The sequence below is a fragment of the Sorex araneus genome, chromosome 1 (assembly GCF_027595985.1).
Source record: "Sorex araneus isolate mSorAra2 chromosome 1, mSorAra2.pri, whole genome shotgun sequence".
Taxonomy (NCBI): Eukaryota; Metazoa; Chordata; class Mammalia; order Eulipotyphla; family Soricidae; genus Sorex; species Sorex araneus.
The window spans coordinates 373,154,708-373,443,065 of NC_073302.1; the positions used below are offsets into that span (position 1 = coordinate 373,154,708).

The 288,358-nt window shown below is 37.6% G+C and overlaps 2 protein-coding genes, 1 non-coding gene and 1 pseudogene across 4 annotated transcripts; 3 read left to right on the forward strand and 1 right to left on the reverse strand.

Annotated features, from left to right (window-relative positions):
* Positions 1 to 17,501: 17,501 nt before the first annotated feature.
* On the forward strand, positions 17,502 to 18,458 carry PRPS1L1 (phosphoribosyl pyrophosphate synthetase 1 like 1). Its single transcript, XM_012935784.2, has one exon. It carries the CDS (start codon positions 17,502 to 17,504, stop codon positions 18,456 to 18,458), a length of 957 nt encoding a protein of 318 aa, XP_012791238.1.
* Positions 18,459 to 88,032: 69,574 nt separating this feature from the next.
* On the forward strand, positions 88,033 to 219,603 carry SNX13 (sorting nexin 13). 2 transcript variants are annotated; one of them, XM_055131664.1, is made up of 26 exons: positions 88,033 to 89,544; positions 129,551 to 129,663; positions 133,568 to 133,670; positions 136,067 to 136,156; positions 137,302 to 137,423; positions 154,796 to 154,917; positions 155,007 to 155,108; positions 156,108 to 156,196; positions 162,930 to 163,013; positions 164,320 to 164,458; positions 164,864 to 164,952; positions 169,414 to 169,513; positions 170,659 to 170,852; positions 172,228 to 172,332; positions 173,422 to 173,554; positions 177,189 to 177,226; positions 182,805 to 182,874; positions 188,981 to 189,153; positions 193,584 to 193,691; positions 196,809 to 196,919; positions 200,042 to 200,203; positions 202,380 to 202,451; positions 208,653 to 208,798; positions 209,039 to 209,107; positions 211,115 to 211,227; positions 212,943 to 219,603. In XM_055131664.1, the coding sequence occupies exons 1-26, from the start codon at positions 88,969 to 88,971 to the stop codon at positions 213,185 to 213,187; spliced, it is 3,468 nt and encodes a 1,155-aa protein (XP_054987639.1). In that variant the 5' UTR covers positions 88,033 to 88,968; the 3' UTR covers positions 213,188 to 219,603. The 2 variants fall into 2 exon arrangements, with proteins under 2 accessions (XP_054987639.1, XP_054987647.1); XM_055131672.1 differs by having other exon boundaries at positions 88,036 to 89,544; positions 189,014 to 189,153.
* Positions 178,826 to 178,983, forward strand: LOC129400983 (U11 spliceosomal RNA; annotated as a pseudogene).
* Positions 219,604 to 247,513: 27,910 nt separating the features above from the next.
* LOC129401299 (U6 spliceosomal RNA) lies at positions 247,514 to 247,618 on the reverse strand. The gene has a single exon (XR_008628230.1). It is a non-coding gene; the product is annotated as a U6 spliceosomal RNA (small nuclear RNA).
* Positions 247,619 to 288,358: the final 40,740 nt, after the last annotated feature.

The window sequence follows — 288,358 nt, forward strand, 5'->3', positions numbered from 1 at the left end:
TAGTCTTTAAGCAGAGGAATATGAGGTGACACATCCAGTAAAATACTACACTGGACAGAGCTATGTGAGCACAATTTGTTGGATTCCAAGATTTAAAGATAGGTGTTCAATGAAGTAAAAATTATGCCCTGCCGCAGAGGCAGGGTGGGGTAGTGGGGGTGGGGGTGGGAGTGGTGGGAGGGATACTGGGAACATTGGTGGAGGAGAATGGGCACTGGTGGAGGGATGTAAGCGATCACTGTATGACAGCAATGCAAACATGAAAGTTCATAAGTTTGAAACTGTACCTCATGGTGATTGACTAATAAAATTTTTTTAATAATTTAAAAAATTTAAAAATCTTCACTAAAAATGATCAAAGTCCTTAAAAATGGAAACTATAATAAAGGTTTTGGCAAAATAAGATTATTTGGCAAAGGAATTTTTTAATAATGGTTTTTCAAGCATATGAAGAAGGTGGTGCCAGTTGCCATTCATCTTTATTAAGAAATGAATAAGAAAGAATAAGATTAATCTTCAAGAGAATAGACTTAAGGGAGATAGAAGAGAATTTCCCAAATGAGTTGTAGTTTTGAAAGAGCAAATCATCAAAAGAGCCTGTGGAATTTCCTTCCCCAGAGATATTTATAAATAAGACATGTATTTCCTTGTTCAAAATGTGTCAGTTATGTCTTGCTGGAAGGAACAGTTTCTCAGAGGACCTTAAGAATAGAAGATCATGTTTCCCAGTAACCATTTGATATGAAATATACTTTTAAGTGGAGGCTTAATATTAGTTAGAGAATATGTAATTAATATATAAAGAATAAAACATCTAAGAAATTCTAATAATTGTATAACCTATGGTAGAAAATATAATTTCTATAAAACAAACAGAAAAATGAGGACCAATCTTTTAGTTAACCAATAATTTTCCACATGGCCTGAAGTCTAAACATTTTTGAAGAACATATTCATCCTCATAGTGTAGAGAGGCCCTGCTGTCATTTACTTTAATTCTCGGAATGTACTAAGGAGCCAGAGATATAGTCCAATGCATTGGAACTCATGTTTATCATGCACCAGGCCCTGAGTTCAGTCCCTGGCACCACATGGTCCCTAGAGCAACACTGGCCTGACCACGGCAGTCTCTAGCACCACTAAAACTAGGCAACATTGAATTGTGAGGCCCTCAGAGAGGGCTGAGTGTGGCTGACAGCATCCCCTGATCCTTGATCACTTTTTTGGAATGCCACCCTTTCCCCTAAAAAAGGGACAAAAAGAATGCATTAAGATGTTAAAATAAAAAATATATATAACTCCAGAGAGGTAGCACAGGTTTTAAAGAAATGCCCTACCTGCTTGCTTTGCACACATTCTGGTTTAATCCCCTAACATAGGTCCCCTGAGCAGAGCCAGGAGTGAATGGGAGCAAACTAAATATATATGCTCACTTCCTGGAGGAGGTAAATAAACATCGGCTCCCCTGTAGTCCAGATTCCTCAGCCAACTGGAAACTTCATCAATACCTTTCATGGTCTTTGTGTTGTCAGTCCTCAGGACACATTTTATGCTACTTTGAATTCTGCAAATTACTCACCTTACTCAAGTATTTTTAACCTCAACTTGGTGTTTCAGATTGGTATCGAGCCTTCTTACCACTTAGTTCCCATAGGAGTTCTTGAATAATAGTTTATTCTAGTTCAACAAGTCAGTAGAAACAAGCATTCTTTGGAATAGATAACCTTTTCATCACAGCTTGTCCCAAACACAATGGAGAAAAAAATGGACACAGAAATTATCTGCCAGTCTTCCAATACTGTTACTACCTCTTTCAAAGGAAGACAAATAGCAACTTTAAAAGAAACTAGAACAGATCTCTACATAGACCAGTTTCTGCTATCAACCGTCAATTTTTTCTGTACCCTCTCCATAGCTAGGTTTATAAAGTCAATGTGAGATATAACATATCAAAGCTACTATTAAGTTCTCAAGAAGTTTTTAAAATTATTGTCATCCGTTTTACTATTCGTTTATAATTGCTTAGCTTATTAAATTCTTGAAGGGATCATAGAATTGTTATTTTCCACTTTACAGATGAGAAAAACTTGACAACATAGTAACTTATTACTGAAGTAATAGATATCCCAGATAATAAACCATAGAGCCAGATTTTTAAACCCAAATAGTCTTCTTTAAACTGTATCTGGAAATATTCCTAATTGCAGCTCATTCATTAGACAAGACTTACAGGGAAAAAAGAAATCAACTATTTTATTTTATTACTCATACCCTTAATTATGATTAATTAATCGTTAATCTCCATTTTTCTAAGACTGAAAGCAGAAAAGTCCTTCAAAATTAGTGAAAATAAAACACGGATTTAAAACTATGTATATAATTTTCAAGAAATAAATAAGAAGCTTATTGTCATGAATTCATTTATCCACTGGCAAAAGCTCTTTTCTTATGTCTACAAAAGGAAGAAAACAGATTGACACTAATAAGCTGTTTCTTGTTTTTCATTGTAGTTTATTTGAAATGAAGACTCATGAATTGAATTGATAAGAAGTAAATTAACATATAAGAATATGAAGCAGAATGTATTTACACAAAAAGTGACTGTTGGTGAAGTAAACTGCTAAAGTCAACAACAACCGCAAGTAATATTTTTAAAGACAAATTACTAGAAGGAAGTATATGGAAAGCACGTTAGTTATATACCTTTAGTCTCTCTTCTCTTTGTCTGGAATACATCAAAATTATGAGTTAAAACCTTGATTTCAACGATCTCAGCAGGTATGGGAAAATCAGGTTGGACACAAATACGAGTACAATGGCAAGAGCTGACAGTAGCTAATTTCAAAAATTAACTCCCTCTTAAAATAATGTCTCAGAGTGTTAGACTGGGGGTGAGCATGGGGGCATAATGGAACCGTACCCAGTGGTGCTGGAATGTGTGTGCTGTATGTGTGTGCTTCTTCTAGCTCTGTGTACCATATGGTGCAAGGCATTGAAGCATAGTCAGTTGAATGCAAGGCAAGCTCATTTACCCCTCTATCCAGCCCCAGAATCAGTTCTTTTCGTAACATTTTCTCATATATCTGGTTTTGTTACAAGGTTTGCAATTTTACCCACTCTTCATCAGCCACTTCCACACAGCTTTTCCCCACGAGGAACAGATGTTCTCTGTTCTCTGGCAACTGCTGCTTGTTGCATCTACCATTCTGCTCTCAGTTGGGAAGATAAGAGCAAGCACAACCTAATCCTATTCCTTTTTATTTCTTTTGTGACAAGAATTTCACCCCATGAATTACTCATTTTAACATCAGACAGGCATGCTCATGGGAGAGCCTGGCAAGCTCCCCATGGCGCATTCATATGCCAAAACCAGTAACAATGATGGGTCTTATTCTCCTGATCCTGAAAGAGCCTCAAAATCTCAGGTCTAGGATGAATGGAGACGTTACAGAGATGCTGGAGAAAATCGAAGATCAATGGGATGATGATGATGATGATGATGATGATGATGATGATGATGATGATGATGATGATGTGACAAGGATTAAATCCAGAACTTCAGTTATGCATGGCATGTGCCTTACGCTGAACCACAAACTCCACTCCTTTATCCTAAACTCTTGACACAAAAGCTCAGGGAAGCTCTAATTATCTTCAATTTCAGTTGTATTGACCCCATGGGTCAAAGGCAATGATAGTTAAGACCCAAGGACTCCTGAAGGTAAGGACGCTCACAGGAAACGGTATTCATTAAAGTTGGACCCTAAAAGTTCTCTAGCTTCAAAATAATTGTGAAGCACAAGTAGTCTGCCTCGATAGGTCATAGCATAGAGGGATGGCTTGGTGAAAACAGCAGGCAACAAAGGAAAATAATGTGAGAACGGAGTGTTAAAGGGTAGAGACAATATTTGAAGAGAAAATAATGACAACTTTCACCACAATTGATGAAAAGTATAAATCCACATATTTAAGAAACTAAATGAGCATCAAGCATGTACTTATTTTGAAAATACTTAGATGTATGACAAATAATTTACATCAGAAAAAAAGAGGGGAAGACGGTATGGAAGGAAGGAAGGGAAAGAATGAAAAAGAAGGGAAAAGATCTTAAAAAGCAAATGGAGAAATGTGTATCATTTCTAAGGTTGTAACTTTTAAAAAAGGTTGATTTTTAAACAATTACAAAATGCAGAGAAAAAAACATGATGTCTTCAACAGGCTGACACAACATAACTAGCAAACTGAAATTGTATACTTAATAAAAATATCTTTGAATAAAAATTCATATACACAAATATCTTTCAAGAATGACAGGGAAACGAAGAAATTACCAAATCAAAGTAAAAAGTACTTTTTAACAAACAGCATATTACAAATTAACAAAGATAGACTTCATGCAGAAAAAAATCAAGGTTTAAGATGTAAGAATAAAAGAGCAAAGAGAATAATACATATGTATTTAAATAACCATTGTAGTTTATTTGAAATTAATATTAAAGAACAGTAATACTGTGATTGTGGAAAGTTGGAGGGAGGAAGAAACGAAGGAAAATGGTAACACTCTTCTTTGTCAGGAGGGCATAAATGAGGTAAAATAGCATGAAGACCTTTGCATTTTCTAAGAGGATTAAAGATACTCATTAACTTCTAACTTTGATAAGGTCAGACTGAATAAAATCAAACTATACCTTATTTATATGCAACACATCTAACACATAAACATACAGCAAACTTGAAATTTAAAAATAGAAAAATAAACCAAATAAGTATGAGAATTTGGTGACTCAGAGGCAGAGTTCATGCTTCGCATATGTGAGGTAGATTTAGTTCCTGGTGCTTTGCATGCACAGTGCACACACACACACACACACACACACACACACACACACACACACACGTTGGCAAAATAATCATATTATTACCAGACAAAGTAGAATTTATGGCGAAAACTAATACTAGAATGAAGTTGTTACTGAAAATGATATAAGTTCACCAAAAAGTTATAGCAACTTAAGTGCATAGATGACAATAAGTCTCAATGAGAGTGAAAATTAGCAAAGACATATTTATATGTTTGATATGGAGAGTTATAACAATAGTCATTGCAGAAATTTTAAAATATTTCTGTATTTAATAAAATAGATCAAAATTCACTAAAGACATAGAGATATAAAAACATAAAGATGAATTAGATAGAATATATGTATCAATTAATTATTCCATAGTGCTTGTTTTGCAGTACAGAATATTTATAAAAGGTAATCACTTGGAACCACAAAAATAATGTTTTAGTAAATTTAGAAAGACAAATTATCCAGAACACGTTTTCTGACTACAATGTGACTGCACTAGAAATCAAAACACTAAGAACAACAAGAGATCTAGAAACTTTCTAAATTAATTTAATTAAGAAATGATCTAAAAGCTTGAAACACACACAAAAAAAATGCATCAAAATTGGGATAGTGTGGGATAGGTTCAAAGATATAGCTTAGTAATAGAGCACTTGCCTTACAACTGTTAGGCCCTGTGTTCAGTCACTGTACAATAAGAATAATAATCATAAAAAATGGGGCCCAGATAAATCCAGAGCCGCTGAGCGCGAATCGGACCCTCTGCGCCTAAAGACTTTGATTCCAGAGATGTAACACATTCGGGCATCCAGCGCAGCATCCGATAGCGATGCACTGGGACTGCGAACTGGGCTACAACTCTGTGCTGCCGGGGGTGGATTTTTTTCCTCCCCACCCTGCCTTCCTGCACGGAAAGCGGTGGCCTGGCGGCACCCACGCGGCAGGCGCCATCTTCTGTGACTCCAAACCCACAGGCATTCGGTTTTTACTTTTGGGGCTCCCAGGAACTCATGGGAAGGGGGCGTAACCCTTAATAGAGCACTTGCCTTACAACTGTTAGGCCCTGTGTTCAGTCACTGTACAATAAGAATAATAATCATAAAAAATGGGGCCCAGATAAATCCGGAGCCACTGAGCGCGAATCAGACACTCTGCGCCTAAAGACTTTGAATTCAGAGACTTCTTACAGCAATGCACTGGGACTCTGAGCTGGGCTATGTAATTTCTGGCAGAATTTTCCCTGGACTTTATACAGAAATCCAAAACTGCGCGGACGCGGCAGCATCCGCGCGACTTAACATTTATAATTGTCAGCAATGTGAAACGGTTCCTTTTGAACAGGTCTGACTTTGGGGGGAAACTCCAAATAATAACAGTAAGTTTTTGTTGAAATATTGAAGGTTTTTAATGTAGCAGCCACCTCTCTGGACTGTGAACTAAGCAAAAGCCCCATGCTGGCCGACGCGGCGTGGCGTACACCATACTATGAGGCGCTGGAAGGAGGAGGAGGGGGAAAAAGAAAAAAAAAAAAGGGAAAAGGAAAAAAAAAAAGAGAGAGAGAGAGAGTTATGTACTTGTAGCAGTGGGGCTACATATCTCTTTATTTCCAGCAATGAAAAACTAATTATCAAATGTAGTAGGTCTGTCTCTCTTGGTTGGAAACTCTAACAACTATAGTGAGTTTTGTGTTGAATTATGGAATGTAATCATGGTAAAGAAAAAATGAAGTGAAATTCATTAGTTATACAGTAGGGGGTAGGGGGTGGGGGCGGGGGGTATACTGGAGTTTCTGGTGGTGGAATATGGGCACTGGTAAATGGATGGGTGTTTGAATATTGTATAACTGACATATAAACCTGAGAACTTTGTAACTTTCCACATGGTGATTTAATAAAAAGTTAAAAAAAATGTATGAAACAAAAATAAATGCAATTTGAAAAAATTTAACTGAATTATAACAGAAATACTATAAACAATACTGTCACTGTCACTGCCACTGTCATCTCGTTGCTCATCCATTTGCTTGAGCGGGCACCAGTAACTTCTCCATCATGAGACTTGTTACTGTTTTTGGCATATTGAATACACCACAGGTAGCTTGCCAGGGTTTGCCGTCCTACATAAATACCACAAATATATTCTACATATATATTCTACAAATATATTCTACTATATTTCTAGAGAAATACATAATAAACTACTCCCTACAATTATATTTTACATAAATCTTTGGTCAAGACAGTACTCAGAAGGAAAAACATTAACTTAAATATTACACTTGCTGTTAACCAAAAGGCTGAGAAGCAACTATTAACTTAAATATTAACAAAGGATGAGAATATATTTTAAGAAGCTTTAAGAAGCTGAGAGTCTAGTACAAAGGAACAGAGTACATGCCTTGCATGCACAGTTAAAATTTAGTCCTGATTTCTACTGACCCCTGAACATCACTGAGTTGACCCTATTTTCCTGGAGCATGACAGCATCTAAGAAGCCCAGGGTTGTTGGTTCTGGTGCTTGCCCAAGCTCTAAACCACCATGCGTGCACTCAGCATCCAGACTGACCTGCAAACACCCCTCAAGCACCTCTGAGAGAGAAGGACAACCACTCCCTACCCCACCATAAAAGAAGTTTTTTATAAGTGAAAAAAAGGTTGAAAGGAAGTAATGAAATTAAGCTTAAAGTCAATAAAGTTACAAATGACAAAGAAAATCATAGTTAGGATGCCACAGTTACTAAAAATATAATCAAAAGATCTTACAGAATACATCAGTCCTATAAATTTGAAATTTGGATAATCATAGTCACTTTTTTCCCTCAGATAATAGAAAGGATTATATTGTCTTTTTAATTAAAAATAAATGCTAATAATAGACATAATGCTTATATAAAATACTAAATACATTATTATATAACACAAAGCTGCTTTTTTATATGTTTTATGTTCAGAATTTTTTATTTACCTTAAATCATATAAAAATGAGGGGGCTGGAATGATAGCACAGCGGGTAGAACATTTGCCTTGCATGTGCCTGACCCAGGTTCGATTCCCAGCATCCCACATGGTCCCCCAAGCACCACTAGGAGTAATTCCTGAGATTCCTGAGTGAATGAGCCAAAAATAACCCCTGTGCATTGCCGGGTGTAACCTAAAAAGCAAAACAAAAAAAAAATATATAAAATTGAGTTACCTGAAAATATCTATTATTAGAGATAATGTCTAAGATAGTATTTTCCTGATTATTATAATCACTTGTCACTTTTTTTTTTTTGCTTTTTGGGTCACACCTGGCTATGCTCAGGGGTTACTCCTGGCTCTGCACTCAGGAATCACTCCTGGCGGTGCTCAGGGGACCATATGGGATGCTGGGAATCTAACCCGGGTCGGCCACGTGTGAGGCAAACGCCCTACCCGCTGTGCTATCTCTCCAGCGCCAATCACTTGTCATTTTAAAGAGTAAGCAGAGAGAAATAGCTTGAACTTGGAATGGAAAATTCACTATTACAATGTCAATTTTTCCTGCTTCCTTATTTGTTCAATTACAATAAAAATATGAATAAAATTTTTGTGAACTTAAAAGTTTATTCTAAAACATATATAGAAGTACAAAAAAATGAATAGCCAAGATACCTTTGAAGATGTGTGAAGACCTTTTAATCTTAAACTTAACATAACTACATGTTAGATATAAAAGTTATGGGAAGACCTTTTAATCTAAAACTTATCTAAATAGAGAAATTCTCATTTTACTTGGTTTTGTTTTTATTACAAACTGATATCCAATACTTTTCTCTCAAAAGGCAATACAAAATCAAACTTCAAATATTTATCCCCATACAATGCTTAGCATGTTAATGATGATTTTAAGAAAATGAAAGAAGGGGGACTGGAGTGATAGCATAGTGGGTAGGGCATTTGCCTTGCACGCGGCTGACCCTGGTTCAAATCTCAGCATCCCATATGGTCCCCTGAGCACGGCCAGGGAAAATTACTGAGTGCATGAGCCAGGAGTGACCCCTGTGCATTGCCAGGTGTGACCCAAAAAGCAAAAAAAAAAAAAAAAAGAAAAAGAAAAAAAAGAAAGAAAATGGAAGGTCTTTATCAGTGAGAAACACTTAAAGAAAACAATTATGAACAAATTGTATAATAAATAAAACAGGAGAGCTGCTTGGTTTTTATTCAAATATTAGTTAATAGCAGGTGGATATTGGTTAATAAATGATTATCAAATATCTAAGTATTATTTAAAATATTAAAGGTTTTGGGGCTGGAGAAATAGCACAGTGGGTAGGGTGACTGCGTTGCACATGGCCAACCTGGGTTTGATTCCCACCATCCCATATGGTCCCCTGAGTACCGCTAGGGATAATTCCTGAGTACAGAGCCAAAAGTAACCCCTGTACATTGATGGGTGTGACCCAAAAGCAAAAAATTTTTAAAAATAAATAAAAATAAAATAATAAAGGTTTTATATCTACCATGTAGTTATCAATTTCTGTAACATAATACAGACATTCTGAAGTTAGAGTGTATTTGTGTATAGTTTTCAGACAATTTTGTGGCATTTTAAAGTAACACATAAGAATGAAAAATATGATGAGAAAGAATATAGAAGGAAAACAAAATATGTTACAAGGGACAGTAAAATGCATAGAAGCAAATAAATGAATTGTAGCTTTTATTTTCCTAAGTGACACAAGTAATGTAGTTGATATAATCCAGAAGTTTCCAGAAGTGTGATCACCACAATGGCAACACAGGGTAGCTGGTGTCTTGTGATAAACATTATCTAAGGCTTCATGCCACACCTACTGATGGGTAACTCAGGAAATGTAGCGCAATAATCTATATTTCAATACAGCCTTCTGGGATCCTGATGCTTTTTAACTCTGAGAACTGCTGAACCATTCCAAACCACATTGCACTCAATTATTACTTATGGGAATGGACAACTGATCGTAATGTTGATTATAGGGATTAAATTCATAGAAGCAATTAGGGAAGAAAAAAAGACATTTATTTAAAATAGTACTTTTGACTAGCATAAAAGAAAAGCTCGGTTTTTGCCAAAATAGACTTAATATGAGTATCCGCTTACTAATTTCATGAAAACTTCTATTCTCCATGAAAGGGAAAAATACTCTTTTAAATACCGTAAGATATCTCATATAACTTTAAGGAATCATTCTTTTTTCTTTTTGGGTCACACCTGGCGATGCACAAGGGTTACTCTGGCTTTGCACTCAGGAATTACGCCTGGTGGTGCTCAGGGTACCATATGGGATGCTGGGGATCGAACCCAGGTCAGCCGCATGCAAGGCAAACTGTGCTATCCCTCCAGCCACAAGGGATCTTTTCTTACTTGTAATTCACAAATTTAAAAACTTTATTTGTTGAGCCAGAGCAACAAGAGAGGTGTGAGGCCCTACCCGTGCATGCAATGCAACCCTGGTTCAATGTAAACCTGGTTCAATGCAACCCCAGTTCAGTCCCTGCATCATGTATAGTTCACCAACCACTGACAGGAATATGCTCTGAGCACCACTGGGTGTGGCCCCCCAAATTTTATATATGTTCTACTGTCATTGAAAAGAAATTCTATCTAGCACATGAAACCATATTGTTGTTTCTAGCTATTTTCTAATAAAAGTTTTAAGGTCAGCAGAAGTTTTTTAAGTGTGTTTCAAAAATATTCTCACATATTGGGAGCTGGAGCGATAGCACAGTGGGTAGGGCGGTTACCTTGCACACAGCTGACCTGGGTTCGATTCCCAGCATTCCATATGATCTGCGGAGCACCACCAGGAGAAATTCCTGGGTTCATGAGCCAGGAGTGACCCCTGTATGTTGCTGGGTATGACCCAAAAAGCAACAAAAAAAGAAAAAAGAAAATCCTCACATATCTAACTCTAATATTTAGAACTAAAGCCCACTTCTGAATCACAAAATTTCGGTTTCTCTTATTTGTTTCACTCAGCCTTATTTACCTAATCACCATGTTCACATCTATCATATAAAATGACAGATTTCCAACTAAAAGCTCAGTAAACACACACAGTAGTCAACTTTAATTGTAAACAATCACACAAAAAAATGTTAAAGCATTTTTACCAATATGAAGCGCTGTGGGAAATTTTCTCCTAGCATTGTGGATGATTATTATGAACAAAATAAATGAGGTAAGGTAATATTACAATAATGATCTGGAACTGTGAGTCAAATGAGTAAGATTAAAGGCACAAAGAAACTCTTCTTAATAAACAAGCAGATAACTGCTGGAAAGAAAAATATGTTCCTTGCTTGAAATTAACTGCCAAACATTCTCAACCTACACAAAGCTGTCATAAAGGACATCTAAATCTGTCCTTGTTTGTAACATGTGTTGTGACAAGATTTGACAGTTTATCAAAGAACTATAATTGCCATCTAAACATCTAGCATTTTGTCAACTGCAAGTGTGTTTAGTGAAAGCATTTATTTTACTTAAAATACAACAACCACTTTTCTCTACTTTCTGAAAGAATTGACAGTATTTCTTTTCTTCTTAGCTGATCAAACTGCAATAGGACTCTAAATGATTTATGCTGGAATTGTGACGGGCAAAAAAACAATCAGTAAAGTAAGAAATTGATACCAAGTTATACATAAATATTCGGGATATTGACTCAAAAGACCTTGAAAGCACAATTCTCACAGATCTGTAGAGATGACATTTAAATATTCTTGCCTCAGGAAGGAGAAAGATAAAGCATTTTTCTGTACTATGCTTTTTGTTTCCAGAGTAATTTATTAAGAAGTTCTATCTTAAGCAGAAAGAATGTGCTGTTCAGTAGACATCTTTCTTACATGTAACTCATATCATAAAGTCAGTGATAAGATAGATGCTATTCTTAATCTACAGAGACCAAGTAAAACATGAGCTAAATCCCCTTTCAAGATTCATGAAACTGAAATGTCAGAGTAATGAAGATATTTGTATGATACTACTAATGAGTCATATGTTTCTGGAAAAAAAAATTGTCTTATTTATTTCTTAGTGGAGTAAACAGTGCTCATGATGTCCGAAAAAGGGATACAAGTGATTCTGGGCAAAACAGGCCAGTGGTTTAATGCAAAGGCCTGTGGATGCTTCCTGCTCAGGTCCTGGAGTGCTGGGCTTACCTGGGCCATAGGGGCCTGCTACTGGGGCCTCCTAGATTATACCCATGATGCTTAGGGAATCACAAGGTGCTGAGATGCACACATGGGATGGGCATGTGTGAGACATGCACCCTAATCATGATACTGTCTCTCAGATACTGTGAAAAACATTTTTTTTTGTTTTGCTTTTTGGGTCACACCTGGCAATGCACAGGGGTTACTCCTGGCTCTGCACTCAGGAATCACACCTCAGAGGACCATATGGGATGCTGGGAATCAAACTCGGGTCGGCCGCGTGCAAGGCAAACGCCCTACCAGCTGTACTATTGCTCTAGCCCCTGTGAAAACCATTTTTAAAGAAAATTTTTCCTGGTCTTGGGTTTGCAATTTTGTTGTTATCATTTTGATAAGAGAGAACAGTTACATGGGGAAAATTGTGTACATTTTTATATTTTTCCTTCATAATTCCCAGTAAACTTCAATAAAAAGAACTAGAAGTGAAACTGTGAGAGAGGCCCTATTTGAAAATTCAGGAATTACATGTTCTACTTTGCAATTTACCTCTAATTAGCTATTAGATCCCAGTCAAGTTGCTCATTCCTCTGGGCTTCACTTAGCTCTCCAATTGTGATGTTAGACTGGGTGGTCTCTAGGACCATTTTCATCTTTAACATTTTATGATTCTAGGCAAACTCGCTGGGACTTTGTTTGAGGTGCTGTAAGATTCAGAGCAAAAATAGCAGCAAGAGAAAAAAAATTCTCCTACTTAACACCTCACAGAAAATGCAACTAACTATGAGTTTTTAATGTTTATATTAACATTCAGTCCTATTTAGGTAATATTAAGTCTATTTAAAAATCTGTTTTGTTTTTCTTTAAAAACTGAAGAATGTGTGACACATTGAGAACACTAAGAGAAAAATCATCTTAATTGAAGCTGCAAGTACTTTTTAGTACTTCTAAATTAAGCTGAAGAATTTTCTTTAGACATCAGTGTATCTAGTCTTGTTGAGGATGAAAATTACTGGGGATAGGTGGTCTGTAGATTGTGTGACTGGAAAGAAGTTGATTGGGGGATTGTGGACAAGTGTGGGGGCATGCACTGTCAACCCTTATGGGTCTGAATAGAGGAGACACGTGCATTGATGTCAGGGAGAGATATGATTAGACCAGCACAAGGGAAGTGTGATGTCACTTTTGCTTATAGCATATTCATTAATATAAATACACTTTATTATATGAAATAAAGCATAGTCATTATACAAAAACACTTTTTATAGCAAAGCAACGTGTCTCATAGATGATGTCAAGTCTTACTCGTTTTGATTTCATTCCTAACTCCATTCTTCACCTTCTAACCATGAATGTAATCCATCAGGCTAGTTTAAACTGGGCTGCAAGCATTATCTGTAATTTCAATATTTGAAAACTGAATTTTTTTGGCTAAATCAAATCATCACAGAATGGAATGATCTATTTTTGGTACCTCTATTATTTTTATAGCACAGTTCATTGCTAAAATGCTATCCCATTCTACTCTTTGTCTCTTTACTTTAGCACATTGGGAGATTATATTCTAATGCACTTTGAGAGATATATTCTTAAAAATCTTCACTATTCATCATGAATAGCTTATTGTCAAATACATTGATTTTGTTGCAAAAATGATGAAAATCCCAATAATATGTTATTAGATGGCAATAAAATCTGACTGTCCTCTATTGTCCTGACGCAAACAACCTCCCTCCCTTCCAAAGATCAGCTTATGCATTCTTTTGTGACTGGGTTTCTTGCATTTAAAAATATCTCAAAGACATTTCCATATGATTCAACATAAGTCAGTCTCTCTGGTGACTTTTCTATAATGTGCAGTATATTTTTTGGTACTGTTAAGTATTTCTTAGGTTCAGATTTTGCTTTTATAACAATTTCAGAGCAGTTACTATGTGTAGCTCATCATTTTATACTCTGTAACTAGTACAACACCTGGAACACAATGGTTTTGGAAATCCTGACTGAACGAATACAGTAAGAAATAACTTTATTAGTATGTTTGGGGTTACTGTGAATATTTCTTTTGAGTAAACTTCAAGAAGTGGGCACATTCAGTCAAAGATCATAAGCAAAGTTTTGTTTGCTGCATATACCTTCCAATAAAATAGAGCTGCCATTTACTTAAGGCCCACCTGATGTGTGAAAATTATTAGCATTTTGACAATAAGCATTTTGCATAGGCTTATTAAGTGTTTTTCTTGTAGGATTGCCTACATATACCACTTTTAAACTTTAAAATTCAATTCAATTCCCTTTTTCACACTCGATTGAAAACTGTGTCTAAATTATGTTCCAGACACCTCCAACTTAGGAACTACCTTTCATCATCTTATTCTTCTTTTATTCCAGATTGCAGGGCCAGGTGTCATATTCAAGATCTCAAGATCTCATGTATGCAGGGCAATTGCTCCACCACTAGGTTACCCCCACTCCCAGAGCTAACACTATTTTTTTTTTAATTTTTTTTTATTTTTTTATTTTTATTATTTTTTTTTAATTTTATTGAATCACCATGTGGAGGGTTACATAGTTCTCAGGATTATGTTGGTTATACAGTTCTCAAACACCCTTCACTTCACCAGTGCCCATCTTCCATCACCAACCCCCCCAGTATACCTGCCGCCCCCTCCCACCTCCCCAGTCCCAACCCTTGCACATGATATGTTTCACTTCGTTTACGCCTTATTTCGATTACATTCCATGTTTCAACACACAACTCACTACCGTTGTTGGGGTTTCCCCCAAAAAAGAAAAGCAGTCCTATTGCCAAGGAGGCATTTGATAGTTCTCCATTGCTAAGAATATAGAGATATTAAGTCCCGCTGTTTGTTACATAGTTTTTCTTTTTCCCCCTTGCCCCGCGCCACCGAGTTCACGCCTGTTTTAGTAATCGCCACGCTGCCTGACAAGGGAAAAAAAAACCGAAAAGGATGGTTATTTCCCGTCATCAGCAGGCGTGGGGCTCTGGCTTAGTTGATAGACTTGTAGAGTATCTGCAAGCAGTCTCTGGAACCGACGGTCTTGCGCTGGTGTCGGCTCCGGCTCGAGATTCCACCAGCGTCCCGCTGTTCCTTGTACATAATTTTTCCCCTTATATCCCATTCCCACGCCACCAGGTCTGTTTGCTTAATGGACATCACACTGTAGTTGATGACACACCGCGTTTCTTCCCGAGAAAGAAGAAAATTTCTTCTCAGCCGGCGTGGGGATATAGCTTAGTTCAGTCTAGTGAGATGGCTACCACTTTGATTGCCTTCAATATTTCAGCAACAGACTTACTATTAGGATCTCCCACAAAAGTCCGCCCCATTAGAAAGGAACCATTACATATTGCTCATACTAAGATGACATTAAGTCGCGTGGCCGCGGCAGCGGCCGCGCGGTTTTGGGTTTCTGTATAAAGTCCAGGGAAAGTACAACCAGAAATAACATCACTATAAACTTTTACCCTTTTATGGTGCTCATAAGATGGAGAAACCTAGAGAGAGGCTCGGCGTCTCCGTTTTGCGCTCAGGAAAACCGCGGCCCCTGCGCTGTGCTCAGGAGGGAGGAGTTGAGAGAGAGACAGGTTAAAAGAATTGGGGGATGCCCGGGTCCCACAGCTTCAGCACGCCGTGGGGTCTCTGGTCCCATGCCGGAATTAGTTCAGTGGGCTGCTTGGGGTCCGAGGGCGCTCCCTCGGGCCCCTCCATCATGCTCCTTCCACAGCCGGGTCCAAAAGGAAGCACACGTGGGGGAGGTGGGTTTAAGTATCTAACTGCGGTGGGCGGGGGTCGCCGCCCCCGCCCCCTGGGGACTCCCGCAAGCGTGCTCACGTCCTGTTTTGGCTGAATCGGCGTCTCCGTTTTGCGCTCAGGAAAACCGCGGCCCCTGCGCTGTGCTCAGGAGGGAGGAGTTGAGAGAGAGACAGGTTTAAAGAATTGGGGGATGCCCGGGTCCCACAGCTTCAGCACGCCGTGGGGTCTCTGGTCCCATGCCGGAATTAGTTCAGTGGGCTGCTTGGGGTCCGAGGGCGCTCCCTCGGGCCCCTCCATCATGCTCCTTCCACAGCCGGGTCCCGCTAACACTATTTTTTCAACATGCAAAAGAAAGAAAAAAATGTTTATGCCATGATGATTATTTTATAATTTCCTTAAACACTCTGTCATTCTTGGGCCAGGAAAAGCTTTTCTTCTCCAGGGTCTAATATTTAAAAAATTTTTCTAATCTATCTTTTGTTTCAGACTGACAACTCTGAAATTCAATAAGCTATTGACTAGGCCCCATTTAATACTAAATTAGCATTAAGATTTCATTCCCTTATAAAGGCAGGTGTGTCCACTGTCAGCAGGAAAAGCTTAGTCCTAAAGTAGCCCAGAGGCATGCAGACAGCTTCTCTTTGAGATGCAAAACATTAACTCTTTGGAGAAAGACAGACAGGCACCATCCAGATGCAGAAATTGGAGAGGTATTTGGACGTCATAGAAGAGGAGAAGCTACAGAAGAATGCAAAGGTCCTGATAAGGTTATGTAAAGACCATCAATAGTACAAGGCATTGTGACAACACCTGGATTAACTTTTATGTATACAGAGAAATCCAGGCCAAAACCTTTCGGAAGAATTGCATGTAAACTCCTCCCAAAAACCACTGTAGGTTTGCTCTTCCAAGCTTGTGTTCTCTATTTAACACATATTCATTTCTCTCTGAGACAGTTTCCACTTTCAAGAAGCCCGTGTTCTTACATCTTTCTAAGTAAAGTTCTTTTAGTAAAAATTCAATCATGAATAGGCTTGTAATTTCATAATTCAAGGTGATTCAATTTAAAAAAAGAATTTTTTTTTAATGTCTTGCTTGGCTAAATAAATAAAAGTGTCCCTAGAGCAGGGGATGCAGCCCCAAAGACCACAGGGCAGGCCTGTCACACAGTAATGCTCACAAAAAGCACGTTTTTAGGGGTTTTATAGTTTTTTAGTTTTATGCATCCGAATTTGCTCAAGCAACCCCAAGCAACTAGTGTAGGCAGTAGTTTTTTGTTTTTTAATTTAGGCAGTAGCATTTTGTTTTTTAATTAATGAAGGATTTTAATCACACTTTACTTAAAAGTGGGAAGTGGATTACAAGCAATTTTTTTTTTTTTGGTTTGTTGTTTTGGAGCCATTCCTGTAACAGAGCTCAGGGGACAATATGAGGTGCCAGGGATCGAAGTGGGGTTGACAAGCGCCTTAACGCCTGGTGTGTGGTTCCAGCCAGAAAAAGGAATCTGAAGGGTATGGAGCCGGGGTGGGCGTGTGGGGGACAGCAGCGCGTGCTGGAAGGAACGCCAACGACCTGGTGGAGTAATAAACGACCTGGTGGAGTAATAAACGGAAGCCCCAAACGTTCTTCAATCCGCTCCCTCTCTGACTTCTGGTCCTGTCTCCGCAGGAGCGGCGGCAAATCTGGAGGGAAAGTGCCTGGGACCGTGGGCCAAGATGCCAAACATCAAGCTCTTCACTGGCAGCTCCCACCAGGACTTGGGTCAGAAGATTGCTGACCACCTGGGCCTCGAGCTCGGCAAGGTGGTGACGAAGAAATTCAGCAACCAGGAGACGAGCGTGGAAATAGGCGAGAGCGTGCGCGGCGAAGACGTGTACATCGTGCAGAGCGGCTGCGGCGAGATCAACGACAACCTCATGGAGCTCCTGATCATGATCAACGCCTGCAAGACGGCGTCGGCGCACCGGCTCACGGCCGTCATGCCCTGCTTCCCGTACGCGCGGCAGGACAAGAAGGACAAGAGCCGGGCCCCCATCTCGGCCAAGCTGGTGGCCAACATGCTGTCCATCGCGGGCGCCGACCACATCATCACCATGGACCTGCACGCCTCTCAGATCCAGGGCTTCTTCGACATCCCCGTGGACAACCTGTACGCGGAGCCCGCCGTCCTGAAGTGGATCCGGGAGAACATTTCCCAGTGGAGGAACTGCACGGTCGTGTCCCCAGATGCGGGGGGCGCTAAGAGGGTCACCTCCATTGCGGACCGCTTGAACGTAGACTTCGCCTTGATCCACAAAGAACGGAAGAAGGCCAACGAGGTGGATCGCATGGTGCTGGTGGGAGACGTGAAGGACCGGGTGGCCATCCTGGTGGACGACATGGCTGACACCTGCGGCACCATCTGCCACGCCGCCGACAAGCTCGTCTCGGCGGGAGCCACCAAAGTTTATGCCATCCTGACTCACGGCATCTTCTCGGGCCCGGCCATCACTTGCATCAACAACGCCTGCTTCGAAGCGGTCGTGGTCACCAATACCATCCCTCAGGAGGATAAGATGAAGCATTGCCCCAAAATACAGGTCATCGACATCTCCATGATCCTGGCCGAAGCCATCAGGAGAACTCACAATGGCGAGTCTGTTTCTTACCTGTTCAGCCACGTCCCTTTATAAGGGAACTGCTCTGGGATTACTCTGCTTTAAAATAAAATAAAAATTCACAGTTGCCCTCTGAATTATTTTCCCTTGATACTTGAAAAGTTTAGGATCCAGCTTGCACCATTCTGGCTTTCTACGTTGCATACCAGGTATAGAAAAGTTTTATTTCCAAGTTGGAAGGTTGGGGGGAGAAACAGATTGAAAACAATACCTATAGGTTTTTCTTATGGGGTTGGTTGTCTCATGCTGACTTCTTCCATTATGTTGTGAGCCTTGCAGGTTTAGCTAAGGTTCAGCTCCTGAATCCAGACTTTAGAGGGTGCTATGTAAAAGTTACTGGGGAAGTTTAGAATACTTCTCCTGTGAATGCTTTGGGGTTAAATTTGTATGGAACAACAATCTTTGGCAGCTATGCCTAGTCCGCCACCGTCTTGCCACCCTTGATCCTCACTCACATTTGTCATAAGTTCTCTAAGGTCTCTGCTAAATTGCCTCAAGTTCTGAGCAACTCCACACTTTCTTTGGGCTGAAGCCTTAGAAAAACAGCACCAGCAGCTTTCAATTTGAATAACTGTGGGAGATATTCTAGGGTGTGTATACAAGTGCAGTAAATGCATCTTTCAAGAGGACAAAGCTATCACCATTTGGACTCTGTATCCTAATTCTGTTTTGTACCTGTTTGTTTTGATTTAATTTTATTTTTATATTTTGTAGATGAATATCTTTGGATCATTGATCAATATTCCTGTCTTCTAGAAAGCAAACTTAGTTTTCATATGCTCTCTTACATTTATGTTACATATTTTTTATTGTGGCTTAATCTTAGCTTATTACCACAATGGTAATACATTTTATTCTTTTTTCAAAAGAATGGAAGGGCTTCACAAGTGGTTTCTCAGAGGGCTCTGGGAGTCCCAGAGTCAAGTTGTCTGGCAGTTCAATGCCAGTGCCCAAGAACATGGGGTTATTCAGGCCTGTTGGTACTGGAGACCACCTTAGCCACACAGCAGTAGCTTGGTTTTACCAGGGCCACACTCAGTGATGTTTTGGGGTCTTGAGTCCATATCTGATGGTGCCTTTCAGGACTACACTGGGGTATGCTGAGAAAGGGTGAGAAAAACCTAACCCCTGTACTATTTCCCTGCAGCACTGTTATACTCTTGTCCCTTTGCTCATCGATTTGCTCGAGCAGGCACCAGTAATGTTTCCATTGTGAGACTTCTTGTTACTGTTTTTGGCAACTCAAATACGCCACAGGTAGCTTGCCATCTCTGCCATGAGGATGAGATACTCTCAGTAGCTTGCCAAGCTCTCCGAGAGGGACGAAGGAATCGAACCGGGGTGTGCAAGGCAGACACCCTTCCCACAATGCTATCGCTATAGTCCAAACATACTATTTCCCTAGACAGCATATTTTAAGAGTGGTGTAGAGCTTTTCTAGACAAGAGTAAAATTTATTTTCACCAAGAAAATGCAGAAAATTCTAAAGATGACTAAAATGTGAAAAATTAAAATGTACACATCTTTAAAGGAATAATAATCATATTGTTATCCAATGTCTCATTTGCTCCCTCAGGTAATAAGCAACATGAAGCAAAGCTATTTGCAGTTCTAAAAGGATATTCTTTCAGTGTGTGCATTTTGACCAGTCCAAAAAGTGCTCAGGGGCTATTCCTGACTCTGTGATCAGGAGCAACTCCTCCTGGAGGGGCTCTGGAGAATCACAGGCAGAGTCGGGAGTTGAACCTGAGGTGGGCAGGATGCAAGGTAAAGGATTATTTTTACTCGAATTTATGTATCCAGGCAAGGTTAGAATTAAGATTTTTATCTACTGAAGGACCAAGAAACTTTACTGTCATGAATTCTTGCTGGAAGTATCATTTGAGTATTCTAAAAGTATATGCACAACCAAGGGAACTACTTGGCATGAAAGAGAATATCATGGTAAAAAAAATAAACTGTTAGAAAATTTAAAAATAATTTACAATAAAGATCATTTTAGAGGTCATCACATTTAAGAGAAAATTTTCACCAAAACACAAACCAAATTATTTTGAAATCTGTGAATAAAATTCCAGACCAAGTCTACAAAGCATGGGAGATTAGGAGGAGTAAGTCTAAATCCATTAAGGATTGGGGCCAGAGCAATAGAACAATTGATAGGGTGTTTGCTTTGCACATGGCTGGCCCAGGTTTGATCCCCAGCATTCCATATGGTCCCTCTAGCACCAGCAGAAATAATTCCTGAGTGCAAGCCAGGCTCCCCAAACCAAAAATAAATAAATCTATTAAGGAAATTGCCTAGTTTTTTTTTATGTTATTGATTCACCATGAAATACAGTTACAAAGCTTTCATGTTTGAGTTTCAGTCATACAATGACCAACCACCCATCCCTCCACCAGTGCATGTTTTCTACCACCAACATCTGCAGTATTACCTCCTCTTTCCCCCCTGTTTCCAACCCTCCCCCTGCCTCTATGGCAGACAATTTTCCCCATACTCTCTCTACTTTGGGGCATTATGATTTGCAATATAGATACTGAGAGGCTATCACGTTTGGCCCTTTATCTACTTTCAGCACACACCCCCCATCCAAACAATTCAACCATCATTGAATTAGTGATCCCCTCTCTATTCCAGCTGCCCTCTCCCCCAGCTCATCAGACAGGCTTCCAACTATTGGGCAATATTCCCAGCCCTGTGTCTACTGTTCTTGGCTGTCAGTCTCATATTATGTTAGGAAATTATCTAGTTTGGGAGAGAAGTTACACTAATGATTGACATTACAGAAAAACCTGAGTTATATGTTTTATCTAAAGCTCAAGGAGGAAAAGAAAGAGAAAACAGAGATACACAAACAACTCCCAAAGTCTTATATATTATAACAAACAGAAAGGCACAGACAGAACTAAACAAATCTATCTGAAGATAGGGTGAAAAATGAGGACAAAAACATGGCAAAGAAAATTATCACATGTATATTATCATGACAAAGAATGTGTATTATCTGAAAAGAATGTCTTTAAGGTGGTAAAAGGACTGGAGTGATAGCACAGTGGGTAGGGTGTTTGCCTTGCACACCTGGATTCGATTTCTCCATCCCTCTCAGAGAGCTCAGTAAGCTACCAAGAGTATCCTGTCTGCAGGGCAGAGTCTGGAAAGCTTCCCGTGGTGTATTCAATATGCCAAAAACAGTAACAAGTCTCTCAATGGAGACGTTACTGGTGTCCGCTCAGGCAAATCAATGAACAACGGGATGACAGTGCTACAGTGCTATATTATCATGACAAAGTCAACATGTTAATTTATGCAATATAAAATAGCTAATGAAATACTATTTACAGGAAATATACGTAAGCATGAAATTTGGGTATAAAGTCATAGTAAAAATGTAAATGATGACAAAGAAACTAAGAGTTATACTTTCAGTCAAAACAAAAGCATAAGGTACTTTCTGATTAAATGCAATTCTCATGAATCTATTGCTTAGACATTTAATATTATAATATTCACTCTCACTGTATCACTGTCATCCCGTTGTTCAGTGGGCACCAGTAACGTCCCCATTCATCCCTGTCAGATGCTAGTGTAGCCAGATGGCATATTGGGGGCTCTTTCAGGATCAGAGGAATGAGGACTATCATTGTTACTGTTTTTGGCACATCGAGTATGCCACGGGTAGCTTCCCAGGCTCTGCTGTGTGAGCAGGATACTCTCAGAGCTTGCCAGGCTCTCAGAGAGGGATGGGGGCTTTGGGGGTGGCCTCTAATCATCTTTACAGGTGTTCCCAGTCTACTGATTGTAAGCTTTTGGTCGACTGGCATGTTGTAACAATCTGCACACTGACAGACACACACCTGGCTGGGTCTCTGGGCAGCACCTGAGACATCTGCGCCCTCAGGTTGATCTCCTTGAGGTTGATAGAGTGAGCCCAGAGGTTGTTGAGCAGCTGGCAGAGAAGGACCCTATGGCAGAGGGTCAAACACCTGTGCCGAGTCCCAGGGCACCTGGTGGTTGGCTGACAGCACCCCACAGTGGATGAGCCACTGCGCATACTGCTGCCAGAGCTCTATGTCCATTGGCACTGCGACTCAGTCCCCATTATAATATTAATATTAAAAATAAAAACACATTTAAAAATCATTACAATAACATTACAATTCAATTCAAAAACTGTATTTTAGAATTTAAATAGCTCATTTTCACAATATTTTCACAATAAAGTAACCATATTTGGAAATGTATATTTTAGCATGAAAAAAAGCAACTAAAATATAACTCACAAAAGCCTTGACAAATCCTTTAAATTGTTTAGGGGCCAACAACCAGTGGTGCTCAGGGTTGATTCTTGGCTGTGTGCTCAGGGATCACCCCTGACAATTTGGGAGAGCAAGTGGGGTGCCAGGGATTGAATATAGGTGAGCCACATGCAAGGCAAGCTTCCTATATGCTGTACTACTCTTGATACACTCTTGATAAATTTTTCAATGGAATTATTTTAATAATTATTTATTATTTTACAAAATAATAATTATTTATTATTTTACAAAAATAATATCTCCCAGAAAACTACCTCTCTGTGAAATATAAACAGAGTTAAGCTTACTTGACCTGATAAAATCCATTAAATATCCATTCTTAAGAAGGTATTTGTTCTTAAGTATTCTTAAGTATGAAAACAATTCCATTAAAATTAGGCAAGTTTCTAAGCCAGTGAAACAAGGCAAGAAAAACGAGAGGTGGACAAATCGAAATGTAAGAGGCAAACATCATTAGCATATGTCATTACTGTCAACAAGAAATAGTTGGACTATCAAAAAAAAAATTTCCAGAAGATGTCAATAAAATGGTGGCATGTAAGATAAAACTCTCCTCTCCTAAATTCCATATATATATGGAATTTTGAAAATTTACTACTACCTAATGCAATACAAATATTTATAGCACCCCAAACTGAAGTACAACATAAAGATAATTACAAAAATTATACAACATACCTGAATATTTTGTAAATTATGAGTAGAAACAATATTTCAAGTATGATACCTTCCTCAAAATCATCTATATGAATAAAACATTATAGTCAGTATAAGTCCAGCAACAATACTAACAGGATATTTCTTTGGTGGGAGGAATGGGTGGGGTGCAGAATTAATTAATTCAGAATTAACTCCTGCATTCAGAGATCATTCCTGGCATTGCTCAGGAAACTAGATGTAATTCTGGGGATTGAACCCAGGTCCCCAAGGCTTTCATGTGAGGCAAGAGCCTTAACCACTATCTCTTTTCCCCTAAAAGGATTATTTTTTTGAAGAAAGTTTTGTTTTCCTTAAATGCCATCTGCAAAAATTAATGACAAAAAAAATTCAAGATTATTTTGAAAAAAATTTTTATAGTGTAGTAAACACTATAAAACTTTAGTAATTCAAATGCTGTATCAATGCAAGAATGGCCAGAATAAGTACTGTTGCTGAATTTAGATTCCTGAAAAAGACCCATGAGCGCTTATGGGAATTTAGTACACACATACCTGATTTAATGGAGTGACTGTGTTACTGGAAAAAAAGGAGCATAACCAAATCAACTTTATGGGAAAATCATTATTACAAATTCCCTGTGGACCTGCTTTCCTGATATCCTGCCTTGGCAACAACTCTTGCAATCCACTCAGGTTCTCTGAAGTGGGGATGAGCCTTTTGCGATGGTTTTTTTCTTTATACAATTGTTCAATTCATATCATAGCACTGCTGCTGATGGAGTACTTAATGCCAGTTGTCACTTATCAGCATCTAGTTTCTTGATGATTTCAACTTTCCTTGATTACATCCTGGAAAGTGCCTCCAGCCTCTTAAAACCTCCACTTTAAGACCCATTATAACACTGTTGTTGATATGAAATGTGTCTAATATCATTATTTCACTAGTTGACTCAATCATTTTTAGACAAACTCTTCTCCAGAAAACCAAATAAACAAAAGAGAAACCATCGAATAATAGAGGAAACATGCTGCAGAACATACTCCTTCAGTCAGAATTACAAGTACCCTAGCTGCAAGTCATAGTGTACTCAGGCACTCTATCTAAGAACAGTTTTACGCAAATCAATTCCTATTGGCTTAGTTCCTAACAGTACTTAAAAACTGAAGGGAGAGAAATAAATATATACACAGATATGTTTCTTCATTCTTGCAAAGTGATAAAGAAATATGCATATACAATAAAGCCAGTATACATGTCATCAGACAAAGAATGCGCTGCATCAATCAATGGTGCTAAGTAACTATTGACTGGGAAACTAGTTATTTTTTCTGCATCCATAGCAGATACCAAAAATAAATAAATTCCAGAAGGAACGGTTACTCCTAAAAAGAACTACAAAGCACTAGTAGAAAATGTGAAATAAAGTCCCTACTTTCAGTGGGCAAGATCTTACTAAGAAACATGTTAGGTATGGAACTCATAATAATAAGTTTGAGATGTGCCTTCTGGGGTTCTACGGGCAGGAAATGAGCAGATAGAACTCTCTAGCTGCAGATATGTCTTATGCTTCCAGAGAAAGAAATAATAGCCACAAGGTCAGGGTTGCAAAGAATGGTTCAGAGACCAGAGAACCACTGAGTGTCACCCAAAACCTGGCTGAGCTACTTCCTGCACCCACAGGCGAAGATGCAGGCCCGGGTGCCTAGAGAGTCAGGCACGAAATCACTGAGCATTATTTTCAGGCGTTCAAACATAAGGAAATTTGCCCCTTTGGATTTCAAAATCCTTTGGCAACTCTTTTATTCCTTTTAATTCCTTCCTTTTGGAATGGGAATGTATACCCCATGCCTGTATCACCACTGCATGTTGGAAGCAGATCATTTGTTTTCTGTGTTCACAGGTTCACAGATGGAGATGAGTTTTATTCCAGGATGGTTCTTGCTGAGTTTCACTCATATCTGATTTAGATGATGAAATTTGGGGCATTTGAACTGATCATATTTAGATGAAATTTTGGACTTGAGTTGAGGGTGTAGTGGATTGAAACTTTTGGGGAAGTTGCCATGGAGTAAACCTCTTGGACGTGGGATGAGGGGCTACAGGGCAGATGGAAGTGCACTGAATGAAAACACCCCTAAGAAACAAAAGCGCTAGCTTATGGGCTCAAAGAAAGACAAAAGAGCCTTTGATTTCCAACCCAGGCAGCCCTGACCACCAACTTCCTGTTAAAGAGAGGACTTTAGAAAACCAAAGCCAGTCAGTTGCTCAAAGAATAGAACCTGGACCTTATTCACTTTTCTCCTCATCAAGCCTAAAATGCTCATTAACTTCCATGCTCCCTCTCTGCATAAGTTGAGGGTAATAGTGCATGTGATGCAAGAGCAAGCATGTCATTCCTAAACATATGAGCAACCTTAGTGCCCTGCCAGTCACACATGCTTTTCCCTTTGTACATGTTTCTCCCCTTAACTCCTCAAAAACTCTTGCCCCAAACACATTGTTAACACTGCCTTGGCAGTGCCCACACCTGTGTCCGATGTGTAGCATGTCTTTAATAAATTTCTCTACTATTATCCACGCTGCCTTGCCCTTGAACTCTTTCTTCACCAAAGACAAAGAACCAAAGTAACAGAGCAGTCCTGTCCCCGCTCTGACTTCTCTTTATCAGGAAATATCTTTTAGTGAGTCAGACTGCAACAATGTGATTATGTGAAAATAAGAACCTTGGTCCTTGGGATGGTGTTCACTTTCTCACCCCAGTCTTCAGTTCCAAGGCTTCCTTGAGATTTAGGGTGGAAGAAACCCAAACACAAGTTGAGGAGATCAGGTGGACACAGCTATGATGCAAAGGTAACTATGTGGGACTAGGAAGTCAATTTTCCAAACTGAAAAGAAACCCCCCCACCCCAGGTCCTCTTTTCATTTCTTTGAGCTTCAGGAGAACAGTACTCACCCTGATTCTCTCCTTTCTCTGTGACTTACCCAAGTTTGCTCTCCAGTCACAGGTACTACCTCTACAAAGAAAATAAATATGCTACTCAGGGCTGCTAGAACCTGTGAACGTCATCTTACTTAGACAAAAGATCATTGCTATTATGTTTAGTATTTCTAGATGAGGCCATTCTGGATTTTGGGTGGGCCCTCACATACAATGTTGGTGTCATTACAAGTGGGAAAAAAGCAGGGGAGGATTTGAAAGGACGAGACATAGAGAAGGTGGAATGAAGTTGGAGGCAGACATAGGAGTGATAGTGATAGCCAGAGAGTGCCAAGAGCTGTTGCCAGCTGCAAGAAGCTAGGAGAAGAATGTGGAACAGATTTTCACTCAGAGCTTCCAGAAGAAACCAATTCTGCCGACACCTTGACTTTGGATTATTTATTTATTTATTTTTTGCTCCAGAACTGTGAAAAATATATTCTTATTGTTTGACATCACTAATTTTATGGTTATTTGTCTCTGGGGTCTTAGGAAACGAATACAGATATTAGTACCTGGAGGTAGGGTGGTGGTATAATAAATGCCAAAAAGTGGCATTGGAAATGATCTTGAAAGGGACTCAGTAGAGGCTGAAAGACTTTTAAGGGACATGAAAGCAGAAGCTCAGGTTACTTTGAAGCCCTTTGGTTAAAATATAACTATTACAAGAGATCATAGTGAACAGTAAAAAGAAAATGAAGAGAATGATACATAATTATTCTCATATCTTAGAAAATACATTTACTGTCATTAAAATTTAGTTTGATTCCTGACCAAGCCTCCGACTGCATTTTTATTGACCTGTATAGTGGTCTAGTCTAGAGAATGCTTGAAAATCTCTTCTATCATTCCTTTGCACATATTCACTTAACTACCAATAGCTTCTCTGTTATTCCCTACTTGACTAAATCTTACTGTTTTTTCAAAGACCATTTTTTTTACTAACATCAATCCACCCCCCCACCCACTCCCCAACACACACTCATGCCGTTGTATATCTTTCTTTCTCTGGTAAACTACTATTGATACATCATGTTTTTAACGTTTTTCAGAACTTCATCCCCTGACAACCTTCTTCCTTTTCTATGGCCCTCTCTATCCTAATAGTTGGCCCTTAGTATTGTACTATGGCCCCTTATTCATGTAATTTTTAAACTCTGGTCCACTTGTAATATTCTGGGGCACACAGAGAGCCAGATGGTCTCTGGCTGAAAAATGTATATCACTGCTTATATTATTGCCTTCTCTTGTGAGATCCTGGAGAATTTGGAATCTTATATATTCCTTGTACGAAGTGAACAGGGCACAAAAGCCTCAGCAAATTGAGAGATCAAGTATCCGATGTGTTCCATTGTGCTAAATGAGAGACCAAATAAATTTTTTTAGAAAATGGAGATTTCATATCCCTAATCCCCATTGCACACAAGGGATATTTACTGGAATTCAGCCTGAGTCTTAGTTTCTGAATGTAATGCTGACAGTATCTCTTATCAGATGACATGATTAATGATGTTTTCTTCTGAGTAGCTTCAGTTAGTGTTTATTAAGATGCTTCCCAAATTCTAATGCTATTTCAAAGACACAAATGATTATACTTATGAGCACCCTGTAAGATAAGGCAATGATTGAATGGTTTTAAATAATATGTTTTACCCAGATTTAATTATTATGCAACTAGTGACTTTCTTCTTCTCTGTGTTTATGCTCGTCATCTTGTTTCTTTCTTTTCTAGGAAAGCCATTATTTTCTTTACCCTGATTTCATTACAGATGGCTGGCAATGACTGGCATAACTCATTACGTAGAGCTAGGGAAGTGAACCACCCTTTGACAACATTAAAGAATATCAGGGGCCTAGGAACTGGCTCAAATGCTGAAACTCCTGCTTTGCACTTTGATGGAAGAGATGATGGAGACCTGATTCAGTTCCTGGTACTCACTGCACAGTCCATGTAGTCCAGCCCCGATTACATATGAGTATCCCCTACAGCATCATCACCACGTATGACCCCCAAACAAAGCAAACAAACAAGAAAGAGTATTCAGTTGTCCAATAGTCTGTTTCGTGGACATGAAACTGTACTAAATTATTTTCCTCCTTGCTTTACACTTCTATTTTTTCTCACCTAGTTGCCCTACCGCTTGAAAGGGGATTCAAAACAATTACCCTGTTAGGTCTCCAGGAATAACACATTGTGCAGGTGAAGAGAAAAGCCAATGGCACTGGGATGGGACCAAGTTAGAGAAACAAAAGGGAAATAAGGTAGAATGAACAAGAGGAACAGCAGGATGAGACTGAGAATCAGCAAATGGGCAGAATAAGATAGGCAGGCAAGTCCTCACAACTTTGAACTTCTCTGATGAAAAATCAGTCATCATCAGATTGATTTGTTGTTTGCCTCTGACCTAAAAATGCTCAAACTTCTACAAAAATATGTCTCAAATGATTACTGCTTAATAAATTAATGTTGTTGCTTGTCGTGACGTGGCGCGCAAGAGATCACGGGATGGGGGTGTTACTGGCACGCCCTAGGCCCAGATGAGATCCAGAGCAGCCGCACACGACATGGCCCCTCTGCTCCTTAAAGACTATGATCTGGTCCTGCTCTTTCTTGGTATTTTAAGTATATATACTTCCATTTCTTTTTTTTCCCAAACAACTATAAGTAAAATGTCTACCCTGTATCATTTGATACAAATATGTGAATATGTTCCAACATTTATTTTCCAAAATCTTGGAAACTGTCAAGCTAAAAGGAAAAATGAATAAAGATCATTTTTTTCTCTGGATTAAAAAAAAAAAAACAAGACTTGATCTGGGAGGTCTACTAACCCATCCTGGCACCCAGAGACTTATAGAAATGTATCTAGACTGTAAACTGAGCTAAAACAACAGAAATCCAAAACCGAGCTCCTATAATCTTCATTCTCAGCATTGGAAAACAAACTATATCAAATGTACCTTTTCAGCAGGTTTGATTGTTGGGGGAAAATTCCAAATAATAATAGTCAGTTCTCTGTTGAAATATTGAATGTATCCAAAGTATAGAGAGAATAAAGTGAAGATCATTGGCCACTCAGGTGCGGGGGGCGGGGGGGTAGGAGGGGGGATATTGGGGTTCTTGGTGGGGGAACAGGTGGACTGGTGAAGGGATGGGGGTTTGATCATTACATGACTGAGACTTAAACCTGAAAGCTTTGTAACTTTTGTCACGGTTATTCAATAAAACAAAATTTAAAAATAAATAAATAGATAAATAAATAAATTATTGTTGTTTAGAAAAAGATTTCTAAATTCAATGACAATTAAAATATTCCCAAACTATTCAAGTCATACAATCTTGGTTTATAACTTTTTAACTCCCAAACTGCCAGATCACAGGACTGCAAAAAATATGTTAAGAAATAAATTTAAATAATCCTGATGACCAGGCATGGTTAGAAAACACTAAGCCCCAAGTTTATAAAGGTTGATCAAGTTTGACTGTGGAAGGTGTTTTGGGCAAAACCATGATAAAATATGTTACTAATAGATGAAGAAATTCTGGCCAATACATGCACATGAGCAGTCATCTTCCTTTTGTATCATTGTGTCCTTCACCTCTCAGAGACCCTTTGCAGAGACTCTTTCTCTATACAGGAATCTAGGAACCCAATACCAATAGATCTACCAGTAGACATGACCTAACAAAGTTGGTGGAAATTATCCCAGTTGTAGAATCATCTCTAGACCTGAGTCTTCTCCATTGATTTTTACTTTGATCTATATTGAATAATCATAGAAAACTGTATTTGTGTCTGGGGCTAATATGTAGATTAACTTTATATTGCTGCTCACAATATATATTTAATTTTATTTATTTTGTTGGGTTTTGGGTTACACCCAGCGATGCTCAGGGCTTACCCCTGACTCTGCACTCAGGAATTACTCCTGGCGGTGCTCGGGGGACCAAATGGGATGCTGGGAATAGAACCAGGGTCGGCCTCGTGCAAGGCAAACGCCCTACCCGCTGTGCTATCGCTCCAGCCCCTGCAATACATATTTAAAAAAATAGGTCCTAATAAGGTTTTTTTGTGAGTTTGTAGATACAAACACATTTATATTGATATGAGGCAATAGAAACCAAAAGGAAGTTTTGAATTAATTAGTCCTTAATTTTAATTCTGGCTCTGCTCCTTACCAGCTATATTCCTAACCAGTCAATCTGTCTGATTCCTCATCTCCACAATGAAACAGAATACCTCACACAATTGCTGTGATTCACTACAAAATTGTGTGAAGCAGCTAGAACAGCTTTGGTCTCATGGAGTGCACATGAAATAAAGCCTAGATTCGCGCCCCCCCCCCCCCCATCGCACCCACTTCGTTGCTTTGCTTGAAACAGAAATCGCTCTCTATTTGGTAACAAAATTTGACTAGGAAGTGTGGAAATTTTTAAACACATTCTAAAATGCTATTTATTCAAAATTTGATAACTAATATATAGTCAAACAAACAGAACTCTAAAGCTTTTCTGTGTGCTTGGTTACATGCTGGATCCCAGGAAGGAAACTATGGCATCACAGTCTCTCGGTGTTAAATGTGACACTCAAGTCATGAGCACAAAACATAGAATTTTTTTCAGGAAAAAGATGGAATATAATTACCTTGGTCCTTACCACAAAAACAAATTATTATCTGGAGTTAATGAACAATTTTCTGAAAGATCTTCAGGAAATAGTAATGGCTATGAGCTGCATAAAATCTTCAATTATTAAAGTAATATTAATTTATATGCAATTACTAACTACGCTAAGGCAGAATGTTAAACTAACCTTTAAGAAACGAACATGAATGCTCTCCTTCCAAAGCTTCCACATAATTCACATCATTAGAAATCCAGATGAATGTATGGTCCCCCGGCCCACCAGGAGTGCTCCCTGAGCACAGAGCCAAGAGTAAGCCCTGAGCACTAACAGTTGTGGCCCTAGAACAAAAACAACCAAAAGTGCAGAGTACAAATCTATATAAGTCATAACAATCAGTCCTTGAACTTGATTGCCAACATTTTGGTGAAATTTAATATCAACATCTTTCAGGTTTCCTGGTGTGTAGGATAACATTGGTTTGTCCCTCGTTCCTTGCCACAAGGAGTTTAGGTTTAAGTGCTCTGGAGACACTCCCATTTTTTTGTTTATTTGTAAACTCTTTTCTGCATCCTCCTTCCCAACCAGTTAATCACCTTTTCCTAATCAGATTTTGTTATCTTGTAAGATTTGATCCTTCTAAGGACTCTGAACTTGTATTGTAAGCTAGTGTCTTTTGCATAGTTTACCTTAAAGCAATGTCTTTTCTGTATGGACACAGGAAGACAGTCAATATTGTGTTTATAACTTGGGAGTTTATTGAGTCCAATAATATTTACTCCTGAGCATGTGCTTTCTCAACTCAGTTGCCCTTAGTTCCTAGCACCCCAAGAGCAGGGTCCCGACAAGGGACGAAATAGACCCAGGGCAAGCTGTGAGCTACCCTGGCATCGAAATGGGCCAGGTCAAAGTGCCACAATGCTCAACTATAAGTTCAGGGCATGATCATGGACAATGCTGTCATGATCCAAAGGTAACAACGAGACTAGGACCCTGCTAGGATTAGGAAGATTAACCTGGCCTGAGGACTGTGGTCTGGAATGTATGGTGAGATGTCCTCAGGAAAAACCAAACTTTATATCTCTTACTGTGCTCATACAGAATGACATTGCTAGAAATATTAGAAGTAGATTTACTATAACTATTTAAGCAGATTACTAGCTCACACCCTGACACACCCTTGTTTGGAATCACATCCTTGAGCGGATCACTTTAGATGAGATTTCCTTAGATGAGATTCTGTTAATCTCCTCAAGAAATGGTCTTACCCTTCTTTGTTGATTTGTTGATATTAAAACCACTTTTGTGCTACTGCCCTATGTAATTTGCTATATAAACTAAGACTGGGGCAGAGAGGGAGACAGAAGAAGACAGGGGAGAGAGAAGAAGGAGATAGAAGAAGATCCAGAGAGAGATTCAGAACTGGGAGAGAAGCAGAGAGAGAGAACAAAATAAACTGATCAAGCATCTAGTTTGGCCTTCTCCCCTTCCTTCTGTTGCCTTCTCTTGACCAACAGCCACACACAGTGTTTCCAGAGCACCGAACGCAGGCAGTGAGAAAGAGCCTCCTGGAGAGCCCGAGAGTGCATATGCCCGTCGGCGTACCTTAGTTTTTTACACTGGTGTCTCTATTTTCTCTGCCCTGAGAATTTATACTTCTTCAAAATATTTATCACTAAAACTAAATAGCAAAAATCAAGTTAGAGGCTGTGGCTGTAGCTGGGTGAAAAAGCATGTGTGAGGTCCTGCATTCAATCCCCAATGTCACACATACACACACACAAAGTCAAATTGCAGGCTTTTAATATCTATATTACATTATTTCCAAGAGTTAACCTTTTCTTCATGTGACCCATCCTTTTTTTCTCAATTACTCTTATAGGAATTTACTAGTTTCCAACTTATTCTTATTAAATCAAGATGAAGTTCTTTGAATTTGCTATCTGGGGGAAGGTTTAGTTATGTTCCTACTGGTTCCCTGAGTCATCTTTGCAACAAATGACCAAGTTTAAGTTCTTGGATATTCCTTGGACCTACATACTCTAGTAGGTATCCCTTATGCATTAATCACAAGACCAGAAGTTTCTTTTGAATATGTCTCTTTTTCGCATTCTATCGGTTTATTTTTCTGGTCACATTGAATTGGACCCTTTTACTGAGCCCCAAGTTATGTTAAAACCCTAAAAGCTGTTCTGAAGAAAATCTTGAAGTAGTTTATACCATATGTGCTTCATATTTTTTACATCAGTTCAGATCTCTTGCACCATTACTTTGTTATGACAGTCTTAATGATTTAGTACTTAATGCTTTTTCTGTATGTTTCATGCATTTTATGAATTTTCCATTTCTAAAATGTTTATATAGATTTAGTGAGAAAAGAGCATTTTCTCTGTACTTTTATCTCTTCGTTGCTTAGGGTAGTAATAGGAGATACAAAACAGACTGATAACAAAAGCTCTTTTGATTTAAGATGTAACCTGTAGTAATGCAAGTTAGTACAACCACATTTTGTGTGTTTGTTTTTGTGTCACATCAGGTAGTGCTAGGGTATTCCAAGCTCCATGTTCAGGGGGTGTTCATGGGGATGTTCTGGGGATCTTGTGCTGGGAACTATCGAATTGAGGAAAACGAGGGGCTGAGGAGAGAGTAATAAGATGAGAAAGGGGAGGAAGTTGGGTAGGATTTAAAAAAAAAGTGGCCTGTAAGTAAATTTTGTATTTCCATTGAAAATACATTTAGCTGAGCAGTGATTCAGTTGTGTATAATATAGTGATTTGATTAAGAGATGCTTTCCAAGCCCAAATGTAAGTGTTGAGGAATACATAGCCCGTTCTGGCTCTATCAAAAGGCCATGGGTGTTATAATCATGGAAATTATCCAGTGGGCTACCTGACTCAGCTGAGTTAAGAGGCATGGAACTAACTTTTTTTAAAATTGCTATACTTAAAGAAAGTTTACAGGACATTTATTTCAAATGAGATTACTGAGGGAAAAGTAGACAATGAAGAACTATGTTTGCAGGAGAAGATAGAAAGAGAGAGGTAAAGGGAGTAGCATTAAAATTAATATCAATGTGAACTTTCTTTGAGACAAACTAGAGGCACCAAACAGAAAGGCACCAAAGAGAGTCATGCCTTGCAACACTTAATTGGCAACTACATGGCAGGGTGCTGGTCAATGGTTAACAACCAGCTCTCTGGAAAGGTCCTAATTTGTACTGTTAGTACAGTAACACTGTTGTCCCATTGTTCATCAATTTTTTGAGCGGGCACCAGTAACGTCTCCATTGTGAGACTGTTACTGTTTTTGGCATAATCGAATATGCCACGGGTAGCTTGCCAGGCTCTGCCGTGTGGGCGGGATACTCTCCCTAGTTTGCCAGGCTCTCTGTGAAGGACTGTTAGTATATTTCTGTGAAATAAACATACCCACTGTCAAACTCAAGCTAGAGTGCACACTTGCAGAATAGAGAATTGGGAGGGCTGTGTGCAGCTTGGTCTTATGGGCCAGTAGGCACTAGTTCTATCACTGAAGTTCAGGGTATTCACTGCAAGACCTTTCTGAAATGGAGGGTTTGTAAAATTCAATTATACTGTTCAGTACCCTGAGGCAGCTGGCTGTGAACTCTTTATTTTAAGAGGCCTGATTGTCTTTATTGGAAGACCAATGAAATCATATTCAGAAAGAATAGAGTCTTATTCTTCAGCCTCTGAAGGCAAGCTGACGAATATTTCAGAATAAACCAAATTTCCCACCAATTTTTCAGCTCCTGAAATATGTATGTGTGCACACATATATATGTGTATGCATGCATACTTAGATACATATTATACATATTACCTAATCCCTATTTGGAATTATCTATTCTGGGTGCATACATAAATAGAATCGGTGACTTGTTTCTTGCTTTCAGTATTGCCTTTTAATAAAGGGATAAAGGTCTTAGGAAATTCTTATGGGAAAAATTTAGTTTCTCACAATAATAGTTGTCATAGTCAATAATGTGTTCTTGTTATAACAAGATACCATAGACTGGACAATTTAAACAGCACTCATTTTTTTCCAAAGGCAAAGGGGAGGGGCAGAGAGAGAGAGAAACAGAGACAGAGACAGAGAGACAGAGACAGAGAGAGATCCATCCTCATAACCTAAGTCAAATTACCTTCCAAAAATCCCACTTCCATGTGTCATTACACATTACAAGGCTCTAATATACAAATTAGGGGTGTGTGACACAAATAATCCATAACATAATCATTTCCATATAAGCAACATAAATGTAAAATGGGGACATTGAGGCTGGTTATGATCAGGATTGGAGGGCAAGAAGTTGTTCAGGAAGTATAAGCTAAAACTGTGAACCTGATGGAATAATTAGCTTAACAAACACAACACCAAAAATATTCTCCTTTGGTCAACAGAGACCATAATCTAGCTATTATAATTCTAGAAAACTTAAAGTAAGAAGCTATTTAAAAATTAGTTGACCTGAGGGGGGTGGCAGGGTAAAAAAAAAAATTTAGTTGACCTGGGGCCAGGGAGCTATTTTAATGGTCTGGAGCACATGATTTGTATGCAGGAGGTCCTTGTTCAATCCAATCCTCAGCATCCATATGGTCCCCTGGGCACCATCAGGAGCACACCCAGAGCATGAATACAGAGCTGGAGGTAACCCCTGAGTACCCCCAAGTGCACCCCATCCTTCCCCAAAGAATTAGCTAATCCTTCTGTAGGCAAACCAATCTAGCTAAAAAGGTTGCAAAAATAAGTTGATAATAGAGTGATCTATACAAAATAAGTTTGGACAACTTTGATTTATTTAAATGAATAAAAACAAAATGTTAATTTATGGACATAATTCAGGAGGCTAATTAGTCATGCAGTACAGCATTGCCCTTCGACAGTTTATTTCCATCAGCAGAATTAATCACAGCAGAGCAGATGTAGTAGGGACAATCCAAGGTTAAAACAAATGATACAAAAGAATGAACTAGAGTACAAGATGATAACCTGGAGAAAGTAATGATTTATTATTCTGCCAGAGCCTTCTGTGCATTGTGCAACCACTTTATGCAAGCCTGTCTCCCTTTTAACCAGATTTCTCTGATTGTAGTGATCTTTTACTTTGCATTAATTTTATCTGCCTTCGAAGTTAATGTAACTGTGATAAGAGCCAATTAGTTTTGCACCATCGAGAAGCACAATGAAATGTGACTTAAGAAAACAAAGATAAAATTAACTGCCTAAATGAGACTACAAGGTAATCTCATCTTTGCTATTTTCTTATAGGACTAGAGTACCATACGTTCAGCATCATAAACTGAAGGACAACTATAAGGATATTTGACTAGAAGGATAAAGACGTGCTGTAATGAACACAATTCTTCCAGAGAGACATTAACCAGTAATTTAATGCTAACTTTCCACAAGACTTAAGATCTATATCTACAGATACATTACAGACAAATACAAATGTCAGGGTAGCACTATGGGGAACCAAATCCCTTTTATACTTTATGCAAGGGACTTTCATTAAGAAATGAAATGAGCAAGAGGGTCTTCACATGGTCTCACATGATTATGCCATCACTACTGTTACCTTGTTGCTTCAGTATATAAGTTGTATCATTTTAGCTGCAGAAGTTTTCAAGAAGAAGAAATTTTGGAGAAGCTAAACTTTTGCATTTTTGTGTATATCAGTTTATGCTGCCAGTAAGAAACTTATGCAAATAATGGCTATATAACGCAAACACATTCTTGGCATCATTTATTTCTAATAAAATATTTTAATACTACTAGAGGTTATTTTGAAGACTAGAAAATTTAATAATAAAAGAATTTTTGAAGTAAAAAACTGATATTAAAATTGAAAGATAAAAAAATTTAAATAATCTTACTTTAAAATCTATATGGTAGGAACCTGAGAGATAGTATAGTGGGTAAGGTACTGTCTGCATGTGGCATACCTGGGTTGGATTCTAGGCACCCCTATGGGTCCCCAAGTCCACCAGGAATAACTCCCACTTGCACAGCCAGGAATAAGGCCTGAGCATTGCAGGATGTGGCCCCAAAACAAAACAAACAAAAAGCCTTTGTGGTCTCGGGGAGCAATAGTAGAGTGGTAGGGCACTTCCCTTTTATGTGGCCAGCCACAGATCAATCCCAGTGTCCCTTGACTTGGCAGAGTGATCCCTGAGCACTTCTGGGTGTAGTCCCCAAACAATCGAAAAAACTATAGGTGGCAAAGTAGCAATAAAAGTTAAACATCAATCTTGGTCACGGACACAACATATAGGGCAAAGAATCAATAGCTTTCATATCTAAGCTTAAATAAATAAGAGAATATATGATCATCTCAGAAAAAATTTAAACAACAAAAAAAATCTAGGTATCTTGCAACTCAAAGATATTTTCTCCAGTTCTGTGTAGATTTTTTTTTGTTTTGTTTGGTGGCGGGGTGGGACACACTTGGCAATGCTCAGGAGTTACTCCTGGCTCTGTACTCAGGAATTACTCATGGCAGTACTTGGGACCATATGGGATGCCAGGAATAGAACCCGGGGCTACCACTGCAAGACAAGCACCCTACCTGTAGTACTATCAGCTCCCAGTTCCCTATTGGCTATTTTAAAAATTGTTAAGAGGATGTTGTTAAAAATAGTGAAAATTAAAAAGAAACTTAAAACATATGCATTGAGAAAATATTAAATAAGTTTATTTACTCAATAAATGAATACAATTCATCCTGCAAGGATACTACAAGCATTAAGGCCTTGGCTCCCTACTCAATCAGCCATTTAGAATCATCTGAGATCCTTATTTATTCATTTTTTGTTTGGAGGTCACATCTGACAATGCTCAGGGATTACTCCGGGCTCTGCATTCAGGAATTATTCCTGTTGGTGCTCAGAGGATCATATAGGTTGCCAGGGGTCATACCTGGGTCAGCTGTGTGCAAGGCAACTACCCTACTCGCTGTACTATCTCTTCAGTCTCTAGAATTATCTGAGATATTTAAAAATTTATAAGAACCAGCACGCAGCCAACCCGACTTTGATTCCTCTACTCCTTTCGGAGAGCCTTGCAAGCTACCGAGAGTATCTCGCCCGCATGGCAGAACCTGGCAAGCTCCCCGTGACATATTTGATATGCCAAAAACAATAACAACATGTCTCACAATGGAGATGTTACTGGTGCCTGCTCAAGCAAATCTATGAGCAACGGGATGACAGTGATACAGTGACAGTGATAAGAACCAGGTTGCATTAAGTGATAGTTTTTGAAGATGAGAAACAGGCATTAATTTTTTATTTCTTTTTGTTTGGGGGCTATACCTGGCTATGCTAAGGGATTATTCCTGTCTCTATGCTCATGGATCACTCTTGGCAGTGCTTGGGGACCACATACAGTTTGGGAAATTGAATCTGGGTTGGTCACACGCATGAGGACAACTTTTTTAAGCTCCTAAGAGGCAATGTACTGTATTATATGTACTGCATTATATGGAATCTCCAATTGTTTAGAAAATGTTATTTTGAATGGCTATTCATAACTATTTTTATACTAAAAAAACAAGAAGCAAAATAGTATTATTCACAATATAGGGTGGTTCGGTAGAGCATTAGTTTTTTTTTTTTTTCTATTTATAAAGTAGATCATCTTACTAAACCTCAAGTTTCTGGTGACATGCTTCACCTTTACTAAATCTGAGTGTACCAAGAGTTAGTTCTGGTCTATATATAATCAATCTGTGCACTAGACAGAAGCTCAGGGTAGCTTGGCAATGATGAATACACACACCAAAAAATGTTGTGCAGTAACCCGGTGTTAATTTAGGTGGATGCCTTGAACATTCGAGGCCTTAGGCACCAAGCTAGCACCAGGAAACAAAAATTAACAGAAACTACCAAAATCCCCCACACTAACCCCTACTCGTCCCTCTCCCATCCCAGGTAAAATTAACATAATGATAGGAGGTAAGAAGAAAGGAAAACCCAGAGCGGCTTCTTGCAGAAATGCATCTAGACTATGAACTGAGCTACAACCTCGTGCCACCTGGGGAGGGACTTTCCTTCTCTGCCCTGTATTTCTGAGTGGAAAATGGTGGTGGCGGCAGCATCCACGTGGTGAGAGCCACCCTCTAAGACCCCCAACCCAGAGGTAGGACTTTTTAGTGACCGTAGCCTGTAGGTGGTCCTACGAAGGGGGGCGTTACCGGCATGCCTTCGGCCCAGATAAGATCCAGACCTGCAGCGTGAGAAATGGACCCTTTGCTCCTAAAGACTATGATCGAGAGGTCTTCTAACCCATTTTGGCACCCAGAGCGGCTTCTTGCAGAAATGTATCTAGACTGTGAAACTGAGCTAAAATATCAGAAACCCAAAACCACGCAGCCACTTCACTCTCAGCAATGAAAAGAAATTATTAAATGATGCCTTTTCAGCAGGCCTGATTGTTGGGGGGAAATTCCAAACAATAATAGTGAATTCTCTATTGAAATATTGAATGTATTCAAAGTATAGAGAGAATAACGTGAGGATCATTAGCTACTTAGGTGGGGGGTGGGTGGGAGGGGGGTATATTGGGGTTTTTGGTGGTGGAACATGTGCACTGGTGAAGGGATGGGGGTTTAATCATTATATACTGAGACTTAAACCTGAAAGCTTTATAATTTTTTTCACGGTGATTCAATAAAATAAAAACAAAAAAAATTTTTTTAAATTAAGTTAGTTGCATATCAGCTGATAACTTCTAAAAACAAAATCATTTCCTATATAAACATGATTCTATGCAAGGTGATTCAATAATATCACGTCTATCGGTTAATAAATTATGTGGAACAAAAAAAAAAGAAAGGAAAAAAGAGAGGGGTGGAGAGGGGACAGGGCTGGACAGGGTGGGTCAGGAGGGGCCACTGGATGTGGTCTAGTTAGTAGTCCATCATGCCTCTGACCTGCATCTCATGGATGAACATCACTAAGACTGGGTTGAGGTGGCAGCCCATATCCCACAAGCAACCTAAGCCCTACTCAAAAAACAAAGAAACTGGGGGCTGGGGCGATAGCACGGTTGGTAGGGCATTTGCCTTGCATGAGGCCCACCAGGTTCGATTCCCAGCATCCCATATGGTCCCCTGAGCACCGGCGGGGGTAATTCCTAGTGCAGAGCCAGGAGTAACCCCTGAGCATCACCGGGTATGACCCAAAAAGCAAAAACAAACAAACAAAAGAAACAGAATAGAATAAAGAGAAGTAAAAATGGTCCCACCCTGTGGCTGAGTAACAACCAGTCAGTAAATTGTTGAGGGTCAAATACAGGGCAACAGATATATTCAACAATTAAGAAGAAAATCAAACAGTGTGAAAGTGGGTTACCCCCACTCACATCCAGTGTATGATGGACAGATTCTGTCCATGTGTCTGTAACAAGAGAGAGAGAGAGAGAGAGAGAGAGAGAGAGAGAGAGATGGGGGATGGGGGATGGGGGATGGGAGGAAGATGGGGAGAGGAAGGGAGAGGGATGGAGGGAGGGAGAAATTAAAGTTGAACCTGGCCTGCAGTTTGCAACACATGTGTTCAGCCTCCTTTTATACCACCCTCTCCCAACTCAGCCATCCCCTTTTCTATTTTGATTTGCTGCCTGTTCTGTGGGTGAGATTTAAGACTGACTAAATTCTCCCAGCAGCCTCTCTTCCACTCACGCTGTATCAAAACTGTCAATTTGATCAGGAACAGTAAAGGTGGGTCTCTGTGTTCATCCAGTTTCCAGTTCTTTAATATTTTCAAGGATGAAAATATTGAGTAATAAACAGTGTTTAGACTGAGAGTTAGAAAATAAGAAAGCTCGTTGGAAAGTCGAAGAGAAAGAAACTCCCCTGCAGGTACTTGGTATAGGGGGAACTTGGTACAGAACAAAGCATGGCTCAGTTTCCCAGGGTTGGTATAGGAAAACTGATTCTTTGTGGTACTTAGAAAAGTATCAGAGGATTCCCATTTGTTTCCCAGAACTGTCTAGTTAATTTAGGGCCCATTTAAGTTGCTAAAATAAGATCATGATAAGATAAAGCAGAAACAGAAGCTTCCACTGTCAAAACCCTGAGGCATCCCAGACTGCAGAATCCTACCAATCAACTCTAGACTAACTTTCCACCAATCGTCTACACTGGCTGGGTCCTGAACCTTTTTGTTTATATATGGCTCCTCTGTTAGCATATGTAAGCTTCTTGAAGGTGTATAAGGCCCAAATAAATGTTTCTGGTTTTGATCTCTGTGTCCTTCAGCTTCTCTGTCAGCCATATCACAGTGTCATACCAAGAAAAAAGGAAAAAACGGGGTTTATCAGATTCCTGCTGGAAAGAACTGCTATGAGTTTTGAAGGAATCAGACAACTGCACTGCACCTGCGCAAACAAAGGTATGCGCAAACAAAGGTCTTGAAGCAGTTTAGGGGGAGAGGAAACAAAATAAATAGAGTCTCACAAAGCATTACCACACAAAAGCTGTGAAGTGATTAGGCATTAATGGCTGATTGATCATGACAATGGGGAAAATGCAAGATATGAAAGACCAATGAGTACCTTAGAGGTGGCATTAGTGGAACCACAGAAAAATACCTGTAAGAGATTCTCAGCCTTACCTGGGATTCAAAAGATCCACCAAGATCTAGTCTCAGAGGCTGGGTAAAATCCGAGTGAGAACTGTTAAGGTATCAAGTCTTGGCCAGAAGTGCTTAAATCTCCTTTGATCAAGACACTGGGGGTCTCTGTTACTTTTTTTATCATGAGTTCAACAAAATGATAGTGAAATACATTTTTACTTCCTGTGTGTCTCTCAAGTTTGAGTGAAAAGAACAGAGGTGGTGATGAGTTGGGGCTTGTTCTTTTTTATGTACACTCGGACTCCCGAGAAATATTTTCATTAATACTTACTAAATGATTGTCGATTCTGTACATTCACATTGGCCTTTTACTTTTATAGGGTTCCCATTCACCATCACTACCAGGCAACAGTTCTGCTTACTTTTGTATTCCTGCATTTGACAAAATCAGAGGATGAGTTCTACATTCTTCTTCAAATAATACTCTTACAAACAATTATGAAAAAACCTTCATGGAAGTCCTACACTTAGTAGCCACTTTTCAATTTCCATTAAATCTTTCTTATTTTGGTAATATGGCATAATGAATCATGATATATTCTTTACTGGAAAATGGAACTACATCTATCTGATGTATTTCTGATAAAATCCTACTTTACCATTTAGTAATAATTTATTTTAAATACAATAACAGATTTAAGTGTCTTTGTTCAGTTATTTTTATTAAATGAAATAATAGCTCAATTCAAAGGAAAATTTTTTAACACTTCAATTTTATAGGAACAGATAGTAAGTGAATACTCAAATGTGGTTTTATGCACATACTTTGTTTCAGAGAGATTATTAATCATTCCTTTCAATCATTAATAGTTCAAATATAAAAGTAGATTATATTGGGTTAAAAAGTTAGTGGGGTGAATGTAATAGAACTGACATTTACTTATATTTCACTGAATATGCAGAGGAAAGGGAACACTATTCCTAGCAAAACAAGAACTAAGTTTTTAAAAAGCTAACTTTTTAAAGTTTACTGGTATGGATATCAAATTCCTATTCCACATTTCATTAGTTATATTTGAGAATAGTGGCAAGTTCCCTGTGAAGTATTCGATATGCCAAAAACAATAACAAGTCTCACAATGGAGACGTTCCTGGTGCCCACTGGAGCAAATTGATGAACAATGGGACAACAGTGCTACAGTGTATTTCAAACCTTAGCATTTTAATATTATGGAAATGATACATTTGGTTACTTAAATCAACTATGTATTTAAATCTTAAAATGAGGAATGGGGCATCTCAATTTTCTTTTAATTTTCATAATAAGACAAAAAGTTGAAGTTCATAAATGCAATACCCTATATTATTTAATATTATTCTAATATTAGTAGTATTTAATATTCCCCTGGCATACTTATTGTAACCTTCAAAATATATAGTTTACTACTTTACAGTGATACTGCACTATTGCAGTGTATTTTTTAATTTAGATGATCTAAGATTTGAATACTACCATAAATTTTAATATAGAGTATTATTTGAAATACTGTCTTCACTACAATATTGATACCAAATACTAAAATAGTAAAATATTGTTCCCTGACTGGTGGAATGCTAAGTGATTTTTATTCTCAGTTCTAGCTTTTTCTTATTTCTATATTTTTTTAAACAAAGCACATAAAATTTACAATGTGACAAAAATTACTTAAAACATATAATCATATGGTATCTGGTGATCAACAGCCTTTATAAACAACTGCCATGACAATCCCTGCAGAGTTAGATTCTTTGATTATAATTCTGAAGCTTTAGCCACGACAAATGCTAAAATAAAACATTGCTTCCTGAACCTAAATTCAGCTGTCTTTTTGCACGAGTCTCAGGACATTTATTTTATACAAAGAGTGCAGAAACAGGCCCCCTAATAGCAATGGTACTATATCACTAAAATTATGTTGCATTAGTCTTTGTAAAAAGGCCAATCAGCAGAAAACATATTCTATAAAAGCACCTTCTGCATGGTCCAGGATCATGACTTACCTTGACTGAAAAATAGGGAAACTAAAGAACACAGAAATAGTAGTCAACTTACATTCTACATTAAGTTTGAATTATTTTTCTTCAAGGAGTTCTGAGGCTGTTCAGTGTGTATTAAATCTTGAACAAGTTACAGGTTTTTGGAACCAAACAGTAATTGGTTTGTAAAACCAGCTTAAGCATTTCCATCTGCACACATAAAATTTTCATTAATTTTCTTTCTAGCTATGTTTGGAGGCATAGCAATGTATTTTGACATTGGGCTCTTATCCACATTTAGAGGACTGAAAGGTCATTATACCTTCATTCTCTGTGAAGACATTTCTTGATAATAATAGACTATACAAAAATAGTACCAGGTGATACTTGGATAACAGTCAAGTGGAACTCTGCTTAGTCTATAACTATAATTTTCAAAGGCCTCAATTCTACAAATATTTGAATGAACACTTTGGTTGTGTTAGTTTTATCTTGTATATTTTGGTAATATTCTGACTACGGATATACTGATTACCCTATATCAATATACATCTCTTTCCTCTTCTTACCCATTAACTAAAAAATAACCCCCTTAATATAAAGTATGGAAGGCAATGTCTTGAGGGAATGCATATAAGAATATTCTAGTGAATAAATATGGAATTTTAGTTAATCTAGTTCAATAGATTAATGAAATAGAATTTTGAAGGTTAAATAGGATTGGCATGATCATCATGTTCTGAATCTATACTTATTTCAAAATGTATAGTTTATGGAATTTTATAAGCTACATTTAAATTCTCATGGGAAGAGAACATTTGAGTTTCTTTTTTTATATATATATATTTTATTTTATAAAATAGTTCACTGTGTTTCATTACATTTAATATTCAAATACCAATCCCACCAGCATTACACCTTCCCATCACCATATTTCAGATGTTTCCATCCTGAACCCCAATCCCTGCCCCAAAGCAGAACCAAAATAATATATTTTGTATTGTTTATTATGAAAAACTGCTGAAAATGCTACAAAAAGTATCCTTAGAGCAAAGAGTGTGGAGATTGTTGTATTTTACCCAGGGGTCATTAAGCCCTTCTATAGAGTTCACATACATGTTGTTAAAGGTTGAGCTTTGTGTGCTTTGTATGTATGTATGTATGTGTGTGTGTGTGTGTGTGTGTATACACACACATATATATGGACTCCACGCCAGGCTGTTTTCACTCTGGGCGCCCCAGAAGGGGGCTGGTGAGAAACCTCCCCGCCCCAAGAGACCCAGCCCCAGCAGCCGACCTCCACTACCCAACCACCGCAACACTCCAGGCTGCTTTCCGGACTGCGCAGCCGTGCGACACATTATAAGATACTTTCTACTCATTTTCCATAATTACCACACCATATTTGATGAAGTTCAGACAGTAGGCAATAAAGCATAGAGAATAATATGTATATTTTATATATTATATATATATTTTTGCAGATATATATATATCTGTAAAAAATGAATATTTCCCTCTAAGATTGTTTGCCTCCTGCTTTGAACCCTATCAAATGTGATGCGGCAATCTTGGATTATGGGTAGTATGTGTGGTTTGAAGTAGCATTCGAGGCCACACGGTCCAGGAATAGATTCACTCGTGGGTAATGCTCTGCTCAAGCACGTGGAGAGTGGGCATGGTGGAGGCTGGGTTCTGAAGGTTTTCAGCTGCCAGGGCTGGGTCCCTTGGGGCAGGGAGGGGTCTCACCCTCCCCCCTCTGGGGAGCCCCATATTAAACAGCCTGGCACAGGGTCTGGTAGAAGAGAACATTTGACTTTCTTGTGGAGGTAAGTTCTCCCTCAAAAGTGGAGTTTGGCTAAAATAAAACCAGCTTGAAACATTTTAATGTACCCTTATTTAGAGTAAAGTTTCATGGAGAGGAAAACTGTACTAAAATTAAAATTGCCCAAACCGATTCTCACCTATTTAAAATCTGATTTTCATCTTAATATATAATTTATTTTGTAAATTTTGTAAGATATTGTTTTATATTGCTTTTTTTTTTTTTTTGCTCGATGGGTCACATCCAGCAATGCACAGGAATTACTCTGACTTTGCACTCAGGAATTACTTCTGGCGGTGCTCAGGGGACCATATGGGATGCTGGGAATCGAACCCGGCTCAGTCACGTGCAATGCAAACGCCCTACATGCACGCTGTGCTATCTCTCCAGTCCCTTGTATTGCTTTCTAATACATAATATTATTCATAAAAACTTTTCTTCTAAATTTTATTTAGCAGAAACAAAATTTGCTATTGTGCTATTTTATGATGCCCTCACCCTATCATTATTATAGAGATAGATTATTTAGGCTGTCAGTGACTACTATAATTTCATAATTACATCAGCAATGGTGATAGGTACAATGCATTCAACACTAGAAATTGAACTTGAGTTCTAATACTGACTGGATATTTGATATTTGACTAGTTACTTAAAATTTTGAAATGCTTGTTTTATCATCAGTGAACTTGGATAACAGTCAAGTAGAACTGTGCTTAGTCTATAACTATAATTTGTAGTGACTTATAAATCTGAAAATAATACCCATTTCAGGTTGCTATAAGGAATAAATAAGAAAAAAATTCTATCTCTCTTTTTAACTCATAATGTTCTTTAAGACATATTCTGGTACATTGTACCCTGCTGTTGGTTTGCCACCAATTGATTTGCATTTATTGAAAATTAAATAAGAAAAAACTTTGTAACAAATTAAATAAGAAAAGTTAAATTCAAATTCTCCACAACAGATTAAGATAATAGTAATTATGTATTAAAAAGTACTCTTTTGATCAACAAACTTTATAGGTCAGGTCAGAGAACTTTAAATCTATGTTAAGCTGAATTCCATTTCATTATTAGTTTGATCATTCTCTTTATTGAACATTACATACATCAATATTTTTATCTGGCCATAGTATTTTTAATAGCTGTCCTTAATTATCCTTAATTATCCTGTCAATGCTATTTACTCTAAACTCTTTATTATTTTGGACTTCAGTCAGCACAGTAATGTTATATTAAAATAAGAATATAATGCCATGAACCTAAGTGTTAACCAAATGAGGCTTGATTTGGCTAAAAGCCTAATTACAAGTGGAGGAAAAGAATTTAGTGCCTCAGGTAGATTTACTTTTAGTGACGATCAAATTATTAAATGTTTACTGCAAGGGGAAAAGTCTTAATAAGAATCTTCCTGCAAATGTAGGATTAACCACAAAGCAATTAATAAAAAATGATTGCCACTTATTCACAAGGAGAGAAGTATTAAATAGTCACTTACATGCTGTTATGACCTTTGTCTTCTCAGGCAGTGGAAATTCTAAAATCAGTCAAAATTTTGGAAATAATCACATAGTTATCCAGTTGATTTGCAGAATTTTTCCTGGGACTTCAAATTCTCTTTTCTTGGTGGGGTTGTTTAAAAAAAATATTAATAGTGCAAGTCAATTATCCTATGTTATGCTACTCTGGAAACTTGCACAGATATGTTAAGAGAGTAAGTTAATTAAAATAAGAAGCAACGACTAGTTTTCTTCATCAATTCCCATCTGTTGTTAAGAACTCATAATTACAGCATACTGTCACTGATCAAAAGCACAGACAGATAACAGGAAACAGAAGGGAGATTTACAATGCCTTTTCCTACTGGAAAGGTTCTAGCTCAGTCCCCTTCTAACTGGTACATTGAGTAGACATAAAGCTCGGGGTTGTAAAATCTCTACTTTTCACTTCAGCATCACCATGGAAACACCTCCCCCTAAGAGAAATAATGAGATGGTAATGAAAGCAGCTGCCAAGTAGTGAACCTAGGCACAAGCTAAGCTAGAGTTACTTAGGCTGAAAAAGTGGTAGGAGGGTCAAAAAGACTGGGTGGGATGGACAAGAAACAAGACGATAGTCCATTGGTGGGTTCTATGGGATGACATTCAAGGAACTGCATAGAATCTAGTACTGAAACCCACAGAATTTTATTAATGTAGATTTGGGTAGTAAAATTTGTGGCAATACAGAGAACATGGGATATAGAATGAGTTGTGATATCTGATTTTAGCCTATTATTTCATACATTTAACACTTTATACTCAAAATATGTAACTTGACCCTTTAGAGGTCTTTTATATTTAGCTGGGGCTGGGCCCTACGGAATATGTATCACTGTATCACTGTATCACTGTCATCCTGTTGTTCGTCAATTTACTCAAGTGGGCACCAGTAACGTCTATTACACTCAGCCCTGAGATTTTAGCAGCCTCTCCTTACTTGTCTTTCCCAATGATTGGAGGCTCTTTCAGGGTCAGGGGAATGAGACCTATCGTTACTGTTTTTGGCATATTTAATACACCACGGGTAGCTTGCCAGGCTCTGCAAGGAGTATCTCTGCAGGATACTCTCAGTAGCTTACTGGGCTCTCCAAGAGGTATGTATATATTTGTTACTGTATTTGGGATATGAATACACCATGGGGAAATTCCTAGGCTCTCACATGTGGGCAGGAAACTCTAGGTAGCTTGCCAGGTTCTCCGAGAGGGAGAACTAGGCTATAAGATGTTGCTTCCAGGAGCTTGATTTTATAGTCTCCGGATGTTGGCTGTTGATGGGATTATATGGCACCAGGGACAGTCTCTGGAAGTGACTGCCTAGCTACTGGAAAATGGGGTATCTGGGTGAAAGAAGCCCAGTTCTGATCTGAGCAGCCTTGGAGATCTCAGCCGTGGGCCCCACACACCTGGGTTCCTCCACCAGCTCCCTCATGTGTGAGGCTCATCCGAACGTGTGGAGAGTGGCCCTGAGCATGGCCATGGCTGGGTTCCGGAAGTCCTCAACTGTCGAGGCTTTGCTGGGGCAGAAAGGGAAACATAACCCATCCCCTTCGAGGGTCCCCAGTAAAGACAGTCAAGCGCAGGGGCAAGAGACTGCATCACTCTCTTCTTGTTTTGTATGAGCCCCATACAAGAAGGAACATGTATAAAAGTGAAAACATCACTTTTATAAACATGTATAAAAATGAAAATATCAGAATGCCAGGAAGACAGTTATATGGCAGAGGTGGAAGGGTGAGGGTGGGGGTTAAATAAAAAGATATAGTGTTTTCCCTTAAAGGACTCCTAAGAAAATAGGACTTATACTCTCCTTTCAAAAGGTGATCTGAGCCCATCAATGTCAGATGAAGAGTCAAGATAGGTTGGAACTTATTCATGAACTTGGATAGTTAAAGAAGGAGAAATGAGAAACCTGTATCCTATGAGGAAATTCACAATAAAAGACATGAATCCAAATAGCACAGCAGGTAGGACGCTTGCCTTTCATGTGACCTACCTTGGTTCAATATCCGATATCACATATGGTGCTCCTGAGCTCTGGCAAAAGCAGTATATGAGCACAGAGCCAGGAGTCATGTGAGAAAACTAGTAGAAAGAGATTTCAAATGCAACAAAGGGAATGAAATAAGGCATATAAGAAGAAATGAACCTGATGATAAATAAATTGGAAGGGAAAGGTGGTGGCAGCTACCTGAGGGCAGGGGAAGGAGTCAGACCTTTTTTTTCCCTCTAACAAAAATGTTTATTACAAACTTACATATAAATATATATAATATATCTTAGGTATACAATGCATTTATTTATACAACACAACAAAACACAAATAGATCAAAACAATATGTCTATCACTGTACCACTGTCATCCCGTTGTTCATCAATTTGCTTGAGCAGGCACCAGTAACATCTCCATTCGACCTAGTCTTTTATGGGATAACAAAGAAGAGATATTACAGAAGGAAAAATACACATGAAGAGGGAAAATGAGTTTGATTTCTCAAGCCTGTGAAGAGAATTATAAACAATTATAAACAAAAATTATAAAAAAGAGAAAATATAAACATTATAACTTATGTTGTATAGCAGTAAAAACCCATACCATAGGCTGAATTTACACCACAGGCTAAAATCCCTGAGATTTTAGCAGCATCTTTTTACTCATCCATCCTTCGCAACAATGCCACATTGGAGGCTCTTTCAGGATCAGAGGAATGAGACCCACCATTGTTACTGTTTTTGGCATATAGAATATGCCACAGGGAGTTTACCAGGCTCTGCTGTGTGGGCAGGATACTCCTGGTAGCTAGCTGGGTTCTCCGAGAGGGAGAACTAGACAATAAGAGGTCTAGCATTCTCGGCCGCCCGCTTCTGGGAGCTTTGCTTTATAGTCTCTGTATCTTGGCCGTTTATGGGGTTACATGGCACACGGTGCCAGGGGCAGTTTGTGGGTGTGGCTACCTACCTACTGGAAAATGGGGGATCTGGGTAGAGGAGGCTCAGTTCTGATTCGAGCAGGTTTAGAGATCTCAGCCCCGGGTCCTGCACACCTGGGTTCCTCTGCCGGTTCCTTCATGTGTGAGGCTTGTCAGCGCATGTGGAGAGTGGCCTTGAGCATTGCTGTGGCTGGGTTCTAGAGGTCTTTGGCTGCTAGGGCTCTGCTCAGGACAGGGAGGGAAACTCAACTCGCCCCCCTCTGAGGGGCCTCAGTGAAGACAGCCAGGCACGGGGGGGGGGGGGGGGGGGGGCGGGGGTAGGACATATGTATCAAAATGTAAATATTTTAATATACCAGAAAAAAGTAATTTGTAAGAGGAAATTTTTTTTAGAGCATTACAAAGCTGTTCGTGATTGGATTTCAATCATACAGTATTTCCGTCATACAGTATTCCAACACCCATCTTTCCACCAGGGTATATTTCCCAGCACCAGTGTCCCAGCTTCCCTCCCACCATCACCCCCCCTTACCCCCTGCCTACCTCTATGACAGGTGATTTTACTCTCTCTCTCTCTCTCTCTCTCTCTCTCTCTCTCTCTCTCTCTCTCTCTCTCTCTCTCTCTCGTGCGTGCGCGCGCGTGCGCGCGAGCTCTGTCCCTCTCTCCTTTTGGGCACTGTGGTTTGCAATGTTGATACTGAAAGGTTACCAAGAATATCCCTCACCTATTTTTAACCCTCAGATCTGCCCAGCGTGACCATTCCCATTTATTATTGTCATAGCGGTCTCTTCCCTATCTTACCTACCCTCAGCGCCCCCCACACTTGTGGTTAGTTTCAATCATTGAGTACTTCTCCTTAACCCCTGTTTACCCTGGTCATGGATATTCTTCTTCTACTATGTATATATTTTTATATGCCACAAATGAATGCAGCCATTCTATATCTGTCCCTTTCCTCCTGAGGAGTCAGGCCTTGGATCCTGTCTATGTAGTGAGGTAAAAATCTGATGGGCTGGAGTACTTGAGCGCTAGGCGACTTTCAGAGGAGACACTGACAACAGCTTGTTAAGAGGTGTGCAGAGCCGCCTAGTGGTTGAACTTTGTTTTCCTGGAACCCGAAAGAAACTGAAATGCAATCTGGCTGGCCTCCCTACACTGTAATAAGAAGCAAATTTCTCCAGTCCTAAATTTCTTCACTTATAAGACGTGGTCAATAAGTGGTCTGTCATGAGCTGTATGTGAAGATGAACTGAAATAATGCTGGTGAAATAACTATCACAATGAGCATTCAATAAATATTAGCTATTGTTTCTTAATAGAAAAAAAGTGCTGACAGATTTCTGGAGTTTTGGAAAGGATGTATCTCAGCACGTGGGGTTTTAGAAAGGATTTTGAATGGTGTTAACAGAACAATTAAAGATCCATGGTATAACTCACGTGGTGGAGCACAGGCCTTGCAGGTGTGAGACTCTGGCTTTGGTCTCCAGTACCACATCAACCAAGTTGAGCACTGCTAGATATGGCCCAAAACAATACAAATAAAGGGGATAACTATAAATAATAGGACATTTAAGCTGGTCCTATTATGTACAGATGAGAAAAGATTTATAGTAGTATTTTATAGCCTTGATATTGCAGGGAAAATAAAAAGGAGAAATCACATAATTGACAAGAATTGAGAACTGGCAGGCAGGCAGTTTGGAAAAATTACTTTCAGGATGCAGATTTTTCATCCTGTGTGCAGTGCAGTGCGTCGACACAAATGTACAAGTTCTGAAGTTGGATAAACTTAATGGCATTGATGAGTAAACTAGAAGTCAAGAAGTTAGAAGGAGATCTGAGAATTGAGCATAGAATGTGGTTGGTGAGAATGAGGAGTGGTACCTCCTGCAAGCCTCGTGGCAGCCGTGTCCGGGAGGAGAGCTATGTCTTTGGAAGCAGATAGGGGTGGCCTTCATGAGCTGACCACGGCCAGCTGCTGGATATAGCCTGGTTCCTAGCCTGCTAGAATTCAACTGGCTTCTCAGATGGCCTTTGGGCACCCTGATAGTGGACCTTAGTCTGTCCCTATTGAGTGGACTCTTTACCATCAGCTGTCCTCCCCTGAAATACTGCTCTATTCATTGTTGCGCCATAAGGTGCTGACCAAAGCCTTCATTTCAACCCGCCCTCTATAACCGGGTTTGTTCTTGGTTAGTATCATCCCCCATATGCCATGGGCCTTTCTGCTCTCCACCTCAGTCTGACTGCTGAGATCTGAGACCTGCTGTCTCCAGAATCACCATCAGGGGTCGCCCGGTGGTTCCTCCTCCTTCTGTTTGGCCTTGCTGACAGAGAGGGGAAAGGCCAGAAGTTCTGACATCTGCATACCAGTCCAAAAAGTCTTGGCCGCTAAAATTAAGGGATGATGGAAGATACCACTAGATAATGTTTAATTTTGGCAGGAGTGTTTAGTAGGTTTAAATTTTGTAGTCATTACTCAAACATACAATGATACTCAAATACGCAGGAAATGATAGTGTAAATCTCATACTAAAATGGAGTATCTTTCAAGTTGTACAAAGACAGAAGTTTTCTTGTTCACCTCCTCCTCATCTTCCTCCTCACCAATCTTATCTCTTCGTCCTGAGGACTTAGGTATCTCCTTGCTGATGAGGGTGAGGGTAGGCGCTATCTGGTTCACAGCTGAACTCTGGTTAGCTGTTGCTTGTCCAACCTGGTCTTCAGGCACAGGAGCTGGGCATCTACTGCGGTTCTATTAACCTTATTTGAACTTGGGATACTGTGAGTTGGCATTGTGAAGATGCAGTGTTCCCTGGTCACAAGACCCCAGGCATCTGGAGTTGTTCTTGTTTTACTAGCAGGCCTTTTTATTCCCCTGGGTCTCTCAGCTCTTCCATAGACTCCCTGAAGACTGAAAGATAGATACACAGCAGTTTTCCCTTCTTGCCAAAACACCTGGGGCTCTTCAAGTGTGCCCGCAGCCTCTTGGTCCACAAACCACCTCTAGTCCTTCTCTTCAAATTCCTCCAGCACTAGATCCTGTGGCCTGTCTCCAAGCTGCCCATGTGTTCCTTTTCTATTTCCATTAAATTCTGTCTCATTCTAGTTGTGTTTTCGAGCTGAGGCAGACTCTAACTCTCAGTCATGCCCCTTGAATCTTCGTTTTGACAGTCAGTTGAAATTCCATCTGTTTTCAAAGTGGTAGGAATGACTCCCTGACATTAAATAGCAAATTATTTCTGTTTCATGATTTGTAGGAACTGAGCCATAGCTTTAAAACTATAAATTATGACACCTTGGTCTATTAGAAAATCAATTTATTTTTCTTAAAATTAAACAGATTTAAATAGAATAGGGGCTGGTGAGGTAATATACCAACTAAGATACTTGTACTAACCAAACCTGGTTAATCTTGGGTACCTCATATCATCCCCCCCCCCCCGCCAGCAACACCAAGAGTGATCCCTGAATGCAGAGCCAGAGTAAGCCCTAAGCACTGCTGGGTGTTCCCCTGCACCACCATCAGCATCACCATCATCCCCCAAAAGGAGGGATTAGTTTCAGTAAGAGAAATCCAGAATAATGTATAGACACAGTTACATTTGAATAACATAAAATTGGAGTATGTGACAATAAGGTAGGAAGAGGACATTGCAGTATGCATTTGGAAAAATATTTGGTGGGGAGATAGAAGTGGAAGGAAAGCCTGGAGTCAAGTAGTCTATATGTGTTTGAATAGCAATAAAAGAAGTTCAAGCTAAGCTCAGGAGGCAATGAAAATCATTAAAAGTTATGTATTGTAATCAGTACTTTGGGGAAACTTATTGAGAGGATGTATAATTATGCAGTATGTGCAATCTTTGCTAATGAAAATACCTAGTGAAGCTAAGATAGTTTGTTTCAACCTTTTTTCATATAAGAATATACAGAAGGGGGACCAGAGCGATAGTATAGCAGGTAGGGTAGCTGACCTGGGTTTAATTTCTAGCATCGCATGTGGTCCTCTGACCACTATTTCTGAGTGCAGAACCAGAAGTAACCCCTGAGCATACCAGGTGTGACCCAAAAAGGGGGAAATATATATATATATATATATACACACAGAAGGAACTGTATATATGTATATCCCTATATATGTATATACGTATATATGTATATATATAGCCCTAGTGGCTATAGCACAGTGGTAGGGCATTTGCCTTTCACGCGGCCAACCCGCGTTCAATTCCTCTGTCCCTCTCGGAGAGCCTGGCAAGCTACCAAGAGACTATATATATATATATATATATGTATATATATATACTCTGTATATATATACACTCTCTCTCTCTCTCTCTATATATATATATAGAGAGAGAGAGAGATAGTGAGATAGTACTGGGGTTGAGGCACTTGTCTTGCCTGTAGTTGACCCTAGTTTGATGCCTGGCACCACGTATGACCCTCTAAACTCCATTAAGAGTGATCCCTGAAAAGACAGCTAGGAGTAAACCCTGAGAAGTGCAGGTTGTGGCTCAAAAACAAAGGGAGAAACAGAGACAGACAGACAGACAGACAGACAGACAGACAGACAGACAGAAAGCGAGAGCATATGGAGAGGCTGAGCACATACAAAATATGCTTTGCCGACAGAGGCCTGGGTTTGATCCCCAACACTGCAGGGTCCCCAGACCAATGCTGATAGGACCCCTGAGAACAGACATAGAAAAGTCCCCAAAGCATCAGTTAAGCCTGCTCCCACCAAAAACTCAAAAAGACAAACAAATAATATTTGTGTAGCACCCTGTGTTAAATAGACAAGCTCTACTTCAGAGGGCAAATGGCCTCTTCTCTAAACCCATCTTCTCAGTGGGAACCCTGAGATCTCTGAGAGTTGTTATGTCAATACACTGATAGCTTATTCCATCTGTGGCATGCCAGTTAGAAGACAATCATTGAGAAACAGGGAGGGTGTCTTCAAGGAATGTGTATCTAGCATGCACAAAGCCCTGGCTGAATACTGAGTACTTGCATGATATCCTGAGCTCTGTATGCATTGCACAGCCTCCCCAGAAATATATGGCCTCTAAGTGGTGACGGGGTTAGGGGTTATTTAGACACATTTATGTGACTCATTTAGAAATTTAACTGTAGTGCAATCACATTCTATTATTAAAGTTGGTACCTTTAATTTCTAAATAAACTGAAAAATAGCATTAATAAAATGACTGCAGTTGGTTGTGACATTTCATATCTCTCTGCACCCACACTTATTGCAAAATATAAACATATATAACAAGAAGTGCAGGAATTATTCCAGGTTTTAACAAATATATTCATTTTACAATATTGGAAATCACTCCTTTTCTTGCTTTAGTGAGAAAAAGCAAGGTGCCATTATGTCTGTTTCTTGTGTTTCTTTACATATTAGAAAAAAATGGAGAGAGGGTTAGGCTCAGGTGAGTGCAACTTCATTATAAAATTTATTATAAAGTTGCACTCTTGCTCAGATAGAATGCAACTTTATAAATAAAATTTTTGTTGTTTATATTGTGATCAGCCTCTTTGAAATGCTAGTTAATATCCTAGGAAATAGGAATGATTAAAAATAAGCAAGATGTGCACAGGATCCATTCACTATACAAGCTTCTTATTTTATGTTTACAACACAGAGAAGTAGTTACTGTTACCCTCATTTTATTTTATTTTTCTTTTTGCCTTATGTGTTATACCCAGCAATACTCAGAGGTTACTCCTGGCTCTGCATTCAGGAATTACTCCTGGCAGTGCTTGGGGGACCATGTGGGATGCGGGGGACGAACCTAGGTCAGCTGCATGCAAAGCAAATGCCCTACCAACTGTGCTCTTGCTCTGGCCCCTCCTCACTTTTTTAAGGAAACAATTTTAGGGCAATGTTTAAATCCTTACTCATTTTTTATTCTGACAGGACTAAAAAGCTAATAAAGGAACTCTGAAGCATGTTTATTTTAGGTAGTCAGTGCCTGGAATTATTCTACATTTTCCAGTGTTAAAGCCCTTATAAATATAAAGGAAGCAAAACACCTCATATAGATGTGATTTTGGTGGCCACATAGAAAGGTAAGCTTCTGATTATTTTTAACTAGGACCTTAATATTTTGTTGGTTGGTTAGTTGTTTTTTGTTTTTGTTTTTGGGGGGTGGGCACAACGAGCTAAGCTTAGGGATTACTCCTTGCTTTCTGCTCAGGGGAGATATGTGGTGCCAGGGATTAAATCCCAGTGAGCTGCATGCAAGGCAAGTACCTTAACATTTGTGCTATCTCCCTGACCTCTGTATTTTATTTTTTGGCAATGAACTTAAAGAGTAGCTTTGACTCTATCAGCAAAGAAGCACAGATTTTAGTCATTTCAATTTGTATAAGATAGTTTTCCTCCAGCTATATCAATACTATTATATAATCATAGACATTCTTGATTTTTCTGGAAATAGCATATTTATAAGAAAAATATTCATTCTAATTTCTATTCTGCATGATAGAAACACAACCTTGATATAAACATGTTGTCATATTTGAGCATTATATGATATATTTCTTTAAAAGTTTATGAAAATATTCATCTTTATTCTTTTTGTGCTTTATCTTTATCCTTTTTTTTTTGCTTTATACATCAACTTACTGATACATGAAATACCTGCAACTCAGGCCATAATTTTATTCCTCAAATTAGTTCTATTTTTAACAGATACTGACACTCAGTATCTGTTAAAAAATTATGCATTCATGAAATAACTGTGAATGAATTCTGTTACTTGTTAAATGAACATAAGTGATGGAGTAAACTGCCACCTAGAGTTAAGATTTTAATTCAGTTCAAAATACAAAAATGTTCTATCAGTCTAGTTCATTTAAGTCTCAATATTTAACATACACAGAGAAGTTGTTTACTTTTGAAAGTTCAAATCTCCATAGATTTGAAAGTTTTATTGGAAAAATGGTAGTATTCTTATTAAGTAAAATAGACTACTAGAAATAGAATGCTAATTTTATTGACTAATAAAAATAAGTCTGGAAATTATATTTCATGTATTAGCATACATGTTCCAAAACCGAAAAGCATATCAAATTATTTAGAGTATCTTATGTTACAAATTTCTGTGACAAATAATATAGTTACCTAGCTCTTTCATTCATTACCTATTTGATTTCCTGTTTCATTTAAAGAATACCAGTGACTAAACATTTCTACAGTAAATCAGGATCACTGTCAAAATCTGAGTGAACTTTTCCAATATAAATATGACAGCTAATTGTTCAAAAGTCTAGGAATTTGATATTTTCACTTCCCTACTAGATTATTTTAGTATTATACCCTTATCAGAAGATTAATAGATTGATAGATTAGGTCTAATAATGCAAGTGACAGTAAATTCTGTGTAGTTATCCTCACCCAAATATACACCTATCTACAATTGTGGAAAAAGGATTTCCACATCCTCTTCATTCATATGCAGAATGGTGAAGCTTTAATACTGTATGTCAAAGCAAGAAAAAGGATTTTCTGAATTGAGCAGAGAATATATATGAGATAGGGCTTATGTCTACTTATATATTTATTTGTTTATTTTTATTGCAGTATAATTGACATATAGCACTAGCTTCCAGTGCACACCATAATAAATAGTTCAATAATTTACTCTTAATAAGTTTCAATGAGTAGAATCATACTAAATTCAATCACTATACCATATAATACTCTTAATAACATTCATTTTATAACTTAAACTTTGTCCCTTTTGATCCCATTCACCCAGTTCATGTATCCTGTCCCCATCCCAGTTCTTCTGCCTGGAATTTGTATTTATCATAAATTCTCTGTTTTCACATATTTGACTTTTTAAGATTCTGCATATAACTGAGGTCATGTTATTTTTGTGTTTTCCTGTGTAATTTCATATTCTGATTTAGAATAATTTTCCCAAAGTCCATCTATGTTATTACAAAGAGTTGAATTTTATTCTTTTATGACTGAACTTTCCATCTTGTGTTTATCATCTATATCAATGTATGTCTATACATTTTCTTTATCAATACTTCTGTTGATGAACATATAAGTCTTTGTTTTGTAAGGGATGTTGCAATGAACAAAAACATTTTTTCCTATTTTATACATTTGTATACATTTCCAGTGTTTTTATTTTCTTCAAATAAAAACTCAGAAGTAGAATTTTTGGATCAAATAGTGGCTCTACTTTTAAATTTTTGAAGGCTCTCCATACTCTTATCCATGGTAGTTGCGCCCATTTACAAACAAGTGTACAAGGATTCACTTACCTCCAAACCCAGAGTAAACTTTTATCATATTTTCCACTTTTTAATTTAGGAACTATAATTTGCAATACTTTTTTTGTTTTTTTTGAACACACCTTGCTGTGCTCAGGGTTTACTGCTGGCTATGCACTCAAGTATCACTCATATCAGTACTCAGAGTTTAGGGGATCAAACCTAGACCGGCCATGTACAAGGAATCAATGATAAGTTCATGCAGATATTGCACCAACACCACTCACCACTAGAGTACCCACTTCCCTTCACCAATAGTTCAGGGACAGTTCCCATCCCCATGATTCCCCAGGTGAGCTCAGTGTTATAGACAACTCACCAGTTCTGATGCCTTTGGCCATTTGTTGCTTCCCTACTGTGTTTCTTTATAACCTATGGAGAGGTCATTCTCTATCTGTCCCTCTCCTTCTAACTCATTTCACTCAGCATGATACCTTCTAGTTCCAACCATGTGGTGGCAATTAGTATGACTTCTTGTTTCCTTATAGTCAAGTGGTATTCATAGATAGATAGATAGATAGATAGATAGATAGATAGATAGATAGATAGATAGATAGGTAGATAGATAGATAACAATTTTTTAAGAGCCTCTGTTTTAGGGCACTTAGGTTGTTTCAAGATTTTGGCTATTATGAGTAGTGCTGAGTGAACATGGGGGTACAAATCGTCTTTTGAAAATTGTGTTTTGGGCCCTTAAGTCAGATGCCAAGACACCCCAGAGGATGGGAGAAAATATTTGCCCACCACTCCTCTAAGAGAGGGATAATAGCTAAGACTTGTAAAACTTTGTCAAATGCAACAATAACTGTAAAAAACTAAGGCACGCCAATGGGCGTGTGCACTCGCGGGCTCTCTGGGCGGCTCTGTCTCACCGCCTGCATTTGTTGCTCTGGAACCGCTGTGTATGGACTGGATCTGGATGACCGTTGGCCAAGGACAGGCAAAGGAAGAACGAGGACCAAGCGGGTTGCTGATTAGTTACTGTTTATTGAATCTTCCATCTTTCTCATCTCCCGCACTCCCAGCTCCGTCCTCTCTCTCAATCTACTGCTGCATCTCGCCCCTCAACCCACTCTTACAGCCTAGTTAAATCCCCCCAGCATGAGGGGGTTGGGGCATACACATAAGTGTGGTCACAATCAATAGGGGTAAGGTTCCTTTCCCTCAGGGGATGCTTCTCCTAAGACTGATTCTCTTTCAGCAGGAGGATCTACCCAAGGGTGGAGTCCCATGAGTGTGTTTCTCCTCTCCTCATCCAGCAAACATATAAGCATTCATAATATTAATCATTTTGTATGGACACAATAAGAAATGCATTAAAGCTTATAGAATTGCTCTACTGGGGCCACCTCGATCTCAGACTACAGTGCTCAGGTCAGATCAGTCTTTCCTATCCCTAGCAGGGTCCTAGTCTCCTCATTGCTTTTGGATCATGACAGCATTTGTCTATTATCAAGCTCTTAACTTATAGTTAAGAATTAGGCACTTTGGCCAGGCCCATCTCGATGCCAGGGTAGCACATAACTCACCGATTGCCCTGGATCTGTCCGGTCCCTCATCAGGATCCTGCTTTTGGGGTGCTAAGAACTGAGGGCAACTGAGGCTTAAGTGGAGAAAACAGATGCCCGGGAATGAATTATATTCAAAGCCAATTAAGTCCCAAGTTACAAAAGCATAATATTGTCTTCTTGTGTCTATACAAAAAAGACATTGCTTTAAAGTAATTATTCATAATTATACTGGGATTCTTGGTGGTGGAATATGAGCACTGGTGAAGGGATGGGTATTCGAGCATTCTATAACTGTGATTTAAACCTGAAAACTTTGTAACTTTGTAACTTTCCACAATAAAAAATTTAAAAAAATAAAGTAATTATTCAAAAGGTATAAGGAGAGGAGAAAGGCAATACTCAGTGTCCTAGGAAGGTCTGACCTTACAAATTAGAGAGTCAGATTAGGGGAAAGCTGATGAACTGTTTTGGGGAAGAGAGCATAGAGAAGTGATTACAGCTAAACAAAAGGATGGGAGCACTGTGATGGGAGTAACCCAATAAACCTAAACTACCTGAGGCTATGTTATCCTACAAATAACAACACAAAGCAAATCCATAAATATGGGGGATGTGGAATTACTAGATACTGCCTTTAAAAAGACATACAGACAGCCGGTAGGTACATAAAAAATGTTCTTCATAACTTACCACCAGGTAAATGCAACGCAAAACAACAGTGAGATATCACCGCAGACCACTAAAATTGGCACACCTCAAAAAGAACAAAAACAACTACTGTTGTTGTATATGCAGAGGAAATGGAACCCCCATCCTGTCTTGGTTAGAATGCTGACTGGTTCATCTTCTTTAGAAAGCAATATGGAAAGCTTCTCAAAACAACAACAGCAAAAAAGAATTGAGCTTTCATATAACACAGCAATTCCATTTTCATCTTATCCTCTTGATAATAGTCATTCTACTTTGGTCTAAGATAACACAGGCTTTGATTTCCAGTTTCCAGAAGATAAGTGATGGAGAGAGGTTTAGAAGTAAGCTTTAACTCTTCATCTATAAATTTCTGATTATTCATTTATCGCCTGACTGCTCTTATTTTTCAAACTTGGCTGTGTACTTAGTTTATCTTTATGTCTCTTGGTGCCTGGGGAAATGGGTTGTTGATACTTTTCTGCTCACATAATAGCCTGCATGTTTTTCTTCCTTCAGTGTTTCCTCTTATTTTCCTCACTCACTTACCCAGCAAAAATTATCCTCATTTTGTCGTATTAAATTATTTTTCACACTCACATCTTCCTCATTTTCATCATTCTTTATGTGACTTCCATGACTCAGTCATCTAAAGGAAAGTTGTATTTGATTTTGTCTACTTCTCCTCACTTCCTTCCATCTCTGGGCCTTCCCTGATGTCTTCGCATCCATTAAAAAGGAAGTAAGAAACTTGCCTTCTCTGCTTTTGCAATCAGTCAAAAAAAAAACAGGATGGGTTTTCTCTTCACAACACGTTTCTGTATTACTAAACTGTGTTTTCGGTTTTTTACTTTTTATTGTTTGATGGGCTGGAGCAATAGCACAGCGGTAGGGCATTGCCTTTCACTCGGCCGACCCGTATTCGATTCCTCTGCCCCTCTCGGAGAGCCAGGCAAGCTACCAAGAGAATCTCGCCTGCATGGTAGAGCCTGGCAAGCTACCCGTGGCATATTGGATATGCCAAAAACAGTAACAAATAAGTCTCACAATGAGAGAAGTTACTGGTTCCTGCTTGAACAAATCGATGAGCAATGGGATGACAGTGACAGTGACAGTGATTGTTTGATATTTTGTTCTTTATTTCATTCCTTTTGTTAAGCTTGCCTAGAAGAGACCTTTCCATCACTCATCTCTTTAACTAAGCCATTTTGTCTAGTTGTGAAGATTTTACTTTGGGCCACACCCAGTGATGCTCAGGAATTAGTCCTGACAGTGGTCAGGGGACCATATGGGAATGCCATGGATTGAATCTAGGTCAACCATGTGTAAGGCAAATGCCCTACCTACTGTACAATCTTTCCAGTCCTAAGTTGGGAAGATTTAATATTCGTTGCCCTCTTGATTTGTGTACCCCGTGTTCAACCATACATTGGTGTCTTTCCATGTATATTGGAATATCTTACAGCCCAAATTTAAAACTCCCGTTGTGGTGTGTATTGTTCTGTGTGCTTCCTGCAGTTTTTATTACTTCATGACTTAACAAAGCTCCTTGTCATATTATTATTATTATTGTTTCCATTTTTCAGAGAGGGAAACCGTTGTAAAAGAAGATTAAATAACTTGCCTAATAGCATACAAGTAATAAATAGTAATGCTGGAATTTTAACCCTAAAAATGTAGGCTCCAAGACTTGTTTCTGAGGTGCTATAATTCCCATGGGCTGGAGCTCAGCGTGTAGGGCATTTACTTTGCACATGACTGACCTGGGTTCGATTTCTCCATCCCTCTCGGAGAGCCCGGCAAGCTACCAAGAGTATCCTGCCCATATGACAGAGCCTGGCATGCTCCCCGGGGCATATTCAATATGCCAAAAACAGTAACAACAAGTCTCACAATAGAGACATTACTGGTGCCTGCTCAAGCAAATCGATGAACAATGGGCCGACAGTGCTACGACAGTGACCATGCATAATTCCCATACTTCTGTACTCATCTTTTTTTTTCTTTTTTTGCGTCACGCCTGGCGATGCACAGGGTTACTCCTGGCTTTGCACTCAGGAATTACCCCTGGTGGTGCTAGGGGACCATATGGGATGCTGGGATTCGAACCCGGGTGGGCCACGTGCAAGGCAAACGCCCTACCCGCTGTGCTATTGCTCAGCCCCTCTGTACTCATCTTAACTTTTCCCCCTAGCTGCTTCTATTACCCACTAGCAGTGAGTCTGAGAGACACAAAACACTAGATTTAAGCTGGTACAAGGAGGGACTGGAAGTCATCACATCTCGTGCGACTGCAATAAAAAGCATGATAGATCCAGACAGCATTGCTATAAGCAGAAAAGTAAAGTGATAAGAGGAATTTGTAATCATTCAACTGAGATTTGATTCAGGCACCACCATGTGTGTAGCATTTTATGGTTATTTGACACTTCAAATAACCATATTTACATAAGACATTTCTCTTGTGTAAAATGAAAATAGGTCTCTAACTTCAGCCTATGTTGTTATTTAAATTACATAATGGGAAATATACATAATGAAAAAGTTTGATTATTATTCATATTTATACCATCTAGTATTGTGTGAATATAATATTTATGGATATGTGTGTAGGTATATGCATGTCTTAGGTTTAGGGGATATGTTAGCTGAGATAATGCAAGTCAAATGACCAGCACAGAGCCAGGCACATGGTAAACATTTAACAAATACTAGCACTTTTGTTTGTTATTTTGGGGCTATACACACCATGGTCAGGAGTTATTCCTTTTTAAAGTTACTTTCCTGCAACTGAGTCTACCACTAAACTCTTAAAAGTATGACTCATAATCTATGCAAATATAGATAGTAAGAAAATCCCATGTGAGAAGTAGATATAGATTTGGGTTCACAATCGTATTATTTATATTTGTTTAGATTATGCGATTCACTTACAATTAATTGTAATAATACTGATATATATCCTGTAAGGAGAAGTTTAGGCAATAGTAGTACTGCTAACAAGTACAATGATTCATTTCGATTCTTTTCTTCCCAATTGCACTATTTTTTTTCTCTTTTAGGGTCACACCCGGCAATGCACAAGGGTTATTCCTGGCTCATGCACTCAGGAATTACTCCTGGCGTTGCTAGGGGGACCATGTGGGACACTGGGAATTGAACCCGGGCTGGCTGCATGCAAGGCAAACGCCCTTCCTCACTGTGCTATCGATCCAGGCCCCAACTGCACCTAAGAAAACTAAAATACTCTACAGGAGAGTGCTTCCTATAGGTGTTTAGAAAACAAACAGCATTTTTTAACAGCATTTTTAAAATGTATGATTTTTGTGTATTTTTTTTCTCTCATGTCATATCTTGGCCTGGACAAAGAAGAAACCTGAAAGGCTGCTCTGCTCTGATATGTACCGATATCAGAATTTTTGGGTCTGTCTGAATTTTTGGAAGTGACATCAAATATGGTGACGCTCTCAAAAGTGGTTGTACACCAAAAAATTGCACTCCTACTGTTGTTTCTGAGGGGAAAAAAATAGAAATCCTTTAAAATCTTGACAGAAATTAAGTTTATAGTTAGATGGATGATTAAATATTGGCAACAAAAGTAATAAATTAAAAAGGTAAATGCAGATTAAATTTTTCCACAGTTTGCTTTCTAAAATAACCACCATCATTAATCTAATCACAAGTACAAGAAGTTTGCTCTAAGTATCACAATATTTTCAGTTATTGTTCGTCCATGAGACCTACAGAAAAATTGTGAATGGCATAAAAAGATAGAAACAATTCAGAGTTCTTAAGCATTCAAAAATGTTGATAGACCTATCGACTGCCAAATTTGCTTAGTATTTGGCCACATTAATAAATTTTCTGTGCCTAAATTTCCTTACATGAAGGACAGGTATAATATAAAGCAATAGTGTAAGGTAGCCTAGAGAATTACAAAAGATAATGCATGGAAAAGCATTTCAGAGAGTTCTAGAACATAGTATTTGCTCCTTGGATGTTATCATCACCACCACTACTACCATTTTCATTTGCATTTAAATTTTAAAATGAGCCATCTGGACTTTGAGGATGTACTGTAAAGCAAAATAAGTCAGAAAGGGACGGGGGGAACCCAGATGATTTCACTCATATGTGGAATATAAAGAAACAAAGCAAGAAACGAGACCAGATCAAACCTTTGATTTCAATCCACAGAATGGCATTGTCAAAGAGAAAAGAGCAGTGGTTAAAGGTATGAAGGACTCCATTTAGATAGAAGTGGAATTTTTTTTTAAATTTTTTAAATTTTATTGAATCACCGTGAGATAGATACAAGCTTTCATGTTTGGGTTACAATCTCACAATGATCAAACACCCATCCCTCCACCAGTGCACATTCCCCACCACCAATATCCCGGGTATACCCCCCCTTTCCCACCCTCCCTCTGCAAACAATATTCCCCATACTCTCTCTCTACTTTTGGGCATTATAGCTTGCAACACAGACACTGAGAAGTCATCATGTTTGGTCCTTTATCTACTTTCAGTATGCATCTCCCATCCCAGTTGGTTCCTCCAGCCATCATTTTCTTAGTGATCCCTTCTCTATTCCATCTGCCTTCTCCCCTCCGCTCATGAAGCAGTGTTCCAGCTATGGGGTAATCCCTCTGGCCCTTGTATCTACTGTCCTTGGGTGTCAGCTTCATGTGATGCTACCCTACACTCCACAAATGAGTGCAGTCCCTCTATGCCTGTCCCTCTCTTTCTGACTCATTTCACTTAGCATGATACTCTCCATATTTATCCATTTATAAGCAAATTTCATGACTTTATCTCTCCTAACAGCTGCATAGTATTCCATTGTGTAGATGTACCAAAGTTTCCTTAACCAGTCATCTGTTTTAGGGCACTTGGGTTGTTTCCATATTCTGGCTATTGTGAACAGTGCTGCAATGAATATATAGGTGTCATTTCTTAGAAGTAGAATTTTGACATCTTCATACCAGCACTTACTTTCAAAGAGTTATGAAAAAGAATTATGAAAAACATTCCTGAAACACATACAATAATATAAATCAATGTTAGAACAAAGAAAAAAATTATTTTAAAGTAATTTAAAGTAATTATTTTGTTGTTTCCTAGAAATTTCTTTCAATGATGGTTTTTCTCATCTTCTGTGGTGTGTTTCAAACTTTTCATGGAATAGTCATACTATTATCAGTATTTTCATCCAGATATATTACAGATATGGCAAGAGATAGTTCTTTAGTACTGGTGGAAGGGAACCAACAATTAGTTTCTTCCCTATACTTATTTCAGTCCAGTGATTTTAAAATTCATATTGCCTTTTATTATAGAGCTCCCAAAGAAGTTGTACTGGTTTTACATGTTTGAGAAGGGCTTGATAATTTCAGAGCAACTCCAAATATTAGCCAAACTTCTCTATGAAGCAGGTGAGTACCTTGATCCTTCAGAGTAGGTAAATAGGAGAACACAGTGAAGTAAACTAGTAATTTGTTTTTGGCCTTGAATAAACTTGTCATTTGAATTTACCTCCTATTAATTAAATAGCCTGTGATTTAATCTAATAAGTTTGACTTCAGCAAATAATAATCAAGATGCTCATTTGTATGTTGCTATTACAGTGACTCATCAGTTTATTCTGTGCCATATACATTTGATCTTTCCATCTTCTGTTCTCACTGCCTGAGATGACCTTTCTTCTCCAGTCCTCTTATTTTTCTAGCTAATAGGAAATAGGTTGACGATTTCCTTTTCATAAATCTGTTTTTTCGAGTTAGAAAAGTTTTCCATACACTCATGTTTCATATTAGTCCATCTATTAATTTTCTCTATTTAAATGAGTACTTAAATTGTTTAATATTTTATATTAAATACCTGATATATTTAGGAGCCAGAGATATAATGCAACAGGTAGGGGGCATTTGCCTGGCATGCAGCTGACTCGGGTTTGATTCCTAGCACACTGTTTGGTTCCCTGAGCACCGCCAGGAGTGATTCTTGAGTTCACAGCGAAGAGTAAGCCCTGACTACCACCAGGTGTGGACCAAAACCAAATACGAAAAATAGAAATAAGTCTCTGAAGCATTTGGAGTTTTGTCTTTTGTATTGGTGAACAATTTAATATTATCTTTTTCCTAAATTTCTAAGTTTATGACTATTTATAAAGTACTTTTATTCTAGTGATTTCAATACTTTTATCATTTACTAAATTCTATAAGCAGTTGAGTCTATTTGTAAATTATATATTTTGTCCTGTGGACTTCTGTTCATGAGCCTGCTCATTACTTTTTTTAATTGCAAGCTTAATAGTTTTATGTGGTGCTTTGTATTCACAAAGGGCTAGCCCTCACTCATCAGATTTTTTGTTTGTTTGAGGGCCATATCTCGTGATGCTCAGGGCTTACTCGTGGTTCAGAGATCATTCCTGGTGGTGCTGGAGGGACTATATGTGTACCAGAAATAGAATCTGGGTTGGCCACATTCAAGGAAAAAGCTCTAGGCTCTGTAATATCACTCCAGTTCCTCACTCTAGATTTTATTTAGAGTTTCCCTAACTACTCTCTCATATTTATTTTTTCATGAGTTTTAAAATCAACTCATCTCCATCAGAAAACAAAAACAAACTAAACAACTTCAGGGTATTTTTTTTTAGATCAAATTATATCTATGTATCAACTTGAAGCAAATTTGAATCTTCATGAAATGGAGTGGTCCAATCCAAAAATAAAGATGTCTTTCCATTTCTTCAGTTCTGTTTTCTGAATTTAAGGACATTGCAAAATTTTCTTTGTATATGTTTGATTTCTTTATTATATGATTTCTAAGAATTTGCTTTACAGTATTATTATAACAGAAATAATTTGATTTCAGTTAAATGAAAATATTAGCAAAATATTTTCTAAATGAGAGCACTTCTGGTATATTTAAGAATATATAATATATTGTATAAATATATTATATATTATATAATATATGGTGTACAATATAATATTTATTATATATTATATTTATCCTTTAATAATAATATTCTTTAATAATATTTAATAACATTTATTCTTTAAAACATTATATAAATATATAATCTATATTACTGTAAATATGTAATATATTAACTATTAATTTTAATGGGTTTCAGAAAAAGACCAAAATGCATTAATATTTGTCTGGCAAGTGGAGCATTCAGACTAAATGGGGTATATTGAGCCCATTAAGCCCACTTTTAAGTAGCATCCCATCAGTTTAGGACAGATTTTTCATAACTGCGTTATGGGAATCAATTTGATTTTTAGATTTCAAAGTGTAGCTGAGGGATTCTGGGCTTGTATGCATTTAGTAGTGCTGTTTATATTTTTTATTAAGTCTGCCCCTCTCAGTCTTTTGTTCATGCTCAGTCAGTTGTTCATGCTCATTTCTTTTTTCGGGTGGAACTACTTTGCTTTCTGCAACTTGAGACTCATCTTCTTCGTCCCATCTCCCTATGACCCACCCTGCCCCCTCCACAAGAGTAGGTGTGGGGGCCGCAGGGCATATCTGTGCAACTCTCATTCCTGAATGGCAATTGACTTATCCAGAGCAAACATGCAGCTTAAGTAAAGCTAACCAAAGTTTGGCTCCTCAGTTTATCACAGCTAATGGAATTAGGGGAGGAATCCTGTCCTGGAGTACATTTCTTTAAGAATTTGGAATACATTTGGGATCTGGGAGATAGAAAAAAAAGATAGGGCACTTTGTCTTGCATACTGCTGACTCAGGTTCAATCCTCAGCATCCCATTTGGTGCCCCAAGCGCCAAATTCCTGAGTGCTGAGTCAGGAACAACCCTGAGCAACTGGAGGTGTGGCCCCAAAACAAAAAACAAAAAAAACAAAAAAAGAATTTGGAATAAGTAGAGTAAGAAAGAGTGTCTCTTCAGGTGCCTGAAAAAATATAACAAAAATATGCCAGCACTGTATGTGGTCAGGAAGTCATCCATGTGTGGGTAAGAGACAAGAAAAAAGGAAAATAAGCAGGGAACAAATCAGGTAGCTTAGAAACAGGGAAAAAGAATTGCCCTAATGCTCTCCATATCTTTCACTCATTAAATTATATATTTTAAGTGGTTACTATACATACTATCTTAGATAAAATTGATTTTTAAGATTTTTATATAATTTTTATTTGTCATATATTTATATTAAATAATTTATATTTATGTTATATATTGGATAAAATCACCTTTTTATTTATATATTACATTTTGATTGGTGTAGCATTTATATTACTGGCATTAATTTAATATATGAATGCTAAATTTTTTTGTTAGCATCGATTTTCTTCTAAGTTCAATTATCTTCTTTCTTCTTCTATGCACTCAGATGTTGTATTACTTTTTTAATTCTCTTATTGATTATATTAGTATCTCTTGTTTTAGTTTAATAGCAATGGAGCTAATAGATAACTTTGCCATGTTTCTATTTATTTTGGTGTAGACATGGGGGGAGGTGGGCAAGGGGAGGTGGTGAGAAAGGTGATATCCTGGTAGGAATCAGAAAGCCTACTAAACAAATCCTAAAAGAGCTATACTCTGATTACTGTGGGGACACTTTAGTTTTCCTCTCTATATTATGTTCTGGAAAGGTGCATCAATAGAAGAATTTTATAAACATAAATTTTATAGATCGAGGACTGAGCATCTGTTTAGTAAAAAAATTCGAAAAAATGATTTCAATATGAACTCTCATTTGAGAATATGCTCCACAACAAGGAATGGTAAAGCCAAGTATATTAATCAACCAAGTGCACAAACACTAGAGTCATTTGTTGTTGTTTCTTTCCTTTTTGGGTCACACCCGGTGATGCTCAGGGGTTACTCCTGGCTCTGCACTCAGGAATCACTCCTGGTGGTGCTCAGGGGACCGTATGGGATGCTGGGAATGGAACCTGGGTTGGCCGCGTGTAAGGCAAATGCCCTACCCACTGTGCTATTGCTCCAGCCCTATATATGATTAAATATATCTACATATATTTAATCACTGTGAGATACAGTTACAAAGTTTTCATGTTCGAGATTCAGTCATACAATGATCGAGCACCCATCCCTCTACCAGTGCATATTTTCCACCACCAATGTCCCCAGTATCCCAGTCCTCAACCTGCCTCTATGGCAGACACTTTCCCTCATACTCTCTCTCTACTTTTGGGCATTATAGTTTGCTCGAATTTTCCCATCACTATTCAAGCCAGCCTGTCAGGGCAGATGCTAGATCATTTATTGTCCATTGCTCCTTTTGAAAACCTTGGGTGCCATGGCCACAGGCTTCTGGAATCTTAGATTGTAAATAATTGGGTTCCAGAGACATTCAATAGGGCACTAATCCATTTGGGATTCAATTGGGCATCTCTGGACCAGAGCTGTTGGTGCTCTAAGATGGTGCTTGGAGGCACATTGTGGGTGTGACAGCCAGGCCGATGGGTGGGGAGCCAGGGAGGGACAGCCCGGAACCTCTGCCACCATTGGGCATGGAGATTTAATCCTAGAACCCGTTTACCTGCACCTTGCTTGTGGAAGCTCTTGGTCGTCGGGATTCCATCTGGAGTAGGCAGGGAGACTGAACCTGCTCCATCCGGGGTGTCCCAGTGAAATTGGCCCAGTATAGGGCCCAGAGAGATCCCTGGTTCTGTGGTGTCTTCTGGGACTTGCTGCTGTGTCTCTGGCTTTTGATCTCTTTCGAGACTTGTTTATGGGTCTTTGAAGCAAGGCTTGTAATAGAGTTTACAGGGTGGCGCTGGAGTTGGTTCCTAGGGGTGACTGCCAGTACTTCCATGTGTATTGGGAAGTGGGGGGAGATAGCCCACCCCAACTCCATGAAATTCTGGAGATTTCAGTCACAAAACCCACATACCCCTATTTTCAGCAGATTATATCTTGGTAAGGTCAGTCCTGAGACGGTGGAGTCAGGCCGGGGGTATGGCAGCGATTTTAGATTGTGGAAGCAAGAGGCTGCTCGGGGCTCTGCTTGGGCAGGCACAGGCCAACCTGCCCCACTCTGATTTACTCCAGTCTGTTTAACCATGCTCGGTCCGAGATTAACTGTGGGTTTTGGTCTCTTTCGAGATTTATCTATGGGTCTCTGAAATAAGACCAGTAAATGAGCTTGTATAGCTAAACTGGAGATGATTTGTGGGTGTGGTTCCCATGTACCTAACTTTTGACCACGTAATTTCTTGGTAAACTTGGCCCCAAGTTGTTGGGGTTCGGCCAAAGGCACAGTGGTAAGTTTGGGGTGTCAGGAAGCCTGAAGGCACCTCAGGCTGCTGATGCACTCGCCCTGCAGGTACAGTTTGACCTGATGGTGGCCTGATAGAGTCATATTTTGTGTAGAACCTGTGATACAAAAAAAAGTTTCCTTTCATCACAGAGCTATAATGAGCAAAGGAGAATGGACTACAAACCAGTAACTCAATAAAATATAATTATATTATAAAATGTTTACTTCTTTGCCAAAAGTTATTGTTATAAAGTATCCATTATTATAATATTGCATCCTATAAAACTATATATTAATTTCTACATCTAAAATATTCAAAATTGTTCCTTACTAACAATTGTAGACTAAAAATTTTGTGATCCCATAGAAACTCTAAATTTCCTGTCATGAACCCATGTGTTATTTTTAATTTATAGCTATATTAAAACAAGTAATCTAGCTAAATTCTTTTGTATTATTTTATCCCAAAAGACCAATCAGTTATTTATTAAACAAATGTTATTAAATAGTTTTGACAGTACAATGAACTGGATCACATGCTTTGCATGCAGGAGCCCTGGACTTGATCCCCAGCATTACCTAACATTTTCCCTGAGCACTGAGCTGGGAGTAGCCTCCAAACATCACTGATGTGGCCCCAAAGTAACAACAACAACAAAATAAAGGCATACTCTTACTTTATAAGCATTTAGGCTAAGTTTTTCCTATGCCAAAGCATCTTTAAGGCCTGTGTTTTTCCTCTCAGTGCCTTTTGACTACATTCTTTTTAATTTGCATCTACCTCCAAATTTGGAGACAGGTAGGGAAAAAAATGTTTCTAATTCTTGGGGTTGCCGGTAGAAATGATTTCTAGAAAAATAAGAGACATTTGTTTTCTTTCAGAAGTATTCGCTTTTATTGGTTCTAATACAGTGCCTCACACTTGCTAACACACATTTCACTATAATTGGTCACCTTCTCATAGGTCATCAATTCAAGGAAAAGGGCCCAGCCCTTGCTAACTGGCAGAAGACCTAGATAGCTTGCAGAGTCCCCCAACTACCATTTATTTGGTTGTGCAGGGTTGATGGAGTAAAACTGGCAGGCAGCTGTTGACCAGCCCTTTTGGGACAAGGGTTCAGAAACCATCTGGTTGCTCAATTCCTGAACTGTAGGTAGATGAAGACCACAGGTCTTCATCTGGCGTGGGAAAGCTCAGGGGCAGGTTTATGGCTGTATTTGTTACCAAGGTCCCATTTGGTCAGAGGATACAAAAAGGCTTTTGTTATGTCTTGGATCACAGGAAGAAAATGAGGGAGAAGAAATTTTAAACATAAAATGAGCTGTCGAACTTTTTATATTCTACAGGTTGCAGTAAACTTTTGGCATCCTGTATACTTTAGCTTAAACTGTTGCAACATTTGGATGTCTTTCTCCCCAATTGTAGACATGCATCTCTGTCTCTCTCTCTCTCTCTCTGTCTGTCTCTCTCCACATATATGTATACATATATGTGTGTATATATGTATATAAACACACACATATATGTATATATATATGTGTGGGCTTGAGTGATAGCACAGCAGGAAGGGCATTTGCCTTGCATGCGGCCAACCTGGGTTTGATTCCTCCGTCCCTCTCAGAGAGCCTGGCAAGCTACTGAGAGTATCTAGCCCACACAGCAGAGCCTTGCAAGCTACCCGTGGCATATTCGATATGCCAAAAACAGTAACAACAAGTCTCACAATGGAAATGTTTCTGGTGCCCGCTCGAGCAAATCAATGAGCAACAGGGTGACAGTGATATAGTGATTATATGTGTGTATGTTCATAATCAGTTTTTATTTCTGATAATTTTTTATATTTTACTGATATAAAAATTTCAATAATCTACACACTTAGTCTGATTCTAATTTTTCTCTCTGGTGGTTTAAAACTGAAAGCATCATTATCTCTTTACCAGTGGTCTGTATGGTTATATTGGCATTTAATATTACTGCTTAAAAATTATAAAGTCTTTGCTGTGAGGAAATACCAATGGATCTGCTGGTTATTTTGCTATCTTGTACTTTATCTGCATATCACATGACATAATAACTTAAAAAAGTAAAAAGCTCAGTATTATAGATAAATTTAATTTGGAATAATTACTACTTTTGGTATCAGGATAAGATATGTTACAGAACAAATGTATACTATCAAATAGATAACAAGGAATAAGTCACATATTTTTAGTCTCAAACTTGATTTCCTTGTAGTTGATACTTTTTCTTTAAAAAGAACACTTAAAACCATGTTTATTTTTTGCTTTAATTATCATAAAAATCTCAGTTCTGTGGTCACAGCAAACAGGATAATTTCTTTTTTTTTTCTTAATCTTATTATACTCAAGCCTTTCCTTTTATCTCAGTAAGAGAGGTTGGAAAACATGACAGCTTTCAGTGTCATGTTAATCCATCAAGTTATTTGTACAAATTTATATCTGCATTATGGTCAATACTATATAAAGTTTTATCAAAACAAGTATGGATTTCAAGAATGTGAGCTCGTTAAAGATCAGACAAATTAACACGACAGGTGAGGCACTTGTTTTTCTGGAGCTAAACTTATGTAGATCAATCACCCAGCACTTGTACCCCCAGCACCACCAGAAGTGATTCCTGAGCACAGAGCTAGGAGCACAACAGGTATGACCCAATTCCCTATCCCCCTAATAAAAAGATCAGACAAGTTCAACTGCTCATTAAATAGTAATAATCTACTAAAGGCTTAGAATTAAGAATATAATTTCTGTGCATCAGGTATTCATTATCAATTGGCAACTTAATGGTGTATGTGATTTAAAGAAGCACATTGAATTTCAACTAAGAGTAAGGTTTAAATGTAAAAAATGTTTTTCTTAAGATGGCCCAGTTAACTTCATAGGTTTGATTTGAAAACTCATTATTTGACATATTAATTATTCTGGTATATTAGTCTAGTTGTATTCAAGTATATTTTTAACATTGTTTCTTCACTTCATCTTTGATAGGCTTTTACAATGCTATCCATTGACTCTTAAGACAAATCTTTTTTTCTAAGAGAAACTTAAGTATGCCACATTTTAATTTTAAAAGCAAATTTATTTTCAAAGAAATTTTGACTTATTACTTAAATGTGACCATTTGTATTTTAAATGATATTTAAATATAATTTTCTTTTGGTGCAGTAGGTACAATCAATAGGTACTTTTCAACAACAACAAAAAAAACCATTACAAAGGCTTACGAAATATTGCTTCAGTTCAGTGAACAGGACCTGCGCAGCTTTCTGTATCATGCTTATCCAAGCAATAAATGACTTTTTTAGACAAAAACCATCCACTGAAATTGCTTTTGATTTTTCTGAAGTAAAACGATTGAATACATAATATGGAGAACAATTCATTTGGCTTTTTATCAAATACATTTATTTTCTACTTGATAGCAAATGTCACAGGAGAGCAGAATGACTTTCTTTTATTTACTATTTCCTCATTCACATTGAGTCCAGTTTTAATTTATCTCAATAAAGATTATTACTACCTTATAATAATTTCATTAGTCCCCTCACCCGGAAAAAAAATTTGAAAGCAATCTTAAACACCTGAGATATATTTACCAAATTTGAATTAATACCTGGTATGATTTTCTTAAAAGTTATTTGTAAAGAAAGATAAAATTCAAAAGGTACACCTTTCTAATTATAAAATAAGTTTGGTAATGTAATGTACAAAAATAAGTCCTTTTATATAACATAAATTTCATATAAAATATTTCATACAATATTTTAAAGTTTTAATATCACAAAAATACTTATTTGCTAGATGTTCATATTCTTGAAGTTTCATAAGCCAAGTGAATAACCAGTAGTTGCCATTTTAGTTTCTCTTGAGAAATATGCTAACAACATCACACGTATACAGATAAGCTCGTATGTGAAGAAAATAACACAGAGGGAATTAAAGAAAAATTAAATGCTTTGGGGATTTAAACTCGTAGGAAGTCTTAAAATTTAGATTTAAAAATATTATGCAAAGGCAGACTCAAATTCCTATTCAGGTCAACGCAAGCACCTCTAGATTGGCATGGTATAGGCCAGGCAAATTTTGACTCAGCAGGCTCTATGTTCATTTTTGATTCACATTAAGTTAGGGTTTTTTTGTGGATTTGTAGATTTGGGTGTTTGGTTTCTTTTTTTTTTTTCACATTCAAGGGAAGCTGTGAACCCTATTTTTGGGTGGAGGGAGGCAGCACTTAACACACACAAACACACACACAGACACACATCACATATATATGTACATATATATAATTTCAGGTAATTTTCAGACTCTAAACCTGTCCATAAACTATAGAATTTATATCAGTCAAGACTTTAAGAGTGAAAATAAGAAAGGTAGGTCATATCTTAGGGCAAAGATAAATGTATTGGTCCATACAGCTGAATTTTTATAAAGTACATTTATTTTCTAAAATAACCCTAAGAAATAAAGAGATGGTTTTAGAAAGAATTGCATTTGAGAACCCAGCATCACCAGAATGTACTCTGATCTACTGCTCATTTCTTCTGACCTGTACTTTTCCTGGAATATTAATTTCATAGTCTCCTACTCTGAAGATTTCTCATGGCTGAGAACATAACTACCAGCAGATCCTGCTTGGCAACCTTAGGGGAAAAATAGAGTAATTTTTGGAGGAGGATTTAAAGGGTCACTCCATCAGACCTTTCTCCTGGCTTCCTGCTCAGGAAACCATATGTGATGTTGGGGCTAGAATTTGGGTCAGCTTCCATGCAGTTATGTCATATACCTTAAGTCCTGGAAAAATAGGATTTTCAGATATCTAGGCATCAAAGACAGAGTAAGTTTCTACCTTTGATTAGATTGCATGTCAGTCTTCAATTATTATTCCTCAAATTGAATCATGTCCAAGTTTCATGACTATTTCTGTGTCAAGAATTCTATCTATAATTAGAATAAGGAGGCATCACATTAAATACTTTGATTAATATCCCATGGATTTTTACATCAAAAATCTAAGATGGTAGAGATAGTGACTAAGGAATGACTTCCCCCACTTTTATCCAAGAAATATTTCAAGTTATAAGCATATGTGATACTAGGAGAGAGGAAAATAATCTGCTTACTAATAGATAAATTGAGATTGTATGAATGGGATCAGGGATCATTCCTGGTAAGCTAGTAAATTGACTTTCAGTTTTGACAGACCCATTGAACTGACTGGCCTGTTGGATGAGTATCACTGGAAATACTCTCTGACGCTTTGGTTGCTGTTTAAGAAAAGCCCCGTCCCCAGAAAAGGAGAAGTAGAAATGACAAGATGGGGGCTGGTGGATTAGGTTCAGTGGAGGAGTATCTGCCTTATAGACGGAAGGTCCCAGTTCAAACCCAGTACTACTGCCCTATGTGCTGGATACTATCCTAGACACGTTGCTGTTTGTGATTCTGGTTTGGCAACCAAATGTACCACTGCTGATCATCAAGAAGATGCCATCATAATGGAAAAGGAGGAAAACAAGAAAGTCACTAGTTGAAACTACTAAAAATTGAGAGCTGACAGATGGAATAGGAGTTCTGTCAGACATTAGCATCATTTCTCTAAAACTGTATATACTCAATAAATACAGCTGAGTAGACCTCTAGGATCAGACATACTCAAATGTTAAGGTTTTACTTAATAATTTTATAAGAATTCAGATTATCATTTTGGATTTTTCAGACATTTTTTTCTCTTATTAGTGCAAGTGACTGAGGTTATTTTTGTTACATTTACAAAAAGTGTAATTTTATTAGCTTCATATTTTAGGGGAAAAAAGGAAGCTAAAAAAATCTTTAAAAGCCTTTCTGCTCCATCATTGAGTTGTGTGATTAAAATCTGGCTTTCATTTTTGAATATTGTAAATTCTATCATTACCTTTTACAGTCTAATATCCAAAGAACTATATAAAACAAGATGGTAAACACTAGGAATATGTTGTTTACTTCAAATATACTATCTTTTTTATAATTGTAATTTTGCTAAGAAATAGAACTAAAAGAAAATCATAATGAGATGCACTTTGGAGATTACTTTGAGATTTACTTTATGAATTTAACATTGGACTGTCTGCTTGTTGTTTTTCCTGCAAATCACACTTTTTAAATGAGCTTTAAGAAAGAACATGGATAGAGAAATCTCTGAATAAATTCAGCTGGAAAATTGATTGTAATTGTGTCATTTAGCGATTATTTTCTCTTTGATGTGATGTTAAGTATAGACTGGTTGCTTTTAATTGTTGTTGTAAAAACCTATTAGCTTTCTATTTGTTTTAAAGTTTAGTGTCTTTGTTTCTTAAAATAAACAAAGAAATACAATTATGTTGTATGATAGACTAAAAATTTCTCTAAGGATTTTTTGAAAAAGAATGAGGATAATAAAGGAACACTAATGAGCTTAGGAAGGAAACCACTAGAAATTACTGAAAATAAATTGACAGTAGTCTGTGACATAACAAAATAGGAAGATGCTGAATTTCCATAATTTCCCTTATATGTCCATGAGCTGCAAGTTATTGTACAATGTAGATGGTGTTTGTTCTTTCTGGTGGTTACAAATCAGGGGGTGGGTCATCACTTCCCGCTCCAGTGGGGCTCAGAGGCAGCCTACAACGATGGTCTCAAAGGTCACAGAAACAGCCTTTGGAAAAAGGAGAGTTGATTCCTGATAGCTTTGTCAGCAGCAGCAGTAGTGAAGAGAGGGAAATGTAATTGGTCTGGCAAACAAAAAAATTCATAGACCTCTGAAGGGCAAATGTGAAAGAAAAAAGATGAGCCCAAGTCTAGATGCAGTTTGAAAAAGGAAGCTAAATGAAAGCAATAGATCACCTGATACCCTTTGTTTGCACTATAGAGATGACATGAAGCAGAGGTCACTAGGGGTGAAGCAGACATAAAAATCATATTGATCTCAATAATATGGAGGCCTCCAGTAGACTCGATGAGATTAGCTGGATGTATAATGTATGTCGATCAAAAAGAAATATTCAGTAAATAAGTGATTGACATTTTATAATCAAGAAGTTAATTTATGTAAGATTTTGATAAATTAGTAGAAGAAATCAGATAAAATTCCATTGGGCTAATTATCCTTGTCTCTTTTTATCCAAGAGGGGAAAACAAGTGGCTGAACTGGAAAAACAAGTCATCATTTCAAGATGTTTGTTTCAAGAGAGCCTTCTGAAATAGGTTTGTAAAAAAAGTAGCATAGAGACAGACTTTTATTATTCATTCAAAAAAAGAGTGAACTAAGCTCTTGATTTTATCTCAAAATTTTATAAAGGATATAGTAGAAAAGATGGGCAAAGAATATACTTTGAGTCAGGAAAGTTTAGATTTGCTATTAGCTAAGAATTCTGAGCAAAATTCAAATGTCTTCTGAGTCTTAACTTCCTCATTTTAAACATTGGTTTAATAATGCTTATCACGAGGTTAAAGACATTAACTACATAATATATCTTCTCAGGGACAGGGGTGATTGTTTAACAAACAGTCATTTTCTTATTCCCCAGTGAACTTTTTATCATTTGATACTCTCTCCATTGGACATAAGGAACTTAGGATATCTTTAGGCAAAACCCATGTCCCAGTGACAAGGTCATTCTCTGAAACAACACCTGAGTTGAATATCTCACTAGATTCCATTGTTTTGTTCATAATTTTCCTAATTTTCCAATTTCCCTCTGTTCCAATTGTGGTGTTTGGCAATGACTATTAGAACTTTCTAGGAAGGCCTCCAGATTTTTAGAGCAACCTGTCCCTGGTTTTGGCTCATGACTGTCTCATTCAGTTTCTCTCATATTCCATTACTTCCCTGCTGTCCTTTTCTGAGAACTCTGTGTGGTGTAGTCTTAAGTCTCCTCATCTCTCAGGAATCTCAAAATGCTGTGCTTGTACAATCTGTAGTGGTCAGGCAATGGCATTAAAGTGGGTTTCCTTAAGAAAAAAAAAGCAATCCTCCTTATTTAAATAGATTTAATGCCAAACAACTGAGGCTCTGAGTAATACCACTTAAAATAGTTCAATCATTTGTCAAGTTTGGTGGTAAGAATTCCTCAGGGTAAGCCCTTTCTACTCTCAATAAGTAGAGAGGATTACAGTGATTTTGTTTTCAGGGTATGTGTTGGTAGCTGCTGTAACATCCAACCAAAATAAAAAAAAAATAATTCGTTAGACAAAGTCCATATATATGCATCTCATGAATGGAGTTCTCCTATGTGGGTCCTTTAATCTTGAGCCTTTATGATGAACTAATAGCTTCCAGGGGCACCTTGGAAGGTAAAGAGAACATTGCTATATTCCATTGATTTAAATTAGTTAGAGGGTACTAGCTGGATAGGTGGGATTTGTAATTTCCTTCAATACCCATGGGAGAAATGGAACAAATTCTTTATGACTGCAGAATGATTTAGAGATATATTATGAAATATTCCCTTTCCCCAAAGCCAGAAACTCTTTCACTAAAGGATGTTTGCTCTTAAAGACAGAAACAAACTTTAGAAGGCAGAAACTTATGTTTTCACAACACGGAGGTTCAGTGTAAGGAAACTTATTAACATAACACTCATAAACTTGTGGATTACTAGGAGAATGAACATAGCTTAAAGTTAAAATTCTTATTTAAGAAATCAGCAGTTTTTAACTGAGTACCACTATACACAACATAGAACTTAATTTTGGGCCAACAAAATTACATTTAAAATTATTTTGTTCTTCTCACCGGAGAGCGGACCGGCAGGAAAACCCAGATATGTGGGAATCCATGACTGAGATCTCCAAGCTTGCTTGGATTGGGACTGTGCCTCCTCTCCACAGGTTCCCAGTTTTTCAATAGCTTGGCAGTCACACCCACAAACTGCCCCTGGCACCATGTAATCTCATCAATGGCCAAGACCCAGAGACTATCAACTAAAGCTTCAGAAAGAGAATGACACAGAATTTCCTGTGTCATCCATAACAAAGCTTGTTATATTCTATTCATAACAAGCAGTACAAAACAAATCATCTAGCATTGCCTTTTTGGCAGGTTTGAGTGGTAGTGAGACTGGTGTCAAAAATATCGAATGTAACCAAAATAGAGAGTACAGGGGAAATTGTCTGCCATATAAGCAGGGGAAGGGTTGGAACAGGGTGGGGGGTGGGGGTGACACTGGGGATTTTGGTGGTGAAAAGTGTGCACTGGTGAAGGGATGGGTGTTTGATGATTATATGACCAAAGCTCAAACATGAAAGCTTTTTAGCTGTATCTCACAGTGAATGAAAATAGTGGGAAAAATAATAATAAAGTAATAAAATAAAATTAACATTCAGAATAGAATAAAAGAAAAGTAATGTGGAGTTCATACCCAATTCAATCAGCTAATCAATGGCTGAATAAATAGCAGTGGTCCTACATTATTAAAAAAAATATTTTGTTCTTTAGCTTGAAATAGCCAGTATGGCTATTTCGTCTTGTTTTTGTGTAGGTCATATGATTTTTTAAAAAATTGTCTTCCTGTGACAGCCCCTTCATCAGCTACTTGTCCTAAATAGTACAAACAATAATTTATAAAAAATAAGGAGCAAAATGGCTTTTATTTTAATTATATGATATGAAGGGAAAGCCAGATCTAATCTTTTTCTTCTCCTCCACACTCTGGTTTTTATCTTAAGGCAAAATTACATGAAGCAAAGTTGTAAGTCGTAATTAAGCTCTTTGTACTTCCAAACCAATTGAAGGGTGATAGATGCTCCTGGTATAAATTCCATAACCCAAGTGATCTTTAAATTTTGAATAGTCAGCTCATTTAAGGTTTATGCATAAAATAACATTTAAAATAATGAGGAAATTCTCGAGTGTCTTAAGGGCTTCTCTTGTAAGCAGCCAATCACATGTCTTTTTCCAGAAGACAGGTAGCTCAGGTACAATAATACAGTTAAAAAAAAAAAAAGGATTCCTTCATTCATCCTTCTGCCACTCCTATCAGTAAAAACATGTCTCATTCAAGGCAGAACATTTAGCTCTCTGTTAGCAACAGAAAGAACACTTCCCCAGCAACAGGAAAACCCGAAAAGGACATCTATTTTTAAAAATAAAATGTGAAGCCCTCAGCGTTTTGCTGATTTGGTGAGCAAAATAAATCTTATTCATCTAAATTAGGTGAGTGCCCTATAAAATATATAGATTTCAAGAGTAAATAGCCTGATTTTCACAAGACTTTCTTTGCATTGTTTTTTAATACATTAGATTTCCTTAGCGTTTCTGCTAACTTCTCAGTTTAAGGATATTTCCACCTTTGGCTGGTATAAGGTAGGAGGGTTTTATTTAAGAGGAAAGGTGGCAATTCAAGAATTTAATTGCAATTCAAGTAGTTATCATATGCAAAACAGTATATAGAGAGAGTATGCCTCTATTCCTCATTGAGGTGTTTTAAAAAGGTAATGATGAATGTGATTGTTAGAGGAAATTATTATTGTTAGAGAAACAAAAGACCAGTTGCTTGCATGCATTGTTAAGTAACACAGTATTAATATTGAAAGAAATCTAGGGAGCTTGAGCACAGGGCATTAGTATGTCCTAACAACATAACAACTATATCAATTCACATAGTATTAGCATTAAGAACATCATATATTTTGATCTCCTAACTACTTAAAACGACACTAAAGCTCAAGAGATAATAAATTTTCATTTTCAAGGTTTAATCTTATTTTAAGTACAATGCGAGACATAAGTACAATGCAAATGTTTTCAAATTTTTCATTTTTATTTCAAAGTTCTTATGGGAGATTTATCTAATATTTCTTTAATTTTAGTTGGTGTACATGTATATCAACAAATAGCTTTAAATACAAAATTTGTAAAACTGTGATATACCTACCCAAATCCAAGTTTATTAAAAATTTATTACCATTTATGAAAGGGTAGGGCAGGTAAACTCTACGTTAATGTGTTTTCATTTAGGACAAGAGTCATTCTCAGAATAATATTATTTCTTTATCTTAGTTGTTGAACTTGGAAAGTAGTAAGCAATATAACAGCAGTCTTTGATTTACATTACTCTGTAAAAATGTAACTAGCTGTGGTAAATATGGGTACATATTAGGCTTGGTTTATGAGCATTCTATTTCCTCTTTTGACAAGCAAAAAAGTTAAGTCAAAGTTAAATCAAAACTCAGAATCATAAAAACTTTACATAAGGTAACTGAAAAATGTTGGTTTTCAGAGCTAATCAAATCTACTTCAGGGCAAATTATATGCATACATATAATTCTGAATACTATACAGATATATACATGAATATCTAGATGACATTTTTTCTTAAATGTTGACTTGTCTAATTCTATGAAAAATTGAGCCCACAGTTTCCTTATTTGTAGGGTGAAATAAAATAGTAACATTTCTTAACTTCAAAGATTGCTGTGATGCACTTAGAACAGAATCTGACACAAAACTAAGTATTATAGAAATCTATGGACTAATATTTTACATGTATATTGTATGTGTATCTTTGATATGCCTACCCACATCCAAATGATTTTTTTCTTTAAAATAATGTTATTTGGAAGTATAGGTCAAAACGTAAATATAATCTCATTATTCATTTTCCTTTTAAAAATCATTTAAAAATTTCCCCCTTCCTTTTCTGTGGGTGCTGTTGATGTCTTTGTTTTTTAGGTCACTGGGTGTGGCACACTGATTGCATTGCTCTCTGAGATGGCATCCTTTTGTTGTGATGCTCAAACACTCTTTGCTATCCATGAAGAAGGCACATTTTACTGTGACTCTGATGATCATGCAGTATTGCACTGTACATTTCTGGGTGGAGGGTTGCCTTAAGTAGGCCTCTGCCAGTACACCACAACCCCAGCACTATAAAACTATTCTGAAAGTTTTATCTTCAGAGTACTACAGGTGTAGCCCTAGGTGCCTTGAAAAACCACATAATTTACCCTAGTAGTCCCTGGCACCCTTGGACACTAGTATTGAGCTATCTGACTGCCAGAGGAATTCCTGTGTCCCCTGATCACTGCTTGTCACTGCTTGGGAGACTCTTACTCTCAGCTACCACCAAAAAGAGTCATCATAATGAAACTCAATGTATGCAAATTAAAAAGAAACAGTATTTAGGAGGTTAGAGAAATCTCCAGAAAGTAGACTTTAATAGTAACAAAATGAAGCATACTGCAATAATACAAAATTTCACTGAAAGAGGAAAAAAAAAAGGATTAAAAAAAAAAGAAATAACTTCACTAAAGGGCTTGGGGTGGGGGTTGGGGAAGGAGACGGAAATGGGCTGAGCTAAGCATGAACTCTGGAAATATTTGAAGTTTTTAAGACTAAACCATAAATTGCACCGAGGCACAGTACTCTGCTGATAAAGTTGTTTCCCAAGAGGTTATGAGGAAATTCTGATACATGTTTACTGAAATTGAAGAATTAAGTAAATAGAAAACAGGTTCCTCACTGTGGGAGTGGGGATTTACGGATAAACAAGGGGAGGAGGCTATAATGAGGTAATGGAGACATCAATATGAACTCATGTTTACCTGAATGCAGGCACAGATGGTTACATTCATTTCTATGACTCATTTCCATAATCTATGTATATATGGCTATATGGATTAGTATTCAAACGTATGTGACTATGCACTATGATGAATAGAAAGGATGCTCCAGATTGCTAATACACTCAGTACCTAGACTTTGATTTCTAATACAATTTTTCAATTAAGGAAGCAAAGTTATTTAGAGAAATAACTGATTCCAGGATTGATATATAAGCCTTCAGCATCTTGTAGTACCAGAGAGTAACTGAGTGCTTAGAAACAAATGGGCAAACAAAATCCACCCTGGCTGATGTAAATATATTGGAGATGTGTAAAATTAAAGACCTCTCAATAGCTGAACTGGGACAATCTGAGGAACAAAATAAAGGCTTCCTGTTTAAGATGTAGTATAAAGTATAAGATAAAAACTTGTGCATTCAAAAGCACTATTGAATCACTAAAAATTGAAAAAATTTTTCTAAGCAAAGTTATTCCAAATAATTTATGTTATCCTTAGAAACACAACATTGTTCTTTTAAGTATATTGCCTTCCTTTCAATGAGTATAGTCTGGAAAAGAGAGGGGGAGATAATGTAATTTTGAATAAATTTGACAAACTTTAGCTCATTCAGATGACCAAAGTAAAATTCAGTGGTGAAAATCATTTGATAGTATGTATAAGCAACAAGTTGTGAGGTTCAATCATTTTACTTTTCAAGGTGAGGGTAGTAAGATCTTTTATAGCGATAGCACAGCGATAGTAGGGCGTTTGCCTTGCATGCGGCTGACCTGGGTTTGAGGGTTTGATTCGATGTCCACCAAGCACTGCCAGGAGTAATTCCTGAGTGCAAAGCCAGGACTAATCCCTGAGCATAGCCGGGTGTGACCCAAAAAGCAAAAAAAAAAACAAAAAACAAAAAACAAAAAACAAAAAACCAAAAACCTTCTATAATGGGCTTTTTTTTTTTTCAGGGGCAGGAGTTGGGGCACCACTTGGCTATGCTCAATGGTAATCCTGGTTTAGTGATGGGGGTCACTTCCAGAGATGCTCCGGGACAGATATCGATACTATGGCTCTAACCTAACTCAAAGCCTGTGCTCAGCTCATTGAGCAGTTAGGGTACTGTGATGGACTATTTCTTTTTGGTCCACACCCAGTGGTATTTGGGCTTATCCTGGTTCTGTGCTCAGAGATTACTATCGGCAGGGCTCAGGTGAGCCATATATAGTGCTGGATCAAACCTGGGTTGACTGGATGCAAGGCTAATACACTATCCACTCGACTATCTTTCTGGCCTTGTGATACTTACTCAATTGGTAAATACAATGTGTTATCGTCTGCAGTGCCAGCCCCAAATAGGCACTAAAATATAGTAATAACCAGTGAGATTTAAAATTTGAAAAGTACTCAAAGTCAAGTTTTTGTGTTATAATTAAATTTTTTATTATCAACTGGGATTCCAGGGATCTAGTAACACTTTGGAATGTATTACAGATCTCTAAATATTTATACTACAGATGTAGTACATGGATTCAGATGTTTGTTCTCCAGGTGCCTGATCTTGGTTCAACACCCAGCACCACATATGGTCCCCTGAGCACTTCCAGGAACTTGAGCATAGAACCAGGAGTAAGTCCTGAGCACAGCTGGATGTTGTCCCCCCAAACTAATACTTATAATATAGTTCTTCCTCTTTAGCTCTTAATATCATTGTGCAGTTACAGAAGTCATTAACTTTTTTTTTTTTTATGAGAGCACCTGTTATGAGTAAAGCTTCATATTATTTTTGCCGTTGACTCTTACTTGAGTTGTCTCAGTCTCAGAAATGACCACCTATCCACCCTCAGCCTCTACAAAAACATCCCAAATACCAAAAACGACAACATAAAAGAAAGCACATTTGTTTTTTGTTTTTGCTTTTTGGGTCACACCCGGCGATGCTCAGGGGTTACTCCTAGCTTTGCAGTCAGGAATTACTCCTGGTGGTGCGTGGGGGACCATGTAGGTTGCTGGGAATCGAGCCCGGGTCGGCCGCATGCAAGGCAAACGCCCTACCCGCTGTGCTATCACTCCAGCCCTGAAAGCACATGTTTGGTTTGGACTTAGACTGAACTCAGAAACCAGGTCGCTTTAAAAAAATGCCCTGCAATGGGGCCGGAGTAAGGCAGGTAGGGTGCTTGCTTTGCACACAGCCAAGCTGATTTTGATCCCCATAAGTTCCCATATGTTCCCGGGAGCCTGATAGGAGTAATCTCTGAGCATAAAGCCAGGAGGAAACCCTAAGTACCACTGAATGTGGTCTCAAATCCATTCCCTATACCCCAAACACCCTGAAATTTTTGTTACTCTACTAAAACTATAACAAAGAATTGGAATATCTCATTGTATTCTTACAATTAATCTCAGTAAATCATTTAAGTCCTGCTTCACTGGCTTTGATTCTGGACCTTTCTAATGAATGAGTATACAGTACTATTTAATATTCAGTAAAGATAGTAGACAACATAGGTAATACTGCATTATGTAGAACGTTAATAAAATGGCCCACAAAACCAAAAGATGATGTTTTGATAAATGCAATTTATTTGGGGAAGATGCATATTTTTTTCCAGTTTTATAAAAAAATACTTATAGCTACAACATGACAATCTTAATTAACACAGAAAAATCTTGTTTTAAAACTAAATATGAGCAAATTAGATATACTGAATTATCAGTTAGAGCTTAAGAAATAACAACTTTGCCAAGAGGGTGGGGAACTTGAAATATTTGTCCTGGGCTGTTGATACCGGTGGTGGATGTGTACCCGGAATTCTATCATAGTACTGTTAATCAAAGTGCCTGTGGAAAAACATATCACTGGTAATGGGCAAGGTAAAAGCATTACACACTTGATTTTTGCTTCAGACATCCTCTTGTCATTCTTTCCTGTGTTAAACTGGATGCTGATGTTGGGCATTCAAACTTTTTGCAATAACATCCACAGGCAAATCCTTATCAAATGCTTAAGATGAATTGTTTTGTTTTGTTTTAAACTTCTGATTAATATAAAAGAACCCAGCATTTCAGATCAGCATGTCTCAAGTTTCCTCTGTAACTACTGATAGGAAGTTAAGATCACATGGAACAACACTGTAATCTGTATTAAATTATGTGCTGTGCTTACATTTCTTTTTAAAGCAAGCTGCTTCTATATATATATTCACTTTTCACCTTTATGTAATTCAATTTCTAGAATGATCTGAAATGGAATATCTTATTCATTTCTCCCCTTGCAAAATTAACTTTCCAAGAATACACATCTAAAAAACTGTTTTTAGCATATTTCATTTTTATACACTTCTATTACAACCATTAAAAATATCTGCGGGGCTGGAGCGATAGTACAACAGGTAGGGCATTTGCCTTGCATGCAGTCGACCCAGGTTCGATCCCTGGCATCCCATATGGTCCCCCGAGCACCGCCAGGAGTGATTCCTGAGTGCAGAGCCAGGAGTAACCCCTGAGCATCACTGGGTGTGACCAAAAGAAAAAAAAATCTGCAGTGATTTAATGTGCAGCTCATAATCTGTCATAAACTATTCACGAGCATCCTAGTGACAATTAAATACCACTGTGACTGCAAGCTTAGAATGTCACACAATGCCCCAATTTTAAAAAGACTTGATCTTTCATTGTGAAAGGATATTGTTTTTGTTTAGGTTTAATTAGGCCTTTCCTCTTATGGTCTTAAAAGAAATAGTCTGTCACTCATTCATTCAATTATCTTCTATGTATCTTTTGTAGGATTCTAAGTGCTGAGGACACAGAAAAAAATCCATCATTGAAAAAGCAGAAAAATCCCTGATCTCATGACTTCACACTCTAGTCAAGACTTTGACTTACACCTTACACTGGTAGCAAATATAAGAACCATGAAGGAAACAAGAAAGGAAAAAACCTGAAGCGAGGATGTTGGAGGAAGGGGTACTATTTCATTTATTTATTTATTTATTTATTTATTTATTTATATTATTTTAAGTTTCAAGAATATCTTTTATTTATCAACAAATCGCAAGTCCATTTCTAGGTAAGAGGGGGTACTATTTTAATGGGATGCTCAAAGTAGGATTGGGTGAAAAAAAAGTGACTTAAAAAAAATAGGACAGGAGAGATCTTGCCATGCAGCTATCTGTTGGAAAGATCCTTCCAAAGAACAGAACAGCTAGTGCAAAGGCCTCAGAGTAAGAGGATGCCCTCCTGTGTAGCTGGAACTAAGTGCTTAAAAAGGAGGTCAGGGAAGTAAGTGGATGTAGAATGGAATTTAGGGAACTTAAGAGCATAAGACTTTTTGTAGGTCACATAAAGATCTGGGAACTAATGATTTTGGATTGCTTCTCAGTGTGTAGACAAACTCTGAAATGTTCAAAGGATATTCACATTATGCCACAGGCTGGAAAAAAAAAGACTCAAGTTCTGTCTATACTTAAAATGCCTAGCTTTTGGAATAGTGAAGAAAACGGTCTACTCAGATCAGATATCTAAATTAGTTTTACCAGTTTCTACCTTAAATATTAATAAGCTGCCTTCTTGGTTTTCTTATTTACAGCTTGGATCAGTATTTACAACCTTGGAACAGTATCTTTTTCCACCTCCCTAGCTGTTTCATGTAACTCTTAGTTTCCCTCATTATCTTTAATCCAGATAATATTTTCCAATATCAGTAACACTTTTTACTGTTATCGAGGCAGTTTTGCTAGTCTAACAACGTGAAAATTATGCAGTAGATGTAGATTAAAACAAGAAAAATCGACTATACCTCAATTAGTTGAATTAAGTCAAATGAGAATTTTATTTTTGGAAATTCTGCATGACTGTATAAATGAACCACTTTTGTTTACTTGTTGATAGGACATGGAACTGAGATTACAGCTCTGAAAATCCTTTACTTTCTATTTTAGGAATCTGAGTGCTATACAGTCAATTTTATTTTGCAGTCAGCTCTGGGGAACCACTGGCCTTGGTTTCCCATGATGGCTTTTGCAATCTTTTAAGAATAAGACGGAGGGGTGCCGTAAATTAACTTTGAACATTTACTTTTAAATTACAATGGAAACTGGTTCCACATATACAATCCATATACAAGCGGGTAAATACACTTGGGCCACGTGTTTAGGCAAACGACTTTCTTATCATTCAGGTGGCAGTGAGTACTTCCAATCTCACCCACCTAGCAGGAGGCGTTGGTTGGTATCTCTGCACCGGGAGTTCCACAATTTCATTATTATTTTAGCTGAGACTATATATAACGATATTCCCTGAAATTTACCCGGACACGTACGGTAGCAAGAGTTCAGAAGTGAGATTGCAATTAGAAGTAAAGGTAGCCTTTTCCCCAACTTTCCCTTTTCTTTCTTTCTTTTAAAAGAAGTTTCAAATTAAGTTCTCATTGCCACGTAGGTGCTGGTCAATTACCCAATCAGCGAGGGCGCCGCAGCCAGGACTAGGGGAAAGCTGATACACCTGTATCACTTTTACAACCTGCCGCGCACCGCGTTTTGCTCAAGACTCACTCGCAGGCTGCGTCAGGCAAGATCAGGGGAAGTTTCTGAGAAAGTTTCCGAGTCCCGGCCGCATTGGGAGAGGGTCCCATCATCCTTAAGCACCAGCGCAAACACAATCCCCGGCTGGATCTTCGGTACCTACGGGGCCCCAGCAAATGCGCGAGGCGAGTTTTCCTTCGGGACGGGCGCCGCGAGCCCGAGCCCCGCGACTCCCGCAGCGCGCTCAGTGGAAGACTCGGCCTCCGCCCCTGCAGCCGCCTGCCCGGCTCCCGCGACCTCTGCCGGCGGCCGAGGACCAGCCGGTCCCGCCGGCTCCCGCCCCCGCTGCACGCGGCGGGGTCCTCCCGCTCCTCCCCGCGGTCCCCGATGGGCTCGGCCGCCCGGCCCCGGACGCCTCAGCGTCGCAGCCCAGCGGCAGCCTCCGCGGCTCCTCGCGCCGGCGCTATGGAGACGGTCACGAGACGCCGGCGGCGCCGGCGGCGGCCAATAGGAGCGCACGTCGCGGGGAGACGCGGACGTCGCTCTTCCAAGATGGCGGCTCGTCCGTCGCGAGCTGCCGGGCCGGGGGGAAGCCTGCGAAGCCTAGTAAAGCCGCCGCCCGGGACAGGACCGAAGGAGCTGTCGCCGCCGTTGGCGGCGGCTCGGGCCCTTTTCGCTGCTGCCACGGCTGTTGCCATGCGGCGAGGCTAGGGAGGAGCGCACTTCCGCGGGGTGTAATAATGTTAACAGAGGTAAGCGGCCGCGGCCACCGGTGTTTACCTGTGAAATGGGGAAGGGGCCGGTGCCAGCCGGTCCGAGTCGAGCGTCTGGGCTGCCGGCAGGCCTGAGCCCCGCCGCGACTCCCGGGGCCCCCCGGAGCAGCGGGGATCCTACAAGTGCCCCCCCCGCCACCCCCCGGTTCGGGGCTGTGCTGACTAAACCAGCGTCCCCCGACCTCGGGTTGCCTGTGCCGCCTCTTCTCGCAGTTGCCACTTGCCCGGTCGCCCTCGGCGCGGCTCTCCGTCCCGCTGTCGCGCCCTCCTCGCTCATCGCTTGCTTCCTGGCGTCTCCTGACGTCTGGGTCTGTGGCCGCGGTGCTGTTGCTGTTGCTTCCTCGCCGAGCCCCGGGGTCCGCCTGCCTGTCGGGTCCCTTAGCCGCCAGGGCCCAGCGCCTCGAGGGGCTGTCACTCGGCCACGCCGGTGCTTCCCGGACCCCGCTCGGTCCACTCTCGGGAGTGGACCTGTCCCCTCCCGGCCAGCGGCGCGCGGGTCGCCCCCGGCCATCCAGCCCCTACCCCCCGCCCCCCGTTCCCGCAGCCGGCCCAGGCGCCCCGCGCTGCAAAGCCGGTTCCTTAGGAAAGTTCAGTGTCAGCCTCGCCCCCCTCTTGGATGGTTTTGCTTCAGGTTCCCTTGGTGCGCTCGCTCGCTCTCTCCTCCCCACCCCCAAGAAAATTAAAACAACAACTTGGATCTGACGTGGAAGTATTGGGCAGCTGTGACCAGCTAATTTTACGTTTCCCTTTTCTAAGTGTCTGATGTCGGTTGCAAAGAGCAGTTTCTGAAGAAGTAGTTTCCCTTTGCTAGCCAAGCTTGGCTGGGGGAGGGCGGGATGGATGCAAATGGGGGCACTGGACCCGAAGCGGCCCGGCTGTGTGTCGTCGGTGTTTGTGGGCAGGGGCGTCGCGGGGGAGAAATCCCGAAACTCGTGGCTCAGAGGGAATGTATCTTTTCCACCGGGACCCCGGGGAAATTCCAGCATGATTCCTAGGTCCGCCGTCAGGTGCTTGTCGGGGGCGTCTTGGGGAATGAATTCAGGCTTGACAACAGGTTTAATGGGCAGTAAAGATCGGATGGGAAGTATTTCTACTTGTGCAAAAATGGTAGGAAAAAATAAAACCACGGGGGTAAAAAGCCTTTGTAATGAGTGGCATTCGTTGTGTGAAAAGTGACCCTCAAGTGATACTTAGTTGTCTTTGCAAACTTGGCTTAACTCGAGGGAACTTCGTACTTTTTCATGTGAGTATTTAATAGTCCGCGCCCAGAATCTCGTGTGTGCTGTGTCTGGTAAATACTTAATTTATGGATGACTCTTTCCAAAGATTTTTCATTTCTGTAACTTGTGGTGGGTTATAAGTTTCTGTTGTCATTAGCAGTATTATATATATATTTTTAAAAAAGCTCAGAAGTTCGGTTTCTTAGGTCCAGAGTGAGATTTGGTTGGAATAACTAGCCTTATAAGTTTCAGAGGTTTCTTTTTAATGTACATTGTCTAAGGAAATTATCTTTTGATTGAATTTAGGTTATCTTTTTTTTTTTTTCCTTAGTTTTTAGGCTCCACCTGGCTGTATTCAGGATTTACTTCTAGCTCTGCACTCAGGGGTCACTGTTGGCGGGCTTGGAGAACCATGTGGAGTGCTTGGGGTCAAACCCGGGTCTGTGGTGGGCAAAGCAAGCACCTTACCCACTGCACTGTCTCTCCCGCCCTGGGTTGTCTTGCTTCAAAGAAATTTTATTTTATGCTTTATGTGTACTGCTTGTTGGTGAAATGATAGCGTCTCGATTTGGAAACACTGAACTTTATAATCACCATTTTATTGTGATTACATCTTTTAGTGAAATATTTTAAGTAATTTAATGACAATGGTAAAAAAGATGTACTTTAGTACCCCCCCCTGTGTGTGTGTGTGTGTGTGTGTGTGTGTGTATATATATATATATATATATATATATATATATATATATATTGCTTCTAAGAGATTAGTCAAAATTCCAACCTTGATAGTCTGGCATAGTTCTTTCCTTCAACCACTGCTCTGGGATTCCTCTCCAAAGTAAGACCCACATTATTCAGTGGTACTTGGATTTCATTATATTTTTAGTTGTCATTTTATAGGTTGAAAAAAACTGAAGCCCAGAGACTTGTCCAAGGTCAAACAACTTTTAGTGACAAAAGTGAAATTAGAATTCAATCTCCTGATTCTCAGTACAGAACTCTATAATCATTTGCTCTCTTATAGTACTTTTCAGCTCTCTTGGAAGGTTTTAAAATATACTACTTCCTCATCTGACTACTGTCTGAGGATAAGCTGAAAATTATCATTTCTTGGGAAAGATTTTTTTTTTATCATACACTTTTAAAAAAGGCTCAGAAATAGTTTTGTTTTGAAATAGCTTAGATATTAAATTTTGATCATTGGTTATTAAAATATTAGTAATAAGTTCTCTTTGTTTTAACTGCTTCTGTTGTTGCTAGATTAGAGCTAATCAGGTTTTAGGGGTTATGATTTAAGTTTACTCTAGATTTCAGAATGTATCATGAAAAGTTTTTAGGATTAACAAACATACTGTGCTTAGAAAGTGGTGCATCTTACCATCTGCTTTTCAATTTGAGGTAGGCGATACTACATTAATAAGATGAGAAGACTGGTTGAGAAGTAAAATTTTATAACAAGTTGTGGGGGCTGTAGTGATAGTACAGTGTGTAGGATGCTTGCCTTGCACGTGACTGACCTGGGTTGGATCCTTGGCACCCCATGTAGTTTGCCCCACCCCTGGGTGGGCATGGGAGGGGGAGGGGAAGGTGGTGGGATAGAAGAAAAGAACACAAAATTACAGGTTAATAGTTACAGGAGTTAAATGTTTTGGTTCAAATAAATCTGGGAGGTATTTGCCTAAAGATAATAGGTTTGTTGCTGAAGAATTTCTCATTGCCAGGGGCCAAAGCCTGTAGGGCATTTGCCTTGCAGGGCTGATCCAAGGTTCCATTCTCAATGATTCTCTTGGGATCCCATATGGTCACTCTAACACTACTAGGAGTGATTCCAGAGTGTAGATCCAGGAGTAACTCCTGAGCATTACCAGGTGTGATCCAAAAAGCCAAAAAAAAAAAAAAAATTCTCATAGCTGTTGATATTGTAAAGTAAATCATATTGTGGATTTCTGTAACTTTAGAGAAGGTCATGTTTGATTTTTTTTTTTTTTTGTGTTGATTTGATTGTTCACTGGCTGCACATATTAACATAGTATCTGGGTATTTCCATGAGAGCATATTAGATAAGAAAATGAAATGAACATATGATTCCTTAAAGTAGCTTCCTTCCAACTGGATTTGTGCCCTCCCTCCCGCCTCCCATATTTCACTTCTGGAAGTAAATTATTTTATTTAATCTTTTTCTTCTTTTGGGTGGAGACAGATATCACAACTCACATAATTCTCAGACTTTTGTACTTGAATTATAACGCTTGCTTTTCTTGCGTGTCAGGAAGTGCATCTATATTTCATTGGTTATTTCTCTGAAGGACCCACTAATAGAGATTCTTAGAGAGCTTCATCTATTTAACTGGGAAATCCAGAGATGTGATAATACTTGGGAATAGTCTTTGGGTTTTCAGGGCTTTTGAAAAATGTGCTCATGGAAGTACAACCTCTTGATCCTAATAAAATGTTTTGGATGTTTTGTTGAATAATAGATTTGTGATAGAGACTCTTGCGAGGGCTGAAGAGATAATACAAAGGGCAGGATGCTTGCCTTACCTGTGTCTCACCAGGATTTGATCCCCAACACTCCATAATGGTCCCCTGAGATTTATCAGAAGTGATCCAGGAATGAAGAGGCAGAAGTAAGTCCTGAGCACAACCTGGTGTGCCCTCCCACAAAACAAACAAAAAGACTCTTGGGATGAATTACTCTTTAAACAGCATGAGTTATTCAATTATTAATGATATTGAAAAGGCTGTTAACCAGACATAGATCCATTGATATTCAAAAAATGTTAAATAGGAAAAGGATTTTGTAAGGGGAAGGAAAGGCATCTTGTCTAAAATGTCTGTCTTGCTGCACTACATAGAGCAGTGTTTATTATCTTTTGACAAGATAAGTTTAATATTAATGACCATTTCTTAAGAATTTAAAATGGTCTTTGTTATATTTTACCCTTATTGGTTTCAAGTTTTTGAGAGTTTATACTTATTAATTATTTATTAATTACTTTTATTGTAATAACCAGCCCATAACACCTTTATTTTATTCATTCCTTTTTGATCAGTACCAAGTTGACAGTATTACAAGTAGAAGAAAATAAGGTTTTTTTGTTTGTTTTTTGTTATTTAATTGAATCACCGTGAGAAAACAGTTACAAAGCTTTCTTGTTTGAGATTCAGCCATACAACGATCGAACACACATCCCTCCACCAATACGTATTTTCCACCACCAATGTCTCCAGTACCCCCCCTCCCCCACCCCCTTCCCAATTCTCACCTTGTCTCTGTGGCAGACAATTTCACCAATACTCTCTCTCTAATTTTGGGCATTGTATTTTATTTCATTTTTTTAATTGAATCACTGTGAGAACAGTTACAAAGCTTTCTAGTCTAAGTCTCGGTCATACAATGATCAAACATCCATCCCCTCACCAGTGCACACCCTCCACCACCAAGAACCCCAGTATAGCCCCCATCTCACCTCCCCTCTCCTCACCTATGTGGCAGATGATTTCCACCTTACTCTCTCTCCGCTTTGATTACATTCAATATTTTGACAAAAGATCCACCATTATTATTTGGAATTTTCCCTAACATTCAGGCCTGCTGAAAAAGCATCATTAGATAATTTGTTTTCTATTGTTGATAAGAGCATTTTGGATTTCTGATATTTTAGTTATAAGTCTGGAGGGATTTCTGTCAAAAGCTGCTGGGTTCCAAGATTGTTTTGTGTGCCTCTGGGATCATGGCCGTTCAGGAGCCAGGAGCCATTCGTGGGCAGCAATTTGGGGCCTCGTTAGGGCTGGGAGAGGGGCCGGTTCCAGTCCCATCCCGTGAGGCCCCTTGTTTCACATCACTGCAGTCTCATATCTATTTTGCTTGAATTTACCCACCACTATTCAAGCCTGCATGCTAGGGCTAGGTGCTATATAATTTATTTTCCATTGCCCATTTTGAGTATCATGAGAGGTCGTGTGGCCACACATGCTTCTGGAATTCTAAGATTGTAAATGGTGGGGTTCCAGAGACATCTCTGTATGGCAATAATCCATTTTGGGATTCAGTTGGGAGTCTCTGTTGGTGTGCTAAGATGGTGCCTGGAGGCAGATTGTGGGTGTTACAGCCAGGATGCCAAGCTGGCTGGGAGTCTGGGAGGGACAGCCCATATTTTAGTTTTTTGAAGGTAACCAACCTTACAACTTTATGTCAAATGCATGTATTCATTAGTAGTTTTGAGATATTAAATTAGAAGCTATTTTTAGAGTCACTATATAAGGAGATAATATTGCTGTAGGGTTCAGATGTATCATCCCAAATTTTGTTGATTCATTTCTTTCAGAGAGATAAAGAATAGTTTCTTAAATACATTAGCCCATTGTATATATTTTGAGGGAATACGGACTTAAATTTAAGAGTAGAACTGAAAAATAAGTATCATTTCACGTGTATCACTTGTCATCCTGTTGCTCATTGATTTGCTTGAGCAACAACCAGTAACATCTTCATTTGACCCTGTTGCATGCAAGCGTAGTTCAGTGGCGTCTGCTCACTCCAGGAACACAAAGAGCCTCAAACCGTCATTCAGGGTCTTGACAAAGAAGCCTGACCATCTCGTAGGTGGGTGGCCAGGCATTCTTTTGACGTCCCGTGGAATCCAGTCAGTAACGGCTCTTGTCCAGTAGTCATCTCCAAATCGCATTACGTGTCCGACCCATCTGATTTTTGACGCCTTGGCAAATGAGACAGTGTCCCTTGGCAAATGAGACAGTGTCTCTGATTCTTGATCGTCGACGGAGGTCTGAACTCCGGATTCCTTCTCTCACTTGAGTGAAACGTGATACTCCAAGCATAGCTCTTTCATTTCCTCTTTGGGAAACCCGAATAGTGTTCTCATCCTGTTTTCCTAGGGCCCAGGTCTCTGAGGTGTATGTTAGTGCAGGAAGAATGGTGGAGTCAAAAAGATGTGCCTGGAGCCAGAGGTTCTTTGTCCTCTTAACCACTTCTTCGATGCTCTTGAAGGTGTTCCAAGCCGCTCTCTTTCTCCTGCGCAGCTCAGGTGCCAGGTTGTTTGTCATGTTGAGTTCTCGACCCAGGTACACATAACTGGTGCATTTGGAGATGTTCTTTCCGTTGAGAGCAAATGGAACGTCAGGAACTAGTTCGTTTCTCATGAACATTGTCTTTGAGATTCAGCTGTAGTCTGACCTTTCCACACTCACAGTTGAAGTCGGCCAGCATTTGTGCCGCTTGGCTAATGTTTGGTGTTATTAGAATGATGTCATCAGTGAAGCAGAGGTAGTTGCCGACCATCTATTTTCACTCCCATTCCTTCCCATTCCCGTTACCGCATGGCATTCTAGAGGGTAGCACTGAAGAGTTTCTGTGAAATGTTATCACCCTTCTGAACCCCGCTCTTTATGTCGATGATCACTTGAATGGTGAGATCCTGGTGGTGAATCCATAATACATCTCATGGAGGGTCCTGATGTTTGAACATCCTGTTTTGCTAGGGCATTCTACTTTGAAATAAGTAGAAATGTTTATAGCTTCAAAGATTTAAGACAGGTACATAAACAAAGATTGTTTTATATCATAAAGCCAATGTAAAATATATAACTTTTCTTAATTCCCACCCCCTTTTTTTTTGTGTGTGTTGGGGGGGAGCATACCCAACGAGAGTTGAGGGCTTAGTTTTGGCTCTGTGCTCAGGGATCACCATTGGAGATATTTAGGTGGACCATATGTTGTGTTGGGGACCAAACCAGGGTTGACTGTGCAAGGCAAGTAACTCACATTGTTATGTGCTTTCTCATTTCTTAATGTAATAACTTAACATACACTGTATAGAGAATTGCAAATTATAAAGTAATGTGATAAAATATAATTATAAAATGATTTAATCATATTGTTAGCCATGCCCATGCTTTTGATTAGTGTAATTTCTAGTTTAACTGTGGATTAAAGAGTATTATAAAGGAAGAAGGAAAAGTGTGTATAATAAAGTGTTTAAAATAGATTGCTTTAGGTGGAGTCAACTAAGCTGCCTAAGCTGAGCAATAATGGAAAAGGTTTCGGGGAGCTTAGCCTTTTGGAAGAATAAGAAAATAGATCGGTGGCAAGAGTTTCCAATGTTGGCCACTAGGAAACTAACATTTTATGCAAAACTAATTGACTTTATGGCACCCCCTAAATGAAGTTCTTGTGCATAGCTTTTAAAATTGTTTTTGGAATTCCGTAGTTTTATAGATCATCAAATGCTAAGTTGATATAATTTAAAATTGATTTTCTGCTTCTTAGATTTAATTTTGTTATTGTACCTTACATATTTGAGAGGAGAGGGATCTAGGAATCGAAGCAAGTGACCACCTTTTACACCATTTAAACGTCTTACAGAGTGGTTGAAATTGAGTGAATAAATAGTCTGAAGTTAGGGTGATGTGTGTTTATCAACAAATCATAGTACTAAGGCAATGCACAGATGTGCTGTAAGTTAAGCATTATAAGGATGAATCACAACCTTACCACTTAATTATGGTGTAATATTGAAGAAGTTATTTGAACTTTCTGAATTTTCATTTCCTTCCTGTAAAAGTGGGTAATAATCATTTTCCTGGTAGCTCTCACATTGTTGTGGAGGGCCTATAAAATGATAGAGGGCATAACTCCTTATAAATTGTCAATTCTTATGTAAATACTAGTGTTTAATACATTAGTTTTTTTTTTTTCTCTCTCTGCATGTTTTGTACTAACAAGAATTTAACTCTAGACTCCATCCTGTTTTTATGGTTGCCTGCCTTTCAGTGAGTGGATGGGGAACCTGGCTGTTGATGCAGTTATAGTGGAAGCAGCAGAGACTAGGAGGGAAAAAAGTGAAAGTAGAAAAATAGACTTAGAATGTCTTGCAAACTAATGAGAGTTTTTTTCTTTTTTTTAATGTAGTTTGTGTAAATTGATTCCAAAGAGATTCGGAAAGGGTAGTTACAAAAAAACATTTTTTAAGTGGGTGACTTAATTTGAGGGTTAACAGGCATTTGCTTACTATTCTGAAATATTTGTGGGAAAATAGATCTTTTTATTTTAACAACCCTGGTAGAATCTAACCTGTTGCTTTGGATAATATTTATAAGGCTTTGGTTTTGTCTCCTTTGATAAATTTACTTTTCTGAATTGGTTGTTAATGTGTCTATTTTGTGTTAGGTCCATGCTAAGTTCTGGTATAAGTGGGGTGTCATGCCCCAGTCCTGTTCTTATAAAGTCACTATCAGAGCAGATGTTTGCATTGGTCAGGGCATAGCCATTCAGCTGAAACCTTGAAGTCCTTTAGTCAGAATAAAACAAATAACATAATTGAGGGGTGAAGAATTAAGAGGAAGAAAAGGTCATTGGGTTAAAGAATGTAATTATAAGGTAATTACTTATGTTTGCTTTTGAACTCATAGGTTGATTAAGGTGTAAAATGTGCCTCTCCTTGCAACTGAAGAGTCAGTCTATCTCTGTCTATGGCCTGTGTTTGCTCCAAGCAAATTTTTTGTGAGATGGAATGGGGACAGAGGTGGGGAGGTGTGGGGGTACGTGAAGATGAAAATAAAGGAAAAGATAATTCTGTGCATTTGTTGGTCTCCCTGTCCCCAGAAGAAAAAATAGAAAGAAATCTCTGAAATTTTATTCAAGTCCCCATTAAATTTTTTATTCAAGCGAGCATCATTCTTGGTCTTCATTCCCATTATATAGTCATTTATTTATTTATTTATTTATTTATTTATTTATTTATTTATTTATTTATTTGTACTTTTCCCAACTAGAATACAGTCTCCTAGAGGTGGGGCTTGTGGGTGTATTCCCAGTGTCTGGAAAGAGCTAGACACTTGGCAGGCATCATTAAACATCCATTTAATGAATAAATGTTGAATAATCCATCCTGTTAAGGTTAAAGTGCAAAATTACCTGTAAATTTGTGTTAAATTTAAACTATCACTTTAATTATTTTTCAAGGAATGTTCATTGGACATTGGTTGAATACTGTATTTGGGACCACAGTTTACACAGTGTTTTTAGGAGTGCAGTTCTGTCATAATTTTCCCTATGGGGAAAAACTGATTAGATTATCATTATTCTTATATGACGAAGTATAAATGCAAGTTTGAATTTATTTTGTTTTTAAGAAAGAATTTTTTTTTGAAGTAAACAGATTTTATTTAGAGGTTTTATGAGGGAAGGAGGAAGGGATAAGCGGAAAAGAAAATTTTTCATTTTTTTAGTGTGTCATGGAAGATTTAAACTTCTGATCTAGATAAATTTAAAGCTTTGCTTTTAGTACTATGTTAATGCTGATATTTGTGGCACATCGTAGAATATTCCACTTTTTATGACCTACCACAGAATTTGCGAGTATGAATAAAATATGGTCATGGATTTTTAAAAAGTGGTAAATTTCAAGGTGCCTTGTTAGGGATGGCAGCTGCTATCTCAGTCTCTTGATTAAAGGCTCTTCAATATTGCTGTTAGAAATGAAGCATATGGGGCTGGAGCATAGCACAATGGGTAGGGCATTTGCCTTGCACGAAGCTGACCCAGGTTTGATTCCCAGCATCCCATATGGTCCCCTGAGCACTGGCAGGAGTAATTCCTGAGTGCAGAGCCAGGAGTAATGCCTGAGCATTGCTGGGTGTGACCCAAAGAGGAAAAAAAAAGAAGTATACTTTTCAGATTATTTTGCTCATTGCGGTTCCGTTTGAATATACAGAAGAAATATGTACCAGAAAAAAAGTTCAATAAATAATTTGTTTCACCATGAGAATTAAACTAGCTTAATGGTTCTTAGGTTAGTATTAGAGGCTGATATACATTCACAAGAAGAATTCAGTGTTGGCTTATTGTACTGTTTCCTCCACTTTTTTTTTTTGGGAAGAACCTTTTTGTCTTTTATAGTTTGGTACCTGAGAATGTGTGGTTCTTCCTATAGTAACTTCTTTTGTTTTTAGGCCATCATTGTATGATAACATACATATGTAGAGGATAAATTTTAGAGCCCTCATTTGATACTGTACAATCCAATAACTTTGATAACCCTGTAGGTTTTATTTAGCACCTCATTTGGTACTTGGAAATTCACTGTATCACTGTCATTCCGATGCTCATCAATTTGCTTGAACTTGAACGGGCACCAGTACCGTCTCCATTGTGAGAGTGTTACTGTTTTTGGCAGTACGCCAAATCGAATATGCCATGGGTAGCTTGCCAGGCTCTGCCGTGTGGGCGAGATGATACTCTCAGTAGTAGCTTGCCGGACTCTCCTAGAGGGGCGAAGGAATCGAACCCAGGTCGGCTGCTTGCAAGGGGGAATGCCCTACTCGCTGTGCTATTGCTCTAGCCCACTTGGAAATGATAAAACTTAAATAAAAAACTTTTTTTCTTTTTGGGTCACACCCAACAATGTGATTACTCCTGACTGCACTCAAGAATTACTCCTGGCAGTGCTCAGGGGACCATATAGGATGCTGAGAATCAAACCTTGGTCGGCCGCCTGCAAGGCAGATGCACTCTCCGCTGTACTATTTCTCCGGCCTCAAATAGAAAACTTCATGCAAAATAAGTATAAATTAAAACTACCTTATGTTGGTTATGATATAAATATTGGGAGATAAACCAAAATAATAAGCCTTTACTGTGATTTTAGAGTATGCTGTTTTTCATAAAAAAAGTAATGGAAAGTAGAAGACTGGTGACAGTTCTTGATTAGGCTGTGACTTTTAAGATCTAGCCTTCTCTTTTGATAAACCTGTGTTTTTTCCCTCTGTATTATATATTACAGAGAGAAGCAGAAGTTGAGTTGAAAATACTGGGACTTTATACTTGCATTGCTTTAGTCCTGTCTTTGATAGAGGGAAGGGGAGCCATTTATGTTGAATATGGCTAATAAGGTATTGATAAAACAGCATCTACTATAGCTGTATTTTATTTCATCACATTTATGGGATGGAGATACAAAAATAAAAATATTAAATTATGTCAATAGTGTACTTTATACTTTTTAGTGTTATGTTTAACTTTTTGTTCATTAACAAATTCTTAATCTTTGTTATGTTAATGAGAAATTACATTCTTGTTTCAGATATTTGTATTTCTTTCCTGATGGGGCTGATAATAACTTGATGCATTTTTTCCCCCCTTCTAGTAACAGAAGTTAATGTTATGATGCCAAGTACATCAATCCTTTTCCTACATATTTTGCCTCTTAGAAAAAGATGTTTTCTTGATTCAGGGTTACACAATGATTTTTCTTTTAAGTCAGAATTTTTGAGTTCTTTCCTATGTATTGTTAGTATTTTGTGGGGTATTTTATATGGAAGAGATATTTTTCTGCTAAAAAATTTAAAGTATACAGAAACCTTGAAAAAATTCCCTTTACAGCATGCACATACCAGTTATCTAGATTTGTTATTGAACTTTATTAACTTTATTGTTATCATACTGAACCTTGTTTATCTTATGTTAAATTGCAGATGCTACATTACCTTTTTTTCAAAGTATTCTCATTAATCTCCCAAGAATAAGGGTGTTTTTGAGAACACTCAAAAATATGTCTTGTTGGGGCTGGAGCAATAGCACAGCGGGTAGGGTGTTTGCCTTGCATGCGGCCTGACCCGGGTTCGATTCCCAGCATCCCATATGGTCCCCTGAGCACTGCCATGGGTAATTCCTGAGTGCAGAGCCAGGAGTGACCCCTGTGCATCACTAGGTGTGAAACAAAAAGCAAAAAAAAAGTATATATATATATATATATATGTCTTACCTATATTGTCTTAAATCTTATCCTATATACCTATTATCGTACCTGTACATTGTCTTATTTATACCTTACCTTTATTGGTAATAAAGTTACCAGTGATTCTCTATTGTTTAATATCCAGTATATTCAAATTTCCCCCAGAGTCTAATTCAGCACTAAAGTTATCTCTAATTCAGAATGATTTCAGTTTTTCTTTTTCTTCATCTTCTTCCTTCTTTTTCATATTCTCTTTATAGGTTTTTAAAGAATTACTTTTATTTATTTTCCTGATCTTTGTTGTTGCTTTTGTAGTGAGCACACACTTGGTTGTGGGTCTTGCCCAAGGTCAGACACTTGGTGATAGTGAGTCCACTTTAGTCGCATGTTCCCTAAAGCTTGTACAGTTGGTGGTGTGTATTGCATGCACTTTGGTCATTGTGTTTTTTGTATGCATTTTTGCTGTGCTCTTTGAAAGTCACACATTTGAGTTGTGGTGTCTGTGCACATTTGGTTGCAGTGTGCTGGAGGTCCAGCATTTTTGGCACCAGCAGTTTCCAAACCGTATAGCTGTTGGGATTGCACTTGGGCATGTGCAGCAGTATTGGCATCAAGCTCTGCCTCACCAGCCTCACACTTAAAAGATAGGTACATTACTTTTGAACTCTCCCTGAGTCCCTGCTTTTCGTTCTTGTGGGTGGTGGTTCTGTGTATGAATTCTTAGAAACATCTCTCACCTGGCCTCCTTCCATTTTGATTGTCAAATACAGTGGCGTACATACCAACTGTCTCCAGGAGGTCAAATTTGTCTTAAGAAATACTGAATTAAAGGAAGTACCTCTTTTTAATTTTTTTAGATACTTGATTTTTTTTCAACATTGTCTTTATTTTGTTTTGTTCTGTTCCTTTGATCTATCCTTTAGCCTTTTCCTTTTGTTGTTTTATTAGTAAATGGTAATTAAAAACAGCTTTATTTATTTTTTTGCTTTTTGGGTCACACTAGATGTACAGGGGTTACTCCTGGCTCTGCACTCAGGAATTACTCCTAGCGGTGCTGGGGCAGCCATATGGGATGCCGGGAATTGAACCCGGGACAGCTGCTCTCAAGGCAAATGCCCTACCTGCTGTACTATTGCTCCGACCCCCAAAACAGCTTTATTGAGATATAATATTATTACTCACTGTACAAGTCTCCCAATTAAAATGTACACTTCAGTGGTTGTTAGTGTGTTCACACTTTTTGCATAAACTGCCATAAGTAATAAATCCTCTCATTATCCTTAAACAGAAAATCCCTCCTCATAATTTAGCTATCATTCCCAAATCCCTTTCCTAAACCCCAGCCTCTGAAAAATACGTTTGTTTTTCTGAACATTGTTTATGATTGGAATCACACAATATTTGGCCTTTGTGACTTTTTTTTTCACTTAGCCAGAGTTCAAGTTTCATCCATGTAGTATGTAATATTCCCAAATTATATTTATTGCCAAAAGATTTCTGTTTGGGAGCTGGGGAGATAGTACAGCAGATAGGGCATTTGCTTAGTATATGGCAGATCCTTGTTTGATCCCCTACACTTCATTTGGCTTCACAAGCCCACCAAGAGGAATTTCTGAGCACTAAGCCAGAAGTAAGCCAAACCAAATCAAAACCAAAACCAAAAATATACATAAAACATTGTATAAAATATACAAAATTATGTGTATTGTTTCATTTATGATGGATTTTGAGTTATTTCCAGTGTTTGTTTATAATGAATAACGTTGCTGTGAACATATGTGTATAAGTTTTTGTGTGGCAAATAATAACAAAATAAAATTGGCTATGTCATGTGTTTAACCATTTGAGGAAACTGTATACTGTTTTCCAGAGTGATTATGCTGCTTCAGTTTCCATCAGCAGTGTAGGAGGACTCTTAATTTCTCCATATGTCTCAGAATACTTGTTATTATATGTCTGTTTTATTATACCATAAATATATGGTGAATGAGAAGTAGTATGTCATTGGTTTCAATATGCATTCGTCTAAAGACTTTTGATAGTGAATATTGTACTTTTAATAAGATTTATGTATCTTTGGAGAAATGTGTATTCAGATCTTGTACCCATTTTAAAATTAGGTCATTATCTTTTTATTCAGTTTAAAGTCAGATTTGCAGACACTTTTTCCTGTTAGATGGGCTAGCCATTTATGTTATTTGCAGTACAGAACTTTAGAGATTATTGTTATACTGTTTTTTTTATTGATCACATTTATGGTATTAAACATCGTTCAGTTTTGCAGTGCAGTTTCTTAAGTTAGTTTTGGTGATCAGATCAAGTATCACCCTAGTAGATTAAAAAAAACAGCTTTTTTCCAACCTGAGTTGAGTAATTTTTGTGAATTTTATTTTCCTATCCAAATGATATGTGTATATATATATAGAATATTACACTTAAGAACTTGACGTGGTTGAGGGCTTGGGTTACATTATTAATGCTGGATAATTAACAACCACTTTTAAATAACTGCAAGATAACTTAGTTATTTAAAATTTTGTGGTCTTGCAGTTTTCAGTTGCCCTATTATGAGTGTTTTTGGTTCATAGCCACTTTCTCTGGTGGAGGAATCCTTCAGAGGCTTAGTCCGTGTTCCCTCTTGCCCTCCTGCACCCCCACGACCTACCCACCCCAGCCGCAGTGTCTGTGTAATCAGTCAGGTTACAACTCCTTGCCAACTTCCTCTTTGCATTATCTCAGAATTATTTGGTGTTTATTTCATCTCAGCATATTCTGAGACTTTGGGTCTTAAATTTGGATGTTGTCCACTGGGCTGGCTTGTTCTTTCAATAGTACTTTTGGTCCCAGAATCATAACTTAGATCATGATATTGTTGATTTCTGATCTAGTTGATTCTTCATAAGAGTCGCTTGTTTATATCATTACTTCCATTTTCTTAGTGTCCTGTTTCTTATTAATTATTAAGAAATGTTTATTTACACTTCTATCTTGGGAAAAAATTTTAAAATATTTTGTGTGCGAAGCATGGTATTTAAGGGTATTTTATTGGTCTTGTATTTGTTAAACTTTTCCCTGTAGGAATGAAATTAGTGTAACTTGACTAAGATGACTTCGTTTCTCATAAGTACAGGATGTTAGTTTCATGGTTTTTCACTTGATGGAGTGCAGATTTTTTTTTAATAGTTTGTAAATGTTCATGCAGTTTAAAATTTTAAGTGACTATTGTCTGTTAAAATAAGTTAAGGATATGTAATGTCCTTTGTATGAAAATTAATGTGTGTAATCTAAAATAAAGTATCATTAATAGTAGATTCTTCTTTGCTAAAAAAATATTTGAAAAGTAAACCAGTGCACGGGCTAGAGCGATATATTGTGCAGAGGGTAAGGCACTTGCTTTGCATGCGACCAACCCTCCTTTGATTCCTGTCACTACAGATGTTCCCTTGAACCCTGTCAAGGGTCATTCTTCAGGAATAGCCCCTTGAGCACCACTGAGTCTAATATACCCCTCACCCCCATGCCCCAGGTGAACTTAGTGCATCAGTTTTTTAAGTAAAAAATGGAGACTGTTGTTTGCTCCCCCGCCCCCCCCCCACACACACACATCTGAAAAAAGTCTGGGCAATTACTTTCATAGGTTTATATGTAAAATGAGAAAAATTTTAGTAAAAAATAATGTGAGTTCTTTTCCAGCTTTGATATTTCTTAAATTTTAACTTTTTTGAATTTTCTTTTTATCACTATATTTTATGCTGTTATCTTCTTGTTTGCACTTTGTAGATGCACATACAACTCAGCTACTAGTTTTATCTGCTCAGTGAAAAATCAATGACACAAATTGAGGACAAATAGAATCTCAGTGTAAAGATGTCATTAAATGATCAGAAAGAAAATACAGTGGTGGATTATCAGTGGAGGGAAAAAAATCTTGATTTGTATAAAATTGATTTAAATGATTAATTAACAGTCTTTTATTTATTTTAAACTTTCTGAGAGCATGTTATATGTGCCAAATGTTATGTTTGGCACCAGGAATGTATCAAAGAACAACACATACACAATGTATGTTCTCATGAGACTTATAGCATATGGTATATATAGGAAAATAAACAAGCAATTTGAACATAATGTGATAAATGAAGATATTGTCAAGAGTGTTGTTGAAATGTTGATCTAGAAAGAGAATATGAAAGTGAGCTATAAAAGGAAAAAGTAAAAAAAATCAAGAGTAACTCTGACAATGAGAAATAAATATAGTAAGTATAATTTAGAATTGGAAGATTGTTCTCAGAAAATAGCTAACTTTAACATTATCCCCTCAGAGTAGATAAAATGGTGAATAAGATTAGAATGCAGTCCTACAGTGGCCTAAAGCAGAGTTGCAGTAAAAGTTAGAGGAAGTCAGATGTTTATAATATTAAAAGTTGAGTATTGTGGGGGTCCAGAGAGAGTATGGCAAGTAGGATGCTTGCTTTGCTTTATATATAGCCAACTGAATAAATTTTCACTTGATAGTGACAAAGGATAAATATATGGTGGATTCAGAATTAATCTTGTAAATATATTCATCATTCCATAATGAATGATAATTGAGAATTTGGGATGATGAAAATCCTGACTTTGCATCCTCTTAAAGGGGTTTGGGTTGATTCTATAGGTCTAAGTTGCTCAGGTTCTGGTATTGACATTCCGGTTTTGACATTAACAGGAAGTGACACGAGAGTCTTAAGGTTTAAACAGCTCTGCATAGCTTAGTTTCACATGCTCAGGAGTGTTGCTTTCATGAGTTTGACCCACTGCTATTCCTAACAAATTGGGCACTCTTTTGCTGTTTCTTTACTTTCACATTTGATATTTTTCAAAAATGACTTAAATTGCCCAGTTCTAGATGTTAATGAACTCTTGGTAATATTTTTATGTACTAGAAATGAAATAAATTTAGAAACTGTGAAGGGACCTTATATTGTAGACATGTGCTCTTATTTATACATTAAATTTTTATGCATAGAGTTGAAGAAGCTTCACTGATACTGACTAAATTATTAATACTATTAATAGCACTGCACTGTAGCACTGTCATCCCATTGTTCATCCATTTGCTCAAGCGGGCACCAGTAATGACTCCATTGTGAGACTTGTTACTGTTTTTGGCATATCGAATACACCACGGGTAGCTTGCCAGGCTCTGCCGTGCAGGTGGGATACTCTCAGTAGCTTGCCAGGCTCTCCAAGAGGGAAGGAAGAATTGAACCCAGGTCGGCCGTGTGCAAGGCAAATGTCCTATCCGCTATCGTCATCAATAACTACAGTCTAGATTAACTGAAGTATAGACTATCTAGGTTACCAGATTTGATAACAGCAGTGTAATGCATTAACTTAACAGAGGTTTGTTTTGCACTAATATATTTGGAAATAAGAAAACTTATGATATTACTGTCAGCAGAATGCAGTAAATTTTTGAGAGAGTTTTTTTTTTTTTCTGTTTTGTGATATTGGGGATTGAACCCAGGGCTTCACAGATGCTTCACCACTGAGCTACATACCAGCTTTCCATAAAGAAATCTTTTTTTAAAAAACAGCTTTTTAAGTTGTAAAAAACCTTTTTTCTCCTTTCTTTATTGTTTCTTTGGCCACACCCCATGATACTCAGGGGTTACTCCTGACACTGTACTCAGGAATTGTCCTGGCAATGCTCAGGGGACCATATGGGATGCTGGGGAATTGAACCTGGGTTGGCCACATGCAAGGCAAGATCCATACCCACTGTACTATCTCTCTGACCCAGTTTAAAAAACCAATTTTTTATTAAGGCACTCTGACTTTACAGAGTTATTCATACTTAAGTTTCAGGCATAGGATATTCTGGCACCAGTCCCATCACCATTGTCAGCTACCACCTCTCTCCCTCCCCAGCATCCCCCTCCTCAGTTTGCCTTGACAGGCATATTTCAAGCTTGATTGCTGTAGTTTGGACCTTATGCTTTCAGTGATTTGGAGAGATATATATGTGTATATATATATATATATTTTTTTTTAATTGCTCCTCCCCATCACCAATGTACCTGGGACCCTTGGTCCCTGCCCCTTTTTATTTCTACCCACTTCTTCTTGCTACCCACCTCGGTTTCTTTTTCTGTTCTTCCTATGAATCCTGGAGTCAAGGATGATGGAGTTATTCCTCCTTAATACCTTGCATTCTCTTGTCTGGTTATTCTACATATCGTAGGTGATAAGTAAGGTGATTCTTGTTTTTCCTTCTTCTGATTTCTTTCCTAACAAGATACGTTCTATTTCCATCCAAGTTGCAGTGCACAGCATGATTCTGTCATTCCTCCAAGCACCTGCATAATATTCCATTGTGTATATATATCATATCTTAATAATCCACTGATCTGTCATTGGGCATCTAGGCTGGATTTTGTACCTTAGCTACGGTACTCAGTGCTGTGATGAATTTTGGTGTGAAGGTGCGCATATGTCCTTTTGAATGAATATTTTAATGTTCTGAGGTAGATACCCAGAAAGGGAATTGCTGCATCCTGTGGCAGCTCAATTCTCAATTTACTGAGAATTTTTCGTACTGTTTTTCGTAGGGATTGACCCAGACAGCATTCCCATTAACAGTGAATGTGTCGCACCCTCCCCCTGTCCCCACCACCCCACATCCCCTCAAGCACAGATTTTTTCCCAATATTTTTGATATGTGCCATTCTTGCTGGTCTGAGATACTATCTCATTGTTGTGTTTATTTGGGTTTCCTTAATAATAATGTGACATAAAACATTTTTCACGTGCCTTTTGGCTATCCACCTGTCTTTCTCAGAGAAGTGCCTGTTTATTTCCTTTCTCCATTTCTTTATAGGGTGTTTTTTGGTTTGTGTTGTTGGTAAGTATTTTCAGTAGTTTTTTAGTTTTAGCCTGTGTTTTTTCTACCATGCAGAAACTCTTTTCTGTATCACTGTATCACTCTTTTATTTGATGTAGTTCAAGTTCTTTGTTTTGTTGCCTTTGGGCTGGAGCGATCGCACAGTGGGTAGGGCATTTACCTTGCACACGGCTGACCCGTGTTTGATTCCTCCACCCATCTGGGAGAGCCTGGCAAGCTGCTCAGAGTATCTTGCCCGCACGGCAGAGCCTGGTGAGCTACCTGTGGCATATTCCATATGCCAAAAACAGTAACAAGTCTCACAATGGAGACGTTACTGGTGCCCGCTGAGCAAATCAATGAACAACAGGAGGACAGTGCTACAATGCTTGTTGCCTTTGCTCATGGCATCATATCATTGAATACCTGTTCGAGGTCCAAGTGTTAGAGCTTTTTTTCTAGAATTTTTCCCCTCAATGTATAGATTCCGATCTGATCTCAAGATCTTTGATCCACTTGAATTGACTTTTGTGTAGGGGTAAAGAAAGCTTTTTAAAGTATGATTGTAGACTTCAAAAATTATCCTAGTTATATAAATGATTTCTGAAATTACTTTTGAATGGAGTAATGTAAAAAAGTTCTGAATCAGAATTAGGAAAGCAATAATACAGAAAATTTTGTAACAACTAGACATGAAAATAAATTTATATGTTAAATGAAAAATGAAGCATTTTCATAATTTAACACATTAATTAGTAATTAAAAGCCATGTTCCTTCACCAACAAAGTTTGTCACAAAGCTTATACTCAGAAAAATTAAATTCTTGTATTTGGAAATATTTCACATGCATTTGAATTAAGAAATTAAAAGTAACTTTCAGCCCATGATATTAAGTAAGTGAAACCTATGACATATCATGGGAATCTGTCTACATTAAAATTTTGCTACTAGTAGCTGGGATGTGACGTGCAGTTTTATATGTATCTTTTTTTGGTTGGATGTGGGGCTTGGGTGTCACCTGGCTGTGCTTTGGGCTTTCTCCGAGCTTTCTTTTCTGGGATTATTTCTGGCATGCGCAGAGGGCGATAAGCAGTGGACAATGTATTTTTTTTAAAAAAACATCATTTTTATACGGTAAAAACTTGGTAATATTATGCTAAGTGGTGTTTGCTTTCCTTTTCTCATTTTGTATTGCAGTCATTGACTTATGATGTTTAAGTGAATGCATATAGTATTGATTTTTCTAAGACTCACTTGATTTTTATTAAAAAACTGCACAGCAAGTCAGTCATCTCAAACATCTGTGGGTACATTTCACAGTTTTACTGATGTAGATTCACAAAATTCACAGGAATGTTATTCGGGTTTCTCTTTAGCTGTGGTAGCTGACATTATTAAGTTAAAAATTCTAGTCTAAAAATATAGTCTGCCATCTTACAAAGTAGTCATGAGAATGTCCCGTTTAAAAATTTTTACGGCTTATCGGGTTTTTAGGCATTTTTTAATTCTACCTTGGAAATATAGACTATGAATGCTCAGTGATGTCAGACTGATAAACTCTGCAAGAAGTGACACTAGAGGAGAAATGCCCAATAGTTATTTGGTCTAGTTTTTTCTTCAGGATTTTTAATTTTAACTATTTCTTTATCATTGTGTCTGATTCTCTAATTTGTGTCCACATATAGTTTGGTCAGAAATAAAAATATTGGATCACATTATGTTTAACTCTTTGTAGAGTTATCTTCTTCATTGATTTGCTTCCCACACTCCATTTTAAAATATTGAATCACTGCGAGATACACAGTTGCAAAATTGTTCTTGATTGGGTTTCAGTCATACAGTGTTCCAACACCAGTCCCTTCACCAGTGTACATTTCCCAATGTCATCATTTTCCCTCCTGCCCACCCCTCCCACCATGTCACTGGTTTTCCTCCTGCCCGCCCCCATGCAGCCTGCCTCTGTGACAGACACCTCCCTCCCTTCCTCCCTCTCCCTCCCTCTCTCTCTCCCTCTCTCTCTCTCTCCCTCCCGCTCCCTCTCCCTTTTCCTTTCCGTCCCCCTCTCCCTACCCTCCCCCCCTCCCTATCTCCCATTTTCCTTTTAGGCAATGTGGTTTGCAGTAATGTTCCTGAAAGGGTATCATGCATATCACTTTACCTCCTTTCAGCATTCAGTTTGTGTCCAGAGTGATCATTTTCACTCTGCTTTTTAATGGCTTTTTAACTTGCTTTTTATGGCTCTGTGCTCAGTGATGATTCCTGCCAATGCTTAGGGGAACATACATGGTTCTGGGGATTTTGGTTAACCCGTAAAACAAGCTTTTTAATCCCAGCACTATCTTTCCAGCACCAGGAAAGAGGCTTTTTGCATCCTAAATTCACGTTTTTCTTGCAGTTACACAAATTACGAGATACTTGGAGAGGATTGCTTTAATAGTATTTCTTTGAATTTGTTGTACACCCACATATATTAATATCACACCTTTTTCTCAAGATAAATATAAAAGGCTTATAAACTGTAATCCCGATTCCTACTTTTAGAGTAAGCAAAAGTTAAGGGACGTTTTGTTTGAATGGATTCATGTGATATCTTAGAGAAGGTAGGATTAGAAATCAGATTTCACAGCTATTGTATATTTGTGTACTGCATGTTGAGTGAGGTTTAAAAAAGTGACTGCTGTATTTCTGGCATTTATCTAATCTTGTTTAGAATTTTATGCAGTTGGTACTCCTAGCTACCCCAGTTACTTAATATAAAAAGTAGAATCCCAGGAAGTAAAATGGAATATGGGATGCATCTGGTTCTATGAAACTGAAAAATGACTGACTCAATTTTAGTTCTCTCAGTTAACCACAAAGTCAATCATATTGGTATTTCAAAGTATATCTACTTTGACTTCCAGATTTCTCTCATTTGACTTCCTTGCTTATTGGCCAGTATCTCCACTTACAATGATTCCTTAAGGCCTAGAATAGTTATCTTTCTTTCTTTCTTTTTTAATGTTCATTGTCTGCCATTAACTTGTAACAGTTTGTATTTTTGTTTGTTTTGGTCCACATCAGGCTGCTTGCAAATTAAACATCTTTCCGTCTGTACTCTCTGTAGCTCCCCTCCCTCCCTCCCTCCCTCCCTCCCTCCCTCCCTCCCTCCCTCCCTCCCTTCCTTCCTTCCTTCCTTCCTTCCTTCCTTCCTTCCTTCCTTCCCTCCCTCCCTCCCTCCCTCCCTCCCTCCTTCCCTCCTTCCGTCACTTTTAAGCCTACCCAGTTTGAATCACTGCTACTTCTTTGGTATACTCTTAGTATAAGATCAACATTTACCTTCTAGTTCTCTAGTTTTTACTATCACTCTGGCCCCCACAATTTATAGCTTAAACTACTTCAGCAAATCTAGCTCAAATCACCAGCGGAGTCAGATCTCATTGTTTGACAAACAGTATGTTCGGTGGCTACCTTTATGTGAAGTGCACATATATACCTCTTCTAAATGAGCTCGTTATTGGGGCAAGGGATAGGATAATAGGATTTTTACAATATCTAACTCTCAAGTGAGGAGATAATTTCACAGAGCATTTCTTTTTAGCCCATTTTTTTTCATAACATTGTATGATTTCATGAACTTTTAGTATTTTTGATCTTTTAAAATAATGTGCATGTGCAATGTAAGGGAGAATTCTCTTGAACTCGGCGAAATTCATGCGTGTCACCAAATTTTTGACATACTAGTTTAGGAATTTTTCTAGTTGGGAGATATAAAGTTGAGTATGATGCTGTCCCTGTCCTTAAAGTTTGTGCTTTGGAAACTGAACTGCCCTTCTTGGAATTTTTAGCGGTCAGTCTTTACTTGGGTCTGTTCTGTGAGTCATTCCCTGGCTGACCAGTACTGCCTTTAATGAGACCCATTACATTACCATAGTGTCCATTTCCCTCTATATTTGTCTCAAGACCCTCCCCTTCCCCCCACACACCCCATTCCTCCTGTCTCACTGCCCTGGTGAGTGCCATTCTGCAGACCTGATTCTGTATTTTGGGCCATTTGTTGGTTCCATATGGGATGATTTAATGTCCTATATGCTTTCCACCCGCTCTCTTTGGAAAAAAAAAATGCCTTCAGTGGCTTTCCATGAACACTTCATTGCTTCAGGCTCCAGTGCTTACTCTTACTGTCTCCTCTTTGTAAGTTGGGCTATTCATTCTTCCAGCTCTGTCCTGTTATCCAATGGCAATACCATCTGTACCTTCTTTTTCTGGATACTTCCTACATTTTATTAACCCTTCTTCCTCTCCTTCAAGTTGGGGCAGGTCACATAGTCCTTCATACTCTGTAATAGCTAATGCATGCTTATAACTTCGTGTTTTCTGATTGTATTTCTGTGATCTCTTCTTCCATAAGACCGAGAGTTTCTTGAGTCCAGGAACAAAGCTTATCTTTAAAATTTGGAGCTAAGCTATAGAGGGCATATAGAGGATGTTTGAGCACTGTGTGAAAGAAGTTTTCAGTCTAGAATAGACAGATGTACATAAATTAACTATTCAAGAACTTTAAATAGTCCAGTGGAAATAGTGTAAAAGGACTGACATTTTCTCTTGGAAGAGGGAGATTTGCATAATGAGAGAGTTCTCTTCATGAAAAAGATATTTCAATTTGTTGTTCTCCTCCTCCTCCTCCCTCCCTCCCTCCCCCCCACTATCTCCCCCCACCCACCTCGCATCTGAAGGTGCTCAGGAATAATTCTTGGCAGGCTGTGGAACCATTGAGATGGCAGAGATTTAACTCAGGACAGCCGCATGTGAGGCAAGTGCCCCATGTGCTGTAGTATCTCCCCAGCCCTGAATTGGTTCTTAGAGAGGTTCTTAATAGAGAAGCCACCATCCTGGAGAATGTAAGCAAGAGGTCCTGCTCATGAGGGAAATAACTAAAAACTTCAGAATCTTTTTTCAAAAGGTCATTTTGGCAGTTAGGAAGTTGGAATAGAAAGAAGGAAGAAATTGTCCCCTCTGTTATTGTGAAGAATCTAAGGGTTTGCTGGTGAGGAGGAAGATCCTTGTAGATAATTAGGATTTAACTATTTAAATATAACTGATTAGCTTATATTCTATAGACTGGGAACACCTGTAAAGGCAATTAGAGGCTGCCCCAAAAGTTTCTGTCCCTCTTGGAGAGCCCGGCAAACTACCGAGAATATCCCGCCCACATGGGAGTATCCCACACAGCAGAACCTGGCAAACTACGTAGCCCGTGCCAGATATGCACTCGATATGCCAGAAACAGTAACAATGATGGTCCTCATTCCCCTGATCCTGAAAGATCCCCCAATACGCCATCAGGCTACACTAGCACGAGACAAGGATGAATGGAGATGTTACTGGTGACCCCCTTAGCAAATCGATGAACAACGGGGTGACAGTGATGACACTGATGACAGTGGCAGTGACAGTGATTAGTTGGGTATCAGATTTTCAACATGATAGTTCAAAATAACTCTTGAGAGTTCTTGTTTCAATATTAGGATGGACACTGAACTTCCATCCAAGGAGGTACCCGAGTAAGGGAACATAGGGAATATATTTGGCATCTGTAATTTTGGGTGTGATAATTTTATTAGAAAATCAGACTCAATATACATTTCTTTACTTTTTTTTTTTCTGTGATGCAAGGGCTGGAGCAATAGGACAGTGGGTAGGGTGTTCGTCTTTCATGCAGCTGACCCCGGTTCCATTTGTCTGCCCCTCTCGGAGAGCCCGGCAGACTACTGAGGGCATCTTGCCCTCAGAACAGAGCCTGGAAAGCTACCTGTGGCTTGTTTGATATGCCAAAGACAGTAACAACAAGTCTCACAATGGAGACCTTATTGGTGCATGAAGAGCAAGTCTGAATATACATTTTAGACATGCAGTAGGTAATATAGAGTGAAAGCACATTTTTGGAAGTAGCAATAGTATGAATTAGTTAAAACTAGTGGAATAGAAAACAAGGTTACACAGGAATGATACATGCCATGTAGTCAAACTAGGAGAATTAAAACAGTGCTGGGAAACACAGGCTTTTTATATGCATGAAGATAGTCAAAGGGGTACTGTAGTCTTGCAAGCACTCTCTTATATATATACATTTTTTTCCCTGTTCTTTCTTACACTAACAGATTTCCAAAATTTCCTCATTCCAGCTTCTATTTGTGATTTCTTAATTTTCGTCACTCTTTGCACTCTAATTGGTTTGCAGAGGCTCCTAAATTTATTTGGCCCACTGCCCCCATTTCAGTAAAAAAAAAAAATCACTGAACACTCCCTCGGAAATTTCCCTTCTTTGAGCAAACAAGCTGAAAGCACCCCAGGGGTATCTCTACTCTGGATTCTTTCAGACACCTCTTTGAAGCAGGTAGAGAGGGGATGATAATCACTTTGGAAAATGCTGTTTAAGAGCCTCTTCGCATAATCGTCTCTTTGAAGTATTTGTTAGACTAAACTAAGGAAAAGAAAATACTTACGTATGATACCTTTATGAAATGTGTGTATTTTTGACACACATTTCATACTTACGTATGATACCTTTATGAAATGTGTGTAAGTTTTTCCTATTTTGATAATGGCAAGTGCAGACAAAAAACTTTGCTCCTTCCATTAAAATATCTGTAAAAGTTATGTTGATAAATCACGTCTTGGATTCAGCATCAGGTAAACCTAACAGCAAGTTTTGAGACTGTGATAGTACTGCAAAATTTCCAAGTTCTTTTCAGGGGGCTAATGCCACTCAGCTTTTAATCTTGTTATTGCCTTCCAGGGATATGATTTCTCTAATCTAATTTCAGATTTTTTTGTTTTTAAAGAAAGTCCAGACAGAAATTTGTGTATATATATATATATATATATATATATATATATACACACACATGCATATATATTTGGTGTGATTTAAAACCATTTCTTCAGAATTTTTTAAATACTGTGTTAGCCAAATAAAGTACCAGTTTCGATCCTTTTCTCAAACCTTGATTGGTTTTGTAATAGAGACCGATGGTCCTCATCTGCTGATTCTGCTGCATGCTTGATAGGCTAAGAGGAAACTTGAAGCCACTGGCACTTCTGTCATAAGCATTCTGACAGTAAATCCTAATCACTTTACATTTTGTTAGGAATTGAATGAACTTTGAACCATTTGCTTTGAATTTACTGACTTATTTTCTTTATGACTTTTAAATTTAGAACTGGTAGAGAAGCAAGGACAGAGATTTCCCATATATTTCCTGCGTAGACTCATTATTAACATCATACACCAGATTGGCGCATTGTCTTTTTCTTTTCCAAAGTTGAAACTGTATTGGAACATTATAATAACCCAGAGTCCATAGGGTTACCTTAGGGTTTGTTGCTGGTGTTATACATTCTGTGGGTTTGACAAAAAAAACATCTGTCTTCACATGATACAGAATATATTCACTCCAAAAAGATTTCTGGACTTCCTCCTATTCATCTCCCTCCCTTCTATATATGCTACCCAGTAATCTTTTTTGTCTTTATTTTTTCTTTTCCAGAGTGTCATATTGTTGGAATCTTGCAGTATTATTCAGTAAGCTAAAATTTTCAGATTAGTTTCTGTGTCTCTGTGGTATGCATTTAAGATGGTTCTTTTATGAGTTGACAGCACTTATTTTCAGTTCTGAATAAGACAGTGTTTGACTGTACCATAGTTTGTATATTCATTCACTTACATAGACTATCTTGGTTGCTTTCAAATTTTGGCAGTCTTGAATGAGAATGCAGTAGACATCTCTGTGTAATTTTTACAGGGTTATCAGTTTTATTTCCTTTGTATAAATACCATGGTACAACTAGATTTTGCTAGATTTTGTGGTAAGAGTATCTGTCTTCCTAAGTGGCCTTCCCACCAGAAATGTATGAGAATTATGTTTGCTAGTATCTTCTTCAGTATATGATAAAACATGTAGTAGCATTTGTTTTTATTTTCTGTGTGTGGACATTCTAATATGTTGTAGTATAATGCTATTTTTATTTGTATCTCCTTGATGGCATGTGATGTGAATTATTTTTTCACATGCTTATTTACAGTATGGTGAGGTAGCACTGTAGCACTGTCATCCCGGTGTTCATCAGTTTGCTCGAGCAGGCACCAGGATTGTCTCCATTGTGAGACTTGTTGTTACTGTTTTGGCATATTGAATAAGCCACGAATAGCTTGCCAGGCTCTGCTGTGTGGGTGGGATACTCTCATTAGCTTGCTGGGCTCTCCCAAGAGGGACGTAAGAATCGAACCTGGGTTGGCCGCATGCAAAGCAAACGCCCTACCTGCTGTGCTGTTGCTCCAGTTCATGGTGAGGTATCTATTAAAATAATTGATCCTATTTTCATTCAAGCTTGCTTGCTTTTTTATGTTGGATCTTAGATGTCTTTAATCAGATATGTTTTTGTTTTATTTTTCTCCAAGTATTTTCTAGAAGTATCAGGTTTTTTCTCTTAGTCTCAGTTTTCCTTTCCCATCCTCAGTATACTTTAAAAGAGCAGAAAATTTTTATTTTGATGTTTATCTTATCAATTTTTTGATGAACTATGTTTTTGATGTATGTAAAGCCGTATCCAGGTTTTTCTCTTAGATCATCTTATGGAGTTTTCATAATTTTTTTCTGCCATTTACAACCTATTTAAGTTAGTTTTTGTGAAAGGTAAAAAGCTCTGTACATCTAGGTTCCATTAAAATTTTTTTTTTCATTTTATAAAGTAGTTCACAATATTTGATTACATTTAATATTCAAACACCAATCTCACCACCTTTTTTTACCATTCCACCACCATATTTTTTGAGTTTATTTTCTCTCATTTTGTCACTGATCTTTTAATTTTTATATTTAATTTTTAATTCTTTTATTTTATAAGTTCTCAATATTTGATTGCATTTAATATTCAAACATGATTCCCACTACCGTTACACCTTCCCACATCCCAAGCCCCAAACCCTATCCCAAAACACAACTGAAAGAATATATTTTGTATTGTCTGTTATGGAAAACTGCCAAACATACTTACAAAAAAGTGTTCATATAAGAATGAAGATTGTTCTATTTTGGCAGGAGCCATTAAGACATTCTATAAGGATATCATTAACAAGTTTGGGTGATGTGAGCTTAGGTATATATAACTGAAAATATGCATATATGCATATGTGTGTGTATATATATATATTTCTCTCTGATTTGTTGCCTGCTGTTACCTACTATCAAATATAGTGAATATAGTGTGGTAATTATGGAGAATGGGTAGGGAGTGTCTTATGATGTGCCACTTTTGCGACCAGGGTGTCCAGGAATGTTCACTCATATGTGAGGCTTGTCTTGAGTATTTGGGGAGCAGCCTGGAGCATGGGGCTGGGTTCTTTGGGGCGCCCCAAGTGAAAACAGCCTGGTGCGGAGTCGGTGGCATGGCTATGGGGGCCTCATTTTATGCTCCTATCTGGGAGGAGCAGCAGTTGAGATCTGGAGGGTGATGAGATTGCCAGCAGGGTGTGGCAGGGTGTGGCTTATGGGCGTGATCCCTGTGTCACTGGATATTGGGGGACAGCAGGCAGGGGATCTCTGCTTCCGTCCTGTTGAGTCCAGAGTCTAAGGTCACAAAGTTCAGCATTACCTGGGCTCCCTGGGACTTAATTCATGTGTGAGGCTCAGCCCAGGCGTGTGGGAAGCAGCCTGGGGCTTGGCAGTGGTTGGGTTCGGGAGGTTTTTGGCTGCTGGGGCTGGGTCCCTTGGGTCGGGGAGGACTCTCACTCATCCCCCTATGGGGCACCCCCAGTGAATACAGCCTGGCTCAGAGTCCGGTGGCATGGCTATGGGGGCCTCAATTTTATGCTCCCTTCCGGGAGAAGCAGCCGTGGGATCTGGAGGGAGGGCAATGACAAGATTATTTGAGCCAGCCCACCACCATATTTTGGATGTTTCCACCTGAACCCCAACCCTGCCCCAAAGCAGAATTGAAATAATTTAATTTTTATTGTTGTGAAAAAACGCTGAAAATGCTTTGAAAAAGTTTCCTTTGAGGAAAGAGTGTGAAGATTGTTCTATTTCACCCGGGGCCATTAAACCCTTCTAAAGAGTCACTAACATGTTGTTAAAAGTTGAGCCTTGTGTGCTTACATAGATATACATGTATATATATATGTATACATAGATATATATCTGTAAAAATAAATATTAAATATATAATAATATAAAATATATAAAATATATATCTGTAAAAGATATTTCCCTCTAAGATTGGTTTCCTCCTACTTTGAACCCCATCAAATGTGGTGCGGTACATTTGGAGTAATGGTGGTATGAGGTCTGGGTTGTCGAGAAACACGTTCACTTGCAGGTGAGATTTGGCCTGAGTGTGTGGAGAGTGGCTGTGAGCATGGCAGCAATTGAGTTCTGGAGGTTTTCGGCTGCCGGGGCTGGGTTCCTGGGGGTGGGGGCGTCTCACCCGCCCCCCTCCGGGGCACCCTGAGTGAAACAGCCTGGCATGGGGTCTGGTGGCATGGTTATGGCGAGTGCCATGTTATCTCTCTTGTGGGAGAGAAGGACATGCATTCTGGGTGGTGGCGGATGGCAAGATGATCTCTAGGTTCCATTTTATTTCGATGATGAGGTGATCTCTAGGTTCCATTTTATTTCGCATGTGGATGATTAGTTTTTCCAGCATAATTTGTTGACTGCATTCTAATGTGATGTTACGGAAAATGCTGGAATGTGCACTTATTTCTCACAACTTTATTTCAGTTTGTAAATAGAATCTTAAATGTATTTAAACAGTAACAGTATGAATAGCATTGAGCATTGGGCTTGTGTTCAATACACAAATGATATTCTCTGCCCTACTTTAAAATCGAAGGATACTTTCCATGTCACATACTCTTGAATTGCATTATCATTTGTGGGTTTTTGTTTCATTGAGGTTTTATTTTTGGAAATTGCTAAAATTTTAGCTTATACTCAGTTTGGGTGAGTTTGGGGTGGGGAATTTGTAAAGCAAAAGTTGATTTTGTTGTTAAATATGAAACTATACTCTGAAGATAATTTTCACATAGGGAGTTTCTTTTTGATACTTTGATAGTTTCAAAGAGAATTTAATAATATTTAAATTCTGGATATTTTGTCTTTCCTGTATTACCAAATTGTGTAAATGTTTATTTTGACACTTTTGTATAAATATTACATGTACATTTTACTTTTTAATTTGTGAGCACATTGAGTATAGAAAACTCATTTGTATAAATAAGGTCCAGTAGCTACTTAATTACTATAGATTCAATATAAAAAAAACTTTTGAAAAACTATGTATTAACTATTTTGAAGGAAATTTTCACACAAACCAAAACCCCAAATGGAACAAAAAAACTCATTGCCAGTTTCATGGGTCTTCAGTGACCAGTGTCTTTGCTTACTGAACAGTTTACCAGTTTGGAGAGAAGCTTAATGGATTGAGGCAGTGACCCTTTATGCAGGCCTACTATTCTCCCTGGCTTAGTAGCTGATTTGAAAACTTGTACCACATTATACACAAATCTTTAATTATCCTCACAGGGATATGTAATTATGTGCCTAAAATAGGGATGAATGGGAAAGATCTTTATCATTCATCTCTGGAGTATGAATCAAGAGTATTAGGGTCCAGTTTTAACATGCATAAGTGATCCCTTTGTGAATGTTGTTCATAGGCAACTTGGATTTGATTCCTGACAGCCTGTATGATCCACTTAGAAATTATATTTAGTTTCTTTTTCTTTTTTTAGAAATTATATTTAGTTTTAAACCACTCATTTTGTTATCTTTTAGAAGCAAAAGAAACACAGACCTCATGCCTGAGATATTAGACCAAAATCTGCTGTAATTTTTTTTTTTTTTGCTTTTTGGGTCACACCCAGCAATGCACAGGGATTACTCCTGGCTCCACACTCAGGAACCACCCCTGGCAGTGGTGGTTAACAACCATCCCAGACCATATGGGATGCTGGGAATTGAACCCAGGTCAGTTTCGTGCAAGGCAAACGCCCTACCCGCTGTGCTATCCCTCCAGCCCTGCTGTAATTTTTTTTTTTTTTTCTTTTTGGGTCACACCTGGCGATGCACAGGGATTACTCCTGGCTCTGCACTCAGGAATTACCCCTGGCTGTGCTCAGGGGACCATATGGGATGCTGGGATTTGAACCTGGGTCGGCCGCGTGCAAGGCAAACGCCTTACCCGCTGTGCTATCTCTCCAGCCCCTGCTGTAATTTTTTTAATTGAATATTTTAAAATTGAATCACTGTGACATAGACTATTACAAAGCTGTTTATAATTAGATTTCAGTCATACAGTGTTCCAACACCTATCCCTTCACCGGTGTACATTTTCAAGCACCAGTTTCCCTCCCATCATGTCTCCCCAGTCTGCTGCTATGGCTCTTTCTCTCCTCCCAACCCCCACCCCCAGCTTTTGAGCATTGTGGTTTGCAATAAGATATTGAAAGGTTATCAGGAGTATCTCTTTACCTACTTTTAACACTTAGTTCTTGTCCATGTGGTTATTCTCAGCTATTATTGTCATACTGGTCTCTTCTTTTACCTACCCTCTGCCCCACACCCACTTATTGTCAATTCCAGCCATTGACCAGTGGTCCTAGCCCCTGTTTTCCCTGGACATGGATATTTGTCTTCTACTGTATGTGTGTGTGTGTGTGTGTGTGTGTGTGTGTGTATTATGTACCACAAATGAAGGCAGTTGTTCTATATCTATCCCTCTCCTTCTGAGTCATTTCACTCAGCATGATACTCTTCATGTCCATACATTTATTAGCAAACTTCATGACTCCATTATTCCTAACAGTTATGTAGTATTCCAGATTTTGTAGATGTGCCAGTTTCTTTCATCGGTTCATCTTTGAAAATACCTTTATTTTCAATATCCTGGAGGTTTTGCTAGCATTTTCTTCCATGTATCTTTTGGATTTGAGTCTGATCTTGAGTTCTTTAGTCTCTTTTAATCTGACTTTTGTGCATGGCATAGATAGAGTTCTGGGTTCATTTTTTTGCTTGTAGCTGTTCAGTTTTGCCAGCACCACTTGTTAAAGAGTCTTTCCTTGCTCCACTTAATACTTGTTGCTCCCCTATCAAAGATTAAATGATCATATGTTTGAGGGTGTGTGTCAGGACATTCAACTCTATTCCATTGGTCTGCGGGTCTGTCTTTATTCCAATACTATGCTGTTTTAATTACTATCACTTTGTAGTACAGTTTGAGGTTGGGAAAGGTGATGCTTCCCATCTTCCTTTTTTCCAAGAATTGCAAGAATTGCTTTAGGTATTTGTGGGGACTTATTGTTTCAAATGAATTTTAGGAGTGTTTGATCAATTTCTTTGAAAAATATCATGAGTAGCCTTATAGGGACTGTATAGAATCTATATAATGCTTTGGGGAGTATTGCCATTTTGATAATGTTAATTCTCCCAATCCATGAGCAGGGAATGTGTCATCCATTTCCTAGTGCCCTCTTTTACTTCTTGAAATCGCATTTTTGTAGTTTATTTGCAAAGGTCCTTTACCTCCTTAGTTAAGCTGATTCCAGGGTACTTGATTTTCTGAGATACTGTTCTGAATGGGCTTTTAAAAAATATCACGTTCTTCTCTTTCATTATTTGCGTATAGGAAAGCCATGGACTTTTTTTTTTTTTTTGCTTTTTTTTGTGGGGGGGGTGTTCACACCCAGCGATGCACAGGGGTTACTCCTGGCTCTGCACTCAAGAATTACTCCTGGCAGTGCTCAGAAGATCACATAGGATGCTGGAAATCGAACCCGGGTTGGACTTGTGCAAGGCAAATGCTCTACCCACTGTGCTATCGCTCCAGCCCCAGCCATGGACTTTTGGGTATTGATTTTGTAACCTGCCACTATACTATCCAACTATTGTTTCTAGGAGTTTTTTGCTAGAGGCTTTAGGGTTCTCTAAGAATAGTATCATGTTATTAGAATCTGCATTTTATAACCTGCACTTAAGATCTTTAAAGTTTGGTGAAGACTATAGTAAATGATCTTAAGGTTTCTTCCTTTATTTATTGGTGAGTTATTGATTCTAGAAAACTACCCAGCATGGCCGTTTTCATGTATTCCATCCTTTCAGTGTGGATTACTGCATTTAGATAAGAAACTAATATCGTCCCATTGTTCATCAATTTGCTCGAGCGGGCACCAGTAACATCTCCATTGTGAGACTTGTTACTGATTTTGGCATATCAAATACGCCATGGGTAGCTTGCCAGGCTCTGCTGTGCAGGCAGGATACTCTCGGTAGATTGCAGAATTCCCCAAGAGGGGCGGAGGAATCCAACCCGGGTCAGCCATATGCAAGGCAAGCACCCTACATCATTTTGATGTATTGTTTATCTTTTTAACCCATTATAAGTTAGCTCCAAGTAATGATACCAGTTTGAATTTATAAATGATTTCTTGTAGTGTACAAATGTCTCTAAGTTTCACCACCCTCTACTATCTTAGGTAATAATTAGAATACCGGAGTTTAAAATATAATATTATATCAATATTTTTATTAGTAACAAATAAAATGGTAATGTTATTAGCTGATTATATATGCAGGCACACTAAGAATAATGTAAAACTTTCTTGTTTTTGGACAGTGCACTACTCAGATGTTCCAATCAGCAATTTTAACAGAAATTTATTACTGTAAAAGATTAGCTACAAAGTAATTTGGCATCTGACTTGCTTAATTGGAAAAAATTGTCATAAGAGTATAAAAATTTCTCTCAAACTTCAGAAAAGTGTCTTTGTAGATTAAAAGAAAGTAACTTGGCACCAGGAGGATAATACAGCAGTTAGGGCCCTTGTCTTGCACACAGCTAATGACTAATCTGGATTTGATCTCTGATCTCTTATGGTCCTTTGAGCCCACCAGGAGAGACCCTGAGCGAAGAGCCAGAAGTAAACCCTGAGTGCTGTGTGGTCTCCCCTTAAAAAAGGGTGACGGAAGTCCTGTTTTGTTCTTGTACCTATAGTGCCTGGCTCGGAGTCTGCACCTGGCTTTTTCACTGGGGATGCCCCAGAGGGGCTGAGGAATAGAGATGTTACTGGTGCCTGTTTGAGTAAATTGATGAACAACGGGATGACAGTGATACAGTGATACATATAGTGCCTAAAGAATGAGTATATATGTATATAATATAATACAATAATATAAATAATATATAAAATATAATATATGTAATACATATCATACAATAATATGTTATCGAATTGTTATAATACAATATAGTGTATATGAATATATATAATTTTACCTCCATTTTTCATGGAACTGTGACATTCTGAAAGGATAAATTTTTAGACATTGGAACATCTCCCCAGGCTAATCGCTTTATTAAATGATTTCCCCATATTAATTATGGAGGTTTATTTTTAATTAAAAATTTTTAAGTTTTGCGCCACACCTGGAGGGGCTTATGTCTAGTTCTATGCTCAAGGGTGACCCTTGGCAATTCTTAGGCGACCATATGGGGTGCCAGAGTTGGAATCAGGGTCAGCTACATACTAGGTTTAACCCCTGTACTATCTTTCTAATCCCTAATTGTGATTCTGATTTGATAACAGTTATGAAAGATATGATTCAAATATAAAATTAAAGCGTTTTACAGTTTAGAAAAAATACCTCCTTGAGAAATAAAAACACTGTTGGATATTTAGGAAGATATATGTTCAGTTATAGACTCCCTTTCTTTATTCCCAGGGATAGCTACGTGGCCTTGTTTAATTTTTAAAGCCTTGGAATGTCTCTATAAACATGTTGTTCAGCTTTGAAAAAATTACTAGCAAGCATAAATATAACGCTATAGAGAGAATGTCTTATGATCCAAATTTCATTGGAGAAGCTAGTTTGAGTAAAAGTATATAGGTCAAAGTCTGATTTCAGTTTTCTTGAAAGTTTACAAGTATTTTTCAGGGAAGTCAGTAAATTAAGGTTTTGAGCAAGTCTTTTGATATGGCATTTATTTTCTACAATTGGGGTATTTGTCAGTACTGTGGTCTATAATACAGGTATTGGATGGTCAGTAGTATTGTCAAGGATTTCTGCATCTGCATCTGGGTGGTGGCACAGTTTCTTTAGAGTTTAGGATTTGCATTTCAAAGGGATGTGTTCCTCATGTCTTTGGACTGCTTCAGGGCTGAACAATTTCTGAAGTTTAAGTTTACCCAAAGCTTACTACCAGGTCCCCTCCCCCCATCTGTGTCTGCAACTTAGCCCCTCCATCCCTTCTTCCCCCGACTCATCTCTTAATTTTTTTTTTTTTTGTTCTGCTTTTTGGGTCACACCCAGCAATGCACAGGGGTTACTCCTGGCTCTGCACGTTGGAATCACTCCTGGCGGTGCTCAGGGGACAATATAGGATGTTGGGAATCGAACCCGGATCAGCCGCATGCAAGGCAAACGCTCTACTGTTGTGCTATTGCTCCAGCACCATCTCTTAAATTTTTTAGGGATGCATGGATGAAAGCCTATTTTTAAAGGATGCATAGATGAAGGTCTGTCTGTAACAAGTTCATGCTGACAAAGGACACAGACCCTGCCTATGTAAGGATATGAAGTCTTATGCTAATTTAGTATTTATGGGACCCAAGTAGTGTTTATTTGGTTTCATAAAAGGCAATTACAGAAAAATTTAAAAGGCCATAAGAATATGAAAGGACCATCATGAGTGCAAGTGTTTCCCTGTCACAATATCTATTTTAACTTGTGTATGCTGAGAACTTCAGGCCAAGACAATTTGGAGAAATAGTATATAAACACCTAGCTATTCTGGCCTCTCCCCGCTCCCCGTTCCAGAAGTTTATGTTTTGGCTTGAACATATGTTTTTTTCCACTAACATCTCAAAACTTTTTTCAGTAAAAGCTATTTTGTTTCTAAAAACAAAAGAAAAGTGGCATTGTGTAAGGAATCGGAATACTCTGTTCTTGATTCTAAATCAATGGCCTACTTTAATCTCTTAAAAATATCTTAATTATTATCTCTGTAGGTGAAATATAATCTTCTGATGTAACTAGGATAAGGGTAAAGTAATAAAATTACAAATGAATAAGTCATATCAGCTCTGTATAGGAGGAATAAAAATCCCCGGGGGAGAAAAATTTCTTAAATCATTCAACTTTTCTATTCATGTCATTTGATTAATGAGAGTTACTTAGACCAAGCCCTCACACAGAGTGTTGAATTTTTTGCCGTTTTATTTATTCCCACATGATACAATCTTATTTTTTCTACATGTCTTTTTTTTCATTCTGGAATGTAGATTTTCGAAGATATGTAAATCTTTGGATACATGGTTGTATATACTTGTAATCTTTGAACATATAGCACATAGGAAACAGTCAGTGAATGGTGAATGAATGAATGTCTTGTCATCTCTTGTAATTCACAGCTCTTATTGTCAGTTTCTTAGGTTTTTTTGTCATTTTCTTCAGTTTAGCATCTTATAATGCTTCCTATTATATTTCTTTTGGTTCAGTATCTGTTTGTTTTATTCCTGTAATACATTCTCTGTGTTCCTTGATGACAAAAGTGAGACAAATGCTTCCCTTGTATACCTCACAGTACAAGGCCAGTGAATGTAGGAACTTGATGAATTGAATACATTTATTTATACATAATGACTTAAATTACTATTGTGTCATTTGCCTTTAAGAAATGTTTTTATTAGAAAGCATAGTATGAATTATAAACAATAAAATTTTGCAAATTTATTTTTAAGCATAGGTAATTTTTGCTAATGTTTTGCTATGTCTCATGTTAAATTTTTGTAATAAATTTATAAGTTTTGTAGTTTTAATTTTACAAGTTCCTACACAAAATTTATAAAACAAGAGGAAAGGTGTCACAATTTTCAGTGAGATAAATTCTTACCTTGAAACTTTCACTTTTCAAAAAAGAGGAAAATTTAGGCAGAACTCTTCATGACTTTGAAGTTAAGGCATCTTCAAGGATGAAACACCACAGACCAAGCAGGTGGAAGCAAAGATATACACATGGGAATACTTTAAACTAAGAAGTTCTGCTCCTTAAAGGAAATGATGAACAGGATACAAAGATGGCTCACTATGGGATGGGAGAAATTATTTGCCACACACTAATCTGATAAGGGTTTAATTTTCAAGATGTATAAGGCACTGATAAAATTTTTCAGGAATAAAATATCCAATCTCATAAAAAAAGAAAATGGGGGAAAAGTGATAAATGAAACTTCTTCAAAGAACTATAAAGGCCAAAAGGCACATGAAAAAATGCTGTACATTACTAATTATTAGGGAGTTGCAAATCAAACCAACAATGAGATACAGTCTTACACCACAGAGACTGACACACATCAAAAAGCACAAGAACAACCAGTGCTGGCACTGGTGTTGGGGAAAAGGACTCTTCTTTCATTGCTAATGGGAATGTTGACTTGGTCCAGCCTTTTGGGAAAACAATATGGACATTCCTCAAAAACTAGAAGTTAACTTTCCAGATTACCTAGCAGTACTGTTCCTTGGAATATACCTTGTAGCACCAAAACAATGCAGCAAAGGCATCTGCACTATTATGTTCTTTACAGCACTGTTTAAAATAGCCAGAATCTGGAAGCAGCCCAAGTGCTCAAGAACACACAACTAGATAAAGCACGGTGTCACTGTATTACTGTCATCTCGTTGTTCATCGATTTGCTCAAGTGGGCGCCAGTAGCATCTCCATTTGCCCTAGCCTTGAGATTTTAGCAGCCTCTCTTTACTCATCCTTCCTAACGGTTCCTCATTGGAGGCTCTTTCAGGGTCAGGGGAATGAGACCCATCATTGTTACTGTTTTTGGCATATTGAATATGCCACGGGGAGCTTGCCAGGCTCTGATGTGGGGGCAGGATACTCTCCGTAGCTTGCGGGGTTCTCTGACAGTGAGAACTAGACAATAAGAGGTCATAACAATAAAGAGAGGTAAAGACCACTCCTTTAGGAAATTAACTCAAGAACAAAATAAGGAGATAACTCCAGATTACTAGGAGATCTGCACAAAAGTGGGATTCCATCCAGGGTGTGCTGCTTTCTTCTTTCCTTAGCTAGTAATTCATTTAAACGGTTATAGTAAATTTACTTCTTATAATATTTCTAGCAATGTCATTTTGGTTTTTTTTTTTTTTAATGAATCACTGGGAGACACAGTTGCAGACTTACAAACTTTTGTGATTACATTTCAGTCATACAGTGATTGAATACCCATTTCTTCACCAGTGCCCATACTCCACCACCAATTTTCCGAGTATCCCTCCGAACACACATCAGAATCTTTAACTTTATTATGAATGAGAGACAAGTATAAGAGGCATGGGTTAAATATTTTTACATGGATAAGAAATGAGAGAGCTTGAGCTTTCACTTTTTTCCTTATGTAGGCCTGCATTGTTATCAATTTTCTCCTTATTCCTGGTTTTTCTGTGTCCCTTAGATTCTGATAGTTTAATTCTTTATTAATATTGAGGATTAAATTTTTTAATTTTTAATTTTTTATTGAATCACTGCAAGGTATAGTTACAGACTTACAAACTTTCGTGCTTATGTTTTAGTCATATGAAGATTGAGTGCCCATTCCTCTACCAGTGCCCGTTCACCACCAATGTTCCCGGTATTCCTCTCACCCCTCCCCTGAGTGATGTCATTTTGCATGAGCACAGAAAGAGATATATCAAGCTTAAAGTTTGGCTCTTCCTGGGTACATCTCACTCCCTACATATTCTAGACCACAGTCCTCAGGCAAGATTAGTTTATCCTAACCTCAGCAGGGTCCTTATTCAGTTACCTCCTTTTGGGTCATGACAGAGTTTGTCCATGACCGTGCTCTTAACTTACAGTTAATATCATGGTGCTTGGCCTGGCCCTAGGGGGGAGGATGTAATTTCAAACAATACCTTTCCAAAACTGAGTCTTTAAAATGTAGTTAAAATATTATATTACATTTTATTCTTACAAAGAGCTCACAAATAACTACAGTGAAAGTGTTTCAGGCAAAATCTGAATGGATCAATAAATCTGAATAATTACAGAACACAAAAATGCTTTTTTTGGGGAAACACAGTGGCACTGAATACCCTGGTATCCATATCAACCCATAACAATATAGATAAAGCAACTTTGGTATATTTACACAGTGGAATACTATGCAGCCATTAGGGAAAAATAAAGTCATGAAATTTGCTTACATATGGGTAGACATGGAGGGAATGTAGTGCTGAGTGAAATAAGTCAGAGATAGAGGAACAGACATAGAATGATCACACTTATTTGCAGGATATAAAAAACAAAGTTTGAGAATGATACTCAAAGACATTAAAAACAAAGGCTGGGAAGACTTGTCTGTGGTAGGAAGCTTTGTTACAAGGCGGGTTGGCGGGGAGGAGTGTTGTTAGGATGGAGAAGGGACCGTTTCCTAACCATTGGAAATGGTCACTCTGAACAAGAACTGAAGTGATATAAATGAAACCCTTTTAGTAATAGTATTGCAAACCACAGTGCCTAGAAGGAAAAAGAGAAAGAAATTTGGGACGTTGATGGTGGGAAATGTACACTACTGTTGGGACAAGAGACAGAAGTGAGGGGTGTTGGAACATTATATCAATAAAAATCAAGAACAACTTTGTAACTGTGTATGTCGTCATGATTCAATAAAAAGTCTTTGTTATACTAGTTTTTTGGGGATTTGGTTTAAAAATTTAATATTTTAAGTAATTCAGATGTGTTGTCTACTTTGCCTATTAGATATGCCTTTGCATATTTTAAAAAATACTTTATTATCGTTTCTCATGTTAACATACTGTTACATTTGTGAAATTATTTTTTAACGTAACTTTATTGTGTCACTGTATTTTTGTAGAGTCATTGCTTATGCTCTATAACTTTCCTACATGTATATTTTGTATATAATTACTTGGAGATAAGTTTACAAGAATATACTTAACATTTTAAAATGTCAAAATAGTTACTGCAACAATAAGTAATTATTTAAAGGGAAAATTTAGAACTTTATAAAAAGTTTTGTCGGTTTGTATTTTATATGAGAATTGTTAATTAGAAATTTTTATTTGCTTTATTTCAGACCAGTCTGTCCATATGGGGATGGGGAAGCCTTGGCATTGTTCTTTCTTTAATAACCTTTGGACCCTTTGTGATACTTTACTTGGCATTTTATATCCTCTGCTTTGTGGGTGGGTAAGTATACATACTGGTCATTTTAAATTTCTATGTAATATTCTGTTGTTGAAAATGGAAGGTAATGGTTTATTATTTTTTGTGTGTTTGTGTGGGTGGAGGGGATTTGGGATCAAACTCAAGGCCTTATGCATGGAAGGCAAGTGTTTACTACTGAGCTCCCTGGGCCCAGTTTTTAAATGATATCTGTACAAATTTATTTTATCAAAGTTAGAGAAATAAATTTAAACCCAAAACATGCCTTACTGTGAGATTTTTGGGCTTGATTCTTGGCATTATGGCAACATAAAGTGAAATTAAAGCACCAGTAGAAACAAAAGTGATGATGGTTGTTATTGAAACCAAAGTATGGATAGTCATTTTTTTAAACCAGAATTTTAATTTCTGCTGATATTAAATCGTTTGTGAAAATATGAAAAATTTTAAGATATTTAAAAATATTGGTGTTATTTCTGATATAAATTCTGCTTTTACCTGAAAAAAGATATTGTTTTGTTGATTAGACTTTAAACAATACAATGATTTCCATTAATGAAAGCTGTGTCATTTTGCTTTAGAAAGTTAAAACACATCTGATTGCATTTTTCTCTTCATAGTTACTTGATTTAAAATGTTTGTGTCTTACCTTGATCTGGTAGCCCCTCCCCCCTGTACAATAGAGTTTTAGATTATGATCTTATATGTCTTTTTATGCAGAATATTTGGTATAAGGGGTTAATTATATGTAATCAGATGTAGAAGAGGGCCAGAACTGTGACTGAATAGTAAAGCTCATATACTGCATGCATGCAGCCTGGATTCAATCTCTGGCCTTTTAGAAACATCAAAACAAATCCAAGTCTGCAGCTAAACTTTTAAGGATTGGGTTTATGGCTAAACCTTTGCATTTGATACCATGGATTTGATTCCCAGTTCTGCTAAATAAATAAATAAAGCACCCTCAGGTAAAAGACATACTTAGTTTAAATGAGTATTTTGTTGTTAACTTATGTGTTCATTTGTGTGTAATATTATGTGTCTTGCATGTATATATTTGGGTGTGCTTTTACCTTGCAGGTAAAAGACATACTTAGTTGAAAAGTGTTTTGTTGCTAACTTATTGTATATGTGTATCTATGATACATATTTGTGTATTTATGGAATGAACATGAGTTTAAAAAAAAACAAAACACAAAAACGTCTTGAAGTCCAGTGATTGAGTTAAGTTGTTTCAACCTGTTGGTTTAAAACGGTGGTCTTCTAGCACCAGCCCACAGCTGTAGAATGGTTGAATATCATGGTCTACTGCCTCAGTAATAGCTGCTGGTCTGTGGACTGGTTTGCAAACAGGTGCTGCCTGTAGATATTAAAAGGTCAGAGAACCCTGATTTATAGGACTCGCCTGAATTGAATAGCATATGTAGATTGTTACTTGAGAGATTATAGAAGACATTACTAGCTTATGGTTATCTATCACCTGATCCAGCTAATGAGTTTGAAAAGCAGTGTTAACTTTGTTATGGTGAGTGTAGACACCACTACATAACTGAACATTAATACAACAGATATTTTAGAATAAAACTGTTTTAGACTTGTGTTTTCATGATAATTTCTTAGATGTAAGCTGCATGTGGGACTGAGTTATAAGAATGAGAGTTCAGAATGTCTCTGTTGACTATAGAGATGATGGAAGACTATGGTTTTGCAGTGATGTGGACCTCCTAATTAGACTGCTCAGTCACCTATTAGGACCAGAGCTACATAGCTGCATGATTTCATGGTTATATTATCGCCCTCGATAGGATTGGGGCTACTGTCACTGCTTGGAAAAAAGAGTGTTGCTTGGAAAAGGAAAGACACTTTCTATTTCATGGGTTGAAAAGAGCTTAGCAAGAGTATAGGAGCAGGATTTCAGATTAGTGCTCAATATTTCCAAAAGGGAGGAAATTGAAATTTTATAGATGAAAATAATCTGAGGAACCCATGAGAGGTGGAGGAATAGAAATTTATTTCTCTTAATTTTGGTTGATCAGTTCATTCACCTCGGAGTGATTGGAAACTTGATTGTTCTCCTTTCTCAATATGGTAGTAGTGGTGGAGGAGAGTCTTCTAAACAATGCAGGATGCCCTGAGGGCCCCACCTGTGATTCTCTGCCTGCTGGGCCAGTGGCTCAGTGCTGGGCCCTGAGGATGCTGTGTTGCTTGGGCCTCAGTGCTAAGAATTACCCAACCTTTTATATTTGGTAGTTTGTCGTGGAATAAATGTAAAAAAAATGTTTTTGATACATGAACACAGAAACTTCCTTGGTATTAGGAGTCTCATGGTAAGGTCTGAAATTTTAACTTCATGCTATGTCATAAGTTGGTGCTTTGTTCCAAACAGTTGATCTTAGTAAAACTCATTGTCACAATTAGAACTTATAGTTACATATATGGAAACTTCAGATTTCAGGAGGATTAGTTAATTGAGTATTCTCAGGTTCACTCAGGTATTGTCAGTGAGTAACCATAATTTCTAAAACATTTCTTTCTTTTTATGAAGAATGATTGTCGGGGCTGGAGTGATAGCACAGCAGGTGAGGTGCGGCCGACCCAGGTTCAAATCCCAGCATCCCATATGGTCCCTTGAGGAATCACCAGGGGTGATTCCTGGGTGCATGAGCCAGGAGTGACCCCTGTGCATTGCTGGGTGTGACCCAAAAAGCAAAAAAAAAAAAAAAAAAAAAAAAGAATGTCCTTTTTAATTGCAGCTTAGTATTACTTAATGTCTAATGAAATTAGAAAAGAATAGAATTTTGAATATGAGATAATTTAATTTATATGATTAAGTTATTTCTTAGTTTCAATTTTTTAATTCTGTTTCTAAAGATACCTATATATTTCTTTTAAAAATATTTTATTATTAGTACAGTGACACTTAATTTTTTTAAGAATTTATTTTAGTTTCCTTTTTGGGCCACACCCAGTATCAGGGATTACTCATGCTCTCCACTGAGGAACTCCGTCTGTGGTGCTCTGGGAACCATATGGGATCCTGGGAATCAAGTCCCAGTCAACCGCATGCAAGCCAGTGTCCATGCACTCTGGTCCTATTGTTCTTTTGCAAATTTGAGAGGAATTCATATTTCAATCAAAACTAGTTTTGGTCTTGCTATGACCTTGAGCTTTTAAGTTATGTTCTATAGCTTGTCTTCTGTGTCACTCACTAGTATATGTATTTTTCTTAGGTTAAAGCTAATCTCTTATTTTCTTATCTAAAGAAAACTTTTGGGAAGTTATATATGGTTCTGTAATTATTAGTAACCTGATTTTATAGTTTAAAGCTGAAACTTGGAATTAAATTTTTGGGAGTAGAGCGCAGCAGAGGTACTCAGGGGCTTTTTACTATCTCTGTGCTCATGGATCACTCCTGGTGGCCCCTGGGAACCATATGGGGTGCAAGGGATTTAACCTAGGTTGGCCTGCACAAAGCAAGCCCCCTACCCACTGTACTATTGCTCTGGCCCTGGGATTGCATATTTTATAAGAGCATATCTTAATTTTTATTGATATACCTTTTTAAAACAGCTACAGAATTATATGATTTATCTATAGATTTAGATATCACTTATCTTTTTTGCATATACTTAATGAGGACCAAGTTTTGTAAAGTATGAAAATGCTTCCTGAGATTCTTTGGAAAAATAATTGATCTCAACTTTGAGAGGTATAAAGAAATACACAAAACATTTATAATTGTTTTAAGCTTCAAAACATGAAACAAAGCAGCTATACTTTACCTTGCTAAAAGTTAACAGATTTATTTTGTAATAACATTCATTTTTTAATTAACTGTTTATTAAATTTGAAAATCTAATTGCAATGTATGTTTTAAATAATAGTAAAGTTTTCTTTTTTCTTAATCTATAATTTCAATTATTTTCAGGGGTTTTGTGGTTACTCTCCTGTTTGGGAAAACGAACTCTGAGAAATACCTAGAGCAGTGTGAACACTCATTTCTTCCTTCAACATCAACTGGGATTGCTAAGGTAAATAGAGTGAGGCACTGTGAAACTTTGAAATTCTCTTTCTTTGCAATAATCATAGCAACAGCAGTAATAACTTAATTATCTGTATAGTCTTGGCAGATTTTCCTACGATAATTTTTTCTGTAGATGCATGGTAGATTTTTCTGATCATATTTAGAAAGTGCACTTAAGAAGAAAATGCACTTGAGGGCTGGAGAGATAAGTACAGGGGTTCATGCCTTCAACACTAGTTTGATCTCTGGCAGCACATGGTCCACAGCACGGCTAGGTTTGGCCTTGGTGGCCTGCATGCAACAGTTTAGTTAGTACACTGTTGGTGGCAGCACAGGGCCTGAACAGTACCACAGCCTCGGCCCTGGCATTGACCCAACCAACCGGGACTGGTGCTGTGCCCCTGAGTACTACTTGAAAGCTCCAGATCCCAACCAGCGCCCCCTACCCCGACCCCACCTAAAAAAAGAAAAGGAAATGCATTTATGCATTTGACAACTTTCTTAGTGTTTTATGTTTTTGTTTTGGCTTTTGGGTTACTCCTGGCTGTGCTCAGGGAAGAACCTTGGCAATACTTGTGGGACCATGTGGGATGCCAGGGATTGAACCTAGATCGGCTGCATGCAAGACAAGCATGTACTATCTCATCCCCCCAAAATATGAATGTGTATAGAGATTTGCCATCTTTTCCTGCTATCTTAAGGAATATCATTTCCTTAACATTGTTTTGAATGAAATAAATTGCATAGGAACAAGAAAGAAAGCAAATGGGCTCTTTAAATCACTTGAGGTATAAATATTGCAAATTAGCTATGCAGTATCTATATTCTGATCTGATTTTATATCCTGTATTGGTATTTTCTTTCCTTAAAAATACACTCATATATATTCTATAAATAAAATTGGGATTCAGTATATAGTTAGGCTTTAGGTTTCCATTGCATTTAGTTCATTTGGGATTGGGATGGTTTCATCTTGTCTGAATGGAGACAAATGGTCTGATACTAATTCCAGTTACTTATTTTTATAATTACTGATTTGTACTTTCCATACTAAGATGTAGGAGATGTAGAAAAAGTATATACTCAGGTTATAGAGTTTCATCCTATCAAAATTTCATATTGCTAAGTAAAGTTTCTAAAATTTTAACTTTTGAAATCCCTGAGATTTTCTGTTCTGTTTTAAGACTATTAATATTCATTCTTGGAGTTTGCCATTTCTTGACATCCATAGTTTCCATTCATTTCAGTGGTCTATACAGAAGATAGAAAATATCTTTTTTTTTTTTTCTTTTTGGGTCTCACCTGGCGATGCACAGGGGTTACTCCTGGCTCTGCACTCAGGAATTACTCCTGGCGGTGCTCAGGGGACCATATGGGATGCTGGGGATCGAACCCAGGTTGGCCGCATGCAAGGCAAACGCCCTACCCACTGTGCTATCGCTCCAGCCCCGAAGATAGAAAATATCTTAATGACAGTTCTTCAAAGTAATCATAGTCACTGGTTAAGTCTTTATAATTTTTTAGTAGATGATACAAAAACATAGATGGTTTATTTTTGCCATGTAAAATTATATATATTAAATATATTTTTAGTAAAATAAAATTAAAAGATTGCATGTTATAAACTGAAGCTTGTTATTACAATTGTGATAGTTTATATTTTTAATTGAGGAGTATCCTATTACAACCTTTTAGGTCTCCATTTTTTGGCTAGATTATATAAATAGAGGAATTAACTTTCTTTAATTGCAAAAAATTGGTAGTGCTTGAGGGAACATGCAATGCTGGGATTGAACTCGGGTCCCACACCTTCAAAGCATCTACTCAGTTTATTGAACTATTTTTGTGACCCCCTAAAAATGATGTCTAAATAGGTTCATGTGAAAATATATTCATTTGGCACTTGGAGGTGTAAGGAGAAAGAAGGGTAAGTTTAATAAATTTGATAATTTGACTCTTTTTTTTGCTTTTTGGGTCACACCCAGCGATGCTCAGGGGTTACTCCTGGCTTTGCACTCAGGAATTACTCCTGGCGGTGCTTGGGGGACCATATGGGATGCCGGGGATCGAACCCAGGTTGGCCGCGTGCAAGGCAAACGCCCTACCCGCTGTGCTATCGCTCCGGCCCAATTTCACTCTTTTTTTGAAATATGGCAAAACTATATCTTTTATTCAATTTTTTCATGTTCTCCATGTTTGCTGCTTTTATTTTTTAGAATAACAGTAGATCTTCCCTCTTAATATCTGTTGTTTACTTGAGAAATACTGTATGATAGAGTTTAATAAAATAAATTTTCTTTTTCACTTAAAAATAATTAGATGACATTATAGTGAGTTTAGAAGTAAACTACAGAGAATTTAAGTCAAGCAACTATGCAGTAAAACGTTATGGTTTCTTTTAAGTGCTTAGAAGAAATGAAACGGGAAGCCAGAACCATAAAGATTGATAGAAGATTGACGGGTGCCAATATAATTGATGAACCTCTTCAACAAGTGAGTTTCAGTATGTGGTATTTGAATCTTGCACTTTGGATGCTAAGTATATTCTTTGAAAATTTTAAGAAATATGCTTATTTTTGTAATACTCTGGAAATATGTATCTCTTAGATTATTATTATTATTATTTTTGTTTTGTTTTTGGGCCACACCCAGCTGTGCTTAGGGCTTACTCCTGACTGTGCGACCTACTTTTGGTAGGCTTGGGGCCATAAGGGATGTCATAGAGCCATATGGTATCATATGGCCCTAATGGAATGACATTTGGCCATATGGTATCACCCAGGTCTGCTGTTTGCCTAACAGGTGCCTTATCTGCTGTACTATATCTCTCTTGCCCCTGCTTTCTTTGCGTTCTTAAAAGATGCTACCTTATTTATGAACTCAGTTATTGTGAGGTGATTTATTTAGTATCGAGACATTTTGATTCAGTTTTCATACTGAAAAAGTTTTACTGATATTTGATAATGCTTCTAGTAATTTTACAGTTGAAGTTATACTCTGTAGTATATGAGTGATTGGCAAATCAAATTTTCTCCCTATTTGGTAACCTCTATAATGGAGTACGTGGTTTGATTTTTAAAATAGTAAAAATTAAGGGTAAAATTAATCTCCATAAGATTATTTTTGTTAATGTTTGCTTTATGATTATCCTAAAAGTATACTTTAAAATTATAACATTCTTGTTACAATGATCTGATATTTATATGATTTACAAAAGATTATACATTACATACTTATTACTGCTATTTATTGTGTAAAATATATACTCATACATATTAAAGGTCTTAAAATTAAGTGGGTTCTTTTGTCTTCTTGTAATATAAATTCAGTGAATCTGATGGTAAAATCATGTGAAAAAGTGCTTTTTTTCCACTTTCACCTCAAATATGGTTTCTTTATGAGAATTAGGGTCTCGGTATAATTTTGTGTTTCATTCCCTTGAAGTTGAAATGGTGAATGATTATGATATCAGTGCAATTAAATATTTTCCTAGTGGTTTTGACATGTTGATGCTTTCATAGTGAAGGCTACCAGAAATTAGTATGTAGGGGGTAAATAGGAATTGGCTAATAATATATCTGAATTTAGTTTGCCAGTGTCATTCTTAAATCCTAAAGTGGGTTTTTTTCCCTCCTTAGGTTATCCAGTTTTCTTTAAGGGATTATGTCCAGTATTGGTATTATACACTAAGTGATGATGAATCCTTCCTTCTTGAAATTAGGCAGACTCTTCAAAATGCACTCATTCAGTTTGCTACAAGGTAAGGTTGTTGCATTATACTTATGCAGACAAAAGTAAACATATTATTTGTATTAATGGGAAATACCTCTTAAATAGAAAGGGAAAATTGATTATTAAGAGGTAAGTAAAGCAGTCTGATAGAGTGATAACTCAGGTTAAAGAAGAAAAACCATACGAGCTTTTAAATTTAAACTTTAATTTACAGAATATTTATCTTGTTAATCTTTCTCTCATCTGTATGCTGGGTTCTTGGCCTGGTCATGAGCCCTTTTAAGTTTTTCGACCTACCATGGTAATACTTGCCACATTCCCGTTTTCAGATACTCTATTTGAGTTGTGTGGAAACTAGCTTCAATGCAACAATTACTCCCTTATTTTGGACTCATACCTAAGGAAAGTTCTACTAAAGGGAGAAGAAATCAGAAGAGCAGAAGTCAGTGGGGAATGTTTATTTTTATTCCTTAAAAAATATTTTTTGGTACAAAGACCACCCCCCATGGTGTTTAAGCCCAATAGTACTAGGAGTGCGTCGGGGTCCATATATACTTAGTGGTGCTTGGGATCAGCTTCAGGCATGTGCTCTACCACTTGAGCTGTCTCTCTCCACCCCCCACCCCCCCATCCATTTATTCTAAAACGGGAATATATTTTGATGAGTTTTCATTACAAAAGTTTAGCAAGATACACTAAAATTCATACTCTGTAAGACCCACATATATACCACCTCCTGCATGAAAAATTAATGGGTTTATCTCTTTAGGTTAAGCTACTTTATTTTGGGGAATCTATTTCCAATTTTATGTCCAGGAATTCATTATTTTGAAAGAAAGGATTTCACTTTTGCTATCCCCTATGCACAAAGATTTTCCTATTATAACCGCAGCAGGAGATTGCTTGCCTTGGTCATAAGTATTCTGTAAAATCTAAAGTCTTCAGTTCTTTCATACAACTTAGTTTTTTTTAAGTACTTTCTAGTACTTCTCCGAGTTTTGGTCAGTAGAGCTTTGCCCTAAAACTTTTTTTAATTTTTTTGCTTTTATTGAATCACTTCTGAAATTCATATGGAACAATAAACCCCACGAATAGCTAAAACAATCCTTGGGAAAAAGAAGATGGGTGGAATCACCTTCCCCAACTTTAAACCCTACTACAAAGCAGTAGTAATTAAAATAGCATAATATTTGCCTAGAAACAGACCTGTAGACCAGTGGAATAGAGTTGAATATCCTGTCACAGACCCCCAAATATATGACCACTTAATCTTTGACAAGGGAGCTAGAAATGTGACGTGGAACAAGGAAAGCCTCTTCAACAAGTGATGCTGGGAAAACTGGATAAGCTACCTGCAAAAAAAATGAACTCTGACTTCTGTCTAATGGCCTAAGACTCTTACTATATTTTCATGTAAAGCACTTACAGCTGATACTGCCTTGTTCTACTCTTCCTCAGTTAACCCAAAGTATTAAAGCCAGATGCTAGCTCATCAACCTCAGATTATTGGGGACACCTGCAATAAGATTTATGATTTGATCAACAACTTAGTTGTAGAGATAGATTTGAGTTCTTTCTCCCTTATGGTTAACAGAATGAATTTGCAGAGTAGTAAAGCCATAATTGAGAGTAGATTGACTGTGATTTAAAGACAATATGTTAAAATTTATCATATCCACAGAATTGAGCTTGCTCTGGTAATAGATTAGGCATTGGAATTATGTGCACATGAAACCATCATTAACAATATTGTCGGGCTGGAGTGATAGCACTGCAAGTAGGCAGTTTGCCTTGCGTGTGGCCGACCCGGGGTTCGATTCCCAGCATCCCATATGATCCCCCGAGCACCACCAGGAGTAATTCCTGAGTGCAGAGCCAGGAGTAACTCTTGAGCATTGCTGGGTGTCACCCAAAAAGCTAAAAAAAAAAAAAATTAAAAAGAACAAAACAATGTTGTAAGTCATAGTACCTTAATCAATAAAGATAAAAAGTTAAGAAAAATATAGTGTATCATAGGAAAGAAATAGATTTTTCTCCCTTAATTTTATTTCTTTATTGAGTATTATATATTCTCTCAGATTCTGAGTTAGTCATTCACTGCTTTCTGTAGTAGAACAATATAGTGAGAATTTTTTTTAAAAAATGTTTTTCATTGAAAGAATCTTTGTTGATAATCTCCTGGAAAGAACTTTGAATTAGTAATTGGAAGACTTGAAGTTTTATTCAGTTCTACCACTTAGCTGTGATACTACAAACAAATATTTTGTATTTTAAACCTTTGTTTTCCTTATAAGGAAATAAGCATAAAATACAGTATCAGTCCTGGTACTGGAGAAATAGTACATTGGCTAAGCTGTAACTGGCCTTGCATGTGACTAACCTGGGTTTAATTCCTGGTATCCCATATAGTTCACAGAACCCTGCCAGGAATGATACCTGAGTACAGAACCACAAGTAACCCTGAGCATCACAGAGTGACCCAAGAACCAAAACTAAACTGAACCAAAGCAAACAAACAAAAATCCTACCCCAAAACCCTGTTTTATGTTCCTGACAGAGTCATATTTGAACTCAAAGTCATCTTTTTATTATTATTTTGTGCTTTGTACCAGCCAGATGCTGGGCATACTTCATTGTATAAGGCAAAATTCATGTTTATTAGAATATGATGAAGTAATACTTGGGAAGATGACTTAAAAATTGTGAAGTGTTTATAAATTTAAGATTATGCAACATAATACCGATTGTTTTATAGATGAGGAAGATAAGGTCCAAAAAAGTTAGGTAGTTTAAGATTATCAGGGAATGAAGGAGAGAACAGGAACAGGTAGGATCATGTAGATATCAGCACAGTATTCTTTTTCTAATTCCCATCAGATGCTTTATTTCTAGATCAGAGGTTCCCAAAGTTTTTTAACCTATTGCTTCCTTTTCAGAGAAAAAAAATCACTCATTATATCTCTAGCAATTTCCATACTATAAGTGACGAAGCAGAAAGTGCCCTTCTGTTGCAACAAAGCTATATAATCCCCTGAATTATTCCATTGACCCTTGGCAAGGAAAAGGGGCTGCCCACTTTGGGAAATGCTGGCCTAGCTTTTTTACCTTTTTTTTCTTTTATTACTCATTCTTTAAATTTGATGTCAGTTTTCCCCCTATATGTAATGTTCTTTGTTGTCAAGGTAGATATTGGTTGCTTACTGCTTACAGAAAGAGATTATTTCACCCAAATCTGAGTTTATATAAAGTTCTATCTGAATTTGATTCAGTATTGTTTTAAGATTAGGAAAAATTAATCAGCTTTTCTTGAACCGTAGATTTTGGGTGTTTTTTTGATGTTTTGTTTTGTTTTTCCCCAGGGGGATGGGGAGTACCATACCTGTCAGTGCTCAGGGCTTACTCCTGGCTCTGCTCTCAGGGATAACTCATGGCATTGCTCAGAGAACCATATGTGGTACTTGGGATTGAACCAGATTACTGCAAAGAAAGCAAGCACCTTACCTGCTGAACTCTCTTTGGCTTGCCATAGATACTATTTTTAATAGGGTATTTGGGCAAGGAAAGATTCAGGATGATATTACAGGGGTGTTATGCTTTTATGAAGAAATGGTGCATGTAAAAGAATCTGGTACATCATAAATGTTCATTAATGTTAATTTTTTGTTTTTATTACCTTTGTTATATTGAATCAGGATATATACACAGGTTATCTTCGTTGGGAGGGGGATAATGGGGAAAATTAAAGTGTGAGTAAAATTCTAAGGAATGGTGAAAATAATAAGTTGATATTTATAATTTGGTATAATTTGAAAAGGGATCTTTGTTGTTGCTCTCCAGAGTGAAATGTTTACTTAATGCCCACCAGCTCTTTTCATTATTTAACTCCAAGATTAGCAGAAAAGCCATCTTAATAGATACTGTTTTCTTCCAGAAGAGTTTCCCCATAATGGGGAGGAGAAATGAATATGTAGGTTCCAAGAGTCTGTGGTTAAGATACTATGATATCATTGTTTCTGGAATGATAGTGGCTATGTTTTACAAATTTTACCATTCATTGTTTTTGCTAGACTGGAGCCATAGCACAGTGGTTAGGGCGTTTGCCTTGTGCATGGCTGACCCAGGTTTGATTACCCTGTCCTGCACGGCAGAGCCTGGCAAGCTCCCCGTGGCGTATTCGGTATGCCAAAAACAGTAACAAGTCTCATAATGGAGACGTTACTGGTGCCCGCTTGAGCAAATTGATGAGCAATGGGATGACAGTGACAGTGATTATTTTTGCCACTTTTTGACATAGTTAAAACAAATTGTGTGTTCTGAGATTTTATTTACTATGAGTGCTACTCAAATAGTTTATATTTTAGTAATAAAATTGATACTTTTTCATTATTTTATATTATTTGCTATTGAAAACTTTTAGCTCAAAACTGACATAAATCACAAAATGATTTTTTTATATATACTACAGTAGAACATAAATAATTATGAACCTTCTAAATATTTTTACAAAGGGGAAATAAGTGAATAATTTTGTGCCTGTAGAATAGTTTGAGGTTGATAGATTAACATTCAGTATACTTCATTTGAAGTCACCAACTTTCAGAATGGTAACAGAATTGTACATCTTGTACAAATTGTGTGTGCAACAGAATTGTACACAAGTAAGATATTTTTCTCTTTCAACTTAAGGGAGTTATTTATTTTTTTTAATTATAAGACTGTGATTTACCAAGTTGCTCATAATATAGCTAAGTTTCAGGCATTAAATGTTCCAATAACACCAGTGTGAACTTTCCTCTATCAGTGGCCCCAGTTTCCCACCCAGGATCCCAGCCTGCTTCCTTACGGGCACAAATAAAATTTGTTACAACACAAAGGTACATGGAATTATTGAAACTTAGATCATTAAGAGTCAGTTGTGATCATTGTTATATTTCACAGTGATGTTCTGGTTAGTGCTAGTTGAATCTGCTGGGCTGACAGCACTATGTAATTTTGAAGTGTCATGCCTGCATGGTCTAGGAACATGATCAGGAGCAGTTTGGTGGCTTGGCAGTTTGATGAGGTTCAGTTATGGAGCTGGACTCTTTCTATGTTCAAGGGTATTGGGTATGACTGTGGGCTGCTGTGCGTTAAGGCAGAAAGGGGAATCTTCTCACTCCCATTCTGACAAGGCCCTAGAGTTCTCAACCTGGACCAATCTACCAGGGGAAGATTTAACCCTTTCATGTACTTTAGTGATGTGAAGCTGGGCTGTTTCTCTGCTGCGGGATGGCCAAAAGTAAGGGTTTTTTTTTTCATATTTTAAAATTAATTTATATTAAAAACACCATGATTTTATAAAATTGTTCATTATAAAGTTTTTCAAGCATTTAGTGTTCCAACACTACCAGTGTAACCTTCCTTCCACCAACATCCCTACTTTTCCTCCCAATCCCAACCTGACTGACCCCTTAGGCACATAACAAATTTACTTTATACTGCTTAATCCAACAAAACTTTAAAAAATGGAAGTAGAATAAGCAGAAAATAAATCAGTAAGAGCCAGTGACTACTATATGATTTTGACCAATGTAAATAAGAAAATTAAACCATTTAATACAGTATAATAAAATGCCTATTCTCATTTACATATGTAAGTGTTCAACTCCAGAATCTAAAGTATATTACATTAAATTTTATTTTATGCTTGGATATCATTATATAATAATCATGTGTCACTTGTCATTAATAAAACTTTCAGGGCAATTCTATATTAAGTATATTTTGGAATTTACATAGAATCAAAAGTAAGTTTTTGACCCCACAAAGAAACCTATGTTCTTCTGTCATTTTTTCCTGCTATTTCACACTATTTTTTTTTTTTTTTGCTTTTTGGGTCACACCCAGTGATGCACAGGGATTACTCCTTGCTCTGCACTCAGGAATTACTCCTGGCAGTACTCCAGGGACCAGATGGGATGCTGGGAATTGAACCCTGGTCCGCCGAGTACAAGGCAAATGCCCTACCTGCTGTTCTATTGCTCCAGCCCCTATTTCACTCTTATGTAACAACTTCAATGCCTTTTAGCTCTATAGATTTGCCTATTCTGGATATTTTATAAAATGAAATAATATATTCCTTTTTAAATAGTTTCACTTACCATGTTTCTTTTTCATGGTTCATTCGTGTTGAAGCATTGTTAAAATACTACTCTGTGATTCATATATTACCATTATTTCCTCTTATTATCGAATCATATTTCACTGTATGTATATACCACATTTTGTTTTTTATTCACTAGTTCTTAGATATTTTGATATTTTCACTTTTAGTACATTATGAGGGTTACCATTTTTGTATGAATTTATATTTTCCTTATTTAATATATAGTCAATGTTCAAATTTTGAGTCATACAAGGAAATGCAAAGTTTTTTCAGAGTGTTGCACCATGTTACAGTTTCTAAGAATTTTTGGTGGAGCTAGTTGGGGGGGGAGTGTTAAGTGGGTGGGGGACTGGGCCACACCCAGCTATGCTCTGGTCTTAGTCAGGCTCTGTACTCAGGGCAGTGCTTGTGGCAGTGCTCAGGGGACCATCTGTGATGCTGAATATCAAACTAGCATTAGTCGTTTGAAAAGCAGGCACCTTATCTTCTGTACTGTTTCCCTGGCCCCTCTAAGCTATTACAAGCATCCTAAATGGCTGTAATAAAATTGTGGGTGTAAAGTGGTAATTTATTATGGTTCTGCTTTACTTTCACTCATAGCTAATGATATTGAGTATGTGTTTGTCACTTTATGCCTTCTTTAGCAACATTTAATTCAGATAGTTTACTCATATAAAATTTGGTTATTTTTAATTTTAATTTTTTTTTTTTTTTTTTTTTGCTTTTTGGGTCACACCCAGCGATGCACAGGGGTTACTCCTGGCTCTACACTCAGGAATTACTCCTGGCAGTGCTCAGGGGACCATATGGGATGCTGGGATTCGAACCCGGGTCGGCCGCGTGCAAGGCAAACACCCTACCCGCTGTGCTATCGCTCCAGCCCCCGGTTATTTTTAATTTTAAATTATTTTATTTTATTTTATTTTATTTTTTTTTGCTTTTTGGGTCACACCTGGCAATGCACAGGGGTTACTCCTGGCTTTGCACTCAGGAATTACCCCTGGCTGTGCTCAGGGGACCATATGGGATGCTGGGATTTGAACCCGGGTCGGCCGCGTGCAAGGCAAACGCCCTACCCGCTGTGCTATCTCTCCAGCCCCAATTTTAAATTATTTTATCTTCTATTCTGCTTGTTTTTGTATATAAACAAAACTGGACAGTTGTGCTCATTTTGCATTTTTTTTTCTCCTGACTGCCTTTGTGCTTTAGTGGCAGAATGTACTAGTTGTGAGAAAGGTTGTGTGGCTCTGAACCCTCAAATGATTGAGTTTTGGCTTTTTAGTGAAAATACTTGTTGATCCCTGAATATACATGTTTGCAGTTATTAAAGTATTTAAGAAACATTATAAATAGGAAATAGATTGCAGATAAAATGAGATCGTAGAAACTGATTTAGACAGATTATAAAAATTTAAATATGTTTACATAGCAAAGAGACTGAAAGAACATACACTAAAATAGTAATAATTATCCTTGGAATGTAAATTTATGACTAATTTTACCTAATGAAAAAAATGAAAGTAGAAAATTACATTTTATAAAATGGGCATGTATTTGGCAATATCAGCATTCAAGAATCCAAGGATGACATTTTTTGAACTAAATTCATTTTCCTATTTTTTCTTTTTCAAGCGGCATGAGTAATACAGATGACTTATTTATAGTCGGCTAATGTATTTAGGGGAAGCGATAGTGACCTAGTAATGTTCTATACATTATATAAAAGTGAGTACTTAATAAAGTCTTGTTAATTCTAATTTATGGATTCCTTGTTGGGATTTTTTACCTGCAAAATGTAATGTTTTGCTGTTGGGTCTAGGAATGTTCTTCTGATGCTTTCTTACCATTGTACATAAGTATATGCACATTTTGCTCCAGATTATCATTAGGTTATTTTTAATTTTTAATTTTTATTATTTATGAAATGTTCAATAAAGATACAAAGAATAAAAAAATAACATTTTTTGAAATGTTAAATTTTAAAGCTAATACAGATTACTTTTACTGTTGTTCCTCAGCAGAAGAGATAAAGTCCAAATTTAGTTGAAACTTGTCGTTTGTGAATTGGTTCTTGAGTCAGTTAAGAGCCAGTCACCTGCTCTTAGTGCAAAATGAAAGACCTTGATTGGCTGGTGAGTGATGTTAGCCAACTGATGAACATGTATTGGCTGGCAGGCAGGCAAGACAATTGTCGTTACAGAGCAACCACATGATTTTCAGCACTGCTGATAAAAACTAGTGTCTCTAGGAAATACTGCCACATGGTTTTCAAAGAGCTACCGGTTGCCTTACCTGTACTTTGCATAAGTATTCACAAACGTCTAATATTTAAAATTAGATTATAGATACTATGTTTGTTACTAGGGTATTTATTGATGTAATGTTCCTTTGTTTTGTTCGTGCTGATGAGCATAAACTATTTCCTGATATTATCCTTAATATTTTTGTACCAGTAAAGTTTTTATAGCTAACTTAAAAACACAGGTTCATCAAAGCAGGTTATTCAAAACACATTCAAAATGTTTAAAACATGGACTTGCAATCTTGAAATCAGCACATGATAAACAGGTTAGTTTTCAGAATGGGATTACTAACTTGACTTTATATTTACTTTGTCATTTAAGTATTTTTCTGGTCTATTTTGCTAGTAGGAGATCTTAAAATAGGAAATAGTAAGGTTTATTTAAAATTTTTATTATACTTTGTAGTCAGAAAGACTGCTTGATTTGAAACATAAAAGATCTATTATTTTACTCAGTGATTAAAAGTCTTAAGGGGTGAGGGGGTAGTGGGAAAGGGACCTGGGACAATGGTGGAGGGAAGTGGATACTCTGATACAGCATAGAATCTTACAAAAAGCACCAGTCAGTGGATGTGACCATTGATAGACTGCCTTTACAGAAATACTTCACTAATTTTGGTGTGGTTTTTTTTGTTGTTGTTGTTCCTGTTGATGCCTCTAGACCAATTTCTGAGGAGTAGAACCAATAAATATGCATGATTTAATCAAAATCCTCATGATTTTGATATTGATTTTATTTCTTAGTCTTTGGGAGTGGTAGCTTTGGGATTTGGACAAGCAGAAACTTTTTTAAAAAATGTTTTATTTATTTAAAAACCTTTTTTTATTGAATCACTGTGAGATACTGTTACAAAGCTTTCATGATTGAGTTTCAACCATACAATGATTGAACACTTATTCCTCCACCAGTGCATATTTTCCACTACCAATGTCCCCAGTATCCTTCCCACCCCCCCACCTCCCATCCTATCTCACCCCCAGCCTCTGTGGCAGGCAACTTCCTTCTTTCTCTCTACTTTGGGCATCATGGTTTGTAATACAGATATTAAGTGTTCATCATGTGTGGTCTTTAGTCAACTTTCAATGCACATCTCCCATCCTGTGTGATCCTTCCAGCCATCATTGACTTAGCAGTCCCTTCTCCATCCCACTGCCTTCTCCCCAGCACATGAAGCAGGCTTCCAAACCATGGAGCCATCCTCCTGGCCCTTGTCTTTATTGTCTTTGGGTGTTAGTCTCATAATATGCTATTTTATATTCCACAAATGAGTGCAGTCATTCTATGTCTGTCCCTCTCTTTCTGACTCATTTCACTTAGCATGATACTCTCCATGACCATACATTTATAAGCAAATTTCATGACTTCATCTTTCCTAACAGCTGCGTAGTATTCCATTGTGTAGATATACCAAAGTTTCTTCTGTTCTTAGGCACTGTTTCCAGATTCTGGCTATTGTGAACAGTGCTACAATAAACATACAAGTGCAGATGTCATTTTTACTGTGCTTTTTTGCACTCCAAGGATATATTCCCAGAAGTGATATTGCTGGGTCATATGGAACCTCAGTTTCTAATTTGTTGAGGAATGCGCATACTATTTTCCAAAAGGGCGGAGCCTTCCCTCCAACAATGAATGAGTCCCTTTCTCCCTGCATTTGCGCAAGCACTTGTTCTTTTTGATGTGTGCCAATTTCTGTGTTGTAAGATGATATCTCAGTGTTCTGATTTGCATCTCCCTCATGATTAGGGATGTAGAGCATTTTTTTATTTGCCTTTTGGCCATTTGTGTTTCTTTTTTGAGGAAGCTTCTCTTCACTTCTCCCCATTTTTTGATGGGATTGCAGGTGTTTTTTTTTTTTTCCTTTTAAAGTTCTACCAGTGTTTTCTATATCCTAGATATTAACCCCTTATCTTATGGGTATCACTGTCACTGTCATCCTGTTGCTCATTGATTTGCTTTAGCGGGCACCAGTAATGTCTCCAAGCAAGACTTGTTGTTACTATTTTGGCATATTGAATACACCACGGGGAGCTTACCCGGCTCTGCTGTGCGGGCGAGATACTCTCGGTAGCTTGCCAGGCTCTCCGAGAGGGGCCGAGGAATTGAACCCGGGTCGGCCGAGAGTAAGGAAAACGCCCTACCCTCTGTGCTATCTTATGAGTATTGGGTAAATAATTTTTCTCATTCTGTGGGCCCTCTCTGTATTTTGGTCACTGTTTCTTTTGAGATGCAAAAGGAGAAGTAGAAATCTTGTATATGTCCTGTTTTAGAACTCTCAGAAATAAAGGGAGCAGCATTTACATTTTCCTTATGCCATTCTTGAAACACCTGTTTGTGGAACTTGGACTCTAAAAGAAGAATCAATAAATCAGTTTGTATTAAGTGTCTGCCAGTGTTTTGAAGTAAAGGGAACACAGTAAAATAAAACAAGTCCCAGAAGAGATTTGGGAAAAAAAAAGTTAATACAGTGGATTTACTTCTAACAAACGAATTATTGAAGTACAGGTTTTAAGTGCAATATAAAGTGAGGGGGCGGAGGATGGTGCTAGGAGAATATGTAAGGGAGAGCAAGATTTGTTATAAGAATAAGGCAGGGGTGAGGGTCAGTCCATTGATAACATGTAATTGACACTTCGAAATTTATCCTTTACTCTGGTTCAATTTTTAATTTTTAACATTTTATTTTGTCCATTAACTTTGTCTCCTTATGTTGCATACCTAGGAGGAATCATCTAATAACATTTGAACTTGTTTTCCTTCCCGTAATCTTCTGGAGTTCCTTCCATTTTGCTACAAATGGCAAATTTTCATTTTCTAAAATAGATGAATCATACTGCATTGTGTAAATTGGTCACATCCATTGATTGGTGCTTTGGTCATTCTCTATTTCAGTTATTGTAAATAGTGTTTTAGAAGTATTTGGGGTTTGCTGGTTTGTTTGATTTCTTTACATATGAATAACAAGAGAAGGGATTGTTGGATTCTTACAATAACTTAGTCTTCAGCTTCTTGAAAAAACTTCATACTGTTTTACAGATTAGCTGTTCCAGTTTGCATTCCTATCAGCCTTACAAAGAGGTTCCTTTTTTTTCCTTTATTCTTTCTCCCACATGTTGTTCTTTTTGATGCATTCTGTTGTAACAGGCCAGAGAGGTATACTTTATAGTTGGAATTTAGCTGTTGTGCTTCAGTTAACACTCATTTGCTCAGTAGTATTCCTTGATTCTTACAACTTTTCTGTCAGTTTAAACTTCAGGGGCTTTGTAGATGTTGTGTACTTCCAGGATAGACCCAATCTAGCACTGAGTCTCTAAATAATAATAATAAATATGGTCACTTTTAAATTTAAGAAATTAAATCATATAAATAATATTACAATTATAGATAGTGAAATTCATTGTGTAAAACCCAGCTATTTTTACCAGAAAAGGAATTATGTGGGGGAAATATTCTAAGCAAAGTGAGAAAGATTCAGCCCTATTGACATAGTATAAGAAGAATTGTTGGGACTGGAGCATTGATACAGTGGGTAAGGCATTTGTTTTGCACACTGATGACTCGAATTCAATTCTGAGCACCCTGTATATGGTTCTCTGAGCCTGCCAGGAGCGATCCCCAGCATAGAACCAGAAGTAAGTCTTGAAGCACAACTGGGTGTGGCCCCAACACAAACAGAAATCATTGTTTTTGGAGCTCTGGCAAAATTATATGTGGGTTTAAAGAAGGAGGTGTGGCTATCACATAGAGTGAATAATTTTTAATAGATTTATGTTCTTATTAACATTTTTAGAAAATATTTTAATGTCACCAGAATGTTTCCAAATTTTCTTTCTTTCTTTTTTCTTTTTTGCTTTTTTGGGTCACACCCAGCGATGCTCAGGGGTTACTCCTGGCTTTGCACTCAGGAATTACTCCTGGCAGTGCTTGGGGGACCATATGGGATGCCGGGGATCGAACTCGGGTCGGCTGAGTGCAAGGCAAATGCCCTACCCGCTGTGCTATCGCTCCGGCCCCTCCAAATTTTCTTAAGACAAACACTGCTACAAAATTTTATCAGGATTTTTCTAATTTGTACTGAAAAATAATGTTCTCCTTTTCTAAATTAGAGAAATTCCTTTGAGTTGAGACTTACAGTAAATTTGCGTGTATCTAGTAGAGAGTGATGCAGAGATATAAAATAATAGTAGTTTTTTCCTTGCCCTCAAAATATTTGAAAGTGAAAATCAGTATTCAAAATTCTCTGTAAATTTTTAATATTTGTAATTATTTAATTTTTCTTCATCTGAAATATCATTACAGGGGCTGGAGAAATAGTGGGTAGGATGCTTGCCTTGTACATGGCCAGTCCTGGTTTGATACCCATCATCACATATGGTCACCTGAGTACTGCCGGGATGATCAGTGAATATAGTACCATGAGTAAGCCCTGAGTATAGATGAGTGTGGTACAAAAATAAATAAACAAAAAAAGTCGTTGCATCCTCTATAATTGAGACAGATTTCTAAGGAATTCTAAAATTAACAGATTTTATTTTGCCTGAAAATTTTAATAACAGCATTGTACCAGGAGGCAAATAAAATTCTGTTTTAAGTTTTAAAATATGTTAGAATGAATTTCCCATATATTAAATGATGTTATGGCATATGCCAAGCTAATTCTGCTCTTAGAACATTTTTAAGTATCAGTGATTTTATATGAAGATTTAGAAAAAATACATAAATGATGGGCTGGAGCAATAGTATAGTGGGTAGGGTGTCTGCCTTGCACGAGACCCATCCAGGTTTGATTCCTTCACCCCTCTCAGAGAGTATCTTGCCTGCAAGGCAGAGCCTGGCAAGCTCCCTGTGGCGTATTTGATATGCCAAAAACAGTAACAGTAAGTCTCAAAATAGAGATGTTACTGGTGCCCGCTCAAGCAAATCGATGAACAGTGATGACTTACATAAATGATAACTTTAGAGATTTTAGAGAGTTCTGAGTTAAATTTCTTATTTCAGATTTTATGTTGCCAACTTTAGTACCTGTTTATATCAGTATTTCTTGAGGGGGAAAATATAGCTCTCTATTGGCCCCCGAGATATGCCAAGCAGACCACAGGTGAAAGTTGCACAAATGAATTAACCATGGCATATAACTGGGGAAGCAGTCCTTAGAAGGGAGGGGGCAGAGGAAGGAAATAGAGTTGGAATGGGACCAAGTTCAGAAGAAGGCTGAGAAATTGATGTGTATGAATGTATGATCTTATATTCTAAATGTTAGCCCTCAGATTCTGAGCTCAGGTTGCCTTTCTAGTGTTCATTTGATTCTATTTTTTATTAACCTGTGGTTTATTATTTCTTACAATGTATAAAACAAAATCATATTTATGCATTTAAAGGAAATTAGTTGGGGCCAGAAAGATAGCTCAGCAGGTTAGGCACTTGCGTTGCATGCAGCCTGTCCACGTTTGATCCCTGGGTACTATAAATGATCCCCTGAGCGCAGCTAAGAGTGATCTTGAGTACAGAGCCAAGGATAAGCCCTGGGCACCTTTCCAAAAGGGGGAAATTAGTATATTATTGGTAGGAGCATGTGTTTTTGTTGTTATTGTTGCTGAGGATCCAGCCTAGTACAAGGCCTCATTCATGCAAGGTATGATCTTAACCACTGAGCAGTATCCCTGTCCTTCACAACATGTTTTAATTTTAAAACAACCATCTGTTATATTCCTCAATGTCATTACCACTCTGGGTTTTTTTTTTTTAAATCAAAAAGTGACAACAATTACTAATTTCCTATTATGTGAGAATGATTAATGCAGTATGGTGTCCTTTTTCTTTTCTTTTTTCTTTTTTTTCATTTTTAATTGCCCAGCTTCTTTTTGAATAGACTCTTTGCCTTTTATATACTTGACATATTTCGAAAACAGTGAGTTAAGATTAGTACTACATTAAGGGAAATAACATTAAAATGTTTAAAGTATCAGTCCAAGGGAAATATGAATTGTTTTAGGCTTATCTGTTGTATTTGTTATCACATTTTTGGGTTACAACTTAACTAACGATGTTTTGTGAATACTACTGTTTTAATAAAATAATAGCTTTTTTAAAAAAAAATTTTAGTTGAATCACTCACAGTGAGATTCACTGTGACAAAGTTGTTCATGATTGAGTTTATAATATAATGTTCCAACACCCGTTCCTGTACCAGTGCACATTTCATGCCATCAGTGTCCCCAGTTCCACCCTCCTCCTGCCTGCTCTCTCTGAAGCCTGCAACAACTATAACAACTATGACACACTTCTCCATCTGACACACATTCTCTTTTCTCTCTGTCTCTGTGTCTCTCTCTGTCTCTGTCTCTCTCTGTGTTTCTCTCTCTCTCTGTCTTTCTCCTTTTTTTACTGAAAGGGAATCATGCATATCACTTTACCTCTGGTCAGCTTGCAGTTCTTCAGTTCTTTTCTGGATTCATCACTCCCAACTGTCATTGCTATAGTGGACCATTCTGTTCTGTCTGCATGTTTTATCTGCACTCTCCCCACCCCTCCTCTATCTACCCTGCACTCTCCCCCCACCCCACCCGGTGGCAAGCTTCCTTGCGTGGACCAGTCCTCCTAGCCCTTGTTTCTATTTTTTCTTTGAATGTTATTTCATGCTATTTTTTTTTATTTCCCGCTATAAATGAGTGAGATCATTCTGTTTGTTCCTCTCCTTCTGACTCATTTCACTCAGCATGATACTTTCTGTGACCATCCATGTATAGCAAATTTCATGGTTTCATTTTTTTTTATTTTTTTATTTTTTTTATTATTTTTTAAAATTTTTATTAAATCACCATGTGGAAAGTTACAAAGTTCTCAGGTTTATATGTCAGTTATACAATATTCAAACACCCATCCCTTCACCAGTGCCCATATTCCACCACCAGAAACCCCAGTATACCCCCCGCCCCCACCCCCTACCCCCTACTGTATAACTAGTGAATTTCACTTCATTTTTTCTTTACCTTGATTACATTCCATAATTCAACACAAAACTCACTATAGTTGACATAACTCTCTCTCTCTCTCTTTTTTTTTTCTTTTTCCTTTTCCCTTTTTTTTTTTTTTTTCCTTTTTCCCCCTCATCCCCCTTCCTGCGCCTCATAGTATGGTGTATGCCACGCTGCGTCAGCCAGCGTGGGGCTTTTGCTTAGTTCACAGTCCAGAGGTGGCTGCTACATTAAAAACCTTCAATATTTCAACAAAAACTTACTGTTATTATTTGGAGTTTCCCCCCCAAGTCAGACCTGTTCAAATGGAACCGTTGACATTGCTGACAATTATAAATGTTAAGTCGCACGGACGCGGCAGCGTCCACGCGGTTTTGGATTTCTGTATAAAGTCCAGGAAAAATTCTGCCAGAAATTACATAGCCCAGCTCACAGTCCCAGTGCATTGCTGTAAGAAGTCTCTGAATTCAAAGTATTTAGGCGAGAGGGTCCGATTCGCGCTCAGCGGCTCCGGATTTATCTGGGCCGAAGGCGTGCCGGTTACGCCCCCTTCCCATGAGTTCCTGGGAGCCCCCAAAGTAAAATCCAAATACCTGTGGGTTTGGAGTCACAGAAGATGATGCCTGCCACATGGGTGCCGCCAGCCCGCCGCTTTCCGTGCAGGAAGACAGGGTGGGGAGGAAAAAAAATCCACCCCCGGCAGCACCGAGTTGTAGCCCAGTTTGGTGTCCCAGTGCATCGTTATCGGATGTTGCGCTGGATGCCCGAATGTGTTACATCTTTGGAATCAAAGTCTTTAGGCGAGAGGGTCCCTCATTTTTCCTAGTGGCTGCTTAATATTCCATTGTATTCCATTGTATCATAGGTCTTTTTGTTTCTTTTTTATGATTTTTTTAATCCACACATTTTCTCAGGCACTTGGGTTGTTTCCAGATTCTGGCTATTATGAATAGTAAATAGTAGCTTTCCCACCTCTCCCACACCCACCCCAGCTGAGTGTGGTATTTTATATTCTTCAGGTCATTTCCATGTAGCACTGTCTGTAGCACTGTTATCCCATTGTTCATCAATTTGCTCGAGTGAGCACCAGTAATGTCTCCCTTGTGAAGCTTGTTACTGTTTTTGGCATATCGAATACACCACGGGGAGCTTGCCAGGCTCTTCTGTGCGGGTGAGATACTCTCAATAGCTTGCCGGTCTCTCCAAGAGGGGCAGAGGAATTGAACCGAAGTTGACGGAGAGCAAGGCAAACACCCTACCCTCCGTGCTATCGCTCCTAATTATAGTTATTTTCAATTGTCAGTTTTTAAAGGAGCGACCACCAGCAGAGCAGAGGGGCAGACAGTGCTAATTGGGCTCTGGTGATGCTTGGGAGCCACAAGAACTATACCTGATGGTGCTGGTGAAGGCATGGTGGAGGGATTGAACTTTGGATCTTTCATATACTAGGCATCAACTCTATCGCTTGAGCTGTTTTGGACTTCAACTGTAAAATTTTTAGCTGCCAGTATATGCTAATAGAAATCAGGCTTGTGCCAATGATGTTTAAGTTAGACTTGAGCTGTGTCTAACAAAAAAAAAATGTGGAGAATCCAGGTATAGTCCCAATGGAACCAGTTAGTGTTCTTCTAAAGGCAAACAAAACCTTTCTGAGTCCTTAAAAAATTCTTATATCTGGAATGAGATTCTGTATGGTATTATGATACATCTGTTCCACTCATTTTACATTACCACTTTTAAGTTATGGACCCATTAAATATCTCAAATTGTATTGCTTAGTGACTAAGGTAGATTTTATGTACCTTGAATCTTTTGAAAGGTAGTTCTCAGATGAAATCATATTTAAATTAAATATGATTTTAAATTTGAAATCATATTTAAACTAAACAAAAATTCACAGTATAAATTGATTCACTTTTTAAATTCTTTTGCTTAAAAACGTATTTATATAGTTCTTTTATGTAATGTATTTTTTAAGGTCAAAGGAAATAGATTGGCAGCCTTACTTTACTACACGCCTTGTAGATGATTTTGGCACACACCTTCGAGTATTCAGAAAGACCCAGCAGAAGATAACAGAGAAAGATAATCAAGTAAAAGGTAATATTTTTAGTCTGTTAGAAAATTAGAATTTGAGAAAATTTACTTTTATCATTCCTATATCTTGAATTGACCCCTTTTTTGTTTAGGTACAGCAGAGGACCTTGTAGCAACCTTCTTTGAAGTTGAAGTTGAAATGGAGAAGGACGTTTGCCGTGATTCAGTGTGCACTTCTTCCAAAGATGAAGAAGGTTTTCTTTTCATTAACTTTTTGAGAACAGGAACTGTTCAGATTGATTAAAGACAAGATAGTAAAACCAATGAATAAAATCAAAGGATAGAATTGTTCGTATAGATCAGACAGCATAGTAAAGATACTATTCATTTTATTCTAAGTATGCAAAAATAGGTTTTAGTTGTTAAAGGGCATAATTTTCTCAGGGAATGATTATGATGATGTCAGATAAAATTTATGTACTTAAACAGATTTCTGGTCTTTGTGGGAATTTAGGTCAGATTTATTTGATCTAAGAATGTTCTTTTCCTAGTACTATTGAGAGTCTTCTTCTTAGCATGTAATTTGATTAACAGAGCCATCTCTATTATTACATCCACAGAAAGTATATGCTCAGAAGTTAAAGGAGAAAAGCATTTGTCAATGTGGAAATTGACTTGTTATATTTTTTAAAATGTGTTCAGCATTTTAATTTGCCTTTTTCTCTTTTAGTTTCTTAATTTCGTGTACATTGTACAGTTCAATTTTAATTGTTAATTCATTGACACTGATAACTAAATGCAAGAAATATATAATAATAGGTAGTACTTGAACCTTCTTAAATCAGTGAAACAAAAGCATAATTCTTTTTCTATTGTTATTAACCTCAGATAGTTGAAATTCTTTCCTGAAATAATTATTTTGTTAGGGTTTTTAATGTGAAAATAACTTTTAGACATGCAAAGATAATGTGTATAAGTGCGGAATACACAGTGTAGTTGAAAATTAGGAGGAAAATACTTTTGTAATTGAAGCTTCTCAAATGATTTAGAAAGTATCAAAAACCTGAGCAGAATTTTAAAGTATTTCTGAATAATTGCTGTTTAGAGGGTAATGAAGGCAGATGATTAAATTACTAGAAATGTAAGGAAACTGCTTAAGTTTACTGAATGAGGAAATTGTTTTAAGTTTATATATATCAAGAAGAGTTAGAGAGTTCATTATATCTACATTTTTTTTCTTCCCCCATTTCTAGGTTTTCTAAGAGATTTGTGTGAGGTCTTATTATATTTATTGCTACCTCCTGGAGATTTCCAGAACAAGATCATGCGATACTTTGTCAGGGTAAGCTTGAATTTATATCAACTAAATGGTTATACAGAAATTTAGAATGATGATTATTAAAAGTTTTAGCTGATTGCTACTCTTAAAAACAAGGTTCCCAAGGAATTTTTTTAAATTTGGTTTTATCAATTACTGTTTCTCATGTTATAAATTTAATAGAAATTTTGATATGTAAGAATGCAAAATCATACATTCCATTAGCTGATGATGATACTATTTCTTTATCATTTAGAAAATGAAAGTAGAAAGGCAGCGTATTACTTTGAATACAGTTTTGAGAGAAGAGGCACTCTAGAAGTGTCTTTTTGATAACATCTCCCCCTAAGGTTCTTGGATCAGTGACATGATAACTCTCTGACATAGAATTATGTAGTTGGAGTTTTGATTATAATAAAAATATGTTTCATATTTTTTGTTCAATACAGCTTTACCTTTATATTTTCCTAAATAAAATAATTATTCTGGACTGCTAGGTTCTGCTTCTTGAATTGGAAAATTAATGTTAATAGGTACGGTAGTTTGGGTCATATTATTTTAAGAGTTAAAAATCTTTATAGTATTTATGTAAAGGAATATGATATAGGTATTGGCTGCTGATCATGATTAAGAAATGCTAACTACACAGGGAGAGTTTTAGTGAGGGATGTGATATATAGCTTGTATTTTTAAAACATGAAAAATTGTATTCCTAAAACTTCATCTTGTAAACCAGTGTTAATTTACTGAGAAATAAAGTATTAAATGACAAATATCTTGGTTGAATGAATTTTAAAGTTTTTTTAATAAGTTTATAATCTCTGGTATGCCATTCTTCAAATCTGACACTAGTCTCTTAGGTGTGCTTTTATATTTTGTTATTTAGGTAATACCACACAATTTGCTAATCCTTGACATTGGTGTGTTGGTATAATACAGGGAGTACAAATTTTGGGGTTTTTGTTGTTGTTGTTGTTGTTTTGCTTTTTTGGGTCACACTTGGGGATGGTCAGGGGTTATTCTTGACTCTGCACTCAGGAATCAGTGCTGGCATTACTCAGGGAACCATATGGAATGCAGGGAATGGAACCAGGGTCGGCCACGTGCAAGGCAAACACCCTTCCTGCTGAACTCTCTCTCCAGTACCCAAATTTTTTTTTTGCCATAAAGAGTTTGATGGAATAATTACGTATTGTTAAGTCCCAATTATTTGGGCCAGTTCAGGCATGCCTATCACTAGATTCATGGTGATTCTTGAAAGAAAATATTTCTAATTAGGAAGCACTCGAGTGAAGCAATGGTACATTAGATAGAGCATTTGCCTTGCATGCGGCTGACCTAGGTCCAATTCCTGGCATTCCATATAGTCCCCCTGAGCATCACCAGAAGTAATTCCTGTGTGCATAGTTAGGAGTAACCTCTGAGCATTGCTGGGTGTCAACTTTATGTGCTTTAATTTTTCCTATTGATTTTTAAATTATTTGTTCGTTTTGTTTGTTTGTTGTTGTTCTGTTTAGTTTTCTTGTTTATTTTTTGGGCCATACCCACTGGTGTTCAGGATCATTCCTGACTCTGTGCTTAGGAATCACTCCAGGACATATAGCTCACAGGACAACATGGGGTTCTGGGGATTGACCCTGGATGAGCTGTGTGCAAGACAAGCACCTTACCTGCAGTAGTATCTCCCCCACTATCCTTATTTTTAACTGGGGCTGTTTGCATTTATCGTTATGTACTTTTGGCATACCCAGCCCTTTTCTTGATAATTTATTCTTATGACCTGAAACACCATTTATATTTTGATGATTTCCAAAGATACATCTTTGTCCAAACTTCATTTCTCAGTTTTGCTGCTCTGACCAGCTTCTCACTGAACTAATTTTAAAACTTTAAATGTCCAAAATGGAAATCTTGCCTCTTGCTTTTATGCTCTTGTTTTTACTTCTTTCCTCTGTCTCTGAAAATGGTATGACTATGCAAAAAATTTTTCAAATCTTGAGTATTTTCAAAGGTTTACAAGGGCATGCATGTGAATTTGAGTTTTCCTTTGTTGTTTGGTCATTATAATACAGCCACACTGACTATTTTTATCCAAAAGTACCATTTCACATCATTATACAACTGTTTCATATTCTTTTAGTACCCTGTTCAGAAGATCTTTTTTTTTTTCTTGGCTAAGTGTACTCTTCCTTCTTATTTTACATCCTCAGACATGCCTTCTTTGACAGCACAATCTAGAAAAAAACCCTAATAATCCCCTTCACCCAGTTATTTTCCTTCATAGTACTTGCTGCATAGATATAGCACACACACATATATGCACTTGCTATGTGTATAATTATATATAATTTTATATAATAAGTTATTTTTTATTATGGGGCCACACTCAGCAGTGATCAGGGCGTACTTCTGTTGTTGCTTGGAAGATCATTTGGGGTTGAACCCGAGTCAGCTGGGTGCTAAGCAAATTCCTTACCCACTGTATTATTGCCTCTATTTATTTATTTATTTTTCTACTGAACCACAGTAAGATACACAGTTGCAGAGTTATTCATGATTGGATTTCAGTCATATAATATTTCGTTACCCATCTTTTCACCAGTGTACATTTCCCATCACCAATGTCTCCAGTTTCCCTCCTGCCTCTCCCCCTACTACCTGTCTCTGTGAGTCATTCTCTCTCTCTCTCTCTCTCTCTCTCTCTCTCTCTCTCTCTCTCTCTCTCTCTCTCTCTCTCAACCTGTACTTCTTTTAATTTTAAAATGAATGGTTTGGTTGTTTTATGAACTTACTTGATGCTTCTTTCCAATAGAGCTATTACTTTCCATAATGATTTGGGCCATTTGTGTTTATTTATTATCATTATGTGCTTTAATGGTTTTACAGTGCCTCATACATGGCAGAAGTCCTGTTAGGGAATAAGTTCTAATACTAGAGGAAACTCCTACCTATGATACATAGGTCATGTTAGACACCTGGAATACTTGGCTGACTTAAGATACATGAATGCTGGTCGCTTGTGATCTGCGGTTGCAGTTCCATCAGTAGCTGAGCCTGAGAGATAGCTCAGTAAGCTGGCGCTCCTGCTCTGCATGCTGAACTTTAGCCTGGTTGGTTTTGATGCTCATCACCGTTTGGTCCCTGATCTTGGCTGCAAGCGCCCTGCAGCGCTGAGTGGGAATAGACCCTGAGCATGGTCTAGTGTGGCCCCCAACCCCAAATATAAATTAAAAAGTTAGGGTGTGAAGAAACAGAAACATATTTTGCTGTTGAATGTTTTTATGCACTTTATGTGTGCATGTTGCGGACAGTGGTTGCACTCAGTATTCGGACATCCAGGCGTCACTCCAGTAATACTCTGCTAGCCGGAATTGCAGTCCAGTGCTCAGGCCAGGCCAGATAAGCTGGTGCTGGGGATCCTACATTGCTTGGGGCCAAGCAGTGCTCAGATAGCCACATCGTGCCAGGGATGGAACCTGTCCACCACAGATGGCTGGCTCCATTTCCTCACTTGAAGTTGCTCTTTTGAGCAACGTTTATTTTTGGTTGGATCTGATTGAATCCAATGTAATTATAGAGCCCTATGTTTAGCAAATTAGTTTTTTTCTTGTAACATGATAATTTATCAGTTTTTGTTTGATGGCAAAACCAGCAAAAGATATTTTACTTGATATGAATCCTTTGTATGAATTACGGCAGATCACAGTATTTCACTAAGATAATTTCTCTTCAGTTGCCTCTGCTTTCTTTCCATTACTTTGTTTTATTTATTGAAAATTCCTGGTTTCTCTTCGAGCTTCATGCATGACAGCTGATGCTTATTTTAATAGAGCCCTTTTTAAAATGGCTAATTATTTTGGAATATTTAGATCTCACATGAACCTGTTTTGAAATTATTGAATTACAGCCAATTATAATGAAACCATTTTATGAAGGAAACTAGGAAAACAAAGTTATTTTCAGAGAAACGCTTATCTTCCCTTCTCATTGTTTTGGTGATAAGGAATTATGTGCATGTGCAAGCTTGCGTGCACACACACAGGGTGCTGTTTCTTCCAGGGTTGTTTATTTCCCTTACAGTGCTACATGGATCTGTACACACACAACACAACACACACGGTGCTATTTCTTCCCAGGGTTATTTACTTCCCTTATAGTGATACATGGATCTGTGTACACACACACACACACACACACACACACACACACACACACACACACACACACACACACACACACACACACACACACAGAGCTTTCTATTTCTTCCCGGGCTGTCTACCTCCCTTACAGTGCTACATGGATCTCCCCTGCATCTGAGATCATTCACTGTTGGGGGGTAGTCCCAAAGAACAGCAGCTGGTCTCCGGGGGTGAATTTAAAGTCTCATGCTGGCAAGTGTTTTTGTGCCATGAGCCACCCACAAGCCCCACCCCCTGAAATAAGTTTTTCAGAAATCTTCTCCATGTATTTTTGTTATTGTTGTTTTAGAAACTTTGAAAATGCATTTATGTGTGACATAAAAATGCATTTATGTGTGCTAAAATGTACAAGGTGCATTTTAGAACATGAGCAAATAGGGTCAGAACCATAATTTGAAGAAGGAATTATATAAATACAATTTTATAAAAACACTTTTAAGAAGTTAGGGGCTAAATATAACATTGAAAGAATAATCTATTCTTTCTAATTTTAGACCATAAAATATCTCAAAAGTCATTTCAAAATGCTCTTGGAACCCTTTGGAAAAATTTAATTCAACATAGGGTATTATTTTTTTGCTCTAGCGGGCACCAGTAACGTCTCCATTGTGAGACTTGTTACTGTTTTTGGCATATCGAAGCCACAGGTAGCTTGCCAGGCTCTGCCATGCAGGCGAGATACTCTCTGTAGCTTGCAGGGCTCTCCGAGAGGGATGGAGGAATTGAACCCGGGTCAGCTGCATGGAAGGAAAACGATATATATACACACACATGTATGTATATGCATTTTTTTGTTGTTTGTTATCAATAATAGCTATTACATAGAGAGTTGTTTTTAAGGGGTCAAAACTAACTACTACTCAGGGTTCGAGCATGGGTCAGTGGCCATGTGAAAGTCAAGTAACTACTGAATTATTTCTCTGGATTGTTTTGTGTGTGTGTTTTTTTTTTGCCCTTACCCACCAGTGCACAGGGCTACTTCCAACAGGAAGCTGGGGGAAGGGCTTGCTCTGGGTGGGGCGTGAGGCACCATGTGAATAGGGGCTAGAATTGGAACCTGGGCTCCAACACATGCAGCATGCACACCAGCCCTATGTGCATCTTCTCACCTATGAGAAAGTATTTAAAGGCCGTTTTTTAAGGGGCTGGAGCAATAGTCCAGCAGTGGAGCACCTGCCTTGCATGTAAGCCAGCCCTGGTTTGATCCCTGGCCCCCACCAGATGAAGTCCCTGAGCAAGTCCTGAGCAGTACCAGGTGTGACCCCCCAAAACAACAACAAAAAAGAGTTCTTTATAGGGTTTGGAGAGATAATGCAGCAAGTAAGGCTCTTGCTTTGCCATATGACCAACCAGGGTTTGATTTTGGACACTCCATAAGATCCCCTGAGTCTTGTCAGGAGTAAGCCCTGAGCTTATGCTCAAAGTATGCCAAAAAACAGTAACAAGTCTACAATGGAGATGTTACTGGTGCCCACTCGAGCAAATCGATGAACAAAGGAACGACAGTGTTACAGTGCTAGTGTATATGTGTGTGTGTATATACATTGACACACATATATATACATTTATATGTGTGTGTGTGTATATATATATCTTGGAGAGCCTGGCAAGCTACAGAGAGTAGCCCACACAGGCAGAGCCTGGCAAGCTACCTGTAGTGTATTCGATATGCCAAAAACAGAAACGATAGATCTCATTCCCCTGACCCTGAAAGAGCCTCCAATCATCGGGAAAGATGAGTAAGGAGAGGCTGCTAAAATCTCAGGGCTGGGAGGAATAAAGACATTACTGGTGCCCACTCGAGTAAATAAACGAACAACGGGATGACAGTGATACAGTGATTTTTTTATACACATATAGATATATTGAGATACATAATTGTATAATATATAGAGATATATAATTGTAGTGATAGCACAGCAAGTAAGGCATTTGCATTGCACGTAGCTGACCCGGGTTTGATTCCTCCGCCCTTCTCAGAGAGCCTGGCAAGCAACTGGGAGTATCTTGTCCGCATGGCAGAGCCTGGCAAGCTACCTGTGGCGTATTCCATATGCCAAAAACAGTAACAACAAGTCTCACAATGGAGATGTTACTGGTGCCTGCTCGAGCAAATTGATGAGCAATGGGATGACGGTGACGGTGATTATTAGAGATCTATATAGCTTATGAAAGTAGAACTTATTTAAAATATTTTTTAAAAGAAAGGACGAATTTTTATGAACTTATACCAAAACTGGCCAGATAACCCAGTGTCATTAAAAAAAAAAAAACTGAAAAAAAATGGGCCTCAATTCATTCTGTTAATCATTGAAGAAAGAACAGATGTTTAATAGGTAGGAGCATGAGCGGTTGTAGAGAATGGGAAGGTGTTTCTCAAACGTTTTCCCAGCTCTGGCCAGGTCCTTCTGGCCAAAGGAAACTTTGTTTCCTTCCTCTGTGGCCTGAACTGAGGATGGCCTCCAATAAGGTCATATTTCTTAACCCTATTCTGTCTTTCTGGCTCTTACATTAAATTCTGATTAGAGAAATTGAGAATTTGTTCTTTTGTTTAGGAAATTCTTGCACGAGGAATTATTCTCCCTTTAATAAATCAACTCAGTGATCCTGATTATATTAATCAGTATATCATATGGATGGTGAGTACTTTCTAAAATTTTAATTCTTTATTCAAAAATGTCTTTATTCAGTTGTAAAACACAGTTTGAGGTTCAGAATGATGAATCAGTATTTGTGCGGGGAGGAACATCCCAAGCTATATATAGAGGTCTGGGCCTTTTTCCTGGTGATTTAATGCTTGGACCCTCTATAGCTGTCTTCCAAAATTGTGTCTTAATTTTGGGCTTCCACTAACAAGTTTTTGATAACATTCTGATCAACATTTTATGTTGTCGTGTTATTATGGTAGACTTGGGTTAGCTTGATAACTGATGTACTTTATTGACCTGCCCCAGTTCTGCATTTACACAGTCTTCAGTTTTTGGGCTTCTTATTAAGAATGGACAAATCTGGGGCCAGAGAAATATTTGAGCTAAGGTCCTCGGCTTTATCTACCCAATCCATCAACACCACTAGGGGCAGTCCTGTAGCACCCTGAGCACTGCCACAGTGGCCTCCATAATCCCCAGCACAGTCCAGCTAGTTTGGTTTCCCAGGAATCATGGAAGAGGTCCTGAGTCCCCTGAGGGCCTCTTAACAGCCCTTTATCTACCCCACACTCTCCTCTCCCAAATAAAGGAAAGCCACAGCTTGGTTAAATCCAGCTTAAGTGACTGTTTTATTTCTATTTTTGTTTCTATTTCTATTTTTATATAGCAAGTAGAGAAAAACCCAAAATGGCAGAGGTATTCATGTTGCCAGTTATTCTGGTTTGTTTGTTTTTTTGGTTTTTTTTTTTTCCTTTTTGGGTCACACCCGGCAATGCACAGGGGTTAATCCTGGCTCTGCACTCAGGAATTACTCCTGGCAGTGCTCAGGGGACCATATGGGATCCTGGGATTCGAACCCGGGTCGGCCACGTGCAAGGCAAACACCCTACCCACTGTGCTGTCGCTCCAGCCTGCCCCTAATTCTGTTTTATTTGTATCAGACTGCCACTCCTCTGTGAAAAACTCTTCAGTAATAGTTTGTTCCATTCAGAGTGAAAACTCAGTTTATCTTCAATCACCATTATCTCTGTTGGTCTCCTTCTTTTCTTTTGGATTAGTTTGAACCATAAAGGCTTCCATACTTTATCAGATATGTTAAACAAATTGTCTAGCATACAGACTTTTGTTTACAGTCTGTGTCTCACTAGAATGTAAGGAGAGAGATTTTTTATTTTGTTTCATGTTATAAGCACTTGGGATATAGGTGATTGTGACTGTCATGTGGTCACATGGTCAATGTGGTGTCCTTTTTATATGTGAGTCTCAGTCCCGCATGTTTTATGATCTTTATTTTCAGATCCGAGATTCTAATTGCAACTATGAGGCCTTTATGAACATTATTAAATTGAGTGACAATATTGGAGAACTAGAAGCAGTCAGAGATAAGGCAGCAGAAGAATTACAGTATCTTCGATCTCTAGATACAGCTGATGATGGTAATTCATTAAAATATAAGAATGTTTTGTTTTGCTGATTATTGTATCTTTAAAAAACTTAAATTTAAGTGTCATCTTACTAATTCCCCCTTATAACTGAAGTAATTTTCTTCATGATAACATGTGCTAAATTTAAACTATTAAATTTTCTGTATGTAGGACTTATGATTGTAGCTCTCTTCTCTAAATTCAACTAACATGGCTTAATTAATTTTACTTAAACTTTAGATTTATTAACTAAGATAATTGTTCTCTTGGTTATTATTACAGAGGTTACACATTGGTTATTTGCATTGGTTATTATGTTATTATGTTAATATACGGGTATTACAGTAAGCACATTTTTAGTGTATTTAAAAATAGATTTACAGCTTTATAACTGAAAATCAATAATTTTGTTTTTAGATATCAACACTATCAAAAATCAAATAAATAGCTTATTATTTGTAAAGAAAGTATGTGACTCAAGAATTCAGCGGTTACAGTCAGGCAAAGTAAGTACTTTAAAATTAATGTTTAATTATAAATATTTGTATTACTTAAAAAGTCTAACAGTGACAAAATGTAGGATATTAACCACTACTGCACAATACCAAAGAACTTTTAGAAAAAACTTTTATACAATATAGTATGGTAAACTTTTACCAAACTTAGTTAAGTAGAGCAAAGCATTGCCTGAAGATGCTATAATATTTTACTTCTTCATTTATTTAGTCATCTATATATTATTTGTTTTTTTGGTAAGATGCAGTCTATTTTATTAAAAAATGTCTTTTTAGGGACTGGAGAGATAGTACAGCAGGTAGGGCATTTGCCTAGTACTTTTTGATCCCTGGCATCCCATATGGTCCCCTGTACACCACTAGGAGTAATTCTTGCATGTAGAGCAAGGAGTAACCCCCGAACATCACAGAGTGTGACCCCCCAAAAAATTATAAATCACTGTGAGGTACAGTTCCAAAGTTCATGATTGAGTTTTGGTCATACAGAGTTCCAATATCCATCCCTTCACCAGTGCACATTTTCCACCACTAATGACCCCACTTTTCCTCCCTACCCTGACTCCCTCCCTCCCTTCCTCCCTCCCTCCCTCACTCCCTCCCTCCCTCCCTCACTCCCTCCCTCCCACTCACCCTGGCAACCTGCCTATATGCCAAACACATTTCTTCTCTCTTTCTCTTTCTCTAATTTTTCTTTTAGGTGTGGTTTGCAATACTATTACAGAGACAGCGAAGGTCATTTCTTAATGATTCTCAAGTTAATTTCTGATGATCCTTTGAGTTTCTATGATGTCCAGTGTGATTTGTCCTCTCATTTCTGATTGGTTTATTAGGGTTCTCTCTCTCCTTTTTTTGTGAGTCTTGCTAGCAGTTTATCAGATTTTCTTTTTTGGGGGGATTCCAGTCCATTAATTTTCACTCTTAAATTTTATTATTTCATTCCTCCTGCCTGCTTTGGGCTCCTTTTGTTAATCATTATCCAGTTTCTTAAGTTGTTCAGCCAAATTATTTATGTGGCCCCTTCCTTCCTTCCTGAAGAATGCTTGCATAGTGATGAACTTTCCTCTCATCATGACTTTTTCTGTATCCCACCAGTTCTGGAAGGTAATGTCCTTATTCTTGCTTGTTACCATAAATCTTTTAATTTCCTCTTTGACTTCCTCTCTGACCCACTGGTTGTTCTGTAATGAGCTCCTTGTTGTTGTTCTCTATTTCTCTCTGTGATTAACTTCTACTTCCAGTGAATCATGGTCTGAAAAGATAGCTGATATAATTTATGTGCTTTTGACTTTTTGCAGATATGTTTTGTATATGTTTTGTATATGTATACATCTTGAAGATGTTCCATATACATTGGAAAAGAATGTGTATTTGATGTGACATATTGAAGATGAAAGACCCGATACACACACACACATACACACACACACATACACATATACACATATATATATCTGCTAACCTCCCTCTTCCATTTTGTCCCTCAAATAATGTATGTTCTTGTTGAACTTTAGTTGATCTAGTAAAGGTGAACAAACTGGTGTTGAAATCTCCAACTATTGTTATGTTGCCCACCATTGTCTTTTTTCAAGTCTGTTAGCAGTTGTTTTAAGAATTTTGCTGGTACCTATACATTTAGGAGTGTGAGTTCTTCCTGATGTACATATACATCTTTTGATCATTAAGAAATGACCTTCGTTGTCTCTTACAATCTTTTTCAGCCCAAAGCGTATGTCATAGGATACTAGTCTGACCACCACGGCTTTTATATGAGGGGGTTGTTTGGTTGAAGAATTGTCATCCAATCTTTTGGTTTTGAGTCTTTGCTCTGACTGTTGAAATGTGTTTCTTGCAAGCAGCATAGTGTGGTTTCAGTTTTCTAATCCATCCTGCTATTCTGTGCTGCTGGGTCTCCTCAGTTTCCTGTGTCCAGACTGGGTAGAGTCTAGCCAGGGTGGCTAAGCAGCCCTCCCCCTCGTTACCTACTCAACAGGGGAGAGTCCTGACATGGGGGCAAAATGGCAATCCTGAATAAAGTGGATTGCCATCAAGCCCATGCCCTAAGCCCCCTCAGTTTCCTAGAACCCAATTCAGTCTTCTTTGAATTTAAAATTTGGCAAGAATGCTAGAAGTGAATTTATCATTTTTAGGGATGACATAGGGATGTTGAGTATTTTGGATTAGGAAGATTTCATAGTAAGAGCTCAGCCAGAACTTTTTGATAGAATTTTTTTAGATATACTTTGTGAGTTAAAAACACTCTTCAGTTCTGCCTAACATGAGAAAGCAAGAAGCAACTCTTAAGGACCATTTTTATGACTACTAACCTCCAGCTTGGTGGAGATATTTAGAAAACTGTGAGGAAAATTGTAAAAAATACAAAGAGGTGCACGTGGGAGGGGGTGATTGTGTGTGGTGTTCATGGGCTCTAGGGGCAGTTCTCTTGCACGCACAGCTTACATTCAGTGCTCTTGAGCCGCTGTGTACGAACCGAATTGGGATGGCTCCTCCTTGTGCTCTGCTTCTGTTGTGCTGCTGTGCTCTCTTCTGTCTGTCTCTATCTCTGTCTCTGTAGTCTCTTCTCTGGTTTCTTCCAACCTCTCTCTGTCTCTGCCATCTCTCCTCTGGTCTCTTCCGATCTCTCTTCTTCTGATCTCTCTCTCCGGAGCCCTTTTGCTTCTGTGTCTTCTCCCTTGCTTCTGTGTTACCTCTCTCCCTTCTGTGGTCTTCTGTGTCTTCTGTCTCGCCTCTGTCTCTTCTCCCTTGCTTCTCTGTCTTCTCCCTACTTCTGTTGCAGTCTTAGTTTATATAGCAATCACATACGGTGGTGACACAAAGGTGGGTTGAACATTAACAAATCAACAAAGAAGGGTAAAACCATTTCTCCAGGAGATTAACAAAATCTCATCTAAGGTGATTACTCCAGATTACTAGGAGATCCGCTCAAGGGTGGGATCCAAACAAGGGTGTGTCCCTTTCTTCCTTCCTCAGCTAGTAATCCACTTAAATTGTTATAGTGAATTTACTTCTAATATTTCTAGCAGTGTCATTCTGTATGAGCACAGTAAGAGATATATCAGACTTAAAGTTTGGTTCTTCCTGAGGACATTCACTATATATTCCAGACCACAGTCCTCAGGCCAAGTTAGTCTTCCTAACTGGAAGGGTCCTGGTCTCATTGTTACTTTTGGATCATGACAGCATTTGTCTATGACCATGCTCTCAACTTATAATTGAGTATTGTGGCACTTTGGCCTGGCCCATTTCGATGCCAGGGTAGCTCACAGCTTGCCCTGAGTCCATTCTGTCCCTCGTTGGGACCCTGCTTTGGGGGTGCTAGGAACTAAGGGCAACTGAGTTGAGAAAGCAGATGCCCAGGAGTAAATGTATTGGAGTCAATCATCTCCTAAGTTACAAAGCATAACATTAACTGTCTTCCTTTTTCCATACAGAAAGGACATTGCTTTAAGGTAAACTAAGTTCCCTGTGGCAAGGCTGAAAGGACAAACCCCATGTTATCTTACAGAAAATCTTAATACGTGTGATGAAGGCCAGCAGTGTACAGATAACTCTTACATAGCATACAAAGCCCTTTGTAGCTATTGAATATTATCTCATTGATTTCCCTGTATTTTATTATAAATATTTCTTAGTGTCTTCATTTCATTTTTTAGCCCATCTTATTTTTTTGTCTATCTATAGCCCCTTCACAGGTAACTCCCATTTTTTTCAATGTCAGCCAGTTTGTCTATTTTGTAATGTTTTTCGTGTCAATTTTTTTTTAATTTACTTGGTAATGTTCTGATTCTACCTCAGGAACCACTCCTGTCAGGGCTCGGTGGACCATATGGAGGGACCACGGATTGCACTCAGGGGTTGGCTGTATGCATACAGCAAGTCCCCTGCCTATCCTATAGTATAATTGCTCCAGTCACCCACCTCCCACTTTTTTAAAATTATGTAGTTAGCTGCCTTGTTTTATTACATTGAAAAATACATTTTCTGTAGTGATTATAGAGATTTAACTTCAGTAGGAACAAAATTGCTCTTTGGAAATATTGTCTATTTCTCCAGTAGATTTCAGTCTACACTTAGAAGAGATGCTGCTATTTGTTTATTCTTGGATATATTAAGCATTTGCAATGCCTCTGTACCATTTCGCCTAATAAAATTTCACTTTTTGTGATGTGTGGATAAACTTTGAAAATACCACCATGTAGCTTTATTCTCTATTTGAAGAAATGGATGTGTGCCATACTTTTTATGTATATTTACTAAAATGACTCTTAGCATGTCTATTAGATATTTTATATACAATTTCTTTTAGGAACCTGCTTGAATAAGAAAGGAAAAACTTTACTCTTTCTCTATTTTATTTAACTTACATAATGATACAACAAGTAATCTAATGACAGAAAAGATAAAATGATAACCAACATCTATTTTGATTTGTAGGAAATAAATACTGTGAAATTGGCAGCAAACTTTGGGAAACTTTGCACAGTCCCCCTGGACAGCATTCTTGTAGACAATGTGGCACTACAGTTTTTTATGGGTAGGTAAATCCATTTTAGGAAAACGTTAATCTTATTAAATATTATTTAAATATTATTAAATTTTAAATGCACAATAATAAGCATGCTAAATATACTTCTTCTTTAAGTGTTTCCACTTTTTTTTGAAAACCATATGAGAAAAGATTTGTTTGAAGACTGTGTACTGCAACTCTATTATACATTTGCTCAATAGTTATAAAAATAAATTTAGGAGATAATACTATTAATTTAAATTATTTGAGAAAGAGTTCTTTATCAGGAATATACTGGGCTGGAGCAGTAATACACTGAGTAGGGTGCTTGCCTTCTACATGACCAACCTGAGTTTGATATCCTGGAACCCCATAGGACCTCTGAGCCCTACCAAGAGTGATTCCCTGAGCACAGGGCCAGGAATAGGCCTTGAGCACCTCTGTATCCCCATAGATACAGACTTATTATATCATGTTTGTGCATGACAAAGAAGAAATTTTGTTTCTGCTATTTTAATAAATGGAAATATTTACTAACCTTTAGATTTTTATTACGTTTAATCAAAATCACTTTTATCTGGGGGAAATTATCAACAAAATTCCCAGATTCTTCATTTTGATAATCAAAAATGGAAATTTATGACTTACTAAAGAATATTGTCCTTAATATTTTTGAATGTGATTAGTAATTCTTTATTGCGAACAGAAGCTGAATGTAAAGTAATTTATTTCTGATTTAATCTTTTCTTTTTTTTTTGCTTTTTTTGGGTCACACCCGGCGATGCACAGGGGTTACTCCTGGTTCTACACTCAGGAATTACTCCTGGCGGTGCTCAGGGGACCATATGGGATGCTGGGATTCGAACCCAGGTCGTCTGCGTGCAAGGCAAACGCCCTACCCTACCCGCTGTGCTATTGCTCCAGCCCCTATTTCTGATTAGATCTTGTATAGCATTTTTATGCTCTAGTGATTTTATCATGAAAAGAGAGAACTTAAAAATGTGTTTTTATATGTGTTTCCTTTAGTAGTGGTCATTTTAGTATCTAGTCAGTTGCTAAACACTTTCAAATGTAAAGTTTTGAGTATTTGAAATTTTAATTCTCCTTAGTCTATTTGCCACACAGCTGCAATTATTCTGAAATCTTTGACATTTACATAAATGTTGTTACAGATTACATGCAGCAAACTGGAGGTCAAGCACATCTCTTCTTCTGGATGACAGTGGAAGGGTACAGGGTTACAGCCCAGCAACAACTAGAAGTTTTATTAAGTCGTCAGAAAGATGGAAAACATCAGACCAATCAAACAAAAGGTCTATTAAGGGCAGCTGCTGTTGGAATTTATGAACAGTATTTATCAGAAAAGGTGAGTGTATATTTCAATTACTGTTTATCTTTTTTGGAGTATTATAAATATTTTTAGTACTTACAGACATCTATTACTAAGCAAGGCACAGCCAACCTAAGATTGTCTCATTTAACCCTGATAATAGTTTTATTATGTTGTTTTCTCATTTTATTGATAAACATTATTTTAGAAATCACCTTATCTATAAAATTGATTTAATTTAATTGCTAAACTCAGATTTGAAGGTCAAACATACTGTAGAATCAAAGACACATTAGCTAGAAAACAAGTGAGGGAAAAAAGATAAACCATGCAAGATCAACCAAAACAGAACTGATGTACTAATACTAGATAATGTATTTTAAGGCAGAAATTACTACTGAACAACAGAAAAACATTTCATAATGATTGATTGATAAAATAATAAAATACGAACTATAGTTAATAACAGAGTCCCATACTTGAACAGAAATTGACGGAATTTGAAGGAGAGGTGATTAAGTAGTAATAGTTGGAGACTTTAATCATTACTCTTAATTGATAGAAAAATTAGAAAATGACCTAGTACATATATGACTTGACAAGCCCTATCAGTTAGATCTAACATATCTGTAGGATACTTCTACAGACAACTGCAGGATACATTCTATTTTCAAGCATAAATGGAATATTCTACAATTATGCCATTTATTAGCCATAAAACAAATTCTATTTAAAAAGTATTGAAGTCATTTGAAGCATGTCTTTTGATTGTAATATATATGATTAGTAATCAACGACAGAAGGAATTTTGTAAGTAAATTAAACAATGTGTTTCTAAATAACCTATAAGACAAAAGGAAATCAGAAAAAAATAGAAAATAATTTTAATTGAATGAATATAAATATCAGAATATGATTTATGGGATGATGTCAGAGCTGAGAAATAGAGCAGTGCTAAAAAGATAAACGTGCATCTTTAAATTCCCAGTTAGAAAAAAAAATTTCAAATCAAGAATCTATATTTTCTTCTGAAGACACAACTGTTGACAGTTTTTTTTGTGTGTCAGACTCTTGTGCTTAGAGGCTTTGCATAGACCTCCTTGATTCCTTTTGCTACAGGTATGTGGTCTTATTTTCATTTTACAGATTGAGGAAATGAAGCCTAGTGAGAAGTAACTTTTTTCAACAAAAGTCCAAATTTGAATGTGTGTCATCTTTTATGTATTATATGATAACAAGAAAGTTTCTGGCTCTTATTTCAGCCTTCTGAAATGTTAGAGTGTCATTTGCAAACCATGGATACACTTCTGATTATTTTCAGTTCTAAGTCAATTATGTAATTTTCCTTCTAATGAATTGTTACTATACTTAAAAAACCAATATCATGCTATTATTTTTCTGTGATTTTTAGGCATCCCCAAGAGTTACTGTGGATGATTACTTGGTAGCAAAATTAGCAGATACTTTGAATCATGAAGATCCTACCCCTGAAATTTTTGATGACATTCAAAGGAAGGTATTATGTACAACTTTATCATTATATGTTTTTAGATATATATTTTATATGGTTATAATTTATTTTTATAAGCCATTGAAGCTTTATGAAAGTTCAGTGATGGCTAGTAAGACAAGTTATGGTAATATTTTTATTTTTAAAAAGGCCAGTGTTTTTTTTTTGTTGTTGTATTTGAAAAATAAGGGTAATTCTTAACACTGGTTAGTTTTATTTGAATCTTACTGACAAGCTTGATAGCAATCTGAAAATTTTCCAAATGGATGTATAAGTGCCATGACTAAAATTAACTTAACCCTTTTGTTAGTTTGGGGTTCATAACGTGTAGTGCTCAGGTGCTGCTTGCTCCTAGTTCTCTACACAAGTCAGTCCTGACAGACCAGGAGTTGCTGGGGATTGAATCTAGGCCTTCTAAATGCATAGCTTGTGCTCCAGCCCATTGAACTGTCCAGCTTTCAGATTTAATTATTTTTGGGGGCAGGGCACACCTGGTGGGTGATGCTCAGGGCTTACTACAGGATCTGCACTCAAGGGTCACTCCTGGTGGGCTCAGGGGACCATACAGGGAAATATGGATTAAGCCCATGTTGACCACTTGCACGGCCATGGATCCTACCCAGCCTTCCTCAATTTTTTTTTTTTGGCGGGGGGGAATGAGGAGCCACATCTGTTGATCATCAGTGGTTACTCTTAATTCTGCACTAAAGAATTACTTTTAGCAGTGCTTGGGGGACAATATGGGATGCTGATTATTAAACCCAAGGCTTGGCTATGTACATACAAGGCAAGCACCCTACCTGCTATACTATCACTCTGGCCTTTAATGTGTGCCTTGATATGTGAGCTTACTTACTTCCTAGAAAACTATGTTATAGCCTGTTTGTGACTTACTGTAGGGCCTTCTTAGTCCTACTGGGTATTGAAGTGACCAGAGAAAATCATTAATCTGATAGTCTTGTTGCAGTGGCAAATATCATGTGAATATAGTCTGTAATTTGTTATACCAAGACCTCAATATAGCTTTTGATAAATCTTATTTGGTAAAAAATAGTACATTATTTGTATTAGTAATTGATACTTTATTTCAATAAGGTGTATGAACTGATGCTACGTGATGAAAGATTTTACCCCTCCTTCAGACAGAATGCACTTTATGTGCGTATGTTAGCTGAGCTAGATATGTTAAAAGATCCCAGTTTCAGAGGATCAGATGATGGTGATGGAGGTAAGGTGATTTACACTACACATTTATTTATATGTATATATTATCTGCTTACAAAAAAAATCCTTTACATGAGATAAAAAGGTACTTGAAACCCAAGTGTAGATTACTTTTATATTTAAAAATCTGTAAGTATATGACAAAGTATAGTTACTATACCTAGAAAATCAAGAGTTTAGTAATTTAGAAATGGGAGTCTCAAGTCTTTCTACGAAGATTATTTTCTTGGGTTGGGTCTTCTGTTTATTTTTATGGTAGTTTCTCTTTTGCTAATCAGTAATATACTTGGGCTAACAATAGGATTTGGGTAATATTAAGTGAGCTCACAGGTTTTGATTCTAGAGCATACTACAAACTGTAAAGCATCATTCAAACTTTGTTTGCATCTTTCTCCCATTCCCAGTGCCCCTTGATTGTAGTATTTTCTAAGTCTTTTATTTTGGGTCACTCCTGGCTCTGCACTCAGGAATTACCCCTGGTAGTGCTCAGGGGACCATATGGGATGCTGGGAATCGAACCCTCCTGCAAGGCAAACGCCCCACCTGCTGTGCTATCGCTCCAACCAAGTATTTTCTAAATCTTACACTGCATGGGAGACTTTTAGAAGTGGAAGAAGCAACAAGAGTCTTTCATGCTAATCTTTCAGATTTTTTTCAGAAATAAGCATACTATGATTCTTTATCAGAATATTTAGATTTTACTGCTAATACTTATGTGTTATATTAAGTATTTAATTATTTAAACATCATTTTCCTCAGTTGTGAATGCAGAATTCCTTCAGTAATACTTACCTAAGGGACATTGTCATGTTATATGAAATTATGTTTCTGAAAATAATTTATAAACTAAAACTCAAATACTTTTGTTAGTGTTAAATAATCAGTTGTATAGGAATAGTGCTAGAGGCGACTTTTACAGCACAGTTTTCTGAATTCTTAGCCAGTGACCAGTTTTGTGATTGAATTCAAAGGTGTTGCTAGCTCCAATTAAATTTATGTTTTGATGAACTTGCTGCTATGTTTTACTAAGAAACTAAGCAATGCAAATAAAATGTAAGTAGAAAATACCTATATGATTTAACTGAATCATTTGAGGATGGTGAGATGTTAGATGATGACCATTACTTTACGTTACGCCTTTATTATGAAGGTATCCTAACCTCCCCTTTCTCTCCCTGTCTAATCATCCCCATATTAGCAAGCTTTTACTTCATTCATTTTTATATTGGTTGTTGATTGACAATCTTGGGATTTCTAAATACTCTCACTGGATAATTTATTTGTAAATTACAGTTACACATTATTTGATTATTTAATTGTATAATTAAAGATTTTGTTAAAGAGTACTTCAGTGGGAACTGATTGTCTCAGGTTCGATGTATAGTATTAACTCTTGAAAAACCTTTCACAAAGTGCCTATGAAATTAACAGTAGCAAATCTACCTCCAGAGAGGATGATTATGTTTTTATTGTTTACTACTTGAAATTTTTCTTATTATTGTGAAAACTATTTGCTGTTTGATTCTAAGTGAAAGAAGAGAAATTAAATCATAATCAGCTAGTTATAAGCTTGTTAATAATACATTATTTTAAATTACAGTGATAATTTCTGTGGAATGGTTTCTGATCCCTAAGAGAGCTATTGGGAAGTCCTCTAAATTGGCTTTTTGCTGCCATTCAGTTGTTTCCTCCCAGACTATTTTCTTGTATATAGCTAATAGAAGCAAATTATTTAGAAGCCATCTCAAACATCCTAACTAGCATAAACTTAAGATATATTAAAAACTTTTGGGTCACACCTGGTGCGACTAAAGGTGCTACCCCCAGGTCAGTGTTTGTGGACCCAGGTAGTGCCAGGGACTGAGCCTAGGGCCTCTGTGTGCAAAGCATGTGCACAAACTAGAACTTCACTTTGTTTCTCCGGCCTTTGATTTTCTTTTCTTTATGATGTTCACATTTCTTGGTCATAAACTTGTTTTCTGGCTTTGTTAGTTAAGCTTCTTGATAGTATATTTTTAACATTATGCTGCTTTGGTTTTTAGACATTTTGAAACAATTCATTGGTGATGACTCTGATTTTTTTAAAATGCAGTCTGTATACAATTGTGTCTAAAATTAATGGACTAAGTCTTACTATGCATGATAGTATCCTCTGGTAGTTTTCTTTTCTAGGGAAAAATATCATTCCTATATTACTAAATATCAGTAGGTAATTAGGTCATGGCTTGCTTAATGGAAACTCTTTTCCCTTCCTTCCTAGCCTTCTCCCCTTCTTCTATTTCATTTATTTCAAAATTGTTTCCTTCATTCAGAATTACATTATTTCTAAATTTTTTAGTTTCATTTTTAAAAGAATGTTGTCTCATCTTTAAAAATATTTAAATTATGCATTCTCTTAAAATTTTTAATTTCAGTTACATTTTTCTCACATGCCAAATACTAGTTTATTTTGTTTTCTATATGTTTATAGACAGTTATAAAAATCTCATATAAAGGTGAACCCAGATTAAATTGTATTTCTAGATCTTGTTGTTGATTAAGAATGTAAATTATGCCTTGCTTTGCTCCTGAATTCTCCTTTTAACTTGACTTGTCTTTGGGTGGGAAGATATAATAGGTAGGCAGACCACTAGAGAAGGGAGGAAGCATATTACTGAATATATATGATATATGAACTATGTTAAATTCTCAGTCATTTTATTCTCACCTTAGTATATGCCAAGGAGAAACCTAGGTGGAATTTCCTATTTATATTTTATGACCAGAGATCTAAGCAACCAAAAAATATTCTTCAGCATTTAGAAGTTGAAATTGAGAAATCCTATTAACTGCCTCCTTTGTGGAAGTAGAAGTTTGCTTTGAAGACTTTGTGATCCAAATTCACAAATACTTGTTAGAAATTGGAAATTTACCTTAGACTATTTGTGAATATTACTCCATTGCGTACTCATTTTTTTTTTAACTGAGGTGTCTATGGTAAATTTACTTGGATATGAACTAAAACTGGTGGGGGGAGTGATTATTATTGTTTTAATAAGGTCTAAGTAATAACTTTCTAACATTAATTTTTTTAAAAGTTTTTTGGTTGATTTTTAATTAAATGACATTGCATGTGAAATTGTACACTTTTGTTCTGTTATGTGTTAATGTAAGAATCTAAACTTGAAAGATTTTGAGCCACAGCTACCAAAAATAAGTAAACTTAATAGAGAAACTAAATGTTAATTTATGCTTCACACTAAAAAATAATCTTTTTAATATTTCTTAATCCGTGTAGTGAGAAGTAGCAAAATACCTCTGTAATCTTATAGTGGTTTTCACTCAGCTGCATTTTCTTAATGTTTACATTATATAAGGCAAGTGCTTTGGATTCTTTGAAAATAATAATTGTTCTCCTGTACATGAATGCCTTTTAAGGGTTAGGGTGCCCACTAATATACATAGGTATATTTGCTGAAATTTCTAGCATGGGCAAAAACAAAGACCTAGGGGGAATTGTGTATTAGAGAGTATTGAACCACAAATTTCTTTACTCTTTGTTGTGTGACTTTTATTCTTTGTGTATGGGCCTTAGGAAAAGCTGTTGTTTTAAGATTATATTTTTTAACTATATACTAAGATTAATTTCCCCTCCACAGAATCTTTTAATGGGTCTCCTACAGGAAGCATAAATTTGGTAAGTACTGTATGGGTCCTTTAAAAAGTGAAATGACTTGGTAGTCTAAACTTTAGTAATAATATATAATTGTTATATTAGAAGCTCCCAAATTAATGTTCAGTATTACAAGAAATTGTAATATTTTAAAGAAATGTTAAATCACATATAAAAATATCTGTGAATAGAACTTGAATATGAAATGTTATTTTTTAACATATTTAAAAGTAAGTTTAGGTCACATTTGTTAAATCATTTGTAGTAGATAAAATAATTGTTATTTCCAGTGCACATATTTATTAGTTTAAAATGATTGATTGATATTACGAGAGATAGTAAATTTATCACCTCATGCACCTAAACTTACATTGGTACCAGTTTTTCTACTCTTGTATTTACAAAAGCAGTATGAAATGAGTTGTGATAAAGTCTGCCCTATTAAAATTCAGGCTTTGTGAAAAAAAATCACATATTTCTTTGCACTGCTGTGTTTTGAACCCTCACCCTTACATATTTGAGGCATGTTTAAAATGACATGTTTATATCATAAAGATTATCATTAGCATTCATATATTCAGAGTGAACTGTGAAATAGTTTGCTTTTTTTTTTCTGTGAGTTTTCCATTGAGTTGTTTTTGTTGCAAAATGTTGCTTGAAAGAAATATTGGTATTCAGCACCATAGATGCTGCAGTATTAAAGGTGCTTGTATGTAGCAAACCCCAGGTTGGTCCTGGCACTCCATATGGTCCCCTCAGTCTTAACCAGGAGTGATTCCTGAGAATAGAGCCAGGAGTAAGCCCTGAGCACTGGTGGTAAGGCCCAAATTCCCCCTACCCTATAGAAAACATTAAAAAATATGTATTAGTGTTTCAAATACGAAAGTTTCAGATCAATGGTACGGCCAGGGGGTATTGTTTGTTGTTGTCTTTTTTCTCTCTCATTTTCTTTTTTGATTTATACAAAAGCTGGTTTGGATATTTTTTTCCATGTTTCATTTTTCAGATTACTATACTTACAGATTAACTATTGAGTAAATGTTCTTTTATTCTACAAAATAAATTTCTATTACTCTTGCATTTAGCAAAAAATGAAAGAAAATCAGCTTTGTCGTATCAAATTATTTTAATGGAAGTGTAGGACACGAAGAAGATACAAGTAACGTTCATTGTATAGGAAAAGATTCTGTGTGTTATAAAATATATCCTTGGTTTGAAATTACCTAGTGTTCATTTTGTCATCATTGTAAAATGTTTGAGTATGTTATTAAAAATAATTCCTTGTCTGGAATAAACACTTTTTCAAATGGACAAGATCCCTTTTGTCACATAGTGAAACAGGTCCAAGCAGTCTTTGGATCAGAAAAACATCGCAGGTCACAGAGCTAGATAAGGGACAGAGTACATGCTTAGCACTTGCAGGGTCTTATGTTCTATCTCCTGCACTTGTATGGTCTTGCCAGGCATCTGCCAATGTAGCCCTGGTTGCTGCTGAACCCCTCCAGCATGTTCCAGTCTGGGCTCTCCTGGGATTGTCTGTCCCATCAGTCCTTCACCTACACCGTTCTCACTCTCTGAAACTTCTAAGTGTGGCTCCTGTTTAGAAAGCAAAGTCACATTTTTAAAATTGGCTTCTACTGTGAGTGGCACCTCACAGCTTGCTCTGTGCGGAATTGACATCAAGAGATTTTGGAAGCATAATTTTTTTGGCAGTGGGGCAATTGGTGATCATTAGAAGGAGGTAGTGGGAGGAAAGTCACATTTTTATTCCATTTGCTCAGTTTATTTTTTAATCAAATTACCATGAGATATACAGTTGCAAAATTGTTTGTGATTGGGTTTTAGTCATACAATGTTCCAAAGCCCGTCCCTTCACCAGTGTACATTTCTGACCACTGGTTTCCCTTCCAACCCCCTCTCCCCCCCCCCCCCCCCCGCATCTCCTTGGCAGGTACTTCTCTCTCTCTCCTCAGAAAAACTAGAAATTGAGCTCCCATTTGATCCAGTAATACCATTTCTGGGAATATACCCTGGGGGTCCAAAGACCCAGAGCAGAAACACCATCTGCATTTCAATGTTCATTGTAGCACTATTCACATAGTCACATTTTCTGTTGGTTTGTTTTGGGGACATACCCAAAATGCTCAGAAATTGTATATGGTAGTCCTCAGGGGAGCATATAGGATGCACGGGATCAAACCCAGGTTGACTGCATGCAAGAAGCTCCCTAAACTGCTATACTATCTCTCTGGCCTGTAAAGTCATTTTTAAGAACAAGTTACTATATTATTCACATAAGTGAATAGTAAGTTAAGACATTTAATTTTCTGGAATCCTTTAGATTCTCTTTAATGCATAGAAAAATTTTAAGAAGATAGCTACATTTATATCAACTTGATTATGATAGTTTAATATAGTAAGCAGAGAAAGCATTTAATATCTATAGTTAAGATTGATATTGCAGAGATTTCTAATTATAGCTGTGTTTGTTGAATTGTCATGGTAAATTTAAATTTTTGTTTTTCTCAGCATAATTTTTTGCTTTGCTAAGTTTGGGAGTCTTTCTTTCTTTCTTTCTTTCTTTCTTTCTTTCTTTCTTTCTTTCTTTCTTTCTTTCTTTCTTTCTTTCTTTCTTTCTTTCTTTCTTTCTTTCTTTCTTTCTTTCTTTCTTTCTTTCTTTCTTTCTTTCTTTCTTTCTTTCTTTCTTTCTTTCTTTCTTTTTTTTGAACAACACCCACTGCTGCTCAGGGCTTACTCCTGGCTCTTTACTCAGGAATCACTCTGAGCAGGGGTCAGGGGACCCTCTGGGTATATGGCAAGCACCCAAACCTCTGTACTTTTACTCTGTTTCTGAGATAGGAGTTTTAACCCACAAAATACTTTACAAACTATATTTTAGAGGAGAATTAATATACTTGTTTTGAAATTGCCATTTGTAACTAATTAAAATAGAAGTAAATATACTTACATTTGTAAATCAAAATGTAGAGCCATAATAATTTCTCCAACTGTAACTGTATATAGTCAGTCTCTTTGATACTTAATGTGTGCAATATCATTGTGACTAGTAACATTTTCTCACCAGATAGTATTTCATCATTTTGATGAAAATTATACAATAATTACAAAGCATACTAAAAAAAGATATTTGTGTGAAAAGTGTTTTAACAACTGGGTTGCATAGTATGATCTGTTAATATGTTTAAAATAATAAGTAACTCCTACTGCCTTTACTGCTGGATAGGAGCAATCCTAATGAATCTTTTTCTTCATTGTTTAATGGCTCTTGTGCTTTAATGTTATAATTGGAATATGATCCTAGTAGATAATAATCTAAATTTTCTACTTTTACATTTCCACTCAGGTTCAACCTTTCACATTAAAATAGCATTCACATTAAAATAGCATTAAAATAAAAGCTGTGGGGTTTTTGGTCAAAATATTTTATTTTGAAGCATTTGATCACTTAACATGAGTGCATCAAATTTTATTTCAGGGTGTTTTTATTTATATAACACTTGTAAAGCAGGAATAGAGGGTTTTAACATCATCACACCACTGGGGAAGTGAGGTGCCTGAACTAGACCTACTTTAATGATTCCTCACTCGTCCAGGGAATCCTGTGAATCATCGATATGGAATTATCACATTTTGCTTCTCTTAACAATCATTTAGTAGATACACTTTTGGCTTTCTTTGAGTGCAGTTGAAGTTATTGAGGTGCCTTAATAATGATTGGCAACCCAGAGTTCATTCAGATCCTATAGTTTTTAAATTACAAAGTGTATCTGAATCAGGTAATATGTTGGAGGTCCCTGTAACCACTTCTCTGTTCAGTCCACTATACAGAGTACTCATTGATCTTAGCATCAGTGAAGGTAGGAGGCCGAATCAGTAAAGGTAAAAGATACATTGGGGAAAACATACAATTTTTAAAAATAGTTTCTTTTGGGAGTAAAATTGGATAGATATATTCCTCACAGCAATGAGTGTGACAATATCTGAAATATTGTCAGCAAGAAGGCATTCAGGGAACTGGAGAAGTAGTACGGGGTTAAGGCATTTGCTTTGCATGTGGCTGACCCCAGTTTGATCTCCAATATAGCTGTCCCCCTCAACACTGCCAGGAATGGTCGCTGAACTTAGAACCAGGAATAAGCCCTGAGCATAGCTGGGTGTGGATCCCAAATGGACAGCAGCAACAAAAAACCTGCAAACTCATTCAAGACTCATGGCCAGGGTTTTTATTGAAGAGTGGTTGAGTAACTTTCTTAAATCAGTATTCCCAAATGTTATCCAAGTGCTACCCTTGGAAGCAATCCTAAGGGGAGAAATTTTAATTCTATTATGTTAATTAAGTTTCACTATGATCTTGCCATCATTGTTTGAATGACTTATGTCATCTTCCATGTATGTATGGGTGTTTATATGTGGCAGAAAAGCTTTTCAGGGGCTGGAGCGATAGCACAGCGGGTAGGGCGTTTGCCTTGCACGCGGCCGACCCGGGTTCGAATCCCAGCATCCCATATGGTCCCCTGAGCACGGCCAGGGGTGATTCCTGAGTGCAGAGCCAGGAGTAACCCCTGTGCATCGCCAGGTGTGACCCAAAAAGCAAAAAAAAAAAAACATTTAAAAAAAGAAAAGCTTTTCATTTTAAACATAAAGACTATACTCGTAAAATGTTGATTCTGGTTCTGTAAGAATAACAAAAATTAATTTTTTATGAAATTATTTTTGAAAATTATTAAGAATATATCTTAGCCTTTGAATTTACTTTCTTTTATAAGTAATCAAAAAATAGCCCTATAGTTTTGGTGTGTGTGTTAAGAAGTCTTATAATGTTTTATAAATCTTTAACTTAGTTCTCATATAACACTACAATGTAGATGCCATTATTCACTGTCACTGTCATCCCGTTGCTCAACGATTTGTTCAAGCGGGCACCAGTAACGTCTCTCATTGAGAGACTTATTGTTACTGTTTTTGGCATATCCAAAAACAGTAACAGTAACCTGGCACAGGTAGCTTGCCAGGTTCTGCCATGCAGGCTTGATACTCTCAGTAGCTTGCCGGGCTCTCCGAGAGGGGCAGAGGAATCGAACTCGGGTCGGCCACGGGAAAGGCGAACGCCCAACCGCTGTGCTATGGCTCCAGCCCATGCCATTATTCTAATAAAAATATAAATTATTTCTAAAGTAAAAGATTTATTGAGAATAGAGTTGATTCTAGCTTATTCTAACATTTAAAAAATGAAAATATAAATTTAAAAGTATCGACTTGAATCTACATTTTTCTTTTGTTGCCATATGGTGCATGTGACTGAAAAATGTAGCATGTGATAATGTATGGACAATAAGGTGGAACAAATAATATGATGGATTAAATTGACTTCTGACTTACTTTGTTGTGTTTCCTTAATTATTTTTTTCCTCATACCTATTGGTCAATATAGATGACTAGTCTGGGGATGGGCTTAGAGGATGATACAAATAATATAAAGCTTACAGGGGACAAAACTGAGTTGTACATATTACAGAGTTATTTAATATTTCCATAACATTAAAACTGAAATGTTTACTGATTTTTTTTCTCCCCCTCCTAGTCTTTAGATGACCTTTCAAATGTATCTACTGATGACTCAGTACAACTTCATGCTTACATTTCTGATACTGGTAAGAAATTGATAAAAATACTTTGAAACCACTGTTACTATCCCTACATTGTTACTCACATTTAATTTTACAAACCTTTTCTTTGTTGTTGTTTATTCATGTCTTAAGTTGCTTTTTTTCCTCTCATTATATTCTGGAATGTTTGTATTTGCATAGTTCCTCAAAGATTGTCACTGTTAACTTTGGAAAAAATTTAAGCATTTAATCACTGCTAATTAACTCACCTTTTCATCTTTTTCTTTGTCTAGCTGATGATTGTTTAATCTTGTTAAATTGTTTTGTGGGTCATCTTAGTTCAATATGTGTTTTCACACATGCAGACCAGATAATTGGGATAAATATAGTATTGTGGTTTGGGAGTTACCAGAAGTTCAAAAATACTTGGATGAGTGGAGAAACCTTTTAAAGTTTTGTGACTCACAGCAAATACACAAAATTGTTTGTAAGCTGAGAAAAAGCAACTCATTTCTAATATCTAGTAACTGAATTATTAAAGAATTCTCAGTAAGCAATAGATACAGCTGCTTTTCTTCTGATTTCTCTGTTCCTGAAATATTGGAGTATGTTTGTCAGATTGTAGTTACTAAGGTGTATACCACAATTCAATAACATGTTTACATTTTAGCTTTTTTAAATCAATCTTTTTTTCCTATTGTAGCTTAACAGATTCACAGTAGTGTTTATGATGTTGCTGTACAAAGTTACTGCACCTCCCCCCAACACCAGAGTATTCCTTTTAGATTCTTAAAGGGGATTTATAGCTAAGTATAGTTTAAAAACTAATGATACTCATCTTTTGTCTTGAGGTCTCTTTGCTGCTCACTGGAGCTAGAGTTTCATTTTATATTTTATATTCTCTGTTAGATTTCTGGAAGAAATTATCTGAACTTGTCTCCATTATTTATTTTTTAAAATAGTTGCTGAATACATTGCTTTGCTCTTTGAGGTCTTTAAATGATAGCCTTGCTCATAAAACAGGAGGTCTTCTTGGTTTCTGTCTTTTTTTTTTTTTTTAATTCTTTTTGGGTCACACCTGGCGATGCACAGGGGTTACTCCTGGTTCTACACTCAGGAATTACTCCTGGCGGTGCTCAGGGGACCATATGGGATGCTGGGATTTGAACCCGGGTCGGCCTCGTGCAAGGCAAATGCCCTACCCTCTGTGCTATCACTCCAGCCCCAGTTTCTGTCTTTTTACCATTTTTTAAAAAAAAATCTTGGATTCTTACAAAATTCTGGGTTTTTTGTTGGCTTCTTTCCAAAATGTGAACACCTCTGTTAAAGTGAAATTTTTGGTTTGGTTTGGTTTTGGGGCCACACTTACTCCTGATTGGTTTGGTTTTGGGGCTCAGCACTTACTCCTGATTCTGCGCTAAGGGATCATTATTGGGGCCACACTTACTCCTGATTGGTTTGGTTTTGGGGCTCAGCACTTACTCCTGATTCTGCGCTAAGGGATCATTATTGGCAGTGCTGTGTGACCATAAATGGAGTTGGGGAGAAAATCCAGGTTGGCCCCCTGAAGGCAAGAGCCACACTGAGTAATCTCTTTAGCAGCTGAAGTGCAGTTTTTAAATCTTTGTCCTGTTATTTTTCTCTTAAGGACCTTATATCTAAAGAAAGATGTTTATGTCTATAGTTTATGAAGATTGAACACTTCGCTAAGGTCTTGCGTTTTCTAGCTTCTTCATTTTAATTACTCAAATATTTATTAATCTTCTTACTTTAAATATGTACAATTACTATGCTAAGTATTTTTAATATATACAGAAAATCATATAGATACTAAGGAGACATCATTACAGTGTGGTTAAGGACACAGCAGTAGTTAAAAACATAGTGGTTAAGAACACAGTTGTTTTAACACATGATGTTTTGTAGTATCTACATGATTTTTTGGGTTAAAACCTAGTTCTGCTATTTCATAGTTGATAAACATGGTTGAGATCTTTAACTTTTTTTTTTTTTTTTTTTTGCTTTTTGGGTCACACCCAGCAATGCACAGGGGTTACTCTTGGTTTATGCACTCAGGAATTACTCCTGGTGGCGCTTGGGGGACCGTATGGGATGCTGGGAATCGAACCCGGGTCGGCCACGTGCAAGGCAAATATTATACCCGCTATGCTATCACTCCAACCTCAAGATCTGTAACATCTTTGAACCTTGATTTCCTCATCTGTAAAATGGCAAAACAATAATAATGATGCTTGCGTCAGCTTTATTATGGGACTAAATTTACTAGTATATTACATGGTAGCATTATATAGTAGTCCTTGTTCAATAAATATTTTAGCAGTTCAACATCAATCTCCAGCTCTTATTTCCTTTAGTATCTTCATTATTAGAAGTAGAACTTAGAGTCATTTAGTGCTACCCATGGAATTTTCCGTGGACTCCTTTGAGAAATCTTGCTTAAAACTATTGGCCAGTGACCAGGAGATAATACAGTAGGTAAGGCATTTATCTTACATATGGCCAACCCGAGTTCAATCCTTAGCACCCTATATGGTCCTCTAAGCACTGCCAGGAGTGATCCCTGAGTGCAGAGTGAGCATGAGTGTGTCCAGATGTGGTTTCCCCAAGCAGAGAACAAACTACACATTGGCCTGGGACGGGACTGATAGTACAGGTGCTGAATCACTGTGTCTTGCATTTGACCGACCCTGACTCAGTCCTTAGCACCTCATATGATTTCACTAGCGCAAGTGACCCCTAGCACTGCCAGGTATGGCCCAATCTTCTTCCCTAATTGACTGAATTAAGCAATATTCTTAATGACAAGATTGATTTTTATTCTTTTTCTAGTTCTTTGTCTAATTATGGATTAGTAACAAGTATTTCATATGTCATTTATTATCAGTAAGTCTGCTAATGAAAACACAAAACCAGTTTTGACTATATCAATATAATTTCATTATCAGTATGGTTCATAGTTCATATATATAAAGCCTTGCTATCTCTTTTTAAAGTCAAATAACTTATCTGCTACATTTCTTTTAAAATACCTCATTTTCTTGTTGTACATGTTCTTCCCTGCCTGTTTGTGACAAATTTTGGTCATCTAAAAAAAATGCTTTATTATATTCCTGTCTTCTTTTCTGCACCTTGCTATTTTCTCTGCTTGTTACTCCTCATAGTTTATAGATGCTGGCCTCCGTTTTCTTTGTTAGTTGACATGATGTAACTTTATTCAATAATGGTGGTTATCTAATGTAAATAAAAGGTATTGTGTAATTTGCTTAAATTGATTTCTGGTAGAAAATTGGTTATAGTTATTGCAAGTAGGGAAGAATAATCTTAACTACAGTTAAGACTTCTGAGAGCTATCCCTAGTCTTCTACTCTGTCAAATCAGGAACATTGATGAAGAAAGAGAATGAAGGAAAATTTTGTGTAGAAAGTACAAACCTTAGGAAAATTTGAGAAAAGCATGAGAGAAGATTCTCTGTAACTTTCACAACATAAGTTTATAACTTTTATGAGCTCAAAATAATTTGCTAAGAAGCTACACAGACCTTTTTGTCTTGTGTGCAAAATATTAAATATTTAATAAGCTCATACCTTACCCACTTTCACACGCATGGATTCATGTAATCTTATTAGAAAAGCAGTTTATATTTCTGGTTAATATGGTAACTTAATCTGCTTTGGAAAAGTCTGCTTTTCACACATACAACAGATAAAAACAGTTTAAAAAATATGTGTACAAAGCCCTAGTAAGCCATGAAATAAAACAAATTTTGGGATATGAATAGATGAAGCCAGGGAGTTTATAGGAGCATGAAGACTGCTATCTTGATTTTGATTGCATTTTTTTAAAATTTTTATTATATCACCATGTGGAAAGTTACAAAGTTTTCAGGTTTATGTCTCAGTTATACAATATTCAAACACCATCCCTTCACCAGTGCCCATATTCCACCACCAAAATCCCCAGTATACTCCCCGCCACAGCCCCCCCAACTGTATAACTGATGAATTTCACTTCATTTTCTCTCTACCTTGCTTACATTCCATATTGCAAAACAAAACTCACTATTGTTGTTGGAGTTTCCCCCCAATGAAGACAGCCCTACTAAGGAAGCATTTGATAATTGGTTTGTCATTAAAAGATTGTATGTTTTCAGTTTTTAGAAAAGGTCAGGCAGCCGCGTTAGCGGCCGCGCGGATTGGATGTGTTCCAGTCCCGCAACCCGGAGCCGTGTTAGTTGCTTCTCAGTGTCGCCAGGGCTCCATCCGGAGAAGGTGTGCCTGCTGTACCTCCTCCGTCTGGATCCCTGGTGTTGTTGGCCCGGATTCGGGTCCGGAGCATTTCTCCGGCAGCGTTGCTCACCAGACTGCCTGGCTTGATTGCATTTTTATGCACTCTTAGTTTAGAGGAGTCAGGATCATCATAGGAAGCCGGAACATAGTATTTTGTATAAAACCCACAGATGATGACTAGTGATGATTTAAGAGTTAGAAAAAGTTAGCCCTTATCAGGGGAGAGGATTGTGAAGATTATAGTTAGAAATAGTGTCTGTCACCCACAGAAATTGAAAGCTTATCTTGCATCTTATAATGGTCATATATAAATTCAACTGTCCTCCAGTGATTGTGTATCACAGGGTAATCCTAGTTTGAGCATAAGTATTTGAAAAATATTTATAGAAGACCTAAGGCAAGAATACAACTGTCTGAAATGGAATCAAGTACAGTTACATATATTAATAGACATATTTAAGGTTGTGGATAAATTTTAAAATAAAACCTAGGGGCCTGGAGGATGCTTAGCATAGATAGAGTGCCCACAATGCAGCTGTGTGACTATAAGTTAAATCCCAGACACTGTCCCGCATGCCAAGTGCCATCCTTGAGGCACTACCATTTGCTGCCCCTGGCACCACAGCAAAGTGTGGTCTCCATCACTCAGCAGCCAATTTGTGCAGACACTGGAATTGTGTGACGCCTGACTAGCACCAAAACCAAATGTATAATGTCCTGTCATCACCAGAGCAGCCAAAGGACAAGGGAAATGAATGGATGAATAAATAAATAGTATATTTTAAAAGAGAGAAATAAATAGATCATAAATAGTAACTGAAAACTTAGAAAGTTTATAGAGATACCTGAAAAAATAGAACAAAGTGTTGCAAAACTTAATTGACGGTACATCTCTCTAAGTTTAGTTTGAAATTGAAACACATTTGGGATGGAATGATAGTACAGTGGGATGGGCACTTGTCTTGCATGCAGCTGACCTGGGTTCAGTCCTCAGAATCCCTGAGAATGGAGCCAGAAATAAGCCCTGAGCAATGCTGAGTATGACTCCAAACCAAAAAAAAAAAAAACTGGTTAAAAAGATTATAGCTATGTTTAATTATTTGTGACAAGTAGGAAAATGCCTTTTTGTTTACCTTGTGGGCCACACCCAAAGGTGCTCTGGACTTATTCCTGGTGTGCTCAGGGATCACTTCTGGCAATGCTCTGGGGACGATATATAGTACCAGAGATTGAAGCTGGGTTGGCCGCATACAAGGCCGTTGACCTATACTCGGTACCATCTCTCCAGCCCCTCCAAAAATGCTGGTTTATAAATCCCCAAAATAAACTACACTTACAAATTACTAAATATTATAAATGAGAAACAGAATTGCCAAAAGAGCAAATAAGGCTTATCCTTACAGATTTTGTTTTCTGTTTATTTAAAGAAATTTTAATTGAAAACATAGTGAAGGCTTATACAAAAGGCTTTTATTTTGTTTTTGTTGTCTTACTCTGATCAACTTTTAGAGAACTCTACTACTATATTCTGAGGTGGTATTATGGTATCATAACTAACAGTACCTAAAAGTGCTTTGGGAAGAGAGTTCAAAATATACATCACTGTGTGGTTGATAAAGTCATCATAAACCTGTAGTTTATTTTCTAATGTGGCCATCATGTACCACTTCGTGGATGTGAGTACAGAGGGTAGGAATCTGTTTTATCCTTTGGTGACATCCTTTTGTCTCAGTCTGTCATTTCAAATTCTTCATTTTCATGTTGTCTTTTTTGTTTTTATTTTTGTTCTTCATCTTCCTCCTTTTGTGTCTTTTGTTCCTTTTCATTTTGTTTTAACTGACTAGTATATGCTGATTATGACCCATATGCTGTGGCAGGCGTTTGTAATGATCATGGCAAGACATATGCGTTGTATGCCATCACTGTTCATCGACGCAATCTCAACAATGAAGAGATGTGGAAAACCTATCGTCGTTATAGTGACTTCCATGACTTCCACATGCGAATCACTGAACGGGTAATGAGATTTTCAAAGCTTGTATACTTTATATTGTTTCCTGATTTGATGTTTGATTCTGAATAGTTCTGAGGATGCTCAAATATTGATTGAAGCTAACAAAAAATTTTTAATGTGCTAAACATGAATATTAGAATGCTCATAGGTATTTAACCAATAAATGAAGTCATCCTGAACATTGTGAACTAGTGCCAAAATGTGAATGGCATATCTTTGAAAATAAAAATGAATGCATATTTTATCATTTAAGAATCATGCATGTGTGTACATGTGCATACATTGTGCTTTGCACAAAAGGTACTTGGATTTGACTTAAATTTATGAGGATCACTGCAGTACATTGTGAAGTTTTTGTTTGGCAACATAAGAACTATAATTATTTAAAAATGGTGTTCTTTGGTCTAATATAACAAATTCTTGATCTATTTATCATAACCTAAATTAAATTTACTTTTAACCAGATGTTTTATAATTCTGGACTGGAGCCATAGCGCAGCGGGTAGGACATTTGCCTTGCACGCAGCCGACCCGGGTTTGATTCCTCCGCCCCTCTCGGAGAGCCCTGCAAGCTACCGAGAGTATCTTGCCCACATGGCAGAGCCTAGCAAGCTACCCGTGGCGTATTCCATATGCCAAAAACAGTAACAAGTCTCATGATGGTGATGGTACTGGTGCCCTCTCGAGCAAATCAACGGGCAACGGAATTACAGTGACAGTTTCATAATTCTTACTAAGTGCAATCTGCTTGTTCTATAAAAGTATAAGGGGGACCAGAGTGATAGTACAGTAGCTAGGACATTTGTCTTGTTCGTGGCCAACCTAGCTTTGATCCCTGGCATCCCGTATAGTCCCTTGAGCACCGCCAAGAGTTATACCTAAATGTGGAGCCAGGAGAAATCCCTGAGCACTGCTGGGTATGACTACCCTCTTCCCCCCAAAAAAAAGTATAGTATAAGGATTCTTAAAAACAAATATGTACTGATTTATTTTCATTTTTTTTCTCCTTAAGTTAGAAAAATAAACAGCCATTAGATAATAGATAAGTCATGAAATTTATTTCACCTCTAGAGCATCTTTGACTTGTTCAGGGTATTGAACCAGTAAAGAATAGTGTTGGGGTTGGGGAGCTAGTACAGTGGGTAGGGTGCTTGCCTTGCATGCGACCGATCTGAGTTTGATACCCAGCATCCTATAAGGTCCCCAAGCCCACCAGGAGTGATTTCTCAGTGCAGAGCTAGGAGTAAGCCCTGAGCACCTCCAGAAATGGGCTCCCTTTCCATGCAAAATAAAGTAAAAAGAAGATTGTGACATTTGATTGGGTGAAGTAAAGCATTGAAATGACATAGCTCCCAGTCCTTAGTAATCAGAAAATTAACTAGTTAAAAATAACATTGACACCATGATAGTGTCACTAAAATATTTTGTGATTGGAATAAATATGAGTTAGTTTGGTGATGATATACAGATCATTGTTGACTATAGAAACAATTTTGCTAAGGAAACTATTTCGAATTATATTCACAAGAAAATTAATAGTTTGGATATTTCTGTAATTTCATTTCTACGGAATAGATCTTTATGTTTACCTTTGTTGTGACATGGAATAATTATCTTCTTGTGTTGTAGAATTCATTTGCTTTTTTAAAAATTACCTGTTTGAGATGATTTTCAGAGTACGTAGTTTATATAGCTTTCTTTCCAGGCCCACACTTTTACCAGGTGTGACAAATTTTAAGATTATTTGAATTGCTAAAAGTAGTTTTATTTACTTGCAAGTTAATGGAAAGTTTTTAAATGAGATTTTCATTGTATATATGGTTCTACCTCTCTGCTTAAAGTACTCATTGTTTAACTCAATATTCTAGACTATAATCTAAATATTTGTTTGCATACAGAAAATAATATAAGGGAAGGACACACTATTTAAAATTAACTTTATTAATAATACTTCATTCAGGAATTTCACTGTTTAATATAGCTCAAAATTATCAGTAAAATCCGTAAAGCATAATTTATTTTTGGAAGATCTTAGTACAAATATAAGTGATGTGGGTTTTTTCTTTTTTTCTTCTGTTTATTTTAATTTTAATTTTTAAATTTATTTTTATTGAATGATGTGTTTTGACTTCATGTTTTCTGTAAAATCACACTAGTGTGATTATTCAAAACCAAACTCCTGGAAGCGCTCTGCCACACAGCCTACTTCTCCCTCTGAGAGAACCTGGCAAGCTACTGAGAGTTTCCTGCCCACATGGGAGAGCCTCACAAACTCCCCATGGTATATTCATATGCCAAAACCAGTAACAATGCTGGGTCTCATTCTCCTGACCCTGAAAGAACCTCCAATGGGGCATCGTTGGGAAGGATGAGTAAAGAGAGGCTCCTAAAATCTCAGGGTTAGGATGAATGGAGACGTTACTGAGACCGTTTGAGAACTTCGATGATCAACGGGATGATGATGATGATGATGATGATGATTCAAGTGTTTATTCACAAAGTTGGGTGATGAAGAATAGAATTGGACTTTTCATAAGGAATTTAATGTACTATATACATTTGTTTGTTTTTTTAATGATAGACACCTGGCATGTTACTAAAATAAGAGAAGAAAAAGCTAACTTGTAAGTGAAGTTTAAAGTTTTAAGGCTGGATGGTTGTTATTTATCTCTGTGATTTATCTATACTTTAAAAATTTAAACCTCCTTTAAAATAGCAGAAGGAAACAGTGCTTTCTAATTCAGCAATACAAGCTGTTTACACAGTTTGTTGTTGCTATTCTTGTTTTTATTTTGGGACTACACCTGCTGGAACTACTCCTGGGCTCTGTGCTTAGTGGTCACTTCCAGCAGTGATTGGTTTCTCATGCAGTGCCAGAGATCGAACTAAGGTTGTCCTTATGCAGATGCCTTAATCACTGTGCTATCCCTCCAGCCTTTCACACTGTCACTGTCATCCCATTGCTTATCGATTTGCTCAATCGGGCACCAGTAACATCTCCATTGTGAGACTTGTTACTGTTTTTGGCATATCCAGTACACATGCGTAGCTTGCCAGGCTCTGCTGTGTGGGCAGGATACTCTCGGTAGCTTGCCGGGCTCTCTGAGAGGGGCGGAAAAATCAAACCTGGGTAGGCTGCATGCAAGACATACGCCCTACCCATTGTGCTATCACTCCAGCCTAGCCTTACACAAATAATTTTAATGTTCCTGAGGTTCTTAAGGGCATTAAAAGTATTTTAAAACAGGATTTGTTTTGTTCATTTAACTTTATAGCTTAATTTTTTCTAAGTATGTGAACTATGATAAATTTTAATAGTCTAATTTATATAAAAAGATTTATAAAATTAAAAGAAAATAGCTAAATTACTATATAGTACTTTAGAAATGATTTGAACTTTGCTCACTTATTTTATAAATACTGAGATTTTTCTATCTGCTTGACACTGGTAACATAAAATACTCTGTTTGAACACAAATTTTTGGGTGAATGCTGTTCAACCTGTTAGTTCTTAGGATTTTCCAAATAAACTATGCATTCTATGAAATCAGCATTTAAAATAATGTAGACAAATAACATTCCAGTAAATTAAAATCATTTAGAATATCTTGAAATATGTATTTTATTTCGCTTAGGATTTTTTTTTTTTTTTCTTTTGGTGTCACAGCGGCAATGCACAGGGGTTACTCCTGGTTCATGCACTAAGGAATTTCTCCTGGCAGTGCATGGGGGACCATATCTGATGCTCTGAATCAAACCTGAGTTGGCCGTGTGCAAGGCATCTGCTGTGCTATTGCTCCAGCCCCCCATCCCCCACCTTTTTTTTTTTCACTTAGGTGATTTTTTTTCCCCTAAAATTATACTTAAACCAGTACTATTCACTGAACAAATTTGATGCAATTATGAAAATTTTGAAGTCTCAGTGATTGTTAAAATGGAATGCCATGTGGATATCACTTTTCCATGTTTGCCATTCTTATTGAAAATGTTTTAATAATATGTAGCTTGTCACTGTCACTGTCATCCTGTTGTTCATCAACTTGCTGTAGTGTGCACCAGTAATGTCTCCATTGTGAGACTTGTTACTATTTTTGGCATATTGAATATGCTATTGCTAGCTTGCCATGGTCTGCCATTTGGGCGAGATACTCTCCGTAGCTTGCTGGGCTCTCTGAGAGGGACAGAGGAATCAAACCTGGGTTGGCCTCGTGCAAGGTAAATGCTCTACCCACTGTGCTATCGCTCCAGTCCAATATATAGCTTAAGTACTATGATTTGAATATTTTGTACAATGTTTTTCTATTTTTCTAATTTTTAATATTATGAAATAAACAAAAATTAATGTTTCTGGTATTAGAAAAATTGTCACTTGGATGACACTTTCTCTTTTTGTAAGAAAAAAGTAAGAATTATGAATATATTTTGTCTTCTAGTTTGAAAATCTGTCAAGCATATTGAAGCTTCCTGGTAAGAAGACTTTTAACAATATGGATAGAGATTTTTTAGAAAAGAGAAAGAAAGATCTAAATGCATATTTGCAGGTAAGCCTTACTACTACTTACAAATATTATTTTGATATATTTTAAAAATGAATCCTATAATAATGGATGGTAGCTTTTTTAAGTAGCTCGTCAGATGTAAATGCAGTTTTGTCAGTAACAGTTAATATCTAAATATTTAAAAATGAATCTTGCCTTATTGGGATGGTAGCCACTTTTAAGTCTCCTATCAGATGTGGATGAAATTTTTTTCAGTAATAAGTAATATTTTTATTTATTAATTATCATCAAAATTTTCCGGAGATGCCATTATAGGGATTTAGCTTCTTTGGGTATATGTAAGTTTATACCTAACACTTATACTCATACTCAGATCCATTATACATTACTGTAAAGTCTTAAGTTTTTGTTGTTATTGTTGTTTTTCCTTTTTGAGTTACACCCGGTGATGTTCAGGGGTTATTCCTGGCTCTGCACTCAGGAATTACTCCTGGCAGTGCTTGGGGGACCATAAGGGATTCCAGGGATCAAACCCAGGTTGGCTGCGTACAAGGCAAATACCCTACCCGCTGTACTGTCGCTCCCACCCCCAGTCTTAAGTATTTTATGGAAGAATGTCTCTTATTTGGTACTTCTGTTATGTAACCAAAGCTAGCAGATTTTTATTCTCAGTTTTATGCAGCTACCTCCCAGGACCTGGCAGGAAATTAGGATAATTGAGAAAAGGAGTAGATATCAGGAATTATTGCTAATTTTTAATTTTTTAGGCTTATAGAGTTGGATTGTGGAATTATAATTATCATCAATTACTGTATGAGCAATTAAGACTTTAAGAAACAACCTTTGTTTTATATCACGTTTTGTATCTGGTGCCGCAAATATATTTTTAAATGCATTATTTAAAGTATTTTATGTACTTTCTATTAACTTTAGAATAATTGTCTAACTTAGGATGGTGTCATTTATATATGGTGTTTAGAATACGGGATGGGGGAATGCAGTGTTTTAAAGCAGAATGCTTTACAGTGCTGCACAGCAGGTCAGCCTGTACCTGTGGGCGAGTGCATCAGCAGCCTGATGGTGCCTTTAGGCTTCCTAATATCCCAGAGTATCTCTGTATCTCTAGCCAGATTCCAGCATCTTAGGACCAAGTTTCTCGAGAAATTAAACGGCCAAATTTTAGGTATGCAGAAGTCACGCCCATAAACCACCTCTGACTCAGCTATACAAGCTCATTTATCAGTCTTGCTTCAGAGACCCGTATATAAATCTTGAAAGTGATCAAAAGCAGGCCATTCATGCTTATTAATGACCATGATTCAGAGACTCACAAATGAATCTTAGAGGAGAGCAGCATGCCACAGCGATGCTTCCCCTCCCTTTACCGGGTTAATTTAACTGGTGCACCATGGAGGGTGGCAGGTATATCTGTCCGGTTGCCCCCAATGAACCCCAGCAGCTGCAGACCTTCAGAATCCAGTCACAGCCATGCTCACTGCTGACCTTCAGAGCCGACCTTCACAGGTGTACCTTCACAGGCGCATCTTCACAGAGCCCCCCCACGCATGAGAATGAATCCACTGAAAAACTCAGGTGCAGCGGGGGGGGGGGGGGCTGGAACAATAGTACAGCGGGTAGAGCATTTGCCTTGCACGCGGCCAACCTGGGTTCAATTCCCAGCATCCCATATGGTCCCCTGAGCACTGCCAGCTGTAATTCCTGAGTGCAAAGCCAGGAGTAACCCCTATGCAATGCCAGGTGTGACCCTAAAAAGTGAAACAAAAAAAAAACAAACAGGTGTGCGGGACCAATGACTGAAAACTTCAGGTGTCATGGAATCAGGGATGGACAGTCTCCACCCATCTCCTCACCCTTTCAGTTTCCTGGCAGTCACACCCAAGAACTGCCTCTGGGTGCCATTTAAGCGTATTAATGGCCATAATTCAGAGACTCACAAATGAATCTCAGAAGAGAGCAGCATGCCACAGGGATGTGTCCGGACCCCAAATACTTAAAAATTTTAGAATTCCAAGAGTGCGTGGCCACTTTCACAGTGGCTTGACACTTCATACTATTCATGGCAGGCGGTACAAAAGAAATTATTTAGCATCTGTCTTCTGTTTTGCAAACCATAATGCCCAAAAGGAAAGAGTGAGAGAGAGAGAGAGAGAGAGAGAGAGAGAGAGAGAGAGAGGGGGGGAGGGAGGGAGGGAGGAGAGAGAGAGGGAGGAGAGAGAGAGAGAGAAAGTGCCTGATATAGAGACAGGCTGGGGAGGAGAGTGGAGGAGGAATAAGTGGGGACATTGGTACTAGGAAACATACACTGGTGGGGAATGAGTGTTGAAAAAAAAATTATTTAGCATCTGCGTAAGGGGCAGGCTGGAGTGGAGGTGGGAAGAATCAAAGTAGGGCTGGTAAGAAGGTGCAGTGGTGGTGGGATTTGTGTTGAAATATTGAATGTAAACAATTACTGTGGACAACTTTATGAAAAATTTAAAAGTTAAATAAAAATTAAAAAAAAATAAAACAGAGTGCCCAGATCAAACTTGACCCCAGAGTATAGGAAGGAGAAAGAAAGAATGTTGGAGAGGGGAAGAAGAGACTGATGAATAGCAGTGGGGCCAGGTCAGAGGAGCCCTGGACAAAGGTCATGTTAAGGAATGATAGTACCAAATATCCAAACCACAGAGTCAACACCGAAATCAAGGGACCCAAATTTAAACAACTGAACTTAAAAGTTGACACTGATGATGGGGTCAGTGCTACATACAGTATTGTGTGTCTAAAAGTCAGAGGCAAATAACTTTATAAATCATGGTGCTTTAAATTTTAAAAAAAAATGTGTTTAAACTTTTAAAAAAAGGATGATTGTGTAACTGGCATAATGGTTTATTAATGTAATCTTCTTAGATTAAGCTCCAGAACTTGAAATAGTAAATGTATTTAGACACCTTTCTCATTAGCTGTATTGGAAATCTAAGGAACAGGCAAACTGTTAAATGCTTGTAGAATTATTGATGACTGTCTTAACTGTATATTGGTTCTTAGTATAAAATTAGAATTTTTCCTATGCATCTGTAACTTTCTACAGGATACCATTATAAACAGTTATTTTTGAGTATTTGATAAATGTGAGATACCACTTTTTTCTCTTATCAGTTACTCTTAACTCCTGAAATGATGAAAGCATCCCCAGCTTTGGCTCACTATGTGTTTGATTTCCTTGAGAACAAAGCCTATAGTAAAGGGAAAGGGGACTTTGCTCGAAAGGTAAGAAAGAAGACCAGTACATTGGATTTTTTGTTTGATATTTTTTGTTTGTATCATGTTAGCAAAAAAAAATTTAACAAAAAAACTCAAAATTCTATTTAAAACTAGAAAATTTTATTAATGCCTCTTGGTATGGTTTCCAGTTGTGCTTTATTAAACCTTCCAATAAACCTTTGATAGGAATATTCATTAAGTATCAACTCCTGTCTTTATATGTAGATCATAATCTAGCAGAAATTTAAAAGATAGAAAAATAATTTATCAGTTGGTGCAATATTAAAGTTTGCACCAGGTGATAAGCTTTTTATTAGCTCTGAAAGTAAGTGTTTCTTACTGGGAGGAAATGACTAACATGGACTAAAGATAAAAATTTTTTCATGGTATATTTTTTTTGAAATACATCTTGAGTAAAATAGTATTTGAAATTCATTTGGGGATACATGGGTCTGTATGTGGAAGAAGATGCCATTTTAAGCATTAATGATTAAATATTGTGCAAATGGGAAGAGAGCTTAGTGGATATGACACAGACTTTGGAATTAATCTTTGATTTCAAATCTCTGCTATGCGATTTGCTAGTTATAACATGCAGCATGTTAGTTAATTTCTTGGTCCTTTAGTTTTCACAAGAAATGATGCTGCTAATCTTTATTTTAAAGCTTCATATAAATTAAATGATCCAGGTTTCATAATGCCTGATACAAAATTAACCCCAGAATAAATGTTTGCTCTTAAAAGTACCAACATTATAGTACTAGGGACAGCAATTGAAGAAGATAGGTGAAGGGTTTGTAGAGGCTGTTATTTATGCAACCTTTTTTGTAGCTACAAATTGTTTCAGAATAAAAATTAAGAATATAGACTTCCATGTTGCTCTCTCCCTCACAGATATCACTGTCAGTGTATCACTGTCATCCCATTGTTCATCGATTTACTCGAGCAGGCACCAGTAACATCTCTATTACACTCAGCCCTGAGATTTTAGCAACCTCTCTTTAGTCGTCTTTCCCAACGATTGGGGGCTCTTTCAGGGTCAAGGGAATGAGTCTTATCATTACTGTTTTTGGCATATCAAATACACCATGGGTAGCTTGCCAGGCTCTACTGTGCAGGCAGGATACTCTTGATAGCTTGCCGGGTTCTCCGAGAGGGATGGAGGAATCAAATTCGGGTCGGCCGTGTGCAAGGCAAATGCCCTATCTGCTGTGCTATAGCAGCATATTCAGAGGTTTCCAAATTTACTTGGCCTACTGCCTCTTTGCAGAAAATGCTCAGCAATCTCCTAGATTCCTGTCTTTGAATAAAAGGAAAGCATTCTCTGCCTTGAGAGGTTGCACAAGAAGCTACCACAACCCCCTAAACATTCCAGTGCCCCCCTGAGAAGTGCTATCGCTCACTTTGGAAAACATACATATCTTTTGACATATGCATGTATTGTATTTCCTTCCATTTATATGTCATCCTGTGAAGAAGTATTATGCCATAGTGGGGACACCAATTTCAGTCAGCTTTCTATTTATCTTATTACTAATAAAAGTAACTTAAATGAAGTAATAGTTGAACAGATAGACATCTTTATAAGTCAGGCTAAGTGTACATTTGTGCCAGCAGTCCATAATTTACTCCTCTTATGGTAATTTGGAGATTTCTGGGTTTTTTTGTGCTTTGATCATTTCTTTGAAGACAAGTCCCACTTTTGGAAATATTCTCACATAGTGATGAACTCCGCAATCATGCTTCTGAACTATTATGTCCTTCACAGTTAAGCATCAAATTCACTTCTGAGGGATTCTCTTATGACTGTTTCGTACGATTTATTTTATATGTCTCTTTTCCCTTTTTTGGTTCCTATCAAAACTCTCAGTTCCATATGCTTCTTCTTTGGTTTCTATATATGTCTTATCCTTTCTTTTATTTTAATTGAAATTGTCTGATTATAGTCTACATGCCAGTTTTAATGTTTTCTATCCCTTTGGAGATTTTGATCCTTCCTTGTTTTGTTGTGCTCTGCCTTTTCTGTGCCACACCTTGGAGTGCTCATGGCTCACTCCTCAGGAAATCATTCTTGGTGACTTCCTGCATATGGGGCCAAATATGGTTCTGGGGATTAGATCCAGGGCAGCTACACGTAAGGCAAGCACTTTACCTGCTATAATATCTCTCTGGTCCAATTCTGCCATTTTTGGTTGTTGTTTTGTTAGGGGGTCACACCTGGTGGTGCTGGGGTTTACTCCTGGCTCTGCACTTAGGGGTCACTCCTGGCATGGCTTCGGGACCGTATGAGGTACTGGCTATTAAATCTGGGTTGGACGCCTGCAAGGCAAGTACCTACCCATCCTACTATCTATCCTGCCCCTCTAGCCCAATTCTAATCCATTTTTATATAATGGATCATATTTTCTATTATGGAGTCATATGACAGTTTTTCCCTTCCGCTTTACTGAAAGGTGCCTTATGTCTCTGATTTTAAACTATACTTTTTCATTTTTATAATAGTTTCCAAATTCCCTCTCTTTGAGAATTGAGTTTTTCACTGTGTATGCACTGAATACTAAAATTACACTCAGAAATCTTAGTGTCTGCTATTTGAGTTTTCTATTTGTTTTATATGCTTGTTTACTTTTGCCTATCTCCTCAAAACCTCTGTGTCATGATTGTCTTGAATTTGAATCTGGAAGAAGTCATTATTTCTACTTGAAACAGTTTTGTTTTTCAGAACCCCAATACCCCCCACCTCCTACCACCCGCAGCACACACACTCACTTTAGAATTTCCTTGGTAAGACGCATTCTAAAAATTTTTTATATAATAAGCTTAACACTAAAAAATTGTGGTCATGTATTTGTGTGTGAAACTATTTTTTTAAAACATGAAAAACGTCAGTTCCTTAATCTTTTTCTTTATGTGGTTTTGCTTTTTGTTTTTATGTGGTGCCCGAACTAAGAACTTCAAGCATGCAAGACAAGTGCCTAGCATTTCTGTGCTTTTAAAATACAAAGAGATAAAACATAGTGGAAAATTATTGCATTGTCCGTGTGTTCTTTCTGTATTTTCCTAGGCTTTTCACTTGAGTAAGAAATCTGATATAATGAAGTCATGGTATAATATCTTTTTCCTTTTAGATGGACACTTTTGTAAATCCACTTCGCAATTCTATGAGGAATGTTTCAAATGCAGTCAAATCCCTTCCTGATAGCTTGGCAGAGGGAATGACTAAAATGTCAGATAACATGGGTAAAATGTCAGAAAGATTAGGTCAAGATATAAAGCAATCATTTTTTAAGGTAAGAAGATCTTTTCAGTTACATCTAAGCAAGCAATTTTTGTCAACTAAGATTTATTGAGATCCTACTCAGATTTACCTTACTTCCTTTCAGGAGTCCAAAGTCATCTGGAGACAGTCTCATGAAATATTTTTCAATAAAAAGAATGAGTTATCAGAAATACAGTCAGATACTATAAAATCCACTCATCAATCTCCTCTGTAGAATTTTAAAATATACTTAAAGCAAATATTTAAAACTAGTCAACATTTTCTTTATATTTTAATTTTATTATTTTTATATTTAATTCATTTTATACTATAATTCTACTTAATTTAATGCTTTAATTTTTTATATTTCATTTAATACTATAATTCTGCTTAATATTTTAATTCTAATTTTATATTTTAATCTATGACTAATTCATTTTTAATTTTAAAGTTCTGTTTAATAACAAAATTAAGGTTCATTATGGAAATTAGACTAACTAAAATTCATCAAACTTGTAAGGTCTGATACAATTGTGTGACAGCAAACAAGGTTAAAGGGAATAATACTAAACAGATTCTTTAAACAAAAGAAAAAGGAAAGAACACTATACCCTGGAGTGACATGGAGAAGGAATTCTTTTTTTTTTAATTCTTTTTTTTATTTTTTTATTGAGTCACCATGTGGAAAGTTACAAAGTTTTCAGGTTTAAGTCTCAGTTATACAATGTTCGAACACCCATCCCTTCACCAGTGCACATATTCCACCACCAAAGAGCAGGAATTCTTAAAATTTGTTTTTGACTTGTTTTTGCCACACCCAGAAGCACTCAGGGCTTACTCCAGACTCTGAACTCAAGGGTCCCTTGTGGCGGGGCCAAGGTATATCATTTGTGGGGCCAGGGATCAAACCCGGGTTGGAGATGTATAAGGCAAATGTCCTACCTGCTGTACCTTCACTCTGGTCCCTGTATGAGAAATTTTTACACAGCCCAAGGTATATAAACTGATAATAAAATTTCTATGACCTCAAAATTCAGCCATATGACCCAATCTGTAGTTGCTGCCTGCAATTTAAGAAGCTAGAGCACAGATTTTCCCTAGAAGTATTTTTTCTAATGTTAGCAAATAATAGGTTGTAAACTAAGCAATTTATTGTATTCTCAATTTATACTTTTTATAATTTTCACCCAAAGATTTAAGGTTATATTCAAGTCTGTAAAAGAAAACATGTAGCTATTACAGTTTTTTTTGTTTGTTGTATCATGTTCAATTGAAGAATAAATAATATCAACAGATTTCCCTTAAAATGATAACTCCTTTTATTGTTTAAATCATACTTTTCTATTCTCATACATTCTCTGCTGATCTCTTTTCTGATCACGGAGAGGAGTATTAAGTTTTTGAAAAGAGGATCATTCAAAAATCACTTCTCATATATTCTTATACAAGTTCCTGAACTTTATTCTTACCAGTAACGAGCAGTTATAATAGCTGATTTTGATGGTCTTTACTACAATAACAAATGATTATTAACTAAAACTTTTCTCTCCTTTTATCCACATAATGTTAGATAACTTTCATATCTAAAAGTTGTTTTATCAATTCTCCTTATACTTATAAACGTTGGCCTATAAACTTCTTAAACCCTTTATGGTAAAGGGAAATTGGCATTATATTTACTGATCATGCTAGTACTTTGAGTCTTGTAAATCATTTAGGAATTTTAGCTTTAACTTCTTGCAAACAAAATAGTCTTATCAGAGATTATTGTGGAAATTGTCTGCCACACAGGCATCAAAAGGATTGGAATGTGGGTGGATCCATACTGGGGATTTTGGTAGTAGAAAATGTGCACTGGTGAAGGGATGGGTGACTTATCATTGCATGACCGAAACTCAAATATGAAAGCTTTGTAACTATCTCATGGTGAATCAATTTAAAAAAAAAATAGTCTCATCAAAATCAAAAGTCAGTCTTTTTCAAAGAAGAAAAAAGTCTTTGATATAAGATAATCACCTTTTAATATTTGATTTCAAATTTTAGACTGTTAATACTTAGTTAATAGTATTTAAATCTTCCTTACTTATAATGCCAAAACCCAAATCAATTGATATTGATATGTTTGAAACTCATTGTGGTTTTATACTGTATTGTGTTTCTTCACTATTTTTTTGTGTTTACTTAATTTTTTTCTTTTTGAATGTGAGGTGCCTCCTTTAATTCCGAAGACTGATTCAGATCCTGAACATTGTCGAGTCTCAGCTCAACTTGATGATACTGTGAGTTAATTTTATTTTTAATGGCATTCAGTTGAAATCATACTTCTTCGATTTGTTTATGTTAACATTGTATATACATTATTAATGTGCACTTATTTATTTTGTTTTTTTACAAATTTAACATACCCAGGTAATTAGCACTTTAACAAGAGCAGAATGTTACTGTTATTCCAGAAGCACCTACTCTTCTCTTCCTATCACTATCTCTGTTCCCACCAAGGATAATCATTATCTTAACTTATACTTCTCTATTATACTTTATATAAACGAAACTAAAAGGTAGATACTCCTTTAAATCTGGCTTCCTCCCCTTTCAACTTTGTGAGAGTATTGTTTTGTGTATTGTGGTTTCTATATTCTTGTGACCTTACAGTAACTCATTTATCAATATTAGTACAATTTGCTCATGTGTTATCAGTAGGTTTCCTGATTTGATTTAAAGTCATCAGTAACATATCCTTGGAATGGACTTGCTTGGCTAGAGGGTATTCATGAGTTCAGTGTTAATAAATATTATTAAATAATTTTCTAAAGTTTTTGTACCACAGAACCTGGCAAGCTATCCGTGGTGTATTCGATATGCTAAAAGCAGTAACAATAGGTCTCATTCCCTTGACCCTGAAAGAGCCTCCAATCTTTGGGAAAGATGACTAAGGAGAGGCTGCTAAAATCTCAGGGCTGAGTGTAATAGAGATGTTACTGGTGCCCCCTCGAGTCAATTGATGAACAATGGGATGACAGTGACAGTGACAGTTTGTATCACACTGCCACCATCAAGACATGAGAATTGCAGCTCTTTATGAGAGCTTGGATATGTCTTTTTAATTTTAGACATATTGGTTATTATTGTGTCTCATGCATATTTTCATTTCTGAAATGTTGGATTCCTTTTCACATGTTTATTGATGATTTGCCTGACTTATTTTCCTATTGGCTTTGACTCTGTTTTGTCTTTTTGTTTAGTGAGGATGCTTTGTATAATATAAATATTTGTCAAATGTACTTATTTATGTGCAGATTTTTCCTGACCTAGAGTGAATTTGCATCATAAATGGAGACTAGAATTTTGTTTGTTTGTATTTGGGGGAGTGACCCCTGGTGATGCTCAGGGGTGACTCCTGGCAGTGATCAGCGTACCTTATTCGATGCTGGGGATCTATTTGGGGTTGGTCTGCATACTTTATTGTACATCTGGAAACATTGTTGAGCTGAAAACTTACTTAAAATACCTATAAAATATTACATCTTAGCCTACCTTATCTGCACATGCTTTGAGCACTGTCAGTTGTATAAATTTGGACAAAACCTATTTCATACAAAACCTATTTCATAGTAAAGTTTTTAGCATCTCATGGAATGTATTGAATATAGACTTGACTTGATAGAAAATAAGACACATGTCCAAAACGCTGGCAGCACAATAGAGTAGTGATTTTTCACCCTTGTGATTGAGTGACTGACAGGGAGCTGTAACAGTGCCCAGGTTCACTTGAGAATATCAGAGAATATTGAACACATATTGCCAGCACAGACGAAGAAATGCAAGCATGAAAGTTTGTAAGTCTGTAACTGTACCGTACAGTGATTCACTAATAAAATATTTTTTTTAAAAAAATAAAAAGAATCAAAGTGGAAGCTTGCTACAAGAGTGTGTGGGGGTGAAAAGCAGTTAGGATACAGAAGGGACCAACAGGACAATAATGGTTGGAAATGATCATCTTGAACAGGAACTGAGTGTTGAAAGTAGGTAAAGGGATATACCTGATAACCTTTCATTATCTGTATTGCAAACCATAAGGCCCAAGAGAAGGAAGGACGGGGAGGAAGGCGTGTCTACCATAGAGGGTGGCAGGGGCCAGGAGGGAAACTGGGACTATTGGTGGAAAAAATGCACTGGTGTTGAAACATATAACTGAAATCCAGTCATGAACAACTTTGTAAATGTGTATATCATTTTGATTTAATTAAAAACAAAAATTAAAAAAATTATAAGGCAACCAGGTAAAAAATAGTTTGTTAAGTATAATAATAGCAACAACAAAAAGAAAGTGTTACTTACCATTACAAATTTGAAAAATTATAAGCAAACCCATCTTAATGTCAGGTACCATCTGTACTGTGTGTTTCTTATACCTTACAGCTTTGTGCATTGCATATATCATTGTGCCCCGTACATGGTCACAAATATGTTCTCCTATAGTTCAAACTACATACTGCTGTTGCATCAATCCAAAATTAAGATTATCCATTTACCTAGGGGATTTTTCTGCATCGAAATGAAGTAAGGACCCAGATAGCTCAAGCAACATTTGCTGAGCTATCTTTTTTAATTGACAGGCTATCTTTTTTAATTGATATGCTTCTCACTTGTCACAGGTCACATTATTATATATATTTGGGTCTAGACTTTGTATTTTTTCTAAAGTGTATTTAATTGATTTTTAATTTAATTTTGCCATTAAAATAAGATTACTCATAGTAGTGCTGATTTTTATGCTTTTGGCATCCAAAGTTCCTACTACACCACCAGTAAACGCTCAACCACTATCCCTTGTTCCTTTCTACTCTGCCTCATTGCTCCATATATGCTGCCCCCCCCCCCCGCGCTTCTGTTTTGCTCTGAGTCCAAGGATCTGTTTCAGGGGATACTGTGGTTTTCTTTGCTGCAGTGGGGGTGAAGGGGGAAAGCTACCCGTGGCATATTCAATATGCCAAAAACAATAACAAGTCTCACAATGGAGACATTACTGGTGCCTGCTCGAGCAAATTGATGAACGGGAGGACAGTGCATATATATATGTGTGTGTGTGTGTATACATATATGCATATACAGTGCATATATATGTGTGTGTGTATGCACACACATACACATATATATCTCACATATGAGTGTGGTAATCCTGTTTTTTCCCCTCACTTATTTCCCTTGATACTGTGCTAATCCCTTCCAGACTATTGCAAAAGACAGGATTTCATCGATTCTTATAGCTGAGTTATACTTCATGTGTATATATACCACAATTTTTTTATACACTCATCTGTTCTTGGGCACTTCAGTTGTTTCTAGAATCTTGGTTATTATAAAAAGCACTGTAGTGAACATTGGTGTGTATGTATCTATTCAAATTAATGTATTTGTGTTCTTGGCTTTGATGCCAAGGATTGAAGTTGCTGTGTCATATAATTTGATGGCTCTATTTTTAACTTTTTGAGTTTTCCATAGAAACTGAACCAGTCAGCATTGCCACAGTTAATGAGGTTTCTTTTATACTAATCCTAACTATTATTTGTTGTTTCTGGACTTTGTAAAAAAAAAATTTTATTTAGTCCCTGTGAATCATTCATGATTGGGTTTCAGGCACAAAATGTTTTAACAGGATCCTGTCACCAGTGTTTTCGAAAGTCACTTTTTTAAAAAATACATTTTTGGGGGAGGTTTTAATTTTTTTAATCACTCTAAGACACAGATACAAAATTGTTCATTATTGGGTTTTAGTCATGCAATGTTCAAACCCCTGTCTCTGTACATTAATACATTTTTGCATGTGCTTTACAATACTGTTGCTGATAGGTTGGGTTTTCTTTTTTTCTTGGTTTTTGGGTCACATCGGACAATGCACAGGGGTCACTCCTGGCTCTGCACTCAGGAATTACCCCTGGCGGTGCTCAGGGGACCATATTGGATGCTGGGAATTGAACCCGGGTCAGCAGTGCGCCAGGCAAACGCCCTACCCACTGTGCTATCACTCCAGCCCCTCTGATAGGGTTTCATATACAACACTTGATGGACTTTTAGCACCACCTCCTCCTCCTGGTTGAACACCTTGCTCTGCTGTGGTCCTTGCTCCCTTCTGACCTATCCTCTAGTGCCCCACACTGCCCACCCCACCCCCCACCACCAAGTGGCATGTTTCCTGCTGAATACCAGTTCTCAAGGTCTTTGTTTCCATTATCTTTGGGAATTTGTTATTCTAATGGTTTGGGGATTTTCTGTTTGTTTGTAAATATATATTCTGCATGTATAAGAAATCATTCTATGTCAGTCTCTCTCCCTCTGACTTAATTTCACTAAGTATGATACTGTACAGCCTCTCAAGATAGCAGCAAATTGCATGATTTTATGTTTTCTTATTGCTGAGTAATATTCCATTGTATCCATGTACCAGAGTTTTTTTATCCAGTTATCTACTCTTGGACATTTGAGTTGTTTGTTTCTGATCCTTTGATATAGGATATTCTCACTATTATGAGTTGATATAAATTCTAAGGCAGATTGATTATAGTGTTAAACTTATTTCCCTTTGGCTTCTCAATGAATTTCTTTGTGACAAAAATATTTTTAAAAATGCTTTGTTACATATTATGCTGTTATAATATTCATAATATACCTTTGTTGTATATGATTTTATAAACTGTTTATTAGATTTGTCATTTGTGAGATACCACACTTAGAAATATATCTGATTAATGAATAGAGCAATTTTATTTTGCTTCCATAATGAAATAGGTTTCTCTCACTCTTTTTCTAGGTTAGTTAAGTGATGAGTTTTATTTATTTATTTATTTATTTAAATTTCAAATAATTGTGGTGAGTTTATTATTTATAATTCTCAAAAATAAAAATCTTAAGGGGGTCCATTACAAGAATCAATCAATGAAAACTATTGGCTTTAAGACAAAGGTCCAAATGAGAGATGTAAATTCATAACCAAGTTGACATCTTACGAGTTACTCAAACTACATCTGGTAACAAGGTGTTTTCCTCTCATATGGGGCAAAGTAGCACTAGGATTCAAATGAAGTTAAGTGATGAGTTTTAAATGTGAAAAGGAAGTTGTAATAGAACAGTGTTCCCAGCATGATCATGAAAAATGTTTAGTTCTTGTTCTTTTCTTAGTATTTAAATTGTAACACTGAAAAGGAAGAAGAGCATATTAGCAATGAAAATTCTAAAATTATTGACAGTTGATAATTATGTCAGAGTTCTAAATATGCACATACTATTTTCTTGTATATTTTCACATCAAAGCATTGTAGTGTCTCTTTTAATTTTTACAATATGAATCAAATAATCACTGTCACTGTCACTGTCATTCCGTTGCTCATCAATTTGTTCAAGCGGGCACCAGTAACATTTCCATTGTGAGACTTGTTACTGTTTTTGGCATAGTGAATACACCATGGGTAGCTTGCCAGGCTCTGCTGTGGGGGCGAGATACTCTCTGTAGCTTGCCAGGCTCTCTGAGAGGGGTGGAGGAATCGAACTGGGGTCGGCCTCGTGCAAGGCAAACGCCCTTCCTGCTGTGCTATCGCTCCAGCCCCTAAAGGTTGTATTTTTTTTTTTTTTATATAAATGAAGACATTCTCTAAGTAAGGTACAAACGAGAAAAGGAAATCAAATATATAAAGGTATATAATTGCTGTTTAAGGTTAAAAGAAGGATATAGAATTTAGTGAACATGTCTTTGAATGTTAACTTTTAGCTCTTTGAGTGGTTTTTATTTCAGCTAATTTCCTGAAAATTCCAAAATACACACAATACCCAAGCCACGGGGGAAAAAAAAAACAGAAAAAAATAGTCTGTGTAGATTGTTTGCCTATTAAATAAGAAGAAATGTTGATAATATTTTGTTACTTTGAAAAGAAAGCCTTTTAAGTTAAAAAAAGAACTACCATTATTTGCCTTATTTACATAGTACTTATTAACTGCCTAAAGTGGAAAATCCAAAATCATCTTTTCCTTAGATCATGATGAACCCATTTGAGACTTTTGGGTGTTTTGTTTGTTTTCACTTCATCCTTAAAGTCTACTCATCCTTAAAGTCTACACATCATTATAATCATAATCATAATAAAATCCTACATTCTCTCAGAATTAAAGTACCCCTTTTTTTGGGTAAAGAAAAATTAGTATCAGTTTTTTTTTTTTTTTTTTGTCACACCGGCGATGCACAGGCGTTACTCCTGGTTCTACACTCAGGAATTACTCCTGGTGGTGCTCAGGGGACCATATGGGATGCTGGGATTTGAACCTGGGTCTGCCAAGTGCAAGGCAAACGCCCTACCCGCTGTGCTATCGATCCAGCCCCTAGTATCAGATTTTGAAAGATGTGCTGTAACTTATTCTCTGTCAAATAGTACCAGTCCTTATGCAAATGTAACCACTCATATTGTATCTTTATTTCTTGCATGTTTTGCCAGGTGGATGACAATATTCCACTGAGGGTAATGCTGCTTCTTATGGATGAAGTATTCGATTTAAAAGAAAGAAACCAGTGGTTGCGAAGGAATATAAAAAATCTGCTTCAACAACTTATTAGAGCTACATATGGTGACACTATTAATAGGTACATTCTCCCCTCTTCCCACCTTAGAACTGATCTTGGCTCTTCAATGATAATTACTTCATGAAGTAAATCTGTAACATTTATGGGACTCTTCTTCATTGGGCCTTTTATGATCATAAAAACAGTCTGTTACTTCCAGAGATATAGTTGAAATATAAATAAACTTGCTATTCATGCAAACATGAATTTTACTGTTCACCTAATATTTTTACTATATTCACTTAAGTTTCTTACTTTCAGAAAAATTGTTGACCATGTTGACTGGATGACATCACCAGAGCAAGTAGCAGACTTAGTGAAACGTTTCAGGTAGATCTTGAGACACTGTTGCTTTCTTATATAGTACAGAGAAAACATTGCTCTCACTAATTAATGTTCATTGCTTTAATTTTTGTTATGACCATGAAGTTGTTTTGATGATTTCACTGATGAGCAAACTAATTTGTATAAATTATTATAATAAACACTTGTCCCATTGAACCTGTTGATTTAAAAAAAAAACAGAAAAGGTATAAAAAATACAGTCTTTGTGTTTTAGATGAAATTTTAGCACAATGATGTGGCTTTAAGTAATTGAAATATTGCTGTAGAAGTGACTTGAATATCAAAAGAATTTTTTTCTCAGTTATATTTAACAATTTTTTTTTTCTTTTTGGGTCACGCCTGGCAATGCACAGGGGCTACGCCAGGCTTTGCGCTCAGGAATTACCCCTGGCAGTGCTCAGGGGACCATATGGGATCCTGGGAATCGAACCTGGGTTGGCCGCATGCAAGCAAACGCCCTACCCGCTGTGCTATTGTTCCAGCCCCAACAAATTTTATTTTTGATGAAAAAAAGATTTAATATGTATAACTCTGACCATGGTCTAATTTTTACTGAATATTTGAACCATTGAAAAGAATACAGGGCTGGAGCAATAGTACAGCAGGTAGGATTGCATGCAGCTGACCCAGGTTCGATCCCCGGTATCCCATATGGTCCCCCAAGCACCGCCAGGAGTAATTCCTGAACGCAGAGCCAGGAGTAACCCCTGAGCATCGCTGGGTGTGACCCAAAAAACTAAACAAAAAAAAAAAATAGAAAAGAATACAAATTCAGAGTAGTGATGCTTCAAGTTTCATATGTTCTTTCTGTGAAAATATTCTGAACCTGTGCCTACCCATCTGCCAGTCATCATGGGCTGAGAGATAAGATGTTGTTCCTTCAAGGAAAGTATTGCATAGTAGAAAAATGACTTTACTAAAAGTAAAAGACATAAATATTCATGGTATCATGTACTTTGAAGTAATAGAAACAAGAAGGGAACTATTAATTTTGAACACTATTTGCTTGACACTGTGCCAGTTACTTTACATATACTTTCTGATCTTAAATTGTTTGATGAGATACGGATTTGCCTCCATTTTGTTAGGAGAAAATAAAGGATTAGTGAAGTGCAATTTGCCCAAAGACTTAAAGTGGGAGCCAGGTATTTTAAGTTTCTTCTCATTAAACCATACTGTTTCCAAAAGTTGCATAACTCGTCCTGTTACTTAATTTTCTGTTTCAAGTTAGCTAAGAATGATGTTTCACTATAGTGGTAATTCTTAATTTTGACTATACATTGGAGAATTTGATTAAGTCTATGGTTGTGTTTCATCTTTAAGAATATGACTTAGTCAGTTTAGAGGAATACCTGAACATTAAGATATTTTAAAGCCCCCCGATGTTTCTAATGTGCAAATTAAGAATTAAGAATAATGTTGGTGATGGAATAAACTTTCAACTTCATCCCTCAGAACACATTCCCAGGTGAAAAATTAGTTAATCAGTTCTTACCTTGATCCCATAACTAGAGGATAAGAATTAAGCATGTTGTCAAAGTGAAGCAAAAGATTATATATTACAAGGTGCTCTCCAAACTATATAAGGCATGTGAGGGAGGTTAAGTTTAAGCTATTCGAATTCAGAATTCTCAGAGTTGTGTTTAGATGAAGTATTCAATGATGTTCAATCTTAGTGAGATGAGAGGCCTACTTTGAGTTTAAATGACTTTGATATAGTCATCTACATATTTTGTCCATAATTCTTTGGTGGTTTTGAGTTATTTCAGGACAGAATTCCTGTTAATTTTCTTATGTATATCTGTATATATCTTTATACTGAAAATTAGACCCTGCATTTAGTTATGATTCATTGAATTGCGTATAAATTTTCAGAAACATTTTCTTTTTCTGTTTGCAAATGTACTTTCTGTATCTGTTGAAAATTGGAATTGTTTTGCCAACGTATTAGAAAATGAAAATGTTAACAAAATTTATTTAATCTCCTTAAAGAGATGCCTTTTGGCCGAATGGCATTTTAGCAGAGACTGTTCCATGCAGAGATAAATCTATTCGAATGAGAACAAGAATTGCAGGAAAAACTAAATTACTTTCAATTATGCCAGGTGAGTGAATTTGTTTGATAAATGTCTTCTTTGCAATTATGTTGAATTCTTGGCACTGAATGAAGATGCTTATATAAAGTCAGAATAAATTTAAATGAGTATACATATAATAAATTTAAATTAATATAATATTTATAGATATAGGAGAAATATTATATAAATAAGTATAAATCAGTATAAATAAGTTCTATTTAAAGTGTAATATCTGGGTTTTTTATGTTTGTTTGGAGCCACACCCTGAAGTGTGAGGAGGGAGTCTGTGTTCAGTAGTCACTGTGTTCAGGTGTGGCTTGGAGGGTGCCAAGGGGAAGCCCCGAGTCCCCTTTTGATTTTCCTAACTACCATTTGATGGCTTAACTGTTTACTGAACACTGTGCTAGGCGTTAATCCTAATTTCACATATATTAATTAATCCTCATAAAAATAGTATAATGAAGCCAAAGTACTGCTAATATTACAGCTTTATAAGTAAGGAAAAACTGAAGCTAAGAAAGTTTAGTTTGCCACCCAAGATGTAAAGCTAGTTAGTGACAGATGGGATTCTGACTCAGCTCTGAGTGAGTTGGTGACTTGAAAGCTCATGTTTTTAATGATATCTCTTTACTGCTAGGAAACGTTTTGAGAATAACATTGATAATAAAATATATGACAGATGAAAGGATTTACAAAAGAATAACATAGATCAGATTTTCAAGAAGAACAGTTCACTTATGAGAACGAATTACTTCAAAATCTGTTTACTTTGAAATATTTGATTAAATAACTGATTGACTCATTATCAGTATTTTTAAAAATATGGTCTCAAGGAATGTATCGATGGTAGAGTTCTGTGGGTCTAATTTGAGTTACTGCCTGAGAACATACCTATCTTGCTTCCTTAGTATTACTTTGTTCCTTTCATCTTTTCTCAGTAGGAGAGAAACAATTTTGTATAACTGATTGTTTCCTTTGTTCATGAATAACTTTGAAGACACATTGTGGATGGAAAAGAAATATTTATTGAGCTCTTCAACTAGTTACTGCTGTTGTATACCACTGGTAGCTCTCTTGAATGTGGCTTAAAAAACACAGATTGCAGGGACGGTGTTAACATGTTACTATCCTAAAACCCTTCTTTTCCTGTAATCTTGTATTTCAACTTTTTATTCTGTTAAAAAAATTTCCCACTTGCAGCTAATTCTGCCTTATAGCCAATCCTGTTACCTTTTAAGATTAAAAGGTAAATTATGAAATTAATATATTAGAAAAACAAACAAACAGTAGTTCAGGATGTATATCATTTACTGTTAAATAAACCAGATCATTCTATAGTTTGACTCAGTGTGCAGCTCTAAATAATCTCTAACTGGGGTTAAACTTTTATTGATAGTGTGTCAGTCTTGTGCACTTTACCTTGTTGGAACTTACAACTTGTTGGTGGGGAATACAGAAAACAGCTAAATAAAAGCACAGTGTGCTATTACGTGGAGATGACAACGCAGGAAAGGGAAAGTAATGGATGAGCTGTGGGTGTAGGAAGAGTGGCCAGAAATGACCCTCCTGAGAAGTTAAAAGTTGTGTGAAGAACTAAAAGCAATACAGCTACATAGCAAATACTTAAATATTTCTAAGTTACGCTGCTTTGAAATTAACTGTATCTAATTTTAAGCATTCATTTAAGTGTTAAATTTTCTTTGATTAATGATTTTTGTGTATTTTTCCCTCTCTTCATTTAGATGAACTGAAGCACATTATTGGGGCTGAGACCACAAGGAAAGGTATTCTTCGTGTATTTGAAATGTTTCAGCACAACCAGTTAAATAGGAGAATGGTTTATGTCTTCTTGGAAGGCTTTTTGGAAACCTTATTTCCACAGTATAAATTCCGTGAACTTTTCAACAAACTGCATTCACGGTCAAAGCAGATGCAGAAATATAAACATAAACTTCAAACTCAAGCGCCTTCTTTACAAAAAAGGTGACCCTCCAATCTACGAAGCTGGTGTTCATTTTGTCCAAGACTAATGCTATGGACATCTTCTGGGGCTTAACTCATACTATTGTGTCTGCACCAGTCTTTAGTGTCTCAAAATAGATTAATACATCCATAAGACTGTGATTCTTTTCATCCTTGTCTGTAATTCAACCACTACCAGAGAGATGTCTGTGTCTTAAATGATTTGGTGCATATTTTTGCAACAGTGAGAGGATACTGCCCCCATCTCGAGCAAGAATGACATCAGTCTCTTTCAAACTAATCAGCTTTCTCCAGCGGTGACAAAGTGCCAGAGTGTATATGTAAGAGCTAAGGAAAGCACAAAATGGTTTGCAGATAAATTGGCTAATTTATTTAACAGTGGGGTACTGTGCAATGTATAATTTGGAACAATTTGTTTTGAATAATGATTTTATAGGTTTTTGTCACATATTTGATATGGTGTGGATTAGATAGGTGAATCTCTTTAGAGTATCTGTTTCCAGTCTGGGGATCATGACAGAATGTCCTTAAACTATAAAGTAATTTAATATATGAATTATAGTTTTTTGACAAAGCATTTTAAAATAAAGCCAATCAAAACAATTTGATTGGAATTGTTATTCATTGGCATAAAATTTTAATTGGTTCCTTTGTGTTTTAAGGGCTCTATTTTGCTCTTCTGATATGCAATCATACATCTTCTTTTGGCATTTTGTGTGCAAAAAGAAGCATATGGTGGCTCTCATTTAAGTTTCAAAATTATTTCAGTTTTCTTTATCCTGAGATTACTGATTATACACTAGGGGGTTTAATTTGCTCAAAGAACTGCCAGATACATTCTGTCCTAAAAAAACATGAAAGTAAAAATATAATACACTATTTAAAGTTATCGTTAGGTACAGTTTTAAATTGTGTGATCTAGATATACTTAGGTAAGTGCAAAATTAGCCTATCAAGGGATTAAGTGAGCTTCTTTAGTCATATGTAAACATACAAATTTTTAATTCTATTACAGTGTACATATATGAAAATAATGAAAACAGATCCTAATATTTTTTAAAATATGCTTTTATTTATATTTTGCATAATGTAAAATTCTACTAACTAAAGCAAGTTGGCGAAAATCTTAATGTATACATTTAAGTCCCTAAAATAATTTTATACCAACAACAAAAAAAAACTTTTCCAGTTTTGAAGACTGCATTTCCTATAGTTTCTTGTTTTTCGTTGTCCATCTAGGAAGAGCTCATATCCCCTGTATGCAGAATTTCTGCATAGTTTTAAATACTTCCACTGATTAAAGGTTTGGGTATGTCAGCCTTTTTAGTTTAAAAATATTAAACACTAAAACCTTAATATAGTAAAGCTACTTATCAGACCACTGAACCAAGATCCTGGTATTAAAAGAACATCTGGGTGCTTAAGACAAAAGGACAGAGTATTGGTATCCCAGTTATTTGGGAGCTTTAAAATTGGAACAAGATATTATTTTCACTGAGATTCTACTTAAACAGTGAAGCCTATTAATAGAATAAAGCGTTCCTTTAGAGCTTTATTATCATATTTATTAATAATGCTGTTGTGCATACTTATTGTATGCATGAATTCAGCATGTCTTGCATGTCTTCAGAATTACATAAGTGAAAATTCCTTTCATTTTAATTTACAGATGAGAAAAGGTCCTTATTTTCTGTAATGAAAAACATATTTCTTCTCAGTGTCTCCCTGCCCACGCCCCTCCCCATGCCCCAGGATGTAAACATGAAGGGAACATGAGCATGGCTCTAAGTGCAATGAATTTTCAAATATACCCTTGCCTGTTTCAAGTATATTTTTGACATGAGTAAATCTAATACTATACAGAAGAATCCATGTAAAATCCTCATATATGGGTGTGAAAAAAGTGTTTCTAGATAATATGAGAAATGCTGGCCATTAACCAGGGAAATAAAGGTCAAGCAAGATTTCAGATTTTCATAACAGATCCCTGCAAGGTAACTGCAATCATACCAAAAACTATTTGAATAAATGAGTTTTTAAAATGATATTTGTTTAAAAGAGTATATATTTCAAACTCAGAAATGTCAAATGGCAGTGTGTAAGTGGTTGTGCATCTTCTCTATGCACATTTATGGTTTACATCAGAGGGAGCTGTGGTCATACTAAAATTAGTGATACTTTTTGAATGACTTGGTCAAGCCGTGTATAAAATATTTAACCCATAAGTCAAGTACAGTGTACTATGTTTAAAGTTATTACATTAATGCATTTACTGCATCTATGAATATATACATGAAGAGGCTTTATGTCTTCAGATATTTGACTTTTAAATGTGATTTTAAGTCATTGGTGCCTTTAGGCATGGACTTTCAAAATTAATCATTCTTTGTTTCAGTTTTCTGATTTTTCAGGTAACACATAAGCTATTTAGAAACCATCACTGCTAACTTACAGTTCATCTAAAACATTGACTGTATGATTTCAGTATAGCACTTAGATGGGCATTGCCTACAATTAAGATATTCTGAATAGTTGCTGGAAATAATTGTGCCACTTGACCAATGGATGCACTTGGTTAGCCTTAATTTTTTTTTTCCAAAAACACTTAAAATTTCTGAAATAGTTTGTTCATTTTAAGTTTGTATTGCTGGTATTTGGGGAGGAAATCACAGGTCAGTCCTTTCAGAGTGAACCATTTTTTTTTAAATTAAGAATAGTAATTTTCACGGTCTAAAATTTTTTATTTTGTGCAATATTTTCATTTAATGCATGTGTACTTGAGTAATTGTAAAATAAATGAATTTTTAATGTTTTGAGATCAAGTTTAAACTGTCTTCTTAACTCAACAACTTACATTCCGTTGTTGCATCATTTTATTTAAGGACTTGTTTTAAAAGTCTTTATTGTCACATCTTGTAAAATTTCTTTGTTATTAGTAAATTTTGCTTATAGGAGCTTTGTTCCTATATTCAAGGGGAAAATATAAAGAGCACATCTTAGGATTTTAATTGTTAAAAGATAACTTGTGCATATCATTGTACATAAGTGTCAACTGTGTGCCTAATTATTCTATCAATACTTTCCTTCAACAAAGAATAAACAACAATCAGAATGTTATTTTTATGGAGCTAAAAACATTAAAATTTTTATTTGGTTTGTGTTATGTTCTGTCCATTAGAAATTACTAATAAAGTATTAACAAATCTTTTTGTTGAATTTATGTAATAGTGATATATTTTTATTTCTTACTAAAGTTAATTAGTAGAATGTTTTATTTTTAGTATCTGAGTATTTTATTTTTTCATTTTAGAAAATAAGCAATTTAAGATCCTGTTTATTAGATGAGTCAATGAGTGATTATTGACTTGACACCGAATTTTTTTCTTTTATAAGGCAAGTAATTTGTTCCCACAATGTTAAAGAAACTTTATTTTCCTAACACATAAAAATGATTATGTAAATTTTTCATAGAATAAGTAATTCATTAGCAATTTTTATTTGTTTTTTTTATAGTCTGCCTAATATTTTAAATATTTTTGTTCTAATGGCAGTTCATTCAGTACTCAGCATTGTAATACTTGATTGGTCATAATATTTTCAGGCTTCTTAAACATTTCATATGATGTCTACAGTTCTTCCAGGAACTTGCATTATAATTTCGGACCATGTAAATACTGATCTCTCTACAGAGCCCTCGGGGACAGGAGGTGGTATCATACATACAGATATGAACCTGTACTCTTAAAATATGTAGTATTATAAACCATTGTTACCTCAAAAATGAATAACAACAGTGTCCCTCAGGAATAGTTTTATATCTATGTAACCCATGCAAATTTACTTACTACCCAAAACTTGGAAATATTTCTTTACAATTTAAATGGTTATATCAAGAACTCTGAAAAGTTCTATGATAACTAAGCCTTGTTGACTTCTTTTTATCAAACTTCCCAAACTTAGTTAACCACAGAATCATTTGTAACAACCTCTTAACTAGAAAACAATGTTATCAAGAAGCATGGTTTGAAAGAAATCATAGTTCTAAGGGGAGGGGGAAAAGTGAAATATATTGACAATCCAAGGGAAGTTCTTTATGCTGATATATATATGTATATATATGTGTACATATACATATATGTGTGTATATATATATATATATCAGCAAGATAGAGTTGAATTTGGCAATGGATACCAGAATAACCAAACAGCTCAGTGAGAAGTAATACAATCCATATTTTGAGGAGAGGGAAATGTACTTTTCAAGGATCTTGTTGACGTGATCAAAAGAGGAGTAATTAGGAAATGCAAGGGGAAAGGAGAAATATAATAATGCCAGTTTTGAAGTGTGAACCAAACATCAGTTCATATAAAATGACAGGTGCAAGTATTGGTTAATTTAGGGAAAATGCAGGAACTGGGGGTCTAGTATTTCACCAAAAAAATTAAATAGAATGAAAATTATGCTTAATCAACATATGCCTATACCTATGTACAATGTTTGATGAATGTACTGAATGTGATATTTTAAATTAATGTTATCAAAGTTGGAATGTAACAATAGGACCATGTGCTAAAAGTCCCCCAGACATACTGTACATCTGGTTATTCTGTAGGAGAGCTGGTAGGATTCAATGTCAAGAATTGTTATGGCCAGTGGATGTTGATGAAGGGCTGGGAATGTAGCTCCATAGCAGAGCACATGCCTAACATACTGAATCCTGGGTTCAGCCCCCAACAATGCGGGAGGGAGGATATAGATCATCAAAGGAAAAGGATACGTGGATGAAGTGTGAGGAAACTGGACACAAGTTCTCAGTGTTCCTCTCAGTGGAGTCACATAGGTGTGTTTAATTTTACCCCAGCCCTGTGTTGTTACCACACCTGTGAAATGTCAACTGGAGTAGCTCAGTCAGAACTAAATGCCTGCAAATTTATTAAGGTAAATCGTCTCGGCACTCTATACCTAACATGTACCAAAAAATCTGCACTTCTAGAGGGAAAGCACATGTTAAGCACTAACCATATTTTTGTGTATAAAATTTAGACATAGCCATTTTTATACTTTTTCGCAATGGTGGGAATCATAATTCTCAGAATTCTGAGGACATCGGTCAAATATGTGTATTCAATCTTCTCCACAACTGTATACCTCGATCTAAAAAAAGAGCTAATAGAAAATGCTAAGTTACACAGGTTAGTAAAGTTTGATCCCTGCATTGAAACCTCCCCTCCTATAGAAGCTTAGTAAGTTTTATCCCTGCATAAAAACCTTAACTCCTAGAGGTGTGAAAATAGCAGAGTATTTAAATAGATTAAAGAGGGGAAAGATCATGTGATACTTTTATATAGAAATAGAAAAACCAAAGGATTTGGAACACACATCTTTAAAGAATTCCAAAGAAGAGTGTATTATTTGCAAAAACAAAAGAATTTGGAAAATTAAAGTTGATATTTATGATATTGAAAATAAAGAATTTATTATACCTTAGTACTTGAAATGGTCTATCCTGTTGAAAATTCAAGAAGCTGGAAGAACTGATTTATGTATTTCTAATAAAGATTCCCAGAGGAAAGAGTTTATAATATTTCCAATTACAACTTTTTAAGGTTTCAGGTACTGTTTTCTTCTCCAGTTTATAGATGGGAAAACTCAGGTGGACAACGTTTGAGTCAATTGCCCCAATTTTCACACCTGGTTAGTGATGAGGCTGGAATTTCAACTCAGGTGTTCTCAAAAATCTTTCAGCTCTCCATAATATCATGATCATGTGGGGCGTAATTCTTTCTTCTGGGGCTAGTCCTATGTAGGGTTTAGCAGTATCTGTGGTCTCTGCTCACTAGATAATACCTGTGGCACTACCCCCACTCCCAGTTATAATAAAAATATTTCCAGATATTGTCAAATAATGTCTTGGATCAAAATGGCCACCAGATGAGATTCTTTGATCTGTGCTCTTGGTCCCAAACAGGATAAAATAGGGATTAAAGGCGTCAGTTCTGGATATATGTGTTTATAAGCATCTAAAATTTGTAAAGAAAATGTAAACTGAACACTTTGCATTAAGCTGATGGGGAAGTGGGAAGGCTAGGGATAGGAAAAAACTTTTCACTTTAATTTTCCATAATTATGGTGGGGGGAAGGGAAAGTGGAGGAAAGGGTATTTGCAGTTTAAGATAAACAAATTTTTCTTGAAGATGTGAGTTGAATGAGAAATTTATATGAGAACTTTATATGAGAAAATTGCTGTTTAACTCCTGTGATGAGGCTATTATCTTTGATAGCTGTGGGATATTTTATTTTCAAATGACTTGTCCTAAACACATTGCAGTGACTGTTGTCCTTTTAATTTTGTGAGTTCTCCCAGAGCCTGAATATTACTTTGCAGTCTTCTTTATAAATAAAGATCCTTCCTAAATGTTTCTGTGTCTGAGTTTTCCTTTAACAGAGAGCCATCCCGTTTGACTCTGCCTTCTTTCTAGTGGTCCTCATTCAACAATTAGAAAACCCACCCTTGCTCCATTGTTTTCTATTTTTTCTACCCAGATTCTTTGTAAGGACCTTACAAAGTCTGGTTCTAATTTTGATAAGTGAATAACATTGCTTTAATTGTCAGTTTGTGGAAGCAGTGTTTGGAAGTTGATTTTTGTGGTCTGACCTGCTCTTTGTCAAGCAGCTATCTAGTTTGTGGTGGTGAGTTTTCTGTTGTCCTTGTTTTCCTGTCTTATGGATTCTAAAAATCAGAGGACATCTCAAACAATCAAGCCAGTAACTGGTCTCACCTAAGCAGTCCGCCTGGTGGAGCCAGTGCCAGTAATGTTTCTTATGCCAGAAGTAGATTTCTCTGTTGTCTGCTTTGGTACTATGTACCAGGAAAAAAATTCATGAATAAAGTTTTTACTCCTGTGGAAAGTAGCTTCCTGCCATCATACTCTCTGATCTCCCTCATTCCAGTGCCGCTACAACAAATTAGTAAGTATTGTTACTTATTTTTTGTGAATAAAATTGTAAAAGTAAGCCTGCTTTTTTTGTTTTTGCAAATGTAGGGAAACATCCTTGTAAAAGAAAAGCATCTTTCGTTATTTATAATTATAACAAATTATGTGATTGTCACTTGCACATGTACAACTGGTAATATTTCATTGAAAATTCAGATAAGTTGTCAACTAGGAGACTGTGAACAGGTTTAAGAAACACTTGAAATTAGTTTTCTGTTTTAAGATAGTTTTGAGACGGGAATGTTCCTTGGTTTATAACAGTTACACCATTTAGTACTGGCCTGGAACTGCAGGTTTTGAACAGGAATGACTACTTTGAGCTTTGAGCTTTGTTGGAAGCTTTGATTTCCTAAGATTCTTGGAGGATGCTGAGTAGTCTGACTTTTCTTCATTTCTTAAAACGATTATCTTTGAACTAGGTGAACCATTTGAACTACAGTCAACTGGATGAATATATGAAAAATCACCGTTAAAATCAAATGACAAATATACACATTTATACTGAAATACGGTGTAAATATTCTAGCACTAAGCTCAAATTCCAAACTGTAAAAAATTGCAAAGGCGGCACGCACACGAGGGGGAGATGCGATGATATGTCGTGTTGTTCTGTTGTCTGAGGGCACTCGGGGCAGTTCTCTCTTGCACGCACTGCTCTCGTTCGGTGTTCTCGAGCCACTGTGTATGGACCGGATCCCAACGGCTCCTCCTCGTGCTCTGCTTCTGTGTGTGCCACTGTGCTCTCTTCTGTCTGTCACTCTGTCTCTGTCTCTGTAGTCTCTCCTCTGGTCTCTTCCGACCTCTCTCTGTCTCTGCTTCTGTGTCTTCTGTCTGTGTTGTCTCCTTTGCTTCTGTGTCTTCCCGTGTGTCTTCTCTGTCTTTTCTCTCTCCTGCTTCTGTGTCTTCTCTGTTCTCCCTTGTCCTCTCGTGTGTCTTCCCTCTGTCTCTTCTGTCTTCTTCTGTCTCCCCTACCTTCTTGTTTCCTCATCTTCCCCATAGTCTTAGTTTATATAGCAAATTACATAGGGTGGTGACACAAAGGTGGGTTGAATATTAACAAATCAACAAAGAAGGGTAATTTTGTTAATCTCCAGGAAATTAACAAAATCTCATCTAAGTAGATTAGTAGGAGATCAGTTCACATTCAAGGGTGGGATCAATACAAGGTGTGTCAGGGTGTGAGCTAGTAATCTGCTTAAATAGTTATAGTAAATTTACTTCTAATATTTCTAGCAATGTCATTCTGTATGAGCACAGTAGGAGATATATCAGACTTAAAGTTTGGTTCTTAGTGAGGACATTCACTATGTATTCCAGACTACAGTCCTCATGCCAGGTTAGTTTTCCTAACTGGAAGGGTCCTGGTCTCATCCTTACTTTTGGATCATGACAGCATTTGTCTATGACCATGCTCTCAACTTATAGTTGAGTATTGTGGCACTTTTTCCTGGCCCATTTCGATGCCAGGGTAGCTCACAGCTTGCCCTGGGTCCATTCTGTCCCTCGTCAGGACCCTGCTTTTGGAGTGCAAGGAACTTAGGGCAACTGAGTTGAGAAAGCAGATGCCTAGGAGTAAATATTGGAGCCAATCGGCTCCTAGGTTACAAAGCATAACATTAACTGTCTTCCTTTGTCCATACAGAAAGGACATTGCTTTAAAGTAAACTAAGTTCCGTGCAGCAAGGCATGCCCCATGTTATCCTACACCGAACTTGCCTAGGATTTGGATAAAATTATTTTATTACCTCAGTAGAAAACAATTTCTAAATATGTGTGTTTGTAAACTTGTGTATCTTTTTTTCCTCTATGGATACATAATAATAAAATACCACATTTAATGGAGTTCCTCCTATTTTGATTATATAGACCCAAGTACATAAAATAAGGAAACAAAATAATTTTCAGAAAGTAGAAAGTCCCCTGGGAAAGATTAGAACCTATTTAAGGAAACTCAGATATTTACTGAAGAAAGTGAGTAAAATTAACCATTCTTTAAGTTTATGGCCTAGATGGCTAAGATGCTAGAAACAAAAGTGTAACTTATCAAATAACAAGAAAAATGCTAAGACCCTGTTTTAATAATTTGATAGTAAAGGTAGAAGGTTTTATATTATTTTGCTAATCAAAGTAAATTCTTGGTCAAGCGAGATTCAATAATTTGGGTCTGGAAAAATACTTGGACTCTCTTAAAAACTTAGGTTGATTTTCTGGCTTTTTCCAAGCCTGCATTCTCACTTGAGCATGTATTCCTCTCTTTCCTCTCACACTTTCCTAAGTAAAGTTTTGTTTTGTTTTTCTTTTTTTTAAAATTTTTTTATTTTATTCTTTAATTAGTGAATCACAATGAGGGTACAGATACTGACATTTTAGATTCACATATTTTAGAATTTGTTTTTCCCTCATACAATGTTCACAAACATCCCTCCACCAGTGCCCATTCTCCACCACCAATAAACCCAGTATCCCTCCCCCCCCAATCCCATCTCCCCCCCCCCCCACCCCACCCTGCCTCTGTGGCAGGGTATTCCCTTTTGATCTCTCTCACTCTCCAATTGGGTGTTGTGGTTTGCAATAGGGGTATTGAGTGGCCATTGTGTTCAGTCTCTTAGTCTACTTTCAGCACACATCTCCCTTCCCGAGCGGGATCTCCAACCACATTTTACTTGGTGTTCCCTTCTCTATGTGAGCTGCCTTTTTCCCCAGCAAGTGAGACCAGCTTCCAAGCCATGGAGCCAATCTACTGGTACTTATTTTTACTATTCTTGGATATTAGTCTCCTATTCTGTTATTTTATATTCCACAGATGAGTGCAATCTTTCTATGTTTGTCTCTCTCTTTCTGACTCATTTCACTTAGCATGATACTTTCCATGTTGATTCACTTATATGCAAAGTTCATGACTTCATTTTTTCTAACAGCTGCATAGTATTCCATTGTATAGATGTACCAAAGTTTCTTCAACCAGTCATCTGTTCTCGGGCACTCGGGCTTTTTCCAGATTCTGGCTATTGTAAACAGTGCTGCAATGAACATATAAGTGGAGGTGTCATCTCGACTATACTTTTTTGCTTCTTTGGGGTATTTTCCCAGTAGTGGTATTGCTGGGTCAAATGGGAGCTCAGTTTCTAATTTTTTGAGAAGAGTCCATATTGTTTTCCAGAAGGGCTGAACCAGTCGGCATTCCCACCAGCAGTGTAGAAGGGTCCCTTTCTCACCACATCCTCTCCAACAGCGGTTGCTTTTGTTCTTTTGGATATGTGCCAGTCTCTGTGGTGTGAGGTGGTATCTCATGGTTGTTTTGATCTGCATCTCCCTGGTGATTAGTGATATAGAGCACTTTTTCATGTGCCTTTTGGCCATCCATATCTCTTCTTTGAGAATGTTTCTTTTCATTTCTTCGCCCCATTTTCTGATGGGGTTGGATGATTTCTTCTTGTAGAGTTCAACCAGTGCCTCATATACCCTTGATATCAACCCCGGACCCATCTCCAGCCAGTGGCCAGCAGAAAGGGACTCCGCCCCTCGCCGCAGCTCAGCGTTTGTGCATCGTCTCCTGCTTCCTTAAACTGTTTTGTTTTTCAATAAAAACTATCTACAGACTCCCCCAAATGTTCTGAGGGGGTAGTCATTCCAGGCGAAAAAGTTACTAATTCTGCCAAACAAAAATGTTTCCACTTTCACAATTCTTTTTTGTTAAAACAACTAAAACTCCATACACTAAATTAGTATAGGAAATTATGGCAATCAAATTAGGCTTTCTCAAGGAAAATGTAAGTCTTATTTTTGTATTCCACAAGCAACTTATGAGTGTTGCTATATTTTTGTCTCCTTTTCAACTTGGTATTATAAGACATTGGTTGGTTGCGTGATTGCTTGGTTGGTTGCTTGGTTTAAGCAGCTATGTCAATCCTTTTTTGTGACTTTAATGTGTAACATTCCTGATGAATAATATTATGGCATTTTTCCTATGTTATTTCATATCCTATGTTGGTGAAGTTTGCACTCAGATTTTTGCTATTTAAAATTTTTTAATTGTGGAAGTTATGCATTATGAAAACATTCTTGGTCAAATGTGTGTTCTGCAAAGATTTTCTGAGTTAGTGATTTATCTTTTAATTTTGTCTAACAGTATCTTTCAAAGAGTAATTTTGATCAAACTTTTTATTCTTTTAAGAAAATGTTGCTTAACTCATAATCACAACAATACTATTTTATATTTTCTTTCTGAAGTTTAGTAGTTTTGGGATTATTTTTAGATCTGCCTTCCATCTATGACTTAAGTTTCTGTATAGTATAAGATATGAGTTGGAGTTTCCAGTGTACTAATGCTCAATTATTTCTGCACCATAATTTTATTTTGTGTGCCACCCCCAGTAACTTTTTCACCTTATTTTTAGTGCTAATTGACCATATATAAATTGATTTCTGGATTTATTCTCCATGAATTTATACATATTTTTTACTAATACCATACTTTTTATTACTTTTTTCTGAGTCTCAAATGAATGTAATAGCCTCGTTTGTTGAAATTTTTTTGAAAATTGACATCTTAATTTTGAATCATCGAATCCATGATTAGCAATAGCACAGCAGTAGGCCCCTCTCCATCCCTCTCAGAGATCCCGGAAGCTGCCGAGGGTATCTCGCCCGCACAGCAGAGCCTGGCAAGCTACCTGTAGCATATTTGATATGCCAAAAACAGTAACAGCAAGTCTCACGATGGAGATGTTACTGGTGCCCACTCAAGCAAATCGATGAGCAATGGGATGACAGTGACAATCCATGAATATTGCATAGTTTCTTGCCACGGTGCTTTATGGTCTTTTTGAATGACATTTTGCATATTAAGTTTTATTAGTGTTTTATGTTTTTAATGTAATTACAAATGACATTTAATTTTAACTTCTTACTGTGCATTGCTAATATACAAAGGAAGAAAAGTGCTTATAATAATCTTGTACTCTGATCTGCTAAACGCAGATCTTATTTGATTGTTTTACGTAGATCATTATAACATTTGTTAATAAAGACAAGTTTAAAATTTCATTTTTAATGTTTATGCCTTACCTCATTTCTGTTTAGAATGAAGAAATATTTAGTTTTGTGAAATAAGCAATCTCTAGATCCTCAAAATGTTGGACAAGGGTGTGTCCTGACTCTTTCTGTGCTCTTTTTTTCCATAGATGTCATCAGTTATTATATTTTTTGACTTTTCCAGATTATCCTCTACTTCTCTTTCTTTTAAAATCAGGGCTTTGTATTCATATATTGCTTCCAAACTTCTGTATTATTTTTTCCTCAATATTAAACTATTAACACTCATTTTAAATGTATTTACAGAAAATAATAAATTTGACATGAATATCACCTATATGCAATTTTCAGTGACACATAACAATGATTTTTATTATGTTGGTATGATGAATTATAACTGGTGATTTTCCAATGTTGGATAAACTTTAAATTCCTGACATTAATTCCAAGTAATCTTGACTCATTTTCCTTTTTATATTTCGGTCATTAGAACCATTATTAGAAATCTTGGGTTGGGGACTGGGGAGTGTTTGCTCCCCACAGTCTTGGGGAGCCACATAGTGCCAGGGATTGGATCTAGTCCTCCCACGTGCCAGCGTAAGCTCTAGTCCTTTGAGCCATTTGCTAGTCTGACTTATGTAGGATAATGAGCACTGACTTTCTTGAAATATTTTGTTGTAGTAAAATAGTCATGGCTTTGTAAAATGAATTGGAAGGTATTCCCTCTTGTCCTGAATTCTGAGAGTTATGTAAAATTGACATTACTTATTGCCAATTGTAGAATAAACAGATGATATGACATAAATGTCCTTCATGGATAGTATTAAGTTAGGTTATTTCTCTTTGAGAAAGCTTTGTTAATGAAAGTCAAGAAATTTTTTTTTATCTGTCAGGGGTTTTCAACCATAAAAACATCTGGACATACAGTTTTTTTTTTTTTTTGTAAGAATATCTTGTGCATTTTAGGATGTTTCACAGTATTTTAGGCCTCTGCTCACCTGATGTCCAAGACCAAAACTCCCCGCTCCATTTCTGACAAGCAAAGACATCTTTATACATTTTGCTAAATATTCCCTCTGTCGGAAACCACTGATATGTTACCAAACTCTTTGATAAAATTTTACTATAACAATCCATATTTTGTAGGATCATTTCTGCTTTTGTTCTTGATACTGGTAATTTATGTCCTTTTTCTTTTTTCTTCGTGTAGTTGACTATATTTTAATTAAATTTATTATTCTCTGTAAAGACCTGCCTTGATATTTTCTGTGTTCCTATTTTCTGTGGTTTTGTTTGGCTTTAAATATGTAACATATGTGTGTGTGTGTGTGTGTGTGTGTGTGTGTGTGTGTGTATAGTAGTGCTATCATCCCGTTGTTCATTGATTTGTTCGAGTGGGCACCAGTAATGTCTCAATTGTAAGATTTGTTATTGTTTTTAGCATATCGAATATGTCACGGGTAGCTTGCCAGGCTCTGCTGTGTATGGGGAGAGAGAGAGAGAACATGAGCATGCCTCACCAGTGGTGCTCTGGGAGTGATTCTCACTGATACTCAAGACAGACCAAGTGGGCCTCAGCTATGTTTTTCAGGCTGATATTTCTAGGAACCCCCAAGACCAATAAATTGATCCTGTGGACCACTAAGACTATATGCACTGGTACTGGGGGAGCCACATGGTAGTAGGGATAGAACTCAGGACCTGGTATGTGCCAGGCAGGTGCTACAGTCTGCTGAGCTATCTCCCCAACTCTCTCTTTTCAGTTTTATTTATTTGTGTGCATTACTATTTCTTTCCATCTCCTAGATTTAAGTTTAATTTGCTCTTGCTTTTTAGTTACTGAGGTGGAGCTGTAGTTATGGACTTGAAATCTTTGTTGTTCTTAAAATATAATCATTCAATGCTATAAAATTGCCTCTAAGTATACTTTATTTGCATTCTGAAGTTTAGAGGTGCTTTATATTCATTTTTATTCAACTCAAAACATAGTAAACTTCTGTTCTTTCTTTGATCTGTGGATTATTTAGAAGTGTGCTCAATTTCTAAAAGTTAGATTTTTATTACATTGCTGTTGACTTCTAGTTCAATCTGTGTTGATTAGAAAGCATACTTTGTATACTTTTAGTTTTGTTGTTGTTTGAGGGGCTCCATACCCAGTGATTCTCAGGGGCTACTCCTGGATCTGCACTCAGGAATTACTCCACATGGTGCTTAGAAGACCACATGGGCTGCTGGAGATTGAACGAGCCTGTGTCAGCCATGTGGCAAGGCAAGTGCCCGGCCCATTATACTATTGCCCTGACCTCTGCTTCATTTTTTTAAAACCTGTAACATATAGCAGTATATTTCATTTATATAGTCTTAAACATATATAAATACACATAGTGTTATATATATACACTATACATAAATATATAGTGTTACAAAACTATATTTCTAATTTCTCTTTTACACCTATTGTGCTTGTTATTTTTATATATCTTATAGCCACTATAGTAAATGTTACTAGTTGAATATCTCTTACAGTGATTAAAATAAACTTTTAATATTCATTTTTACAATTAAAATATTTTTTAAAATTTTGTTTTCAGAATGTTCACAGTAATTGATTACATTCAATATTTCAACTTCTATTCCACCACAACCTTTCCACCACCATTATTTCGAATTTTCCCACCATTACCAAAGCCGACCCCAAAGGCATATGCTAAATTATTTTGTATTGCCTGTTATGAATAATTGACTAAAAAATTATTCAAAATGGTTTCCTTAGAGGAAAGCATAAAAATTGTTGTATCTCATCTTGGAGCCAATAATTCTCTGTATTAGAGATAATTAACATGTTGTTAGAGTTTGAGTCTTGTGTGTTTGTATACATATATTGTATACGTGTGTGTATGTGTGTGTAGATGTATATATATATCTACACACACATACACACACACAGACTGGACCACATGGACTGGAGTGATAGCACAGTGGGGAGGTCGTTTGCCTTGCATTTAGCCAACCCGGGTTTGATTTCTCCATCCCTCTTGGAAAGCCCGGCAAGCTACCGAGAGTATCCCGCCCACATGGCAGAGCCTGGCAAGCTACCCGTGGTGTATTCAATATGCCAAAAACAATAACAACAAGTCTCACAATGGAGACGTTATTGGTGCCTGCTCAAGCAAATCAATGAGCAACGGGATGACAGTGATACAGTGATATATATATATATATATATATATACACACATACACATATATGTGTATGTGTGTACATAAAGTACATATATACATATTTTTTATCAAGATTGATTTTCTTCTACCTTAAACCCCATCAAATGTGTTGTGCTACTCTTGGTATATCTATCAATTCAAGTTTCTTCAATCTGGTAATATAATTCTGTCAGAATTTCTTAATTTGATATTCCTTGTTGTGTTTCTGCTGCCATTGAGTTCTCTGTTCTCATTGTCTACGAGTCTTTATTTCACTTTCAGTTTTGAAGAGTATTTTCACTTGGTATAGAATTCTGAGTTGACTGTGCTACCTGCCACTCCTGAGGTTTAATTATACCATTTAATTATAGCATTTAATTATGTAATAATAATGATGACCTGTTATTCTATTTCAGTAACAATCACAATATCCCATTAATCACCAATTTCTCAGCTGGGCTCAGTAACATCTCATTTCGTCCTTTCCCGGAGATCTTAGAAGTCTATTTCGACTTGGCCCTCCCAACGATGTTGCACTGGGGGCTCTTCAGGGTCAGGGGAATGAGATCCAGCTTGTTATTGGATTTTGCATATGAATACACCATGGGGAGCTTGCAAGGCTGTCCTATGGGGGCACGAAACTCAGAAGATTGCCAGTTTCTCCTAGAGGGAGAGACAGGCTAAAGATATCGCGTGGCCGAGAGCTTCTGAGAGCTTGCTTTTAAGTCTCTGGGTGTTGACCATTGATGAGATTACACACACCTGGGTTCCTCTGCCAGTACCTTCATGCATGAGGCCTGTCTGAACGTGTAGAGAGGAGCCTCCAGCATGGCTGCAGCTAGGTTCCCGTGGTCTTCAGCCGCCGAGAGCTCTTCTTGGGGTGGGGAGGGAAGCTGGAGCCCATCCCCTCCGCGGGGCCCCGGGGAAGACAGCCAGGCATGCGGGCAAGAGACTCTCTCTATCACTCTCTTCTGAGAGCTTGCTTTTTGTGTAATCCCATCAACGGTTATTCTATTAAATAAGAAATTTTAGATAAGTACACTAATAATGAAAGTCTTTATAAACTATAAAGCTGGAGAATAAGAATGAGGTTAGCTAGATATATGGAATTCTATGTACTATATGTACTATCTCTTATGTAAATCTAAGAAGAATAAAGTGAATTGATTCTTTTAAAAAAAAAAACCCTGTCTTGTGTGGTTTTGGGTGAGAAATCTGATGTAATTATTTTCTGTATTCCACGTCCAGTCCATCAGAGCTGTGCTTATTAGCAGTTTACAGGTGCCTGAGATAGGCTTTATCCTGGTGGTACCACATTTTTTACTGATGTGAGGAGAATTCACCACAGCCCTGTTTTTGAGCTACTCTCAGAGCACTTACATCCTCTAGGATCCGTGTGGTTTATACGAGGTAGTTACTTTCATTTACCAAGAAATTAAGTGAGGTAGAATTAGAAGAGACTTGCCTGTGAGGAGGCAGAGGAAGTTTCAAATGATATCCACAATCACATAGTTAATAATATGCTGGAGACTACACCAGGTCAAGGTTCCAATTACAGTAGTATCACACACCCCACTATAACCACACTTGTCTGAAGTCAGTACATAGAAAACAGCTTTTAAGGAATTTACTAATTCCTTCTGTTTAAGGTAATTGTGGGGAAAGATAATGCTTTATTGTAAGAAGATCTCCCTTTGAGTTTCTATTTGAATTGACCCTTACTGTTTCACAAAGTAAGATGGCAGTATGCAGGAGGTGAAACAGAAAAGGGGTATTGGAATACCCCTGTCATGGCTAATGGAGTAATTTTGTAATGGACTGGCTCTGTGATTCTGGTAACTGACAAATGTTATGCTGCAGAGGCTAGTTTGAGCCTCAGATGTGCTCAATTTCAATTCAGATACTTTCAGGCACATATAAATGATGTATATATGTAGAGGCCCCAACAACTCTCTGAAAGGGAATGCCCTTAAGGGGGAAGAGTAGTGCAGAGGTTTGATCAGGTGACCAGCATGGGTGAGTGGAGTGAAGAATAGTTTCTAGTGGCCCTATTGCAGTCTTGTGTCTGCCTGCGGGCTGTGCTGATGAAGCTAGTGCGGTTGCTTGCTCTTCTTTACAAATGTCACTCCTTTAGTCTCCTAAATAGTTGATCCTCAGGAATGAGTGAAAAATCTGTATGCAAAACTATCACAAACCACTCAGATACAAACTTGCAATATCATTTAACAAATTATTACAAAGGAAAAGTTCAGGTTTAAATAGTTAATCCTCTGATAAAAATTAGAAAATTATAATAAAGGGACCTATTCAGCTAGCCCAGGAATATGTTGGTTTCTTGAAGACATAATCTTTAAATCCAAATACTCTGGGAAATGGTAGTGCCCTTGAGATTGCTGGGGAACAGAATCTGCTCCTCTCTTAGAAAATCTCTCAGCAACAGGTGTTTTTTACTCATGAGGACATCAAAAGGTCAAAGAAGCATAAAATTTTCCCTAATGCAGCTTAGCAGCTGATCATACACAAAGAACTGAAATGGTGATGGTGTCCTGAACAAACACCCTTTGGCACCTGTTTTTTTGCCATCTTGGTTTGTTTTTCTTCCCACAGTATTTTACACCTCCTAATTTAATTTGTAACTGGCCCCCTGCCTCCCAGCTGTTCTGGCCTAGAGTGTATGCACAGGCAGATTCCAGTTGGGTTATATGAGCTTAACACGGAGCAGGGATTGAGCCGAGAACGTTGACCAGATCATATGTAGGTCTTGAGGCTCAGTGGCTGTGTTCTGGTAACTTGAGACCTGGAGTCTGATAGGGAGGCTGCAAAGTTCAGAAACTCAGAAAGGTGATCCATTTAGAACAGGGCTTTTCAGAGGTTTAAAGGGACTTTGGGTCACAGAGTGGCCCATACAGGAGCTTTGCAATATGAAAAGTGGCTTTGGTGAGAGAGGTCCCTGTTATATACTCTGAGTCAGACTATTTCGTTAGCATTTCTGGAGCAGATGGGCAGATCTTGGAAATCATCTGACACACACCCAGCAGAAAGTCTGGAAAATTGGGATGGTTTACTTTGATCCTGCATTGTCACTGAATGCCAAAGAGATTTGAGTAGAGAATATGCATCATCCGTTGGGTTGCAGATAATATGAATTATATCCCAACCCCATGACTGTTTTCTTACCTAGGAAATTAGGTCCAAGACCACCTGTAGAGTTGAGTGGAAAAAATGATAGGAATTTGAAAATCTCATCTGAGTGGCACAGTCTTTATCAGTAGCAGAGTTTCTGTACATTGTTTCTGAAGCCATCACTGTAAATCCACTGTGTTACTGCTGTAACTCCCCAAGGAAAATGAAGGATGTTAGCAATAACATGGTACATTAAACAGGCCATAAATTTATCTCAGGGACTGAAATGGTATTTTGAGTATAAAGGCAAAAGGCTCTGGCTGTGTCCTAAATCAGAAATATGGAATTCACTTTAGGATAAAGAGGGACAAGTATAGCAATTTAATAATGAGTTCTAGGAAAATTAATGAGCTCTCATACCTCACATAACAAAATAAACCTAAACTGCATTTAAAACCCCATATTTTAAGAAGAAATCCTAAAAGCATCAGAAGAAAATATTGGGAGAATTTCGATTCTGGGAAATACTTAGGAAAGCATGTAGTAACTGAAAGGCTAACACACAAAGATCCACTAAAAATAAATTTGAAAGGAATTTTTATATTTTTATATGTCTTAAATTCTTATAGAGACACCACATAGGTTGAATTACAGTACATACTGATGATATTTTAATTTTGTTACCTACGCAAAGACCCCCATCCCAAATAACGTCACAATTTGAGGTTCTTGAGGTCAATAATGTGTGAAACTAGGTGACAGATAAAATTCTAGCCATAATCTTATGTTAACCCAGCAGAATTTAGCAATAGTTTGCCCCTCAACAGAATTCTATTTACTGAGAATTTAACTGGATGAATTAAAGACTTAGGCACAAGTAAAGCTTAAATCTTATAATGTAGGAAAGATTGAGTGCTGTGCTTCTAATGGCCATCCCAATTATAAGCAGAGTAACTTATGGAATAATAAAGGAAATTTAACAGTAGAAAGAACATAGGCATTGAAAGTAGATATCCATACTGTCAAATTCTGCCTAGCATATGCAAGGTCCTGAGTTTGATCTCTGTTCCACTGAACAGTGGCATGTATGGCTCCTGGGCACCATTAGTTGTGGCTCTTTTTGATAAATGTTATTTTAATGTATTTTTTAATTAATTTTTTTTCCTTTTGTGGCCACAACTGGTTTTGCTCTGGACACACTCAGGGATCACTACTCTTGGGGCTTGGCAACATAGGGGGTGCCAGGGATAAAACCGAGGTTGGCCACATGCAAGGCAAGCATCTTACCTTCTGTACTATCGCTCCAGCCCCGAATCTTTACCTTTTATTGTTTTGTTTTGTTTTTTTTTTAACAGTGATTGAGGTTCTATGAGTTACAATACTGCTAGTGATGGTTTCCTGTGCACATACTCCAACACACTCTTCACCAGTATATCCATTTCCCTCCCGCAAGGACCCGGTATACCCCTCCTTTTCAGCAATGCCTCTGACTCAGTTTGGTGGATTAGTTCTCCAGTTGTGTTGCCTTCAGCCCTTTTTGCTACTTTGCTCTGTATCTTTAAGTTCCACATATGGGAGAAAACATACTTATATTTTTTTTAAATAATGTAGGAGTACTGCTATTTATTCAGTCATTGATTAAGCTGATTGAATTGGGCATGAACTCCACATTACTTTTTTTTATTCAGAATGTTATTTTTATTTTATTATTTCCCCCCTTTTTATTGATTGACTATGATACACAGTTACAAAGCTTTCGTGTTTGAGCTTCAGTCATGTGATCATCAAATACCCATCCTTCACCAGTACACATTTTCCACCACCAAATTCCCCAGTATTCCCCCCCAGCCCCTACCCTGTTCCAGTCCTTCCCCTGCTTGTGTGGCAGACAATTTCCCCCATACTCTCTCTTAACTTTGGCTACATTCAACATTTTGACACCAGTCTCACCACCACTCAAAACTGCCAAAAAGGCAGTGCTAGACGATTTGTTTTGTATTGCTTGTTATGGATAGAATATAATGTCCAGGGTATTCTATGTCATTCTCTTCTGGGAGTTTTAGTTTCTAGTCTCTGGGTCTTGGCCATTGATGAGATTACATGGTTCCAGGAGTTGAGGGAGGGGGTAGTTTGGGGGTGTGACTGCCAAGCTACTGGAAAACAGGACCTGGGGGGAGGAGGCCCAATCCCGATCCAGTGGGCTTGGAGAGAGAGATCATTCTCTGTCTATCCCTTTCCTTCTGACTAATTTCACCCAGCATGACATCATCTAGTTCCCTCTGTGTCTTGACATACTGCATTGCATTGTTTTTGTCTTTAGAACTGCATAGAATTCCACTGTGTATATGGAATGGTTCAAAACTTCTTGAACTATTCGTGTGTAGGTGAACAGTTGGTGTAAAAAACTATAGTGCGCCGAGGGGCGTGCGCACTCTCGGGCTCTCCAGGCGGCTCTGTCTCACCGCCCGCGTTCGGTGCCCTGGAACCGCTGTGTGTGCTGTCGGTCGAGGGAAGGCGACGGAAGGAAGAAGGCCAGACTGGTTGCTCGATCAGTTTATTTCATTCTCTCTCTCTCTCTCTGCTTCTCTCCCGCTCTCAGTCTCTCTCTGGATCTGTGGATCTGGCCCCCGTGGATCTGGCCCCCCAACCCACTCTTACAGCCTAGTTAAATCACCCCAGCATGAGGGGGTTGGGGCATACACATAGGTGTGGTCACCATCAATAGAGTTGAGGTTCCTTTCCCTTAGGGGATGCTTCTCCTAGGACTTAATTCTCTTTCAGCAGGAGGATCCACCCAAGGGCGGAGTCCCATGAATGTGTTTCTCTTCTCCTAAGCCAGCAAGCATATAAGAATTCATAGTATTAATCATTTTGTATGGACACAATAAGAGATGCATTAAAGCTTATGGAATTGCTCTCCTGGGGCCATCTCAATCTCAGACTGCAGTGCTCAGGCCAGATCAGTCTTTCCTATCCCTAGCAGGGTCCTAGTCTCCTCATTGCTTTTGGATCATGACAGCATTTGTCTATGATCAAGCTCTTAACTTATAGTTAAGAATTAGGCACTTTGGCCAGACCCATCTCGATGCCAGGGTAGCACATAACTCACCGCTTGCCCTGGATCCTTCCCATCCCTCGTCGGGACCCTGCTTTTGGGGTGCTAGGAACTGAGGGCAACTGAGGCTTAAGTGGAGAAAGCAGATGCCCGGGAGGGAATAATATTCGAGGCCAATTAATTCCCAAGTTATAAAAACATAATATTGTCTTCTTGTGTCTATACAAAAGAGACATAGCTTTAAAGTAAATTATTCAAAAGGCACAAGAAGAGGAGAAAGGCAATATTAACTTATATAATATAAATTCAGTATCCTAGGAAGTTCTGACCTTACAAATTAGCAGAGTCAGATTAAGGGAAAGCCGCGGATTAACTCTTTTGGGGAAGAGAGCATGGAGAAGTGATTATAGCTAAACAAAGGGATGGGAGAGATTCGGGAACACCTTGATGGGTGTGACTGGGGTAAGCCTAAACTCCAGGGAAAACCGGGACAAGCTACTTGTGGCAAGCAGAGAGAGGACAAAGTAATGTCATCCTACAATTTGGGTTGTTTACATATCTTGACTGTTGAACTGAGTACTGTGATAAACATAGATGTACATATGTCCTTTTGAATTAACAGTTTTGTATCTTGTGAGTAGATGACAGGAAAATGTATGGGAATTCTCTTCCTACTTTTTTTGGAGAGATCAGCATATTTCCTTTCATAGAGGCTAACCAGAGAACACCCCATAATGGCAGTAAGTGTATGGATCCTGCATTTTACCTTGGTTCAATGGCAGCTTCATACTTTTTGTCACTTGTGTTACACTTTGAAAGGGAATCATAATTTCATCTGGTCCCCAATTAATAAATCTGGTTTTGTATTTCCCAATATTTGCTTTAAGTCCTTTTTGCCATTTGCTGTTCAGGAGCTGAGACTCTGAAGTCAGGTGGCTTATTGTGGAGTCTCGTTTTGGCTATTACCCATTTCAGGCAATAAGAACTTTACCTGGGGCCTCACTGTCTCCTTATGTATGGAATAGGCTTGAAATGAATCATATCAATAGTGCAAGACTACTGCAAAAATTTTTATTTGTTTTATAGGTAAACGGCCTGAAACATTGCCCTGGCCCATAGAAGTTTTTGTCATTATTATGACCAACATACTACTCTGTGTCAAACACAATAGATTTTGATGGTTGTCTAAATTTTGTTTTTACAATAGCACTGTCGTAGCACTGTCATCCTGTTGTTCGTTGATTTGCTCGAGCGGGCACCAGTAATGTCTCCATTGAGACTTGTTACTGTTTTTGGCGTATTGAATACGCCACGGGTAACTTGCCAGGCTCTGCTTTGCGGGCAGGGTATTCTCGGTAGGTAGCTTGCCGTGCTCTCTGAGAGGGACGGAGGAATTGAACCCAGGTCAGCGAGTGCAAGGCACAGAAGAATTGAACACGGGTTGGCCGCGTGCAAGACAAATGCCCTACCCATTGTGCTATCATTCCAGTAGGACTAATAGTAACAAGAAAAAAGAAACATAGAAGGGGAAGGTGTTGTTAAATTCCAACATTAGCTTTTAATGGGGAGGAAATTGCTCTCTAGATGACTGGAAATGCAGCATGCCAGGCACCAGACCTGGACATCTGGAAGGATAAAGGACAGTTCTGGAGTTTGTGTTTCAGTAAAGTATATCAGCGATTCTGTTCCCTGTATTCCAGATGATGTTTTGCAAATGGCTGTCCCATGGGTGAATATTTTGATTGTAAAGGCTAGTAACTGGCAGAAATTGGTCAGAGTCTGGTTTCTTAAAAAGATAACTGTAGTTTGTCTTTTAAGAAGCCAATCCAGATGAGAAAGAGTTCTTTATATCCTCCCTAAGACATTTATTGAGCCATTATTCATGGCTGTTTTCAGGACCTGGTCCTTGCTTATGTTTCACATTTATATTACATATCCAGTGAATTTGATTTCTAGTTTTTTTTCTGCTGTCTTTCAAATCCTGCATATATTTTCTTAGTCCATGATTAGTCATTAGTAATGCTTTTCAGAGGTACCGAAGTGAGAAGAAAGTGCTAATGCTGCTTCCGGGTCTGTTATTCTGTAAAACTTGGTGACATAAAAGAAAAACCACAGACATCACTGCTCATTCAAATCTCAGCTCATCACTTGCTAAACAGGTATGTTGTAACAGCCATCAAACTTGCTGGATTATTAATGGCCCATTTACAATATTGGAATCACAATAAAATACTTCAGGTCCACAGTTATTCTAATGACTAAAGATAATATTCATAAAGAAGAGCCACGTGACAAATGTGCAATGAATGGTAAATCTTTTTTTCTCAAAGCTGGTTTTCTCAGGAGGTTTTCTTCCAGTTGTCCGATGCCCTCTCCTGGACAGTTCAGAACCTGAATAAGCAAAGACCAGGTCATTTGAAAATAAAAAGCATGTGGTTTCCAGAGACTGGACTAGGGAAAATATGAATCAAAACCAGATCATCAGTGGATCACTCCTTCCACACAGGAGGAACAGGTGGAAGTCAGAGAAATGGTGCTGAGGGGAGAAGAGCCCAGAAGAACTTTCTGGATTATGTAATAATTTGATACATAATTCTACTGGTATTCATATGTCCAGAATTTAAATATGTTATCTTAATCTTTGCTCAATTTCTGTAGGACTTAAAAGTAAATATTCATGATCTTGCATTAGACAGCAGTACCAGAACACAGGGAACAAAAGAACAAAAGTAGGTCGATTTAGCTTTATCAAGATTAAAAATGTGTGGCTCAGGGATGGAAATCTATCAAGAAAGTGAAAAGAACACAAATGTTTTCACATATACATATAAAATTAGAGACCTTCACACTAAATGATTTTATAATTTACTAGTATGTAAATTATGTATTAGTTTGTATTCTCTGGGCTGGAGCGATAGCACTGCGGGTAGGGCGTTTGCCTTGCATATGGCCGACCAAGTTCAATTCTTCTGTCCCTCTCAGAGAGCCCGGCAAGCTACCGAGAGTATCCCACCCGCACGGCAGAGCCTGGCAAGCTACCTGTTGCATATTCAATATGCCAAAAGCATAACAAGTCTCACAAAGGAGATGTTACTGGTGCCTGCTGGAGCAAATCGATGAGCAGTGGAATGATAGTGATGTATTTTCTAATTTTAAAATGGGCAAAAGATCTGAATAGATATTCCTCTGAAAAACATAGAAGAGGCAATTGTAGTGGCTGCAGGGATAGTACAGCGGTAGGGCATTTGCTTTGCAGACAGCCAACCTGGGTTTGATCCCCAACATTACATATGTTCCCCCTAGCACTGCCAGTAATAATTCCTGAGTGCAGTCAGAAGCAACCCCTGAGCACCATCGTGTGTGTCCCCAGTCCCTGAAAAAGGGAGACAATTGCAGGTGAGAAGAGGCTCAGCCCCATTGTTATTTGGTAGCTACTACAAACAAATAACAAATAACTACAATAAAATATAAAAATATCACTTCACATTCACTACAATGGCTTTAATAAAAATAAATGCAATAACGTGGAGAAATTAGAACCTTCTTATGTTACGCAGCTTGGCAGTTTCTCAAAATGTTAAAAAAGGAGTTACCATATAATCTATCAATTTCATTCCTAATTATATACCCAAGATAAATTAATTGTGTCTGCACTAAACCATAGGCACAAATGTCAACAGCAACACCATTCAAAAAGACAAAATTGGAAAAGGTACAAATTCCTGTCAACTAGTAAAATAATAAATATGGTATATTAAAACAATGAAATTGGCAACGCAAAGAATATTGTTGCTAACATGAATTCGGAAAATCCTTGAAGAAATGCTAAATGAAAGCAGGTAGGGAAATCTAGAAAGTAGACTAGTTGTTACTGGAGGCTTGGGGTTAGGGGGTGTGGGTGGGAGGTGTCTTTCAAGCTGTGCTCAGGCCAGCCCGGTTGGCAGTTCAATGTCATGCTGCTGGCCATCACCTGGACCATCCCAATGGTGCTCAAGTCTTCAGCGCCATATTCTGATAGTGTTTGAGGGTCTCCAGAGCTGTCCCCAGGATGCTGTGGTAACATTGTGATGCTGAGGGTTGTATTGGGTTGGCTGCATGCAAGACAACAGCTTTACTTAACCTCTGTGCTATCTCTACAGCCCAGAGAAGTGCACTTTGAGAGCAATGGAAATACTCTGGAATTAGGTAACTAATGGTGGTGGTGTTTTGATGCTGTGAATATAGTAAGTAGCATTAAACTGTCCTATCTTAATATATGTATTTTTATGGTATGTGAATAATACACCCTCAATGCTGTTAAATTTTTTTTAATTATGTTACAGGCTTTCTATCAACTAGGTAAGGCAACTGAGCTTTGCTGAAAGAGTAGTGGGCTAGTGATGGGATCAGAATTCAAAAGCAATCTGTCAGCTCCAAAACATGGATACTGGAGACTAATCCTATACCCTCTGTTCTCCCTAAGTGAGAAAAAAAATCACTGAATTTCTGTCAGGGACCCATGGTTATTGGCTTCCAGGGAGGTGGAATCATTTCATAATCTTTGGGACTGCTGATGTTAGAGTATCTAACATGGTTTTAGTTCACCCTTTCATGGAACAGTAATCTCAGGATGCTGATATCAAGCATTGATTACCAAGCCTTGGACCAGGCACTGATAAAAAGAGCATAAGAGACTGTTTCACTGCAAAGAACATTCACAGATAAACTGAGTACATAGCTTCCGAAGCTTACATCACCATCTCACTAATAAACTTGTTCAAAATGAAAAATACCCAGGCTCTACTCTGAAAATGCTGAATCACAAGAGACCCTTTCTACCCGGTGACTATTGCCAGCAGGGTGGGCAAGGACAGAGATGACAAGATGGTGCTAAAGGGTTTCCAGAGGAGGCTATTCCAGTGTCTCAGAGATATCTGAAAGAGTGAGGTAGCTGCTGTCTAAGGGACTTAGAAGGAATTGTTTCAGATTGGCAACCATAATGGTGGCCCAAGAAGAAAAACTTGATTTGAAAGATAGAAATGAGTGTTTTGACTATAATTTGGTGGTAATGGGGTGTCATCCCCAGATGTGCTCAGGGATTACTCCTAACTCTAACTCTAACACAACTAACTCTGTTAGACGCCGGACTGTCCCTTCCTGGCTCCCCGCCCACTCGTCAGTCTGGCTGTCATCCCCACAATGTGCCTCCAAGTGCCATCTTAGTACACCAACCACCCTGGTCCAGAGACGCCCAATTGAATATCAAAATAGATTAGTGCTCTACAGAAATGTCTGGGAACCCAACCACTTACAATCCCAGAAGCACGCAGCACCCAAAATATTCAAAATGAGCAATGGATAATAAATGATCTAGCATCTGCCCCTGGCAGGCAGGCTTGAATAGTGTGGGAAAATTCCAGCAAAACATAATGCCCAAAAGCAGAGAGAGAGTGTATTGGGGAAATTTCCTGGCATGGAAGCAGGCTGAGGACTAGGTTGGTGGTGAGGGCGAGGGATATTTGGGGGACTCTGGTGGTGGAAAGTGTGCCCTGGTGGAGGGATGGGTGCTCGATCATTATATGGCTGAATCTCAAACATGAAGGCTTTGTAACTGTATCTCATGGTGATTCAGTTAAAAAAAAAAAGTAATGTGGGGAGCTGGAGAGATAGCACAATGGGTAGGGCGTTTGCCTTGCACGCGGCCGACCCGGGTTCAAATCCCAGCATCCCATATGGTCCCCTGAGCACGGCCAGGGGTAATTCCTGAGTACAGAGCCTGGAGTAACCCCTGTGCATCACCAGGTGTGACCCAAAACAACAACAACAAAAAAAAGTAATGTGGAGTTAATGCCCAATTCAAACAGCTTAATCAATGGCTAAATAAATAGCAGTACTCCTACATTAATCACTGTCATTGTATCACTGTCATCCCGTTGTTCATTGATTTACTCGAGCAGGTGCCAATAACATCTCCATTCGTCCCAGCCCTGAGATTTTAGCAGCCTCTCCTTACTCTTTTTTCCCAATGATTGGAGGCTCTTTTCAGGGTCAGAGGAATGAGACCTGTTATTGTTACTGTATTTGGCATACGGAATATGCCACAGGGAGCTTGCCAGGCTCTTCCATGATCTTCCCTAATACTACCGGGAGTAATCCCTCAACACCACCCAAAATCCAAAACACACAGCTGGAACGATTATTACAGCAGGTAGGCCATCTGCCTTGAACATATTAATAAAAAAATTGATACATACAGTTAACATGTATATGGATAGAACTTTAGTTTTATCACTGGATTTCTTTGTAACTCTAAAATTGTACTGAGACAAGAATGAACTTACAAGCTCTTCTGTAAGCCTCTTCATATTTTGTAATGCATATACACTGAAAGTGTGCCAGTAAATGTTCACTGACAGAAATTCTAGAACTTTTTCAAAGCCTAACTTATGTCCCAGTAATCACTTTTCCTATATCCAGGGATTCTGATAGCACATTTTCTGCTTTTACATGCTGAGATGCTCATAAGAGATTGGACATCTTGACTATAAATGAGAGCAAAAGGTAAATCAACCCCCAGAAGTTATATGGTTGAAATTTTGTTTTGAATCATGTTGTTTATATTTCCTGTGACATGAAATCTGGTTCTAGAAATAATAGGTTTTTTTTTAATTGGGATTGTCAAATTAATCTGCAAAAGTAATAAGAAAGGGACATATCTTTTAATGAAAGGTTAAATGAAATAATAATTAGTGAGGATTGAGAAACCATTTGGAGCAAACTGACAGAAATCTCTTATCTAAATGACAACACATTTAAATATAAGGATGAGTTTAACACATTTTCTCCATTTATAACTGCCTTTTCCCACTCCTTTATATGAAGCCATTTTCTTAATTTAGAGGTGTATGCCTCCTTTAGAAAATACTAAAATTCTCTTGGGATAGCCATAAATAAGCAAGAAAACATTTTTAATTTCAAGGGAATTTGCATAAAATTTAACTCATGCTTGTTACCACCTCATTCTTTGTAATTGGACAGCTTGATAAAAGTGAAAATTAAACTTTCTTTTAAAGGCATAGAAATACTCCTCACCTTTAATATGCCACCAAGGGATCATGTTGGCTCACATACAGAATTCCTTCTGAACCCGATGGCAAAGTTAGGACAGGAATAAAAGCTTCAGTTTTTGAAGGGTTAATGTTAAAAAAAAATACAGCTATGTATTCAATCATTTGATTTTAGCACTTTCAGTTCTTAGCCAATTATCACTTGTATGTAGTGACAGAGCAAAAAACCAAAGAGAAAAATTTGAAAAATGGAAGTGTCAATTGACATCAGTTGTGAGGGCCATGCCCTACTTTACTTCCAAAAATCAGAGTCAAAATGAACTTGGGGGTCTTTTCATATTGACCCACTCACAGGGACTCTACAATTGGACAGAAACCCTTGATCATACAGAAAAGATTCTGGGGTTTTCTCTCTGCATGTGACACATCTCTGCCATCAAAACCCAAACCTCAGAATGAGAACTCACAGCTTGAAGGGCTTCACACAGATGTGAATATTGGGATAACTGAACTGGAAACCCAAAGAGAGGTTTTCAGTGTCTCCACTCTCATTTTTCAGGGCAAAACCCTTCTTTGTTTATAATATTCTCCAAGTGATGCAAAGTGTCTGTCAGAGCCACTGAATTACATTCTAAAGTTGAGCATCCAGATTCATACTGTTCCTTCTGGGACTATGGTCACTCCCTTGAGATCATGCCCAAAGACACTCAGAACACTCTAGAAAGTGTGTTGCCTTTTTGGGTGAGTAAGAACTGGTTTAGAAAAAGACACAGAATTTGCCTCTTTCCATTTTCATGTGCTGGGATCTCTGTAACTTCAGAGGTGTGAGAGCCTAACTAGGAGGGGTGGTTAGGGATCACTAGGTGCAGAGTTGTGAGAACCATGGGCCGCTTTACAGATGGCACCTCATTAGAGACAGAAACATTACAAATCTCTTACTCAGATTTATTGAAAAATGTCTCTCCAGACCACCATACACCACGTTTCTCTCCATACACTACGTTTATAACTAAATGTAGTTGGGGGCCAGGGAGATAGTATAGGGATTATGGTGCTTGCCTTGCAGGCCTTGCATGACCCTGGTTTGAGCCTCAGCACATGGTCTGGGAGTGACCTAAGAGCACAGAACCCCTCAGCACTGTAGGGTGTGGCCCGTACCCCATCTCAGCCCCAGCCAAGACAGAGACATAGAATTGGCTATCGTGGAAAACATATCTGTCTTAGTAAAACAAATAGATTGAAATTCCAGCACTAACAAGCCTCATAGCCAGGAAATTTAATCTTTGTGCCTCAGTGACTCATTTAACCTTAAAGAAATTAGTGTGAAAATAGATGCGAATGCAATTGCAAATTACAAATATATTATTAATAGTGCAGTACCCATAGCTCTGTGAGCCTGGGAGAGTAACACTCTTTCATATAGCCTTCAGACTTCCTGAAATACTTTAACAGTGTAATTATCATTCAATCTTTATATCAAGTAGAAGAAGGAAACTGAATGAAAATACCATGGTACTACCATCAGAAATCTTGCTAGACTGAAACCCAGCTCCGCCAAAAAAAAGGTGATCGTCCAAAGGAGAATGGAGGCCCTGAAATAAAAGATGGAGCAAAGGAATCTCCAGTGATGAAGCTGATCTTCTGAATTCTGGTGCTCATTACTGCCATAGAGTAGAGAAAGCTCGACTCAGTTGGAGACTTTGTAAGCTAAACAGTGGTATCCAAAACAAGGCTGATCTATGGCAGTTGGCAATAATAAGTAGTCCTTAGGAGACAAACCTCTTGCTCGGTACACAGAGGAAGGATAAGCCAGAGAAACAAACACTGGTATTTTTAGGGCAGTCATCAACATAGGTGCTGGGATCCCAGATTGAAGAGGAACGCGCTGTGGTGGGACCCTTCTCTTTCACAACCTCAGCTGATTTGTGTCACAAAACCATGGAGTTGAGAAGTCAAACAGCTGCAGCAAAGAAGCTAGAAACCTGAGTAGATCTTTGAGCTGTCTCACAGGGTAGTGAGAGAGATGATGGGAAAAAAACAACAGATTTCAGTGAGTACAAAAAGTAGGGGCAGAAAACACCCACGCTCATACTTAATGTTGGAGTGCTAGCAGGAGCTATCCTCAAGGGTGAAGGAGATCAACTGGAAAAATACCAGCCTTTACTGTGCCCCAAGAATTGCAGGGGCGCAATCCAAGAATACCACTGGGTGTGGGTCCTAATCCCAAAACTTTAGGAGTGACAAAACCAAAAGGAAAGCAAAACGAGTGATTTTTAACAAGAATAAAGAGAATTCGCTACTACCACAAGACTCTCATTAGAAATAAAATATAAAGTAAGTTTTCGAAAAGAAGGAGTAAGATGAAGGAAAAAAAGGAAAAAAAGAAGAAAAAAATGAAAGCATGAATATGCAAAAGGATTGAATAATAATGTAAAGGGTGAAAACATGGGGAAACTAAATTACAGTATTAGTTTATGGGGTTTAAAAATAGGGGAAACTGGGGCTGGAGTTATAGCACAGCGGGTAGGGCGTTTGCCTTGCACACGGCCGACCCGGGTTCGATTCCCAGCATCCCATATGGTCCCCCGAGCACCGCCAGGGGTAATTCCTGAGTGCAGAGCCAGGAGAAACCCCTGAGCATAGCTGGGTATGACCCAAAAAGCAAAAAATAAAATAAAATAAAATAAAAATAGGGGAAATTAAAATAAGTGATAATTATGTCACAAAAGACAAGAAAGTGAGTTGAGGAGTCATGGTTGTGTAATATTTTTCAATTTTCTGGGTATCAATGTAGCTTATAATTTTTAATATCTGATAAAATCAGAGTAAAATAATTCATAAACAAGCTGTTAGAGTGGGACATGAAATAATTAGTTTCTGCAAAGAAAGTCCATATATTGAAGAAAAGGTAGCATAAAGCCCATGGACAAAATCAGGAAACAGACGGTGATAGACAAGCCCACATTTACATATTATAATAAGCATTACTGGAACTGATTAAAAACCAGGGATAGAGTCAGAGCAACAGTACAGAGGTAGGGCACGTGGCCAGCCTGTGTTCAATCCCTGGCACCCCATGATGGTCCCCCAAGCACTGCCAGCAGTAATGCCTGAGCAAAGAGCCAGGATTTAGCCCTGAGCAAGTGGCCCAACCCCTTCCAAAAAGAAAAAACAAGGATTGTCAAAAGAGGTTGAAAACTAAAATCTACTACAATTAAAAAATATACCTTTCGTACAAAGAAAACAGAAGAATGAAAGTAAAGTCATGGAAAGAGACATCCCAGGCACATTCACTGAAGGAAATGACAGCTTGGTATAGAATGCTTATACAGGATCAATCAACTTTAATACAAATACTTCTTGAGCTAAAGTTCTTGTGGCGATTCAGTTTAATAAACTCATGTGGCAGCAACTGCCTTTTCTCCATTTTATGGATGTAGCTCTTCTAGCGTAGATTAGATGTCCTTCTATGTGTGGGATTATTTCTAGACTTTCTGTTATATTTCAATGTTCTTTGTAACTATTTTGGTTCCCAAAATTCCATTTAATTGCTCTCTTTTTAAAATACAGTTCAAAGTTAGGAAGCATGATGCTCTCGTTATTTTTCTTTTCTTTCATAACCATTTTAACCATTTGTGATCCCAACAAATTTTGCAGTTTTCTCTATGTCCTTGAAAATTCTATTGATGTTTTGATAGGGATTGAATTGAATCTGTAGACTGACTCTGAAGACAACTATTTTAATAATATTTATTCTTTCAGTCCATAAGTATAGGGTTTCTTCCTCTTACTATGTGTCTTTTAGTTTTCTGTTGTTTTTGGTAAGGTGTCCAAGTTTTCGGTATCAATGCCTTTTGCTCCCTTTGTTAAGTTTGTTCCCAGGTACTTTCTCCTTTTGCTGCATGTTTATTATGCTGATGGTTGGTGCCTGCAGCCTCTGCATGTGAGGCTTGTGATTTATCAATAACACATTCCCAGAACTGGAATTGTGATTTTACCTTTTTTCAATTTCTTGTCACCCAAAGTAATTTTTAATACATGGCAATTACTTCCATTCTATCTTTTGTTTTTGGGTTATTGTATATATATTTTTTTAATTTTCTCCCTATTTCCCCCTGTATTTTCATCTGGAAAGATTGTCTTGTGAGTCTCTCCATTTGTTTATTGTTTTTCATTCTAAATGTCTCTGCTCCTGATGTTTGTTTTGTGGTCAACATGGAGATTGCAACATACATCCTATATCAGAAAAATAAATCTTGGTGTGTGTACTTGTATCAGTTTATTGTCACTTGAGGGTACTATTTTTGTCCTTCTCTTCCAACTAATCATTTTGTTATGATCGCCTCTGATACTTTCAGTTTTGTTTTCAGTTATAATATTACTGCCTTATCCCCTTGCTCAGATATTATTTTCTGTTTCTTCTTTTCAGGTAGATGAACTCATTTCAGTATATTTTTGGAGAGCATATGTGATAGTAGTAAGCTCTGTTCTTCTTTATTTGTCTGGAAAAGCTTTATTTACTGATCTTTTTTAGGTAAATACTCCACTATGGACTGTTCTTAGTGATGTGAATATAGAGGAGTGCTGTTTAAGGGGCTCCGGAGGCTCAGGAAATTATTGGCCAAGGGGCCTGGGGATGTGGTGTTGTTTAGGCCCTGCAGAGCCAGGAGCCATTAGGGGTTCCCACTGGGACCACACATGGCAATACCTGGGTCATCCAGTCGATGCTCAGGGAGCCATATATGATGGCCGAGATAAAACTAGGGTCAAGCATTATGCCTTGCATGTGTCCTAACTCCATTACTACCACTGCAGCCCCTGGAACTGTAAATTTGTCACTCCACACTCATATTCTCTGGTTGGTTCCTGCTGAGATGTCTGATGAAAGCCAAACGGGGGTATTTGTATGTTATTTTCATCTCTTCCCTACCAGCTTTCAATATTGTTCTTTATCAAGACTTTTGACAGGTTAACAACAATATGTCTTGGTAAAGATCTCTTTGGATTTTAAAATTTAGGTATTCACTTAGGCCTCTAAAGTTACATTCTTTCCCTAGCTAGGGGCAGGTCTCAAAATTATTTATTGACATACGGTCTCTTTTCCCTTCTCTCTTCACTTTCTAGCATTCCCAAAATTGTGATGTTTACTCTTCTAATGAAGTCTGCTCTTCTCGCATTTCTGTGGTGTGTGGTTGATTTCTAGTTGTACGTTAGTGGGAGTTTTGCTTGCCAGTTTTACCACTTTGTAGAAAGTCCAAGTCCAAATGTATAATGAAATTATGTAAAACTATCTACTGGCTCTTCTTAAAAGTGTAATGATCTCGGGGCTGGAGCAATAGCACAGCGGGTAGGGCGTTTGCCTTGCATGCGGCCGACCCAGGTTCGATTCCCAGCATCCCATATGGTCCCCTGAGCACCGCCAGGGGTGATTCCTGAGTGAAGAGCCAGGAGTAACCCCTGTGCATCGCCGGGTGTCACCCAAAAAGCAAAAAAAAAAAAAAAAAGTGTAATGATCTCTGTTTCCCTCCACCTTAAGAAATATTTAATATTTTAAATGATCTTAGAGGATCTAATATAACTTCATAATTTTTGTTCTTAATGGCTAATTTTCCATTTAATAGAATAAAAAAGTGTTCAATAATAGTATTAACTATTAAACCGAAAATCAACCTCACATAATTTCCTTGGGTAGGTTAATTTATTTCCTTTAGTAAGATAAGATATGCAAACTTCAAAAAAAATATGCAAACTTCATACAATTTAATATTTCACAATATAATTTATCATTCCAAATTTATTCTGAAATTTATTTATACATAGTACTAGTTGCATCTATTAATATGTAAAATCTTTCCCTATAATTCTTCTTTTTTTTTTAAAATATGGAACGCTTCACTAATTTGCATGTCATTCTTGTGCAGGGGTCATGCTAATTTTCTCTGTATCGTTCCAATTTTAGTATTGTGCTCCCGAAGCGAGCACTCTCCCTATAATTCTTAACAATTAGTTTTCAGAACTCTAATGGATTATTAAAATACTTGGTGCTACTTTTTTAAAATTACTTTTTATTTTTCTAAACAACCAATAATTTCTTTATTTTTGCATAGGTAACAATATTGAGAAAGCTAATAATTAGTTATAATTATTTTAATCCATATTGTGAAAGTTTTGAATACTGACAACTTATTTATATTCACTGTCAGTAACTAGAAGAATCAATTCCCCCTTTCTTTAAACTCACAGCTATTTCATTAAATGTCAATTTTACACAGCTTACATGGTCATTTGACTGCTCTTTAACATAGAGCTGTGTTTGCCATCTTTTGTCATCTCACCGGTTATTCTTTTTGTTTTGTATTTGAACTCCACCCAGAATTTCATTAGGGCTACAGTGCTTGGACATCATCAGATGGTATTTGGGGACTGAATGGGTGTGGATTGGACCCAAGGCTCCTGCATCCACTCCAGACCTTTGAACTACTTCTCTCACCCTCACTGTTTATTCTTAGAAGTGACATGACAGTGGTGTCTTGGTCACTTTGAAGTTGCAGTAACTTCTTTTTTTTTTTTTTTTTTGGTTTTTGGGTCACATCCAGCAAAGCACAGGGGTTACTCCTGGCTCTGCACTCAGGAATTACTCCTGGCAGTGCCCGGAGGGATAGGTATATGGGATGCTGGGAATCAAACACGGGTCAGCCTCGTGCAAGGCAAATGCCCTACCTGCTGTGCTATCGCTCCAGCCCCTGCAGTAACTTTTTAAACAATAATTAAAAAAAAATCTATTACTGTAGCAGTGTAGCACTGTCATCCATTGCTCATCGATTTGCTCAAGTGGGCACCAGTAATGCTTCCCTTGTGAGACTTGTTGTTGCTGTTTTTGGCATATTGAATACGGCACAGGTAGCTTGCCAGGCTCTGCTGTGCGGGTGGGATACTCTTGGTAGCTTGCCGAGCTCTTTGAGAGGGACGGAGGAATGGAACCTGGGTTGGCCGTGTGCAAGGCAAACTCCCTACACTACCTAGTCCAGCTATTAATACATGACTTAAACTAGAATATACATTTAAAAATTTAAAAAAGAACAAAATAGTGTTGCAGAGAGGAGCATGAGACCCAGGCACCTGAGGAGAGGGAGAGAGGCTGTAATAGAGAAGTTGAAGTTCAGGGGCCTGGGAAGGTCTGGGGGATTAAATCTGCATATGCACCTATTGAGTCTGGACACTGAAGTCCTGACCTTCACCCTGATAACTATGTTCCTTGCCTTTCTCACAAAAAAGAACACGAGAGGACAAATGGTACAGCTGAGTACTTTTATTTAAGAAAGGAAAGGGAAGAGAGAGATAAAAGGGGGGACACTAGAAAGTAAATGAAAGAATCACATTTTCCAAGTTGGGATACAGGCAAGCCCAGAATTGAAGTGTTTTTGTCAAGTTGATTTTACAAGAATTTCCCAAATTGCCCTGGTTTGGGGGCTAGTAAGATCCATTGCCAGTTTCCTTCCTTCCTTCCTTCCTTCCTTCCTTCCTTCCTTCCTTCCTTCCTCCCTCCCTTCCTCCCTCCCTCCCTCCCTCCTTCCCTTCCTCCCTCCCTCCCTCTCTCCCTCCCTCCCTCCCTCCCTCCCTCCCTCCCTCCCTCCCTCTCTCCCTCCCTCCCTCCCTCCCTTCCTTCCTTCCTCCTGGCAGTGTATGGGTGGACCATGTGGGATAGTATGGATCAAACCTGGGTTGGCAGCTTGTAAGGCAAATGCCCTACCGGCTGTGTTATCAATCTGGTCCCCCATTGCCAGGTTTCTCTCAAGGGAAAAGGACCTGACATTGGTGGTGGTTTGTCCTACTCTTTCCAAGGACTTTATTTTCTATTGCAGCTTCTCCTCTTCATGGGGGCCCACTCTCTCTGTTTCTGTCTCATCAGTCTTAGTTCCTGGGAATTATCTCCTTAGGGTTTCCAGTCTTCCAGCCCTGGGAATGGCATAGAGGCACAGGATAGAGCAACTTCTTTGTAGATCATATCTTTTTTTTATTACTTTTGAAACTTACTACCTAAGAAGGTCCCTTACCTGACAAGTTATTTTAACATTTCAACAATATAAATTTCTAATTAAAGGCAATAGAGTTTTCTTTAATTTTATATATCTCCCCGTTGTCACATGAAAAAGCCTTGCATGCACCCACTCAGATTGCTTATTGCTTATTGCTCTATCCAGCATCGAATGTTTAGTATTCAAAACTTTATCATCTTTTTTTGATTTTTTAAAAACTTTTGAGTGGAAATATTTATAGTTTTCAAAGAGTTCTTCTTGTTTTTTTTTTTATGAGAGTAAACCTTTTTATTTGTTTGGGGTCTATAACTGGTGCTACTTATGGCTTATTCTTTGCCTTGTGGTCAGCAGTCACTCATAGTGGTTCTCAGGGACACTATGTGGTACTGGGAATCAGACTGTCAATTGCATGCAAGGCAAGTAGCTTTCCTGCTGTACTACCTCTCCAGCCTCTAGAATGAAAACTTCTGCCAGCCCTAGTCCATGTGCTTCTTGTAAAATGTTCAATTAATTTTATCAATCATCAGTTAATCTTATCAGTTGAACAAATCAGTTGTTTGCTTCACTGTCGGTTATTATTATTTTTTAATTAATTAATTAATTTTTTTTGGTACTGTCGGTTTTTAAATAACGAAGAATTTCCATTCTAGTAGATGAACAGTCTCTGTTCCTAGTCCCTGAGTCTTCTTAGCATTATGTCCATACTATTCTTCGTTTGTATATCACAAGGCAATGTAGCCTAGGTGCTGATTTTATTAGCTAGTATAATATCTTTTTTCTTATCCACCTGTGGGTCTTTTTAAAAAAATACCGAACCTTTTAGAGAAATGCAGGAAAATTGTTTTACCCACATTTTATTTCTCTTTTATTTATTTATTTCTTAGTGAATCACCATGAGGGTACAGTAACAGATTTACACATTTTTATACTTGTGTTTCCCTCCTTATATGTTCATCGCAGCACTGTTTACAATAGCCAGAACCTGGAAAAACCCCAGTGCCACCTTTTCTTAAATGACTGGGCAGTTTAGCATCATTGGTTTTACACCAAATAATTGAAAGTGTCCTTCAGACACTGGAACAATATAAAAAAATCCCTACAAGTTAAAAAAAACCCACAAAGAAATAATATCCTCTTTGAAAAATTGGATTAGTGTATATAACAAAGTACTTAAATGACTCTTGATTTAAGCCTCCAAAAGGATTCAAGTGCAAATATGTGACTTTAATTCTTCTTGAAAAGTCAAAATAAGAGAGTCAACCCTATTTCTCTATGGATAAAGTGAATCAAATATAAGTCCCCAAATGCACAGTGGCAAGGAAGAGGTTTTAATAATAATATCAACAAAAACAAAAACATTATGATCTTTTGATTTTTAATAACATATGATTACAATTATTATTTTTGCATAATTACTTGTGACAGGTCTGTGATTGTTTTACATTTTGAATTTTATTTAATTCTTCTCATCATCCTAATCTGGGATAGGCATTAATGTATACTTTACTGGAAATGCATTTTTTTAATGAAATTTGTCCATTGTGTGTTACTAGTCTGATAGCTGACTTCCAAAGAAGCCTCTGAGGAGAGGACATTGGAAATGTGTCTAATGGTGATCACTTTTCTCAGATCTAATAAATATACAGTGTGATTGAAAGCACAACTGACATCATTAATGATCATTTTCTGTCAGCATATCCTAAGACCTTGATATTTCAAATATTTACTGCAGTTTCTATTTCTGAAAGTCTATCCCTCTTAATTTTTGAAATTAAACTATTAATTTGAGGCAACTGAATATGTGTGTGTATATATACATGTGTATATATATCTCATAGAGAGAGATATCACCAGAATTTTATTTCTATGTAGAATTAAACCCTTTCTGTATCTGATTATTTCTATAAATAGGCAGAAATTACTATTTGAAGATAACTGATTTGTAGCAGAAATTTAGAACAACAGCAAGTTTGATAGAGATACCATTTAGTCCAAATAGCTATTGGAGTAAGCAGTGTCTTTGCTAATCTCTGCTAATTGGAAATTGAATGTTGATTTTTTTCCCTAAATTCAGATCTGCTGAAATATCATTACTGATGGTATCTGGGTATGGAAATATGAAAGTAAGGTAAAATGAATGGGTATTTTGGATTTCAGGCAAAGACATTGTAGTTGGTAACGGCATTCAGAAACACCTTAGCATCTGCAGAAGCATTGTTGGAACTTGAGAAGCCAGGTTTTGGTGAGGATAGCCTTATCCCCATAAATGATATGCTTCAGGAACAAAATATTTCTTTGCCATATAAGCAGTTTTTGGCTGCACGCCTGGCTGTCTTCCCCGAAACCCCTTGGAGGGGATGGGCTCCAGCTTCCCTCCCCACCCTAGCAGAGCTCCCGGCGGCCGAAGACCACCAGAACCTAGCCACAGCCATGCTCGAGGCCCCTCTCCACACATTCGGACAGGACTCATGCATGAAGATACCAGCAGAGGAACCCAGGTGTGTGTAATCCCATCAACGGCCAACATCCAGAGACTTAAAAGCGAGCTCCCAGAAGTGATATCTTGTAGCCTGCTTCTCCCTCTGGGAGAAACTGGCAAGTTTCTGAGAGTTTCCTGTCCACATGGGCAGCCTTGCAAGCTTCCCATGGTGTATTCATATGCTAAAGCCAGTAACAAGCTGGATCCCATTCCCCTGACCCTGAAAGAGCCTCCAGTGCAACATAGACATCTTTGGGAGGACCGAGAGAGACTTCTAAGATCTCAGGGAAAGGACGAATGAGAGGTTACTGAGCCCACTCGAGAAATCGACGATTAATGGGATTTCATGATTTCATGATTTGTGATAAGCAGTTTTTACCTCTCCTGTAGCAAGCAGTGTCTGCACTGGAATACCAATAAAACTTGCTAAAGACTTTAGTTACTGTATTGCATCTTACCAATTTTCTTAAGAAAATAATTAGTTAATGAGAGGAAGCACCAGTTGATACTTAGGGGTTTGTCATCTGAACTTTCATAAAAGATTATGAAGCTCGAGGACACATAGTCATGGTTTCTGGTGATAAAAGCTGTCTCTGTCAGTTCAATTCAGCCTAATATTGAAGGAATATGGCAAAGATACCTTGCAAAACTGCGATAGGGCTGTCAGTGGCCAGAATCTGCCGGGAGTGTGGGTGTTAGAGTGTGATCAGGAACCTCAAGGGAAATAACAAAATAAACCCGTGCACAAGCCGGGAAAAGAAGCTTTTTGAATAGCAAAGAGCTTTCCAAGAGCTGGAAACTTAACAAAGCTTTGTGTTGCTGAGGGTGTGCTGTAGCCTGCAGAAGAGGGAAGTTCGGGAAGGCTGCCTGTGAGAGGGGGGTGTTGGCAAATAAATGTTGGCCTCTCTCAGGATCTAGACCCAAATAGCATTTTGGTTCCCAGCATTTTTCCTAAGTTATTTGATATATGGAAACTTTCACTATTAAGCAGGCAGGGACAACTTGATTTCAGTTTTAGTCTTTACTTGGTTATGCCAGGGGTGGGTCCCACCTTTCTGTGCACGGGCCTTACTCCTTCTTGTGCCCAGGGGACCAGATGTGATGCTGGGGGCATCAAACCTAAATTGGCCGCATGTCTTACCTGCTATTACTCCCAAGCCCAGATATCTTAAGTTGAGGCAGCAAAGTAGGGACCAGTGCTGAAACCTAAGAGGATGGCTGAAAGCAATGTATAATATTCAATAAATAATGTAGTTTTTTGGTTTTGTGGCCACACCCAGTGATGCTCAGGGCTAACTCATGGCTCTGGACTGAGGAATTCCCTCTGGGTGAACTTGGAGAGCCATAGGGCATGTCAGGGATCAAATCCAGGTTGGCTTCATGCAAAGCATGCACCTTATCCACTGTACTATCTCTCCAGCCCTGACTGGGGTATTTTAGCCCAAATTCTGTAGAAAATATAACCATGATAGCTTTCTATTGGAGTCCATCATTGAGGAGTGCAAACCCCAGGAAGGAGGAGTGAGAGAAATAGGAAATGAGGCAGGGAAGCAGGGAGGGCAAGGATCAGAAGTGCTTTACAACATGCCACATTTAAGAGCAAGAACTCCAGACTGTTACCCATCCCAGAAGAAAGCTTCTGAATGACTCTGTTGAGAAAAGTTCTTCTAAGAGAAGGAAGAACTTCCCTACAACCTTCATTTTGTACTAGTGAAAGATTTACCATATTAATATACAGGATATTAATTCCACACTAACTCAAATATTTGGGGCACAGACATTGATTACAAACAATGATCTCCCATGCTTTAGCGGCAATACAGGAGCTGGGGAGGGAGGAAAGAGCGTTTGCAGTGGGCAGAAAGGCAGACACGGGGACTTGGACCAGAGCAGAGCAGCAGGCTGAAGACAAATGGGTATGTATCTTAGAGGAAGGGGCTGCCAAGAGAATCTGGGGTACAAGTGTGAGTCCTGAAGTAGCCTTGTCTGTTGTGGGCCATAGTGATTTCAATGAAATGTGCAAGTTTGTGAAAGCCAGGAAGGTTCTGTGACCCTGCTCTGACGCCACCATAGGTACAGGTGGTCACTGAGATGAGCCTTCATGATGTGCCCCGTCTCTGCCTCCAGCCAGGCTCTGAATTGTCAGGAATTGATGTTTATCATCACAGAGAGTGGCCAGGAGGACAGTTGCCAAGGATTGGTGAGTATTTTATAACTAATCACTGCATGCCCACAGGGAATCTGTGACTATGCCCTCGGACAAAGCTTTCGTCCACCAAGATATCCTCAGAGACCCTGTTCTTCAACACAGAGCCAAACTCAAGTTTGGAGAGAGGTAGAAGACTGGCAAAAGCAAATGTTTCTTTTATTTATTTATTTTTAATTTTTTTTTACTTTTCTTGGGTCACACCTGGCGATGCTCAGGGGCTATTCCTGGCTCTGCACTCAGGAATTACTCCTGACGGTGCTCGGGGGACCATATGGGATGCTGGGAGTCGAACCTGGGTCAGCTGCGTGCAAGCCTTACCTGCTGTGCTATCGCTCCAGTCCCAAACATTACTTTTAGAGGCTATTATTTTAGACATTTGGTTTCAGTCATTAAAAGACAAAAGACATAAAGGGCCAGAGGGATAGCACAGAGGTTAAGACATTTGCCTTGCTGTGACAAGCCACATCTGATCCAGCACTGCATATAATCCTGGAGTCCCGTCAGGACTCACCCTGGAGCACAGAGCCAGGAATAAACCCTGAGCACCACGAGGTGTATCCCCAAACCCAATAAATAAGAAACAAATAAAGTAAATATGGCGGGTTTAAAGAAAAGATAGTAGGGACAGGAGGGATTGTACAACTGGGTAGGGCACTTGCATGTGGCTGAACTCAATTTAATCCCTGACACTCCATATGGTTCCCTAAACTTCACCAGGAGTGATCCCTGAGCAAAGAGCCAGGAATAACCCCAGAGCACCACTGGGTGTGGCCCCCAAACTAAAAGCCAACAAAGACAAATAAATAGGGTTCCAAGTATTATGGGTAATTTAAGCATGCACAGTGAAATCCTTATTAAGTGAACACTGTAATACAGAAACCCCTTTAAAAAATCTCTGAGTCCATTTCAGGACAAATACCAGGTCTTCATGCTCATACCAAGACTTGAATCCAGTTTTCTTGGTATGCTACTAAGATGACTTTGATGATAAATAAATAAATTACTCAAGCTGCTGGGCATTAAGGAAGTGGCTTAACTCAGTAAGAGGAAGTCCAGAGTTGGTGGATTCAGCAGTTCAGAAAGTTTGTTCAAGCTCTCTGCATTCAAATAAGCTACCATCTGCCCAGATTTCCTCCTTCCGTCCTTCCTTTTTTTTTGAGAAATAACTGTCATATGTAATATGTTCCAACACTATAATTTCATTCTATTTCTCTTATACAGCAGCCTTGGCACCTAAGATACAAAATCCAACTGTTTTGTCAGCTGTTTCACAACTTCAGATGAAAAGTTGTCAATTTTATCTGGAAAAATTGTTGAATTTCTCCTTTATCTCGTCCTATATTTTTCCAAACAAACAAGTGCATATTTGAAGTTTCTTTATTTGTCACCTCCCCCGTCCCCGTTTCATATTTTGTATTTGGAGAACTCTTGATTGCAAACAACAGTAAAAATAAGGCTAATAGATTGCAACTGAGTCTATTTTAAACATATAGAGTTGACAGAATGAGAAAGCTGGAAAACTATCTCGGTAGAAATGATGGCAGGTAACACACAACCAGCTTTCTGCCATGTCACAGGATGGCCAGCTTATGATATCACTGTTAGTTATATGGCAGTTTTACACCTATCCCCCTATCTCTGCACCTCTTGTACCCAACCTCTCCCCATTGTGAACCACTCACTCAATGCAGTGAGTGAGTCTCATTATTCTTGGCTGAAAATCACACAAAACATTAAAAAGTACTTGCATATCAAAAGTAGAGACCTTTATAATTAATTTGATTTTATTAATTCCCCATAGTATCTAAAGTCTTGGGCTTGCTAGTAACAAGGCTTAAACATTATCTAACAGCAAACATAATTATAACTATCAGGTGAGTTCTTTCCGTGTCAGGGCTTCCCTGCAAACGATTGCTGTTTTCTCCCACTGGTTTTACTTCAGTTTTAATCAAATATAATCAGATAATTTGAATTTCCTGCCAGAGAAATTTGGCATGATTTCTGGCAGTTAAATGAATAAATTTATTGAGCGTGCATAGCTTGAAATTTTCTGGTGATCATGTTTTATTGATTTGCTCTTTTGTAATTAAATCAAATAAGCTAACATTTCTAGGTACCCAGGCAGAGAGAACATGCCTTAAACATTCACTGAACAAGATTTGTTATTTTGTGAAATTGTGTTGATGGACACACTGAACCATGCAAGATGAGATATAAAATGTAATAAACCGCACATATTATTTGTAGAGTAAAATCTACTTTTATCTGAGCTGTCCAGATTTTTTAGCACCAGCTGAGGAGGAAAAGGCCTGAGTAACAGTGGCTTATATTAACCATAAAAGTGTGATTACAGCTGAATATATATATGTGTGTGTATATATATATATGTATACATATATATTCTTTCCAGCCTAGAGGGTCTTTCCTCCAAGGAACCTCAAAACTGGGCCTGTATTTTGCAGATGTTTTCAATGTATTTAGTTAAAGAAAAACAGTAGAAGTCAATCAAAAATTTTAGTTTTGGAAATGGGATCTGCAAGACATATATGAACAAAACATTTGACTGACTTTTTAATCTTTCAGTGAACATTTACAATGTAATGTTGAAATAGTCAAACTTTTTCCTAAATACTATATACCTCCGCTGAGACAAGGCTAAGGATTTCCAAAGGCAGAAATCAGAACACAGAAGGTCGTAAAGAATTGCTTATATTCTCAGAGTTAATTAGCAGAATCAATAGTTAGATTATTTTGCTTTTCATAAAGTCTAAGGAAACAATTCCCAGCAGACCCTTTACCATAACCACAGGGTCCTGTATGTTAGGCTGTTCACTGACTTGATTCTGTTAAAATTGCATATGGGACATTCAGTCTAAATAAACCTAGAAACAATGTTTTCCCCCTAACCGAGGAAAAAAGACAAGTACTTAGAATGATGCATTGGAATCACATGTTATTTACACGTGAAATATTTGTGGAATATTTATCAAGGGTGTCACTGCATGATTAGTGACCTCGTCCTAGGGTGTAATGGGGAGAGCCTGTCTTCTTTCTACCTGGATGGCAGTCCTGGGGGAACAGAATGGGATGTTTGCAGAACATTCATCACTCTTTATGAGCCTTGCTAAATGAGTCCTTCTGGAAAAGTTGTTTGCTCCTGGAGACACTTCAAAAGGGCCCATGGAAACCTGTGGAATGCAAATTTCCTCTGCCAACTTTAAAGGGATTTGGGAACTACCTGAATTTCTGCGCTTGGCAGTAATGAAATTTGCTGATTCAGATCCATTACAAACTCCCCAAAGTCTGTGGCTCTTGACCTTGTAAAGATCAGGTGCTCTCTTTCAAACGCATGACATCGTAATCCTAGTTGAGAGGTACAGATTGAGGTGGGGGAGGTGACCTATGATTTTTCAGGTTGCTTTTGATCTTCCAGTTGCACTCATTGGCTGTGGGGCCACATGTGCGATCCAGCACAACTGTCCCTACACCTTCCCCAGAGAGCCGCCCACCTGCTTTTGGCCAGCTGCCCCTTTGAAGTGACAGGCTCATTTCACATGAGGTTTCACATGAGGCCCCTATCTCTCTCTTCCACTCACACACACACACACACACACACACACACACACACACACACACACACACAGCAGACTGGTTTCTGCTGCAGACTTCAGACTGCAGAAGCTATTATGTGATCTTTTTTATATGAAAGTGTATCATCGTGTATCATGGTTTTACATGACTTTTTACATGATTATGTGACCAATAAGATGATACTATGTAGCAACCATTACATTACTAAATTGGGCAACTGTTGTAGACAGTGACCTGAGGATAATTTCAAGCACAAGCAATGATCACATTAGGATACAGCCCAGAATCTTTTTTAAGTATTTTCCCTATAAGTTGTAAATTATAAAAACACTTGTAAAATTCACCTGAATTTTTGCATAATTTTCAAGATTTTATAATCTTTTAAAAATCATTGATGATGTAACCAGCTGTCTACCAATTCTGCTGAGTCCAATTTTGAAATAGTTGTCAACAGAGATTAATTTATAGGCTGTTCATTAGACATCATTTGAAGTTAAAAAAATACCAAAACCACACAAACTTGGTTTCTTCATATATTAGTGAAAACTGGAAAATAAAGCACAGGTTCAAGTTTTCTTCAAAAATCTGACCTATTTAATCATTATTATTACAGAATGCAAAACCTCTAATAATGATGATCTTCTTTTTTTAATCATGGAGCCTCCAATATTTTACAACATGTTTTGAGATAGGGGATAATAGATATCTTGCTTTGTTTTGCTTCTTGGCATAGGCATCTTAACAGCTAGGCTCCTCAATTTTCTCACCCATAAAATAGGATAATGAGTACTTTGTCATAGGATTGAATGAGAACGGTGGCGCTCTAAAGTGAAAGAGTGCAATATTTCTTCACTAGTAGGAGCCATGATGCTCTGTGTCTAGCTGAATGGAAGACAGATGGAATTGATTTCCTTTTCCTGAGGGATTAAGTGAAAGACCCTAACTAGGCCTTTTATCAAAGATTTTCTGGTGAGCAACATCCTCTAGGCCTCTCTCTCTTCTCCCAGGCTAATTTTATTCAAGGCATCATCATGTCCACCTGACCTAGTAATTCTAGTTCCTTCTCGAGCAGCAGTTTTCAAGTTTTTTGTTGTTGTTGTTTTCTTTTCTGATAACATTCCTAATCCCTGGAACAAGTTCATATTTCTCCCCACCAGACTTTTTGACTGAATTAACACAACCGCGTTTGGTGTTTATCAATGAAGCTCTGTAAAAATGGCAAAGTGATTAATAAAACTTTTAGTATTGCTCTATGAATATTAATGTTTTATGAATATCAGTTTTATGAATATTGATGTTTTAGGAATATAATGGGCTGGAGCCATAGCACAGTGGGTAGGGTGTTTGCCTTGCACTCAACTGACCTGAGTTAGATTCCTCTTTCCCTCTTGGAGAGCCCGGCAAGCTACGGAGAGTATCTCGCCCACACGGCAGAGCCTAGCAAGCTACCCGTGGCATATTCGATATGCCAAAAACAGTAACAACAAGTCTCACAATGGAGACGTTACTGGTGCCTGCTTGCGCAAATCGATGAGCAACGGGATGACAGTGCTACAGTGCTACAGGAATATAATATTGCTATACCACATCTGCCACCAGAGTACAAGCTTCTCTCCGCCACTTTCTCTCAGTCTTTCCAGGCTCCCAGGTTCATTCTTCCACACAGTTCCACCTGTGTTTTGTAACTTCTATTCTGCTTTGAGAGCCCAAGGGTCTGTTTGCAAAAGATACTACCCATTCCCCTTGCTTCGTTTCTTTATCTATCACATAGAAATGCTGTCATTCTCTTACTTATTTCACTTAACATCACACACTATAGTTCTCTGGCCCTCTATTCTGCTTTATGTAAAGGACAAACCAGTGATATTCCTACCAACAGTGAATAAGAGTTTTTTTTTTTTCTGGCCCAGGGTTTGTTGATCTTATTTATTCTTTTGAAAACTAGTTCTTGGTTTTATTTATCTTTTATATTTTTTGCTTTCTATATTGCTGATTTTTACTTTAAGTTTTATCATTTCTTCTGCTTCGGGCTCCCTTTGTTGCTCCTTTTCAAGAACAACATAAGATGTAGATTAGGCATTTAGTTATTATAGTTAGGTATTTAGTTTGGTCTTGTTTCCTGACGAATACTGGCTGAAATGTGAATTTTCCTTTAAAGATAACATGCTGTGTCCTCCATGTTATGATGTCATGCCTTCATTTTCATCTATTTCCAAAAATATTTTGATTTCTTCTTTAATTTCCTCTTTGACCCTGGGGTTGTTTAGTAATAAGTTCATTAACTTCTGGACATTTGATTTTTTCTCAGCTTTCTGTCTATACTTAATTTACACTTTTAAGATATTATGACCTGAGAAGATGGTTGATGTAATTTCTATTCTCTTGGTTTTATGAAGTCTTGTTTTGTGTCCCAGCAAATGATCTATCCTGAAACATGTCTCGTGTGCACTTTAGAAGAATATGTTCTTAATATTTGGGGGTACATATGTTCATATCTACTAAGCCCATCTCTTCCAATTCTTCCCTTAAGATAAATGTTGATTTTTTTTCCTGAAATGATCTCTTTAGTTATAAGAGGGGGGAGTGTTAAAATCTGTTACTATAGTGTTGCTTTTACTATCTTTCCTATGCCTTTTAGAGATAGGTGCTAGAGAAATAGTGCAGCATTCAAAGCACTTACCTGCATGCAGCCAATCCAGATTCAATTGCTGTTGTCTCACATGGTTCCTCAAGCCCCGTCAGGAGTAATCCCCAAGAACAGAGTCCAGAATAAGCCTCAAGCACTCCCAGATGTGCTCCCCCAGAAACAAAAAGAAATTACATTATATATTTTGGTCATTCTTCATTTAGTGCACATTTAATGACTTCTTTTCTTGAAGTATAAATCCCTGGATCCATGCATGTCCATATCTATCCCTTATTAGTTTTATTTTGATTTTTGGGTCACACCTGGCAATGGATAGGAGCTCTGTACTTGGGGGGGGTCACTCCTGGTGGTGCTCAGGGAACCATATGGGATGCCAAGGTTTGAACCTGGGTTAGCCATGTGCAAAGCAAGCACCCTATCCATTTTACTATCACTTCTGCCCATTAGTTTTTAAAGTTTGAAGTCAGCGTTGTCTCGTATAACTGTCACAGACTTTTTTAGATACTGCTTGTCAGAAAGATAGCTTTACATTCTTTTACCTGAATTTAGCATTATTATTCAGGTATGACTACTATAATCAATAAAAAGTTGAGTTCAATTTTCTGATCCATTCTGTCACTCTGTGCCTTTCGAGTGGTGAATTCAGGCACTTGACACTGAAATTATTGAAATCAAGGGCTTTATTTGCCATACTTTTATATGACTAATGAAGGTTTGCGAAGTTTCTCTTTGCTTTTTGGATCATTTCCCTGCACTTAGGTATTTGCTCCTGTCCTACCTCTTCTACCGCATTCTTAATCATTGCCTCTGGCAACTATTTTTATTAACTGATTTATCTTTCTTGTATTTCTTATAAGAAAAACCCTGACATATGTATCTATATATAAATATATTATATATCTCAGATATAATATATTATACATGATATATGATATATTTCACATATGTCATATATTATATATTTTACATATATCATGTATTTATTTTTGGACAACACCTGAAAGTGCTTGGGTTTACTACTAACTGTGCTTTCAGGGATCATACCTGGTGGTGGTTAGAGGACCATATGTGATACTGGGGATAAAACCTAAGTTAGCTGCAGGCAAGATAAACATCTTAACCCCTGTACTACCTCTATGGCCCCTGTATTCTTTCAAAATCACTGTATCACTGTCATCACTGTCATTCCGTTGGTCATCTATTTGCTTGAGTGGGCAACAGTAACATCTCCACGTGAGACTTCTTGTTATTGTTTTTGGCTTATGGAGTGATAGCACAGTGGGTAGGGCGTTTGTCTTTTACAATAGGTGGAATATTATACATGTACTCTTTTTAATTTTACTTTTTAAAAAACAACATAATCTGGAAATAACTTCTAATCAGTACAGAGAACTTTCCTCATTAAGGCTATTATTTCTAGAAAATTTAGCTTTCTGGCCTAAATAGATCTTTCTATGAATTTTAAGCCAACAAATTTTATATGTAACCAATATAAATTGTGTTTATGTTTTTCTCTTGTTATTAAAAGCACATATTTTATTGCGACTAAAACAATGTTGTCATTTAATCAAAACAATTTTTATATTTTCCTTTTTTCCCACCTTTTTGGTGGCATGGGAGTCATACATACCAAAGAGATGCTAAGGGATACTCTGGGTATAATGCTACAGGCACATCTGGTGCTGGGGATAAATCCTGGGCAAAAATGTTCAGCATCTACTCCAGCCCTTTGAGTTATATTTCTGGCTCCTACTTTCACATTTCTAATTGCAAGAATAAATTCAACATTTTTTCCAACAATGGAATTATTTATTTTAAACTTAGTGAATGTGAATTCAAAATTAACCTGTGATTCATTGTATTTTTTTCTCTCATTCTGGGCAACTCAGAGAAGGGAACACCAAGTAAAATGTGATTGGAGGTCATGTGGGGGAAAGATGATGCAGGCCCAATATAGACTAGAGACTGAACACAATGGCCACTCAACACCTTTATTGCAAACCACAACACCTAATCAGAGAGAGAGAACAAAAGGGAATACCCTGCCATAGTGGCAGTGTGGGGTGGGGGGGAGACAGGACTGGGGAGGGGGGGAGGGATGTTGGGTTTACTTTTGGTAGAGAATGGGCACTGGTGAAGGGATGGGTTATCAAACTTTGTAAGGGAGAAACATGAGCACAAAAATGTATAAATCTGTAACTGTACCCTCACGTTGACTCACTAATTAAAAATAAACTATTAAATTAAAAAAAAAGAAAAAAAATTTGCAAGTACAATAACAAAAAAAATAAAGTTTAAAAAAATTTAAGCACTGTCTCTTAGTATTACTTGATTGTTCATTATTAGATGACATACATTTCACATATTTATATCACCTTAATGATGGGTAGTCATTTGCTAGTCAAATAAATAATAGGTAAATGACAAGTTTTAACCTTGTCATTTATTTATATCTAGTATTTATACCGAGCCATAATTACTAGAGTTGCAATATCTCACTTGTCTTCAAGGCAGCTTAAGGTACTTATGCTGCTTCATTATATAGAATATTTACCTCTGATTTGTGGCATAGAGGATTCAACCATGTTGAATCTTGACATTACAAACTGCAGGGATTTTTTGGTAAATTATTGGAAAGATAAAACTCTAAGAAGAACTTATTGATTTGGTGTCTCAGTTGTTCAAATCTAAATATCTCAAAAGCAAATTCTAATATCCATCCTCTGTGTGTGTGTGTGTTTGTGTGTGTGTGACTCTTAGAGCATCTTTTACCTATTACAGACAATTTAGGTCTGAAAAATGTTGTTTTGGACAATAAGGTCTTGCTGATGAATCCTAGTGTTTTCTTTGAAAAATCCAACACTTTGTTGCATTTGCCCCACAGAATTCTTTCTCCGTTACATTCATAAATTTACCTCAACTTCTCTCCTCTATAAATAATTGTTGTCCAAATTAAAAATGTAAAGGAGCTGGTGAGAGTTGGGTGAGAAATGGGATGTGAGAAGACTGAAGTCTGAGTTTATTTTCTCTCTCTTCTCTCACTTTAAGGCATTGTAATATTTTATGGGGTTCCAGAAATTGCAACTCTCCTAGTCTGACACTTACTAATGCTTTATTTCAGTTTCTTCCATAAAATAAGTTTTTATTTGCAAAGTGGAGATAATGATATTGCCCTAACAAACTTGACAAAAGGTACTATGTACATGGCAATTTGTAGTGTGTATCTAAGGACAAATAATGGAGATACTTAAAGAAATTAAAAAATGTGGCACTTATGTTACTGCTCTAATGATAGAGTAATAAGATACTATCATCAAATTTCCGTATCTAGACATTTCCTATATCTAGTTAGCTATTGTGGTATTTTTGTCTTTGATGACTGAAGTTTGCCAAACTGTTAGGAAGTAAATATTAGCTTTGCAAGTTAATGCAGTATACTATGGTGACTCAAGTAATTTCTTGCCTCCATGGCTAATGAACGGTCTATTATGAATACCAAGCATTTGGCAATTTGGTTTTAATTCTGGGTGAAGGGATTATTAGAAACACCTATCTTTGTACCAGAGACCATGAGCCTATGGCAGGTCAACAAATGGAGATGCAAGCTTGAATTTAGGCTGAATACTATCATCTTCAAACATATCTAGTAAAACATGACACTATAGTGCCAGAATCCTGAAGTTAGTATGTGCAGAAGAATAAGGTACCTCATTCTAAGAAACGAGGGATGTGGGACAGGTCTAAATCAGGTCTGGCTTTGGAGTGTAGAGTGGAAGTGGAAAGAATATAACAACTGTTTGGATTCTCCCCTGCCCATCCCACAAAATTAATGTCAAAGGAAAATGATACACAAGGAGCTTCACAGTCACATTGAGACACAAGGGACTATTGTGCTTAGGGAACTGTAAGGGGAAGACGCAATCTTGCAACCTTGTGTGGAAGGATTGGAAATGCTGGTACCAGAAATTACGGTAATGACAGAACATTGAACAAGTGTCATGTTCATCATCTGAGACCCTCTCCTGGTTCTGAAAATCATATGTGTGTGCATGGCCAGAGGTTGGGGGTGAGGACATATGAAAGGAGACAGTTGAAAGGGAACGTTAGTCCTAAGATTGGAAGTGGAGAAGGAATCTGTGACACCATTTTATTATTATTGAAACCCTCTATTCTGTCCTCGATTAGTGCAGTACTTTTAATCATTTAAAATAAAGAGGAATGTGATAATATGATTGTACTTAATGCCCCCAGACTTCATTCTTAACAGTAGTTAAGACAGTCAAATTGATGGTCTGTGTATTTTGCTAAAATTTAAGAGGGGAAGGGAAGGTGGCCTTTCCTTAGAAATAAAAGGAAGTACCCTAATAAATTGAAAAAATACAAGCAAAAGATACCCTCAAAGGGATTTCTACCAGCCAGTCTGAATAATAATCCACTCTGGTTAAGGCTTTAGCCCTCCTCTCTGGTCATTAATCCCTGCTCCTTGAAAGAGTATAAGCATGCGAGCCAACTGCAAACCTTCAGTTCACCTAATAGCAGATCTAAGTTACACCCTTGCCACTGAAGCTTTTTCAGACCAGATGTTTGAAGACTTTTCAGTCATTTGGATAAAAACCTTCCTTTGTCCTTCTGATTTATGACAGTCTCTCATTTGACGATCAAACAGAGCCATCAATAATCCCATGATAGATATCTTAGCAAGCCCTCAGGAGGGTATTTTTGCCCCACAGGCTTTTGGTCTTCAGTCCAGCTTCACTCTGCCAGCATCGTGGGTCAGGACGCTCTGTGCACTTTCTTCCTGTTGAGATAGTATTTATTTTCTTGTTCCTTTTCTTGCTTCTTGTATGGCCAGAACTCTTAGGGTGATGCTTTTAGTGATCGTCACTTGGGGTGAATTGCCTTAGGTACTTCACACCTTGTCACTCACCTAACCTGGCCCTTCCAGGTCTGGCTGTTCTTCTGGTGTCTTATTCATTGCAGAAACACAAACCATTTTCTGTTGTGCCTACTCAACCTGGCAAGGAGACATAGCAAATGCAAATCTTATGTAAATAGAAATAAAATGATTATTTAAAAATCTGTATTTTTTTTAATGAGGAAGATCATAAAAGAAACCTCTTTAGAATGAGAAAAATTGTAAAAGGACTCATGGTAAGGTTGAAATGGTTGGTGCATTCAGAGAAATGCACATTTGAAGATTGAAGCCTCTGTTTCTACTTGATTATATTTCTCCCTGAAACATTTTTTCAACAGTAGCGTTGCATAGGAAGATTGAGAGACCTGTTAATCTTCATTTTTCTTAGATACTAAATCACATGCAGCAATAGATCAGCTATAAGTTTTGATTAGGCCACACACCAGTATTCTTAGTTATAAGGGGAAAAGAGGGTTACATTACTGGAAATAAAAAGAATAAATAGAATTTTGAGGGTATAAGGAAGTTTATGCTTGCTCCAAAAAATAGTTTGCCTGTCTATGGTAAAGTTTCCTTAAATAAAAATCTCTTTAAATTCATCTCCTGTAATTCTTTCTGGAGACCTCCCTTATCGTTTTGTAGAGTTAGGAGGATCTTTCTCAGTGATACTTGACTAGGGGTGCAGGTGTGACAGCACAGGGCTTGACTGGTGGGGCAGTACCACTTGAGCCCAGTGAGCTGGGGGGCCACCAGGGCCACACAGGTGGTGCTGGGATGCCGTTCAGAGCCAGGGACGGAAATTGGGTCTTCACATATGCAAGACATGCACCCCTGACCTTTGAACTCCATCTCCAGGCCCTCTTCTGTATTTGAAGACCTTGTATCCAAGTGTCTATGGAAAGACCCAGGCCACTTTTCTAAGTGCAGATCAAACTCTCTTAAAGTCAATGAAGGCAGTGTTTCTCATAGAACGGTGTTACCAGCGTATATAAAAACGTTGAAAAGCTGGAGAGATAGCACAGCAGGTAGGGTGCTTGCCTTGCATGTGACTGACCCGGGTTTGATTTCCATCATGCCATATGGTTCCCTGAGCACTGCCAGGATTAATTCCTCAGTGCCTGAGCCAGGAGTAACCCCAGTGCATCGCCAGGTGTGTGAGCCAAGAAGCAAAAACAACAACAACAACAGCAGCAACAAAGGTTGAAAACCAATGACCTATAGTTCATGTTGAGATGCAATACTGGAATTAGGAATATACAAGTCCCTGGTACAGTTTCCCCCAACGAAGATTGCTGTCAGTGGTCCAATCTGAAATCAGTCATCTTCTTCCCATTATTGAGAAAGTGCACCTTTGGCAAATGTTGGTTGGGAAGAAACGGAAAAGATGTTCTGAAGGTGAGGGATGGGTGTTGGGGCCACCTGAGGCACAAACCAACCAACAGAAACACAGTAGTGAGACTAGTCAGAAGAGATTGATGGGAGTGATGAGTGTGCTATTTCAATTTGGCCTTTGGAATTTTGATATTTTAGAAGTAAAAAGGGAATTGAAGAAAGTCTACACCCATCCCATAAACTCGCTGGAATCAATACAATAGACATCCTGTCCACTATGGAGGACCACTAGTTCAAAACTCGTAGAAGCAATAAGAGAAATAAAAAAGCAAAAAATAAAATCCAGAACGCTGTAATATTTTCACACCCCCAAAGTATAGAGGATGAGTGCAAATAACAGAAATAACAAAATATAAATACACATTTACCAAAAATATGCTAGAAAAATCATGAAGAAATCTACTATGGATTGTAAGCCTCTGTCTGCCAGCCACATATACACATTTATCTAGTTTAATCCTTACAACTACCCAACAAAGCCCTGATATTTTGGTCAGATTAGAACATGAAAAAAATCAGGGGCTGGAAATTTCAGGATGCTGTTTGATAAGATCATCTGGTGGGTGTTTCTAATTACAGAGTGCACATTCTTACTAGGGTGTAAAGAAGGTTTCACACCATGGTAGAATTGACAGCTGCTCACCACAGTCCATGTTCTCGTCTTCCTAGGCATGCAGCTAAACTGCATTCCCCAGAACCTCTGCATCCAGCTGGCTATATAACTAAGATTACCGAATGCTTTGATAGTGGAAATACGCATTTCACTTCCAGGCCTGGCCTAAAAAAACTCCTTCTAAAAATATTCTCCTTCCTTTGCCTTTACTTGTGGATTAGGATGAAACTCCATCCTAGGGAAACTTTGGCATCTGTGAATTATTCTGTCAGCTGTTTTAAGAAGAAGGAGTCATAGAACAAGCTAACACACCAGAAATTAATGTTTAAGGCATATCAAAACAGTTTATATAACATGAGCATGCCCATGAAGTAAATTTGCAGAATTCTATTCCTCTTGGAGAATACTTAAGAATTGTAAAGTGGGAGCCAGAGAGATAGTACATCGCTGGCCTTGCACGTGGCTTACCTGGGCAAAATCTCTGGTGACACATACAGTCCCCCAAAACTTGTTCCAGAGTGATTCTTGAGCAGAGTCAGGTGTAGTGCTGAGAACCCCTGTGTGTGGCCCAAAAACTAAAATAAAGAAAATTTAAATAGAAATGTGATGTGTGCTGAAAAGAATACGGGAATCAAAGATATCAATGCAACACCAAAGTATTATATACTGGTACAGTCTTTTGATGGAGGAGATATGTATGATACAAAAGAAGGAGATAATGATATAATTGAGGCATTGTATCATTAATTCTTTAAAAATTAAAACTAGCTCCTGGTATTAATTTTGGATAACTTTTTTAGGATAAATTATTGGTAAGAGTTGTATTCATGACAATAAAAAGGAAAAAAGAGCAAAAAAACAAACACACAGAAATTATAAAAACTGTATTAGGACTCTTTCCAAAAAACCAGAGTATACAGGATGTATGTATCTGTGTGTGTGTGTTAAATCTATCAATGTCTATACATCTATATAGAGATAGGGAGAGAGGAAGAGATAAAGAGAAAGATAAAGAGAAACTTTAAAAACTAACTCACAGGGCTGAAGCAATAGCACAATGGGTAGGGCGTTTGCCTTGCATGTGGCCGACATGGGTTCGATTCCCAGCATCCCATATGGTCCCCTGAGCACCGCCAGGGGTAATTCCTGAGTGCAGAGCCAGGAGTAACTCCTGTGCATCACTGGGTGTGACCCAAAAAGAAATTAAAAAAAAAACATAAAAACTAACTCACATGATGTGGAGATTTCATAAATCCAAAATCTGCATGGTAAACCAGCTCCTTAGAGACCTGGCAAAGAGTTGCAATCTGAAACTAAATGGAGAACTTCATCTAGTAGAATTTGTTTCTTGTTTTTTAAATGGTAACATCAGCATTTTGTTATTGTTGTTGAGGCCCTCAACTTATTAGGTGAGACCCAACCTGATAAGAAAAATGATTTAATTTATTCAAAGTCTACTTATTTAGATCTTAAAATCATCTAAAAATATCTTTACAGGAACATTTAGAAAAATATTTAGCCCTATATCTAGACACCCTGTCCTGGATAAGTTGATACATAAAAGTAACCATTACAGCTAGTAGCACTACACTGCACTGCACTGTCTCCTGTTGTCCATTGATTTGCTCAAGTGGGCACCAGTAACATCTCCATTGTGAAACTTGTTCTTACTGTTTTTGGCATATTGAATATGCCACGGGGAGCTTGTCAGGCTCTGCCTTGCGGGTGAGATACTCTCGGTAGCTTGCCGGGCTCTCTGAGAGGCATGGAGGAATCAAACCTGGGTCGGCCACGTGCAAGGCAAACACCCTACCTGCTGTGTTATTGCTGCAGTCCATTACAATTAGTATGGTTAAATATTCCAAATTTGAGACAAAATCTTATTAGCAGAAAAAACCTAATATGAAATACTTTAACAGAGCTAGTAGCTGCCGACAGCTTAGAGATCAGGGAAGAAAGGGAAGATTTTAGAGTTCTTAGACCAAAACATTTAGAAGATGTGATCTACAGAGTGGGGATAGAATCTTAAGAATGATAATGAGGATGGACTGAAAGAACTGAAAAAAATATACAAAACAAAAACACAGTAGACTAGATTCCCCAAGGTAATATCCCCCAATTGTCCAATCATTGAAGTCCATGCAGTGAATTTCACACACTTGCTCAAAACTAAAATGGAGACTATATCAAGATGTGGGGAATATCACTTTTCAAATCTCATGAAAGCTTAGTGAGTGTCTTGACTGAGAAGTTGTGTGGTTGATGATGAATAAGTCACAGCTCTTCTTCTCAAGGGCTGGAGCAGTAGTACAGCAGGCAGGGCTTCGACTTGTACGAGGCCGACAGGTTCGATTCCTCCATCCCTCTCAGAGAGCCCGGCAAGCTACTGAGAGTATCCCGCCTGTACGGCAGAGCCTGGCAAGCTACCCGTGGGGTATTCGATATGCCAAAAACAGTAACAAGAAGTCTCACAATGGAGATGCTACTGGAGCCCGCTCGAGCAAATTGATGAACAACAGGACTATAGTGCTTCTTCTCAAGAAATCCACAACCCAGCAATCAGGCATCCTAGTGATGTGCTGGGATACTAAGGTTGAAGATGAGGAATAGTGGCAGATGATGCTGAGGTGGGCAAAGATCAGCCATGAAAGGCTGGAGGTGAATTTGTTACAGAGGCATTATTATTTTATAATAATGAAATAGCCTGAGGCTTCTTAGAGGGAGAGCAGCTTTTGTTTTATAGAGGGAGAGCGATTTTGGTCACTGTATTGGTTTGCACCAAGACCTATGATTTAGAAAATTAAATTGAGTGATGGAAATAAAATAGGAGGGACCATAGTACATATGAATATGAGACACAATAAATGAAAGCTGATGATAGGTTAGCTTAACCTGAGGAAAAGGTAAAATATTTTAAAAATACAATCTCTGAGCTCTCTGGCTTGGTGGCTTCTGGCAAAGAAAGATACTGAACAGAGGAGGAAGAGCACTTTGAGGGAGAAATGAGATTTGGGATTCACTTTTGAATAGAGCTTCTTTTCTTTCACGTGCTTTAGGGTTAGCTATGTTCAGTTAGATAGTCTAAAAACGGAAACATAACCAATTATTTTATCAGAAGAAAATTAACCAGGTATTAGTTAAGCAGAATAACACTAATAAGAAACACTGTAAGTTACAGAGCTAGTAGCTTCAGGACACCTTAGGGCTCAGGGAAGAAAGGAAAGATATTAGCGTTCTTAGACCAAAACATGTAGAGGATGTGATCTACAGTGTGGGGATAGAATCCTAAAGATGCTAATGAGAATGGACAGAAAAAACTGAAAAAATAAAAATTCCATAGACTAGAACCTACAGATGCCCCGGGCAGAGAGGCACTTGTTATGTGTCTTTGGCAGAATGGAAAGAGAATTAAAAATGAACTCTCTGCCACCTCTTCCAGCCCTGCTGTCTCCACCCAACAACCTTTGTTTGCAGGGTCTAACCCACGAGTGAAGAGTAAAAGACTATGCACAGTAAATATCCCATTAGGACAAAGAACAGAGTACAGAAATATGAGTTTGGAGATGAAAGAAATAACTTAGAAAATGATTTTGATAGGATTAGGGAGGGAGTTAAAAAGGCTGGAGCTTTGCATGCTTTGTATGCAGGAGACTAGATTCAATCCCTGGCACCCCCTGGCCCCCTGAGCAACACCGGGAGTACCCTCCTGAACTGCGCCAGGCATGGACCACAACATTTTAAAAAATCTAGAATCAAAATGGTAACTATAGTAAAATGAGTCATGTTGGGTATGCCATATAAAGACATCATTGTATTACTGTCATCCAGTTGCTCATTGATTTGCTCGAGCGGACACCAGTAATGGCTCCATTGTGAGACTTGTTACTCTTTTTGGCATATTGAATATGCCATGGGGAGCTTGCCAGGCTCTGCCATAGGAGGGAGATAGATACTCTCGGTAGCTTGCCGGGCTCCCCAAGGGGGTGTAGGAATTGAATCCAGGTCTTCCACGTGCAAGGCAAACGTCCTACCCACTGGGCTATCACTCCAGCCCTTATATAAAGACATAGCAACAAAGAAATAATATTAGGAAGGCTGAAAAGTAAAAGAGTAAAACTATCAGCTATAAATGCCAGGAAAAGGGCCAGAGAGATACTACAGGGATTAATGCACTTGTCTTGCACACAGCCAACCTCTGTTTGATCCCCCAAATCACATATGGTCTCCAAACACTGCCCTGAGTGATTCCTGAGCACATAGCTAAGAGTAGTAAGTCCTGAGCACCACCCATGTGCCCCCTCGAATGAAAAAAAAAAGTTAGTAAAATATTAAATAAAATGAAAAGACAATAACATAATATCAGGGTGCAGTGATAAATGGAATTGAAAGCTAGTGTAGTAGAGAAAATGAACAAAATCAAAAGCTGGTTTTCAAAATCCAGATAAAAACCAATGAACTCCTAGTATGACTCACAAGAGTGAAAGTGACAACAAAGAAAAATTTACCAATATCTTGGTGGAAGAAAGGGTTTTACTACATATTTTATCAGCATTAACACATGAATGCCAATGCTGCAATATATGATAATTAAGCAACATTCATATATGAGCCACCAGTGCTACATGTAAGTGTCAACTTGTTAAAGAGAGAATTAAGAACAACTTGATCCATAGCATTAGAAATCTCTTGAAACTAACAGTGAAAGAAAGTATTTCTTACATGTACCAACTCTGGAGGCCACAGCTGTGGCCCCATTCAGGGCTGCTCAGCCATTCTAGAAGTGTCTGGCTTTGGAACATCAAGGCCAGCTGTAGCACCTTGGTTCTTCTGTGATAAGCAAGATGTGCATTGTAGTTGGTCATACTATGATCAAATTCGCCACATAGGAAAACGTGGATGAATATTACTAACAAATGATAAACCAGGAAGCCAGACACAAAAGCATGTCTTGTGTGTAGTCTTCTGTTTCAAGTTCAAAGGGAAATGAAACTGATTAATGATGGCTGAAACCAGTACGGTTGTTGCTTTGAGGAGAGAAGTAAAGACTCACAGGAATGTAAGAGGCATCAGGGGTGCTAGATCAGTATGTGGTCATGGGGTGCGCAGGATTTTACAAATTTCTTCAAGCTGCACTCATAATTTATGTAGTTTTCTATGTACATGTTGCGCTTTAATAAAAAGTCGACTTTAAAAACTCAATTAAGATAGAGATAAAAAGAGGGACTCTATTTTGCTTTCATCTCATCGCTTTCCTTGTCTTCCTTAATACTGTGTCTTCTCAATTGTTTTGGTACTTTGGTCTCAATCAGGTCGGCAACCCCTTTAATCAGAAGGACTTTGAGGTCTGGTTTGCAGTGACTAGAAATGTTAAAATATAGAGAGACTTTTGGTTTTCATTAGGAAGACATCGTCAGCTGGATTTCATCTGTGCTGCCTGTTTGTGGTGCTCATTGTTGCTTTGCAAGTCTGCGAATAGGGGCAGAGCAAAAAGAGGATCTCCTCCCAACACCATCCCATACACTCAGCAAAGATCCTGGGCAAGACTGCTTAGAAGCGCTAGGCAGGTGGGAATTTGATAAATCTCTTTGGATTTAGCTAGAAAAATAATTATGCTTCTGGAATGATTATCACAAAAGTCCTTTCTAGCTCTGGCTGTTTTTCTAGTTTATCATTGAAAAGATGCCTCTGACACAAGTGCCAGGAATTAAATCTGTCTGTCTGCCACTGTTCTGGGTTGTTTTCTACTTATCTTCATCATGGCCACTTGCCTCAATTTACTCTCACGGTAATAGGCAGGTTCCACATGAACAGCCAATATCAGAAATGAGGCTATTTAATATTCATGTGACATTCACACTTTAGCAGAAAGCCTTTGAACACTGTTAAAATTGGTGACTTTGGAGAAAGTAAAACAATATGAGCGGTTTCATAAGGTGTCACAGAATCACGATGGTCGATCACAGAAATTTTTAACTTTTCAATTGTGTGCACTGGTATCCTGAGACAGGTTGCACATTGACTTCCTTCCCATACTTGCAAACGTATATCATATCAGAGATCTTTTCATCATTGATCAAAGGGCTGACCATTTTCTTACTCCGTTCTTAATATGTTGCAGATGGCTGTGCAGCTGAGGTGATGGATCAGAGGAGCGGAGGGCAGTGGAGGGCTGTGGAGAATCCATTCACAGGCAAGGCAGGTTTGACTGCCTCACTGGTCACTGCACCACCTCTGGGTTTCTTTTCAAATACCAAGAAATAGTTTCCCCAGATGGCAAATACAGCCCTACATAGACCCATTTTAGTTTTTTGCTTTTAGTTTTGGAAATAGTATCCAATACTAAAAAAAAATAATTTGATACTTACCTTGAAGCTATCATAAAAAACTATATGGTGACTATTGTACAGTTATTTATTGAGAGAAATTTACTTAGATGTGAGGGGAGAGGAAGAGAGAAAATAAGTGTTCAAGATGGCACATGGGTTTTTCTGGAGTGGAAAAAGGCTTTTTTAAATTACTTTTAAGTCGAAAACAGAAGGATAAAAAATAAAAAAAAGAATATAAAATTATATACTTACTTCCCAAATTAAGGAATACAATATTATTAAATATAGTTGAAATAGATCTTTATGTGCTACTTAAATACCTCACACTCATTAACAGCCATTATTATCCACTATACCCCAGCCTTTGAAAACTAATTTGCATTCTGTCCTTATGGATTTGACTGTTCTAGAAATTACATGTAAATGGAATATAGTATATGATCTTTTGCCAATTCTTTCATTCAGCTAAATTTTCATCCATGTTGAATATGTTTTAGTGCTTTGTTCCTTTTATGGATTGCATGGCTCTTATATTTAGCACCAAATTAGTTGGTGGACCTGGGGGTTGTTTTTCACCTTTGGATATTATAAGTAATGCTACCATATAAGTAATTCTGTACAAGTTCTTATCTAAGCATATATATTTTTTATTATTTTGCATACATACCTAGGGGTAGTAGTACCTGGTTCAACTTTTTAAAGCTATTTTTCATTATGTCCCATTTTACATTTCTATGTCTAGTGCTCCTATCACTCCTATTTTTCTACATATTTGCCAACATATGTTTTTCCTATTAAAAACACATGATTTTAGGCTTTTTTATGGGTGTATATGGTGCTTTCTTATGGTTTTGATTCTTATATTCCCATTGACTACTAATATTTGGCATCTTCTCATATGGTTATTGGTCATTTGTATAACTTTGGAGGAATTTCTGCTTCATTCAACATTAGCAACTTTGAAATTAGCTTAATTCTTTTTCACTGTCAGATGTACAACCACCCTGAATGTGTGTACCCTGAGCACGCACACGAATGTTTAAGCTCTATGACTTAAAGTGTGTCAACCCCCAGGGAGCACCAGAACTAGAGATGTGACCCTTGAAATAGCAATAATAACAAAGGGAGGGAAGTGAAAAAAATTAGATTGCCTTTTTGTTGTTGAATTACACGAGTACTTTACTATATTATAGATTTTAGGCCCTTTTCAAATACATGTTTTTTTAAATATTTTTCCACTCTGCCAGCTGTTCCTTGTCCTCATCCTTGTCCTCATCTTTGTGCTCCTCCTCCTCCTCCTTTTACTCTTTATTCTCCTTCTTCTTCCATTTTTCCTTTTCTTCCTCCTCCTTCTTTTCCTCTTCCAGCAGTTCTCAGGGATTACTCCCAGCTCTGTGCTCAGGGATCACTCCTGGTGACGCTCAGGGAACCATTAGAGATTACCGTGGGAAGATCTGAAGCTGCAGCGTGAGAAACGGACCCTCTATTTCTAAAGACTATGATCAAGAGGTATTCTAACCCATTTTGGCACCCAGAGCGGCTTCTTGCAGAAATCCATCTAGACTGTGAGCTGAGCTAAAATATCAGAAACCCAAAAGCGCATGGCTGCTGTTGCGGCCGCACGAACTCAGAGTCTTCACTCTCAGCAATGAAAAGAAATTATTAAATGATGCCTTTTCAGCAGGCCTGATTGTTGGGGGAAAATTCCAAATAATAATAGTGAGTTCTCTATTGAAATATTGAATGTATTCAAAGGATAGAGAGAATAAAGTGAAGATCATTAGCTACTTAGGTGTGGGGGTGGGAGGGGGTATATTGGGGTTCTTGGTGGTGAAGGGATGGGGGTTTAATCAGTATATGACTGAGACTTAAGCCTGAAAGCTTTGTAATTTTTTTCATGGTGATTCAATAAAATAAAACTTAAAAAAGTGTGGATATTAAAATTTCAATGAAATTCAATCATAATTTTTATTCAAATGACAAAAAAAGATACTACCGTGGGACTAAACCATGCTACTATCTTCCCAGTCCTTTTATTTATTTTCTTAATGGTACCCCTTGAAGCACAATAAATTATAATCAAATGATGCCTAAATTATTTACTTATTCCAATTTGTGACTTTTGCTTAGAAATCACTGCCTAATTCCAGGTAACAAAGATTTTCATCTTTACTTTCTTCTGAGTTTTATATTTTTGGTTCATATTTAGATCTTATATTTTACTCTATTTTTAGTTAATGTTTACAGAGGTGTGGACAGGTGTCCAAATTCATTCTGTTTGAGGCAGGTAAAGCTGTCCCACTCAGATTTGTTAATAACATTCTTCTCCCAATATTGAACTTACATGGTATCTAGGCCAAAAAACAGTTGATCAAAAGTGTGTGAGTTTGTAAGCTGTGGAGTAATCCTCCAAAAGGAGAGAGAGTGCAAAAGGGAATGCCCTGCCACAGAGGCGGGGTGAGGTAGGGGGGAGGACGGGGTGGGGGTGGTAGGAGGGATGCAGGGACCATTGGTGATGGAAAATGGGCACTGGTGGAGGGATGGGCACTCCACCACTGTATAACTGAAATGCAAGCACGAAAGTTTGTAAGGCTGTAACTGATTCACTAATAAATTTTTTTTAAAAAATGTGTGAGTTTGCTGGTATTTTTTCAGTTCTATTTCATCAGTGTATATATCTATTCTTAAGAAAGTACCACTCCATCTGTCTTGATTATTTTAAATAAGTGGTTTTTTGTTTGTTTTTTGAGGTCACACCTGGCTGTGCTCTGCGGTCAGGAGTCAATCTGGCAGTGCATGGGGGCAGGTGGAGTGAGTGCTTGGGATCAGACAACGTCAACACTTTGCACGACAAGCGTTTTATCTGCTGTACTGTAACTCTGGCCCCATATTTTAGTAAGCTTTTTTAAAAAAATTATTTTTATAAATTTATTCACAGTAATTCATTACATTTAATATCCAAACACCAATCCCACCACCATGAAACTTCCAACCACGTAGTAAGTTTTAAATTGGAGAAATGTGAAATCTTCAATATTCTTCTTTCCCAATATTGCCCATGACCGGTACATTTTTTTTTCCAAATCAGTATGAATTGTGGAATGATATTGTCAATTACTACAAAAAAGGTCATCTGAAATTTGAATAGAATTGTACTGAATTTGTAGATCAGTTTGTGGATTATTATTAACAAGCGGGGAAGGTCTTAACAATTCATGAATTAAGTTTTTTTGGGTTTTTTTTTATCTTTTAAGGTCTTTTTGTTGTTTGTGTTGAGTAAGCCCTGAGCATTCCCAGCAGTGCTCAGGGCTTACTCCTGGCTCTGCACTCAGGAATCAATCCTGATGGTGTTCAGGGTACCATATGGCGTGGTGGGGAGTGACCTACTTCAGCAAGTGCCCTACCCACCATACTCACTCTGGCTCCTTGTAAGTTCTTCTAAAATTTTCAATCTGTTTTGTAGTTTTTTGTTTTCATATCTTTCAGTCACTTTGCAAAATAAATTCTGAATTATTTCACTGTTATTGATTGTATTGTAAATGAAGTTTCCTAAATTTAAACTTTATATTGTTCATTACTGGTAGGCACGTTCTACTTTTCCCTTCAAGGTTTAACTTTAAATTTTATTGCAATAATCCTCAGGAATTCTCTTTTAAATATAGCACTGTAGCACTATCGCCCCAGTGTTCATCGATTTGCTTGAGCAGGCACCAGTAACGTCTCCATTGTGAGACTTGTTGTTACCGTTTTATTTTTCTTCTTTTTGGGTCACACCCGGCGATGCACAATGGTTACTCCTGGCTCTGCACTCAGGAATTATTCCTGGCGGTGCTCAGGGGACCATATGGGATGCTGGGAATCGAACCCGGGTCAGCGTGTGCAAGGCAAACGCCCTGATAGCTGTGCTATCACTCCAGCCTCCATGTTTTTGGCATATCGAATACACCACAGGTAACGTGCCAGGCTCTGCTGTGCAGACAGGATACTCTCAGTAACCAGCTCGGCTCTTTAAGATGGACAGAGGAATCGAACCTGGATTGGCTGAGTGCAAGGCAAACGCCCTACCTGCTGTGTTACTGCTCCCATCCTCTTTTAAATATATCAAGAGAAAAGACAATTTGAGGCATGAAGAATTCAGAAGAAATTTTAAGGCCAGGTTATCTGAGTACTATTTGTAACTGTCAAAATTTTAACCCAAACTTCTGAAATTCAATGTGATAACTCTAGAGAAGGTTGAGAGTATATAGATATATATCTAGTAAGCTAACAGTGAGCTATCTGTTGATAACATGGTTAGCAGAGGCACACAAAAGCAAAAGGAGCATTCTTGAAAATATTTTATATTTTCAGGTTTCAGTCACTGTTAATTTGAGAGTTTGATGAGTAACTTTAATTTTCTCCACATAAACAGAACACTGGACGAATTCAGTTACTTTCAAAAATATGCTTCTGTAAAATATATCTTAGCAATCACTTTTATGTGTGATTGCTTTTATTTCTTTTATTTCAGGAACTTATTTCAGGAATTTAATTCCTTTTATTTCAGGAATTCAGTATTTGATAGCTATATACATATTTCCAGTGAACATTTAGAAACAAAAGTGTTTGCACAGTGAATTAGATCACCAAATAAAATGGGTGCTTACTAATTCAACCTATCCTATTACTAATCTACTGATAATCTTTAAATTCCCTCATGTCCAGAATCTAAGAAGAATTATTTGGCAAGAAACACTGCATGTTTTGAGATGAAAAAGGGCAACTTTTCCTTCCAGCCTGGCCACAGTAAATAAAACTTCCATTTGTGTATGCACAGCTCCACGGTGGGACTGGTTATAGACTTCTTGAAGGCAAAAGTGTAAAGTTGCACTGCCCTCTTGTGAGGAAAAATGAAATACAATCAACTTCGAAAAGTCCATTCCGGTGACTGTTGTCTGTTTCTCATAGCCTGTTATGGATCCTGAGGAAGGATCCAAATTTTTTTAAGCACTTTTTTCTTTGGCTGCATATTTGCATCACACGTTAACAGAACCCTTAATATTGTTTTCACTCTTAAACTACAAGATCCTTTGCAGTGTGCTAGAAACATGCCCTGCCCAAGTAATTTATGTCTTAGATTTTAGAATCTCATGGTGTTTCGCCAAGCACATGTCATTAAACACCCAAATATGGCTTTTCCTCAGTAATAATATCTTTGGGATAGCAGGAAATTGGCCATAATAGAAAAGAAGGAAAATCAGTGTTCATAATCTTTCCGAGTTGTTTCCTCTACCTCTAAGAGGATGAGAAACCAGGGATCCAGCGAAGCCTGGGCTGTCTTTCCAGCAGGTGAGGTCTATCATGTCTCAGCCTGCTCTTATTTTTTTGCTACAAAATACTACAGGACACAGTTTCTTCCTTCCTTCCTTCCTTCCTTCCTTCCTTCCTTCCTTCCTTCCTTCCTTCCTTCCTTCCTTCCTTCCTTCCTTCCTTCCTTCCTTCCTTCCTTCCTTCATTTTTCTTTTCTTTCTTTCTTTCTTTCTTTCTTTCTTTCTTTCTTTCTTTCTTTCTTTCTTTCTTTCTTTCTTTCTTTCTTTCTTTCTTTCTTTCTTTCTTTCTTTCTTTCTTTCTTCTTCTTTCTTTCTTTCTTCTTTCTTCTTTTCTTTCTTTCTTTCTCTTTCTTTCTCTTTCTCTCTTTCTTTCTCTTTCTCTCTTTCTTTCTTTCTCTCTTCTCTTTCTTTCTTTCTTTCTCTTCTTTCTTTTCTTTCTTTCTTTCTTTCTTTCTTTCTTTCTTTCTTTCTTTCTTTCTTTCTTTCTTTCTTTCTTCTTTCTTTCTTTCTTTCTTTCTTTCTTTCTTTCTTCTTCTTCTCTTTCTTTCTCTTTCTCTCTTCTCTCATCTTTCTCTCTTCTTTCTTTCTTTCTTTCTTTCTTCTTTCTTTCTTTCTTTCTTTCTTTCTTTCTTTCTTTCTTTCTTTCTTTCTTCTTTTCTTTCTTTCTCTTTCTTTCTCTTTCTCTCTTTCTCTCTTTCTCTCTTTCTTTCTTTCTTTCTTTCTTTTCTTTCTTTTCTTTCTTTCTTTCTTTCTTTCTTTCTTTCTTTCTTTCTTCTTTCTTTCTTTCTTTCTTTCTTTCTTTCTTTCTTTCTTTCTTTCATTTGTTGCTTTTTTTATATTTTATTGACCCACTGTGAGACAGAACGTCACAAAGCTGTTAATGATTTGGTTTTAGCCATACAATGTCCCAACACCCATACTTCCACCAATGTAATTTCCCAGCACCAGTGTCCCAGTTTCCCTCCCACCCATCCCAAACTATCCACTGCCCTTGCCTTATTTAAGGACATGTCCGTTGAAGCTATGGGATGGAAGGGACCATAGATAGTGTAGTGGGTAGGACACTTCATTTGCATGTGGCTAATTTGGATTCAAACTCTGGTACCATATATGATTTTTGTGCAGATGTACCATATTTTCTTTATCCAGTCATCTGTTCTTGGGCACTCAGGTTGTTTCTGGCTATTGTGAATAGTGCCGCAATGAACAGAGAAGTGCAGATGGTATTTCTGTTGAAGACACAGTTCCTTAAGAACAGCAGCTACTTACAAAACATTTTTGTCAACGCTGGTAGATTTGCATGGCAATGAACGTCGAATATGGAAATTTTCTTACCCATCAAATTGGACTCTCATTTTCAGTGTCTTTTCACTGAGTATGATCTTCTCGTGAAAAATATTGACTTTTTAAAGACAATGTAAGAATAAAAAAAACTTTAGTAAGGAACTGGAGAGAAGTATGGTCTACAGTCTACAGTGGTTCGTACCTTATTCAAGGAAAGGGATGGAAGGGGCCAGAGGTAGTACAGTGGGGTAGGGCACATCCCTTGCATATGACTTATTTGGGCTCAAACCATGGTACCATATATGATCCCCTGAGTATCATTCAGAGTGATCCCTGAGCACAGAGTCAGGAGTAAGCTGAGCACCATTAGGTGTGGCTCCTAAGAAACAATGAAAAGAGGAAGAAGAAAACAAAACTCTGGGGTGGGAAGGAGTCTTTCACCTTAATGGGACCTTTTTTGTTTTACCTCTCTTTGGGCCCAGCAGTGTGGGTCTGCTGATTCAGCACTTGGGTCTGGGGATGTGATGCTGCATGCCTCAGAAACTCAGGGCATCTCCAGGGCCACCTTTATGGAGTTCAGAGGCCACACCTGGTGCAGCAGAGGGTGATGGGAATGTGCTGCCTGGGATAAATTTAGGTTCTCACATATGCAAGGCTTCGATCCTTCAGCTCTGTCTGAGAACATGCATTTTTTGCTTTATTTAGCTTTTGTGTACTGTATTTCATATGCTTGTAATAGTGTTAGAACTTGTGGTGTTGAAGTACAAAGTTACTGTACCTTTACCCACTGCCAAGATCCTCTACCATGTCCCACAGAACTCTTGGAGTGCATCTCTACCCCCACCCCTCCTCTCCCACTTATTGGTAATCTCGGTTTTGTAATCAAAGGCCAAGGGTTTATCATAATTCAACACTATCTATTCCCTTGTTTTATTTTCTCCTGGATTCCACAGATGGTACTGAGGAATCCTCCAGTATTTGTTCTTCTTCCTCTCACTTACTGAGTTTAACTTGATGCTTCTATTTCCATTTTTTTTGCATTCTTATTTTTTTAAAGTTGTTCACAATGATTTATTATATTCAACATTGCAACACCAATCCCATCACCCTCACCCCTTCCCGCCTCCATTATTTCTAATTTTCCCAGCCACGAATCCCTCATTCCATTTAAACTGCAGTAAAATGCAAGATTTCATTTCATCTTATAACTAAGTAGTATTCCATTGTGTGTGTGTATGCACACATGCCACACACACAATCATATATATAGCACACTTCTTCATTCATTAGCTATTGGACATTTGGATTATTTCCATATTCAGGCTATTGTACTTAGTGATGCAATGAACAAGTGATGCGGTGTGCATTTTTCTTTCTTTTCTTTTCATTTCTTCATTGCTTTTCTATTTTGGCATAGAAATTGAATTTATGGGTAATATTAAAATTTTATTCTATGTCTTTTGGTTTGTTTTGGTGCCATAACTGGCAGTTCTCAGGGATTACTACTGGTGCTGTGCTCAGGGATCACACCTGGGGGTTCAGAGGGACTGTATGGGGTGCTGGATAGGGAACCTGGGTCAGCCGCATACAAGGCAAGAGCCCTACTCACTGTAGCATCTTCCTGGCCACCCATTTACTTTTTATTTAAGATCATTAAATTCGTTTCAGAGTTGGTTTGGATGCTACAAATGCTTTTAGCTGTTGTCTGTCTAGGAATGATTTTATCATTCCCTAAAATCTGAATGATAATTTTCCAGAGTAGAAGATAGAGGATTCTTGGTTGAATTTTTTTGAAACTTTTAAAAAATATTCATTACTTGAATGTATCATTATAATATCTTCTTGCTTGTAGAGTTTGATTTGAGAAATCTGATGTGAATTTTATGATGTTTTCATTTATGTGAATCTTCTTGTTAGCTCTCGAAGGAGTCTATTACTCTTTGGTTCTTGAAGTTTTGATTGCAGTGTGTTTTGGCTATTCTATTTGGGTTTGTGTTGTTTGTCACTTTTTGGACCTTATGAATCAGTGCACAACTTCCTCTCCTCAGACTGGGGATTTTATCAGCTATTATTTCCTCTATAAGTCATTATTCCCCATTTCTCTATCCTCTTTTTCTGGCATTCTTATAATGTGGAGATTGTTCAAGTTGACATTGTGAAACAAGTCTTAAATTTTCTTCATTAAACAAACACCTTTTTTATTACCTCTTCTTTACTGATGATGGTATGTACCTGTCTTTAACATCACTAGTTTGATTTTCAGCTTCTTCCATTCTGCTGAATTCTGTTACCATATTATTTCCTTCATTTATGTTTGGATGAATTCTTTTACTTTTTCCATATATTTATCTTAAAGTTGATTGTTTCTTCCATTGATTTCTGAGAACATTCTTATGCAGTTGACGTCTTTCCTATGCTTTTATTCCCATTCCTTGATATCACTGAATTCTTTCATTTTTTCCCCCTTATTTCAAATGCTTCGTGGGAGCTTTTAGTGGAGCTTTCATTTCTAGCTTCCCCATGTTGGATCCAGAGCTCCTGTTCACAGTATCAGGCTGGTTGGTGCTTGGAATCCTACTGATTTCTTTTTTAATTTTTTTTTTGAGTCTCCATGAAATACAGAGTTGCAAAGTTAATCACGATTGGATTTCAGTCATACAGTTTTTCAACACCCATCCCTCGACCAGTGTACATTTTCCACCACCAATGTCCCCAGTTTCCCCTCCCTTCGCCCTCCCCCCAGCCTGTCTCTATGATAGGAACTTTCCTTTTTTCTCTCTATCTCTATCTCTGTCTCTCTCCCCCCAACCCCTCTCTGGGGCATTATGGTTTGCAATACAGGTACTGAGAGATTATCATGTTTGTTTCTTAACCTGTTTACAACTCTATTGATTTCTGACAGTTGAGATGCCTTATGAGGATTTCTTCAATGTTTGCAAGATCAAACTAGTACCTCAGGTTCTGATTTGTGCTACCTGGATGAGACCTGGGAATGTGTGGTCAGCAGTGCCCTGTAGCTTCTAGAGTACCAAAGTTGGAGTGACCTGCTCTCTTCAAGGCTCATAGTAGCTGGGTTTTGGCAGATGATGGTACATCACAATCCCACTAATTTGGGCGGTGACTTGGGACTGTATGACCTGATGTGTAGGACTCATCTCTGGGCCATCTTCTAGCTGCTGTGGCCTCTTGGATGCCAGTTCCCAGTTGCATTTGGAATGGCTGCTCCCAGCTGTGATCTGGGGAAAGCTGTACATTACAACTATCTTGAGCATAGCTAGCACACAGTCTCTTTGGAACACAATCAGGGCAACACAAAGGACACAAAGTACAGCCTCCAGTGGGCCTTTGCACCCAGTATTCTCCTTTGCTGATTGGAGATTAAGCCTGCTGGATCCACCTGGGCAAAATTTCCTTTATTTTTAAGCTGTCTATGACTACAAACCCTTCAGATTGTGACAACTGTGACTACGCAGGGTGAGGCCAAGACTGTGACCCTGTTGGGACAGAGACAAAGCTCCACCCTGTTGAGCAGAGTTGCAGCCCTACTGGAGCTCACCAGGGGAATGATTGCTCCCAGTCTGGGCCATTGTTGGCTTAACTGCACTGTAGCACTGTCATCCTGTTGTTCATCGATTAGCCCAGCGGGTACCAGTAATGTCTCCATTGTGAAACTTGTTGTTACTGTTTTTGGCATATCGAATACGCCACGAGGAGCTTGCCAGGCTCTGCCATGTGGGCAGGATACTCTCAGTAGCTTGCCGAGCTCTCTGACAGTGGTAGAGGAATTGAACCTGGGTTGGCCACGGACAAGGCAAATGCCCTACCCACTGTGCTATCGCTTTGGTGTTGGCTTAACAAGGTCCCAGAACTTTTTCAGCTCTGTGAGTTGAAAGGCAAAGCTGAGTTTAGTAGAAAAATGATTGTCTTCAGCAGCCTGACAAAAACCTGTCTGGCAGAAGGAACCACATCAGCTCAGGCAACAAGCTGTCCCCATTGCAGCCATGTGGGTGGGGCATGCCTCTGGTATGGCTGCTCCCAGATTGTGCTAGGAGCTGCAGTCACCAAGTGTTGGGACTCAACAAGATCCAAGTTTACTTTCAATTCAATGAAAGCTGATTTAAAAACTACTTCTGCAAAACCTTTGCATTCAACAACTTCCCACTTTAGATTTATGTCCAGTATTTATGCCAGTACCTTTTCTCTTCCAGTCTCTCTTTTTCCCTTCCTCACCTAGAGTTCATGCTCTCTAGCTATGAACTTGTCTGCATTTCTGTGTTCCATAAAGTTGACTCTCCCTGAACTGATGACTGTATTCTCTAATGAATTTTCTCAGTGATGGCCCTCATGGGATGCTATGCATCTTTCTGTTCCACAGATATGCTCACATAACTATGCTTCTTCAGTGATCTTGACCCTGTTCCACTGAAGAGAATTTTTAAAAAGTTTTTGAGCCACATCTGCAATGCTCAGGAGTTGATCTTGGATCTGCATTTAGGAATTACTCCTGACAGCACTTGGCGGACCACGTGGAATGCTGGGGATCAAGTCCTGGTCGGCATCATGAAAGCCAAATGCCCAACTCCCTGTGTGTCTCTCCTGCACCAGGAAGAATGTGTTTTAAAAATTGCCAGTGATACAATTTTGTTATCTTTTCCTTAAATTGACAGTCTTTGTTAGCCTTATTTGTTTTTCTACTTATCTATCAATGTTCAGTCTGTTGAAAAGGCACACTTCACATGTTCTTATTGAAATTTCAGTATGACAGAAGCAGAAAATGAGGGTTGTTTCAGTGGTCTTCTCTTATGATGAATTAAAATTTTAAAAACTTTCCTCTCGAGTTTCATTTTACTTGTTTATTAACTCACTTGCATGCCCTGACAATTATTTCTAGTGCTGTTTCTGGTGGCCATGGATATTGCTTTCAGAAAAAAAAATTCTCATAGAGAAAAATTCTCATCCCTGTTCTCATAGAGCTTCCTGTGATTGATGGAGATTGTTTGGTTTTCTTAGATACCAAATGTCAACTTATTTGTGTACACCAGGAAATCCCAGCCTGTGACCTGCATGCATCCTAGGCATCCTTGTTTCCCACCATCCTGTCACTCACTACATCCTATTGGTTCTGTAGGAATCCATCCCCTTATGTTACTGGTGGCCTATACAATTTGGGCACCAATAACATAAGGGGATGGATTCCCACAGTTGAGGGCTTGAGTTATAGGGTGAATGGAACTGAAAGACACAACTCAGCCCTATACCTGGCATTAGTCTGCCTTGAGTCAGAGGAGAGAGGTCTTCTTTTGGAAAGGGGCTGTTTGTGTTTGGTGTTTGTTGCTTAGATTTCCTTTAAAAATTTTCTTTATACAGTACTTGGATCGACAGTTCAATTGGAAAGATGCTTGTCTTGTATGCAGTTGACCCAGGTTTGATCCACAGCACCACAAATGGTCCCTAAAGCCCTTCTAGGAGTGATCCTTGAGTAAACAAGCAGGCGTAAGTCTTTATCACCACATCTCAAAACCAAAAATAAGTAAAATTTTCTCTAATCAGAGAAGGTGATTAGTGACCTTTTCTAATAAATACAAAATATTTCAAAAGATGGGGCTGGAGTGATAGCACAGCGGGTAGGCCGTTTGCCTTACATGTGGCTGACCCGGATTCAATTCTCAGCATCCCATATGGTCCCCTGAGTGCCACCAGGGAGTAATTCCTCAGTGAGCCAGGAGTAACCCCTGTGCATCACTGGGTGTGACCAAAAAGAAAAAAAAATCAAAAGATTTTAAAAGAGTCCAGGACAAGGATTCAACAGATACGCTCAATCACATGTAAGCTGTTATCTTTGCTTACTTTTCACTTGGGTTGTTCAGGATGGTTTGGGTTGGAGGTCATAACATGTAGGCTCAGGTATTACTCTTGATGATTCTCACAGTACCATATGGGCTGTCACAGATCTTAACTAGGGTTGACAGTGTTCAAGGCAAGAGCCTTAACCTCTATACTACTGCTCTGGCCACTGGATGATTTTTATAGCACTCAAAATTGACCATGCTGTATCCTCCCTAAAAATTCTTTTCATCCTATTGCCCTCATAATAAAATAAAAATTTCTTTGAAGACATATAAAATCATTCCTAATATGGTTCTAACTTCATTGCTTCAAGAGCGATTTTACACCCTACTCTTTAGTTCTGTAAATTGCAGTCACTCAATGCACCAAGTTTTAATTTTTATGTTTTTGCCTTTCTCTCACTTATTACGTACTGATGCTTGTATGATGTGCTATTACCCACCCCAACCCCACATCACACATTAGAACCCTGACATTGGGAATTTTAGAAGGCAATTAGGTTTAAGGTAATGACAGCTGAGTCCCTATAATAAGATTAATGTACTCTTACAAGAAACATGAAATATATCTATCATGTTAGGGTACAGACAGAAACTCTTCACTTACAAGTCTCTTGCCTAAAATTGAGTAGGCCCTCTACTTTCATCTTGAAATTTCCAACATCCAAAAATATGAGAAATTTCTGTTGTGTAAGTCACCCAGGTTGTGGTGTTTTGTTACAGAGACAAAACAGACTAATATAGTCCCTTTCTAGGTTCTGTTCCTTTAAGTCACTTTACTCTTTTTCTTTCTCCTTCCTACCTTCCTTCCTTCTTTCCTCCCTTCTTTCTTTCCTCCCTTCCTTCTTCCCTCCCTCCCTCCCTCCCTCCCTCCCTCCCTCCCTCCCTCCTTCCTTCCTTCCTTCCTTCCTCCCTCCCTCCCTCCCTCCCTCCCTCCTTCCTTCCTTCCTTCCTTCCTTCCTTCCTTCCTTCCTTCCTTCCTTCCTTCCTTCCTTCCTTCCTTCCTTCCTTCCTTCCTTCCTTCCTTCCTTCCTCCCTTTCTGTTGGTGATTCTCAGGGGCTACTCATCACCTATTTGTTGGGCTTTGCTTCCAGAAGTGCTCAGGTTCTGGACCTAGAACTCAGAGCACAGACAGGAGAAACATGCACTGCAGCCCACTTACACTCACCTTTCAAGATGGTGTACATATGTGGCTCCATACATTCATTAATTATTTTTCCAATTGACCTCCTATGCTGGGGTGGGGGATAGGTGGGTGAGGAGCATACCTGGCAGAGCTCAGGGGTGGCTCTGTGCTCAGAGATTAAGCCTGGTGTACTCAGGGGACCATTTGGGATGCTGGGGATGGAACCTGAGTCAGCTGCTTGCAAGACAAAAGGCCTACTTGCTGGACTATCCCTCCAGCAACTTGACCTTTTTGTATGAACATCATGGGTTTCCATGAAATTTACATTTTACATACATGCACTGGTTGTTAAACATAATACAAACATCTATTCATACTACTTTGAAACTTCTTTGATAAAGGGAAAAACCACATCAAGTACTACTGTTCCAGTGGAAATATGTGAGGCCTAGATAACCAAACCAATATAATGGAAAGTAATTGGTATGCATGTAAAGGTGGACAGAGAGGCATAGAATCTCCAGTAAACAGATTGAACTTATGATTATATAATTATAATATAAGTGGAAATGCTAGAAATCACATGAAATGTGATGTTTGATAAAATACATTGCATTGTTATGGGAAGAGTCTGAACTTTATTGGAATTACTTTTACTTCTGGATTTAAACTTTTTTAATTAAAAAATAATAAAACATAAAACTATATTGCAGATAATAGATTGTGGTAGGATGAAAAAAATCATCTACTTATTTCTCAGGACTACTAATTCCTTCATCAAGCCCAGGAACAGTGTTAAATAAAACAGTGGTCAGAATTCAATTTCCTAGCTTCCAGTAAACGCTCTGTCAATTTCTGAGCTTATTTATCAGACAAGAAGTCATGATTCCAGAGTAGAACTTAAGAAAATTGGAGGCAGAGAGTCTAGGCAATAGGAATCATTACAT

What these genes read in the sequence shown, in the direction of transcription:
- PRPS1L1 (XM_012935784.2), top strand. Translation starts at nt 17,502, where the DNA reads ATGCCAAACATCAAGCTCTTCACTGGCAGCTCCCACCAGGACTTGGGT.
- SNX13 (XM_055131664.1), top strand. Translation starts at nt 88,969, where the DNA reads ATGCGCGAGGCGAGTTTTCCTTCGGGACGGGCGCCGCGAGCCCGAGCC. An exon ending in TCATGCGATACTTTGTCAGG is followed by an intron (nt 156,197 to 162,929) that starts GTAAGCTTGAAT and finishes TCTTTTGTTTAG; the next exon opens with GAAATTCTTGCACGAGGAAT. An exon ending in ATCTAAATGCATATTTGCAG is followed by an intron (nt 193,692 to 196,808) that starts GTAAGCCTTACT and finishes TTCTCTTATCAG; the next exon opens with TTACTCTTAACTCCTGAAAT.